Raw genomic sequence first — 288,358 nt, forward strand, 5'->3', positions numbered from 1 at the left:
TCTATTATTACATTGTAATATAAAATGAAGTAGTTCAACTCACCATAATGCAGAATCAGTGGGAGCCCTGAGCATGTCACTTGCCACCGTCGCCTGCCACCAGATGCAACTTGTCACTTGCCACATCACTTGTCAGCAGATGCAGCTTGTCACTTGCCACATCACCTGCCACCAGATGCAGCCTGTCACTTGCCACGTCACTTGTCAGCAGATGCAACTTGTCACTTGCCATGTCGCCTGCCACCAGATGCAGCCTGTCACTTGCCACATCACTTGTCAGCAGATGCAGCTTGTCACTTGCCACGTCGCCTGCCACCAGATGCCGCATGTCACTTGCCACATCATTTGTCAGCAGATGCAGCTTGTCACTTGCCACTGCCGCCTGCCACCAGATTCAGCCTGTCACTTGCCACATCACTTGTCAGCAGATGCAGCTTGTCACTTGCCACGTCACCTGCCACCAGATGTGGATTGACACTTGCCACATCACCTGCCACCAAATGCCGCATGTCACTTACCATGTCACCTGCCACCAGATGTGGATTGTCACTTTCCACGTCGCCTGCCACCAGATGCAGCATGTCACTTGCCACATCGCCTGCCACCAGATGCAGCGTGCCACTTGCCACATCGCCTGCCACCAGATGCAGATTGTCACATGCCACGTCGCCTGCCACCAGATGCAGCTTGTCACCTGCCAAGTCACCAGATGCAGAGCTACTACAGGACTTAATGGGCACCTCCAACCCAGCTCTGTATCCCGACCAACACACAGAACATCCAGCAGATCACCCCATGGCAACTCGCCTGCAACTGTGGTGCCTGCTGCATCTCCCTATGCACCTCAGCTGCTGGGGGGGGGGGGGGGGGGGCGGACGGCAGCTCTGTGGTTTCAAAGCCACAAGCTGCGGCCGGTGACACTGCCAAAATAGTTCCGATGCCCGGGACAAAAGCAAAAAATCGTGATTTTGATCGGGTCCAATTTTCTGGATTGTCCCAGGAAAATCTGGACTGTTGGCATGTATGCAATCTAGCACCAGACCTTATGTGTATATCTAAAGTGATAACCTGTAAAGGTTTTTAACCACTTGCTTACTGGGCATTTAAACCCCCTTCCTGCTCAGGCCAATTTTCATCTTTCAGCACTCTCACACTTTGAATGACAATTGCGCGGTCTTGCAAAACTGTACCCAAATGAAATTTTTCAAATTTTTCTCATACAAATAGAGCTTTCTCTTGGTGATATTTAATCACTGCTGGGTTTTTAATTTTTTGCTAAACAAAATGAAAAAAGACCAGAAATTAAAAAAAAAAAAACTGTTTCAAAGTTTGCTATAAAATTTAGCAAAACAGGTAATTTTTCTCCTTCATTGATGTGCGCTGATGAGGCAGCACTGATAGCTGCACTTATAGGCACTGATAGGTGGCACTGGTGGGCACTGATGAGGCTGCACTGGTGGACACTGATAGGTGGCACTGATTGGCTCTGAGAGGTGGCACTGATAGGCAGCACTGAAGGGCACTGATAGGTCGCCCTGATGGGCACTGGTAGGTGACACTGATAGGCAGCACTGATAGGTGGCACTGATGATGAGGCACTGATGGGCACTGATAGGCAGAACTTATATGCACTGCATAGCAGCAGTGGCTTTCCGTGATTGGGACTGATGTCCCTCTGATAGAAGCCGCTAATAGGCTTTTTTTTTCTCTTTACGCTGTCTGCGTGAAGAAAAAAAAAAAGCCAATTACGATCTTCTGTGTACATCACGTGATCAGCTGTCATCCGATCTGTGATCAGCCGAGTCTCATTGACCCGGTGATCACAGAGTGCACCACGTGCACCCCGCAGGGGGCATGCAGGAGGCGCATTCTCAGGAGGAAGTACATGAACGCCCTCCCGGCAATTAAGGGCCACGCTGTAGCTGTCTTTCGGCTATAGAGCGGGCGGAAGTTGATTAAAGCGTCACATATGAATAGTAAAATTTGTCTTTTGATGCCATTGCACAGGCATGTGCAATTTTAGAGTGTGACATGTTTGGTATCTATTTACTTCATCTAACGTAACATCATCTTTTATATTTTACCAAAAAATTGGTATTTTATTGTATTGTATTTTTTTTTGCATTACAATTCAGAAAAGTGTATTACTTCTAAAATAATTGCGTTTGAAAAAACATTGCGCAAATATCGTGTGACTTAAGAAATTAAGAATTAAGAAAACGCACTAATTAATTCTCTAGGGCCTCTGCTTTAAAATAAATAAATAAATAAATACATATAAATATAAATATATATATATATATATATATATATACACCGGTATATATAAGAAATTTTCTAGCAAAAACTACTGATTGTTAAATAAGGGCATTAGCCAATGCATCCCATTGGGTAATACGTTTAAAAGAGCGAACAAAAGTCCTGGATGGCTTAATGCCAATGTAAAAATGCATATAAAAGCAAAAAAGAAGGCCTTCAAAAAATACGTGGTTGGGGAATCATCTCCAGCATTCAAACTTTATAAAGAATGCAACAAGAAATGTAAGATAGAAAAACGAAAGACACAGCGGAGGAGAGCAAAAAAAATCCCCAAAAATTCTTTAAGTATGTAAACAGTAAAAAAGGAGAACAGACCATATTGGCCCCACAAAGAATGAGGAAGGACATCTGGTTACAAAGGATGGGGAGACGGTGAAGGTATTGAATTTATTCTTCTCCTCAGTCTTTACAAGGGAATCGGGGGCTTCAGTAACCAAAACTGCAGTGTTTATCCTCATGATAAATCACAGGAAGCACCCTCATGGCTAACAGAGGACAGAATTTGTATCAGACTTGGGAAACTTGACATTAATAAATCACCGGGACCAGATGTCTTGCACCCGAGGGTACTTAGGGAACTCAGTCAAGTAATTGGCAGACCATTGTTCCTAATTTTTACTGACAGTCTACTAACTGGAATGGTACCAGCTGATTGGAGAAAAGCCAATGTAGCACCAATATTTAACCACTTGCCGACCGCCTCACGTCTATATACGTGAGCAGAGCGGCACGGGCAGGCAAAATCACGTACCTGGTACGTGATTGCCTTCCCGCGGGCGGGGGGTCCGATCGGACCACCCCCCCCCCGGTGCCATCGGCGGTCGGCATTTGGTTGGGAGCGATGAGGGACGAGGGGGAGACCATCCGATCGTGGCCCCCCCCCGCGATCGCTCCCAGCCAATGAGAAACATCCCCTGCCTCTGTATAGTACACAGAGGCAGAGGATGTGATGTCATCTCTCCTCGGCTGGGCAGTTTCCGTTCCAGCGCCGAGGAGAGACGACATGTAAGTGCACAACACTACACACAACACAGTAGAACATGCCAGGCACACTAAACACCCCCGATCCCCCCCCGATCGCCCCCCGATCCCCCCCCAATCACCCCCCCCCCAGTCACAAACTGACACCAGCAGTTTTTTTTTTTTTTTTTTTCTGATTACTGCATAGTGTCAGTTTGTGACAGTTACTGTGGTAGGACAGTGAGTGTTAGCCCCCTGTAGGTCTAGGATACCCCCCTAACCCCCCCTAATAAAGTTTTAACCCCTTGATCACCCCCTGTCGCCAGTGTCGCTAAGCGATCATTTTTCTGATCGCTGTATTAGTGTCACTGGTGACGCTAGTTAGGAACGTAAATATTTAGGTTCGCTGTCAGCGTTTTATAGCGACAGGGACCCCCATATACTATCTAATAAATGTTTTAACCCCTTGATTGCCCCCTAGTTAACCCTTTCACCACTGATCACCGTATAACTGTTACGGGTGACGCTGGTTAGTTCGTTTATTTTTTATAGTGTCAGGGCACCCGCCGTTTATTACCGAATAAAGGTTTAGCCCCCTGATCGCCCGGCGGTGATATGCGTCGCCCCAGGCAGCGTCAGATTAGCGCCAGTACCGCGAACACCCACGCATGCACCGTACACGCACCGTACACCTCCCTTAGTGGTATAGTATCTGAACGCATCAATATCTGATCCGATCAGATCTATACTAGCGTCCCCAGCAGTTTAGGGTTCCCAAAAACGCAGTGTTAGCGGGATCAGCCCAGATACCTGCTAGCACCTGCGTTTTTCCCCTCCGCCCGGCCCAGCCCAGCCCACCCAAGTGCAGTATCGATCGATCACTGTCACTTACAAAACACTAAACGCATAACTGCAGCGTTCGCAAAGTCAGGCCTGATCCCTGCGATCGCTAACAGTTTTCTTGGTAGCATTTTGGTGAACTGGCAAGCACCAGCCCCAGGCAGCGTCAGATTAGCGCCAGTACCGCTAACACCCACGCACGCAGCATACGCCTCCCTTAGTGGTATAGTATCTGATCGGATCAATATCTGATCCGATCAGATCTATACTAGCGTCCCCAGCAGTTTAGGGTTCCCAAAAACGCAGTGTTAGCGGGATCAGCCCAGATACCTGCTAGCACCTGCGTTTTGCCCCTCCGCCCGGCCCAGCCCAGCCCACCCAAGTGCAGTATCGATCGATCACCGTCACTTTTTTTTGTAGCGTTTTGGTGAACTGGCAAGCACCAGCGGCCTAGTACACCCCGGTCATAGTCAAACCTGCACTGCAGTAACACTTGGTGACGTGGCGAGTCCCATAAGTGCAGTTCAAGCTGGTGAGGTGGCAAGCACAAGTAGTGTCCCGCTGCCACCAAAAAGACAAACATAGGCCTGTCGTGCCCATAATGCCCTTCCTGCTGCATTCGCCAATCCTAATTGGGAACCCACCGCTTCTGCAGCGCCCGTACTTCCCCCATTCACATCCCCAACCAAATGCAGTCGGCTGCATGAGAGGCATTTATATGTCCTCCCGAGTACCCCTACCCAACGAACCCCCCCAAAAAAGATGTTGTGTCTGCAGCAAGCGCGGATATAGGCGTGACACCCGCTATTATTGTCCCTCCTGTCCTGACAATCCTGGTCTTTGCATTGGTGAATGTTTTGAACGCTACCATTCACTAGTTGAGTATTAGCGTAGGGTACAGCATTGCACAGACTAGGCACACTATCACAGGGTCTACCAAGATGCCATCGCATTTTGAGAGACCCGAACCTGGAACCGGTTACAGTTATAAAAGTTACAGTTACAAAAAAAAGTGTAAAAAAAAAAAAAAAAACACAAACAAAAATAAAAAAAAATAGTTGTCGTTTCATTGTTCTCTCTCTCTCTATTCTCTCTCTATTGTTCTGCTCTTTTTTACTTTATTCTATTCTGCAATGTTTTATTGTTATTATGTTTTATCATGTTTGCTTTTCAGGTATGCAATTTTTTATACTTTACCGTTTACTGTGCTTTATTGTTAACCATTTTTTTGTCTTCAGGTACGCCATTCACGACTTTGAATGGTTATACCAGAATGATGCCTGCAGGTTTAGGTATCATCTTGGTATCATTCTTTTTAGCCAGCGGTCGGCTTTCATGTAAAAGCAATCCTACCGGCTAATTAGCCTCTAGACTGCTTTTACAAGCAGTGGAAGGGAATGCCCCTCCCCCCCCCCCCCACCGTCTTCCGTGTTTTTCTCTGGCTCTCCTGTCTCAACAGGGAACCTGAGAATGCAGCCGGTGATTCAGCCAGCTGACCATAGAGCTGATCAGAGACCAGAGTGGCTCCAAACATCTCTATGGCCTAAGAAACCGGAAGCTACGAACATTTTATGACTTAGATTTCGCCGGATGTAAACAGCGCCATTGGGAAATTGGGGAAGCATTTTATCACACCGATCTTGGTGTGGTCAGATGCTTTGAGGGCAGAGGAGAGATCTAGGGTCTAATAGACCCCAATTTTTTCAAAAAAGAGTACCTGTCACTACCTATTGCTATCATAGGGGATATTTACATTCCCTGAGATAACAATAAAAATGATTTAAAAAAAAATGAAAGGAAAAGTTTAAAAATAAGATAAAAAAGCAAAAAAATAATAAAGAAGAAAAAAAAAAAAAAAAAAAAAAGCACCCCTGTCCCCCCTGCTCTCGCGCTAAGGCGAACGCAAGCGTCGGTCTGGCGTCAAATGTAAACAGCAATTGCACCATGCATGTGAGGTATCACCGTGAAGGTCAGATCGAGGGCAGTAATTTTAGCAGTAGACCTCCTCTGTAAATCTAAAGTGGTAACCTGTAAAGGCTTTTAAAGGCTTTTAAAAATGCATTCATTTTGTTGCCACTGCACGTTTGTGCGCAATTTTAAAGCATGTCATGTTTGGTATCCATGTACTCGGCCTAAGATCATCTTTTTTATTTCATCAAACATTTGGGCAATATAGTGTGTTTTAGTGCATTAAAATTTTAAAAAGTGTGTTTTTTCCACAAAAAATGCGTTTGAAAAATCGCTGCGCAATTACTGTGTGAAAAAAAAAAATGAAACACCCACCATTTTAATCTGTAGGGCATTTGCTTTAAAATAATATATAATGTTTGGGGGTTCAAAGTAATTTTCTTGCAAAAAAAAATAATTTTTTCATGTAATCAAAAAGTGTCAGAAAGGGCTTTGTCTTCAAGTGGTTAGAAGAGTGGGTAATGTGTGACATAAGCTTCTAAATGTTGTGCATAAAATGCCAGGACAGTTCAAACCCCCCCAAATGACCCCATTTTGGAAAGTAGACACCCCAAGCTATTTGCTGAGAGTCATGTCGAGTCCATGGAATGTTTTATATTGTGACACAAGTTGCGGGAAAGAGACAATTTTTTTTTTTTTTTTGCACAAAGTTGTCACTAAATGATATATTGCTCAAACATGCCATGGGGATTTGTGAAATTACACCCCAAAATACATTCTGCTGCTTCTCCTGAGTACGTGGATACCACATGTGTGAGACTTTTTGGGAGCCTAGCCGCGCACGGGACCACGAAAACCAAGCACCGCCTTCAGGCTTTCTAAGGCCGTAAATTTTTGATTTCACTCTTCACTGCCTATCACAGTTTCGGAGGCCATGGAATGCCCAGGTGGCACAAAACCCCCCCAAATGACCCAATTTTGGAAAGTAGACACCCCAAGCTATTTGCTGAGAGGTATAGTGAGTATTTTGCAGACCTCACTTTTTGTCACAAAGTTTTGAAAATTGAAAAAAGAAAAAAAAAAAAATGTTTTTCTGGTCTTTCTTCATTTTCAAAAACAAATGAGAGCTGCAAAATACTCACCATGCCTCTCAGCAAATAGCTTGGGGTGTCTACTTTCCAAAATGGGGTCATTTGGGGGGGGTTTGTGCCATCTTGGCATTTTATGGCCTTCAAAACTGTGATAGGTAGTGAGGAGTGAAATCAAAAATGTACGCCCTTAGAAATCCTGAAGGCGGTGATTGGTTTTCGGGGCCCCGTACGCGGCTAGGCTCCCAAAAAGTCCCACACATGTGGTATCCCCATACTCAGGAGAAGCAGCTAAATGTATTTTGGGGTGCAATTCCACATATGCCCATGGCCTGTGTGAGCAATATATCATTTAGTGACAACTTTTTGTAAATTTTTTTTTTTTTTTTTGTCATTATTCAATCACAAAAAAAAAAAATATTCAATGGGCTCAACATGCCTCTCAGCAATTTCCTTGGGGTGTCTACTTTCCAAAATGGGGTCATTTGGGGGGGGTTTGTACTGCCCTGCCATTTTAGCACCTCAAGAAATGACATAGGCAGTCATAAACTAAAAGCTGTGTAAATTCCAGAAAATGTACCCTAGTTTGTAGACGCTATAACTTTTGCGCAAACCAATAAATATACGCTTATTGACATTTTTTTTACCAAAGACATGTGGCCGAATACATTTTGGCCTAAATGTATGACTAAAATTTAGTTTATTGGATTTTTTTTATAACAAAAAGTAGAAAATATCATTTTTTTTCAAAATTTTCAGTTTTTTTCCGTTTATAGCGCAAAAAATAAAAACGGCAGAGGTGATCAAATACCATCAAAAGAAAGCTCTATTTGTGGGAAGAAAAGGATGCAAATTTCGTTTGGGTACAGCATTGCATGACCGCGCAATTAGCAGTTAAAGCGACGCAGTGCCGAATTGTAAAAAGTGCTCTGGTCAGGAAGGGGGTAAATCCTTCCGGGGCTGAAGTGGTTAAAAAGGGCCAAAAATACATGGCAAATGAGGCTTAACCACTTCAATACAGGGCACTTAGACACCTTCCTGCCCAGACCACGAGGCTCAGTTCTTGCAGAGCTTTCACTATCTTCTCCTGGTCTGCGCCCTCCGAGACAAGTTTTTCGGTGTTTGTGGACCAGCTGGAAATGGCTCTACCCACTGCTGCAAGCGCTACAGCCGGTCTGCAAGCGCCTCCTGCCGATAGGTAGGCCCTTTTAAGGTCTGTGCCGATTTTTCTATCGAGCACGTCCCTGAATGTTACTGCGCCCTCTATAGGAAGTGTAACATGTCTAGCTAGGTGCATCAAAGATGCGTCCACCACAGGGGGGGAAACCAGGGGGGTTACTTTAGGCTCTTTGAGCGGGTACAGCTTGGCAAGTCTGTTATTTAGACTGGATTTTTTCTCGGGTCTCTGACATTCCTGCTTGATTAGATCGTCCAGCTCCTCAATGAATGGGAAAGTCTCTGGGTCCCTCTTGATATTCTGGAAATATTTCCTCTGTTTTTGCTGGACCTCCTGGGGTTCCTCCCAGTTTATCACCTCCTTGACTGACTTAACGAAAGGCTCTATTAGAGAAAAGTCAAAGCCAGCCGATGCTTCCAATCCCTCGTTATCAGACGGAGAATCCTGCTCTCTTGATGTACTAGCGGGAGCAGGAGAGGCACTATGGGTTGAAAATTCTGTCTCCGGAATCAAGGCCCGTGGGGCTGAAACTCCAACGGATTCCCTGGTATCCAGGTCTTTTTCTTTGGTGGCTTCCTCGAGGCACCTGCGACAGGCCAGTTTGTCTGGGAGGGCAACAGCGCCGCATACCCAGCAGGTGTTTCCGGAGGGACGGGAGTGATGCGCTGGAGACCGATGTCTGCGCGCAGGGGATCTTCTATGGTAGGAGCGGCTGTGTCTTGAATAAGATCTGGATCGACTCCTTCTGCGACTCCCCCTGTGGCCCGAGCGACTTCTCCTGCGATTTGAGCGGCTCCATCTGTGGCCGGAGCGGCTTCTTCTGTGCGAGGTCTCTCTGTGTCTTGAATTAGACGTTCTTGAGGACCCAATAGGACTGACCAATTTAGGCAGCATTAGCGGTATCCTGCTCACTTTTTCAGTCTTCACTACTTACCATGTCCTCCCCCCCCTTACCTATTAGGCTGGCGGTGATCTGCTGGGGCAGCGGTCTACATAGAGAAGGAATGGTGGAACCTATAGATAGAAAAAAGATGAGACATGCAAGAATAGCAGGAAGGTAGGAGAAAACTAGTTAGAGGACAGCCACTTACCTCTGTAGGGAGTTTTTCAGTATACATTCAATCTAGACATAGATACAGCAGAGGCAGTGAAAAACTGTCCCTGGGGCTTTTTAAAATTGCTGCCATGATAGCTGGCTGTTCGCGCATGCGCAGTAGTGCCGCGCGACACCCGGCGCCATCTTGGAAATTGGCAACAGGCAGAGAATGCCCTGAGAATGCACACTGTGCATGCGCGGGAGTGCCGAGACGCTCGGCGTGCATTGGGAAGCCTCCCGAGGGACAACGGAGCCCAGGAACACCAGGAAAGAAAGTGGAGGTGAGGGGAGACTGCTGCACACAACTAAGCCTGTTTAAGGCTTATATTTTAAGGCCATTTCACCACTAAGCCTGTTTAAGGCTTATATTTAGGGCTGCTGCAATAAAACTAAGCCTGTTTAAGGCTTACATTAAGGCCGATAAAAAAGAACGCCCCTGCGATCACCAGAGTGGGGCTCCTTCCATCTAGCTCGTTTAGAGGCTGTACAGGAAAGGATTTCCACCCAGGAGAGGCTAAAACCTGGCTGGGGCGAAGCGGCAAGGGGGTGCTGATCCGTGCGGTCCTGACAGGTGAGGAAAAATAAGATAATACTGGGTCGGGTGCCTTCTAGCTATGTGGTCCTATCAGGTTGTGGGGGCAGAGTCACAACCCAAAGTGTATGCTGCCATGATGTGACAGGAAATTTTTTTTTAAATCATGATATATTTTATTTGATTTTATATTTAATGTCTAGAGAAAATGCCATTATTTAAAAAATGTTTTATTTAAAGGTGTTTTAAAGGCAGAAGGTTTTTTATCTTAATGCATTCTAAACATTAAGATAAAAAAGCCTCCTGTGTGTAGCAGCACCCCCCAATTACCTACCTGAGCTCCTTCTCTCTCCAGCAATGTCCACGATCCCCTCAGCCATCCAGTACACTCCTCCTGATTGGCTGAGACAGAGCAGTGGTGCCATTGGCTACCACGGCTGTCAATTAAAGTCAGTTAGCCAATCAGGGGAGAGAGGGGGCTGGGCCAGGTCGGGGGCTCTGTGTCTGAATGGATACACGGAGCTCTGACTTGGCTTGGGTGCCCCCTGTAGCAAGCTGCTGGCTGAGGGACACTCAAAGGAGGGAGGGGCCAGGAGCAGCAAAGAGGGAAGAGAGAAAAAGAGGATAAGGGCTGCTCTGTGCAAAACCAACTGCACAGAGGAGGTAAGTATAACATGCTTGTTATTTAAAAAAAAAAAAACGAGCCTTTACAATTAATTAAAGGGGTTGTAAACCCTTGTGTTTTTTCACCTTAATGCATCCAATGCATTAAGGTGAAAAAACTTCTGACACTGACCAGCCCCTCCACTCCCCCTGTTTTACTCACCTGAGCCCGTTCGTTCCCTCGGCGGAGACGCGTCTACCTCTCCGCCTGTTGTCTCGGCTCTTGATTGGTTAGATTGATAGCAGCGCAGCCATTGGCTCCCGCTGCTGTCAATCAAATCCAATGAGGCGGGGGACGGGGCCGAGTCCTGCATTCTATGTGAATGTACACAGAAGCAGGGCTCGGGAGGGCGCCTGCACGGGTGTCCACCTTAGGAGAGCCTTCTCCAATGTGGGGAGGACCTACCAGTGCAGCCAGGGGACCCCAGAACAGGAGGATCGGGGCCACTCTGTGCAAAACGAACTGCACAGTGGAGGTAAGTATTACATGTTTGTTATTTAAAGAAAAAAAAACGAGGGTTTACAACCCCTTTAATACTGCTCCCACTGTTAAGGCTTACTGGGTGTACATATATATATGTTTTGTTGACACATGGGATTCTACCAAACAAGTCTAGATGTCAAATTCCAGTTTTCTGTTTGCAAACAGCACACCGCATGAGATAAAAGGATCAGATACTAGAACTGTGTCAAGTTCAAGATCGCATATACTGCATGGCCTTGTGTCTCTGCATGTTATATTATCTATATATTTTACTATTATCTATATATTTTACTAGATGTTACCTCCAGCTTTCTTCTTTATAGCCGTGTAGTCTATATTCTTATCATTACAGGGTATATGTACTATATTACTCCTACTACATAATTTATCACTTCCGTCTTCACCGATATTGGGAATGCCGCCAACGTGTGTTGTGTGCTAAATAGCAGAAATTTAAATATTTTAGTTTAGGTATTACTGATTTTCAGATATTAACTATGTAATTGGCTGCCGGTATCAGACCGATAGCTAAATACACAGCTGTGGCACATACACTATATTACCAAAAGTATAGGGACGCCTGCTATTACACGCACATGAACTTTAATGACATCCCAGTCTTAGACCGTAGGGTTCAGTATTGAGTTGGCCCACCCTTTGCAGCTATAACAGCTTCAACTCTTCTGGGAAGGCTGTCCACAAGGTTTAGGAGTGTGTCTATGGGAATGTTTGACCATTCTTCCAGTAGCGCATTTGTGAGGTCAGGCACTGATGTTGGACGAGAAGGCCTGGATCGCAGTCTCCGCTCTAATTCATCCTAAAGGTGTTCTATCGGGTTGAGGTCAGGACTGTGCAGGCCAGTCAAGTTTCTTCATCCCAAACTTGCTTATCCATGTCTTTATGGACCTTGCTTTGTGCACTGGTCCAAATGCGCTGCATACTAGCTCATTATGCCTTTGCCTTACAGGTTTTGTTTATTTATTTGTTTATTTTTTTGCAGGTATACGACCTCTTTAATAAAATCATGCTTAAAGCGGAACTTCACCATAAGCCCTGGTTCACACCAGTGCCGCTTTGAAATTGTGCTACTTTAGTGTGATTTCAAAGCCACAGATCAGTGCGATGCAGACCTTTCATTGTGGCTTGCAACTTCATTTAACAGAACTTGCAACGATTTGAATTGCTCCATTGCCGGTAATGGGGTGCGAGTTGTCATGCAAGTTTGAACTGTCAAGTCCAAAGGCAATATTCCCCATGTACACGTTCAAGAAACTGTCTGTTGAGTAGTGCTGGGTGCTGTAATGACCATAGGCTGGAAACCATGGATGATCAAAGTGAAGAAATTTCATCAGCACACCAAGGATTCCTCGAAAGGGTCCAAAGATTTATTTTTGTGGTCACATGATAAGCATACGGCAACGTTTCGGAGCCACGCAGGGCCCCTCCGTCAAGCACTGGTGTGAACCAGGGTTAAAAGGGAAGTTCTGCTGTATGCCCTCTTCCCTCCTCTACTATTTTTGGAAGTTTTTATTAGGAGGGGGTACGGGTACATGGTTTTGGCAAATACCCATTCCCACTTGAATTGCCACGGCGCATCTCCCGAAAGTTCTCCCCTTCCCATTTACATGCAACCTTAAGCTCTAACGAGCAGGGCCCTCTGATTCCTCCTGTATTGAATTGTATTGTACTTGTACTGTCTGCCCTAATGTTGTAAAGCGCTGCGTAAACTGTCGGCGCTATATAAATCCTGTATAATAATAATAATAATAATAACCTTATGTCCCAGGAGGGTGCAGGACTATTCACAGAGCGCCATGCAGCTCGCACATGGCTGCCCAGTGTAAACATGCTGGCGCCGGGGACTGGTGAAGAACCGGTTCGGGTGAGAACGGCGCTGGATCCCTGCCCAGGTGAGTGTCTCCTTTTTTTTAAAAGTCAGCAGCTACATTGCTTGTAGCTGTTGACTTTTAATGTTTTTTTTTTTTTTAACAAGGCGAAGAACCGCTTTAAGGCTACTCAGTGCTTGTTGGGAACATGCGCAAAATCATGCACTTTCCCGACACGAACAGAAACACGCTGTCCTTTAGCAGATGTGCGGTGGTGCCATTGATTCCTAATGGAACCACAACACATTTGTTAATGCGTATGCCAATATGTATGCTGCTGCAGCAAAGCGATTTTGCAGAAGGGTCAGGGACTTCTTCTATGCATTTCTTGTGTGTAAGGCAATAAATGGGCTGCTCTACATGCAACATGCGGGGAATGTGCGCACACACTGCACACCTGCGTGGTGTGAACAGAGCCTAAGGGCCAATGTACACATGCAGCTGGGTTGTGAAACGTTTCCGCTGAATTTGCCATGCAGTGTTTGAATTCGATTTTATGCAAATGATTCATATGAATTTGGCAGATAACATTAAACAATGCTTCTCTCTTCTCTCTGGAACCCCAGTCCTCCACTCATTAGCGCTCCTAACAGCGGCCACGTCCCTTTCTGATGATGTGGCAATCAGCTACTACTATGCAGACAGGATGACATCTGGTGAGAGGGATGACAAGACCAGCTGGTAAGAAAAGCTTTGGCTCACTGGTTGTCAGACGTAAAGATGAACCAGCATAGACTGTCTATTTAGACAGGTACTCAGTGCTTGGAAATTCGCATGGTGTTCTGGCCACACTCCATACCTTGCCCCAATATCCAGGAGCTGTGTGTAATAACCTTGTTGATGCCCACGTAATGCATATGTGTGCCGGCAAAAAAGAGTGGGCTTTGGCACTCACATGCCACACATATACATCCATGAATGACGTACACCCAGCACAGTGACCGAGCTGTCTCTAGTCATGCTTCTGATTATTATGTGAACACTGTGACAGCTAATCACAGTGATCACATGATCAGGAAGTCCACTCCCCCCAACAGCTGTTATATAGGTAAGGGCGGGGCCACCCGGTGATGTACATGAGTGGCCCCGCCCCTTATGACGTTATGTGCTGTCAGAGAGAGGCGGGGTCATCCGGTTATGTCAGCGGGTGGCCCCGCCTTTGCCTATATAACAGCTGTCACAGCCAAAAGCAGTTGCCGGTAGGCCTCCCATGGAGGCAGAGTTTATGCGTTTTTTTTTTCTTTCTATTTTTCAGGTCCGTCTGAATTGTCAAAAACTGTCTTTTGTGGTTTTTACTTTTTGATACTTTTTTCCGGTGAATGGGTAGGGGTACAATTGCTATGCTGCAGGAGATGGTCAATGACTATGGGTATGCTATAAGAGATGGTCAGAGAGTGTAGATATGTGGCAGAAAATAGTCAAAGACTACGGGCATGCGAATAGAGGTGGTCAGAGAGTGTAGACATGCATCGGAAGATGGTCAAAGACTACAAACATGCTACAAGAGATGGTCAGAGAGTGCAGACATGCCACAGGAGATGGTGAAAGACTATAGCCATAGTACAAGAGATGGTCAGAGAGTCCAGACATGCCACAGGAGATGTTGAAAGACTATAACCATAGTACAAGAGATGGTCAGAGAGTCCAGACATGCCACAGGAGATGGTGAAAGACTATAGCCATAGTACAAGAGATGGTCAGAGAGTCCAGACATGCCACAGGAGATGGTCAGAGACTGTGAACATGATATAAGCATACATCCCAACTTTTTGAGGCGGGAACGAGGGACACCTATTAGCAATGGTATGTAGGCATAGGACACCCCCCTGCCACGCCCTCTTAAAGGAGAATTATGCAAAAAAAAAAAAAAAGATTAGTTAAACCCACAAGTCCTTTATTTTTTTTTTTTTTTAATACCATTACTATTCCTTTATACTGGCTTTTAAAATTTACAAATGCAGCAGTTTAGAAATCGGATGAAAGGTTTTGAACTGGGAAACACTTGACAGATAAAAAGTGCATTTTATATACAACTATAAAGAGGGACATCAGGACTTTGTTCTAAATCAGGGACAGTCCCTCAAAATCAGGGACAGTTGGGAGGTATGGATAAGTGTTGCTAAATACTGCAGCCATGCTTCAGGAGACAATCACAGGCACATTACATAAGGCTGCTAGAGATACTTGGAATAGTCTGCAGGGCCAGCACAAAAAGCACCAAAGGGCCACATGCAACCTGTAGGCCACAGATTGGACACCAGAGATTTAAGTCAATTCATGCATAGCAGTATGATGTGTTACCATTAAACACTAGTCAGAGATTTACCTTCCTCTTCCTAACCACATTTGGAAAAAATCCTGTATTATGATAATAATATGAGAACAATAATAATGGATTATGATAATATGATAATAATAATAACCCCGCACTTATTACGTGGCATGGCATTTGCGGTTTGGTATTGCAGCCAATCTCTGCGCGGCTCTCGTGCTGAACTTCTGCATGTATAGAGGTTCCAGATGTCAAAGTCCTATCTTGTGTTTGAAAACAGTCCAGTAGTCAGATAAAAGGGGTCATCGCTCAGATACAGACACTCGGAGTTATGAAATCGTGCTGTGGAGACGTCAGCGCAGAGAACTTTCTATATTCCTGTGAGTGGCGGGAGGAGGTGGTGTGAACGGAAGGCTGAGGCCTGAAGCAATACATTAGTCACATGTCCTTGTTGTGTGTCAGTAATAATAATAAAGATGGAGATTTGATAACTGAGGTTACTGAATACTTTGAGAGAATAATTACAGCCCCGTGACACTGCTGATAAAGTGCACCTCCTGGAAAAAAGTGACATAATCATCACAAGAAAAGTGTGAGGTATTATATGAGATAGTGTTATTTATAGAGACTGCTTTTGATGAGCTCTGCTTCTGAAAATGCTAGTTTCCTGGCTGTCTATGGCTCCACTGGCTCAGAACAAGTATCTAGATTGGGAATGCTGACTTCACATAATGCATGCTTGTTCCAGTCAGGGCATAGAATGTATGCAACTACTGTATATACTATATACCAGGAAATAGTCAAAGACTACGGGCATGCTACAAGAGAGTGCAGACCTCCGCAGGAGATGGTTAAAGACTACGGGCATGCTACAAGAGAGTGCAAACCTGCGCAGGAGATGGTTAAAGACTACGGGCATGCTACAAGAGAGTGCAAACCTGTGCAGGAGATGGTTAAAGACTACAGGCATGCTACAAGAGAGTGCAAACCTGCGCAGGAGATGGTCAAAGACTATGGGCATGCTACAAGAGAGTGCAGACGTGCGGCAGGAGATGGTTAAAGACTACGGGCATGCTACAAGAGAGTGCAGACCTGCGCAGGAGATGGTCAAAGACTACGGGCATGCTACAAGAGAGTGCAAACCTGCGCAGGAGATGGTAAAAGGCTACGGGCATGCTACAAGAGAGTGCAAACCTGCGCAGGAGATGGTTAAAGACTACGGGCATGCTACAAGAGAGTGCAAACCTGTGCAGGAGATGGTTAAAGACTACAGGCATGCTACAAGAGAGTGCAAACCTGCGCAGGAGATGGTTAAAGACTACGGGCATGCTACAAGAGAGTGCAAACCTGCGCAGGAGATGGTCAAAGACTACGGGCATGCTACAAGAGAGTGCAGACGTGCGGCAGGAGATGGTTAAAGACTACGGGCATGCTACAAGAGAGTGCAAACCTGTGCAGGAGATGGTTAAAGACTACAGGCATGCTACAAGAGAGTGCAAACCTGCGCAGGAGATGGTCAAAGACTACGGGCATGCTACAAGAGAGTGCAGACATGCGGCAGGAGATGGTTAAAGACTACGGGCATGCTACAGGAGAGTGCAGACCTGCGCAGGAGATGGTTAAAGACTACAGGCATGCTACAAGAGAGTGCAGACCTGCGCAGGAGATGGTTAAAGACTACGGGCATGCTACAAGAGAGTGCAGACCTGCGCAGGAGATGGTCAAAGACTACTGGCATGCTACAAGAGAGTGCAGACCTGCGCAGGAGATGGTTAAAGACTACGGGCATGCTACAAGAGAGTGCAGACCTGCGCAGGAGATGGTCAAAGACTACTGGCATGCTACAAGGAATGGTTATAGAGTGCCCCCCAGATCAGGGATAGGAGGTGGGAGCTGGAACATGTTACATGTTCCAAAAGTGAACTTATCCTTTAACCACTTGACCTCCGGAAGATTTACCCCACTTCATAACCAGGCCATTTTTTGCTATACAGCACTGCGTTACTTTAACTGACAATTGCGCGGTTTTGTACCCAAATAAAACTGCTGTCCTTTTTTTCCCACAAATAGAGCTTTCTTGTGGTGGTATTTGATCACCTCTGCGGTTTTTATTTTTTGCGCTATAAACAAAAAAAGACCGACAGTTTAGAAAAGAAACCAATATTTTTTACTTTCTGCTATAAATCATACCTAATAAAAACATTTAAAACATTTAAAAATCCAATTTCTTCATCAATTTAGGCCAATGTGTAAGGAAATGATTCTGGACGGCTGCACTTCCAAAAATCCTTTTATTGAAGCTTCATATGACAAGTGGTTGACAGATGGAGCAGAGGACAAAGAGGTAGACGGGTTTCAAGCAAATGTTAGCGCTTAGTCATTACCTATTGGAACTAGTCACCACAATCACCCATATACTGCTCTAATGTGTCATCATTAGGTTACAGGTGAACTAACCAATTCACATTAGTACTACTAGAATACACGGTACTTACATTCAAATCTGATGTAAAGAGTTTGGTCCAAATCCACTGCCAGAAAAAATCCGATACACCAATTGAACTCGGAGCAAACTCAGTCAAAATCATTGTATAGTTACAACAACATACACAAAATAATAGAAAACATGTATATATGTATACACACACAATGAAGTTGATGTTGAGAACAAATGACGCAGAGTGTTAGAACATCATGAGCCCAATACTGGCATATTCCCAAAGTATGTGCATAGTCTTGAATGAATGTCAATGGCAAGAAACAAAATGTCTATATATATATATATGAGAAATAGGTGCTAACAGACTGCAGGAAACTAGCTAAGAAAAAAATGAATAAATGTATAGGAAAGAAATAGGTGCTGATAGACTGCAGGAAACTTGCTAAGAGAGGCCAATATTTATTTGGCTACATATTTTTGGTAAAAAAAACTCTCAATAAGCATATATTGATTGGTTTGTACAAAAAGTTATAGCGTCTACAAACTATGGGATATTTCTATGTATTTTTTTTTTTTTTTTTTTACTAGTAATGACGGCGATCAGCGAATTCTGCGATATTGCGGCAAACAATCAGACACCTAATTGACACTAAGCCCCCATTCACATCCGGCCCATTTGACATGCGATCACATGCCAAGTCGGAGCCTATTGCCAGCAACGGCACCGTCCAGATCGGTGCGACACCGACTTTGCAGCGCCGCACTGATTCCCGAAGGTAGTTCCTGCACTACTTTTGGCAACTTCAGGGGCAATTTCAATAGACTTCTGTTCATGAACCCGCACAGATGTCTTTCAAATCGCCCCCCCCCAAAGTCGCACTGAAATGCGGGTTTCAAGTGGTGCGTGTTCAGCTGAACTCGCATCATTTCAAACCCACCCTCAGTGTGAACAAGGGCGAATTGATACTTTTTGGGGACCAGTGACACTAATACAGTGATCCGTGCTAAAAATATGCACTGTCAATGTACTAATGACACTGGCTGGGAAGGGGTTAAACAGGGGGCAATCAAAGGGTTAACCATGTGCCTAGTCAGTGTTTTTGTGTACTATGGGTGGTGCTTTTACTAGAGGAAGGCATGGATCTATGTCCCTGGTTTGCAGGAACACAAGATACATGCCTTCTGTACTGCCAGAATGGCGATCTGCCTTGTTTACATAGGCAGACTGGCATTCTGCCTGTGTAAAGAACGATCGTCGGGTGCCGGCGGACATCGAGTCCGCAGTACCCTCAGATCAGCTCCCGCTGTGTATAATCACAGCGGGAGTGGGCCGGTGGCATACAAGCACGCCCCAGACCCGTAAATGTCAGATCATGTACTAGGTATGTGATTCGGCACAGCAGTGCCACCTTGCCACCGTATAAGTAAATTATACAAGTGGCAAGTGGTTACATTTCTAAAAAAAAAATCATTAAAAGAACATTAAGGGCTTGTTCACATGCGCTTTGCTCCCTGAAGAGGAGTCAGTGATTGGATCGCTCTTCAGAGATCTTTTGAAAAGCAGCGAGTGGCCATGAATGCACACAATCTGCGTTCAGGGCCGTACACCTGCATCCACACGCCTGTCAAATTAGGACATGCGGCTGTGTGTGTACAGCTGCTGCATCCCCCATAGGGTAACATAGGCTGCCTGCACACAGCCCCAGCCACATAAACAGACCGCTGATTCACACTGTACAGGCCATAGCACCCATGTGAATGAGCCCCAAGACCTCATTCACACACAGAGCTTTTTTTATTACCTCAATACAGTTTTATCTTTTAGATTTAGCCCCCTTTCACACTTATACGACTTGTCCCACGATTTTGGACTGCAAAATCGCATGACAAGTCAACTAAAAAGGAAAAGTGCACAAAGAGCAGCCAGGTCCGTAATTATTGAAACGAAAAAAAAAGGGTAGTACTGAGTATTACCAAAAGGGCGGACTTTAATGCATTTTATTCGGAATTTGTGTTTTTTTGTACATTAACTTTAATAAATTTATTGTTTATAAATTATTTCTTCTCCATTGTTTCTTAGCTGGTAAAGTCCGCCCTTTTGGTAATACTCAGTACTACCCTATTTTTTTCGCATGACAAGTCATTCTCCATGATTTTCAATGACTACCATTCATATTGGCACGACTTTAAGTCGTGCCGACTTCAAAGTAGATCCTGCACTACTTTTTTTCTGAAGTCGGATCAAAGTCGGATTCCGTATTAACTGATCCGACTTTGGCATGCGACTTGTGCATAAAGGGGAACTCCACGCCAATTTTTTTTTAAAGAAAAAACCGGCATGGGTTCCCCCTTCATGAGCATACCGGGCCCTTCGGTCTGGTATGGATTTTAAGGGGAAACCCACACCGAAAATGCAGTGTGGGGTCCCCCCCCAAAATCCATACCAGACCCTTATCCCAGCACCAGCCTGGCCGGTCAGGAAAGGGGGTGGGGACGAGCGAGCCCTCAACATGGGGGGGTGGGTGCTTTGGGGCATGGGGCCCTTCCCAACAACCATGGCCATTGGTTGTCGGGGTCTGCGGGCGGGGAGCTTATTGGAATCTGGGAGCCCCCTTTAATAAGAAGAAGTCGGGAGCACTTTTCAAAGGGCACTGAACGAGAACGGAGAAAAATGAGGGGGGGGGGGGGGGACCCTGGAGAAAAAAGGGGAGATGGGAAAAGGGGAGAAAGGGCAAAGTAGGAAGGAGAAATAGGGGGAGAAGAAGAGGAGAATAAAGAAGTGATGGTGGGAAAGAGGGGAAGAAAGGGTGAGGGAAGGTGGGGGTATGGAGGGGGGGGGAGAAGATGGGGGGGGGTTGAAAAAAAATGGCGGTGGGAGGAAAAAAGGGAGAGGGTGAAAGGAAAGGAGGGGGGTAAGAAGGGAGGTTGGGGTTAAAGAAGGGCTGAGGTGAGAAGGGTTGAAGGTGTTAAAGAAAGGTGGGAAGATGGGCAAAGGGGAGAAGAAAGGAGGAAGAGCGGGGGGGGGGGCAGATGGAAAAAGGGAGGGGAAAGTGGAAGAAGGTGTGGATGGGAAGGAGAGGAGTAGGAAAGAAGGTGCGGAACAGGATGGAAAAATAGAAGGGGGGAGGGGAAAGACCCCCTCTTCATCCCCCTCCCCCCCTTATATATATATAATTGCTATATTCCTATACTTATTATTATGGGGACCATTTTTTTTTTTTGTGTTCTCCATGAATCTCAGTTTTCAGGCAGTTCATAGCGACAATGACTTTTCCACTTTTTCTCCAAATGACGTCTTTCAGTTCAGGTGTCCAAATAGACGCAGAATTACTCGCCGGTGCGATTTCCCCTGCGTCTGCTTTCGCTCTGCAATACATGACATTGGAAATCACATTATTCCCTATGTTGCTCGTTCACATCAATGCCATATGGGGGCGCGCAATTTTTGAAAAGGCAAATGTGTTTTTTATAGAGAAAGATACTGCCTTTGTGGCCTTCAATAGTTTGTAGCAAAGTGTCATTTGTTGTCACATGAAAAGATATAATAAAATATTAACAAAAATGTGAGGGGTGTACTCACTTTTGTGAGATATTGTGTATATATATATATATATATATAATACTATACAGAGTATATTTGTATATATATATAATATATAACATATAGATCTGGCCATCATGTGCATTTATATATAGTAATAATATACAGTGTGTATATATATATATATTCAATAAGGCATGCTGCGTCCAAGCACACTTGCAGTACGATTAGAGAGAGAGAGAGAGAGAGAGAGAGAGAGAGAGAGAGAGAGAGTAATAATATACAGTATAAATAAATATATATATACTGTATATACAGCGTAAAGTATTTGGCATCTTATGGGTTGCTATGGGCAACCTCTGTGTTTATGGTTACCCTGGCAGCAATGTATCCATGTAGGGTTTAGCGATGGGAAAATAACATTGGCTCGCTTTGCTCATATAAAATAATTCTTTTCTATATATAGTGCAGAATGGTCGATCCCCCGTATAATCGCCCAGATCTATCCCCATTATTCCAATCTCCTCCCAGGGTATGCAGGCATTTGAGGTATGCATTAAGGAGGTCCTGTGCTGCCTATAGGAAATGACTCAGCCCCAGGGTGTGTGCCTTCCTCCATTGCCCAGCATAGGAGTGCTCTGCCTATGTCACATCATGTGTTGTTGGCCCCTCCTCCTGGGTAGGAACAATACCATCTTTAAAAAATCACACCACTTTTTTGTCCCTCCTCCTCCTTTACTACTAGTGTGCAAAAAAAAAAATTAATTGCAATTGACTTGTGACTACCCCAAACACAGTGCAATCAGAAGAGGAGCTGTGCTGTTCTCCTCCATCATAGAGGGGGAAGCCCACATTACACTGACACACACAGGGGGGATCTACCTTTAATCCTCTACCCATAGGGATCAGGAATAAGGATCTAAGGAATGGAGACTTACAGGTCATCTCTGGCACTCATGCTGCTTTTATTCCATCTGACATCTGCTAACTCAGGTAAGTGTGCACTCTGCACCTCTGGGTGTGTCCAATGGTTGGCTCTTTAAATCTATGATACCTGTGTGTTGTGTCTGTAGTGCTGTGCTGTGAATTTGCAGTTCTGGATGTTTCTGCAAAGTAGGGATTAGTGGAATGACAGGGGACCGTTATGTATGACCTGGGGGCGGGGGACAGGTGCAGTGCTATGAAGGAGCCCTATATGGGGGAGGGGAGACTCCTTCATTACTAGGTGTCATGCTGGGACTTGTAGTCCTACCTGAGGGCAGCAGCTCTGTGCAGTGCTATAGCTCAGCCTTTTATAGGACTGAGCCCTTCATTGCTAGGTGAATGAAGGACTTGTAGTCCTACTTGAAGGCAGGTGACAGGTGCAGCATACCTGTGCAATGCTATGACTGGGCCTTCTATGGTATCCTTCATTCCTAGGTGTCATTCTGGGACTTGTAGTCCTACCTGAAGACAGCAGACAGGACAGAGGTTGCTCCTTCATTCCTAGGTGTCATTATGGGACTTGTAGTCCTACCTGAAGACAGCAGACAGGACAGAGGTGTCATTCTGGGACTTGTAGTCCTACCTGAAGACAGCAGACAGGACAGAGGTGTCATTCTGGGACTTGTAGTCCTACCTGAAGATAGCAGACAGGACAGAGGTGGCTCCTTCATTCCTAGGTGTCACTCTGGGCATTCTGGGACTTGCAGTCCTTCCTCAGGACAGCAGAGAGGTGCAGCATACCTGTGCATTGCTTTGGGTGCCGGGGTGGCCCCCTCATTCCTAGGTGTCACTCTGGGACTTGTAGTCCTACATTTGCAACTTGTCTTTTTCCACATGTGGTCCAGTTGAACCTGTTTTATTATTATGAATCTAGAAGGCTAAAGGGCCTGCTGGGCCTTGTGGTTCTACACATGACACGTTTGGGGAAGGCTTCCTAGATTCTCCTTGTATTCATACAATGTAGATATCACTGGCCAGGGGGAAGGAAGACAAAACTACAAAACTGTGCTGGAACTTGGGGTTCTTTATTTATTATTACTATGGACCAAGGGTGGATCCCTTGGAAGGACATTCTGGGATTTGTAGTGCTACAAAAATGGCCTCCTGCTATTTTGGGTGTAGCTGGGGACAGAAGCAAAGGTGTCAGGCAATGCTGAATCTTCATTTATTATTAATATGGGCCAAGGGTGGTCTTCTGGGATTTGTAGTGCTACAAAATATGGACTCTTGCCCATTCTGGTCAATGGGTGTAGCAGCTGGGAACAGAACTAACAGTGTCAGGCATGGGTGGGTCTTCTTCTGGTGTTGCCTTTATTATTATTGTTTTATATAGGATATTATTATATTTATTTCATTTGTATCATTATTATAAAGCAAGGGTGCTTCCTTGTACACACTCTGGGACTTGTAGTACCACACTATGCATACAGTGGCTGTTTAGGTTCTGCCATGCTGTCAGCCATTAATGGGGGGGTCCCCTGCTGCTGGTGGGGGAGCAGCTTTACCTCAGATAACCGCAGAACTGAGGTGTGTGAGGTAAAGAGGAGGGCGTGACCGTGACGTAATATAGGGAGCACACGTTTATGGACTTAGATATGTACTATTATTGCCATCATTATCATTAGGTTTAGGTGATTCTATAGCGAGGGACACTTTACATTGGGACATGTCATTGACAGTTACAACAACCGGCATTCCCTCTGCAGCCACGCCCCAACTCCACACACAGGATGAATGGGCTGGCCGCTCCCGCCTTCTGATTGGGCGACGTCATATCTGCCGATGCGAGCTCCCGCCCCTAGACCCGGCGAGGACACGGAGGGGCGTGGTTTCGGTTAGTGCCTCAGTCCCCTGTGAGAGGAATTTCCCGCCCTTGGTCTTAAAGGGACCCTGACTTCACTTTTTAATGGGAGGTCTTGCAGCAGTAGAACATTATACTGACGTAATATAAAAGAGAAATGAAGATAGTATAATAAAGGAGACAGTATAAGAAAGGATAAATTATGATACAATAATAAAGAAGATGGAGGTTGCTATTCTTTTTTGCTTGAGCAATGGACCTATGAAATGTGGTATCCCTGATAATCCCTTTAACCGTGGGAGCCCCTGTCCTGCGATGTAGAATGAAGCAATGGGGGCTGCTGCTGCTTCATTGCTTGATTCTATGTCGCACGACAGCAAGGAGGTGCAAGGGAAGCCGGACACAGACGCCTCTGATAGTCGCAGAAGTGTTGAGTTTCTAATAAAGTTGCATTGATCTTAACAGGAAATAAAATTGAAAACAGTTTGGCATGTTTGTATGTATTTAGCATCCTCTGGTGACAGGGTCTCTTTAAGAAATGGCTCCCTCACCTCACTGCAAGGGTTTTATTAAAAAAAAAAGGTGTGGTGACAACCGTGACAGGTCCTCTTTAATAAATAGCTCAGTTTCCCCATTGCAAGGGTTTCAATATCAAACAGAGCCTCTTCAAGGAGTGTGTCACTCTCCTCACTGCAAGGGTTTTAATTAAAATGGAAGCGTGGTGACAGGTCCTCTTTAGGAAATGGCTACTTTTCCTCATTGCAAGGCTTTTATTTTTTTTTAAACGGAAGTGTGGTGACAGGTCCCCTTTAAGAAATCTCTACTTTTCCCCATTGCAAGGCTTTTATTTTAAAAAAAATGGAAGTGTGGTGGCAGGTTCCCCTTAAAAAATGGCTACTTTTCCCATTCCAAGTGTTTTTTCGATAAAAACAGGGCCTCTTTAAGGAGGAGTGCGTCACTCTCCTCACAAGTGTGTCATGACTTCTGCAGCGAGTGAATCCAGGGCGTGGCGTGACGATAAGAGCGTCCGCTTACCAGCGTAGTCGTACAGGCATGATTGCTTCATGGCTTTGTAGTTTTTCCGAGAACATCTGTAACTTAGTAATAGAACATTAGTAGAGGTCGATGGTGGATAAGTGGAGGACCTGGCTGGATTTCACCTCTACAAGTGTTTGAATCAGCCAAACGACATTGTTATCCTCAGCCTGCCAAGAAAGTGTAAAGGGAAGAGTTAAACGCGGTCCCCGGATATGCAGATCTGTAAAAACTGGCGCAAAAGTGAAGTTGTTGCCAATAGCAACCTACAAGTGTGCCAAAGACGTTGCTATGGGCAACAGATTTTGCACCAGTGTAGTGCGTGGATGCAGGGCACTCCTGCATCGGAACGTGGTGCATTCCACCACGTAGAGTTGCCACCTCATCCCTCATCTGAGGCTAGTTTAATGCAGATAAGGCACCAAGTGAGTTTAATTACCACCTTAATCAGCCACAGAACCTGTGTAATTAATATGTGTTCGGGTTTAAAGGGATGAGGTGGCAACCCTACCACCACGTTGGTGGACATCTATGCATTATATCACTATTCTTGTTTTGCAGGGATGTCCACATGGGAAAACCCCCTGGCTGTTTTTTTCCTAGTTCTCCCAAGCAACTCTGAGGTTACCAACGCTTAGCAACGCTGCTCGGACGTCATAGCCTGCTTTGCCATGCCCATTGGTTTCTTTGCGTACGTGCGGTCACACCTGCTGATCTTCTGGAGATGGAGGGGGGGTCATCATCAATGGACAGTGCTTCAAGTAGAAGGAAAGGCAGTACAATAACCCACCATTTTAAGGCCTCAGTCACACAGCGCAGTTAGGGACAGACGCACGCATTTGGGCGCAAGCTGTTTGCATCCAGAGGTGGTCATCTGTCTTTGCTTTGTACAGGGTAAGTGGCCGCAACTATCCACATCCACCTGTGAATCCAGGTGCAGGATACACTGGATTTTTGTGAAAAAAATTCCATGTGAATGAGGCCTAAATGTCGCCTCCCCACTGTTCTTTCTTTAATTCCTTGCATATAGTTACTAATAAACTCTGTGTAAATACCTTTTTTTTTTTTTTTTTTTTTTTCTGTTAAGGATCACATGACCGCAAGGCTGTAGCACATGCGTATGTCTGTGTGGATGGTGGGTGTGAATTCCCCTTAGGCCAACATAGCCTTAGACACCAGTGGGATGACGCCACTGCTCTAAAGATTTGGCAGTGGTGTCGGTCCGCCGCTGAAGCTTTGCTGTCATGTGACCGAATAGAAACCGTTTTTTTTTTTTAGATAATTACAATTTTTTTTTTTTAGAAATTGTATGAGGAAATTTAGGAGCAGTGGGGAGATGACATTTAATCTCTTTCTGTAGCACATATGTATGGCGGCAAAGAGGGTATGCTTTAACGTCCACATTCAGACCATATGGGGTTTCTGTGCTGGGAGCGTGCAGTGAGCTGTTGCCACCCACATAATGCATATGTGCGACGGCAAAGAGGCTGGGCTCTAATGCCCATGTGCTGCACATATGTATCCATGGGCGGGCAAGGTTTCTGTGCTGAGATTGTGCTTTATGCCCACTCCCAGCACAGTTACTGAGCTGTCAAAGACAACTTCCGGGTTCTGGTAATAATCAGGAGCTGGTGAGACCAGCTGCTTATTATGTGACCACAGTGACAGCCAATCGCAGTGGCCATGTGATCAGGCAGACCTTTCCATCCCTGGGTATAAAAGCCCAGTTAAAAGGGATGCCAGGTCGGGAAGGGGATAAAAGGTGGATGCCTGTATTGCCCTGCCTTCTACTTTAAAGTGTATCTATGGGTGCTCTCCCATACTAAGAACAGCAGGCACCTTTAGATGCCTTCTCGTTGCATCTAATCCCCTGAATGGCACCCTTGAAAGAACTGACCAGAATTCTCTGCTCTGCCCCACCATCAGTGGCCATATTATCAGTTAGAGAGGCCATCCGTTGCATTGATGGGCAGTATTAGCGTCCAGCCTGCTGGAATTATGCTAATAATTGCCACAATGACTGCCAGAGAGCTTGGGCCGTCAGATTCCTTGAGAGCCACTCCTTGCTTTTCTAGTCAGATTATACCAAAAAAAAGGTCTCCTGAGGAATGCACAGAAGTACGTATCTGAGCACATGGCAAAAACACTCAAAAACTGCATGTGCTTTCAGAACCGGAATAAATCTGGCCTATAACTTTGCAGGCCAGGCGAAGAAGTCTGCTGAGCGAAACAAAAGTTCAAGGCATTGATAGCGCCTTAACAGGCCAATATTCCATTCCTTTCCCAGAGGCCCTGGTTTATTCTCAGAGATAGCACTAACGTCTTTGTCTTTAAATAACTTGACGGCTCTTGGTTTATTTTGGCCTACGTGACGTGAATATGTCATGTTACCGGCCAGAAATAATCAAGTTTACTGGCAGGTCATTGGAACATTGTATTGTGGCATTTAAAAGACCTATAGAAAAATACTGATCCCGTGATTGGTAGTAGAAGGTGCAAGGATGTAATCTACACTTATCTCTGCAGCCCGGGCCTACAGATCCAAAATGCTGGTTCCAAGAAATTCACGTAAAGCAAATATTTCACCAGAACCTTACAAACCTTTAAGGCAGTGGTTGTCAAGGTATTTGGGCCCAGCTGTGGCCCTTGACATCACCAATGGGCTGCAATGTTCAGTTTATGGATTACCACAGAAGACTGTCAGTTGATGGTCATAGACAGTGGACATCTACAGGTGTGGTTGGAGACTGGAGACATGGTTTAGGACACAGATGAAGTCTGGCATCATGTTAGAAGAGACTATGCTCCCACTACTAACTGCTGGGGGTCTGAGGGCCAAACAACAACTACCAAAAGGCCACAATGCCCTTAAGCACAGATTGGGCATCAGGGGTCTAAACTGTGCTTGGAATGCGCTGTCATTGCCTTGAATTGAGGAGTCTGGTAAGCTTTGCAAGTTGCCAACTCCTGGCAAACATTGCAGGCAAGATCAAAAACAAAACAATGCGATGCAAACGAACTAGGATTTGTATGTGTGTACTAGACCATTCCAAAGCATTTGAAAATCCAAAGCAATTGAAAAATGCAAAGCAAATGCCTGAACGAGGCCTCAGGGTGGGTCGCTAAACTCGCAATTTCAAGCAAGCAAGCAGAGTGCATATATTGTACTGGGGAGGCCCCCTTTAACTTTTTATGTGTAAAAATACATTTCTAAAATTTTCTATAACAAGTTTTGTTACAAACCATATTACAGAAAAATCCCTTGGCGCCCAATTTATATACAAGGCAGACATAAGATACTTGCAGAAAAAAAAATGTCTCTCTTTTGACTATGCTCCACCATTTTGTGTCTTTATTTGCAGTGCTGTGTTTTTATTTACACTAGCAGTCTTTTCCTTGTTGGATCAAATATCATTTTTTTTTTTTTTAATTTTCCAATACCTATGTGCAACTCGGAGCACTGGGAGCAATTGTAAAAATTCTGAGAGCATTGTTCCCCTTGCTGTTCTGCGTTCACATTTCTGTGTGTCGACCATATTTAGTAATACAGAACAATTGTGTTCTGGCATCCAACACTGCGACAACCGTCTCCAGGAGCGCAGGCCTGGCTGACACCCATGAGGGCCACGCCCTGCGTTGCTTGAGCTCCCGTGTTTACTTACTGAGAAGCCTATAACTTGGGGTCTATTTATAAATGTGTTCACGCAACTTTCACCTATGATTCACACATTTTTAATTGGATTCAATTATAAAAAGGTGTGAATTCTGTGTGAAAACACTTATAAATCGGCCGCTGAGGCCTGGTTCACACCTATGCAGGTTGCAGTTTGCATATTCCAGGTGCATTTAGCATTCTTCAATATACCGTAGTTTGACCTTTTTATTATCACATTGTATTTTCCTTTCAGAATAAAAATGTCCCAAAAGTCCTGATCATGATTAGCCTCTTCTGTGACAGTCGCTGCAAGTCATTAGATCAGCCATTCTCCTCCAGAGGTTGCTAGGAGTTCCTTGAGCTTAAACATGATGGTTCCTGCATAGTTTTGAGACCAAAACCACTTAGGCAGGTCATAGACGGTGCAAACCTCTTTTTTTGCAGCCACAGGTTGCAGGAAAAAAGTTTGCACGATTCCCTCATCAGCACAGTGCTGCCAGGGGAATCCCTCTTTTTGAGCAATTGTCTGCTCCCGGCAGGGTGGGGGAAGCCGTCCCTGCTGGGAGAAGACAGTGATGATTGATACAGCAGCCACTGGCAATAATAGCAAGTGAATCCGGCAGACTGGTTGTACCCAAGTTGATCAATCGATCAACTTGGTACATTCAGCCTGCCCACACATGGTTCGAATCTCAGCCGCTGAACCAGCCGAGATTCGAACCGTGTGTGGACCAGCCTTAGCAAAGCCAGCAGCAAGATACCAATGATCTGTTTATTTGTATTTAAGGGTGGCATTCTGACCACCACTTTACGTATTCCATTCTTTCTACTTACCACAAATATAATGAACGTATTTCCCATTGAACCCCAATTAATTGGTTTTAGTAAGGGTTCCCCAAGACCTAAAATTTATTTTAGGGGTTCCTCTGGGTTAAAAAGGTTTAAAAGGCTGCATTAGATAGATATATATTCACCCATAAATTTTGTAGTCTTTTGTAAGGCTTCATGGACTTTTCTCCTCAACTTGAGAGATAATTTACTGAATAATCCCCAATCCACTATAAATATACACTGACCGTCCATGTGTCCTTCTGATGTCCAGTGGCCATCCATCTAAAATCAGATAGGCCACTGATTTTCAAATCCTCCTTGTTACCCATATTTTACCTTTTCGTTCTTTCAAAAGTACCCCAAAATATCAAATTACTGCAACCATAACTATTTATTTTACCTCTCTGGTTGATCCATTTGCCAGCTTTTAACGTTATATGAAGTCTTTCTTGGTAGTGGATATAAAACCAGGGTAAAGTTCAGGCGTGGGTGTTTAATGTACCACGCTGTTAATGTGTAAGCCAAATATGACTCTCTTAGCACATGCTACCAAGAAGACGATGAAACTTTATACCGTAAAAGCATCCTTTCCTGGCTTAGTCATGTTATATTATTTGACTGATCAGCTTAAAGAGAAGACATCTACTTTAGTTAGCTTATTGAGAAAAGAGCTACAGATTTTGTCAGTGTCAGCGTGGCTTTCCTCGGTTTTGGGTGCTGTGACAAATGCCATTTTGTTTTTGAAAATTGAAAAGCCTTAAACGCTGAGACCACACCCTGGTAAATGTGAAGCAAATGCTTCTTCAGAGATAGCAAGGCATCAGCATCGGCATTGCTGACATGGCTGTTCTGTCACTTATCCACTGAAGTCATTGCCAAGTTTCCTTTTTCCTGCTAACCCTAGATTGTTGTCAGTTGTGTCTCTTTTTTTTCCTCCTCATATTTACCTCGTTTCCTCATGTTTTGTCTGGATACACTTATTAATGGTTTAAATACGAACAGGGAAATGTGCAGTATTGTCTTATATAGGATATAATATGCAGTTATAATATGACTGTGATGTGGTGATTTTATGTTGAAATAACAGAAGATTGAGGGCCTTTTTGCATGTGTGTTGCGATAAAACGTGTATTTTACTGCAAGTTGCTGTAATGGTTCACATTAACTTGCCACAATAAAGTGAATAGGCCCTTTAAAGATCTGTTTATCCAGATGTAAGACTACCGAATTGGCATCTCTTTCGCTTTGATGGTGAGACCACAAGGTAGAAGGGGACAAAATTATCCAAACAAAGATATATTTAACCAGATTTTCTTCTTAAGCTCGTTTAAATCACGTTTTATTGAACATTTATGAATATAAAACATAAAAAAAACAAAAAATGTACACTGTCCCATCCCTGTAATAGAAGAACACATCCTCTAATAACCATACAGAAATATTCAAATTCAGGAGCATTACATAAAAACGCATGACCTAACCAGTAGAAGACATATTATGAAAGTGCGATGTAAAAGGGAAAACACCGAGGTGGAAAATTGCATTTAGTCAAAGTTGAAAACGTAGGGACATTTTATGACTAAGCCTGTTGGTAGGTGAAAAATATTATGTGTGAATTTACACATGCTGCCACAAATTGTGCCAACTTGTCCCACATGGTGCCGATGCACCCTGTCAGCCAAGAAAACAAGAAGAGGTAGTTGGGAATGCAGATAAAGAGCTGGTTCTTCTCTCAGTCAAGGAAAAGCTGGCAGATAATGAGCATTTCCTACGCTAAGTACACTTTTTGGCCTGACCATCACACCTATATGAGCTTTTGGACATCCCATTCCAAAACCATGGCCATTAATATGAAGTTGTTTCCATCCACTCTTTGTGGCTAAAACAGCCTCCACTCTTCTGGAAAGGTTTACCACAGCAGCTTGGAGTGTGTTTGTAGGAATTTGTGCCCATTCAGCCAAGGAAGCATTTATCAGGCTAGGTATTGATGATAGATCAGTAGACCTGGCTCGTAATTGGCATTCCAACTCATCCAAAAGGTTGTTCAGTGGCATTGAGGTCAGGGCTCGTGGCAGACCACTGAGGCTCCTCCATGCCAAACTCATATAAGCATGTCTATATAGACTTGGCTTGGTGCACAGTGGCATTAAGATGGAGCTGTTCCCAATTCTTTGTGGCTGTATTGGCCTCCACTCTTTTCTTTGTCAAGGCTTTCTACAAGTTGTTGGATTGTGTCTGAGAGAACTGTGCCTAATCAGCCAAAAGAGCATTTGTGAGATCAGGTGCTGAAGTTGGCTGAGAAGACCTGGCTCCTAATCGTAAAGGTGTTTAGTTTTTTGATAGACCAGAAAACCTCGCTTAATCAGTGTTCCAACTCATCCAAAAAGTTGTTCAGTAGTGTTGAGGTCAGGCCTCTTGGCAGAACACTGAGGCTCGCCCATGGCAAACTCATGAAAGCATGTCTATATAGACTTGGCTTTATGGACAGGGGCATTAAGATAGAGCTGTTCCCAATTGTTTGTGGCTGTATTGGCCTTCAATCCATTTTGTCAAGGCTTTCTACAAGTTTTTGGAGTGTGTCTGAGCGCACTGTGTCTATTTAGCTAAAAGAACATTTGTGAGATCAGGTACTGATGTTGGCTGACCTGTATCAAGGTGTTCAGTTTTGCTGATAAAGAAATCTGAAGCAGTTAATAAGCAATCAATATGATTCATCCTGTTCCTTTTGGGTGTACTCTCCACCTCCATGGTCTGATAAATATAGTGAGTCTTACATACCGGAAATATGCCCACAAAAAAAACAATTGTATATGTTACGGAAGACTACATTTGTCCTTCCTGTGGAAAAACTGTACAGAAATGACACGTAACTACACCCCGCAGGCAGTTTCATATTCAGGAAATATAATCTACACTTGACGTCCTGTCATGAAACATATCTCATTCACCTGTTGAAAGACAAACGTGTCTGTTCAGTGAGCGTATGTTATATGTTTAGGTATCAGTGTCTTATAGTCATGGGTAAGAGCAGTGGTTTCCAAACTGCAGCCCGGGGGCTATATGCAGCCTTTTGCTTGCCTTTATCTGGCCCTAAGGCACGATTCCTGCCACTGACACCAACAATGGGGCATCATTTCTGCCACTCACACCAATAATTAGGCACTATTCCTCCCACTGACACCAGCGATGGGGCAATATTTCTACCACTGACCCCAACGATGGGGCATAATTCCACCCACTGATACCAATGATGGGGCAATATTTCTACCACTGACACCAACGATGGGGCATAATTCCACCCACTCATACCAATGACAGGGCACTCTTTCTTCCTCTAATACCAAAGATGGGGTATTACTCCCACTAGCCACAGTTCGGCCCCCCAAAAGTCTGAAGGACAGTAAACTGGCCTTTTGTTTAGAAGGTTTGGAGACCCCTGGATAAGAGGTTGGCTAGAAACCTTCAGATGCAGTTTACTTTTTATTTTCCTCCTTGACATGATCCCTTACTATATACACAGCAAACACAATAAACATTATAGGAGATCTTTCACCAGACGGTAACTGCCAGTTGACTTGCTCTCATGCTGATCCTCTTGAGTCAATACAGTAAAGTCCAATTGAACAAATCCATAGCTTCCCCCGTTTGAGCTAATTAATGCAGATGAAGGAATCTACTGCTTCTGGCTATTGTATCCTGACAGCCGGCACCCATGGCTATCAGTATATCCAAACAGTGACTGTAGCTGATTGCTGCAGTCACTATTTGGCTGACTTTTTTTTATGCCCGCTTCCTTTGATTTCTTAATCAAAGTTTGTTTAGTTAGGTGGTGTTGGCAGGGCTACTCAACGCTCAAATTTCAGACTTGTGTTAACAGCTTTAGACTCAGTGATCTAAATAACTCACGCAGACCTAGTTAGATAAACCCCCTCCCCTTCTCTGCAATGCTTGTTTGTTTGTGGACACTTGCTGATGGGTGTGGCTGTTACTCAGCTCTGCTAGCACAGGCCACCGCAGGGTGAGAACAGAAAACAGCATTTTCCCTGGGTGAAACATGTATTTTAAAGCATTTCCAACCAAAAATTAGTCACAAGTCATAACAGGACTATAAAGCCATTTTCACATGGGCGTTCTGTCAGGCCATTCTTGATCTGTGATTACACAAAGCATCCTCATGGCTGGTCAGATGTGAGGGGACTGGCATCCACCTATATCTGTCCACATCTGTATGCGTCCGTATTTGACCGAATGCAAAATTGTTTATGGCCAGATCTGCTTTTAGGAACCTGAATGGATGTGGGTGTGTATAGGCGTACAATGGTCTGCCTATATCAAACTCAACTGTTTCCCATTAGAGAAACAGATGAGTCTGTTTTAGCTCCATCACAAGTAAAAAGAAAAATTGGAACGGACATGGATGTCACATATATCTCCATTCAGATCCAACTTGGCAGGGGATCAATCTGGGATCCCCTGCTGAGACAGAATTGATGGCACCTTGGTGAAAAGGGCCTACAGAAGGTGTGAGACATCAATTGGGCTTTAAGTTCTGGAACAGGTATGTGGATAAAAACCTCTGACTTGACAGGCATGCATATTTGTTCCTGGTCAATAATTAATGAGGCATTGAAGGCGGAGGGTCAGCATAAAAGTCAAGAAAATAGCATTTTCAGAAAAACGGCAGCATCGGAAGTCCAGGCATTTCTCTCAGTATGGGCTCACTTGAATAGATGATCAAACATTTAGCAGTACTATTGGTTACTATTGTTACATTTCCTGGAGTGAACGTTTGCTAAGATGGGTCTTCAAAGCTTTGAACTTCCCCTTGTAATCAGGGACAGTTTGTATCTAAGATATATAACATCACTGACTTCCTGGTAGTTGCGTTTCTTCTGCATTGCGTTATGTGCTGTTATTTTACAACTTGTTTGACCAAGCTGATTATCTTTGCAACTTCCTTGTAGAAAAACCGTAGAAAAATTGCTGTCGATCCAAAATGACAAGCCATTTCCAAAAAAATTCAAAAAAGAATCCTTCCTGAATTGAGTGCAAGGTTTGGTTTTGGGTAGATAGTAGCGATTTTAACCAGCTGTCGTCGTCGTTTTTTTTTGTTGCATTGCAGAGAAAGCTTTTGTGATATACTATGAACAGTTTGGGACTTTATATGAGACGCATGCACTCCATCCCTATATACGAACACAAAAAAGGGGTTTTGAGGAGAGATGTATACCAAAACGCAGTCATGATGACAACATCTTGTAGATTTGGTTGATAGCCATTTTTGCCTTCTTAACGTTCATTTGTAGCTCTTCAATGCTTATTTTTTATTTGTTTTTTGTTTTTTTTTATTCTAGAGGTTTCAAAATGTGAAAGAAATGAGTTCCAGTGTGAAGATGGCAAATGCATTCCATATAAGTGGGTCTGTGATGGCAATGAGGAGTGCAGGGACGGATCTGATGAGTCCTCAAAGACATGTGGTAAGTTTTGGGACACTACAATGGAGGGTGGGATAAAGGCAGTAGAGAAAGATGGCATGAATTTTCTTGAAATAATTCTGAATTGACGTCTTATACCCTGTGGGTCTCTTCTCAGATACTGTAACCTGCAGCACTGACCAGTTCAGCTGTGGTGGGAGGGTGAATCGATGTATCCCCCTGTCATGGAAGTGCGATCATCAGGAAGACTGTGAGAATGGCTCAGATGAGAAGGACTGCGGTATGTAATTCTTGTGATGAATAAGCATAGCTAACCTCTGCTACTGCATGGAGTTTGCATCTTCTCCCAGTGTTCACATGGGTTTCCTGGTACTCCAGTTTTCTCCCACACTCCAACACATGTTGGCTCCTATCTAAATTGTCCCTAGTATGTGTGTACAAATTGACTATGCACATGTGTTATCACATTGTGGATGCCATTCCCAAGCTTGAGCAATTGGGGAGCGTTGGGGATAGACCCGATGACCCACCTCATAAAAAAAAAAAGAAACGCTTTAAAGCATATCACACATGGTACCCAGAAAGCTGGCCCTTAGAATTATGAAAACCAGTGAAACTTCTGCACTACCTATTTGTAAAATGAATAAATGATAAATATATAATGTGATTTCCTATAAATGTCTCAATATAGACATGGATCATATATTTTAGGGAGCACCGCATAATTGTTGATAATTGTGGCCCATAGAATTGCAGAGAGTTAAATACAACTAAACAGATGTATAAAATCACAGTTGCTCTGCTGCCCAAATAACTGATAAAATACTATGCTGTTAAAAGCGTGTGTATCATGTTAAAGAGTAGCACTAAACATGTTAGGTCCTTTAACATTAGTAATCAAGGTCTTTTGATGGTTTATGTGCGGTGTGTCTTATTGGCCTCTCTCATTTATTGTAGCTCTCAAGCCCTGTGCCTCAGATGAGCAATTTCAGTGCAAGAGCGGAATGTGTATCTCTCTGGAATATGTATGTGATGAGGACCGAGACTGCGATGATGGTAGTGATGAAGAAGATTGCCCAGCCAAAACCTGCAACGAAAACTTCTTCAGTTGCAAGAACTCCACCGTCTGTATCCCCAAGCTGTGGACCTGTGATGGAGATCCAGACTGTGAAGATGGCTCCGATGAGGAGAACTGTGAAGGGAAAGAGCCGATTAAGACTGACAAACCCTGCTCCAACCTGGAGTTCCATTGCGGCAGTGGAGAATGCATACACATGAGCTGGAAGTGCGATGGAGGGTTTGACTGCAGGGACAAGTCCGATGAAAAGGACTGTGGTATGTACTGGAGGTTGATACGACCACTTTGGCCATCATGCTGCTGAGGGGCAAAAAAGTGATATGTGGTTGACTAATTTTATGCATCTTATGTACCTACAGAAAAACCAACCTGCAGCCCAGATCAGTTCCGATGCAATGACGGCAAGTGTATTCATGGCAGTCTGCAGTGCAACCGAGAATATGACTGTGACGATCATAGCGACGAATTAGGATGTATAAATGGTAAGCATCCAAAAATAGGTGGGAAGAGGACATAGGCCCAATAGAAGATTCGGATTGGGAGGAGGCACTGGAGAATGTTAAGAAATCATCCCCGACACTTTCCGAACGTTTGACTCAGTTGTATATTATCCACAAAGCCTACCTTACCCCCTCACGGTTGGCCAAATTCTCACGTGACCAGGACCCAAACTGTCCAGGGTGCTTAGCTAACCCATGTTCTTTTGTTCATTTAATATGGGAATGTCCAAACATTCAGCACTATTGGACACAGGGTCCGCCTGAAAAACTGAAAGGAGGACCCGATTAGCCCGTCAGTGTGAAAGGGGCCATACAGACACATATTGGTGCCAAAAGAAGGTGTGATCCAGTTGTCTGGTTCAGGATTTTTAGAGAAGACCATAGCTCCTAGATTACAGGCCTATTTATAAAGCAGTGAAGATGACTTTTACCAAACATTCACTGTTCATGAATTAATCACTTTAATTTAAATCACATACACCAGGAAGGTTCATCTGCAGTGAATGTTGACTTCACCCTAGCCCTAGGACCTCATAGCATCCATCATGCTTATCTGTTTTTAATCTACCTATTCTATATGGCTATAAACTGTTTTCTTTATCCTTAAAGTGACAAAATGTGAGGGTCCAAACAAGTTCAAGTGTCACAGCGGAGAGTGTATCAGCATGGACCAAGTGTGTAATGGTGTGCGAGACTGCAAAGACTGGACTGATGAGCCCCTGAAGGCATGTGGTGAGTCTCTGATTTGTACAGTAGATCAGTGTTATTACACCTTTTTTCTCTGTAGTTTCTTAAGGAACTTTCGTTCGGACCCACTAACACAAATATCATCTCCATTTTCTCTTGAAGGTGAAAACGAGTGTATGAAAAACAATGGCGGATGTTCTGATATCTGCAAAGACCTTAAGATCGGTTATGAGTGTTTATGTCCAGAGGGCTATCGGCTCGTGGATGGAAAGAAATGTGAAGGTAATTGAAGCTTTCTATGTTCATTAGTTGTCATACTTCCATTACACCTGTACTCAAAATAGCAGTTTTTTAAACTGAACCTAAAGAGGCGTGACTTGTTAAAGTGGAGCTCTGTCCATTGCATTATAGAGATAACATATTCCACATTCCAATGGGGAACCAGGAAATCCAGCTCCTTTATTATTGAGTTATTACAACTGTCCTCCTATACCTGCACTCTGACTTTCTAGTCTTCCTGGTTATATTTGTAGCTCTTACATATTGTTCTATAGTCAACTTGGCTTTGGAAATATCTTGCTTTTTATAGAGATATTTGCTAACTTCTGGGGGGGTTTCCCTTCCGCTGTTCTGGTGTAAGAATATGACAAGGTGCCATCAGGATAGGAAGTGATGGAGACTCGGACAGCAATAACAGGCTGTTTATTGTGCATAGTCCTTACATTTTGTATATTTCTAAAATATATAATTTTGCTTTGTTTCATACAGATATCAATGAATGTGAACAACCTGACATTTGTAGTCAGATTTGCACTAACTTTGAAGGAAGTTACAAATGTGAATGCAATGAAGGCTACCAACTAGATCCAGTAACTGGCTCCTGCAAGGGCATCGGTAAGTACCCCAAAAAGACACCATTCATTGTTTTTAGTTGCTGAGCGGTTAAATCCCTGACTGCACAGAAATGAGATTGTGAAGATGTCTTTCTGAGGATGCCGTATTGTTTTTTTTTTTCTAGGTACAGAGGCATACCTGTTCTTCACCAACCGTCATGAAGTGAGGAAGATGACACTAGACAAAAGCGAGTACACCAGTTTCATCCCTCGTCTGAAGAATGTGGTGGCATTAGATATGGAGATAGCCAACAAAAGAATCTACTGGTCTGACGCAACACAGAGGAAAATTTACAGGTAGGGCAGGAGGGACCAATATTACGGGGAAATACATTTAATTAAAAAAAGAGTTGTACAACAAAGATTAGAATTAATTTATTTCCTCTTTCTCTTCCTCTGCAGTGCCTTTATGGACAAAGCTCACAACTTTTCTCACCATGAGACTGTGATTGGAAACGAGATCCATTCCCCAGATGGTATTGCTGTGGATTGGATCCATGCCAACATCTACTGGACAGACTCTAACTATGGCACCGTTTCTGTGGCCAACACACTTGGAACTAAGCGTAAAACTCTCCACAGGGAAGGTCTGGCTAAGCCACGTGACATTGTGGTGGATCCCACCAAAGGGTGAGGCATTTTTTTTTACCTTTTCTTCTGCGGAATAGTTTAGCTTCTAGTTTGCATAATACATTGCTTTCATTTTCTGACATACACTGGAAAACTGGTTGATACAGACAGAACCAGTAGAATAGTCACAGTACTGCACATATATGAAGTTGAGCGTTGAAAATCACTATTCAATGCTGGAACCAACTATTGCAGCCATAGGGCCTGCTGGCATGTGTATAGCCAAGAAGGCATGTTTTATTTCCAAAAAGCAATAGTAACCTGTCATTTATCCAGTCCTGATATGAAGGTTTGATTCCAGATCAGCCTTTCTCAACCTTTTCAACACTGCGGAACCCTTACAATTACTTTCAAGTCCTAGGAAACCCCTGCTAAAAATTACTATATCTACAAATCATGATACGTTAGTGTGATGTGATGATCACTTGCAAGTTGTTGCTCCTTACAGTTGTGGTTATTGGGAAGAATTACCCCCTTACCGATAGATAAAAAGATTAATGGTGTCAGTGGCAACCTATCTGAAAGGCAGAAATTGCTCAAAGAACCCTCTAGCAAACTCTGGAGGACCTTCCATTGAACCCTGGTTGAGAAACCCTGTTCTAGATGAAGAAGGTCACTTAAGTTAAGGACACTTGAAGGTTTAATGCAGTCAACTGCCCTGACACAAGTGCCGCCACATCTAACTGTAATACTTTTGATGTGCACACTGGCTGTAGCACTAATCATTCTTGTATTTATGTATTTCAGCTTCATGTACTGGACTGACTGGGGTTTTCCAGCAAAGATTGAGAAGGGAGGCCTGAACGGTGCTGCCAGGCAGACTCTTGTTAGCGACAATGTTGAGTGGCCCAATGGCATTACTCTGGGTGAGTAAGCTATATGTTTGTATTTATAGCTGCCTGTTACATAGTACATTGATGTTTAATGAGTGCTTTATAGTGCTCTGATACTTAAACACATTTCAATATTTCTGTTTTCGTTTTCAGATATGATCAATCAGAGGTTGTACTGGGTGGATTCCAAGCTGCATACTCTATCTAGCATCGATGTTGCTGGTGGAAACAGGAGGATAGTCATATTCGATGAAAAACACTTAGCTCATCCATTCGGTCTCACCATCTTTGAGGTGCGTTTAAATCCCTATTGATAATTTGCTTCTTGTCTCATCAGATCCAGGAAGTTTTTTTTTTCTCTAACAAATTGGTTGGATGGGAGCAGACATAAGTCAAAAAACTTTTGGGATGGTTGAAATATTCTGTTATATTCAAGGGTTGAAACCCTTTGTATTGTCTCCCCCACTTGCCTGGACCACAAATCAGATTTAGTCATCCAGGTATGGACAGAGGCTGGGAGTCCGGACCACATGTTTTATATGACAACGTTGTCATTTTTTTAAATGGTGTTTGTGGAGGTTATTATTTTTTCAGTCATTTTTGTATCATTAAATTTGTAATAGAGTGAGTTTTTTGGCTATACCGCATTTGTCCTCTTTTGAGAATACTTGTCTGGTGGGCTTTCTATTCCTTAACCTTTGTTGAGGTGTGGACAGTCATACCTGGGCAGTTAGATGTCGTAAAGGTAAAGTCTCAGGCAGATGGGTCTACAGGCGTATCAGCAGCCTACCACTAGGTATAAAAAAGGATCCCACATTGAAGACTTATCACATGGGTGACCAGTTGTAGCCAATCTAAATAACTTTTCAGCATTTTTCTGTCTCTGTCAATATTTGCATGTTTATCTTTGTCTGGTATCACCCTGGGGTCACAGGTTGCACTGTTCTCAAACAGATATGACTTGTTTTTGATCATTTTCTGTGGTTTGACTACTTAATAACTTGCATCATATTTATTTATTATAGGATCTTGTGTTCTGGACTGATACTGACAATGAAGCTATATTCAGTGCCAACAGACTGACTGGAAACCAGATAAGAAAGGTGGCTGAAGACCTTTTATCCCCAGAAGACATTGTTCTGTATCACAACCATGGACAACCTGATGGTAAGAAAAAATTCAGCTTCTGAATTGTGACAGTAAAGCTGGTCATATATTATGCAAATTTCTTTCCTGCAACTTAGGGTTGCAGGAAAGAAAATCGTTTGATTCCCCCCCCCCCCATCAACAATGACTGTGTTGATGGGGGAATCAAGCGATTTTCTTTCCTGCAATCACTCCCGCTGAGCTATTGTTTTCTCACAACAGGGGCACAGGGAGCCGTCCCTGCCAGAAGAACACAGCTATAAACGCTGGCAATAATCGCATGCTAAAAAATCCGACATGCTGGTTGCACCCAAGTCGATCAATGGATCGACTTGGGTACAATCAGCCTGCCCATAGATGGATTGAATCTCAGCCGGTCCCTGCTGAACCGGCCAAGATTTGATCCATCTATGGCTGGCTTAAGATGGAAAGGCATAAAAAGCATAGGGGTTGATTTACTAAAACTGGAGAGTGCAAAATCTGGTGCAGCTATGCAAAGAAACCAATCGGCTTCCAGGTATTTTTGTCAAAGCTTAATTGAACAAGCTGAAGTTAGAAGCTGATTGGCTACCATGCACAGCTGCACCCGATTTTGCACTGTCAGGTTTTAGTAAATCAACCCCATAATGTTGCAGAACTTACATTGCACCATAAGAAAAAATGGGTGGCATATCCTTTTGGGGTGTATTGGGTGCCCTGACTAGGTTGTCAAACAGATAAAGTCCTGTGAGGACATATGGAGGGGGGATCCTTAGCGGAGACACAGACAGCCATCAAAACTCAACAATGGGTCTAATCTCTAACCCCCCCCATCTAAAACTATAAATAACATAGTTATTGCTTTAGAAACACACTAAGGGGAAAGTGGTTTAATGCTTTGGACAGAATAATAATGTTAAATTGTTTTTTTTTTTTCTTTCTTCTGTGACCTTCAGGTGATAACTGGTGTGCTTCTCACCACCTTGACAATGGAGGTTGTGAATACTTGTGTCTGCCCGCTCCACAAATTGGCACACACCCACCTAAGTACACATGTGTTTGCCCTGACGGAGAACACCTTGGGCCAGATATGAGGAGCTGCGTGAAAGGTAAGTCATTAATATGACGTGTGCACATAAGTTCGTGAAAACCTTCTCTGTGAATGCTTTTGTAGACGTGTGCAGGATTGTAACAAGTGTATTGGTTGTGTTTTCAGAACCCGTTACTCCACATGCCACTAAGGTCACCTCTCCTCCGGTTACGACAACGCCTTCCCCTGTCAGCACACCCAGAAGTACTCTCCTTGCCAAGATTACCTCTACACCAAGGAGGCCCACTACTGTCAAGCCTGAACAGCCAACAACAAGGCCTAAGACCACTGCTTCAACTACCACAAGCCGACCAGTCATTAAAACAGAAAGGCCTCAGACTGCTAAAGCAAATCCTGAACTCTCTACCCCAGAACTTTCTACAGTGTCACATCCAGGTACCAGACTCATCCAGACTCCTCCTGTATCTCTTGTAGTAGAAATCATAAGCTTCTCATTTAGTAGCAGATGTACACCGGGTTGTAGGCCAGGCCCTCATCTATGAAAAAGTTGGGTCTTTTGACTTGGACGTTAAATGCGTAGGACTGATCTGACACAGATAAGAACAGGTTGGCTTAAAACTTAATTTCAGTTATCCTATGCTTGTTGTAGATCCATGATACTGACTGCACATAGTGTATGGAGCAATATATTATAGATTTGCTGGACTAGTAGTGCGGCAGTCTATTCCAACTAATAGCGGCCCCTTTTTCCAGTGCAATTCTGGGAAAAGTGTATTAGTCAAGTCTCTTACTCACAGAAGGCTGCAATGACATTTCATACCTGTGGCCAATTATAAATAAGGCTACTACAGTTCTAAATCCTTATCAAAAGAACCCTTAAAAGGTCACCTTTTTTAGAACCTGGGCTGGACAACACCTGAGTGATGTGCTGGGAATGATAGTGGATTTTGAAGACAGGTTATGCGAACATCATATGAAAGCCAACAATGTGTGGGACATAAAACATTATAGATCATGGTTTCTCAACCAGGGTTCCCCCAAAGGTTTCTAGGGGTTACTTGTGCAATAAACAATTTCTGCCTCTCATATAAGTTCCCACTGACACCATTGATCTTTTTATCTATCTGTAAGGGGGTAATTCTTCACAATGATCACAAGTGTAAGGAGCATTCTTCCCACTGACCATCACACTAATGGATCATGAGTTGTAGATACAGTAATTTTTAGCAGGGGTTCCCTGAGACTGGAAAGAGGGTTCCTCTGTGTTGAAAAGAATGAGAAAGGCTGTTATAGACACTAAGCTGCACATCACTGAAGGCAAATGTACGACATATCACTGACCTCTACCATTTCTTTACTTGCAGCTGAAAATAACATTGGTGTTAAGATGAACATTGAAAATTCCCATACCCATTCCAATGCTATTTACGCTGTCATTCCTGTTGGTAAGTTTCCCCTCTCCTTTTTTGGTTCAATACACTCTTATAGCAACAAGATTTGGTTTGTATTAGTGAAGCTGTTTATTGAACTGACCCAACAGATGGGCAGCACACACCATGAATGAAAAGCTGATCCGCCCTGCCTGCTGGGTGCTCATAATTAATCTGTGTACATTCTCAGTCAAAGGCAAATAGATTGTGCATTTTGCAAACTGCAGTTGTACTCTGCAAGAGCAGTTGCTCCAGAGCTAAGTAAATGAACACATGCTCTGCTGACTTCCATCATCCAATCATGTGCAAGCAAAAATTCTGTTTTGTTTTTTTTTCCTTGCATGAGATTGGGTATTCTTTGTAAAAATGTACCTCATTTACTGAGCTCTGGAGCTACTGCACTTGCAGAGTGCAACTGCACTTTGCAAAGTGCACAGTCTATTTGCTTTCAGTAAACCAACCCCAACGTTAATGGTTCTATTACCTGCATTGTAACTTAGTTTGCAGCGACAGTGGTGAAAATAATATATTTATCAGCCAAGACATTGGATTGCTTAAAGTGTAATTTTGTGGATTGATTATCAGCGAGGTTAGGCTGTTTTAAGAATATAATCTAGCAGCATATTGTCCAATGACAAATATTTCTTCATTATCGGATACAGAACAATCTGGACTGGATAATATCGTGACCACAGGTGCCATGTATGCGGTCAACGTGTGACTGCATTCATTGTTCCCTGCACAGCCTGAATGTATGTCTTGACCAGCAAACATCCACGTATGGCAGATTTTTGCCTATCTGTGCTGGAGCCCAAGTTAGACCAGGCTTTATTTAGTGTCCATTTAGTGTTAGGGGTTAATTTACTAAAACTGGAGAATGCAAAATCTGGTGCAGCTCTGCATAGAAATCAATCAGCTTCCAGGTTTATTTTTGCCAAAGCTTAATTGAACAAGCTGAAGTTAGAAGTTGATTAGCTACAATGCACAGCTGCACTATATTTTGCACTGTCCGGCTTTAGTAAATCACTCTTGCAGTGTCACATATCAGCATGTCTTCTGCAATTGTCCTTACGTTTTGTAACAGACTTTTCTCATATTTGTTAATGTGGTTAACCTGCTTATTAGTAGTAATTGCCTCCTTGGAGTAAATAGGGCTATCTGGTTTGTTGATATTTTAGAATTACAGTTCTTACGGTCTGTAACACGCTAACGTCTCCTCCTTTATTTCCAGTCATAATCTGCCTGGTCGCTTTTGGAGGCTTCCTGTTATGGAGAAACTGGAGGTTAAAGAACACCAATACTATCCACTTTGACAATCCTGTGTACCAGAAAACCACAGAAGACGATGAGATCCACATATGCAGAAGTCAGGATGGTGGATACACATACCCATCGGTAAGATATTGGATTTCGGTCTCTCCTTACTGTATGAAGTTTGTTCTTACTTCAGTTCAGTTAGCCTAAGGCCCCTTTCACGCTAAAAAAAGCACCTGAAAAGCTCACGAAAACCTATTTCCATTAAAATCAATGAATGCTTTCACACTGGGGCAGTGGGCTGGCAGGGTGGTGAAAAAACGCCCCCTCCTCCATTGAAATTAATGGAAAGCTCTTCAAAAGCGCTCAAATGTTTTACTGGCAGTTTAGAAGTGCCTCAGTGTGAAAGGGGCCTAAAATATTTCTGCAGATAGCACCTATTATCCCAGAACCTAATGTTCTAGAGCAGCCTTTCTCAATCTTTCTACCCCAGAAAAAAACCCCCAAAAAATGTTTAGACCTTGGGGAACCCTTATCAAAACCAATTCATCTGGGATCAATGGAAAATCTCCATCACATTGGTTAAAAGTAGGAAAAATGCAACCCTTACAGACACCTAAAAAAAAAAAAATCATTTGTGTCCTGCTGCTTGCTTTGCCAAGTGGTCTAGGTCCCAGAAAAATGCAAGCATCATCGAATAGAAGGTCATTCAGCCAGCCACAGCTCAAGGAGCCCCTAGCAACCTCTGGAGGAACACTGGTGGGAATGGCTGTCCTAGAGCATCCATTCTTAACTAGGGTTCCTCCAAAGGTCGGTAGGGGTTTCCTGACCTGTGGCTGATTGACCTCCTATCTGATGGTGCCTGCATAAACCTGGCTCCTCTGCCATTTGGTAGGGCCAGCAGCATGACATCAAATCTTTTTTTATCTGTTCTTGTATTCTGACCACCACTGTAGAGGGGTTACTCTTCCCCCTGAATGACAAATCCATTTTAGCTGGGGTTCCCTGAGAATATTAGAAGGGGTTCTTCTAGTTAGACAGACAGGTGTTAATCCGGCAATAGATGACTCAAGTCTCGCCTGGTTCAGCAGGGACCGAATGAGATTAGAACCGTCTATGGGCAGGCTGATTGTACCCATCGATCGTCTCGGGTACAACCAGCATGCTGGATTTTTGCATGCGATTATTGCCAGGGGCTATAGCTGCTAGCAATAATCACTGTGTTCTCCTGGTAGGGACGGCTCCTCGCAGCATCCCCCCCCCCCCATACACAATAGCCCATCAACACTCAGGCTGGGTTAACACTATCTTAGCATTTGGCTCACAGCAGGGGCCCGGTGCGTCCTCATTCAGCGTTTCAGTTCCGATTTCAGCCTCAATTTTTGGCTGAATTCGGACCTGAAATGGACCAAAAGGCGCACAGGGCTCCTGTGCAAATTCGCACCGGAGCCACAGCGGAGATATGTGAACCGGCTCCATAGAGAGTCGGTCAAAATCTCCTGCTGTTGCGAATTGGATGCGGCGAATCCGCATCCAATTTGCAATAGTGTGAACCCATCCTGACTGTGGTTGCAGAGAAGAAACTCACATAATCTATGGCCCGCCCTAAAAAATATGGGAAGTTGTGCTTTTGATCGCCCTTCCAAAACATACTAAAACCCTTATCACTGAAAAAAGGCCTCTGGCTTAGCTTTCCTACCCCTTTCTTTGTAGAATTTTGTTTTGCACAACTGACAAGTCCACTTCTAGGGCCACTGTTTATGCCCATTGAGGTTGCTTGAGCTCAGCTCCCTAAGCAAAGTAGAGTATCAATGATTTTTTTCCTATAATGTGTTACTTATTCTATGCTGAGTATTTTGCCAACTGCTAATTCAGCGATTCCCGTTACCTTTTTAGAAACAGATGGTGAGTTTGGAAGACGACGCTGCTTGAACAACCCTTAACCACCGTGCCTAACACCAAAACATGGCTGCTCAAATATGTATCAGGGGCAATGACTGCTAAGCAACCAAAAGATACCCGTCCAAACCACTGCGCCACCTGGCACAGCCCAGAGATTTTCCAGAATTATTATTTTTTATTTTTTTTTTAACGAACAAAACGGTCCACTATGTACATAAACTTTTTAGTTACATATTTTTGGGTTATTTATGAAGTCGTGCCAACTATGTCCCACCCTGGTGCCTCTTTCTACGATGTGAAGAGTTCTTCGAGCCACGCAGGAGAAAACTTGACGAGGTGTCTGAAGGGACGGGAAGAGACTGGAAGTTACATTAAAAAAATAATAATAAAAGCACTGGGGGACTATGAAGGACTGAATGTGACCTACCTGCTGGGGTTTACTTTTGTTTGTTTTGTTTTAAAAGCACAAAACCGTTCTTAAAAAAAAACACTAAAACGTGGAAAAAAAACCATTCAAACTGGAGGGAAAAGGAGGAACAATGCACAAAGCTTTGTAGAGAAAAGTGTCTATGAAGATCTCCTCAGGGCGTCGACGTGTTTACTGCCTTGAGGTTTAACTCTGGGGGTCGGAGTAAAGCCATTTTGATCCGGGTTCAGCATTCCCGCTACAATGTAGCAAACCGCAACAGGCCGCCAATCACCCAAAAGTGCCTCGTCTACCACCACCCTTTACTTCTGATCCCGTTTCTCTAAAAAAAAAAAAAAAATTTCCACGTACCTCCGCTTGCACTTTCTTTGTTCTTCGTCTCAAGTGTTCTGTATAATATTTTGAAGCATTTTTATTTTATATTGTAGCTTTTATTTGCACAGCTTTATATTGTACAACGTCACGCTTGGCAAACTGCCTGTATCCAACAGGGTATGACGGCAGACGAAGACAACGAAAAAGTTTTGACGTATGGAGCCTGGAAAAGTTTGGCTGTTTCTTAAGCTTTAATAATCATTTTTTGTACCGGTTACATGAAAACAGGAACTGTTGAAAGTGGTGCTACCTACAAGAGAACTGTGAAACAAGACGTTCAGCCTGCTCTTTGGCGACCAATCTGCCTTAATTTGCAAGTGGCACAAAAAATGTTTTTCTTCTATACTTGAAATCGCTTACATGGCTGCACGCGATATTGCCACCACACCAAGGCCTTATCTTATATTCTCTTACCTCTCTCTATCTCTCTGTCTGTAGAAATTAGCCAATCTTTTATTTACAGTATTGAAATCAAAACTATCTGCCTGAACCTGTAAAGAGATTTTTTTTTTTCTTTTTGTGAAGGGTGTAAATAATAATTTATGTACATATTGTCATATTGCTTTCAGTTTTGATGTACTGTATATACCTGTATTGATTATGTCACAACTGGGAAAAAGAAGTTTAATATATAATTTATTTATTTGTTCAAATACTTTGAGTCTTGTGTTTTTATTTTATGGATAGGCGTGGAAGCCTTGATATGCAACAAAGAACAAATACACTATGTGGCCAAAAGTTTGTGGACCCCCCAACCATCACACCTATATGAGCTTGGTGGACAAATCTTGTTCTTGTTTAATAGCCTTTATGCAGTATAAGGCTGGGTTCAACTGATGCGGTCTGCCGCATCGCATGTCATTTGTACAGGAATCGCACTGGATTCCTGTATAAATGACATGCAAATTCAGTGCAGTGCGAATTGAGCCTTACATTTATGTATGACTCAATTCGCACTGGATCCGCACCAAAAAACGCGCAGGACCCTTTTTTTGGTCCGCACTGGAATTGGACTGCATGGGTGTTCAGACATATGTGATCTGATTCCATCCGATTACGCAGTTTGCACTGCGTTCTGCAAAAGGATTTGGGGGTGTCATTAACTTTACATTGACACCCGCAGTGATTTGCAGAGCACAATGTGAACTGCCTGCAATTCTGATGTGGTGTGGGAACCGAACAAGAATTGCTGCGGTTCCCGCGCTGCATCAGTGGGAACTGGGCCTTAGGCCCCTTTCAAACGGTCTTGACTCCATCCCGATTGGAGCAGAGTGGATAAATGACACATCCGCTAAGTATATGCAGAGGGTGCTGAGGCCTGTACACCATGAATGGGCCTAAGGCTCCATTCACACTTGTGCAACTTGTCATGCAACTGGATAATAAAGTTGCATGACAAGTCGCACCCCGTGTTTTTCAATGACAGCCGTTGAAATACAGTATCTATGACTTAAGACTGGTACACACGAGAGGAACGATGGGACGTGAGGACATAACGTCCGTCACGGAGGGAGGGGCCTGAGTGTGTCAGCCGGACGCCGAAGCGAGGACCGAAGATGAAGCTGCTGGTGGTTTCCGGGAAAAGTGACGGGACGAGAGATACAGTAGCCCCGCAGAGGGAATGACAGCGGCCCCGGGAATCAAACATAGCCAGAGGGAAACCCGCCAAGAGGATTGTCCAAGAACAGCGGGAGAGCGGCTGAAGCAGAGCAACGGCGCGTGAGTAAGAGCGGCAGTGACTTCCTGGCCGAACAGAGTCCTCATTGTCAGAGGTGTGTATTCAATCAATCTTTTTGTTGTGGAGATCACATAGATCACCAGAGACACAGGAACGCCGCCAAGGTGGAGAGGGTGAAGAGTGGGCGAAATAAATCTGAGTGGATCAATGGGAACGGAAGACAAGAGGTATTGAAGGGCAGAAATAGAAGGTACCCCGTAAAGGACGGTTCAAATAGCACTGGTGTTTATGTCATTGCTGCAGTGTTGGATATTGCCGGGACTCTCCTGTATGGGCTGGTAATAATGCGTGGTTATACAGCATAGTACAATGATCATTTGTATAAATTTAGAGGAGTGGTTAAGCAAATGTGAAAACAAGTAAACTAATATACAAAGTAAAGGAGAACAAGGTACTGATTTTCTAAGGCTTGGTGGAGTTTGGTGGAAGAGAGAAACGGAGAATTAATATAAGAGCTTTGAAGATTATATGTATGGTGTAATAATATTGGGCAAAACATACTCCAGAGCTGAAAACGGGGAGGTACGGAGGAGAGGGGTAGGACTACAAATACGCAACTTAAATATACTAGGGGTAAAACATCTGAAACCATAACCAGATTGAATAATTAACTGGTAAACTGTACACTTCAGTGGGACTGATAAGTGACAAGATGAGACAGCTGAACTACCCCCTTACAAGGGAGGGACTTATACATTAGCCCCTGTTTTCCCCCCACCCTATTCCTCCCCCTGAAACAGAGGGAGGACAAGGAACTAAGGCTGGGGAAGCGGATAAGAGGGATAAAAAAGAAAGACAAGATGAGCAAAAATACAACTAAAGTAACAAGAGGGGGTGCTCCTAAATCCCTGAAAGACAAGCCAGCAGTCAGTACGTTAAAACAATATATGACACAAGGAGCCAGCCCAAGGAATTATGGACTCGGAGAGACAGGGACAAACTAAAGCAGAAAAAAAAAAAGGGGGCGGATAAAAAAATAGAAGAGACCCCAGACCACTCCAGAGAGGACTTTTCAATAGAGGGGGAACTTGAATTTAGTGGAGCAGAAGGAAGAACAGTAGAGGCCCTCCCACCAACAAAAGGAGAGATGAGCGAAATGCTTTTAAGGCTGGAAAACTCAATAAAGACAGATATAAACAATCTGAGAGGAGACCTGGGGAATCTACTGGAAAGAGTAGAAAGTACTGAAAAAACAGCAGAAGAACAAAGACAAGAGCTAGAAACCCTCAGACAGCAAATCAAAACAACACAACAAAATCAGAAAAAAATCCTATATAGATTGGAAGATCAGGAGAACAGGAGTAGAAGACAGAATATTAGGATTCGTTCAGCCCCAGAAAAAGAGGGAGAAGACCTGAGGAAAATGATCTCGTCAGTACTAGGCCCCCTTATAGATAGAGGAGGGGAGGAACCCCTAAAAATAGAGAGAGTACACTGAGTAGGATATCGTCGGAACTCAGAAGCAGAGAGACCACGGGACATAGTAGTTAGATTCAGATTTTATGAAGATAAACTGGAAATTTGGAAGAAACTGAGAGGAAGACCGCTTTTGCGGTATGAGGGAGTCGAACTTCAGGTGTACGCGGACCTGGCCCAAGAAACTCTGGCAAGGAGGCGATTACTTAAACCCTTATTAGAAATGATGAGATCGCAAAACATCAGATATAGCTGGGGGTTTCCGGCCTGTCTGATTGGACACAAGGGAGGGAGGTCTGCTAGAATGCGCTTTCCGGAAGATCTAAAGGATTTCTGCAAAAGACTTGATTTACAGGCCCCTGATATGCCAGGCTGGACAACATAAGATTAGGGGGGAGACTCGGAGAGGGCTTTAAAATTCAAGGCCCTTAACGACCTAGGGGCCCATATGGGGCCAAGCCGGGGGGGGGGGATGAGGGAGGGTGGGGGCAGAGGGGATACAATGTGCAAATGTGATAAAAGATCAGAAATAACTCGACATAGGCTAGAGGAGCATAATAGACAGGAACTGGAAGAAAATGACAACACTTAAATTTTTGACATACAACGTAAAGGGTTTAAACTCACCTTCCAAAAGATACAAAATTCTAAAAGAGCTGAAGGGATATGGCGCAGAAGTGGTGTCCTTACAGGAGACCCATTTGACACATGATTCGAATATCAGATTGTGGTCGAGGGAATTCCCGATCTGGTACTATGGGGGACACGATATCTAAGAGATCAAGGGGAGTGGCGATAGGGTTGGCGAGAGATGTACAGTTTAAATTAGTAGATAGGATACAAGACCCAGAAGGGAGATTTCTCTTTCTAAAGGGAACACTTGGGGAAACAGAATGTACCTTAGCGAACATATATGCCCCTAATAAAAGTTCAACAAAATTCCTGATAGGCACATTGGAGAAATTAATGGACTTTAGGAGTGGGGGATTGGTCGTAATGGGAGATCTCAATGTTTGTTTAGAACCAGAGGTGGACAGTACATCTGGGGCACAGGGGACGAATAACGGTCAGCTAAGAAGGGTAAGACAGAAGATCTATAAGAGCCAATTGGTAGATATTTGGAGGATTATGAATGGTAAAACACGAGACTACACGTTCTACTCCCCTGTGCACCAGACGTATTCTAGGATTGATTATATATTGGTAGATCATAGGTTTTTGGATAGGATAGTGGACTCAAAAATAGGAATTACCACACTGTCAGATCACTCCCCCATAGAGATGGAAATGTGAATATCTAAAAATCAGAGACAACCCTCCCTGTGGAGACTAAATGAGGATCTTCTGCAAAATGAAGATACTTCTAAGAGGGTAGAGGAAGAACTAAAGCACTACTTCTCAACAAACGAAACAGGAGATACCTCGGGGTCTGTGGTATGGGAGGCCCATAAGGCTTACATAAGGGGAATATTAATAAAAGAGGGAGCTAGGAAAAAAAAGAAAGGAAAAATAGATTGGGAAACCTTATGAAAGAAATATCTAACATAGAACAAGAACATAAAAAACATAGAGGCCTCCACCAAGCGACATATCAAATGTTGGTAAATAAACGAGAAGAGTTAAAAAGGCTTATGGAACAAGAAACAAAGGAAAAATTTTTTCAAATAGCTAAAGAAAGATACCAGTGGGGGAATAAGGTTGGCAAAATCTGGCTAGAATGCTTAGAAGGAAAAAAACCCTTAATTTTATAGGAAAGATACAATCCAAACAGGGAACGATGGTCTATGAGACAAAAGAAATAGGTGAAACTTTCAAAAATTATTATAATGATCTGTATGCGGGGGAGCAGAAAGGGGGTCAGACAAACGAAAAAAGTAGGAAGATAAGCGAATTTTTAAAGAATGCAGGGACACCTAAGATCTCAGAGAGCGCTAGAGAGTCCCTAGAGAAACCAATTACGAAAGAAGAGGTAAAGGAAGCAATAGTAGATACAGTACAAGGGAAAAGTCCAGGGCCAGACGGGTTCACTTCATATTACTATAATAAATTTAAGGATATATTAATACCCAAGATGTGTCAGTACATGAATGGGCTTGGAGAGGATTTTGAATTGAGTAGTGAGGCACTGCTTGCTACAATTACTGTAATCCCAAAGGAAGGAAAGGATGAGACCTTATGCTCCAGCTATAGACCAATATCGCTATTAAATGCGGATACAAAAATCTTTGCAAAAATACTAGCGATGAGGATGAAAGGATTAATGAATACACTAGTCCATCCGGACCAAGTGGGCTTTATAGCAAGAAGGGAAGGGAGAGATAACGGAGTGAGAACCCTACTTCTGCTCCAGAAGATAAAGGAGGATGGACCCCCGGGTCTACTTCTGTCGAGTGACGCCGAGAAGGCATTCGACAGAGTAGACTGGGGGTTCATGTTTCAAACACTAGATATAATGGGAATAGGCCCAAAGATGATAAGACTAATGAAAACGCTGTATAGACAACCAAGGGCAGCTATTAAGATCAATGGATCCCTTTCAGCACCTTTTGAGATGAGAAGGGGGACGAGACAGGGGTGTCCCCTATCCCCTCTGCTCTTCGTCTTAACCCTAGAGCAACTCCTCGCAACAATTCGAAATAACCCAGACATTAAAGGGCTTAAGGTAGGAGACGAAGAGCACAAATTGTCAGCATTTGCAGACGATGTGCTTTTCTATATAAGTAGCCCCGGGAGTACAATGCCAAATCTGATTAGAACGCTTAAACAATACGGCGAGATAGCAAATTTCAAAATTAGTATGGGAAAATCTGAAATTCTGTATATAAATGTGGGTAAACTAGACACCGAGAGTGTCTTTAAAGACGTTAAAACAAGATAAAGAAAGAGGGGGTCTGGCGGTCCCTGATATTCAAAAATATTACAAAGCAATAATCCTATCAAGAGCGATAGAATGGGCAAGGGACAACCAAGAAAAAAGATGGGTAAATATAGAAAAATGTTATAGTAAGGCATATTTAGGGGCCATTATTTGGAACCCTCCTCACCACAGAATGATAGACAAAAAAACACATTTGTTGACACGGGTGGTATTAAAGATGTGGGATGTAACATATAAGCAAATAATAAGACATATAACTCACCTTTACTAAGTTTAAAAGATAATGAGTATTTCGCACCAGGGAAAACAAGTATAGGAGGGAAATGGATAAAAAAAGACAAGGTTGAACTTAGAGAGATTATAAATAAAAGAAAAATTATGGCACTACAAGAGTTAAAACAAAACACAGATGTATGGGTGATTGATGCATGGAGGTACACGCAACTAGAACTTTTTGTGAAGAAATTACCACAGCCAATAAGATCAGGAGATGATTTGACGGCGCTAGAAAAGCTGTGCATTTCAGACAACACAAAATACACTATATCAAAACTATATAAAATGCTACTGACAGGAAGGAACAGAGGTACCTACATTTATCAAAAAATGGGAAAGGGAATTGGGGACACAGAAAGATTTAAGCACTATTAGAAAAATTTTGAACCTAGCCCAGAGCTCAGCAGTGGATATAAAAACAGCTGAGATGAACTATAAATGCTTAGTGAGGTGGTACGCAACACCAGACAGGACTAGCAAATATCAAAAAGGGAAGTTGGCAGACTGTTGGCGGGGGTGTAAGGAGGTGGGCACAATGGCACATCTATGGTGGAAATGTCCGATTATCCAAAAGTATTGGGAAAAGATTTTAGCAATCATTAAAGAAATAACTAAAACGGAGGTAAAAGAAGATCCATAGATGGTGCTCTTCCACAGCATTGAAGGGAATGAGAAACAATATAAGGTTTCCCTGGTACCACATTTATTAAATGCGGCAAAAAAGTTAATTCCTAAAAATTGGCTGGTAAAAGAAAGCCCACAGATTTGGGAGTGGATAAATGCCGTGGAGGAAACTTATATCATGGACCGGATGTATTGTAACAAGGAAGAAAAGAGGGAGGTGGAAAAGGATAAATGGAAGTGTTGGAGTGAGTTTAAAAAATCTTGGAGTTATGCAGAGAAAATCAGGATCTAGCCGAGTTATCAAAGGAAGGGGTACTGCACAAGGGATGGGGAGGGGGAGGAGAGGGAAGGGGATATAGACTTATATATTATGGGTTGTGAATGAGAGAGACAATATAATAAAGGAAGAATTTTATAGTTCTGTAAGGGGGGGGGGGGGAGGTTGAGTATTGATTAGTTTATTATGGGGTTTTCATGTAACCTTTTTTTTTTCTGTACCGACTAGAAAAGTAGCCACAGTGATGTGAAAATGAGAAAGAGACATATATGAACGGCTAAGCTGATTTAAGTCTCTACATAACCAGCTGAGTGGCAAAGAAAAAAAAAAAGACTGGTACACACTAAAAACTGGCAGCTCAGGTAGGAGCCGATGTACTAACAGTCTGATGTTAGTACAGCAATCTCCCCTGCTGTTCTATTGTGTTCTGATAGGGGGACAGCACCCCCCGCCAGAACACTCTGGTCAGCTGAGAGCGCTGAACGGGAGCCGATCGGCAGACCTTTTTCGGTCATGCCTCTTCGATGCCTTCTGCCGAATGGTGGGCTTCTGTCAGACCAGCTGCAGTACACACGGGTTTAATGTCGGCTGGTTTCTATTGAACCAGCCGATGCCGCCCGACATTCAGCCTGTGTGTGCTAGGCTTTAGTCGCAGCGACTATGAGCCTAGGTTCACAGTGTAGCAATGTCAGACACCTCAGTTGATTCGAACCCGCGCTACAGTGCAGATCACATGCGATGTCTGTTCAATTGTATGGCTAAATCCCACATTGGATTCGCATAACAAAAGGAGCAGGGACCTTTTTTTTTCCCACACTGGAATCGGATCGCATGGGTGTTCTTACCAAAGCGAAACGATTCCTATCCGAACCCACAGTTCGCACTGCGATCTGTGAACCGATCTGGGGGTGTCGTTAACATCGTACTGACACCCGCAGCGGTTCACATAGGGCAGTGTGAACTGCCTGCAGGAGTGATGAGATGCGGGAACCGGCGCTGGAAACACGCTGGTTCCCGCATCGCATATATGTGAACCCAGGCTCAAAAGGTTCCTGCACTACTTTGGTCCAACTTTCATGTGACTTGAGTGCCACAGACTGCAATGTAAACCCTCAAAAGTCACATGAAAGTCGCAACTGAATGATATAAATGCGACATTTGTGCAACTGTTGTCCAGTATCATTGGTCAAAGCCAAAGTTGCAACCATCCAAAGTTGCACTTCAAGGTTGCGCGACTTTGGAGTCCTACAAGCGTGAATGGAGCCTTAAATTTCTGCAGCTGGAGCTGCTAGGTGCTATGCGCAGGCAGCCCATGTAATGGCCCGTACACACGATCGGAAAAATTGGACGGAAAATACCGCTTTCAAAGCAAAAAACGCCTTCAGTGTAAAAGGGGTCTTAAGCAGGCACCTGCTGGCTCCAGTCACATAAACAAACAGCCAATTCACTATGCATGGGCCTCAGCGCCTATGTAAATGAGGCCCAAAGCTGGTGATACTTTGTGTTTATTTTGGCTAGTTCCAGAGGAACCTCAGTCTGCAGTCCTTCTTTTGTTCGACTAAAGGCAATCGTTCAATAGACTTTTTCCAAAGGAGCCTGCTGTAAATTTTTCAGCCAAATTGCGTCTGTATCCAATCAGATGGAGCCACTGTTGTGGTATTTTGACTATCAGCGCGGTCGCAGCAGGATATTTGTCCACCCAGCTGTATAGCGTGAATGAAAGGATCTGTTCATTTCAGTGTATGGCCAACTTAAGCCCCATACACACTATTAGATTTTCTGAAGAAAAATCTGCAGAAAATCTAATCGTGTGTATGGGGCTAAAAAGTGGATCTTCACTGCATCTGAGCACCACAAACCATAAACACTATTTCATTTTTTTGTCTTGCTGACCCCTGTACCCTGCCCTACTAACCCCCTGTCTTCCATCCTGCTGACCCCTGTACCCTGCCCTACTAACCCCCTGTCTTCTGTCCTGCTGAACCCCTGTACACTACCCTACTAACCCCCTGTATTCCACCCTGCTGTTTATTAGCCAGTTTTTTATCCCTCAGACTTTAAAGGGGCTGGATTGTGACCAGTGGGAGTAGAAAATGTCCTGGTGGTGGCAACAATGCCCCATCATGGCTGTTCGTGGGAGGAATAGTGCCCCATTGTTTGTGTCCATGGAAGGAATAGTGTGCCATCGTTGGTGTCCATGGGAAGAATAGTGCCCCATCATTGGTGTCAGTTGGCAGAATAGTGCCTCATCGTTGGTCTCAGTGGGTGCAATAGTGCCCTATCATTGTCAGTGGGGGGAATAGTGCCTCATCGTTGGTTTCAGTGGGCAGAATAGTGCCTCATCGTCGATGTCCATGGGAGGAATAGTGCCCTATTGTTGGTGTCAGTGGGTGGAATAGTGCCCCATTGTTGGTGTCAGTGGGCGAAATAGTGCCTCATCGTTGGTCTCAGTGGGCAAAATAGTGCCTCATCGTTGGTGTCAGTGGGAGGAATAGTGTCCCATCATTGGTGTCAGTGGGAGGAATAGTGTCCCATCGTTGGTGTCAGTGGGAGGAATAGTGTCCCATCGTTGGTGTCAGTGGGAGGAATAGTGCCGCATCGTTGGTGTCAGTGGGAGGAATAGTGCCCCATCGTTGGAGTAATTTATTTTTGTAAAGCCTTTATCCCAAAAAGAAAAAAAAAATGTTGCTGTAACTGCTTAAAAAATGTTAGCTGGAGTTCAGCTTCAATTTGTTAGTGACTAAATCTGCTAGTCTAACACTACCCTCCCCCCAGATTGATAATGATAGTGCCCTATCGTTGGTCTCGGTGGGTAGAATAGTGTCCCACTGTTGGTATCAGTGGGTGGAATAGTGCCTCATTGTTAATGTCATTGGGAGGAATTATGCCCCATTGTTAATGTCATTGAGAGGAATAATGCCCCAAGGGCCAGATAAAGGCAAGTGTAGTGGGTGCCCCGCAATTCCTGTGGCCTTGCCAAGCTGGCCGCCACAAGTACACAGGCTCCCCACTGAGGGAGAGTGCACCTGTCAGCTTCTGTGAGGGATATTCCCCCTTACCTTTTCTCTCCATTGACTGTATGTTAATGTGAGCGGCACTCGCACTGCAATAGCCTCCTGCTCTGCTTTCCCTCTCCTGTTTTCCTATTGGCGGGGAGAGGGAACCAATGAGAGGTGCCAAATGGAAGAGCCAATGAATAGTGAGCAGAATGGATGTAAGGGATTCTGGGACATGTAGTGCCTATACAAGATGGCTCCATAGCCTTGTATGGAGGCAGGAACTACAAGAGCCAGCCTGCTACAGGAAGCAGAGAACCAATGACTCCATCTTGTTGCCTGAAGAAATTTCAGTCACCATGAGGCAGGGGAAGAGACTGGACCTAGAGAGATGTGTTGCCTCCCGGGTCAGTCCACGGCTCCTTTACAAGCATTGGCCGGTCGGGACATCCAGCCTGAGAGAGGGGATCCCAGGTGCATATCCAGGCGCACCTGCATCGACTGCGTGAGGCATTCCAGTGTGAGGTGACCAGTCGGGTTTTTGCAAGAAAACAAGGACTCTGCATACAGACAGACAGGGGTGGACTGACCATTCGGTCCATTTGGTCATGGTCTGAGGGCCCAGCTGCAGAAGGGGGCCCGCCAGTGCCACCTGCTGGAACTTTCAGGGCTCTCGCGAGCCCCCGGCGATCGTCTTTTCGGGCCCCAGCACTGCCAAGATCGCTCGAAGCCTAGCGCAGCCTCTGACTGGCCAAACGGGGTCAGGCGGCCAACATGGGCGTCTGTGATTGGCCCGGCGGAGCTGGTCACATGTGGAGGCGGGGCTGGCCTGTGGATGATCGTGGCCGCTTGCTCCTGGAGTCCCGCCTCGCTGCCTGGTGTGCTGTGTGTCTTCTGGGGTCTCTCATCTGCCCCCTCACCCCCTCTCTGTCAGCGCCCACCCCTCTCTGTAAGCCCACCCATCTATGTCTGCCCCCCCTCTGTCTGCTCTCTCTCTCTGTCAGCCCACCCTCTCTGTCAGCTCTCTCTCTGTCAACCCCCTCTCTCTGTCAGCCCCCCTCTGTCAGCTCTCTTATAAAACTGTATTGTATTTGCTTTTATTAATTTGTGCAAAATATAGGGGCCAGGCCAGGGGTGGGGCCTGACAGGGGGCCCTTGCTTTATTTGGTCCAGGGGCCCTGAGTGTTGTCAGTCCACCCCTGCCTGAGTATATCAGACAGAGACCCATTTGTGATGCCTCAAACCCTCAAGCTTAGAGCAGGTTAGGGATCAGGGATTTCCCTGAGTGCAGCAGATGGATTCCTGAACAAGAGGAGCCCTAGGGAGACTACAGGTAAAGAGAACCAGCCATTAGGAAACATAAGGAATGGACTCTTTGCACAACTATCTGTCTATAGAAACTGAGCTATTGTGTTGTAGCTGTATGATAAATACACCGATAAGTACACATTTATTTTTGAAAAAATAAAAATCTGCTTATATTATATATATTTTTTGAAGATAGTGCACCTTAAACTAGTTTCATGCAGCCTTTGTCTTAACCAGCGATGAAATAGTCAACCAATGTTATTGCAAGAAGAACACCAGGTAACCGGTTACTCAATTACATAAGATCTGCAGTGTCATTGAGCACCAAGGTACAAGTCAACATTCACATATCTCCCCAGTGACCAGAATATATAACAGGAATACAGTGTGAAGGACCATGACATTTCTGATATGCAGTTCATAAACCACCCTCTCTTCCCTTTTTTTCTTGTTTGTCACAGCTGCAAGGCCTCATCTTCAGCAATAACCAATAAAAAAACAGCTTTCATCATTTTAACTTAAAATAAATTACTAAATTGCTAAATTGCTGAAAGTTATCATATGACTGGCTGCTATTGGTCTCATCATATCAGTGCTGCGTGTGCATATACAGTTGTGCTCATAAGTTTACATACCCTGACAGAATTTATGATTTCTTGGCCATTTTTCAGAGAATATGAATGATAACACAAAAACTTTTCTTTCAATCATGGTTAGTGTTTGGCTGAAGCCATTTATTATCAATCAACTGGATTTACTCTTTTTAAATCATAAGGGCAACAGAAACTACCCAAATGACCCTGATCAAAAGTTTACATACCCCAGTTCTTAATACAGTGTATTGCCCCCTTTAACATCAATGACAGCTTGAAGTCTTTTGTGGTATTTGTGGATGAGGCTCTTTATCTTCTCAGATGGTAAAGCTGCCCATTACTTTTGGCAAAAAGCCTCCAGTTCCTGTAAAATCTTGGGCTGTCTTGCATGAACTGCACGTTTGAGATCTCCCCAGAGTGGCTCAATGATATTGAGGTCAGAAGATTGAGATGGCCACTTCAGAACCTTCACTTTATTCTGCTGTAGCCAATGACAGGTCGACTTGGCCTTGTGTTTTGGATCATTGTCATGTTGGAATGTCCAAGTACGTCCCATGCGCAGCTTCCTGGCTGATGAATGCAAATGTTCCTCCAGTATTTTTTGATAACATAATGCATTCATCTTCCCAACAATTTTGACCAAATTTCCTGTGCCTTTGTAGCTCACACATCCCAAAACATCAGCGATCCACCTCCATGTTTCACAGTAGGAATGGTGTACCTTTCATCATAGGCCTTGTTGATTCCTCTCCAAATGTAGCTTTTATGGTTGTGGCTAAAAAGCTCAATTTTGGTCTTATCACTCCAAATGATTTTGTGCCAGGAGGTTTGAGGCTTGTCTCTGTGCTGTTTGGCATATTGTAAGCGGGATACTTTGTGGCATTTGCGTAGTAATGTCTTTCTTCTGGCGACTCGACCATGCAGCCCATCTTTCTTCAAGTGCCTCCTTATTGTGCATCTTGAAACAGCCACACCACATGTTTTCAGAGCGTCCTGTAATTCACCTGAAGTTATTTGTGTGTTTTTCTTTGCTTCCCAAACAATTTTCTTGGCAGTTGTGGCTGAAATTTTAGTTGGTCTACCTGACCGTGGTTTGGTTTCAACAGAGCCCCTCATTTTCCACTTCTTGATTACAGTTTGAACACTGCTGATTGGCATTCTCAATTCCTTGGATATCTTTTTATATCCCTTTCCTGTTTTATACAGTTCAACTACCTTTTCCCACAGATCCTTTGACAATTCTTTTGCTTTCCCCATGACTCAGAATCTAGAAACCTCAGTGCAGCACTGGATGAAAGATGCAAGGGTCTGTCAGGAGTCCAGAAACGCATTGACCTTTTATACACACACACTAATTACAAGCATGCAGATCACAGGTGAAGATGGTTACGTTTAATAGCCATTCAAACCCCTTTGTGTCAACTCGTGTGCATGTTATCAGGCCAAAATCACCAGGGTATGTAAACTTTTGATCAGGGTCATTTGGGTCGTTTCTGTTGCCATTATGATTTAAAAAGAGTAAACACAGTTGATTGATAATAAATGGCTTCAGCCAAACACTAACCACAGGTGAAAGAAAAGGTTTTGTGTTATCATTCTTATTCTCTGAAAAATGGCCGAGAAATCATAAATTCTGCCAGGGTATGTAAACTTATGAGCACAACTGTATTTGCCAACATTAGACAATAATTAAGAGGTAGACCATGTAAAGTATGCAAACAAAATAATGTGACATTGCCAAAAAGTTGGTGTGGCCAAAAAGTGGGTGTCTTTTTACAGCATATAGCGTCTAGTGTTGCATCTGCAGATAAGGGGTGTCTGTAGCTAAAAAAAAAAAAAGAACGTGCAGTTTTGACCAAACTTAAAGAGGGAGTAAACTCCCATGCATGAATTTTTTCTATAGGTAAGCCTATAATAAAGCTTACCTACAGGTACTGTAAATATCTCCTAAACATGCACCATTTAGGAGATATTTACTATACATGCAGCCAGTGACATCAACAGCACATGCTCTCTGAAGGAACAGTCACCCAGGGAGTTCCTTCAGAGTCCTGTGCCGCAAACGACGGCTCCTGCATGCATGCACAGGAGTGACATCATCGCGCCTCCAGCCATTTACAAAGCCGGAGACTGTAACCCAGACAGAAACCGGGTTAAGATGGGAGCGCCTTCAGCGGTGAAAACGTGCCGCTGGAAGACTTTTTCCGGTAAGTTTCACATAATGTGCTAATATGCGATGCATACTAGCACATTATGACATTGCCTTTCAGGTTTTTTTTTTAAAAAAGTTACGGTTTTGAACGGCCAGCCTGGTTATTTGGACATATATATTTTTTGTGGCCCCCAATGATCTCCCAGTGCCGGGGCCACAAAAGATATATATACTGGCTGCCTTGGAGGGGACAGGGAGGAGGCAGGATGAGTGCCGTACACACAGGAGAATTTCCTGTTTACATGGCAGCCTCTGTAATAGGAAGTCCATCTCCTGCGCTGCCATTGGACGACTGTTCTGTCCATCAAAGGAGGCATGACGTTGTAATAAAGAGGCCATCGAGAAAACAGGAGTTTTTCCTTATGTAATCTTTTGTGCTCATTCGCCCCCTTCCCTGCCCCCTCCAAGGCTGCAGATTGATGGGCATCAATCAGGCTGCACTGATGGCAATGGTGATTCTACATTCCTGGCAATGGTGGGTGCTGCATTTCTGGCAATGGGGGTGCTGCATTTCTGGCAATGGGGGTGCTGCATTTCTGGCAATGGGGGTGCTGCATTCATGGCAATGGGGGTGCTGCGTTAATGGCAATAGTGGGTGCTGCATTCCTGGCAATGGTGAGTCTACATTCCTGGCAATGGGGGTTCTGCATTTCTGGCAATGGGGGTGCTGCATTTCTGGCAATGGGGGTGCTGCATTTCTGGCAATGGGGGTGCTGCATTCATGGCAAGGGGGGTGCTGCATTCATGGAAATGGTGGGTGCTGCATTCCTGGCAATGGTGAGTCTACATTCCTGGCAATGGTGGGTGCTGCATTTCTGGCAATGGGGGTGCTGCATTTCTGGCAATGGGGGTGCTGCATTCATGGCAAGGGGGGTGCTGCATTCATGGCAATGGTGGGTGCTGCATTCCTGGCAATGGTGAGTCTACATTCCTGGCAATGGGGGTGCTGCATTTCTGGCAATGGGGTTGCTGCATTCATTGCACTTGTGAGGCTGCAGGTGGGCACTGACCCTTATTTTGCTTCACAGTTCTTTATTTAAAATAATAGCAAGGGCATCCTCCAACTTTAGTCAAAGCTGCACAGTTTTTTTTGTCTACAGGTGCCCCTTACCTGCAAAGGCAGCTTTTTAGTAAAGGTGAACAAACACTTTAAAGAAGTGGTTTTGCCGTTGCTTTTTCCTTTGGAGTGAGACTCCAAGGTGAGAAAGGTAAGAGCCCTTTCACACCCTGCATTCGCGGTAAAGCCCTGCTTGTTTTAGCGGTGCTTTACCGCTGTTTAAGTGTCACTTTTGGGCCACTGGCGGGGCGCTTTTAACCCCAAGAAAGGGATTAAAAACTCCTGTGTTGCGGCACAATGGGCAGGGGCGCTTTACAGCGCTCCCAAACCGCCGCAAAGATGCTGCTTGCAGGACTTTTTCTAACGTCCAGCAAGCGCACCGTCCGGGTGTGAAAGCACCTATTGCAATGAATGGGAGGCAGTTTTCAGGTGTTATTTTTAGACCTAAAATGCCTGAAAACTGCCTGAGCGTGAAAGTGGTCTAATGTCGCCATAGATGTGCTCAGCCTATTGCATTAGGGTGTGCACCCCAAAGCTCAAACACACATTACCAATAACTCACAATGTTCATTCAGAAAGGGAAGAGGCCGGTAAATTACATATTTACCGGCCCTTCCCCCACTCATCCTAAAACATCTCCACAGTAACAGGAAAGGAGAGGAGGGAAGCCGGAAGCGCTGTGGGAGGAAAGGTGGGGGGGGGGAACTGTGCTGCACAGGGTGATTAGGGTGGGCACACCTGGCACACCCTGTGTGCACGCCTATGAATGCCGCGTACACACGAGCGGACTTTCCGAGCGCACAATTCGATCGTGTGTGGGCTCCAGCGGACTTTTTTTTCCCAAAAGTCCGACGGACCTAGAAATAAAATATGTTTCAAATCTTTCCGATGGACTCAAGTCCGGTCGAAAAATCCGCTCGTCTGTATGCTAGTCCGACGGACTAAAACCGACGCTAGGGCAGCTATTGGCTATTGGCTATCAACTTCCTTATTTTAGTCCGGTCGTACGTCATCACAGATGAATCAGTCGGACTTTGGTGTGATCGTGTGTAGGCAAGTCCGTTCATTCGGAAAGTCTGTTGAAAGTCTGTTGAAAGTCCGTCGGATAGTCCGTCGCACCAGTCCGGTCGAAAAGTCCGCTCGTGTGTACGCGGCATATGAGTCTGTGCCTATTGAGAAGGATTTGTCATAAGCTAGGAGTTGGCTCAGTCCACCTATAATTAAAATATGATGTCCTGGGTGGACTGAATCTTTACTACAATGATGAAGGGTTTTCGGTTACCCATCTACAAATCTCTGATGAATAGGATTGTGTGTATTATTACTGAACTCTGTATAATTCTAGTGTTGTTCCTGGATGCAGTGCTCATTATGGGATCAGGTTAGACAAGGTGTGTGTACTTGCTCTTTAGCTGTCTCTCCCCTATGCAGAGTATAACTAGTTCAGTCTTGGTCGATGTGATACTGTACACGCAGGTTGTGTTCTACTATGCACCGGTGCCAGCTGGCAACGACTCACAACATCCACGCCTGCCAAATGCTGGGAGTCACCCGGGAGAGGTGCAGGCCAGAAGGAGGGCTCCATATCACACCACTGAGGAGAGGAGGAGACACCACACCATAGACACCTATGTGTATATTACCTGGCAGAGGTGTGCCAGCCACAGGGCATCATGACTTCACACACGGCTCAGCCGTCATAGGAATGCAATACCAATCACACACACCAGAGAAAATACAGAGATGGCCTCAAGCAATCAATTTGAGATTAAACATGAGTGGAAGCCATAAGTTGATGATCCACATTTGCTCCAGATTTCTTTTGCTCTCAAAATTGTAGATGACCCCCACAGAGTTTGCATTCGACTATACACTCCACATTTATCATTACACGGTGTGGTGTGATCATTATCAGTGTATATATACTCGGTCGTGTGTGTACAGTATCTCGCAAAAGTGAGTACACCCCTTACATTTTTAAAAATATTTTATTATACCTTTTCGTGTGACAACACTGAAGAAATGACACTTTGCTACAATGTAAAGTAGTGAGTGTACAGCTTGTATAACAGTGTAAATTTGCTGTCCCCTCAAAATAACTCAACACACAGCCATTAATGTCTAAACCGCTGGCAACAAAAGTGAGTACACCCCTAAGTGAAAATGTCCAAATTGGACCCAAAGTGTCAATATTTTGTGTGGCCACCATTATTTTCCAGCACTGCCTTAACTCTCTTGGGCATGGAGTTCACCAGAGCTTCACAGGTTTCCACTGGAGTCCTCTTCCACTCCTCCATGACGACATCACGGAGCTGGTGGATGTTAGAGACCTTGCGCTCCGCCACCTTTTGTTTGAGGATGCCCCACAAATGCTCAATAAGCTTTAGGTCCGGAGACATGCTTTGCCAGTCCATTGCCTTTTCCCTCAGCTTCTTTAGCAAGGCAGTGGTCGTCTTGGAGGTGCGTTTGGGGTTGTTATCATGTTGGAATACTTCCCTGCTGCCCAGTCCACCGAAGGGAGGGGATCATGCTCTGCTTCAGTATGTCACAGTACATGTTGGCATTCATGGTTCCCTCAATGAACTGTAGCTCCCCAATGCACTAATGCAGCCCCAGACAATGACACTCCCACTACCATGCTTGACTGTAAGCAAGACACACTTGTCTTTGTACTCCTCACCTGGTTGCCACCACACACGCTTAACACCATCTGAACCAAATAAGTTTATCTTGGTCTCATCAAACCACAGAACATGGTTCCAGTAATCCATTTCCTTAGTCTGCTTGTCTTCAGCAAACTGTTTGCAGGCTTTATTGTGCATCATCTTTAGAAGAGGCTTCCTTCTTGGATGACAGCCATGCAGACCAATTTGATACAGAGTGCGGTGTATGGTCTGAGCACTGACAGGCTGACCACCCACCCCTTCAATCTCTGCAGCAATGCTGGCAGCACTCATACATCTATTTCCCAAACAACCTCTGGAAATGACGCTGAGCACGTACACTCAACTTCTTTGGTCGACCATGGCAAGGCCTGTTCTGAGTAGAACCTGTCTTGTTAAAGCGTTGTATGGTTTTGGCCACCGTGCTGAAGCTTAGTTTCAGGGTCTTGGTGTCAGGGCTGGGCTCAGCCCTTCCTTCTCTGAGCTGGCCGCTCAGCTGTTGGCTAATTGCCAGCTCCTTTCTCTCCACAGTGACTCAGCTGTTGATGATCTGCTCATCAGTCCTGGCTACTTAAAGCCGTCCAGCTCACTTCATCTCTGCCTTCGCCTTTGGTCACATCTCAGAGACTTTCTCCTGCGTTCCTGTTGAAGACGTGCTCGGCTGACGTCCCTTCTGGCTCCTGATCCTGCTTGCTGTACTACTACATTGATCTCTGGCTCTCTGACATTGGCATTGACTGACTACCCGATATGGTTATTGAACTCTGGCTATGTATTGACTACGCTTACTCTGTTTACCTTTTTATTATTATTAAACAAGTGTGATTAACAGTACTTCTTTCTCGGTTTGATTCATAGTTTCTGACACTTGGCAATCTTCTTATATCCTAGGCCATCTTTATGTAGAGCAACAATTCTTTTTTTCAGATCCTCAGAGAGTTCTTTGCCATGAGGTGCCATGTTGAACTTCCAGTGACCAATATGAGAGAGTGAGAGCGAAAACACCAAATTTAATACACCTGCTCCCCATTCAGACCTGAGACCTTGTAACACTAATGCGTCACTTGACACCGGGGAGGGAAAATGGCTAATTGGGCCCAATTAGGACATTTTAACTTAGGGGTGTACTCGCTTTTGTTGCCAGTGGTTTAGACATTAATGGCTGTGTCAAAGGGCTAGATAATGGGACTTTAAGGGCACAACCATAATGAACTACAAAAAATATAAAAAACTTAATTTTTATTAATCACATACAAAAAACACAGAGAATAGACATAAGAGTTTAAAAACACATCTGATATAGGCATACAACTCAGTCAAATACACCATAGTGAATCCTATCCTGCAGTCTCCTAGATAATTCTCTATAGCTATGTACAGACAGATTAAACAATGGTTCCTAGTAAAAGAAAGGGTACACTTCCCCTATAAAGTTGGATTTAGGAGAGCACTGCAGGTCGGGTATTCCAAGGTGGTGTAGTCTCTAATTGCTCTACATGTTTCACGTTGACAAGGAACGCTTCTTCAGGAGCTAGAGGTTCTATTAAAAATACAAACAAAGAAAGCAAACATCATAATCACAATAATTAAAAGCTATTCTCAGAATGTAAACCATGAAAAATATATGGGTAATAGCTTTATTAGAAATTCTGCCCTACCCAGGGTGAGGCACGGCAGAGGCCCTATAAAAGATTAAGGTCTCGAATGGAAGGACAGCACAGACTGGTGGTCTAGGAGGGCCCCCATGAAAGAGGCTTGTAAGAGCGTATGGTGATAAAATTTAAGATAGACAAATGAGTAAGTTCTAAGTGAGACTAAAAAATAAGATGTAAATGTTCAAAGGTGTTTAAAGTTCGCACCCAGAACAAAAGGGGGAAGAAACAAAAAGAAACGAGGGAAAGGGAACACATAAACAAACAATAGGGGACAAGAACAGAAGAGGGGGGGGGGGGAACTGAGAGAGGGGGAAGGGGGGGGGAGGAAGGGGGGAGGAAAGAGGGGGAGAGGAGATGGGAAGGGGGGAAGAAGGGGAGGGGGGAGAAAAAGGGGGAAAAAGGGAAAAGAGCAGGGCATGGGGTCTGTAATCAAAAAAGTAGCATCAAAAAAACGCTTACCAAATGAGTATGAAGAAAAAGAATAATGCTCACAATAGTGAATTTAATCAATACATCGCTAACAGCGATCAAAGGTAAAGATATATCTGAAAAGAAGTCGGATGGGCAGCAAACCGGAGCAGGAACCTCCCAAGTGTATCAGGTAGTTGTAGGTAAGCAGAGTGGCTTGTATGGGCTGCAGTTCTGATATACAAAGGAAACAAACATACAGATAGCGATCAGCATACAATGCAAGATCAGTAACAGTTTGCATAAAAAGGGGGGGTCATGTCAGAAAAAGGCACCCACAGCTGAACTTACCCCACAGTAACAAAGAGAGGATCTGGGAGCGCTCCGTCCTCATATAATGCTGACAAATTGTATGTCTCACAGTGGAGCAAGAGCCCAGCCCCCTATATAGGGACATCCTGACCGGAAGCCGTCGGTCCGATCAACCCGGCGTCTCCCGGCCCCATTGCGGGCAACTGCGCATGCGCCGGGCAGCGTCAACAGCCGAGCCGAACGACGCAGGCGCGACGAGGAACCTTCGCGCATGCGCCGAACCAGGGCTATGTGGCTGTGTGTTGAGTTATTTTGAGGGGACAGCAAATTTACACTGTTATACAAGCTGTACACTCACTACTTTACATTGTAGCAAAGTGCAATTTCTTCAGTGTTGTCACATGAAAAGGTATAGTAAAATATGTACAAAAATGGTGTACTCCCTTTTGTGAGATACTGTATATACTCTGTATCATTATACAGTGCGGTGTGATCATTATCGGTGTATATATACTCATATCATTATACAGTGCGGTGTGTGATCAATATCGGTGTATATATAAGAAGGCCAGTATGGCCTGAATTTATGGGAGGAGTCTGGCGGGGGGGTATTTAAGCAGCACGTTCACCTGTATTCCTTGTCAGTTCCGGTGCACGATACATCACGTCAACAGGCGTGGCTCTTCCCAGCTCACTTGATGGTTTGTGAGTCCCTGCTTTCGATTCCAGTGTGTTTCTTCGTTCGTGGTCTTCGTCGGCCGTTCTTGCTCGCTGTTGCAGGTAGGATTTGAACCTTTCGTATCATACGCAATGCTGCGATTCGTTATGTTTCCTATCCTGCATCCCTTTTGTAGTTGGCTGCCTCCGAGTCGTTGTTGGTCGTGTCCTGACATTATTCGGCACAGGCATAGAACAAAGTAGATGTTTGTCGTCCCTTTTACAAACATATGATTTGTTCGTAGATGCAAGCCTCCGTTGTCTGACATCACTCGGCACAGGCTTCGCTGGTTGTAGGATTCTATGGGATCTATGTAGTTGCAGCCTCATCCCTTGGAGCTGAGCATGTATTGATTACACGGGTTCTGTGGCTGATTGAGGTGGCAATAAGACTCACTTGGTGACTTGTCTACATTTTGATTAAGCCTCTGGGCTGGGTGGTTGGTATGTGTTCAGTTTTTGGGGGGGTGGCACCCTAACAATCTACGACATCGAATCCCAGTCGCATCGGCGTATCACGTACTGAATCGTTCGTAGTTTGGTAAGAACCTCTGAGTCGTTGCCAGTGGTTATCTGACATCACTTGGCTCAGACATCACTAACTCGTAGTCTGTCGCCTCCATACAATATTTGTTACTCCCACAAGCCACGCACAGGTCCCCCGCAAAACCACCACATTGCAACACCGCATTAGGCCAGTCACAGGCCTCACAATTGTCGTTAGGCAGATTTATGCACCCCATAGCCCAATTTGAATCCAGCGGCACAACGATTCGTATACTCGGCACCAAACATCATGATTCCATCTATCACGCAGCTTACTACAGTTCGGTCTCTATCGTGAGGCATCTGCCATAAGCTACTAGTCGTTACTCAGACCAATCCATTCATACTCTCGTACATGCTCAGAACTCAGCTGATACTCGGCTTCGTATACTCTGACAGGTCATTCCCACACTCTTCAGCCCGATTCAAATCTAGTCGCGTCGGGGGCACAACGATTCGAATCGGGTCCATTTATACACTACAGCCCGATTTGAATCTAATCGTGTCGGTGGAACAATGATCGGAATCGGGTCCATTCATACACCCTACAGCCCGATTCGAATTCCGGTCGCGCCGGTGATACGATTCAAATTCTTGGCACAATACAAGTCGATTCCATCTATCACACACGCCACAAGCTTCCTGCAGCTCGGTCTCTCTCGTGAGGCACCTGCTACAAGCAACCTATCCTGCACCAGGTTGGATGTCCTTTTCTCAGGTAGTGAAAGAATAAAAAAAACCTTTTGTTTAAAAAAAAAAAAAACACAACAAGCATAGTGTCTGCATCTTCACCCAGGGGGGTCAGTCACATGTTAGGAGGTGGGTCAGGATTCATTCCATGTCAGGTTAAAACCTGGACTTTTATGTCACCTTTTCTACAGGTTCCTGGTCGACTAAGTTTCTTGGCCTCAACCAGGACTTCGCAACTAGGGCGGGCAAAACTGGTTCCACCCTCACATCATCCTACAGCACCCTTTCACTACGTTCACTTCACATACACGATGTTGGCTGCTCATCGGGCGTTAGTTACTGTCACATGTTTCTTTGCATTACACTCTGTTTTCGAAGGGCGACCCTTCACCTACGCAGACAAGGTCGCTAAACATTGGGCTTGCTGGCAGTGCAAGCGTAGTTAGCCGAGCACACGTTACAAACTACTTAGGCCACACCAGACTTCAACTTCTCCTCTGGGGCTCTGGTGGCTTTGGTCCACAGGTTTGTGCTCAGCACAGATGGGCACCCGAGCTATCGGCTACCTGGCCAGTCACCTCCTGGCTCACCTCGGTTGCCACGCACTCTTTAGAGTTTTTTAAATTTCCACTCAACAGCGTTCAACGCTTCAGAACGCAAATCGGCTTCTTCACTGCGCCTGTCCTTCCTTGTTCTGTCTTTCGCATTCCTTTCTTACTTTTTATTGTGTTTTGCAACTCTTCTCTTCCATTCTCTTCCATTCGTACCATCTCATTCGTACATTCTCACTCACTCGCAACTCATACAATGCTTTGGTTCTCAGTTCTAACACAAGTCGGCACGTTCCGTTCTCATCTTACAAACATACGATCACGACAACGACTAGCATGGTCTATGGTTCCTCCCCACGCAGAGTTCGATTTCTCTGCTTTCTTGTTTTCTGCCTCCCTTATGAAGTTCCTTTTTTGCAAACACGTTATTGACACTTGTCTTTCAGTGGCACACGTTCACGGCCACTTATTCGCATGTCTGTCTTCCTCTCTCAGGTCGGTTGGGTGCCAGCAAACTGATATTCCAACACAGCTTCCAGACGTTACCTGGCCTACCCCTCCACCTCTAGTGCTGTCCAGGGCATGCCGGCCCCCATCGGGGGGGGGGGGGGGCTGGGGGGGGGTGCATATCTGCAAAGGGCAAGCTCTCAAGCGTTCAAACCGCTACCCATCGAGCCGTCTCTCTGGCAGTGGCGTTATCAAATGGAAAGGCTCATTTGACTTCACCAAAAACTCACTTTTGCAGTCCATCACCTTCCTAGGCATCACTCTTGACACTGGCTCCAGGCAGGCTAGCCTACCTCCCAACAAGTTGGCCCGGATTAGGCTGGTCATTCACACCCTATCGCAAGGATGTACACAGACACAGCTACAGTCCCTGTTAGGGATGCTCAATTTTGCCATGAGGATTGTCTCTCAGAGGAGATTCTTCATTTTATGGCTCCTGGTTTCCTCTCTTAGGCATAGGACCCTGATGAAGTCCTCAGACTGAACCAAACAGCAATAGCTGATCTGGCAATGTGGGACGAGTATCTGGCAAACTGGAAGGCATATTCATGTTTATTCCATTAGGCATCAGCTTCATCACCTCACATAGTCACAGATGCCGCAGCCGCCACCGGCTTCGCTGCAATTTTTGGCCCTCATTGGTTCACGTGGCCACAAGAGATCCTCCTGATCCCTGGGTTTAGCCAGTCGTCCTCCCTTTTCGAACTCTATCCCATCGTGGCAAGAGCTCGGGTCTGGGGCCACACCTAGCCAGGACAGACGGTGGTCTTTGCCACAGACAACCTAGCCACGGCCGACATTTTGTCAACAAAGGCAGTACCAAGTCTCTAGCCATCTTGTCCTTCCTGCGCAAGCTGGTGGAGTTGTCCCTTCAGCATAAATTCAATGTGCACTGTGCCTACATCTCGGGCAAGTGCAATGTCGTAGCAGACGCACTGTCACATCTTAACCACACATTGTTCTTTCTGCAGAAACCCGGAGCCGACCTGACCACTTCTCCTTTCCCACCTGGCTTGTAGCTGATGATGGGCTAAATGAACACCTTCACAATGCAACCCATCTCATTAACCAGTCGTTATCACGCAACACACTGAAGGCCTATCAAACCACCTGGAACGCATACTGCAGGTTTCTAGCCTCATACCCCGGGTCTCCGACATGGGACATCAAGCACGTTCTGGCCCTTGTGTCGTTTTGTCACACACAGATGGCTTTGTCCCACAACACCATCAGGCTGTACTTGGCCGGCATCCATCATTTTCTGTCCTTGCAGGACCCAGGAAAGCCTTTCTTGTTCGCAGCACACGCAGTCAAAGCCATACTACGTGGCATCCAGAAGCATTAGCCAGTACCCAATAACAAGCGCTTACCCATTTCAAGTGCCACGTTCAGGGACATGTCAGCCATCCTCTCACGTTCCCCATTTGGGTTGCTACCCAGCCTGGTCATCCAAGCGACTATCTACGTAGCCTTCCACAGTTTCCTACGGCCCAGCGAGTTCACCTATAGTGTCCCCGGTTGCCAGGTCCTACGCAGACCCCATCTGGCTCATCTTCAAGACCACTTTGTCCTACACCTGGCAGTGTCCAAAGCCAACAGTCTGGCCCTGGGGTCGATGTCATGCTATTTCAGACCTATAAAGTCTGGTGCCCAGTAGCGGTCCTCGACCGGTTATTGAGACATCTGCCCAGCCAGTCTGACTCCAGCTCGTTGTTATCTTTCCCTGCCAGCCCTCTGTGTACTAGCCAGTTCATCAGACACATTCGTACCCTCTTGGTTAACCTAGATCTTGACCCCGGCCGTTATTTCGGACACTCTTTTCGGATTGGAGCGGCTTCAGCCGCATCTCACCACGGGGTGTCAGACCACGGAATCATGAGGTTGGGCAGGGGGAAATCCTCTGGCCTTGCCCGGTACATCCCAAACCTTCAGGTAGAAATGTCGCAAGCCTTCACCAAGCTTGCTCAATAAATGTCATTGGACCAATAAAGAATTACTTCCGTATCCTAGTATTTTTTCCCCCTTTCTTGGCATACCAACCAGCCGACCAGGGCACACCTCAGGCCTATGATGTGTTGTAAGTCTTGTGGCATCTTTATGTGGTTCCATATCTGTCTTGGTTGAAGGTCTTTGACCATAAATAAGAAGGCCAGTATGGTGGCCTGAATTTATGGGAGGAGTCCAGGGGGACTCCCTGTATCCCTTGTCGGTTCCGGTGCACGATACCCTCCCAACTATTCCCCCTTTTTAGGGCACCTCCTTGCGCATTCCTCTTCTACAATTATCCATTACTTATCTTGGGTATGCCCCCTTTCTTGGCCTACCTTCCAGCCGACCAGGGAACACCTCCGGTCTATGTTCGACCATAAATACTCAGTATAATTATACAGTGCGGTATGATCATTATCGGTGTATATATACTCTGAATCATTATACAGTGCAGTGTGATCATTATCGGTGTATATATACTCAGTATCATTATACAGTGCAGTGTGATCATTATTGGTGTATTATATATACTCAGTATCATTATTGGTGCATATATACTAGGTAGCATTATACAGTGCAGTGTGATCATTATCGGTGTATATACACTCGGTATCATTATACAGTGCGGTGTGATCATTATCAGTGTATATATTCTCAGCAGTGGCGGCTGGTGTTTTTTTTTGGGGGGGGGGGGCAACAAACAACACCCCCCCCCCCCAGGGGCCTGCAGGACCCTTAAACATCCCAGCTCTCTTACCCCATCTAGGTGGCGGACAGCGGCAGCGGGATCGGGCAGCGGGCATTGGGCATCTCTTCCCCTCCTCCTCCTATGCATCCAATAGGATCGCCTGTCCTTTCAGCCAACATGTACGGGTGACAGGTCTCAAAATCCACTTCCTGATTGGCCGGGAGGAGTATCAGTGTTACAATATTCATTTGCTGTTGTAACACACCTGGGTGGGCTCCGTTCGCATTCTATACGCCCCGAGCCCACTCTATTTTGAAGCCTATTAGAGCCTCTAGGTCTAATCAGATGCTTCAAAAAAACACCCACCCCGCATTGAAATCCATGCATCCGGCGATCCGGCGCCCTGAAAGAGGCCGGACGCATGGATAGGGGGGGGCAGCGCCCGTGCGCTCTTAATGGACAAGCCACCCCGATTATCATTTTATTATACTGGTAGTTGATAATTCAGTATAATAACATAGATTTCAGGACACAATCCGGTGAAGGATAAACACTGTATAATATATTTCAGTTAAATCCATTCTGAAATACTCTTTTATTTTTTCTTCCCAATGTAGACACTGCCCCCTTCTGGGTATTAGGAGGAACTGCAGCATCTACACTTTAGCTATTTTTAGTGTACAAATAAATGTACAGTAGTGTGTAGAGTAGGGGCGGTTCAAGGTGACAGAGTTGTTATCACGTCCTCCTTGTTGAGTGCCAAGCAAGGGCCACATGAGAACCCTACCCCGGGGTGGGCTCTTCTGGCCATGCTAGGCACCTTGTACAGGGTCACTTTACTACACATGGGGTACCTTTGCTTTGTGCCATTTTCATCAATGCCCAAGGGCAAGGCTGAGGCTGCCGTGGGGGAACACTCAACCTTAAAGTGGTTGTCTTCTCTCAGAGATGAACGTACACTATGTACATTTGCACCGTAACTGTTCTCTAGTTAACTCTCGGGTCCCTGTGACAATGTACAACTTCTCAATAACTTGCCTTTAGGAAGGACATGCTGAGCCTTGTCCACAACCACCTGTCCAGCTTTTCCACTACCATTCCATACCATTCCCTAGTAGTGGAGTGGGTCCCGCCGTGCACCTTGCGCAAGCTCCACATGTACAAATAACACTTGAACCTCCGTAGCTCTGTACAGGATGGGAACCTCTGCGGTGGAATCCACTGCCGTTGCTCTGGGATACAGACCACTGACAGAAGGACTGCCGACAACATCTCCCTCGCTGCTAGAGGCCATTCCACCTATAACAGGTACACGCTATCGACAGGCAGCTGTAAAACTAACGTTACCCTAGGTATAACTTGTGTCTTCACACCACTGCACTCCACACCACACCAATGTCTTCATACTCTAATGTGTTTAAGACCCACTCGTTGAACTATGTGTGCCATTACTTGCAATGCACCCCTTTCAGTAGCATCAGACCAGGCAAGGACAACGGTTCAAAAGCTTTAATTAGAAAAGTGCAAAAGTGCAATTACAGAGTCCGACATTTAAAGGAATAATTCTCCCCTAATTCCCTAACTTTAACTACAGGCTGTGTGCTACCACAGCATACCTGCAAAGGTAGTGATTGTGTAATACAAAGTCCATCAGAGGCATTCTTCCAGTGCTGGTGTCTTCGGGGGAACCCCAGGTTCTGATGACTTTACATCCAGATAGTAGTGAACGACATCCTTCTGCTTCTCACGGGTGTTATTCTACGCCTCACTCCCTTACAGGCATTGGTCTCAGCTCTCCACTAGGCCTTTTTCGGGAACATGCTGATAGAGGGAACCCAAGCCGAAGCGACCCAAACCCCCTATCCTGTTCCAGACCACTGTCCCTTTTTTATATCATGGGATTAGTGGGCCAGGTCCAGGAAGAACCTGCCAAAAAGACCAAAGAACCGGGAAATGCATTAACTCCCACCCTCCTGGATGGGACAGCACCTAACTGGCTATTTGAACCTGCTTGCAGGTGTGTGACCCAGTAAAAATCTAGAAATATTGTGCACCTGCATGACTGCCAAACTAGGTCCAGCGGCTGTGTCCATGCCACTGCAACCCAACAGACCTGAATGGGTCTGCTTGAACGTGGATACATGGAACACCTTTGCATCCCAGGCAGGCAAGTACAACCTTTCACATACATGTATGCTTATATACACTGGTGTGAATGAGGCCTTATACCTTTGCTGTGTGTTGATGCACGTATGTTAACACGCTTTACATCCTGCATTGGGCTTAGGGCAGCCCATTAATGTTTAGTGGGCTGCCGACAAACCCAAACACACCTAAAACCAAACTTGACCCTTTTTTAGCAATGCAGGCAGCACATCACAATACACAGTAGTTGGTTACCTTTGCATTACAATGTTTTAGAGCAGGGATATGCAATCTATCAAGCAAGCTATCATATAATGCTCTTGTATCCCTTCTTGAGGTTTAGAATACAATGTAAGATGGGCTTTTGGAAAAGGAATATGTTTTTTTTCAAAAGAGGAACCCCTTTGTTGCATTCGCTAGTTTTTATTTTATCATCAAAAAACACTTAAATGTTCTGGATAGTCAGTTGCGAAATGATAAAGTATAATATTTTGGCCAGAAGCAGAGACTCTCAACCTTTAGCTCATGTAGTTTAATGAGCACTTCTGACAATTTCAGGAGGTACTTTTACTTCTTAACATACACTTAGAAAATGAGTTTCAAGTTTCTGTAAATAATAAACTATATTGATTTAGGCATGTTTCCTTGTTGCAAAACCTAAAAGATATGTTTGCAAAAAACACACATGTAGGGGCTATCAGAGACGTCTTCTTCACTGGGCACAGAGGACAATTGCCACCACAAGCATCTGCTCCATCATTTTTGGAGCAGATGTCACTGTGGTATCACTATCTATCTATCTATCTATCTATCTATCTATCTATCTATCTATCTATCTATCTATCTATCTATCTATCCGTAGCACCCTTGTCTTAAACAAGGGCTACTAGTAAATTTAGCTGTGCTAGGTGGTAACTAACCTGGCTAATGTGTAGTCTTTGTGAATATTCGGGTTTTCGCATAAGCCTGGTTTAACTGTGGTTCCTCCCTTCTGTCAATAGGTGGCACTGTTGCCATTGGCATTAGTATGATGAGACTGAGTTATGAATATGCATATCTCTTTCAGCCAATCAGTAGGAGTTTCTGGTCACTGAGCATGCTGGGAGAGTGTATATATTTGGAGTAACCTTGGTCTGGAGTGGATATGGGAGGAACAGCCGTGTTGGGTGAGGCCTGGAGTCTAAGGTCAGCCATACACGGGTCAAATTCCGAAATAATTTTCTTTCGAAAATCTTTTCTAAGAATTTTCATTCAAATTTTTCACCATTAGCGAGCCGCAGCAACGGCTGATATATGCGCAGCCATCAAATTTGAGTGATTGGGTATGTTGGAAATTTTTTGAAAAACAAACGATTTTCTAATCAATGATGGAAGAATCGTGTGAGAAATATAATAGAAAAAGAAATGCGCGTGAGCACAATAAAAGAAAATTCCTGGAAAGAAAAGAAAATTCCCAAAAAGAAAAGAAGATTCCCAGACACGAAAATTATTTTCTGTAGTAACATGAGGTGAAATTGAAGGCTTGGTTGGTTGAATTTCAAAATCAATGGTGGCATCATCGGATCACAAATCGCACGAAATTTCTGATTTTAGAAAGAACGTTTTTTCAGAATTGATTCATGTATGGCCTGCATAAGGCCTGACCATCTGTTCGAGGCTCTGGCAGGAGAGAGCCTCTTTGCTGCCTGGAGGCATGAGGAGAAGGATGGAGTTCTGAGATGAAGTACCAGAGTTTACTCTTCCATGAGTGGTGGACTGTGGAGAGGCTGGGAAAGCGCCAAGACGGACTCATCAAGGGAAACCCTGCACAGAGTTGTGAGTTGTTGGTTGCTATTGGAGACAGCGGTTGCTACTTGGAATACAGAACATTGGGTGCAAGATTAAGGCCCTTTGTTTTGTATTGCTGTCTACACTGGCCAATTTTGTCTGCTGCTCTGTCTGCCTACAGCTCCAGGGTGTCCATTCTAAGGTTGTCTAAAAGTGACTGGCACCCTTTTTTTTGCAACTGTCCACACCCACCATGCCTAAGAATCAGCAGGGTGAAATCTCAGCCCTCCCCGGTGCCGGAGGTCAGGGGGGGGGCTACATATCTATTTGTGGATCCACACAGAATACTATCATGGCAATAAAAGAGTGACTTTCCTGTGATCTAGAAGAGATTAGTCAGAAGATTTGGTCCTTCCTATTGTCTTATTTAGTACTAATATTAATAAAAATGAATACAAACTTGACAAAACAGATATGAAAACAGAAAGAAAAGAGAGAAAGGATGGGTATACAGGTGGTGAGGGGTTGCATAACTGGAGAGGAGTGTGCAGGTGGTGAGGGGTTACATTGTTTAAGAGGGGTGTGTAGCACCCCCTAGCTGTTTTGCTAGAGTGTTAGGATTTTTGTTTGTTAGTGTAGGTAAATTGGCAGCCAAGCCTGTGTGTTTTCTGGGTCAGGGTTTGAGTGACTCAGGTAGGCTGGATGACTCATCAGCAGCTTCTCTGGTGAATTCCTCCATGCTAGCTGGAAACTTGGAGAAGGTTCCAGAAGCAGATAGGAGAAGCCCAGGAGGAGCTAGCTGGAGTATTTTGAAGGCCCTGACCAATCCCCAACAGAAGGATTGGTAGGGGGCAGGCCCCCTCAAATACACAGTGTCAGCCTAGCAGGGGCAGTGTGGAGAGTTCGGGTGGAAGCTGGAGATGGAGTTTTGAGGGAGCTCCCCAGTCTGGGGGAGGGGGGTGTGACCTTGTGCCTGGGCTCAAGTGCGGACAGGAACCTCTTCAAGACACACAGAGGTGTCCCGGCCAGGAGGCATGGGACCAAGGAGAGGACAGCGCGAGAACACTGCCAGGCAAGTCTCCAGGAGGAAACGGAACAGCCAAGAGGGCTGGTGAGTGACATAGCCTCAGGAGGACTGGGAGGCATGCCTGAGAGGAGTGGGATGGGTTCAGAGCCAGTCAGGAGTAATGTGGTGGCATGGGCAGGAGAAAGGGGCAGCTGAAGCCAGGGAAGGCTGGCAGTGCCAGAAGAGGTGGTGCTCTGAGCAGTAGCCACAGATAGGACAGCTAACACCAAAGATTTCTATTTTTTTGGCTACACCATATGGGCCCGTGGTCCTGCCTGCAAAGGGCATTTGTCCAGATTCAGATGAGACTGTGCTGAACCTGAAACTTGTGCTAGTTGGTCCTGGGAGTTGTTCTGCAAGCAAGTCTGTGCTGGAGGTAGAAGAGGAAAGCTTGTATATAGTTCAAGTACCTAAAGAGTTCTACTGATCAAATGGGCATCCCATATCTACCCTCCCCAATCCAAGTTCAATTCCCCTAATTGAAAAAACAAACAAAGCTGCAAAGACTGCTTTTTGTCTTTGAAGTGAATGGAAAATTTGTGTGCCTGGCTGTGTAGGGTGGGAGACAACCACATACACCAGGGGCCTCTAGGGCGGTTGCACTACAGGTGCACAGGTGGTGAGGGTATGCATAGTTAATGAGGGGTGTAAAGACATTGAGGGGTTTATTGATTGTAGATTGGTCCATGGATGATGAGAAGTGCATGGTAGGAGAGGGGTCCAAAGACAGAGAGGGTTGCATGGTTGGAGAGGTGTGCAAAATTAGAGAGGGATACACAGTAGTAAGATGTTGCCTAGGTGGAGAGGGGTGCACGGTAGTAAGGGGTTGCATAGTTTAGAGGGGTGCATAATGGTGAGGAGTTGCATAGTTGGAGAGTGGTGCACACTGGTGAGGGGTGCAAAGTTAAAGAGGGGTGCACAGGTGGTAAGGGGTTGCATAGTTGGAGAAGGGTCCACAGGCAGTAAGGGGATGGAGAGGGTGGACAGTGTTGAAGGGTTGCATAGTGGGAGATGGGTCCATAGGCAGTTTTGCATGGTTGGAGAGAGGTGCAGAGTTGAAGTAGGGATGTGGAGAGGAGAAAAAAGGTGTGTAGAAGGAATGGAGGGGAGCAGTAATGAAAATGAAGGACAAGGATGCAGAGAGAGAGATTACAGCCACAAACAGGCGGCCCAACAATAGTAATAGAGGTCTGGTTAGATGGTCTGCCATTAGGTAGCAGACCACTGAGATAGACTGCCCCAATAGTAAATCTGGCAGTATGACATCTCAAACGAAGTGGATCTGTGTCAAGTGACACATGACACAACCGCCATGACATTCTACAACTATGACATACAATGCTTAGTTAGAGGAAACCTGTGAGGACAGACACATGGATGCAAAGTTTGAGGTTTTCATCCAGACTTGGAACAAGGATGCAGGATCAGGCTCAGTTAGGCTCCTAGTAACAAAGTGAAACCAATGCCAGAGAGGTATGAGGCGAGTTTTCTACCTAATAAAGGTAGCTCTATGCACCTATGTTAAAGCATTTAAAATGTCTGACAGGTTCACATGCAGCTGGGTAGATATAAAAAGCACAAATGAATTCAACGCTGTAGTCATTAATACAGCATTTAATATATTTTTTTATTTAAAAAGGAGAACTTTGTAAGTACTGGAATTCAACACTTACTTGGCCATGTTTCACTTGCTTCCCCACCCACCTTCCATCATTTCATTCCTTCTCCCTCCTCTCACAATTAGACATTTTCTTTCATACCTTTTTTTTTTTTTTATAAATCATCCCGCACTTCCGAGATTCTCTCCTAGGTGAAAATTACATCTTCAGTTGCCCGCAGCCACCAAGGATACTCAGATCACGCATCCCGGGAGGCCTAAGGGACACAGTACACTGCATGCACCATGGCTTCCTACAGTACATGTGCATCACCAGGGAGCTGGCTGCAAGAACCCGGAAGAGACAACCGGCTTTTAATGAAATTAGAGAAGAAGATTAAGGCGAAGGATTGGGTGTGCAACAGCACAGTGGCGGATCACTACAGAACACCACTGGATTTGCTGAGTTCGTGTTGTGTGTGATTATGTTTTTTATGGTTAACAAAGCGAAAAAGGTAAGAGAGCATAAGTAATATAGGGTAGTGTTTAATGCATACACCCACCTCCTAAAACCTCCTGAGGAAGTGGACTCTTAGTCCATGAAACGTGTTGAGTCATTATCTCCCCATCGATGTCTTTGATTGTCATGTTTTGTATAAATTATTTAAAATATTTTACATTAGCTATAGGATGAATAAACACGAAGGATCATCTAATATATAAATATTCCAAACAAATCTAAATAACATCAACCTTTTATATGGTTTTAAACAATTCTTTAATAAAATGATGTAATGTTTTAACAACAAAATTTGTGTTAACATTATTTGTACCATTTAGAATTTTTTGTACGCTCCAGGGATGCTGGTATACCCCTTGATGGGGAAATAGTGGAAGTTTTTACTGGAGTTTTTCCCAAAGTCACAAGACACACTTAAATCTGTTGATTATATACATATATTTATATAGTGATACATAAAATACAGGTAGTCGACGTAACCATTTCACATATAAGTATGGATAACAAAAATATATATATATTGCAGTGCTTCTATTACAACCAATACACAGAAATATTATTGCAGAATTGTATGGAATGAGCTTAACTGGCTGGTGTACGGAAGCAAATGAGAGAGGAGCGTTGTGGGAGAGGGCCCATCTTGTATCTGAATTCATTATTTCCATCATTCTTATTGCTTAATCAACATGCCAGTCCACCAATAACTGATATTCCAGTAATGTGTAGATGCAGCTGGGTTATATCTCCCATTGGCTTATACTTCTTGGAATCTTCAGCAGAAAAATTAAAATGCTATTATAATGGTCGAGGCAAGCGGCCTGGTAACAAGCATGGGATCTCAGTATAATGTCCTTGGGTGATTTAAGAAGCCAGTAAGTGACTCGATATCTTCAAATGTCATGTTTGAGCGGACCTACTTTCTAACATACCGTACACCTTACTTAAACTGAAACTGTACATTCCCTTTGTCCAGTTTTGTCCATACCACGTTCCAGTCACCCTGCTAAATACCATGCTGTAGCCATCTCAAGGTCTAATCTCTGCATTAAAGAAAATGTGTCACTTTGTCTATTCAGGGCAAAGTGACAGGTTCTCTTAAAATACCACCCTCCACCCAACTGATACCTATCTTCCCCACACTTCCCTGCTGCCCTGTATGCCTCCAGTGCTGAAACCAATCCTTACATAAGCCTGATTGGCTCCATTCTGGGAGGAAGGCGAGAAGGTGGGGTGCTCCTCCAGATTTAAATGCACTGCATATTTTCAAGGCTTCCAATAGGTGAAAGGAGTAATGGGTGAGCACAGGGAAAGGGGGTAGGTGATAGGGGCAGGGCCTATCAAGAGAACCTTTTACCTTGCCCTAAATAGAAAAAATTGACAGATTTTCTTTACTCTGCCTGCATCTTCCTGTTTCCATCTTATCACCTGCTTCTTCCTCATAGTCTGTAGCTGATCACTTTAAATAAGTCCCTTTCTTCACAAAATAAGCCATTCGGGAGTCAAGTTTATGGCATTTTCTCATATAAATTATTTGCCAGAAAAGATCTCGGAGCAACCTCCTCCTACAAGAAAGAGAATCAGCCCTACATTGTCCATGTTGGCACATCTCTCCAACATACCTCAGTTCTACAACATTTTTATAGCTTCCTTCATTCCTCTTAGCAAAGCCATCTTCACCCTGTTACAGACTTAAATGTGAACATGTTACACAACCATACTGAACTAACCTAATCCAAGAAAACTGGGCTCCAGATAGATTGTACTTAAAAAACTGTACAAACCTCATAAGCCAAATGCTCAATGTAACCCTTAACTTTGCTGCTACATGGAGCTCAAGAGGACACCAGGCACCACCGGTGTTTCTCTGTTGGTCACCAAGATGCCCACATTGCAAAGACAGTGCTCCAAGGTAGGATTACAAGAAGCTTGAGCTGAAGTTTTGGGACTCTCTGGGCACCACAAAGCCATTTTGCATCATCTGGTGATAGTTTGGTGGATATCTCATTCCAAAACCATGGGCATTAATATGGAGTCATATCCTCCCTATTCGGCCTAAAGAACATTTGTAAGGTGAGGTGCTGATGTTGGCTGGCAGACCTGGCTCATATTTTAACCCAAAGGAGAATTGAGGTCAGGACTCTGTGCAGGCCACTCCAGTTTCTCAACACCAAACTTCTTAAACCATGTCTTCATGGACCTGGTTTTATGCAAATTAATTCAATGAATTTGAGGGGTGTTCACTAATTTTGGCCATATAACATATAGCAATATTAACCTGCAAGCAGTGCCTGCCTTGAGTAGTTCAGTATAGTAGATTACTGTTCAGTAATCAGTTGCCCTGTCTAATATCACTTAATTGATTATTAATTTATATATTTTTAATTCTTGGTAAGTTCTTGCTTCAAACTAACTGACTAAATAAGAAGTCCTCCTCAAGTGCCTTTATTAATCAAAGTATCTTAAAACTGTCTTGGTTGCACACAACAACCAGTGTGACTATCTGGTTGCTAAGGCCAAAAAAGAACACATGTGCCTCCATTCCTCCATGTGTTTGGAATGAGATCTGTTCTGTCCCAGGGCAATCTGGACCTATTCACACCAGCAGGATCCACTGCTTTGCATTAGGCTAATGGGCATTACCATGCATTGTGTTGGGACAGCCTATTCATTTTAACAGGATGCCGAATGCACCACAATGGACCAAAAAAATTGCATGCAACATTTTCGGCAGTGCACTGTACTGCATGAAAGATCAAGTCAAGTGTTCTGCTGCACTGTAATGTACATCTGTTGGCATGGTGTGCTGGTGAGCAATAATGTGAATGGGCTCTTCAGTTTCAGAAATGCACCTGAAAAAGACACCTGGAAACTGCAAGTCTGGATTTGGCTGTTGTGAGGAAATCCAGACAGGTCTTATTTCAGATATTTTAAGAGGTCAGTCCTTAAAGGAAACCTGTCTTTATTGAAACTCAAAGGCTGCTATTGGTGAATATCTGACAATGCTACTTGCTTGACTGTCTCTGGCTCCAGTACTTACTGGATCACTGACCTGTTCTGCTAACTTGTTGCTGGTTGGTGACTCAGATAGTAATGGAGCCGTTAGATTTACATTGTACCACTCAACAAGGATTTCGAAATGAAGAGTTCAGCTATGGCAGTCTAAGTATTTTATCAGTACAGCTTTTGAGCACGGAAAACAGGAAATCTTGCCTCTAGCAGTCAGTCAGAAGTGTGTTGTCGTTTCCTGGCCTGAAGCAAAAAATGTAAGCTGGAATCTTATTGGTTGATGTTCCTTCTGCTTCCTCTGTCTCTATGTTTTTGTCTTCAGTTCCTCTCCTTCAGGTGTCCCAATGATACACATACTTCCTCCACTCTCCCTAAACCTCTGACTCCTGTCCTGTACTTTACTGCTCACCTTCGGTAGATAACCCAACCCACCTGTCCCACCCCCTGGTTTCCCTCTCTCCATGGTGCTGAAGCTGGGTGCATAGTGGTTCTTGCAGTGCAGTGTCTATGGACGGCAGACATTGGTACCCATCCTCCTCAGCCCCCTAATTGGGTAGACACAGGACGTAGATGATGATGGGTGGAACCTCCAAACCCCAAATCCTCCTCTTATTGGGATTCATCTGTTGGGTTCACGTGCTGCGTGTTTGCTTGTTCACCACCACTCTGAAAAAATAATACATAATGTGTCATCAGTACTTGGCCAAAAAGTTTTCTCAAGTATCCTGATATAGTATATCCAATTACATCAAACAACAGTATTACATGGGCTACTATAAGTAGTGTTATACAGTAGTAAGAGCTGTGGTAATACCTATGTGATAGGAAAAAAAAAAAAAAAAAAAACAATATCACCCAGTATGCTCCTGTCTGTGTCATCCTGTGGTGGGAGAGACAGACTTCATGTCACAAAGCTCCTCCTGTCTGTGTCACCCTGTGGTGGGAGGGACTCCTCCTGGGTGGTGTCACCCTGTGGAGGGGGGGACAGACTTCATGTCACAAAGCTCCTCCTGTCTGTCACCCTGTGGTGGGAGGGACTCCTCCTGGGTGGTGTCACCCTGTGGTGGGAGGCACAGACTCTATGTCACATAGCTCCTCCTGTCTGTGTCACCCTGTGGTGGGAGGGACAGACTCCATGTTACATAGCTCCCCCCTGTCTGTATCACCCTGTGGTGGGAGGGACAGACTTCATGTCATATAGCTCCTCCTGGGTGGTGTCACCCTGTGGTGGGAGGGACAGACTTAATGTCACATAGCTCCTCTTGTCCGTGTCATTCTGTGGTGGGAGGGACAGACTTCATGTCATATAGCTCCTCCTGGGTGGTGTCACCCTGTGGTGGGAGGGACAGACTTAATGTCACATAGCTCCTCTTGTCTGTGTCATTCTGTGGAGGAAGGGACGGACTTCATGTCATATAGCTCCACTTGTCTGTGTCATTCTGTGGTGGGAGGGACAGACACCATGTCATAAATCTCCTCCTGGGTGGTGTCACCCTGTGGTGGGAGGGTCGGACTTTGTGTTATATAGCTTCTTCTGGGTGGTGTCACCCAGTAGTGGGAGGGACAGATTCCATGTCACCTATTTTCCCCTATGTGTCACCCTGTGTTAGAAAGGACAGACTTCATGTCATATAACTCCTTTAGTCAGTGTCCAGCACCTGTGGTAATTGAGTCAGACCCCATGTCACATAGTTCCCCCTGTCAATGTCACCCTATGGTGGGAGGGACAGAGAAAATATACTTACTGAACTAGATGTTTTGGCATTATAAGCATATAGAAGCATTGCTATATCATTCTGCCCAGCTTCCAGCGCAATAGACAGAGCAGTACTCCCATCCTATTAGAAAGAGAAATATAATTAAATATAGCAGAGTTTATTCTCTTATACACACAGCCGACTGAGGTAGGTAAAATCCTACTAATATCTGTGTATTATACAGCTCATTTTTTACCCAATGTACAGTGAAGACTCTTCTGGAGAGAGATCCCAGTCACATCTGTGTATTATACTGCTCCATTATTACAATATACACAGGGCAGACCCCTCTAGAGAGAGATCCTAGTCCTATACACCGATCAGGCATAACAGAATGATGACCGAACCACTTAATATTGGGTAGGTACATCTTTTGCCATCCAAACAGCCCTGACCCATTGCGGCATGGACTCCACTAGACCTCTGAAGGTATGCTGTGGTATCTGGTACCAAGCCATCAGTAGCAGATGATTTAAGTCCTGTAAGTTGTGAGGTGGGGCCTCCATGGATTAGACTTGTTTTTCCAGCACATCCCACAGATGTTCAATTGTATTGAGCTCTGGAGAATGTGAAGGCCAAGTCAAAACCTCAAACTCTTTGTTGTGTTCCTCAAACCATTCTTGAACCATTTTTGCAGTGTGGCAGGGCGCGGTATCCTGCTGAAAGAGGCCACTGCTATCAGGGCATACCATTTCCATAAAGGGGTGTACTATGGTCAGCAACAATGTTTAGGTAGGTGGTGCATGTCAAGGAACATCCACATGAATGGAAGGAGCCAAGGATTCCCAGAAGAACATTGCCCAAAGCATCACACTGCCTCCGTTGGCTTGCCTTCTTCCCATACCGCATACAAGTGCCATCTCTTCCACAGGTAAGTGACGCACATGCACCCAGCCATGCACATGATAAAAGAAAATTTCGATTCATCAGAACAGGCCACCTTCTTGCTCTGTGGTCCAGTTCTGATGCTCATGTAGCACCCTCTAGGTTAGGTAGGTAGGTGCTAGTGTAGTGTTTGTGTTTTTTCTGCCAGTGCAGGTAAATTTAGGCAGGCCTAGCTGTGAGCTAGGCCTGTTTGTTTTGATCTGGGGGCAGGGGAGTGGTTTTAGTGTAGCAGCAAGTGACTGCAATGTGCCTCAGCTCTTGGGCACCTCCTCTGTTTCCAGGGAGGGAGAAGGTTCTGGAAAAGGGGCTGGGCAGAGAGCTGGAGTGACATGGGGTGCATGTGGGAGCCCTGATCAATCCCCAACTAGGATTGGCAGGGGGCAGGCCTCCTATATATACCCATGGTCAGCCTGCTGTGGGGGGAGCTGTCGGTGGAACAACTGAGGTGCTGGCATGTTGGACTGTCGTGATAAAGAATAGAAAACCACTGTGGGAGTAGAAAATTTCCAGGTCGTCCGTGGGAGTGAACAATGCCCTATTTTTAATATTCGAGAAATAGTATCCCATTATTGGTGTCAGTGGGAGGAATAGTGCCCCATCATTGGTATCATCGGGGGAATAGTGCCCCATCATTGTTATCAGTGGGAGGAATAGTGCCCCATTGTTGGTGTCAGCGGGAAAAATAGTGCCCCATCATTGGTGTCAGTGGGAGGAATAGTGCCCTATCATTGGTGTCAGTGGGAGGAGTAATGCCCCAATATTGGTTTCAGTGGGAGGACTAGTGCCCCCTCATTGGTGTCAGTGGGAGGAAAAGTGCCCCATCATTGGTGTTAGTGGGAGGAATAGTGCTCCATCGTTGGTGTCAGTGGGGGGAATAGTGCCCCCTCATTGGGGTCAGAGGGAGGAAGAGTGCCCCATCATTGGTGTTAGTGAGAGGAATAATGCCCCATCGTTGGTGTCAGTGGGAAGAATAGTGCCCCATCGTTGGTGTCAGTGGGAGGAATAGTGCCCCATCATTGGTATCAGTGATAGGAATAGTGACCCAGTGACCCATCATTGGTGTCAGTGGGAGGAATAGTGACCCATCATTGGTGTTAGTGAGAGGAATAGTGCCCCATCATTGGTGTCAGTGGGAGGAATAGTGCCCCATCATTGGTGTCAGTGGGAGGAATAGTGCCCTATCATTGGTGTTAGTGAGAGGAATAGTGCCCCATCTGTGGTGTCAGTGGGAGGAATAGTGACCCATCGTTGGTGTTAGTGAGAGGAATTGTGCCCCATCGTTGGTGTCAGTGGGAGGAATAGTGCCCCATCGTTGGTGACAGTGGGAGGTATAGTGCCCCATGATTGGTATTAGTGGTAGGAATAGTGACCCATCGTTGGTGTCAATGGGAGGAATAGTGCCTCATCATTGGTGTCAGTGGGAGGAATTATGCCCCATTGTTAATATCAGTGAGGAACAGTGCCCCAAGGGTCAGGTGAAGGCAAGCAAAGGGCCACTTCCAGCCCCCGGGCCACAGTTTGGAGAGCACTGCTCTATTGCAATATACAGACAGCAAATGTTCCCTGCAATATCTTAGTATTATACAGACTCCTCTTGAGTTTTGAACAGTTAGTGTCACACTATGACTTACATTGTCTGTTAGAGACACATCACATGTAGGTTCTGCCAGGAGCAGGCTGACTATGTCGGCGTGGCCATGTTCACACGCACACATGAGTGCAGTAGACCCGTCATGATCCTGCACATTGACATCTGCCCCACACTGCAGCAAAGCCCGGACCACGTCCAGACGTCCATGACTTACTGCCAACATAAGAGCGGTCTGCCCAGCCTGGGGTGAAAGGGAAAAAGAGAGGAATTAGTTCTGAAGCATTCTATGTTGGTGAAGGTTCTCATTGATCCATGCCATGATATATCTCATAGTAATCACATCCAACTGCACTTGTTCTGGAATGTTGAAGATGTTTAATAGCTTATCCAAGAAACTTCTTCAGTTTCAATGCGTGTCAGGAATATACCCGGAGCGTTTACAGCTGGACACTCAATGGAGCGGAAGAAGTGGCTTCTCTTGGGTTCATATGTAACATGTTGCAATGTGGAGCCTATTTATAAAAAATGTCACAAGTATTTCCCCAGCCGTAAAAAATTGTTCACTGTATTTCGTCTAACAGCTGCACTTCCTCTGATCGCTGGCTCCATCTAGTGGTCATAAGGTGGTATTTTCCTTATTAAGATATTTCTGGAAAATATGGCATTATGGCCACTAGATGGAGCTGACGATCAGAAGGAAAATAAACCTAATAGATAAAATATGGGCGAAAAATAACAGCTGGGCAAATGCTTCTGTCATTTGTCCAGTGGCTTTTTTATAAATAAACCCCCAAGTGTAAAGCTGCCCTTGGTCAGCAGATCTGCCACGTATAACAGTATAAGTGTGCTACCTCTATATAAAACAATGCAAAACTGCAGGAAAACATTTACAAAAATTTAGGCCTCATGTACACTAGAGGTTGGGAAAAAAGGGTGTTACCGCTTCAGGCAGATCAGTTTGTAATGAACCTCTCCTCTTGTTTGGAAGCCACTGGTGCTGGTAATGCATATATCAAAGAAATTTGAAAAAAATTCTGGACAGCCACTCTCCAAGAAATAGCCTTTATTTGTTAAACGCTGATGCGTTTCACACTATCAAACAGTGCTTAATCATGATTAAGCACTGTTTGATAGTGTGAAACGCGTCAGCTCTTCTGTTCGTTCTGCTGTTGCATGTACTTTTTGATTCCTTTTGACAAATAAAGGCTATTTCTTGGAGTGCGGCTGTCCAGAATTTTTTTCAAATTCCATTACACTAGAGGTTGGGGGCGGTAAAAACTGAGCCTTAAGCTGTAAAGCCAGTGGACAAGGGTTTTTACTAGGCATGTGCACTGCCGAAAAATTTGTTTGTTTTCGTTTAATCAGTCTTTTGGGGGGTTTTTTCTGAAAATTTTAAATTGGGAATTCTGAAAATTCTGAAATTTTGGATTTACGGATTTTTGAATTTCCAAATTTTCGAATGCTGAATTTTAGAATTTCTGAATTTCCGGAAATTCAGAATTCGAAAATCCAAAAATCTAAAAATTCGGAAATCCGAAAATTCGAGGATCCGAAATAAGAAAGAAAATCCTTAAAAATTCAAAAGAATGAACATCCAAAAATTTGAAATAATAACGAACTAAATAATATTAACTAACTATTACATTATAGGTATTGGAATTTCCTTTCAAATTTGGCTGTTAAGTGAACGTAACGAATACAAATTTATCTGAAGTTACCAATTATGCGAAATAACGAATGCTGCATCAACAAATGGAACGTAACAAATTAATAATAAATATTAATAATACATTTTTATTATTATAATTGTTATTTATTATTATTAATGTGTTATGTTTGATTCGTTTAGATACGGTATTCCTTATTTCGGATAATTTGTAACTTCGGATAATTCGTAACTTCGGATAAATTCGTATTCGTTACGTTCACTAACAGCTAAATTTGAAAAGAAAATTCCAATACCTATAATTTAATAGTTAGTAATAGTTAAGTTATTATCAGATAGTTATTATTTCAGATTTTCGAATTTTAGGATTTTCGTTCTTTTGAATTTTCAGATTTTTCGTTTTTATTTTCGGGTTTTCGAATTTCCGAATTTTCCATTTTCTGAAATTTTGACTTTTCAAAAATTCAGAAATTCGAAATTTCGAAAATTCAGAGTTAACTAAGTTGCCGAAATTCGTTAAAAAATGAATTGGGAACTAAACGAATTGCACATTTCTAGTTTTTACCCTCGTCAATCCCTGCTGTCGGGAGATGTACTGCCATCCGAAAGTGACCCATTAACCTGAACGGGGCCGCATTGCAACTGCCCTGCAACTGTGTGCAATGCAAGTGATTGCAGCGCGGCGGTTTGGTATTTAGCGATTAAAGCTGGCAGTGGAAGGCGACATAATGCTTCCTCACTGCCTGTCAATCGTCCTCTGAAGTGTGATCCACCATCCAAAGCCACCTGAGCTATCTCGCAAGGAAGCTGTCACAGCCAATTATATGCAGCGGAGGCATTCCTTGCCCCGCAGACGCACGGACACACCCCCCCCAACTCTATTGGTGGGTTCCTGGGTCAGTGTCCAATATGAAGAACCTTTACTTTCCCTGCTGGATCGTTTATTAATGGGCTTGTTCACACACGCTTTGGTCAAATGCGGATCGCTCTTCAGAGAGCATTTGACAGGCAGTATGGAGGCGTTGTATCCTCACTGCCTGCTTTAACCCCTTGAACCCCACAATAACGCACTGCAATCACAAACATTACACGCAGTTTCAGGGCGCGTGCAAAGCAGCAACATTAATTTGAATGGGTCACACTCCGGTGCCACTACGCCTGTCAAAGGTGACGGGGGGTATTGTTCCTGCAGCCACTAAAGGGGGGAGCCGTTAAGGGGGCAGTAAAAATGCGGCTTAACCATGGGGTTTTACCACCTCTCAAACACTATTGTAAATGAGCCCTTATATTATGGAGAATTTAACAGGTATAGCTGGAACACTCAGAGGTGACTGGGAAGACCCACAAGTCCCCGTTTGGCAGGAACAGAGTCGGGAATTATTGCAGGGAGGTCTCGCTGTTGGAACGTCCAAGACATAGACTATATTACCAAAATTATTGGGACGCCTGCCTTTACACGCACATGAACTTTAATGACATCCCAGTCTTAGTCTGTAGGGTTCAATATTGAGTTGGCCCACCATTTGCAGCTATAACAGCTTCAACTCTTCTGGGAAGACTGTCCACAAGGTTTAGGAGTGTGTCTATGGCAATGTTTGACCATTCTTCCAGAAGCGCATTTGTGAGATCAGGCACTGATGTGGATTAGAAGGCCTGGCCCACAGTCTCTGCTCTAATTCATCCCAAAGGTGTTCTATCGGGTTGAGGTCAGGACTCTGTGCAGGCCGGTCAAGTTCCTCCACCCCAAACTCACTCATCCTTGTCTTTAAGGACCTTGCTTTGTGCACTGGTGTGCAGTCATGTTGGAACAGAAAGGGGCCATCCCCAAACTGTTCCTACAATGTTGGGAGCATGAAATTGTCCAAAATGTCTTGGTATGCTGACGCCTTAAGAGTTCCCTTCACTGGAACTAAGGGGCCAAACCCAACCCCTGAAAAACAACCCCACACCATAATCTCCCTCCACCAAATGATTTGTACCAGTGCACAAAGCAAGGTCCATAAAGACATGGATGAGCGAGTTTGGGGTGGAGGAACTTGACTGGCCTGCACAGAGCCCTGACCTCAACCTGATAGAACAACTTTGTCGGAGATTACAAGCCAGACCTTCTCATCTAACATCAGTGCCTGATGTCACAAATGCTCTTCTGGAAGAATGGTCGAACATTCCCATAGACACACTCCTAAACCTTGTGGACAGCCTTCCCAGAAGAGTTGAAGCTGTTATAGCTGCAAATGGTGGGCCAAGTCAGTATTGAACCCTATGGACCATAAAGGAATTAAAGGGTCAGTCCATCCAAACCTGATCTTTTAGTTATAGGTGGAGCCTGGTGGTCAGATCCTGGCTTCATATACACTATATTACCAAAAGTATTGGGACGCCTGCCTTTACACGCACATGAACTTTAATGGCATCCCAGTCTACACACTATTAGATTTTCTTCAGATTTACCAAAAACATGTATTGCAAGGGTCTGCCTGATTGCATACAAATTAAAACTCTTAAGGTTTGACCTCATATTATATGGTTTTGGTAAATCTGAAGACAAAAATCTGCAGAAAATCTAATAGTGTGCAATCAGGCAGGCCCTTGCACTACATGTTTTTGGTAAATCTGAAGAAAATCTAATAGTGTGTAGACTGGGATGCCATTAAAGTTCATGTGCGTGTAAAGGCAGGTGTCCCAATACTTTTGGTAATATAGTGTATATGAAGCCAGGATCTGACCACAAGCTCCACCTATAATTAAAAGATCGGGTTTGGATGGAATGACCCTTTAATTCCGTTATGTCATCTACTGAAAAATTATTAAACCTATTTTAAAATATTGCTAGCAGAACGGCCTGAATTCTGCCTTTAAATGATCTCCCACAATCCTGTGCACTGCACACTGAGAGCGCTCCTATCTTCAGGGCAAAGTAAAAACATCAATATGCAAGAATGCATCAAATTATCCAATTATCATGTGCCTGGAGCTCAGACGTAAATGCGGGAATTTTGTTTGTTTTTTTTTTTTTACTGCCATTAAAGGAGACCTGTCATGAGAATACACAGAGACAGTCACCACTGACTTCACACTTTGAAAATGCTATATGCCTGGCTGTCACATAAATCTAGTGGCTTTGATACTTTTTAAATGACATTCCTGGAAGAAGAACGCAAACCAGGAGTTCTGACTTCACTTTCACTCTACTTTCTGCAAGCATGGGAAGGATCCCAAACATTATTTATTATTATTATTTTTTTAATCATTATTTATTATCATTATATTTTACCATGATTATCATCATCGTTATTTTTAATCAATATGTATTAATATTATTATTTTAATTATTATTATTCTTCCGTAAACTGAAACCAGAGACAACCAAAGCAACTGGCACTTTTAGAAGGTTGCTTTGTTTTTCTTTGTCTTTTGCAGCCTCAGTCAGCCAGCCAGGGAGAACCCTGGAGGGCATTCATTTTAAATATACATAAACCCAAATCTCTAAAATCTTATATAAGTTTTAAAGCTGAACACCAGGGATTTCACAAGAAACAACCCTGCGTGTGCCATTCCATACTTCCCAACTGTCCCTGATTTGGAGCAATGTCCCTCTGTCCCTCTTTCCCCCTCATTTTGGTCTGATCTATATAATTGTGTATAAAATGCACTTTTTTTTATCTATCAAAAAGTGTTTCCCAGTGCTAAACCTTTCATCCAAATTCTAAATTGCTGCATTTGTACATTTTAAAAGCCAATATAAAGGAATAGGAGTGGTAAAAAAAAGTCCTTGTGGATTTAATCAACCTTTTTTTTTTGTTGGTTAATTCTCCTTTAAGGGGGTGTGGCAGGGGGCGTGTCCTATGCCTGCATACATTTGTTAGTGGGTGTCCCTTATTCCCATCTCAAAATGTTGGGAGGTATGCCTATTCCCACCTCTCACTGCAAGGGTTAAATGTTCATTAAGTCTAGAAGCGGAGGAATAAGGTGTAAGATGTAATTTACTAATTGCTCTACCCGGCCCCCTCCACGCTGTGCGACCGGCCCCCTACAACCTCTTCTTTTTGGAGCTTTGGCCAGTAGTCGCACAAACAAGGAAGTCCCTTGCTTTGACACTTCTTGTTATAGGGTGACAACTCTCTGTCCCTATCTCCCGATTGTGAACCCGCGTTGTCATCCTATCACATGCTGTCCCAATATAGACCACAAATAGCAACAATGACGCATTGATTTACTAAAACTGGAGAGTGCAAAATCTGGTGCAGCTCTGCATAGAAACCGATCAGCTTCCAGGTTTATTTTTTTGTCAAAGCTTAATCACTTGTCATTTCTGACACTTCTACATGTAAAAATCTACTTTTTCTTGCTAGAAAAATTACTTAGAACCCCCCAAACATTATATATATATTTTTTAATCAGAGACCCTATAGAATAAAATGGTGGGTGTTGCAATTTTTTGTATGACACAGTATCTACGCAGCGGTTTTTCAGGCGCAATTTCTTGGGAAAAAAAAACATTTTCATGAATTAAAAAAAAAAAAACAACACTAAAGTTAGCCCAATTTCTTGTATAACCTGAAAGATGATGTTACGCCGAGTAAATAGATATCTAACATGACACGCTTTAAAATTGCGTCTGCCCATGGAATGGAATGGCGGAAAACTACGGTGCTTAAAATTCTGCATAGGAGATGCTTTAAAGGGGTTGCAAACCCTTGTGTTTTTTCACCTTAATGCATCCTATGCATTAAGGTGAAAAAACACTTGTCAGTGACTGGCCCTCCAGCCCCCCATTTTACTTACCTGAACCCTCGAACTTGACCCGGTGGGGACACGCTGTCTTTCTGCTAGGGGGTTCTTGGCTCTTGATTGGATAGATTGATAGCAGCGCAGCCATTGGCTCCCGCTGCTGTCAATCAAATCCAATGACGCGAGCGTTGGGGGGGCGGGGCCGAGTCCTGCATTCGGCCTTTATGGACGCCAAATGCTGGACTCGGGAGCGTGCTCGCAAGGTAACCCACTGGAAGCGCTTCTCCTAGGGGGTTATCTGATGTGGGGAGGAGCCGCCAGGGGACCCCTGAAGAGGAGGATCGGGGCCACTCTGTGCAAAACGAGCTGCACAGTGGAGGTAAGTATGATATGTTTGTTATTTTATTTTTTTTTAATTTACCTTTACAATCACTTTAAGGCCTAGTTCACACCTATGCATTTTTAGTGCTTTTTGCATTTTGCAGATTTGCACTACAGTCTATTCAACATGGGTTTCCTTTGGAACACGTTCTGTAGTACAAATTTGCAAAATGCAAAAAGCACTAAAAATGCATAGGTGTGAATCAGCCCTAAACACCTTTACAGGTTACCAGTTTAGAGTTGCACAGGAGGTCTGGTGCTAGAATTATTGCCCTTGCTCTGGCATTCGTGACAATACCTCATATGTGTGGTGTGATCACCGTTCACGTATGTGTGCGGGAGTAACATATGTGTTCACATTTGCACGTAAGCGCAGCGAGATAGGGGCGCTCTTTTTTTTTTTTTACACTTTTTTTTTACACTTTTTTTTTTTGTACTAACTTTATTGCTGACACAAGGGATGAACATCCCAGTCTGCTAAGTGATGAACAAGGTAAGCATTACACTTTATTCCCCAAGATGTAACAAGCATTCAATCATACCGCCCAACTTTTTGAGATGGGAATGAGGGACACCTATTAGCAAAAGTATGTAGGCATAGGACACACCCCTTGACACGCCCCCTTAAAGGAGAATTGTACAAAAAAAACAAACAAGATTGGTTAAACCCACAAGTGCTTTTTTTTACCACTACTATTCCTTTATATTGGCTTTTGGGATTTACAAATGCAGCAATTTAGAAATCAGATGAAAGGTTTAGCACTGGAAAACACTTTAGACAAAAAGTGCATTTTATATACATCTATATAGATCAGACCAAAATGAGGGACAAATGAGGAGGAATGAGGGACAGAGGGACATTGTTCCAAATCAAGGACAGTCCCTCGAAATCAGGGACAGTTGGGAGCTATGATTTCAGTCCTTGAAGTGCTGGGGAGCCCATTGCAAGGATGTCTTGTGTGTAATTCCCAGAGCTCAGCTTTAAAGTGGAGCTTGCAGTACAATGATAAAGATAATAATAAAATAAAAAAAATTTTGCTATAATAATAATAATAGTTGAATAAAAATAATGATCATAATCATCATCAAAAAATAATGATAATAAATACTGATTTAAAAAATAATATTATAATATTTTTTTTTTAAATAAACACTAATTTAAAAATAAATAAATCTCGTTTAGGATCCTTCCCCTTGTAAAAACCATTGGCTTCCATGTTGCTGGGCATTACATCCCCATTTTCTGGTGAGATTCCCGGGAATGCAGAGCAGGCCAAATCTCGTGAGAAGATGAGAGATGTGGACTGCTCGGAATAAATCATGACATCACTCTTCTATAGGCATCATGGGAGGTAATGTAAATATAAAATCTGCCTCTGTTTTTTTACAGGTACATTTTTGGACATACATAACCTTTGATTTTTTTCAGGGGGAGGACAAAATAAACAGACCTTGCATTTACCCAGAAAGGCAACTCTTTTAATTCATTTTAATTTTTTTTAGCTCTACAGCTTTCATTTAAAAAGAATTCCCTAGTGATCCTGCAATGAATACCCTTACTTAGGCACTCCCTGTTATAGGGCGATAACGCCTCTTCCCAATTATAAAACTGCTTTGCCACCCTATCACATGTTCTCCTAATGAAGATTAGATACGGCCATAGTGACACACTGTTGTCACAGTTAGGAGAAATACCATGCAGCCATTATTTGGGTGCATATAGACAGAAGTGGCTGTGAAGAGCTTGCAGGCGATCAGCATTACTGAGATGCAACAAAGAATGAAAAAGTAAGAACAATATTTTTTTTTTTTTAAATGCAATGGGCTTTTAATGCACGTGGATTATTATGTTAGGTATTATTAACCCTTGCATGTAAAGTGACAGAAGGGAGCTGAGCACCTGGCTGGCCCGGCAGTTGACGTCTCCCAAGCGCAGCATCTGTGTGACAGTTTCGATGTCTTCGTGGGAGCGGAAAGCTGCGAGTGCCGTGAGCATGAGCGGAGTAAATCCGGCCTTATTCTGTCTGTTCACATCACACAGGCCTGGGGGGAAAAAGAAGAGGAGCTGGTCAGTGAGGAGGGTGTGCAGAGGAGAGGAGGGGGCCGACGGGGCCCGTCTTCAGGAATAAGGGAAACTGAACACAGATGGAGCCTGAAAGGAGAACCTAAAATACCAGCATGTTATATAGAGAGGATGCAACGCAAGTCAGGAACAGTAAATCAAAAAGAGATAGGAAGAGAAAGAAAGAAAGAAAGAAAGAAAGAAAGAAAGAAAGAAAGAAAGAAAGAAAGAAAGAAAGAAAGAAAGAAAGAAAGGAAGGAGAGAGAAAGGAAAGAAAGAAAGGGGGAGGACAAAATAAACAGACCTTGCATTTACCCAGAAAGGCAACTCTTTTAATTTTATTCCTTATTTCATTTTTTTTTTTTTTTTTTTTAGCTCTACAGCTTTCATTTAAAAATAATTCCTTGGCGATCCTGCAGTGAATACCCTTACTTAGAAAGAAAGAAAGAAAGAAAGAAAGAGAAAAAGAAAAAAAGAAAGAAAAGAAAGAAAAAGAAAGAAAGAAAGAAAGAAAAGTGGAACACAGAACAATATACAGTATATAGTATTTACTACTATATATACAGTATCTCACAAAAGTGAGTACACCCCTCACATTTTTGTAAATATTTTCTTCTATCTTTTCATGTGACAACACTGAAGAAATGACACTTTGCTACAATGTAAAGTAGTGAGTGTACAGCTTGTATAACAGTGTAAATTTGCTGTCCCCTCAAAATAACTCAACAAACACTCAACATGCCTTTGTGGGTGGATTCCAGTCTGGTGGAGTGGGTGTTCCTAGGCAGACTAGGTATCGCCAGGTCCACATGACTTAAGGAACTAAAGTTCAAAGAAATGAAAGGAAGGGGAGGGGGGCAGGGGCAGCCAGGCTATGGAGGAAAGTGCTAGATGACGCTGGATATCCTCCAGCCAGGAAAATGAGGCTCTATCTGACTTTCTGAAGCTTGTAATGCACATTGAGTAAGTAATTTCAGTACAGAAGAGGAGCCTGTACAAATGTGCAAGGTGAGGCTGGAGGGCACATTTAGGCTCCATTCACACTAGCGCGTTTTTTGATGCATTTTGCAGAAATGCATGGGAATTTTTTAACATGGGTTCCTATGGAACATGTTCACATCAATGCTTTTTTGTATCTCTGCGTTTTTGGAAAGGGTCGGGGACTTTTTTTCATGCAAAAAGCAGCGTTTTGCATGTAATGGATTTCAATGGACAAGCATCAAAAACGCAAGTGCACCGTTTTTGCAGCGTTTTTGCAGCGTTTTTGGTGCGTTTTTGGTGCGTTTTTGCCGTTTTTTTTTTTTTTTTTTTTGTAATTTTTTTTTAAGACTGTAAAAAAAAATGAAAAAAAAAAAAACGCAAATCGCAAATCGCGGCAAAAACGCCGCAAAAACGCTACAAAAATGCTGCTCAAAAACGTGCCAAGCATGAAAAAAAAACCTCCAAAAACGCTCAAAAGCAACATGCATAGGTGTAAATCGAGCCTTAGGGTGTCTTTTGGTAAGTTGCAAAGAACTTTAAATGGCTCCCGAGGGTTACAAAAGCTGCATTAGGCTGGATTAACACTCAACACGCATCAACAAACAGCAATAACATACGCAAAAGATAAAGAAATACATTCTTGTGTACTGCCACTTTATTTTTTATGTTACTCTTGTTTATTGGCTTTTTTCCTAAATAATAAAATACACAAAATTTAGCAACCCACAAAAGTAGAGGCCGGTTTTGGTGATATTTCACCCAAATCACTCCATTCATTCCCAGTAATTAGAACCAGCCGGCAGCCAGAAGCTAGGACAGAGTCTCTCACTGCCTCTAGAGGGCGCCATGTGACACTAACTTCTCACTGTGCTTCATGATAGGAATGGTTCTATCTTAAAGCAGAACTTTAGGGTTTAGGCTTGATTCACACTAATGCGTTTTTTGATGCATTTTGCAGAAATGCATGGAAATTTTTTAACATGGGTTCCTATGGAACATGTTCACATTAATGCATTTTTGTGCCTCTGCGTTTTTGGAAAGGGTTGGGGACTTTTTTTCATGCAAAATGCAGTGTTTTGCATGTAACAGAATTCAATGGACCAGCATCCAAAACACAAGTACCGCATTTTTTCAGCGTTTTTGCTTAGATTTGCGGCTTTTTTTATTTCTTTTTTTTACACTGTATATAGCTGGTTGCTAAGCAACCACAGTGTTAAAAAAAAAAAAAAACGCAAAATGCGGCAAAAACATGGTAAAAATGCATGTTCAAAAACGTGGCAAGTACCGCAAAAGCAGTGCAGAAACGCGCAAAAGCAACATGCATAGATGTGAATGGAGCCTTAGGGTTCTAACTCATGAGTGTCAGATCATTAGAACTAAGGTATTTGTGCCTTTTGTTCCGCTTTAAGTCTTAAAAGATCTTATTTATTAAAGCTGAACTCCAGCCTCACCTTCAGTCTTGCACAGTTGCACAGACTCCTTTCCTGTTGTAAAATTGCTTACTGATTTCAATGCACACTGAGAGCTTCTCACAGAGTGCCTTAGAAGCTGCAGCAAGTCACCATCTCATTTTTTGGAGGATATCCAACATCATCTAGATCTTTTCTCCCCAGCCTGACCCTTCCTAGCCTACTCCTTTTAATTCCTTGGATGTCCACGAATCCCACAGTCTGTGTGAGTGACAGCGCACCTGTTGTCCACAGCATCAGGAATGCTGGGAAATGTAGTTGAAGTAGTGGCTTGTCACATGTAAATGATGATGCAAGCAATTCCACCCACCCTTCCAGGATTCTCTGCGCCAGGGCCAGCTAAGGGAAAGCAGATTTGACTTAGGAGCCTGCATTGGCGGGCTTTTGCTCACTTTAAATGGGTTTTGCATTCCCTCAAAAAGTCTATGGGTATGCAAAACCAACTTGAATCAGCTCAAATGCAGGTCAGAAGGAGGTCGACTGCAGCTGGGCCAATAAATGAATTGATTTCAGAACGGATGACATTGCCCAGAGGCCCTTTAAGTGGATCCTAATGTCGGGAGGCAGCGTTCCTGATCATGTGATCACAGAGATTGGCTGTCAAAGCAGTCACATGATCAAGAACCTTTCGGGAGCTGCTGGTGACATAGCTTGGTCAGTGTGCTGGGAGGGTGCAGGGAGCGCACAGTCTCAGCACAGAAAAGTGGAGCCCAATAAATGTGGCAGCCTGGAATTCTAAGGCCCATCTATCGTGCTCACCACGAAAAAAGTCAAATAGGTAAAATAACAGATTTTTATGACATTAAAAAAAAAAAACGGTTTACAGATGAACTTTAATGACGATAAATGGAGACGATGGAGGGAACTCAAACCATTTCATTCTGCCGCAGGCCCTGATTGGCCTTAATCCAGCTCAGTTTAAAATGTTATGTACCAGCATATGTAAAAGACAACACCAGAGGGCCCTGTGTAGTGACTAATGTCATCACATTTTCCAGGCAGCGTAATAAAATAACATCTGTATTTTCCACTGTTTTTGAAAAAATGTTTTTTGCATTTAGGTCTGGCCCTGCTAATAAACCAAAGGGAGATTCCTGTGCGCTGAATCATTTTAATGACAAATTCTGCTAAGCAATATTTACAGCTAAACATGGAGCAGTGTCCCAGTTTCTATTCAGAAACAAACTTCAACTTTCTGTTAAAAAAAAAAATATATATATATATATATGAAAAAAACAAACACTGTTTAATGGCTCTAACAATCAGGCATTAAGGGAAAAAATGCAAAAAAAATTAAGAGCTGTATGTGGCCACTCCCCCGAGGAGCTGTTTACAGAAGGGGACAGACATAGGGGCAGCATGAACCCAGTTGACTCCTCCTGGTTTCAAAGTGGGGTAGAGGCAACATTTTTTTAGGTGAGTAGTATAGATAATTTGCCTGTTAGCCATCCTTCTGAGTTGCAGAGGGAAAATTATAAAAAGGTTATGTTTAGGAATTACCGTATTTATCGGCGTATAACACGCACCTTCAATTTAACAGGGTGGTTTCAGGAAAAAAATGTTTTTTTTTAATAAACTACTTTGAAGCAAAATAATGGTCAGTGCCCATCAATGCAGCCTCGCCATTGCCCATCATTGCAGCCTGATCAGTGCCCATCATTGCAGCATGATCAGTGCTCATCTGCAGCCTTGCCCATCATTGCAGCCTTGCCCATCATTGCAGCCTTGCCCATCATTGCAGCATGATCAGTGCCCATCTGCAGTCTTGCCCCTCTTTGCAGCATCATCAGTGCGCATCTGCAGCCTTGTTATTGCCGAAATAAACAGAGCCGGATCTCCTGTGTACTCAGCTCGGCTCGCAGTCCCGCCCCCTGGCCCGGCTCTTTTGATGGACATAACACGGGTCCAATGGCGGGACATCAATGCTAGGAGGCGGGACTGGGCGTGACTGCGAGCACAGCCCAGTACACAGGAGATTCGGCTCTGTCTATCTCTGCGGTGCTCGTTCCTTCCTTCCCCTCCGAGGCAGCCGTTCGGCGTATAAATACGGTACTTAAAACTCCTCTCTGTCATTGGAAACAGGTAGAGCTATGTCCTTCCTTAAAGCGGGGGTTCACCCACACCGCCAAAAAAAAAAAATATTAAAAGCCAGCAGCTACAAATACTGCAGCTGCTGACTTTTAATACATGGCCACTTACCTGTCCCAGGGTCCAGCGATGTCGGCAGGGGACGCCGAGAACCCGCTCGGTTCTCGGCAGCTGCCGCCGCCATCCTAGGTGAGGGAATCAGGAAGTGAAGCATTGCGGCTTCACTTCTCGGTTCCCTACTGCGCATGCGCGAGTCGCGCTGCGCGTCCCAAGTGGTCCCCGCTCTCTGCTGGGAGCTGTGTGTTCCCAGCAGACAGTGCGGTGGGGACGGGAAGTGGCGTAGACTCCCATGGGAGTCTATGCCGGAAGTGGGTGCAAATACCTGTCTTAGACAGGTATCTGCACCCCCCTCCCCCCTGAAAGGTGCCAAATGTGACACCGGAGGGGGGGAGGGTTCAGAAAAGCGGAAGTTCCATTTTTGTGTGGAACTCCGCTTTAAAGCTTAAATTCACCTTTTTACAAAACAATAAACATGAACTAACATCCTACACCCTCCCCATCCCCTGGGTCCCCGTTGTATTAATATTTATGTGTATATGTATATAATATATATATATATAGTATTTCACAAAAGTGAGTACACCCCTCACATTTTTGTAAATATTTTATTTTATCTTTTCATGTGACAACACTGAAGAAATGACACTTTGCTACAATGTAAAGTAGTGAGTGTACAGCTTGTATAACAGTGTAAATTTGCTGTCCCCTCAAAATAACTCAACACACAGCCATTAATGTCTAAACTGCTGGCAACAAAAGTGAGTACACTCCTAAGTGAAAATGTCCAAATTGGGCCTATGTCCTGTGGTCTGATGAGAACAAGATAAACTTATTTGGTTCAGATGGTGTGAAGTGTGTGTGGCAGCAAAATAATTGTTGTTTTATATAAAGATGGTCTAGGCTATAAGAAGTTTGCCAAGACCCTGAAACTGAGCTGCAGAACGGTGGCCGAGACCATACAGCGGTTTAAAAGGACAGGTTCACTCAGAACAGGCCTCGCCATGGTTGACCAAAAAAGTTGAGTGCACGTGCTCAGCGTCATATCCAGAGGTTGAAGGGGTGGGGGGTCAGCCTGTCAGTGCTCAGACCATACGTCGCACACTGCATTAAATTGGTCTGCATTGCTGTCATCCCAGAAGGAAGCCTCTTCTAAAGATGATGCACAAGAAAGCCTGCAAACAGTTTGCTGAAGACAAGCAGACTAAGGACATGAATTACTGGAACCATGTTCTGTGATCTGATGAGACCAAGATAAACTTATTTGGTTCAGATGGTGTCAAGCGTGTGTGGTGGCAACCAGGTGAGGAGTACAAAGACAAGTGTGTCTTGCCTACAGTCAAACATGGTGGTGGGAGTGTCATGGTCTGGGGCTGCATGAGTGCTGCCGGCACTGGGGAGCTACAGTTCACTGAGGGAGCCATGAATGCCAACATGTACTGTGACATACTGAACCCCAAACACACCTCTGAGATGACCACTGCCTTGATAAAGAAGCTGAGGGTAAAGGTGATGGACTGGCCAAGCATGTCTCCAGACCTAAACCCTATTGATCATCTGTGGTGCATCCTCAAACGGAAGGTGGAGGAGCGCAAGGTCTCTAACATCCACCAGCTCTGTGATGTTGTCATGGAGGAGTAGAAGAGGACTCCAGTGACAACCTGTGAAGCTCTGGTGAACTCCATGCCCAAGAGGGTTAAGGCAGTGCTGGAAATTAATGGGGGCCACACAAAATATTGACACTTTGGGCCCAATTTGGACATTTTCACTTAGGGGTGTACTCACTTTTGTTGCCAGCGGTTTAGACATTAATGGCTGTGTGTTGAGTTATTTTGAGGGGACAGCAAATTTACACTGTTATACACAGGGCTGGTGCAAGGATTTTTGACACCCTAGGTGAAACCTTATTTTGTCACCCTCATTGGCTCCACCCCTGACTCCACCCCATTTGCCCTGCCCATGTGACAGGAGGTGGCGCTATACAGGAAGCATCGGCTCCGCGTCCTCTAGTGCTGGCTCCAGTGCTGGAAAAAACAAAAAAGTAGGGAAAGGGATAATGCCTATAAGTAAGATTTCCAGATTGGGTAATGTGTGTAGAAGCATATAATATGTCAAATCACATACCCATAGCTGAAAATATTAGCCAATTTTTTATTATGTGGGTGGAAACTTCTTTTTGATACATTTTGCAATACATTGTTTCTATTTATAATTATAGCCAGTGTGTTTCTCATTGATTGACCCTGTCCTGTGACCCCCTGGTCCTCCCCCGTTTTTTTCATGGCTCCAGTGCTGCACTGTGCCTCTAATTGCACTACCAGTCGGATGGAGCAGCTGCCTGAGACTGAGTTAGTTACATGCTGCAGCCTGCAGAGCATGCAGACACGGAGGCAAACCAATGGCCGGGCGCCCCTAGGCAGCAGTGTGCCCTAGGCGGTTGCCTAGTTTGCCTAGTGGTAGCACCGGCCCTGGTTATACAAGCTGTACACTCACTACTTTACATTGTAGCAAAGTGTCATTTCTTCAGTGTTGTCACATGAAAAGATAGAATAAAATATTTACAAAAATGTGAGGGGTGTACTCACTTTTGTCAGATACCGTATATGTATGAGTTTCACTTTTTGAACTGAATTACTGAAAAAAATAAATTTTTTGATGGTATTCAAATTTTATGAGATGCACCTGTATACAGTTCTTTATTTATTTTTTATATATTATTCAATTGTAAGCTCTTCTGAGCAGGGCCCTCTTAATCCTCTTGTATTTTATTGTATTATAACTGTATTATCTCCCTTTTATATTGTAAAGCGCTGTGTAAACTGTTGGCGCTATATAAATCCTGTATAATAATAATATTGTTTATAAATTCATACATCTATATATTTTCATCTTACCAGTCTCCAGGAGCTGCCTGACCACAGTAAAATTGGACTGGGACACTGCGTAGTGAACAGCTGTGTTTCCCTTGGGGTCGGCCATGTTGACGATGACTTCAAGTAGCCGCAGTGACATCGCACGGAAAACGTTTAGATGATGGCGAATGATGGCTGGATCCACTTCCTTCTGCCGCAGGATCTTCATCCATTCCTGCATAACCGCTGTGTGTGCTGCTGCCTAAACACAAAATGCCCGTCACCAGAAGTGAATGTCTCTGTGTCGTCTCAATTATGTTAAGGCCCCTTTCACACGGTCATTCTGATCAGATCTGCCAGGCGGGTCTAAATGGAAGCTTAATGTTATGCTATGGGCAGGCGGATGTAAACAGATGTGTCTGTTTACATCTGATTACCTCCAAAAAAAAAAAAAAAACGGAAAACGTTTTCTTCCTTTCCTCTTTTTTCGTTAACACTAGTGGTTGGGGGGGCCTAAAACTCCACGGTTGAGCTGTGTTTTTACCACCTCAATCGCTCCCCCTTTAGCTGCTGAGCATGGTACCCACGGTAGGAATTATACGTCCTGTCGCTTCGCCGAACAAGTGAATGGTGCCACTATGCAAGCGCCCTGCAACCGCATGCAGTGCACGTGGTTGTGGCGCACTAGTGGGGGGTTCAGGGGACTAGAGTAAGTGGTAGGGAAGGTGATGCAATGCCTCCTCACTGCTTATCAAATGCTTTCCTGAAGAGCGATCTGAACACTCTTCAGAGACCAAAGCACATATTAACGAGCCCTTACAGAAATCATGTACTAGGAATCTGTTGCCCTCAAACAAACAGGCAGCCATTTTTGCACACTGAACCAAAATTGTGATGAGTGGTGACCATTGATTAGCTGTGGGCATGTCCTGATTAAATGGAATGCTGGGGCTTGTGGTTCTTCAGCAGCTTCAGAGTAGACATGTGCACTGACAAAAATTTTGTTTGTTTTCGTTTCATTCGGGGTTTTTTTTCTTCGTTTTTCAGGTCATTCGTTATGATTGCAATTCGTAAATTCGTACATTCGTAAATTCCTAAATTCATACATTCGTACATTCGTACATTTGTAAATTCCGTAAATTCGTACATTTGCACATTTGTAAATTCGTAAATCTGTAAATTCGTACATTCGTAAATTAGAAAATTTGGAAATTTGAAATTCCAAAAACTCCAAAATTCGAAAATCTGAAATAATAACTAACTATTAAATTATAGGTATTGTAGTTTCCTTTCAAATTTGGCTGTTAGTGAACGTTAACGAATACGAATTTTTCCGAAGTTACGAATTATCCGAAATAACGAATGCCGCATCTAAACAAATGAAACGGATAAATTTGTTTTCATTCCGTTCACTAACAGCCAAATTTGAAAGGAAATTTCAATACCTATAATTTAATAGTTAACTAATAATAACTTAACTATTACCAATTATTATTTCAGATTTCCGAATTTTTGAATTCCCAAATTTATGAATTTACGAATGTATGAATTCATGAATGTACGAATGTACGAATTTACAAATTTTCGAATATTCAAATTTATGAATATTCGGGAAAATTAGTTAAATGGGTTTTTTGTTAATTCGGATATTTCCAAATTAACGAATTTGTCGAAGTTCGTTAAAAAAACGAATTCGGAACTAAACGAATTGCACATGTCTACTTCAGAGTCGCGGGTTAATTGGCCTTTTGGCTGAAAAGCTCCCCCTTACCTTCTCGACCTCATTGAGAGCTGTGGGGTCATCGAGGGACTTCTGCAGAGCCACACAGCCAGAGATCAGAATGTTACTGAGCTCCACTCTGTAAGGATAGAACATGAACAGTACCGATCAGAGCACAGAATCGTTATTATCAGATATATATATATATATATATATATATATATATATACAGTATAAAAAAAATATATATCACACTACAAATATGTTAGACCTCATTAGAAAGCACAGGTCCTCTTCCTGCTTGTGGCTATCATACAGAAGACACAGAGACCCTCACTAAGAGTGTCACTTTGGTATTGGAATGACAGCAGAAAATGATGTAGAAGAATCACACCGGCAAAAGGGATAAGAATAATACTGACAAAGGGGTTTACTGTTCAACAGTATGATGATTGTGTTCCTCAGGGGTTGAAGTGGGAGGCCTTGACCTTGTCTGACCACATAAAGCAATCACCACGTGTGGATCAAATGATCCTAGTCAGAAACACAACATCAGTCTCTAACCACATCAGTTCTCGTACCTGTATACGGCTTTTGAACCAGAGCAATTTTTATATTTCCACTGTGGGCGTGTTTTTTTTTTTTTTTGGCCCCTAACTTTGTCAGTGGAACTTAAAGTGGTTGTATACCCCCCAATGCGGAAGTTGTACCCATAGGTAAGAATATTATAAGGCTTACCTATAGGTACTGTAAATATCTGCTAAACGTGCGCCGTTGAAGAGATATTTACCTTGTAGTGTGCCGATGATGTCATCGGCGGATGCGCTTTGAAGAAACGGCCCTCCGCGCCGTTTCTTCACTACCAAGTACCGTGACTGATGGCTCCCGTACGCATCCGGCCAGTCACAGAGCCGGAGTCTGCGGCCCCGGACAGAAGAGGATTGAAGATGGATGCAGCCTCCACGAGGACAGCGCGGGCTTCATTTGCAGGTAAGTGGCATATAATGGGCTAGTATGCGCTGCATTATGCTTTTACTTTGCAGAGGAAAAAAGAGGAAGTAAAACCCATTAGGGTTTACTTCCTTTTTAACTGCTTGCCGACCAGCCGCCGTCATTATACTGCAGCAGGTCGGCACGATCCCACGAGCTTTTGTAGCTATACCTTCGGCTCGTGGGATCGGGATAGCAGGCATGCTCGCGCCGCCACAGTGCGGGGGTGCCGATGCTCATAGCCGGCGGTCGCGATGACCGCCGGCCACGAGCGATCGCGGGCATGAGAGGCAGAACAGGGACGTCTGTGTGTAAACACACAAATCCCTGTTCTGTTCTGTGAGGAGAGACAGATCGTGAGTTCCTAATAGCTAGGGACCACGATCTGTCATTTCCTCCAAGTCAATCTCCTCCCTCAACAGTTAGAAACACACAGTCAGGGAACACAATTAACCCCTTGATCGCCCCCTAGTGTTAACACCTTCCCTGCCAGTGACATTTTTGCAGTAATCAGTGCATTTTTATAGCACTGATAGCTGTATAAATGCCAATGGTCCCAAAAATGTGTCAAAAGTGTCCAATGTGCCCGCCATAATGTTGCAGTCCTGATAAAAATTGCAGATCATCGCCATTACTAGTAAAAAAAAATAATAATAAAAATGCTATAAATCTATCCCCTATTTTGTAGACACTATAACTTTTGCGCAAACCAATCGATATACGCTTATTATTTTTTTTTTTTTACCAAAAATATGTAAAAGAATACATATCGGCCTAAACTGAGAAAAAATTAGCTATTTTTAAAAAAAAAAATGGGGATATTTATTATAGCAAAAATATTGTGTTTTTTTCAAAATTGACGCTCTTTTTTTGTTTATAGTGCAAAAATAAAAACCGCAGAGGTGATCAAATACCACCAAAAGAAAGCTCTATTTGTGGAAAAAAAAGGACGTCAATTTGGTTTGGGTGCAACGTCGCACGACCGCGCAATTGTCAGTTAAAGCGACGCAGTGCTGAATCGCAAAAAATGGCCTGGTCATTGAGCAGCCATATCTTCCGGGGCTGAAGTGCTTAAAAGAGCGCAGGAATAAAAAAAAAAACAAAAAAAACATACATACTCACCTAGATGGCTGCAGCATTGTGATCAGCTTAATGTAAGAAATGTCATCGTTGTGTGTTAATGTTTTAAGAACCTCATTGACCATGCTATCTAAATAAAAAACACCCTGCAACAACAGATAAGGGGCAAAGCTTCCACCCTTCCCATCTTTGTGTGTCCCTTTATCTCATCTCAGAAATTAGGGGGGTACGGTAGGAAAGGATAATAGGCCATTTTAGTGTATGGTGGGGTTGTGGAGGGGTTATGGTGGGGGGGGGTTGTGGAGAGAACTTTTTTTTTTTTTTTTCGTCTTGACGACCCAGTTATTCCCAGTTTATATAGGACATTTTCAGTTTTGGGTCTTAGGTAGGCATTGGGTGGTTACCTGGGGGTCGGGCTGGTAGGGGGCGAGCTGGCAGTAGCGGCCTCTGGAGTTTTTTGTCTCTCTGCCTCTCTCGGTTGGCTGCTACTGCCAGGCTTGAGATCCGATGGGCTCATTGCCAGGCCCTCGCTGGCCTCGTGGTATTCACTCTCAGTGCTCTCGCTATCTGAAGGGTTCTCCATGGTGCCAGAATCCTCTGAAGAGCCAGCGTCCATTCTACACAGTAAAGAGAAGGTAGCCATGTTATTGTAGACAATCATATCAGGAATAAGGTAACTGGTGTATAAATGGAAACACAAAAAAAGGGCATTCATTGAAGAGAAACTCACTCTCCATTTACTCCAGAAAACAGCGATGATTTTGCTTCTTGTTCATCCTGTGTCAGCCTATTACTGGGTTGCCCGACCAAGTCTGTAAAAGCATCGAAAACCAGGAAATTAGTATGGATACCAAAATCACAAAGTAGTCATGTGTTGATTACATATGGTCAAATGTTCCAAAAGCAAAAAAAGAATACAAAAGCAACAAAAAGGATAAACACTGCAGTACCACTTAGGACCACTAGGGGAAGCACAGCTATCGTTCATAACAGGTATTCCTCCCGGACTGCACAGCGTTCACATAATGACATGTATTGACCACTTCAGCACCGGAAGGATTTGCCCCCTTAATGACCGGGCCTTTTTTTGCAATACGGCACTGCATCGCTTTAACTGACAATTGCGCGGTCGCGCAACGTTGTACCCAAACAAAAATTATGTCCTTTTTTTTTTCCCCCCACAAATAGAGATTTCTTTTGGCGGTATTTGATCACCTCTGCGGTTTTTATTTTTTGTGCTTTAAACAAAGAAAGAGCGTCAAGTTTGAAAAAGAAAACAACATTTTTTACTTTCTGCTATAATACATATCGAAAAAAAAAAAAAAAATTATTCATCAGTTTAGGTCAATATATATTCTTCTACATATTTTTGGTAAAAAAAAACACAATACGTGTATATTAATTTGGTTTGCGCAAAAGTTTTAGCGTCTAAAAACTATGAGAAACATTTATGGACTTTATTTTTTTTAATTGTTTTTATTGGTAATGGCGGCGATCTGCGATTTTTAGCGGGACTGCGACATTGCGGCAGACAAATCTGACCCTAAGTGTCACTTATTGGGGACCAGTGACATTTTTACATTGATCAGTGCTAAAATAATGCACTGATCAATGTATAAATGACACTGGCAGGGAAGGGGTTAACACTAGGGGGCGATCAAAGGGTTAACTGTGTTCCCTAGTGTGTGTTCTAACTGTGTGGGGGATGGGCTCACTGGGACAACACAGAGATCACCGTTTCCAATCACTGGGAACAGCAGATTTCCATGTCGTCTCCTGTCAGAACGGGGATCTGCCTTATTTACTTAGGCAGATCCCCGTTCGGCAGTTTGTGTATCGCGATCGCGGGTCGCCGGAGGACATTGAGTCCGCGGGACCCGCTCCCGTGGCATGCAGCGGGCGCCCACACTGTCACATGCACGGACCGCCGTACGGGTACGGCGGTTTGTGCTGTCGAGCCGACCTGCCGCCGTATATATACAGTGGCTGGTCGGCAAGCGGATCTTCACTGTATCTGAGCACTACCTACCAAAAACACTATTTATTCATTTTTAATATTCAAAGCAAACTCCCCCATCCACCCATTTCTCTATGCTTTATTTTGTTGAGAACTCACTTTGAAAACAACCCCCTAGCACTTCTGGCCGTGGCCATCTTGAGTAAGGGCAGATGATTCATGTAGCATATACTTCCCGGAATCCATCTGCCCTTAGCTCAGGCATGCATCCTGGAAGGTGTGCTTAGCTGAGAAAACCCCTCCTCCTCTCCTTTCCTCCTGAACACTCCCGGCATGTATGACATCATTTGCCTAGGCAAGAAACCAGGAAGTAGCTGAAGAAATGTTAAAAAAAAAGTTTCAAATAAGTAAATGTGATATACTTTCCTATCTATTTACTAATGCTAACAGAATGAGGATTAAAAATAATCAATGCTGATTGGGAGAACGAAGTTCCACTGTTTTTATCCATGTGTGCCCGATCCTGCTCATCAGAAGTCGATCCCAGGGAGTGTGTAAATGAAAGGCTGGGCTCACAAGAAGTGGGCAGAAAGACGTGAGTGCCGATGTGCCTAAAGAGGACCGGCAGTGCTGGATAAGGGGGAAAAAACAGTGTAATCACTGGAGCAAGGTAAAGGCTATTAGAACTTGTCTTTTTTTTTTTTTTTTCAATATAGGAGGTGGGATCACAACTATAAGAAATTGAGCTCTGCCTTAAAAGGTATTTTCTGTATTTGCGGTTTTTAGCCTAAAAATGAAAACTATGGCAGCCGCCACACCACTGCATGGATAGTTATTGACTCATTCCTGGAGTTGGACTTTAAAAACATTTAAAGATAAAAAACATTCCCCTCTGGGTGATCTCTGTACATTGCAAGGATTTTAACAAACTTTGTTGCAGATTCCTACCTTTATTATGCAGAAATAGCTGTTTGTTTGTCGGTGTCCATGTGCCAAGTGAATCTGTATGGGAGTGGTTTTATAATTATCAATCAGCTGCAGCATCTGCAGGGCACTAATGAGGAAAGTGGCAGGGTCTGCATCTCTTTAGACGTGATTTCCCTTTGAGCGTATCTCACCAAAAATGTTTGTTGCAGGTGATGCTCAAAATCTGACTTGTATCTTAGTGCAGACTTCTGGGGAAATCAGTCAGCCAATCACACAAGCAGGAAATGATGTTTCTGGTGGACATTCTGTGTACAGAACACCTCCAGGTTGCCATATTGCATTTCACCGAAAATTACAGAGCGCCGTCCCCGACTCCTCGCAGGGAAGGGAGAGCCGGCAGGTGCGGCAGAAGTGCCGGGGGATGGCGCCTCACCTTGGCCGGTGCCTAGCACTGCAGATTAAAAAGGAAAGGCCATTTTAACCACTTGCCCACTGTCAAATGATGGAGGAGTGGTTCGCAGTGGCATCGCTAGAAGGTGGCTTTTGGGACTATAGCCCCGAATCTAGGGCCCATAGCCCCGAGTCTCTGCAGGGGTCCCCAAGGGGAGGGGAGGCTCTCTGGGGACCCTGATGTAAGTGGGGGGCTCTCTGGGGACCCTGATGTAGGTGGGGGGCTCTCTGGGGACCCTGATGCAAGGGGGAGGCTCTCTGGGGATATATATACACACACACACATATATTACTGTATATACATGTGTATGCCCACCCAAACGTATGACTTTCTTTACTACGCTGCTATGGGCTCTAGCCCCAGATCTTTTGTAGACCTAGCAACACCCCTGGTGGTGCGGCTCATTTTCTGTGAGGACATCATATGACGGTGCCCAAGAAAACAGCTGCTCTGGCGTGCCCGCGGGGGGGCGCGCAGTGTGGTGATCATGGCCGTGCTGTGTTCCTAGGACACGGCACGACCCCGATCCCTGTAAAGAGCCAATGACGCGGCTCTTTAACCATGTGAACGGCTGTGTCCAATCACAGCCAGTCACATGTAAATGCGGAAATGCCGGTAACCGGCTCTCCTCGCCTCACACTGACAGAGTGTGTGGCGAGGAGAGACGATCAGAGGCATCTCCTCGCAGGGGAGACCAGGGCAGGTAATCAGGGCACTGTTTATCAGTTTCCTGATTACAGTAAAGCCCCAGCAGCGTCCATCAGTGACACAAATCAGTGCCCATCAGTGACACAAATCAATGCCTATTAGTGATGCCAGTCAGTGCTGCCTTTCAGTGCCTATCAGTGCAGCCTATCCGTGCCATCTATCAGTGCCCATTAGTGCCTGCTCATCAGTGCCCATAAGTGCCACCTCATCAGTGCAGCCTATCATTGCCCATCAGTCCCATTTCATCAGTGCACATCAGTGAAGGAGAAAAATTATTTATTTACACAATTTACTGACAGAAACTAATAAAAAAGTTTTTTTCAGTCATATTTTTTTTTTTTTTTTTTTTTATTAAAAAATAAAAAAACCCAGCAGTAATTAAATAACACCAAAAGAAAGCTCTATATTTGTGTGAAGACAATTATTAAAAACTAGTACAGTGTTGCATGACCGCGCAATTGTCATTCAAAGTGTGACAGCTCTGAAAGCTGAAAAATGGCCTGGGCAGGAAGGAGGTAAAGTGCCCAGTATTGTAAGTAGCTAAATAACATTAAATTGCAATATGACTTGTTTCACAATTGTATACACTGTATTCATTTTTTTTTTTAATTTGCTATTTTTTTTGGAGTTACCGAGGGGTGAAAATGGGGCAGTCTGACGTTATGTAGTTTCCAATGCACACTGTGAGAAGCTTGCAGTGTGCAGTGAATTCGGAATAAGCAATTTCATTTTCATTCAACTTCAGTGCAAGACTGAAGGCAAGGATGGGAGTACAGCTTTGATCCATTGGGTACAAGAATCGGATGCATGGGATAAAAAGTTATCTGCACAGATAAACACCCGAGATAAAACCAAGACGGGTTTTAAATGACAAAAAACAAATGCGCTATCCTAAAAATAGCAACACTTTATTTAATCTCTCTGGCATTCAAGTAGATGGGACTAAAAATGTCATGAAAAAGTGAAATTTATGTACTTTCCTATTTTTACTTATCTATTGTTTCCTGTATTTACATAGCAACAGCATAACATGTAACACTTTGCAGAGCACAGAGAACCATTTCTATCAGACTCTGTCTATCTAATGTCCCTGATACAGTCACACACAGATAAACTCTACGGCCAGCTTGAGTGGAAGGCAATTACCCTACTATTTAGATTTTGGATTATGGGTGGAAACCACTGCAACTGTGGGAAACCCTGACCAACAGAACAGCAAACGCCAAGTAAGTATTGCATCCCTTGTGGTGGACCACATAGAGTATTCCCATCGCACATGTTCCTGCAGCAACTATCAGCTGGGGACCGCTAACATCATAAGCCAAGGAATATATATCGGCAGAACACCATGGATCTTCAAGTTAATGTCCACACGTTTGTGATGACATCACATGCCTAAAGAAGGGGTCATGTATGGCTGTGAAATGGTGTGCTGGCATCAAATGCTTTGGCCTATGATGTTACCAGTCTCAAGGCGGTAGTTGCTGCAGCACCTACTTACTTCTTTCCAGGAACGTGTGCGATGGGAATATTATTTATGGTCAACACTCAGGTCCCACCACCAAGGACACAATAATAAATGTTTGGACATTGTCTTGAAGATCCATGGTGCTAGCAATATATGATTTGGCTTGAATGCTGACCACAGCAGTGCTTCCTTACCATGCAATTCTTACCTGTGTCGTCTTCTCTCCTGGCACTGCCATGTTCCATGTTGGTTTCTCCCTTTGGAATGTTTTGTGGCTGCTCATCAGTTTTACTGTTGGTATCAGGCCCTGGGGATAAAAAAAAGAAACCATTACTTATAGTCTATTTTAGCAGCTTAAAAGTGTCCATTCTTCTTGTAGCAAAAATGGCATATAAATAATTTAACAGTAGAAGCACACAGTACTACAACAACAGGAGCAGTAGTAGCAAACAGTAGTACAACACAAAGAAGAGTAGTAGCACATAGAAGTACAACACAGAGAGCAATGGTAATGCATAGTAGTATAACACAGAGACTAGTAATAGCACATAGTAGTACATCACAGAGCAGAAGTAGCCCATAGTAGAGCAACACAGAGGGTGGTAGTGGTAAACAGTAGTACAACACAGAGAACAGCAGTAGTACACAACAGAGAAAACAGTAGTGGCATATAATTGTACAAGACAGAGAGCAGTGGCAGCACACGATAGTACAACACATAGGGAAGTATTAGCACACAGTAGTACAACACAGATCAGTAGTAGCACATAGTAAAATAAAATAGAAAGCAATAGATTGCTCAGTTAGAAGAAAAAGTGGGTTGAATCATTGGTCGACTTCTCATATCTTTCCAAGTCTCCAGTGGTGTAATAAAGGTGTAACTTTTGAAACTGGATTTTCCAATTAGTAATATTATTTTAGATTTTGGGGAAGCCATCAAAGGAACATGGCAACATGTATTGGCTTAGTAATAGTCATGGAGGTTAGGCTCACATTGGACTTCTGGTGGGGATCTCTTGCCAGTGGAGTCCCCATGAGATATAAGAAGACAGCTTGTATTTCAGCCTGGTCAGTTTTTGGCAGAGATGGCCATTAATAATTTTTTTCACATAACTGGAATTGTGTTATCTCACGTATTACCTTTGCTTTCAGTGTCCTTGGTGCTTTGTCCAGTAATGCTGATTTTCTTGACCAAATGTACATGGACAGCAGGCCCAGATGTTGTAAGGAGTGGTTTCTCCATCACTTCTCTGCTTTTGAAGACTCTATCTGCATCTCCCTCTCTCACTTTAATTATTCCTCCACCTCTAGCTGCCAAGTTCCGCGCCCTCTGTGGCTGAAGTGTAGGCCCTATTTCAGTGCTGGAGACCACTTCACTTCCTCTCTCCACCCTAGCAACCTTCACTGCATCTGCCCTTATTTCCTCCTTCTTTTCATTCTTCATTGTATCGTCTGCTCTTGTCATTTTCTCAGCTTCCTCTAGTTTTTGGTTGGCATTTTGAACCTCGGTTAAGGCTCGTGCAAGCTGCCTCTCCAGTACCGCTATTTTGGCAGAGAGTGCCTGAACCAGAAACTTCTGTTTATCTGCCTCTAGCTGTTTGCCTGGAACCGGAAGGAAGTCCACTTCCCTCACCCAAACGCCAACACTGCATAACTTTTTAGCCGGTTTTTCAATAGACAGCAAACTTCCTTTCTTGACATCTTCTCTGGCGTCTGCTATTTCTTTCCTTTCTTCTACTTCCATTCCAACATATGCTTGTTTTCCTCCTACTCTACCATCTTTGATCTCTTCTTCTGGAATCTCTATGTAAAGCTCTCCTCTAGTCTTGCTTTTTGTGTTGAGCCCAGGGTGTCCTAGATATTTTTGGCTCTTAAGTTGGACACTAAGTTGACGTTTTTCCTCTTGGAGCACCGAAATCTTTACCTGAAGAACAGGGATCATTTTCACTTGCTCTTCCAGTTGGCGTAACCTCTTTAGTGCCACAGCCATTTGCTCCCTTACATGCTGAAGATGGACTGGTGTTGGAGATACTGGAGTGGACATCCCAGAACTTAGAGGAGTGAAAGAAGAGAGTTGTTGGCATGAGGATGAGGATGGAAGGCGAGAGAGGGATGGTGTAGAGATAGAGGTGGTGGACCTGCATCCCAGGCTAAGTGGGCGAGACTGGCCAGCCTCCAGCTTCTTGCTGGCATCCAGCAGTGTTCTCTCCACCCTGGGATTGAAGCTGTTCGAGGCTTGAGAACCACTCCTGACTTCGTACGTTGGGTAAAAGCCTCTTCCACAATAGGAATAAGATGAATGGCGACTGAAATAAAAGAATGTAAATTAGACTTTCTGGATATATCATTTATGGATAAAGGAGTAGGACAGAAGGGACCAAACAAGAAGAACCCAAAATGATCATCTCTTTATCTTTCTATAAATATTTCTCCCAATTTTTTCCACAAAATTATTGTAATATGGTTTGAATATTGGTCTAGATGCTTACTAGCTTTACTCTAATGGCTCTATATAGCTATGCTATAATGGCTTTTACCATACTACAGTATATTAAATAGAAGAAATTTTGTGTATTACTGAGATATGATCTTCCATTATATCACAACTTTGAAGGATCTGTAGTAGTTGCAGATCAAAGGTTTGGGTTCAGTGATATTTACCATTAAAGTTTTATGTACTCATAATTACCTATCATTGCTTGCATTGGAGCAGAGGGACTCTGTAGATGTCCACCAAGATCCAGTGTATCCAGGGCCTCGGGGTAATGAACCAAATCGAGGCCTGCGGCTGACAGGCACTCGTTTGATGGTATGTCCTTTCTCTATATCATCAACATATTTCAGGAAATCCAAATCCAGACGATAACCATAAGGTGTCTCCACAGAATAGGATGCATCAGGGTCTTTTATAGCCGATAAAGAAGGCGGGATGGATTTACCTGGACAGACAAACAGCAAAGGAAAATATGATTGCTGTCTCATTGAAAGGAAAAGAAAGATAATCATTAGTAGGCTGGGTATTATTGAAAAAAAAAAATCTTTTTATACTGTAAAAGTAAGGTGGTTGGTAAACATGAAAACACATCTTCTCGATATAGAATAACTGTAAAAACATGCAAAATAATTTTTTATTTTGTTTGTTGTTATCGCCTGAACAGTGACTGTATCTTATTAGTGACTGTTCAGTTGGTGCAACGGCTGCTTGAATACAATAGCCGGCTGTGGAGATGCCTCCATCCACCCTATTAGCATGGAGGGAGACTCATTTCATGAAAGATGACCTTTCTTTGTCTAGCTAAGGTCAAATTCAGCTATGACCTGAAGTAGCCACACACAGGAACAAAACTTCAACTAAAACGGGTCATGTATTACAGCAATTTCATACAATGACAATTCTAAGCACAGAGCTTCTTTACCATGTATGGGGATAGTAAATATATCATTGCCAGCACCACCTACAGCTTCTCCATAATGCATATTATCGCACTCTTACTGTACCTGGAAAATGTGATTCCATATGAAGGACCTGCGCCATCATCTCTCTAACTGTCTTGGCCAAATACAAACAAGGAATAGTCTACTGTATCACTGGGTCTGAAAAGAAATTAAAGACATATATTAGAATGCAGGCACTTTTTTTTTATAATGATTATGTAAATATTGAAATAATACATTTATAGATACAACCAATAAAGTAAAAGGTAGCTGCAAAATTATTTGTGTTGTCTACATGTCATCTACATCAACATATCTGCAATATCCCTGTAAATAAATAATACAAAAGCATGATTTCAATAACCATCCTAATTTTATATTTAAAGTCCAGCTCCGCTCCGTCCAGGACACCCTACATGTTACGTCATGTCACGTGACTTCTTCAGGGGAACCCAAGTATAACCCCTAAAGAAGTCATGTGACATAACGCGTAGGGCGTTCTGGACTTGGCGCGGACCGGAAGTCATGCGAGAGGTCATTTTTACTGTGTTTAATATATTTGATGTAAGCGCAATTTGAAAAATTAATAAAGAAGGTATTTTAATATACTACACCATGAGAGGCACTTTATATCTTTCATTTTAACATGTGGGCGAACTCATAAGATACTCGGCACCTTAAAGGGACCAGTATTCTATTTGTGTAATAACATCTGTGATGACATCTAGCAGAGTTGGAAGGAATTAGGAGACCTGGATATCTGCTTTGACTGCCAATAAAGCGCATACAGACGTACCAAGGTGAGAGTTCTGTGAGCACAGTGGTGTCACGTGGAGGTTGGATTCACAGAACTATTTGATATACCGTGAGATGTGGGATTTTGAAGATCATTTGGAAGCACTTCAGATCAGTTATTGTGAACTATTTGATTTATATGTTGCACATTTACAGGACACATGGACACTGCTTAGTTATTTTATGGGTTAGTTTATAAGATATGTGTCACAAATTTGGTTTATTTTTAAGCGTTAGATTTGTTTTTCACTAGTAGATGCACAAAAACATTTTCTATATATAAACATATATTATTATAGTTAGGCTTCCTGTTACTTAGGTATTTTGGTTATATGGTTGTTGTTCACTTGTATCTTCATGTTTTCTTGTTTCTCGATGCTGGTGTGTGGTTGTATTTTCTTTTATTATTAATACATTTACTTTACTATTTGTAGACTGATCCCAGTTTCTAAGTGTAGCCACGCAGATCTGGTCATCCTTGCTATTGATTCCTGACACCCTCTTTTTCTCTTCTGCCTGCACCCTTCTCTCTCTATACTCATGTCTTTTCCTCTCTTTTTGCTTTGCTGTCCTCCTGTCTCCTCAGTCCTTCTCCTATCCCCAGCTCTCTCTTTTCCCATCACTTTCCTGTCCTGGCTCCCCTTGTTCACTAGTATTGGCTGGTTCATTTCTCTTTAGCTTTCTCTTGCACCTCTCCTGTTTTAATTGATTTCATACTTTTTTCAGCTTGTCTCTTTTCCACCATCCTTCATTATCTACTCTTCATATTTCTTGTTCCATGTTCCTCTATTCTTAGTTACATGGTTGGTATGGTTGAATAAAGACAATAGTCCATCCAGTTCAAAGTGTGTAGGCAGGGTCGGCCCTACCATGGATTCCGTTGGGTTCATTTTGCCTAATTGAAGAGCCCCCTCTGGGCTTCGGAGATTGACCACCCCACTCACCCACCCGGCCAGGCGAGGGACCGCATTGCTCAGCTGGGATTGCCACCCGCACGGGCTACAGTCAGGCTTTAGGGAGGGCAAGTGAGGGAAGGAGGCAGAGCCACAGCCACCACAGCATCATGACCGGAACTTAGTGGACAGTGGCGTGGACAGACAACAGGGACGCCCGCGCCTGCACCACATTATTAGAGCCAGCCAGGCAAGCCAGAGTGCGATCGCCCCGGCCAGACCGTCTGCATGTCACAGGTGAGTCCCGGTCCATGCACGCTGTCCTCTCTTCCTTCCCAGGGGGGAGACTGCATGTGGCCATGGAGATCGATGGGCAGCATGGGGGATGTATTGTAACGTTGACTGTAAATGTCATGCAAATGTCATGTGTGGGGATCTGGGGGGGCTCCCTATTATACCAGGTTGATTGAGGGCCAGTTCACAGCAGCGCACAGTCGGTGCGGCTAAGGTGCCCTGTGTGTGTGCGTTTCCCTCGCAGCAGGTGAACACATTGCCCTTGCGATCTGCTGCATGTGGGTGCCAATGTATTGTTAATGGCACCCCAAATGCAGATCCCAAATGCAGTGTGTTTACAGGCACAAAATCGCATGGTACCATAGTACTTTGAGGTTTGGTGCAGTGTGTTTTTAAAAGTAGTGCAAACACTACTTTTTCTGCAGTCTGTTACTTTTTTCAGCCCATTCAAATAAACGGACTGTCAAAATGCTCCCATGGGAAAGCGTGTGTTTTTCCATGTGATCCTGGTATGAACTGGCCCTTAACCTAGATTCATACTTTTGTGTTTAGTGCAAAATCTGACTTCCTGATCAATATAATCTTAGTTTTAATTATCATGATATAAAATAATGGATGTGGGGGGATTTTGGTGGGTGTGATTTTTTTTTTTTTTTTTTTGGGGGGGAGCGTCTCTTCTCCAGGGAGAACAAATCTAGTGCCCGTAATCGTTCCTCGTAATTGAAGTCCTCCAGTCCCCTTATTAATTTTGTTGCCCTTTTCTGGACTCTCTCCAGCTCCAGCACATCCTTCCTGAGGACTTGTGACCAGAACTGGATGGAATACTCCAGATGTGGCCTAACCAGAGTTTTATAAAGTGGCAGGATTAAAGTTTTGTCTGTGGAGTAAATTTCCTGTTTTATGCATGCTAATAGTTTGCTGGCTTTGCAAGCTGCAGCTTGGCATTGCATGCTATTGCTAAGTCTGTCTTTGTACAAGGACCCCCAGATCTTTCTCCATCCTTGATTCCTCCAAATGTTCTACCCCTAGTGAGTAGTTTGCGTTTATGTTTTTTTGTTTTTATGTTTTATATTCTCTTTCCTTCTATCTCGTTCCTCTCTGCAGCTCCCATCTCTTATTCTCTACTGTCTTTTGCTCTTCATCCTTCTTTCTCTTCATTTTTATTTCATCCTCCGTTTTTATTTCTTTCCTGTCCTCCTCTCTCCCCCTCATCCACCCCCAGGCGTTCTTCATGCTGTTCTGCTCCCTGAGACACACACTTATTGTGTCTTGCCTATCCCTGTCACAGAGGTTTTCCAGATCGCAATGACAGCAGGCTCTCTGTTTACTAGCTCCGAGCCACAACAATCCCCCTTCATGTACAGCTGGAACCAAAGGCCCCCCTACCACCCTTTAAAGAGACCAGGGTAGGTTCTCTGGGGGCTGATGTATGACGGCCTTTATGATCCCTATTTAATAAAGCAACAGATCAGTATGCAGATCTGGGAAACTTAATTCAAGCAGTCAGCAAACAATATTCAGTATTATTCTAAACTACGGTACTCTAAACGACTAAGGATGGAACTTTCCTGCTCCGTGTAACTGTATAATATTAGGCCTCATGCACACTGGACGTTTTTGGACATATTTACAGCTGCTGTTTTTGGCTTCAGACGTTTTTTTCTACAGTCAATAAACTCTCCAGCGTGTTATCCTATGGGGTTGATTTACTAAAGGGAAAAAGACTGTGAACTTTGCAAAGTGCAGTTGCCCTCTTCAAGAGCAGTTGCTCCAGAGCTTGGTAAATGAGCAGAAGCTCTGCTGACTAATATCATCCAATCATGTGCAAGCAAAAATGCTGATTTTTTCATTTTACTTGCACGGGATTGGGTACTCTTTGCAAATTGAAGCCTTACCTCATTTACTAAGCTCTGGAGCAATTGCACTTGCAGAGGGCAACTGCACTCTGCAAAGTGCACTGTTTTGTTGCCTTTAGTAAATCAACCCCTATGTGTCCATGCACACATAGGCTGTTATAACTAAAATAGTAACTTACATCATACCATTGCCATATTCAGAAAAACTGCAATATTATCAGTTCTCCCAAAACCAGAAAATCAAAAAAGTACACAAAAATGTATTAAGAGTATAACATTGCCGTAGAAGTTATTCAGATTATCATTTAGAAATTAATTATGCACATAATATGGATGAAAGTGTGCTGGGGCTTATTTTCTAATACATCCTTAGACTTCGCTCGGCTCCTAAATATAACAGTGGTGTGACTATATTATAGAAGTGGGAACACTACATGTTCTGACTTGTAAATTATATGAATAGCATTTTCTAATAATATGATGTTGTTTGCTCACCCATTCTACACATCATCTACTGCTCAAGCAATTGTAGTTAAATCATGAACACACAAACACTATTGTATGGCTGTCCTCCATCTTTTGCATTGTACAACCCTCTACTCTTCCCAAAATACCTCCATATACACTATTATATATCTCTCTTTCATCCTCTATGTCCCTCTTCCATTCTAGAAATACTTAATTTACACTTCTATATGACTGTATCCTCTACATTCTTCTCCCCTCCATTATTCCCATAATACCTCTGTAGATATTACTATAAATCGGTCCTCCATCCTCTACTTTTCCAGTAATACCCCCCTGTACAATACTATATGATTGTCCTTCATCCTCCAGAGCTTACACTCTGCACCCCTCTACTATTCTCATAATATGTCTATATACACTACTATATATCTGTCCTCCATCCTCTACACTCTGCTACCTTCTACTATTCCCTCAATACCTCCATAGATAATACTAAATATCTGTCCTCCATCCTCTACACTCTGCTACCTTCTACTATTCCCATAATACCTCCATAGATAATACTATATATCTGTTCTCCATCCTCTACACACTCTGCTACCTTCTACCATTCCCATAATACCTCCATAGATAATACTATATATCTATCCTCCATCCTCTACACACTCTGCTACCTTCTACTATTCCCATAATACATCGATAGATAATACTATATATCTGTCCTCCATCCTCTACACACTCTGCTACCTTCTACTAATCCCATAATACATCGATAGATAATACTATATATCTGTCCTCCATCCTCTACACACTCTGCTACCTTCTACTAATCCCATAATACATCGATAGATAATACTATATATCTGTCCTCCATCCTCTACACACTCTGCTACCTTCTACTATTCCCATAATACAACCATAGATAATACTATATATCTGTCCTCTAGCCTCTACACTCCTCACCCCTGCACTATTCTCATAATACTTCAATAGATACTACTATATATCTTACCTCCATCCTCTGCTATTCTAGTAATATCTCCATATACAATGCTATGTGATCGTCCTCCATTCTCTAGAACCCACACTCTTCAACCCTCTACTATTCCCATAATGTGTCCATAAACACTATTAAATGACTGTTCTACATTCTCTACACACGCTGCTTCCTTCTATTTTTCCCATAATACCACCATAGATACTACTGTTTATCTGCCCTCCATACTGTGCTTTTCTAGTAATATCTCCATGGTTCCACTTGTCAGGACTGTTTTGGCGGGAAAAGGGGGGACCTACTCAATATTACATGGGTGGTCATAAATTTATGGCTGATCAGTGTATATCTTTCATCTATCCGAGTGTACACACTGCACTCCTCTACTATCAAGCCCCTTATACATTATTGTATGACTGTTCTCAATCGTCTACACTTTGCACCCTTTTACTATTTACTACTAAATACTACTATATGACTGGCCTCCACCCTCTACACTCTGCATCCCTCTACTATTCCAGTAACATCTCCATATTCACTACTATATGGCTGTCCTCCAAACTCTACACCCTCTACTGTTCCAGTAATATCTCCATTTTCACTACCATATGACTGCCATCCATCCTCTACGCTCTGCACACTGTCAGGGCTGGGCTCAACCCTTCCTTCTCAAAGCTGGCCGCTCAGTTGTCGGCTAATTGCCAGCTCCTATCTCTCCACAGTGACTGATATCCTGCTCGTCAGTCCTTCCTACTTAAGCCATCCAGTCCAGATGATCTCTGCCATCGCCTTGGTCACATCTCTAGAGACGCTCTCCTGTGTTCCTGTTAAAGACTTGCTTGGCTGACATTCCTTCTGGCTCCAGATCCTGCTTGCTGTTCTTCTACGCTCATCTCTGGCTCCCTGACGTTTTGGCTTGTCTGACTATCCGTTCTGGTTCCTGAACTCTGGCTATGTTTTGACTACGTTTACTCTGTTTACCTTTTTTTTTAATTATTATTAAACAAGTGTGATTTAACTGTAATTCTGTCTCAGTCTGATTCATGGTTTCTGACACACACCTCTACTATTCCAGTAATATCTCCATATTTAACCACTTGCCGCCCGCCATATAGCAGAATGACGGCGGCAAAGTGATTCCAATATCCTGACTGGGCATCACGGCGATCGTTGTTGCGGGGTGTCAGTCTGACACCCCGCAACACCGATCTAGGTAAAGAGTCTCTGACGGAGACGCTTTACCACGTGATCAGCTCTGTCCAATCACGGCTGATCACGATGTAAATAGGAAGAGCCGGTGATCGGCTTTTCCTCACTTGCGTCTGACAGACGAGAGTAGAGGAGAGCTGATCAGCTGCTCTCCTGACAGGGGGGGTCTGTGCTGATTATTTATCAGCACAGCCCCCCCTCGGATCCTACCCAGGACCACCAGGGAAGCCGCCCAGGACCACCAGGGAAACTATCCACACTGGACCACCAGGTGTGCCCCCTAGACCCCCAGGGAAATACCAATCAGTGCCCAGGCAGCTGCCAATCAATGCCCAGGCAGCTGCCAATCAGTGCCCACTCCAATGCCTACCACTGCCATTGCCACCAGGGATGCCTATCAGTGCCGTGTATCAGTGCCCATCAGTTCCACGTATCAGTGCCCATCAGTGCCGCCTATCAGTGCCCATCAGTGCCCAGAAGTGCTGCCTATCAGTGCCCATCAGGGCCACCCATAAGAACCCATCTTTGCAGCCTTTCAGTGCCCATCAGTGTCGCCTATCAGTGCCCACCAGTGTCACCCAGTGCCACCCATGAGTGTCCATTAGTGCCGTCTATCAATGCCCATCAGTGCTGCATATCAGTGCCACCCATCAGTGCCGCCTACCAGTGCCCATCAGTGCCGCATATCAGTGCCCATTGTCAGTGCCCGCTCATTGGTGCCACCTCATCGGGACTGCCTTATCAGCGCCTGTCAGTGCCGCCTTATCAGTGCCCATCAGTGAAAGAGAAAACTTACTTATTTACGAAATTTTTTAACAGAAACAAAAGCAAAACTTTTATTTTTTTCAAAATTTTCGGTCTTTTTTTATTTGTTTCGCAAACAATAAAAACCGCAGAGGTGATCAAATACCACCAAAAGAAAGCTCTATTTATGGGAACAAAACGATAAAAATTTAGTTTGAGTACAGTGTTGTATGACCACGCAATTGTCATTCAAACTGCGACAGCACTGAAAGCTGAAAATTGGTCTGGGCAGGAAGGTGTCCAAGTGCCCTGTATTGAAGTGGTTAATACCAGATGGATTGTACCCCATCCTCTACACTCTAATATTGTCATAATATCTCCATATTCATTACTTTATGGTTGTCCTTGATCATCTACATTCTTCACCCTCCACTAATATCTCTGTATTCACTACTATATGACTGTCCTCTATCCTCTACACTCTCCCCCTTCTACTATTCCTGCAATATCTCCAGAGACATTACTATGTATCTGTCCTCCATCCTCTACACTCTGCACACCACTACCATTCCATTAATATCTCCATATTCAATACTACAGGACTGTCCCCCATCCTCTACACTCTGTACCTCTCTACTATTCCCATAATATCTCCATATCTACTACTGTATGGCTGTCCTCCATCCTCGACACCCCTCTACTGTTACAGTAATATCTCTGTATTAACTACGTTATGACTATGTTCCATCCTCTACATTCCACACCCCTCTACCATTCCAATAATATCTCTATATTCAATACTATATGATTGTCCTCCATCCTCTACACTCTGCACCCCTCTACTGTTCCAGTAATATCTCCATTTTCACTACCATATGACTGTCCTCCATCCTCTACACTCTATACCTCTCTACTATTCCAGTAATATCTCCATATTTAATACTATATGATTGTACCCCATCCTCTACACTCCTCTAATATTGTCATAATATCTCCATATTCATTACTTTACGGTTGTCCATCATCTACATTCTGCACCCCTCTACTATTCCACTAATATCTCTGTATTCACTAATATATGACTGTCCTCTATCCTCTACACTCTCCCCCTGCTACTATTTCTGCAATATCTCCAGAGACATTATTATGTATCTGTCCTCCATCCTCTACACTCTGCACACCACTACCATTCCAGTAATATCTCCATATTCAATACTATAGGACTGTCCCCCATCCTCTACACTCTACACCTCTCTATTATTCCCACAATATCTCCATTATCACTACTATATGGCTTTCCACCATCCTCTACACTCTGCACCCTCCACTATTCCAGTAATATCTCTATATTCACTACTTTATCGCTGTCCTCCATCCTCTACACTCTGTACCCCGCTACTATTCCAGTAATATCTCCATATTCACTACTTTATTGCTGTCCTCCATGCTCTACACTCTGCACCCTCTACTATTCCAGTAATATCTCTATATTCACTACTTTATCGCTGTCCTCCATGCTCTACACTCTGTACCCCGCTACTATTCCAGTAATATCACCATATTCACTACTTTATCGCTGTCCTCCATCCTCTACACTCTGTACCCCGCTACTATTCCAGTAATATCTCCATATCCACTTCCCGACCGCCGCACGACTATATACGTCCTAAGTTTGAACGGGGATATCGTTGTTATGGCAGCAGCTAGCTGCCATAACCCCGGTATCCCCGTTTTCGTGCGGCGGCCGGCTTTCAGATAAAAGTGGTCCCTGCGGCGGATTCGCCGCAAGATCACTTTTATCGGTGGCGGGAGAGGGGCCCCCCCCCTCCCGCCGCGATCCGGTGCCCTCCGCCGCTTACCGGAGCCGTCGGTAGCGGCGGAGGCGATCGCGTCCTCTGCCGTGGTGTGTATAGAGATGAGTGAGGCCAAGATCGCGCTCACTCGTCTCCATGACACTGCTGGGCGGAAGCGACGTCAAAACGTCACTTCCGTCCACGCCTCTTAAAGGCATATTTTTTCAAATGTCATTTTTCTAAATGACTTTTTTTTTTTTTTTTTTTTTTTTTATTGCATTTTAGTGTAAATATGAGATCTGAGGTCTTTTTGACCCCAGATCTCATATTTAAGAGGTCCTGCCATGCTTTTTTCTATTACAAGGGATGTTTACATTCCTTGTAATAGAAATAAAAGTGACACAATTTTTTTTTTTTTTTTTAAAGTGTAAAAATAAATAAAATATTGTAAAATAAATAATAAAAATAAAAAAAAAAATTTAAAAACCCCCCTGTCCCGACGAGCTTGCGCGCAGAAGCGAACGCATACGCGAGTAGCGCCCGCATATGAAAACGGTGGTCAAACCACACATGTGAGGTATCGCCGCGACCAGTAGAGCTAGAGCAATAATTCTAGCCCTAGACCTCCTCTGTAGCGCAAAATATGCAACCTGTAGAATTTTTTAAACGTCGCCTATGGAGATTTTTGAGGGTAAAAGTTTGACGCCATTCCACGAGCGGGCGCAATTTTCAAGCATGACATGTTGGGTATCAATTTACTCGGCGTAACATTATATTTCACAATATAAAAAAAAATTGGGATAACTTTACTGTTGTTTTATTTTTTTTTATTCAAAAAAGTGAATTTTTTCCAAAAAAAGTGCGCTTATAAGACCGCTGCGCAAATACGGTGCAAAAAAAAGTATTGCAATGACCGCCATTGTATTCTCTAGGGTGTTAGAAGAAAAACCATATATAATGTTTGGGGGTTCTAAGTAATTTTCTAGCAGAAAAACCTGTTTTAAACATGTAAACACCTAAGATCCAAAACGAGGCTGGTCTTAAAGTGGATATTCACTACTTTATTGCTGTCCTCCATACTGTACATTCTGCACCCCTCTACTATTCCAATAATATCTCCATATTGACTACTATATGACTGTTCTCCATCCTCTACACTCTGCACCCCTCTACTATTCCAGTAATATCTCCGTATTCAATACTGGATGATTGTCCCTATCCTCTACACTCCTCTTATATTGTCCTAATATCTCCATATTCATTACTTTACAGCTTTCCTCTATCCTCTACACTTTCCCCCCTCTACCATTCCTGCAATACCTCCAGAGACATTACTATGTATCTGTCCTCCATCCTTTACACTCTGCACCCCACTACCATTCCAGTAATATCTCTATATTAACTACTATATGACTGTTCTCCATCTTTTACCCTCTGCACCCCTCTACTGTTTCAGTAATATCTCCATATTCACTACTATAGGACTGTCCCCCATCCTCTACACTCTACACCTCTCTATTATTCCCACAATATCTCCATTATCACTACTATATGGCTGTCCTCCATCCTCTACACTCTGCACCCTCTACTATTCCAGTAATATCTCTATATTCACTACTTTATCGCTGTCCTCCATGCTCTACACTCTGTACCCCGCTACTATTCCAGTAATATCTCCATATTCACTACTTTATTGCTGTCCTCCATGCTCTACACTCTGTACCCCTCTACTATTCCAGTAATATCTCCATATTCACCACTTTATCGCTGTCCTCCATCCTCTACACTCTGTACCCCGCTACTATTCCAGTAATATCTCTATATTCACTACTTTATCGCTGTCCTCCATCCTCTACACTCTTTACCCCGCTACTATTCCAGTAATATCTCCATATTCACTACTTTATTGCTGTCCTCCATCCTCTACACTCTGTACCCCTCTACTATTCCAGTAATATCTCCATATTCACTACTTTATCGCTGTCCTCCATCCTCTACACTCTGTACCCCGCTACTATTCCAGTAATATCTCCATATTCACTACTTTATTGCTGTCCTCCATACTGTACATTCTGCACCCCTCTACTATTCCAATAATATCTCCATATTGACTACTATACGACAGTTCTCCATCCTCTACATTCTACACCCCTCTACTATTCCAGTAATATCTCCGTATTCAATACTGGATGATTGTCCCTATCCTCTACACTCCTCTTATATTGTCCTAATATCTCCATATTCATTACTTTACAGCTTTCCTTTATCCTCTACACTTTCCCCCCTCTACCATTCCTGCAATACCTCCAGAGACATTACTATGTATCTGTCCTCCATCCTTTACACTCTGCACCCCACTACCATTCCAGTAATATCTATATATTAACTACTATATGACTGTTCTCCATCTTTTACACTCTGCACCCCTCTACTGTTTCAGTAATATCTCCATATTCACTACTATAGGACTGTCCCCCATCCTCTACACTCTACACCTCTCTATTATTCCCACAATATCTCCATTATCACTACTATATGGCTGTCCTCCATCCTCTACACTCTGCACCCTCCACTATTCCAGTAATATCTCTATATTCACTACTTTATCGCTGTCCTCCATCCTCTACACTCTGCACCCTCTACTATTCCAGTAATATCTCTATATTCACTACTTTATCGCTGTCCTCCATGCTCTACACTCTGCACCCTCTACTATTCCAGTAATATCTCTATATTCACTACTTTATCGCTGTCCTCCATGCTCTACACTCTGTACCCCGCTACTATTCCAGTAATATCTCCATATTCACTACTTTATCGCTGTCCTCCATCTTCTACACTCTGTACCCTGCTACTATTCCAGTAATATCTCCATATTCACTACTTTATTGCTGTCCTCCATCCTCTACACTCTGTACCCCTTTACTATTCCAGTAATATCTCCATATTCACTACTTTATCGCTGTCCTCCATCCTCTACACTCTGTACCCCGCTACTATTCCAGTAATATCTCCATATTCACTACTTTATTGCTGTCCTCCATACTGTACATTCTGCACCCTCTACTATTCCAGTAATATCTCCGTATTCAATACTGGATGATTGTCCCTATCCTCTACACTCCTCTTATATTGTCATAATATCTCCATATTCATTACTTTACAGCTTTCCTCTATCCTCTACACTCTGCCCCCTCTACCATTCCTGCAATACCTCCAGAGACATTACTATGTATCTGTCCTCCATCCTTTACACTCTGCCCCCCACTACCATTCCAGTAATATCTCTATATTAACTACTATATGACTGTTATTCATCTTTTACACTCTGCACCCCTCTACTGTTTCAGTAATATCTCCATATTCACTACTATATGACTGTCCTCCATCCTCTACACCAGGGATATGCAATTAGCGGACCTCCAGCTGTTGCAGAACTACAAATCCCATGAGGCATAGCAAGACTCTGACAGCCACAAGCATGACACCCAGAGGCAGAGGCATGATGGGACTTGTAGTTTTGCAACAGCTGGAGGTCCACTAATTGCATATCCCTGCTCTACACTCTGCACCCCTCTACTATTCCAGTAATATCTCCATATTCACTCCTATATGATGTTCCTCCATCCTGTACACTCCTCTACAATTCTAGTAATATCTCTGTATTCACAACTATATAGCTGCACCCATCTACTATTCCTATATCTCCATTTTCACTACTATATGGCTGTCCTCCATCCTCTACACTCCTCTAATGTTCCCATAACATCTCCATATTCACTACTATATGACTGTTCTCCATCCTCTACCCTCTGTGCCCCTCTACTATCAACATAATATCTTCATATTCACTACTACAGTATATGACTGTCCTCCATCCTCTACACCGCCTTGCTATTCCATGATGGAGTATCTTGCAGCACAGCTCATCTGAGATAGAATGAGAAGTGTATTTATAGAAAGTGCCCTTTTCTCACACACTCTGCCTGACTGCTCTTTCTCATCTCCGGTTATTTCACAAACAAAATGGATGGAATTTTTCTGCCTGAACTGCTGCAAACTGGAACATCTCTGACCCAGACGCCTTCTTTTCCCCTCCTCTCCCAGTCTTCGTTATCTCCTCTGCAGATTTCTAGGGCATGGCACACTTACCATAATTTCCACATTTCATTTCTGCATAAATAGGAAATATTATAAAAAGTGTGCTTATAAAAAAGGTCTTTCTCCGTATTATACAATCAGTCAATTGTGAACAAGAATTAGCAGTCCCCCCCTACCATCTACGGAACGCTTTGTGTCCCCTCACTGTTACTCCATGAATTACGTGTGCTGGTTATCACGGAGTACTTCACCATTATTGTGCCTGTCAGCATAGATGCTACAGAAATCAAAAAATTAAAACTGATTTATCAAGATAGATAAAGACAAACATAAAGGAACACCATCCAGTGCTGGTATGTATATTTTAAAAACATAATTATATGCAAATTTAAATGCAACTACTATAGGCTAGTATTTGTCCTTATTAGCGCTAGTATTTATCCTGGTACAGCTGCAGTCAGACTGGGAGAAGGAGGATCAGAACTATGAGCCAATCAAACATAATAGATACATATTTGCAGACAAGAAACATGCCCACAGAAGGAGAGAGCAGAGGGAAGGCTCATCAGTATTCTGCTGCTCTTTCACTTTCCAGTCATCGGGTGGCGGTAGGGAGGTGACCAGACTATAATGCTTAACTTCAGCAGAGAAAAGTCAGGTCACCAGCCTAGCTGTGTTGTCAGACAGGTAATTGCAAATTTCAGGACTGGGTGGGCAGAATTAAAAATCACGTGAAAGCTATTCCAACTCCAGTATGTTGAAACGTATTGGATGGATGGGCAAGTGAACTACATTTCTCTCGCAAGCTCCCAGTTTCCACTAGCACGGCACCATCATAACCATTACAGAGCTAGATTATGGTAATGTGACTTTGCAGATTTGTACTACAGTACACTGTATCTAAAGCATATATACAGTACTGTACCTGGGTTCCCTCTCCTCATTGGCTGAAACAGCAGCAGGAGACATTGGCTCCCACTGCTGTCAATCACAGCCAGTGAGCCAATGAATAGAGAAAAAGGGGCGGGGCAGAGCTGCAGCTCTATGTGTCTTACGGACGCATAGAGCAAAGCTCGGGAGCGAGCATGCACCAGTAACCCAATAGCAAGCAGCTTGCTATTGGGTGCAGTGGTCAAGGGGGAGGAGCCGGGAGCGCCAGTGGGGGACCCGAGAAGAGAAGGATTGGGGCTGCTCTGTGCAAAACCATTACACAGAGCTGCGTAAGTATGACATGTTTGGTTTTTTTTTTTTCTTTTTTTAAAAAAGCTTAATCTTTAATACCACTGAAAGGGAGCCCTGGCTTGTAGGTAGGTTTAGCACACTTTGCTGCTATAGCCATATGGGACAGCATAGTGTGCCTTTCTGTAAAGCTAAACATACACTTTAAATAAAAGACACACAAATGAAAGCCCATCTCCAGCTAAAACTTTTTGAGCAGCCATGTTTTTTTCTTTTTTTAAGTTCGTAAAAAAATTTAAGCCATTTGAATAAAAGCTGACCATTGTTTGCAGTGTTATATGGTTTGCCACTTTTGCTGGGCAGCTTGGTCTGTTACTAGAAGTGGAAAAATAGCTAAACTACTGGCAGAATCAACAAGTTGTAAACACCAGACTCAGCTCTATTGACATTTTCCATTTTTTTAGTCTTTAATGTATTGTACTACTATAAGGTAAGGAACGGATTTTTGCTTGGAAATCCCTGAAAATAGCTTTTTCTCATATTATAAATGTGATTCATGCCTTCACACTCCAGTGCTTTATGCTGGTATAGCTGAGTAACAGTCATACCCCTTAGTACACGTGTCCAGGCCCGTGGGCCGAATCCAGCCCACCAGGCCAATTTATGTGACCCTTGCACCTCCCCTTCAGCTGCGGCACCCCCTCCTCTCCACCCCCACCTTGTTTCAGCAGTCGGCAGCAGAGAGGAGGTCAGAACTCCTCCTCCAGATCCTGCAGCTGATTCCAGTCTTCCTGTGGTCCACCTCCAGACCGTGCACTTTCCACTTCCCAGATCCGTCCCTACCTTCTTCTCGGCAGCAGGACAAGGTAAGGGGGTACACTGTGATGTACACTGTGAGCGGATGTTTTTCCGCTGACCCTTGCTTGGGGTCAGCCCCTGGAGCCAACCGTCTGACAAGTATGGGATCACTAGTTCTGGCTTCATGCTCCTGTCCAATCATAACCTATACTCCAATATGCTCTTTATTTGTTGTTACAGACATCAGATATACACATAAGCCCCTGATGAAGCGAGGAGAGCTTGCGAAACGCGTCGGGTTAGGGATGTATCATGTATATCTGTATTCTTGATACTTTGATACTATGTCATTATGGCTATGTTTTTTAGGATTATTATGTTATGCTGCTGTTCTTATGAATTTGTCACTTATGTTCATGATCCTCCTTGTACTGGATGATATTGATTATAATAAACTTTGTTACTTTTTTTATACCCTCATATCTTATTTACCTGTGATCATCATGGACACTTCATTCAAAGTCCCCTGGGTGAATTTTTGTTTCTCCGTGCAGTATGGGGATGGAGGTGTTTCATGTCAGGGAGCATGTCAGACTTTCTTTCTCTATGTAAGGGAGGGTGGGGGGCTCTTGACATCTGATGTAGGAGGGGGTGGTCTAGTCTTACAGATACAACCATCCATTTGAGGGCAACCATAATGCTGATGTGGCACTCAATGAAATCATGTTTGATACCCCTGCCTTAGTACAAGCCTCCTGACTTGTAGTGTTGAGGAAAAGAAGGGGCGTGTGTCTGACCAGGTCTGTTAGATTAGAGAGTGTACTGGGCAGGGTGGTCATACACTGCTACCTATTCCGGTCATATTTAGATTCATTTCCATAACACAGGGGTCACCAAATCTTCTAAACAAAGGTCCAGTTTACTGTCCTTCAGACTTTAGGAGGGCCGGATTGTGGCCATTAGGAGTAGAAAATGTCCCGATGTCAGCGGGAAAAAATAATGCCCCATTGTTTGTTTCAGCGAGGGTAATTGCGCTTGGTGTAAGTGGGAGGAATTGTGCCCCATCGTTGATGTCATTGGGCTCCATTGTTGGTGTCATTGAGAGGGAATTGTGCCCCATCGTTGATGTCATTGGGTTCCATTGTTGGTGTCATTGAGAGGAATTGTGCCCCATCGTTGATGTCATTGGGTTCCATTGTTGGGGTCATTGAGAGGAATTGTGCCCCATCGTTGATGTCATTGGGCTCCATTGTTGGTGTCATTGAGAGGGAATTGTGCCCCATCGTTGATGTCATTGGGCTCCATTGTTGGTGTCATTGAGAGGAATTGTGCCCCATCGTTGATGTCATTGGGCTCCATTGTTGGTGTCATTGAGAGGAATTGTGCCCCATCGTTGATGTCATTGGGTTCCATCGTTGGTGTCATTGAGAGGAATTGTGCCCCATCATTGATGTCCTTGGGCCCCATTGTTTGTATCATTAGGAGGAATTGAGCCCCATTGTTGGTGTCATTGAGAGGAATTGTGCCCCATCATTGGTGTCAGTGGGAGGAATTTTACCCCATCGTTGGTGTCATTGGGAGGAAACGTGGCCCCTTCATTGGTGTCAGTGGTGGGATTTATGCCCCATTGTTGGTAAAGGTGGATTAAATAGTACCCAAAGGGCCGGATAAACGCAAGCAAAGGGCCGCATCTGGTCCCCAGGCCGCAGTTTGGAGACCACTGCTAGAACAAGAACATGGAGATTTTTGAAGTGGAACTCCAGGAATTTTCTTTTTTGCAAACCTACATTTGCTGATCTTGGCTCAGTGTTAGTATCCATCTCTGATATAAGGCTGCTGGGGATTCTGAAAATCACTGCCGTAGTCTGCACTCCATGCAATGAGAGCCGTGATCTTCTGGGTGCTTCCTCTTTGTACACTAAACACAAGGGGTCATTCATTTGGCACCGCCACCATTCACAGAATGCCTTGTATTTTTATTTTTTTTCAATGAATACAAGCTGTTTCCTGATTGGATGGGGTGGAAAGGATGCATGGATGATGTCACCTTGCCCAATCAGAGAACACCTTGTTCCACTTCCGGATTTCATACGTTATGACGTCACCTAGCTCCACCCTATGACTCACGTACGGAAACCACCAGAGGACCACCGATAGTGTATTGCAGTATCCTGATTCTGCGCGAGTTGGATTTTAATTTTATGTAAGTGCAATTTTTAATAAATACACAGCGGTTTGAAACATACTTCTTTTGCATATCCATGAGCTTATCATAGTGTGCAAGCAGGACCCTGACCCCTTAAAGGGGAACACACCCCTTTTGCAGCCGTGAAGTGTCCAAAAAGGCGAAAGTGACATCTGACCTATTGGGTATCCCCCTGGAAGTGTTCCAAGGCCCATTATAACCTGTGAGATGTAGGTCATCTATTCAAGGTAAGGAAACGACTTCCACTGAGGTGGAGCATGTGTGATTGGAGTGCAGCGCTGGAGTTACGGTTACACAGTTGACCAAGAAGAGAATAATCCAATAATCACGATAGTTGGACCTTATTTCAGCACTTACATGATTATATAACTGAGTAGAGCACCATAGGAGAGCGTTCATCCCTTTTATGTTTAATGATTGCTGTAGCACTGTAATTGAGGGGCTACTTTCACATACGGTGCCTTGAAAAAGTATTCATACCCCTTGACATTTTCCACATTTTTTTCATGTTACAACCCAAAACGTAAATGTATTTTATTGGGATTTTATGTGATAGATGATTTGATCTTTGTGACATGGTGCATTATCCTGCTGGAAGGAGTCATCAGAAGATGAGTACACTGTAGTCATAAAGGGATGGACATGGTCAACAATACTCAGGTAGGCCGTGGTGTTTAAATGATGCTCAATCGGTACTAAGGGGCCCAAAGTGTGCCAAGAAGTTATCCTCCACACCATTACACCACCACCAGCCTGAACCATTGATAGAAGGCAGAATGGATCCATACTTTCATGTTGTTTACACCAAATTCTGACCCGACCATCTGAATGTCGCAGCTGAAATCGAGACCCATCAGACCAGCCAACGTCTTTCCAGCCTTCTATTGTCCAATTTTGGTGAGCCTGTGCGAATTGTAGCCTCAGTTTCCTGTTCTTAGCTAACAGGAATGGCACCTGGTGTGGTCTTCTGTTGCTGTAGCCCATCTGCTTCAAGGTTTGATGGGTTGTGCATGCAGAGATGGTATTCTGCATACCTTGGTTGTGACGAGTGGTTATTTGAGTTACTGTTGCCTTTCTATCATTTGGAACCAGTCTCCCCATTTTCCTCTGACATCAACAAGGCGTTTTCTTCCACACAACTTCCGCTCACTGGATATTTTCTCTGTTTTGTACCATTTTCTGTAAACCCGAGAGATGGTTGTGTGTGAAAATCCCAGTAGATCAGCAGTTTTTGAAATACTCGTCTGGCAGCAACAACCATGCCCCGTTCAAAGTCACTTCCATAAATCTCCTTTGTTCCCCATTTTGATGCTTGGTTTGAACTTCAGCAAGTCGTCTTCGCCACGTCTAGATGCCTAAATGCACTGAGTTGCTGCCATGTGATTGGCTGATTAGCAATTTGTGTTACCAAGCAATTGAACAGATGTTCCTAATAAAGCAGCCGGTGAGATATAGTTGTTACATGTATTGGCAGCGCGGCACCATTGTAGTTTATTTATTCTCTTGAGTTGAGTACGGCAGCTGAGAACAGAGCCTTTATGGGTACCTTTCTCCCCATTGAATATACATGAACATAAGAAGGTCGAATTCTGTGGCATGCATAGATTTTGAACGTCATAATTTATCATTTTTTTTCTGAATTATACTCTTTATCTTCTGTTATTACCGTGGGGACAGAAAGTATTCAGACCCCCCTTAAATTTTTCACTCTTTGTTATATTGCAGCCATTTTCTAACATCATTTAAGTTCATTTTTTTCCTCATTAACCCTTTCATGACTAAGCCTATTTTTGAAATTTGGTGTTTACAAGTTAAAATCCTAATTTTTTGCTAGAAAATTACTTAGAACCCCCAAACATTATATATATTTTTTTAGCAGAGAATCTAGAGAATAAAATGGCAATTGTTACAATATTTTTTATCACACGGTATTTGTGCAGCGGTGTTTTAAACGCAAATTTTTGGAAAAGTGACACTTTCATGAATTTTAAAAAATCCAAACAGTAAAGTTACCCCAATTTTTTTGTATAATGTGAAAGATGATGTTACGCAGAGTAAATAGATACCAAACATGTCACCCTTTATAATTGCACGCACTCGTGGAATGACGACGAACTACGGTACCTATGAATTTCCATAGGCAACGCTTTAAAAATTTTTTACGGTTACCAGGTTTGAGCTACAGAGGAGGTCTAGGGCTAGAATTATTGCTCTCGCTCTGACGATCGCGGCGATACCTCACATGTGTGGTTTGAACACCGTTTACATATGCGGGCGCGACTTCCGTATGCGTTTTCTTCGCTGCGCGAGCTCGCGGGGACAGGGGCACTTTAAAAAAATTTTTTTTTTTTTTTTTTTTATTTTATTTATTTTTGTACTTTATAAATTGTGTTTAAAATTTTTTTTTTTTTTTTTACTTTTATTGCTGTCACAAGCAATGTAAACATCCCTTGTGACAGTAATAGGTGGTGACAGGTACTCTTTATGCAGGGATGGGGGGTCTAAAAGACCCCCCATCCCTCCTTTACACTTCAAAGTATTCAGATCGCCGAAAACGGCGATTCTGAATACTGTGTACTTTTTTAAATTCGGCGCCATTGGCAGCCGAGTAAACGGGAAGTGACGTCATGACGTCGCTTCCGCGTTTACAACAAGAAGACTGGAACGAAGCCGCTCGCAGCTTCGTTCCAGCCCGCCCCCAGCCGCCGAAGGCAGCCGAACGGACACTGGGCCTCCCGATCGCACGGGAGGCCCGGTAACAGCGGCGGGAGGGGGGGGGATGTCCCCTCCCGCTCCTCCGGTATAACAGCCGAGCGGCTTTTAGCCGCATCGGTTGTTATACATGGGTAGCCGATCGCCCGCTGTAAACAACGGTACCGGGATGATGCCTGCAGCTGCGGGCATCATCCCGGTATAACCCCGGAAAGCCGAGTACGCATATCTGCGTACGGTCGGCGGGAAGGGGTTTGTACACACAGCACCCCATATTGACAGAAAAACACAGAATTGTTGACATTTTTGCAGATTTATTAAAAAAGAAAAACTGAAATATCACATGGTCCTAAGTATTCAGACCCTTTGCTCAGTATTTAGTAGAAGCACCCTTTTGATCTAATACAGCCATGAGTCTTTTTGGGAAAGATGCAACAAGTTTTTCACACCTGGATTTGGGGATCCTCTGCCATTCCTCCTTGCAGATCCTCTCCAGTTCTGTCAGGTTGGATGGTAAACGTTGGTGGACAGCCATTTTTAGGTCTCTCCAGAGATGCTCAATTGGGTTTAAGTCAGGACTCTGGCTGGGCCATTCAAGAACAGTCACGGAGTTGTTGTGAAGCCACTCCTTCATTATTTTAGCTGTGTGCTTAGGGTCATTGTCTTGTTGGAAGGTAAACCTTCTGCCCAGTCTGAGGTCCTGAGCACTCTGGAGAAGGTTTTCGTCCAAGATATCCCTGTACTTGGCCGCATTCATCTTTCTCTTGATTGAAACCAGTCGTCCTGTCCCTGCAGCTGAAAAACACCCCCACAGCATGATGCTGCCACCACCATGCTTCACTGTTGGGACTGTATTGGACAGGTGATGAGCAGTGCCTGGTTTTCTCCACATTTACCGCTTAGAATTAAGGCCAAAAAGTTCTATGTTGTTCTCATCAGATCAGAGAATCTTATTTCTCACCATCTTGGAGTCCTTCAGGTGTTTTTTTTAGCAAACTCCATGCGGGCTTTCATGTGTCTTGCACTGAGGAGAGGCTTCCGTCGGGCCACTCTGCCATAAAGCTCCGACTGGTGGAGGGCTGCAGTGATGGTTGACTTTCTACAACTTTCTCCCATCTCCCGACTGCATCTCTGGAGCTCAGCCACAGTGATCTTTGGGTTCTTCTTTACCTCTCTCACCAAGGCTCTTCTCCTCCGATAGCTCAGTTTGGCCGGACGGCCAGCTCTAGGAAGGGTTCTGGTCATCCCAAACGTCTTCCATTTAAGGATTATGAAGGCCACTGTGCTCTTAGGAACCTTAAGTGCAGCAGAAATTTTTTGTAAACTTGGCCAGATCTGTGCCTTGCCACAATTCTGTCTCTGAGCTCTTCAGGCAGTTCCTTTGACCTCATGATTCTCATTTGCTCTGACATGCACTGTGAGCTGTAAGGTCTTGTATAGACAGGTGTGCGGCTTTCCTAATCAAGTCCAATCAGTATAATCAAACACAGCTGGACTCAAATGAAGGCGTAGAATCATCTCAAGGATGATCAGAGTTAAATATATGAGCGTCACAGCAAAGGGTCTGAGGAAATGAGGAAAAAAAAATTAACTTAAATGATTTTAGCAAATGGCTGCAATATAACAAGAGTGAAAAATTTAAGGGGGTCTGAATACTTTCCATCCCCACTGTGTATGACTCCAAACAGACAGCAAACAGTCTCTTGTCTGCACAGTGTTTAGTGCAATGCTATTATTAGGCACCATATACTCTCCTTATCTCTGTAACCACCGTGTCATATATACAAAAATAGGACCAGACTGTAGATCCCCCTTTATTTACACATTCCAATATGTCAGCGAGAAGGAATACAATCATGTCACTCATTTCATATACTGGAATCATAATGGACACAATGATGTGTAAATGCGGTTGTGTTTAAGATGTCGGCTGGTGCATAGTGGATGATATTTAAAAGAAAACCCCAAGCCTGTTTACAATCATTTATAATCATTTCCAAGCTGCAGAGCTGGTGTAAAAAATCATCCTCCCATATGAAATCTTTCATGATAACGAGAAGATGATTTGTATCCTTCAAGAAGCCAGGAAGCTGTTCTACCAGGGGCTGGAGCTGCTTGTCCAACCATCGGCCCAGCCGTTCGTTTAAAGAATTGATGCCTGCAATAATGGGCCTGCCTTGCAGGGGATCCAACCCCTTATGCGTTTTGGGCAGATGATAAAAGGTGGGAAGTACAGGGCAGTCCGGAATAAGGGAGCTGGCTTCTTTTTGACTGAAGATACCCATTCTTGCATCCTTTTGAACCAACTCAGAGATAATGATTCTATACTTCTTGGTGGGGTCCGCACCTAATTTCCTATAGAAGAAGCAGTCAGACAACTGTCTATATTGTGGTTTATTCAATACTACAACAAGACCCCCCCCCCTTATCCAAGTTACGAACGATAATCGTATCGTCTCTAATTAAGTCATTCAAAGCTAAACGTTCACTACTTGTGGGGTTATCATGCCAGGCAGTATCACCGTTCAGGTTTTGTTGCACCAATGCAGTCAAATCACATTCAACGGCCTTCTGGAATTTTGTCATTTCTGTAATACGAGAATTGACAGGATAAATATCTGTTGTTGATTTGAACTGCACTGACTCAATAGAGCTGGCACATACAGTGCATTGCAAAAGTATTCACCCCCTTGGCATTTTTTCGTGTTTTGTTGCCTCACAACCTGGAATTAACATGGATTGTTTGAGGATTTGCATCATATAATTTACAGAACATGCCCACAACTTTGAAGATGTTTTTTTTATTTTTTTATTGTGAAGCAAACCACAAATAGGACAAAATAACAGAAAAAGTCAATGTGCATAACTATTCACCCCTCCTAAGGTCAATACTTTGTAGAGCCACCTTTTGCGGCTATCACAGCTCCAAGTCACTTTGGATAAGTCTCTATGAGATTGCCACATCTTACCACTGGGATTTTTGCCCATTCCTCCTTGCAAAACTGCTCCAGCTCCTTCACATTGGATGGTTTGCGCTTGTGAACAGCAATCTTTAAGTCTGACCACAGATTTTCTGGTGGATTGAGGTCTGTGCTTTGACTAGGCCATTCCAACACATTTACATGTTTCCCCTTAATCCACTCAAGTGTTGCCATAGCAGTGTCTTTGGGGTCACTGTCCTGCTAGAAGGTGAACCTCCATCCTAGCTTCAAATCACACACAAAGTGGTACAGGTTTTGCTCAAGAATATCCCTGTATTTAGCACCATCCATCTTTCCCTCAACTCTGACCAGTTTCCCAGTCCCGGCTGCTGAAAAACATCCCCACAGTATGATGCTGCCACCACCATGTTTCACTGTGGGGATGGTGTTCTTTGGGTGATGTGATGTGTTGGGTTTGCGCCAGACATGGCGTTTTCTTTGATGGACAAAAAGTTCAATTTTAGTCTCATCAGACCAGAGCACCTTCCTCCATACATTTTGGGAGTCTCCCACATGCCGTTTCGCAAACTCAAAACGTGCCATTTTGTCTTTTGCTGAAAGTAATGGCTTTCTTCTGGTCACTCTGCCATAAAGCCCAACTCTATGGAGCGTACGGCTTATTGTCGTCCTATGTACAGATACTCCAGTCTCTGCTGTGGAATTCTGCAGCTCCTCCAGGGTTACCTTAGCTCTCTGTGCTGCCTCTCTGATTAATGCCCTCCTTGCCCGGTCTCTGCTGTCTCTTGGCAGGTTTGCTGTTGTGCCATGTTCTTTCCATTTGGTTATGATAGATTTGATGGTGCTCCTAGGGACCATCAAAGATTTGGATATTTTTTTATAACCTAACCCTGACTTGTACTTCTCAACAACATTGTCCCTTACTTGTTTGGAGAGTTCCTTGGTCTTCATGGCAGTGTTTGGCTAGTGGTGCCTCTTTGCTTAGGTGTTGCAGCCTCTGGGGCCTTTCAAAAAGGTGTGTATATGTAATGACAGATCATGTGACACTTAGATTGCACACAGGTGGACATCATTTCACTAATTATGTGACTTCTGAAGGTAATTGGTTGCACCAGAGCTTTTTATGGGCTTCACAACAAAGGGGGTGAATACATACGCACATGCCAATTATCAGTTTTTAATTTCTGAAAAATAGTTTTATGTATATATTTTTCTAATTTTACTTCACCAACTTAGACTATTGTGTTCTGATCCATCACATATAATTCAGATTAAAACAACATTGAACTAAAGGCTGTAATGTAACAAAATAGGTAAAAAGCCAAGGGGGTGAATACTTTTGCAAGGCACTGTATATCAATGTTGGATGTGACAAATGGATAAACTGGATATATGATAGACTATGCCCTTGTGGGTTTGTTTATGCATTACTCATTAACTTTAATAATAATTAATAATTTTTATTCCATTCAATAATGCATTCATGTATTTATCCATATGTATATGTATTAATGTTGCACTTTTCTTTATATACAGTTGTGCTCATAAGTTTAAATACCCTGTCAGAATTTATGATTTCTTGGCCATTTTTCAGAGAATATGAATGATAACACAAAAACTTTTCTTTCACTCATGGTTAGTGTTTGGCTGAAGCCATTTATTATCAATAAACTGTGTTTACTCTTTTTAAATCATTATGGCAACAGAAACTACCCAAATGACCCTGATCAAAATCGGGGTCATTTGGGTATTTTCTGTTGTCATTATAATTTAAAAATAGTAAACACAGTTGATTGATAATAAATGGCTTCAGCCAAACACTAACCATGAGTGAAAAAAAAGTTTTTGTGTTATTCATATTCTCAGAAAAATGGCCAAGAAATCATAAATTCTGCCAGGGTATGTAAACTTATGAGCACAATGTATGTGTAGTTCACTGTTTGGAGGATAGAGCGTTTTTTTGTTGATATATGCAATTGCTGATCATGTTGTGTAGCTGATGCTTATTCTAACCACCCAATGAACACTTATTGTTGGGGCGGTCTTATATAAGCTTCAGCTTTTAGTGTAGTCATTGTAATGATTAAGCACAGGTTGCATGTGTGAAACGCGTCTACGTGACTAAAGCTCTGGTGTCCCTGGTGTATACTGGTGATTTTTAATAAAGGTACGCTATTTTGGAACCTTTGGGTGTGCAGCCATTTCTTCTTTTTCCAAGGACGATGCAAGGACAGATTAGGAGTATATGGGTTGTCTCAGCTAAGGGGCAGGGGTTTTCTTGGCCCCTTGGCCTGCTGGGAGAACCTATATATTTGGGTGGAGTTAGGTGATTGGGGTTCTGTGCCACCTGGACAGCTGTCTGGTGTTGTATTGCCCGGGCTGCTAGGCCGGAGTTTGGGCCTATTCCGGGAACATCTGGCTGCTAGGCTGTCTGAGGGCCTATCCAGAAGCAAGAGAGCAGCGTAGGGTTGAGATTGCGGCTTGCAGTCCAACCAGAAGTGACGGTTCTGCCAGCCGGAGAACCTGTCGTGGTCAAAGGTAGAAAGGAAGCTGTCGCCACTAAGGGACCAACTACCTTGTTACCAGGGACCACAGTGAGTAGCTGAAGCAAGTACCAGAGCAGTATTCTCACCAACCGGGGACAGAGAAGAATCGGGAAACTTCAGCAGGTGCCAAGCCAGGAACCCAGTCAGTGGGGTGACGCTTGAGGAGTATCTGGAGTGCCAAGCCAGGGACCCAGCAGGGTAGCGGGGGTGGCGCTTGAGGAAGATACTAAAGTAAGAAGATTAGAAGAGCTCACGGGATTCAGTGGCAGTGAACCAGCAAGTCTAGTCAGAGAGACTGGGAGCTCAGTGGGCTGAGAATCTACAAGTGATTCTATAAAAGTAAAGGAGTTTGTTACAATCTGTGTTAGGAACTGTTCTAAGACTGTTGCCATAGGCGACAGCTCTCCTACACAAGCAGATGTGGTGTCTTGCTGGATGACTTTCCCTGCATGGCTGTCTACCTGTAGAAGTCTCGGAGTCTGACAATTGACATTGCAACTTCCTAAGGGTGTCCTGACCATAAACCCTCTCTCCCACTGATCTGTTCAAGAGAAAATAAATCTCTTTGCATTCAAGAAGTGTCTGGCGCCCATGAATCTACTTTACATCATACCCACTATGCCTTGCAACCCACTCTATACAGAAGGATGTCAGCTGTCCCTGGCTCTGGAGGTTCTCAATAGACTAAAGGAGGCCTGGGACCTTGCTACATATATATTGTCACTTCCAACACAAATCCAAAAAACAAAGGACTCTTAATTTAAGGAAAATGTTCGGTTCCACACAAATATTTTCATTATGTCTCAGTAGAGGGGTGTGAATGACTGGTCTATATACAGAGGTGTATACAAGCTGGATACATTGTGCTGTTAAAGTGGTTCTAAAGGCTGAAGGTTTTTTACCTTCATGCATTCTATACATGAAGATAAAAGACCTGCTGTGTGCAGCACTCCCTAGCATTACACCACCAGTACAAGATTTTCTGTAAGTAACATGTGGTAGGGGGGTTCCCCCTCTCCCATAATGGTATATGACAGAATATTTAGACCCATTTTTTATTCTATTTTTTATTGTAGATCTACCACGTGCCTGCTCCTGATGAGTGGTTCACACACCATGAAACGCGTAGAGCCAATATATGCTGTGTATTGTACCAATCGGTCAATTTTATTTTTATAAAAAAATTTTATCCATATCAACTTTACTGGGAATAGTAAGGCTATGGGCCATGCAGGCATTATCTTGAAATTATGTTGTATACATATCAAATTTGGTGGATTCTAGTGATTTATTATGTCATGCAACTGATGTCCATATTATTATCATGGTTACTATGAGGGATTCATTTCCCTACTTTTCTCTATAAATATTATGTGTGTATATCACTGTTTTGTACCAATCAATACTTTTTTACATGTCCAGCCAATACTCAGTTGCTGCTACGTATTTCATTCAAAGTCCCATCCTCTTGCCCTCCTTTTTTGTACCACTGAGCAGCTCTAGCTGAACAATCTCCTCCTGATCCTCTTCTAGAGACCTCATGTCCAAGGCCCACGTCATGTGACCTGTCAACAGAACAATACAGGGTCAACCCAGAGTCATCATCTACTTCCTGAATTGAGTTGTTGGCTCAGAGATGACCAACCATGGAAGTCCTGGTGGTTGTGTTGTCCTTGGCTGTGTTCAAACGCGTGACACAGATCAGCCCCTGGTGCTGTCTCTCACTTGTTACTTGCTTCACAATTGCAATGTTGCAATTTGACCAGTGGGGGACAGCAGACTGAGGAAATGTTTCCTCCTGCCTGCAGCAGACTGACAAAGCTACTGACTAGAGCTCAACTAATGTATTTTTAAAGCCTACGTATACTTTTTGTAAAAATCAGCACTTACAAGGGACAAAACTCACAATGAATGAGAAGTGTTCCTTGTGCCGTTGGCTGCTTTCTTAGCTGAAATGCAAAGTCCTCCACTGCCCCACATCCCCCCGCAGCAGTAAGCTTCCGATGCTGCAGGCAATAATACAGCCGCTGGACCTTTCATAACCACTCACCAAGAGTGCTGACTTGGCCTTTTCCATTCCTCCCCCCATTAATAGAAGCTGTACTATAGCTTTCGTCAATCAAAAATAATCTATGAATGGAAGAGACAAAGCTTTCATTAATCTGTCCTTCCTCCATTTATAGAGCATCTTTTATTGATGGAAGTTATATTTCAGTCTCTGTGAATGGAGGATGGCCAGATGAATGAAATGTCAGCCTCCTCCATTTATAGATCACTTTTCATTGATGGAAGCTATAGTACAGTTTCTATGTGTAGCCCAGTGGTCTGCCAGCTTGGCACTGCTCTGTCCCTAATTGACCCCCTGAGAGCCACAACGCTAGGGATCGGATGCAACTGTGCTATCACAGGGGAGAGGCACAGCTGTGGGTTGTTTGTGTGTTCCTGCCCACTTGCCCCCACCCACAGGTCAGCAGCAGGCTCTGTGTAATTCCCGCTCGCTGCCTACTATCTCCCCCCATATAGTAAACAGCAGCCACACCAATTAACAGGGGAGAGGAGCATGATGGGACATGTAGTTATGGTTAGTGGACTGTCCATGGAGGTCAATGGGGCCTGAACTACAGCCCTGCAAATAAAGAGGAGGAGAAAGAAGAGGTTTGCAATCAAATTCTTTAGGAGAGTTCAGTGTGCAGCCCGAGCAGAGAGTGTCAGAGGACCATACTGTGAGACCAAGATAGAAAGATCGAACCACTGGGAGCCATCACAGTGTAGGGAAGTAGAAATGAAAAAGCTGTGACCTGAATATGGAGGGATAGAGCCTCTGCTGGATACTCACTTTGTTGTGCTGCCTACCGGAGTCGTAATATGTAACGCAGAGCAAGTGGATCTCTAGTGAGATGCATCACAGCTGCCGTGTCACTGGGTCTGGTGAGAAGGCCTTGCTTCATACCTCCCCCCTAGAGACAAAGCGGAGTTCCACCCAAAAATGGAACTTCTGCTTTAAGTGAAGGTGACCCCCTAACATGTCACATTTGGCATGTTATTCTTTTGGGGGGGGAGCGGATACCCTCTTTTTAGGGGCATCCAGCTCCCACTTCCTCTTCTGGCTCCGCGGAGCCAGAAGGAAGTTCACCTCTCCTCCCTTCCTCCATGCAACCTTCTGGGACACGTCACAGGTCCCAGAAGATTGCCGCCTGGCCAATCACAGCGTGCAGCGCGGCTCGTGCATTCGCAGTGCACGCCTGGCTGTGAAGCCACAGCCGGGCTCCCACAGTCACAATGCCTGCCCCGGGGAGAGGAGGGGGAGGGGAGCGGGGCTTTGTTTGCCCGCATCACTGGACCATGGGACAGGTGAGTGTCCGATTATTAGCTTTTTGTAGTTGCTGATTATCATATGGGTGGAACTCCGCTTTGAGGAACTACACAGCCAGCATCCCTATAACCATATTACTCCCTGCAGGCCTTGTTGACTACACTTAAGTGCACCAGCAGTTACTGGGCCCCAACGTTTAGCCGGCTGAAGAGTCAAGACTAAAGACTGCCTCTTAATGGTTGATACCCAGAGACCTCCCGCCCCTTTGCTTAGTTAAGAGGTACCTCTTAGGAGAAGTTGCACCATACCCCAGCCAATCCCTCAAAGTACACACTGAACCAAATTAGTAGTAGCATTACTCATACTGCATTCAATGTTTGTTTAAATTGTTTACTGTTGATTTGCTAAATTCTGCATTGATTGTGGTTAGTAGTATAGTGGCAGAGAGGGCGAGCATAGCCGGCCTGTGACAGGTCCAGGGGTTGTAATAATCCCCGCAGCTTCTGGGGAGGAGGAAGAAGAGCAGAGGACTTCAGATTTCAGAAGACCATTGAGCACCACAAGGGACACTTCACATTAAATGTAGTTATGTACTGTCCTTTGTGCTCATTTAAAAAACTAAACTTAGGTTAGTAATGTTAAAGGAAGGTTTTCCAAAAAAATTATTCTGTTGCTGCATATTTTGACATGTACGGATTTTTTAAGTTAAAGGGCCACTTGAAGTCCCACAGTCAGAACATGTGTTTTGCTAAGAAATACATGTTGGCCATTGCAACATGATTATAGTCCATTCCAACTCTACACACTTATTCCAAAATCCACATTTCCTCCTGTACAAGTGACACGTGACTCACTCTTTCCAAAAGCTCGCTGTCATCTTCTCCCTCTACACCCTTCTCCTGTACATCCCGTCCCCATATATGGAATTCATTTTCTCTATAAATAAACATTTGTAAGCCACTCTGGTTAGCGCTGCGCTTCCTTCCAAAAGATCGGCTCCCCCTTCCAGCCCCGAGGGATGGACCGAGGTCAGGAGGGACCATGAACATCTCCTAGGTGGCTCGCATTCTCCTCAACAACAACATATTCAAGGCTTTACTTGTAATCACAAGAGAAAAATTTGGGCTGTAACGAATACGATTTTTGAAGTGAATGGTGTCTTTGTTGTTGTCTTATTAAGACTGACAAAGTTAAGGATTTTTAAGAAGATGTTGCTGGGCAATAAATCTCATGAAACTTGATGAGAAACTAGATGAGATTTTCAACAAGTGACATTTTCAATCAACGTCGATTTGAAAGTCATATATCAGATGTTATGCCATCATTTCATGACAGTATTGAAAGTGAAGTTAATGTTTCTAGAAAACCTAAGCTATTTTTATAACCTCTCTGCTTCCTGATCACTAATTAAGTATTGCTAAAGGCAAAACTTTTTTTTTTTCATTTTGGATAGATTAAAGGAGAGTTGTAACCCCCGTCAGTCATATTTTTGCCATCTGTGCCCTATTGGGGGAGATTTCCCTTTACTTCCTGTCCCATAGACAAAACAGGAAGTGAGAGGAAATCCCTCCAAAGTAAGGTAATCTCTGGTTGTCACCAGAACTAGTGTCCCAATTGGAAGATATTGGGTACGACCCAAAATTTGGGATTTTCTTTCACTTTCATTATCAGTGATATCTGTTCTCCTATAACAGAGGCACAGACATTAGTACAAACCTGACAGGTGTTCTAATTCCTATCCACTATATACAAAACTGAAATAAAAGTTTTGCTTTAGTAAAACTTTAATGTATAAAGCTCAAATAGTTCCTAACAGCAGTTCTAGGCTTTCTTTTAAACTCCAGCACTGGAGCATCAAGCCCGCCATGACAGTTTGAATCTCGGCCAGTTCAGCAGGAACTGGCTGAGATTCAAACCATGTATGTGCAGGCTGAGTTGATCGATCAACTTGGGTACAACTAGCCTTCCAGATTTTACATGCGATTATTGCTAGCAACTGTTATAGCCAGTGTTCTCCAGGCGGGGACGGCTTCCCCTGCCCCCCTGTCAGGGGGACACAATGGAACAGCGGGATGGATTCCCCTGTCAACACTTGTGGTTGCAGAAAAGAAATTTCCTCCGACTATGACCGGCCTAAGGAAGAAATAAAAAGTGCACTGGCATCATGTAATATCTTCAATCAAACTTTAATAAATATTTAATATATTATATAAATAATAAAAGTCATATTTGAGCTTCACAAATCAGCAGATCACATCATTCCAACCAAGGTGAGCTATGCTCAACCAACTGGATGCAGGAGATCATCAAGTGTTGATTCCATTAAGCAGCATATAGTCACTGCTTGAAGTGTGTGCCCTAGCTGACATGTTTTAAGGGTTAACTGTCTTCCTCAGAGGTAGAGGGCCCTGAAGAAGACAGTTTGCTCTTAAAACGCGTCAGCTAGGTAATACATTCCAAGCAGTGATTATATGCTGCTTAATTAGTATCTAATTGATTAAGCAGAACTCAGCTTGGATGGATTTATGCAATATGTTGATTTGTGAAGTTCCTTTGAGTATAATACAAGGGCTGTACTAAACATACATAAGTCCTTCAAATTTCACATGTTGGTGGAGTAACTCTTCCTCTATAGTAACTTTTCTTCTTTTTCATCGCAGCTAAGTAATAGATTCTGAGCAGAAGCAACATGCCATCATTGAGTTCTTAACCCAGGAGGGGCACATCCACAGAGGGCTAAAGAATGTTTATGGAGATAACACCATTGAGAAGAGCAATGGTATTGGTGCCATCAATACTGTATTCTGTAGCCTTCTGTGGATGTCAGACAACCTGCACACTCCTGACGTCAACTCAATGACGTCACATTGCTTCTGCCTGGGATCTATTACTTATCTGCAGAAGAAGAAGAGTTACTATACCAACATGTGAAATTTGAACAACCTACAGTGGCTTGCAAAAGTATTCACCCCCTTGGCTTTTTACCTATTTTGTTACATTACAGCCTTTAGTTCAATGTTGTTTTAATCTGAATTATATGTGATGGATCAGAACACAATAGTCTAAGTTGGTGAAGTAAAATTAGAAAAATATATACATAAAACTATTTTTCAGAAATTAAAAACTGATAATTGGCATGTGCATATGTATTCACCCCCTTTGTTATGAAGCCCATAAAAAGCTCTGGTGCAACCAATTACCTTCAGAAGTCACATAATTAGTGAAATGATGTCCACCTGTGTGCAATCTAAGTGTCACATGATCTGTCATTACATATACACACCTTTTTGAAAGGCCCCAGAGGCTGCAACACCTAAGCAAAGAGGCACCACTAGCCAAACACTGCCATGAAGACCAAGGAACTCTCCAAACAAGTAAGGGACAATGTTGTTGAAAAGTACAAGTCAGGGATAGGTTATAAAAAAATATCCAAATCTTTGATGGTCCCTAGGAGCACCATCAAATCTATCATAACCAAATGGAAAGAACATGGAACAACAGAAAACCTACCAAGAGACGGCAGAGACCAGGCAAGGAGGGCATTAATCAGAGAGGCAGCACAGAGACCTAAGATAACCCTGGAGGAGCTGCAGAATTCCAAAGCAGAGACTGGAGTATCTGTACATAGGACAACAATAAGCCGTATGCTCCATAGAGTTGGGCTTTATGGCAGAGTGACCAGAAGAAAGCCATTACTTTCAGCAAAAAACAAAATGGTACGTTTTGAGTTTGCGAAACGGCATGTGGGAGACTCCCAAAATGTATGGAGGAAGGTGCTCTGGTCTGATGAGACCAAAATTGAACTTTTTGTCCATCAAAGAAAACGCTATGTCTGGCGCAAACCCAACACATCACATCACCCAAAGAACACCATCCCCACTGTGAAACATGGTGGTGGCAGCATCATGCTGTGGGGATGTTTTTCAGCAGTCAGGACTAGGAAACTGGTCAGAGTTGAGGGAAAGATGGATGATGCTAAATACAGGGATATTCTTGAGCAAAACCTGTACCACTTTGTGTGTGATTTGAGGCTAGGACGGAGGTTCACCTTCTAGCAGGACAGTGACCCCAAAGACACTGCTATGGCAACACTTGAGTGGATTAAGGGGAAACATGTAAATGTGTTGGAATGGCCTAGTCAAAGCCCAGACCTCAATCCACCAGAAAATCTGTGGTCAGACTTAAAGATTGCTGTTCACAAGCGCAAACCATCCAACGTGAAGGAGCTGGAGCAGTTTTGCAAGGAGGAATGGGCAAAAATCCTAGTGGTAAGATGTGGCAATCTCATAGAGACTTATCCAAAGTGACTTGGAGCTGTGATAGCCACAAAAGGTGGCTCTACAAAGTAATGACCTTGGGGGGGTGAATAGTTATGCACATTGACTTTTTCTGTTATTTTGTCCTATTTGTGGTTTGCTTCACAATAAAAAAAAAAAAACATCTTCAAAGTTGTGGGCATGTTCTGTAAATTATATGATGCAAATCCTCAAACAATCCATGTTAATTCCAGGTTGTGAGGCAACAAAACACGAAAAAATGCCAAGGGGGTGAATACTTTTGCAATGCACTGTATGTAAGGTATTAAAAAAGTTATGCCCGTTTTTGCATTACTTTCAGTATATTGCTATTTAATAGAGTTGCATTGACGATACAACATGATGGTGGTGCATGTTCTATTTTTTTCCTTAGGGTAGTGAAAAGATTGCCAGTCCGAAGGGAGCTGCAATGCCATGTATATCAGGGCTTACTACAGTACAAAGGGAAATTTGAATGGATTTAAATGGGTGTCCTCCACAGCAGGATTGTATCCTTATATCACTCAAGCGCTGACAGTTTGTACTTATTTTTGGATACTTTCCAGCACTAGAGCACACCGGTGGCTGCAGGCGGGGCTCAGGCAGCCAATTACAACCTTTGCCTAAACATTATGCGCTCGTTCACAGAAGGCAGATATCCGGCATCTTGGGCAGTGCTCCAGTATCTGAGACTAAAGACAACCCAGAGACTTATTACATGGTAGGACAGCAAGGGATAGTAACATAACATAGGTGAATAGAAGACTTTGCATTGTGACATAAATATAAACCAATGGGATCTTATAGCATTGCCTGGTCAGTAGCAGCATAGGCAGTTTACTGCCATTTGAGATGTATATTGGAAAAGTGTTGTAATCTGGCTTCTTCCCCAATTCAATCTAGCTCTCTTCTTTAGCTTCAGCTTTCAATAATCTCAGCCTCCCTGCCTCCCTCTGGTCCATTTTTTCTGGGTGTTTGATTTACTGTAATGCCAGCTATGAATAGAGACCAAAGAGCTTGGGAGCAATGTGGCTTTAGTTGGAGGTTGAAGAGATTGGTGGCGATATGGCTGCTCTAATTTGAGATTTAAGTGATCGAGGACACTTTGGCCGGTTATGATTGGAGACCAGAGAATTTAGAAACACTGTGACTGCCATATGATTGGAGAGTAAAATTTGGGTACTGTGGCTTGCTTTGTTTAAAGACTGAAGACATTGGGGGGCACTGTAGCTGGCTGTGATAAATGAACTAAGAGATCAAGGGCATTATGAATAGAAATTATTTAAGAGATTGGGGGCACTGTTGCTGGCTATAGATTGGAGACTGAAGAGATTGGGGGGGGGGGGGGGGGGCACTGTGGCTGACTGTGATTAAAGAAAAAAGAGATACTGTGGCAAGCTATGACTAGAGACCGAAGAGATTAGGAACACTGTGAAAGGCTTTGATTGAAGACCAAGAAGATAATGTATATGTAAAGCGCTGCATAAATTGACGGCGCTATATAAGTACCTGAAATAAATAATAAAATAAAAAATAAAATTAGGGGCACGGTTTCTGACTGTAATTGGAGATCCAAGGAGATCCAGAGTATTGTGGGAGGCTGTTTTTGGAGACTAAGGAGATCTTGCACATTGTGGCTGGTTGTGACTGGAGACCGAGGAAATCAGGGACACTGCGGCAGGTTTTGATTAAAGACTGAGAAGATTAGGGGCACTGTTTCTGACTGTAACTGGAAACCCAAGGCGATCCGGGATATTGTGGCAGACTGTTAATGGAGACTGAGGAGATCTTGGACACTGTGGTCAGCTATGTTTAGAGGCTGAGGTGATCCAGGAACTGTGACAGGCTTTGATTGGAGACCGAGAAGATTAGGGGTGCTGTGAATGAATGTAATTCGGAGGCCCGAGGAAATCCAGGATATTGTGGCGGCTGTTATTGGAGACTGTCAGGAACGTCTAGAGCTCCTGCTCCATTACAGATGCTGATCTCATGCCAGCATCCTGATTTTGGTTGTGTTACATTCTCCCTGTCTGTCTGTCTACCTGCAAGGTGATTGATGTGGCCAGTCTCTGGGTGGAGACCAAACTTGATTTAAGCCAGCCAAGCCTGCAGTCTCATGTTTGTGATATTGTGTTTGTTACAGATGCTCCAAGCTCCCTGTTTGTCTTTCCCTGCTCTGCAAGATTGGATTCCCTTGTCAGCTACTCTCTGAACTCTGCCTGCCTTTTGACTACGGATTTGACCCTGACTACTCTGAACTTTGCCTGCCTTGTACCTGGACTGTCACTGTACCACTCTGCCCTGTCTGCCAACTGCAAGTATCTGTTTGCTGTGCTCAGTTCGCACCTGCCCCAGCATGGTGGACAGGCACTATAGCATTGTGTATAAGTCCTGGGGGCAACCGAGTACTGTAGGCTCGCTTGTCTTATGGGAAAAGGGGCTGCTTTAGGGGAAGTACACATAAGCCAGCTATAGTGCCTGACCACCATGCCGGGGTTGGTGCAAACTGAGCACAGCAAACAGGTAATTGCGTTTGGCAGACAGACCGAGTGCTTCAATGATATAAAACTATTGAATCGCGCTATTGGGAAACAGAAGTGCATACAAGTGACAATCAGATCACCTTTAGGATAAAATCCAAATGAATATGTGAACATGAAAATCATATATCATATGAATTGACACTAAGTAAATAAATGGCAAATCAATATATCAATCATAAAAAGTGCAAACTTCATGTGCAACAGTGAAAAATAATTAGTGTAAGTCCATATGTGAAAAATAGAACACCCGGGTGTTAAATTAAATTGGAATGAAGGTCGTGCTGGATGAGGACAAGGTGCTTGAGTCCACCACCACATACAGAGTGACTGGCCGCTTACCAGAAACTAATTATTTTTCACTGTTGCACATGAAGTTTGCACTTTTTATGATTGATATATTGATTTGCCATTTATTTACTTAGTGTCAATTCATATGATATATGATTTTCATGTTCACATAGTCATTTGGATTTTATCCTAAAGGTGATCTGATTGTCACTTGTATGCACTTCTGTTTCCCAATAGCGAGATTCAATAGTTTTATATTATTTATTTCTGTGTTTGTGTCACATATAGGAATTCGCAGCTTTTTAATTAATTTTCATTGATTTTTATTGACTACACTATTGCACTTATGCGCAGTTAATCCCCCCCCCCCCCCCTTTTTTTTAGAGTGCTTCAATGACAGTCCAGGTACAAGGCAGGCAAGGTTCAGAGTGGTCAGGGTCAAATCCATAGTCAAAAGACAGGCAGAGTTCAGAGAGTAGTCTATATCCGATCCGAGGTTGTCAATGGTGGAATCCAACCTAACAGGGCAGGGAAGACATATAGGGAACTGGAAGCACGTGTAACAAATGCAATATCACAAGCATGAGACTGCAGGCTTGGCTGGCTTATATCAGGTTTGGTCTCCACCCAGAGACTGGCCACATCAATCAGGTGGATTGACATCTGTGATAAAGAAGGAGCGCTAGACGCTCCTGGCAGAGACTGAAGGGATCTTGTACACTGTGGTCAGCTACTATTGTAATCTGAGGCAATAGCTCAGGGGCACTGTGGCTGACTGTGATTGTTGACCAAAGAGATTTGAAGTAATGTGGCTGACTGTGACTGGGGGCGTGGACTGAATGGCCATTGGAAGTAAACCACAGGAAGTCTACTCAGGAAGAAAACCTTTGTACCACTGAGAAACACCCACCAAACCAGAAGAAAACCAGAACACCCATGCAAAAAGGAAGAAAAATGTATGCAAAGAAAAAGTGAAACACATGTTTTTAAATATGGATATGAGCTCTTCGAACTCCAAACATATCTGAACAACCGTTGACAGGAGTTACCATGTTGTCTATGGCCAAACTACATAAGCAATAACTAATAGACTTGACAAATGTAGCACCAAAATCTCCACTGATTGATGACTGCCAATCTTTGGACAAATCTGACTAAACTTATATATATGAGATACACTGCAGACAATGATGACTACACATCTAACAATCCATAAAAGTAAATGCACACAATTAATCACTGCAAATTATGTTTTATCATGGAATCTCAGGACGCCTTTGTAGATTCGTCCTAAAATGTGTAATCTTAGAGTACACAATGACCAAAAAGTGGCTTTATAAGTTAAAGTCTTATCCAGGAGATCCATGGACTTTGGAATGAATATATAGGAAGAAATGTATACATAAGGATGTGATGAGGGTTAATGGGTTAAGAATGTACCCCCCCTCTCCCCTTCCCCAGTGACAGAATGCAGACTCCCAACATCCTCCTCCCCCTGGCTGGAGATTAAAGAGGAAGCTAGGAGTTGGGGAGGAATGACACAAAATGGGTTATTTCAACAGCGAAGAGCAGCCAGACCTCTCTCCCAGTGCCCCTTACCCTCCGACACATTCCTAGCCTGGCCAGATTCCTTGTAATCCCTATACACAGAGCGCAGCAGAGGAGGACTTCTTCCACACCATAAAGTCACAGGAGAGACAGGGCATGATTCCAGGTCACCAGACAAAGGCCAAAGCCAGGGAGACATGGAAAAAGACATGTCACGGGCCAATTCATACAAGTCAAGCAGTGTGAGGACTGAAAGTGCCTGAAGAAGAACTGCCAGTGCTACTCATATTAACCAATCATCTTCTCATGGTTACTAGCATAGACAGAAAATCAAAAATGCTTTCTTCTTAACAAGGGCAAAACCAATGCTTGTTTAAGAAGGTTGTCATGCCCTGTACACACGATAGGATTTTCCGACAACAAATGTTCGATGGGAGCGGAAATTTCGACCGTGTGTAGGCCGTGTTTCCATCAATTTTTGGGTATGCATATATATATATATATATATATATATATATATATATATATATATATATATATATATATATATATATATAATTCCCAGCACATAGCACTTTTATTGCATAACACTGGGTGGTGGAGCCCTTTTGCACTAAATCAAAGCTCTTTATGAGCACATTGGATGTATTCACATACAACCTTGTTATATATATGTTTTATATATGTTTTTTAGGAATCACATTTTATGCACATATAGTAGAACAGCGCCAATTCCCCTTTCCTAAGACATCTGTTGATTTGTATTTCACCTAGGTGAAATTACTATATAGGGGGGCTGCAGTTCTCCTTTTTTCTTTTCAGTCCTAAGCGCGGAACTATTGTTATTTATTCATGTTTCCATCAGATTTTCCGACAAACGAAATTTGAGATCTGGATCTCAAATTTTCCGACAACAAAATCCGTTGTCAGAAATTCCAATCATGTGTACACAATTCCGACGCACAAAATTCCACACATGCTCGGAATCAAGCAAAAGAGCCGCACTGGCTATTGAACTTAATTTTTCTCGGCTCGTCGTTTGTGTTGTAAGTCACCGCGTTCTTGACGTTCGGAATTTCCGACAACATTTATGTGACCGTGTGTATGCAAGACAAGTTTGAGCCAACATCCGTCAGAAATAAATCCAGGATTTTGTTGTTGGAAAATCCTATTGTGTGTACAGGGCATTAGAGTTGTGTACATCTATTGTTATACAGTGTACAGGCCCTGCAGCCCAAACAGTAGGGGAGCTATTCCCCCAACCACTTCCTTTAGAGTTCAATGGCCAACAATCCTCCCAAAAATTGGAAGGACACTTTCCCATGACAAAGAAAACTGGGGGTGTGTTTCATATGCTGCCTATAGCAGCAAATTTATGTGCTGCTACCTGGCCATTATTATTTATTTATTACAGATACTTATATTGCAGCATCAATTTACGCAGCACTTTACATATATATTGTACATTCACAGCAGTCCCTGCCCCCAAGGAGCTTACAATCTCTATAAGTCTCTAAACTAAATTCATACATACCCATACTAGGGCTAATTTTGACCAACTGACCTACCACCATGTCTTTGGAGTGTGGGAGGAAACCAGAGTACCCGGAGGGAAGCCACGCAGGCACGGGGAGAACATGCAAACTCCAGGCAGGTAGTGCCATGGTTTGAATTTGATCCAATATCCCTAGTGCTTATCTCCATGCTTCCTGATTCCTCATCACTTCACTGTGATGAGTTAAAAGTAAAGTGTGTATGGTGGAAGGGAATGACAAACTTTAACATTAACAGGAAGTGTAGAAGCTTCGGAGATCGGAATGGCCCAGTGAGAAAACCATTCACATGATTGGGCCAATAGTAAATGTGTAAGTCGGAAGGGAACAGCAAGCACCAACACTATCGGAAAGTGTAGCTGGTAGTAGTTAGTGGCATTCAACTGGACTTGTTCTGTAATGTTGAAGATGTTTCTCCAAGTCTACATTAGAACTCAAGATGTGGCTTGGATAAGCTACGAAACGTCTTCTCCATTACAGTACAAGTTCACTTGAATGTAACGTAATACTACTAGCTACACTATGGCCTGGATAAATGAGAACCTTCACAGTTTGGGGCATGAGCTCAGTAAGCCATTGTGGCGTAACGGTGGGGACTTGCACCCTGCTAATGATATGTCCCTGATAGGTTCCCTGACTTTATACCTTTTTATATTTTTTTTCAACGACAGAGTCACTTCAAGTGCAAATAGGGTGATATCATAATGCTCCTCGGCAAATGAAAAACACATGGCATTTTTTTTACAAGCTTGCCTTCTCTTATAAAAGTAGAATTATCCTTTTATATACACATATTTCCTTGTAAGTGATGCCTCTGTCTACTTATGCCGCGTACACATGATCGGGATTTTGGTCGGAAAAAGATATGATGGCTTTTCTGACGGGATTCCGCTCAAGCTTGCCTTACATACACGCGGTCACACAAAAGTTCGCTGAAGTTTCGACCGTCAAGAACGCGGTGACGTACAACACTACGACGAGCCGAGGAAATGAAGTTCAATGCTTCCGAGCATGCGCCGAAATGTTTCCGAGCATGCGTAGGAATTTTGTGCGTCGGAATTGCTACAGACGATCGCATTTTCGGATAGGAACTTTCTGAGAAGATTGAGAACATGCTCTCAATCTTTTGCTAACTGGAATTTGGCCAGCAAAAGTCCGATGGAGCATACACACGGTCGCATTTTCCGACCAAAAGCTCTCATCTGTCTTTTGCTGGCCGAATTTTCGATCGTGTGTACGCGGCATAAGGTGTCCAGCAAAGTCTTTTTCTGGGGCACCTCACTGCCAACATTTTGAATTAATTTCAAAGTACACTTTACTGCTGAGCTGGTTTTACTAAGTTTGGCAAAGCAAAACTCTCTTATAGGAGCATAGAGCAACCTCAATAGTCTAAATACTCTACTGTAACATTTATAATTAATCAGTAAATACAGGTATATTTATTTAAGTATATTTGTTTTAGGGCTCAGTCACATCACATAGTGTGTGTTAATGTGCGCATAATGTGTGCGTAGTGAATGCAAGCTGCCATGTGCTGCACTATGTTATTAAAGAGGAGGGCCAGTCAAAAAAAAAAAATATTAAAATTTAGCAGCTACAAATACTGCAGCTGCTGACTTTTAGTTGGACACTTACCTGTCCCAGGGTCCAGGGATGCGGGGGATCGAAGCCCCGCTCGTCTCCCCCTCCGTTCAGTGGCGCCGGCATTGCAACTGTGGGTGCCGGGCTGTGGCTTCACAGCCTGGCACCCACTGCGCATGCGTGAGCGGTGCCGCGCGCCGTGATTGGCCGCTCAGTCACCTGGGACCTGTAATGAGTCCCAGATGATTGACAGGAGGGAGGGAGCAGAGCTAAGCCCTTCCTGTGTCGAGGGGGAAGTGATGTCACCAGCCCAGGCACTGGAAGAGGCAGACTACCAGGGACCCCCTAGCAACAGGCATTTAGAGGTAAGTAAAAAAAAAAAATATCCAAATGTTTTTTTGTATTTTTTTTTTTTTTTGATTTTTCATGTAGTTTTTTTTTTTTTTTTGGGTGGAACCCCACTTTAAAATGCATTGGAGTACTTTTTTTTTTTTTTCTGACTTGTCTGCTATTCTTATGGGCTGCAGCATGTTGCAATGCATTACAGCACTTCGGAAACTAGCACACTATGCAAAAATGCAACATGTCCTCCTTTTATTCAGCGTGCACCAAGACAGTGCATTAGTGTGCATTGAAGCCAAAGGATATAAGACAAATTACCTTCTTTTTGCTTTGGGAATGTGTTGGGCAACGCTGAAAAAAGCTGCTGGTGTGAACAAGTCCTTAAACCTCATACACATGGGTGTATTATGCTGTATAGCATATGTAGCTCTACCCCCCGCAGGGACTTCTGGTAACTGGCTCCCCTATTCCTGCACAGCCAGGCAACACGCATTCTCCCCTTGCATCCAAACACAAGAAGTAAGTCCCTTGGCTTTGTTTTCTTGTTTTATTAGGGGTAACAACTTGGGTGGGGTGAAGAGATTTATGGGATGCCCAACTTGGCTGAAACAATAACCAGGGACAGCTTCCTCCCTATGTACAAGATCTTGAACTGTCTTCCTTCCCGGGCACTGACAAGATGAAATGCAAAAACTCCTTAAAAGAAGAATTGCAGTCTGCTCACATAATTTGTAAGAAAAACATGTTTGCCATTCTGAAGCTTCCCTCAAACCACTTTGCATATTATTTTATATATTCTGTGATTCTGTATTTGACAAATATGCTGCAGAAATCTCCCTCCACTGAGTCTGGCTGCATCCATGTTAACTGTGGGCAGCTGAAGCTGCTGTTTGTTCACTTCCTGAACTTACACAGACACACAGAGGCACACCTCCAGCTATGCAGCTCTCATTGGCCCTCTTATGACTCATCCCCCCCTCCCTTCCTGGCAAACTCTCAGGAGTGCTAGAGAGAAGGCTGTGCCTGATGTCATAAGCCTAGGCTTTTTACCAGACAAGTAAATATAAGTGGGCTGTATAAGGTATTTACTGGCAGAAAAAAAATGTTTTACTATCCAAAGTTAAAACAACAAGGGCAGAGGATTTAATAGATGGAAAGTTGAAAAAATGACTGAAGATCCGCTTTAAGGACTGGGAACTCTCAATCCTTTGTGTTGTAAGCCAATGTTTCTCAACTCCAGTCCTCAAATACCCCCAACAGGTCATGTTTTCAGGCTTTCCATTATTTTGCACAGGAGATTTGATCAGTTTCACTGCCTTAGTAATTACCACAGCCGTTTCATCTGAAGGAAATCCTAAAAACGTGACCTGTTGGGGGTATTTGAGGACTGGAGTTGAGAAACATTGTTGTAAGCTGCATACCAGAGTATCTCCCACTCCACTGTAGACACTGATCCCAGCTCTACTGCCTGCAGGAACTACCAGCCCACCTGGCTGCTTTTCCACCAGCCTACCTGCTGTGAAGATCTCCCAGGGTAGGGGATAAGAAGGGTTACGCACAACGCTGTCCCCCTGAAAGGCTTGCTACAGGGGGCAGTCTCTCCCCTTATGAATTCCTGGGTATGCTGATGTACTTACACTGTCCTCCTTGCTCCCTGCTGCTTAGGCAATATTCCTGTCAGGATCCTCCCAAGCCAGCCTAATCTCCTTAGCACTCCATCTTCCACCCGACTCCTCTGCTAACATGGCTCTCACATATTTAAGGGCTGACTCCATCCTGCCAGGACTGGCTAAGTTCCCCTAAGTATGCAAATCACCCCTTCTGGCCTACCCCCACTTACTTCTAGAAGTTTCTCCAAACTTTCAGACCCAGAGGGAGGTACCAGAGGCCTGCATCTGTGAGTCATCCAGCCTGACCTGCAGTAACCCTGACCCAATTCCTGATTCATAAACTTAGTATGAACCAAAAATAAATTTGCCTGCACTATTCTAGTAGCACACTAGAAGGTGCTACACATAATTTGCAGGAAATTTTGGAACAGGTTTCAGGCCAGGCAGAGCAACCAAGTCCTGGCTTATGAGGCAGCCAAAACAACATCGATGATAGGCAGGTGTCCAGAATCATAAAAAGGTGGTGCAATACTTATTTATATATAGGCAAGGCCTTGACGTACAGGCGTCAATGTAAAAATGACTCTTTTTATGCAGAATTCATACCACTAAGCAAGACTGACCTGACAGACGTATATATTCAACTTCCTTTGTATCTCTGTGGTGATCACGTTGTCATCTTTCAGGCTCCTGAGGGAAAAACAAAACATGATCAGTTTGAAATACTTTTAAATACTTGAAATAAACTCAAATTTATATTTTTTTGTCAATTTTGTATTACTTTTAAGTTTATACGTTTTTAAACTGATGTCTTACATCTTAAAATGTACTGTATGTCTAAGCAAAATAAAAAAATAAACATATTAATGACATCTCTGCAATACATTTCCTCGTGTTTTATCCTCCAAAAATAGGTAAATTATCTCCTAGATTGTAAGCTCTAATGAGCAGGGCCCTCTGATTCCTCCTGTATTGAATTGTACTGTCTTCCATCATGTTGCAAAGCACTGCACAAACTGTTGGTGCTATATAAATCCTGTATAATAATAATCTGTTGATCTGCCAAGTATCCAGTGTGCTCCGAACTTCCTGTCTGGGCTGACAACACCAGGAATTTGCTGAACTGAAATCCCAAGCAGTGTTGTCAGCCCTGCCTGCTTTACTTCAGATCCCCATCTATTCCAGTAAAATGATGCTGCTGCCTTCCAATAGCCTGGCCAGAAATTGAAAGGGCTCTTGGGTGATGTAGTTCTGGGGGTGTAACTACATCAATAGGAACTGATGCCCCTCCAGCTGACCCTTTAAGAATTTTACAACCCTGGTGATGATGTCATAACATAATAAAAGTTGTTTCACGCTACAGGCACAAGTTAAAAGAAAAATTAGAGGAAAACCTGTACATGCTCCAGAGATAGAGGGGGAGGTATGGGAGTATACTTAGGTAATGCCTGAAAAACCCTTTAACCAATTAAGGACCGGAAGATTTGACCCCTTAATGACCAGGCCTTTCTTTGCGATACGGCACTGCGCCCCTTTAATTGACAATTGCGCAGTCGTGCCAATTTGTACCCAAACAAAATTGACGTCCTTTTTTCCTCACAAATAGAGCTTTCTTTTGGTCGTATTTGATCACCTCTGTGGTTTTTATTTTGTGCGCTATAAACAAAAAAAGAGCGACAATTTTGAAAAAAAACAAATTTTTTACTTTTTGCTTTAATAAATATCCAAAAAAAATAACACATTTCTTCAGTTTAGGCCAATATGTATTCTTCTACATATTTTTGGTTAAAAAAATCGCAATAAGTGTATATTTATTGGTTTGTGTCTCCAAAATAGGGGATATATTTATGGCATTTTTATTATTAATTTTTTTTTTTTTTTTACTAGTAATGGCGGTGATCAGCGATTTTTAGCAGGACTGTGAGATTGTGGCGGACAGATTGGACACTTTTGACACTTTTTTGGGACCATTGACATTTATACAGCGATCAGAGCTAAAAATAGCCACTGATTACTGTCACTGGCAGGGAAGAAGTTAACGCTAGGGGGCGATCAAGGGGTTAGGTGTTCCCTAGGGAGGTGTTTCTAACTGCGGGGGGATGGGACTGACGGGGAGTAGAGAAATCGCTGTTCCTGATCATGAGGAACAGCAGATCTCTCTCTACTTCCTTGACAGAACAGTGATCTGTCTGTTTACATTGACAGCACTCAAAGGGTCACTTTACAGGCAATACCTCGTAATCTTCTTGTATAAACGAGGTTCGGGTACCATCCATTTTAGTGTATCATTGTCCGGATAAATCCGATTATATAGCCCTTTAAATCCTTCAAGATCTGTTCCAGGACCATTCTTTTAGCTAGATCACGGAGATCTTCTCCAACCATGACTATCACCTTACAAGACACTGGCAAAAAAACTGAGGTACTTTGTGTGTAGGAGGGGTTATATAGCGGAGGACTTCCTGTCTTTTTGGTTTGCCAGTGTCCATTCAATGATAGGTGGCGTATAACCCAGTTAGTTATTATGGCTGCTCTGTGTCCCGTGATGTACTATAAAGAAATAAGAGTTTACTTCCTCTTTAAGTACAAAATCAAATACAAATGCGGTTACCTCTAATACTCATTCAATCTATTTATGGCTATTCTTATTTTAACCCTTGTACAAGTCTCTCTCTCTCATCACTTGTTACGGTGCAAGGGCCAGAATGTCCAACCACGGTTGCCACATTTTATTACGTTTATTAGGCACATTTTCTATGCTACCACAACATGCAAAGTTTTGTGTTGATTTTAACACTGATAAAAACAGATTTTTAATTTCAGACTTCCTGTTATGGGTGACAATGCTTCACCTTCTGTTCTGAAAGGAGGACAGCATTGTCACTGTCGGCTGTGACCTTGCAGACTATAGCGCACTTACCGATGCAATTTTTAATGCGAAAAACTTCTACTGCATTGAGTTACTGAAGTGTCATGTTGCAGTTCACAAATCAGATCCCCATTTTTGATGCATCAGTTCGAGGAATGCACCAGAAACAGCAAGTTCGTGAAATCTCAGCTGCTGTATATAAAACAACAGATGTTGTTATCTCCTGGCCGACTATGGCTAAAGGAAATTCTGAAGGCTTGGCCCCATACATGATATATAGAAGGTAGTAAATGCCTTTCATAATGGCTCTGATAGAACACACGTACCCCATCCCATTCTCTCTGTGTGGTCCTCTCTATTTTTAATACTGAACAGACAAACAAGATACTTTGCTTCATGCTGTGTCCATTAGTGTACACTGGCAATCCCCAGGAAGAGATAACTGAGGTTTGGGTGATCATTGTATTCCAATTTTCAGCAATTGCTTATGTAGCACCCTCCTAGATAGGTACTAGGTTGGGTAAAATTCAGTATTCAGTGGTGCTGCATTTCATTGCTAGGCAGATTTAGTTCTCACACACTGTAACCAGTGTAGCTGTGTTTGATTGTTCTGGTCTGCTCTATGTTTCACTGGCTGCAGGATGTACTGCTTCCCCATGTTTGTCCAGAAATGTTCTGGAAGATAGTGGGCAGGGAGAGTCTATTTGGCAGCTAAATATTTTTTGAGTTTGGAAGAAAAGGCTTTTTTTCCCTGAGTAGGAGATGACAGACTTGGGAGGCTGTTTGTCCCTAAGCAATTCTGTCATGTGCCTGCAGTTCATCAAGGCCTCAGTTGGGCTAGTTGGAGGCCTACTTTCCTGAGGGTTTGCTGTCATCTGAGGATCTAGTCTGGTATCATGGTTTGTCTAGTCTGGTGTCTAGCCTAGATCTAGTTAGGTGTCTGGAAGATATTGGAAGGTGGCAACCAATTATCCAAGGACATTAGTACTGAGTACAGACTGGTATAAGAGATCCTAGAGACTTTGTGCTGCTGCCTTTCCTCTTATGCAAGAGTCAGTGTGTTTAAAGGGGACAGTGTGTCTGGTGTCCTCAAGAGCTTAGTATATTTAATTCCTAGTGAAAGGACTTTGCTTGAATGTCCAAGAGGAAGATAAATCTCAGGTTGCTACTACAAAGCTTAGTCTATAATTTACTTGTGCAAGGACGTGGCTCACAGTGCTAAAGGAAAAGTTTAGTGTCCTCCAATTGCTACTAAAGGTTACTGGAGTATCCTACAATTACACACTACCTATCCAAGTTCAAGTTTTCATTAAAGCATCAAAAAGCATATCCCTAGACTGGTTAATGAGTCTGAAGAGTGAATTTTGTGCCCGGCTACTGGGCAAAATTGGAAAAGAACCCTGGGCATCTACTCAGCGGCTTCTATGGGGGGTAGAGCTACACCTATTAGGCGAATATTGTCACCTCTGCTTCTGGATAATCAGTTCCCAATTCCACAGATGACCAATCATGTGGCAGAACTGTCATTTGGGATGTACTGCTATGGAACCCAGCCACCTATCTGAATACACGGCAGTACAGGCCTGTAAGGGGGGTGGTGTGCTGGCAGCCACCCGATGAGCGGAATCACCACTGGAGTAGGTGGAGAGGCAGTGGTCCAAAGATTGCCCACTGAATTCCTGGCTAGCTGCCAGAAGTAAACACAGTGATCACATGATCACTGCATACATTTGGTGCTAGGGGAACCCTAGAGAGGACTAATTTGTCCTCTGCACTGGGCTTATGGTGGCCATCTTGGGAGAGCCCGTGTCTAATTGGACACATATCTCTCCTGAGATGTGTGCAGCCAAATCGGACCCAGAGAGACTATATATATCCCTACTGGGTCATTCTGGTACACCCTGCAGTTTGAGATAGGGAAAGAGACCTGCTGGATAGAAACAACCAGTCTCAGCATATTGAAAGGTTCCTGTGGAATATCGTCAGCTTAGGGTTGGTCCTGTAACCCCTAGAAAATTATTGGTTTGGTGAAGGACCCTTTCACCAGCCTGTATCTGGATTGCCACATCCTTGTGTCGTATGCTGCCACATAGCACCTTATCCAGGAGGCCCACTAATAGACTAAGGGACATCATTAACAGAGTAATGTTCAAGCACACTGCTCCTGTAAATTCATAGTGCATATTGAATGGTCTTGTTATGAAACTGTGCCATACTGTCTATATGGATACTTTGGGGCTCCCGCCATGTAAGCAAGGGTAAGTACCCCTTTTAGTGAAGTGCCGCCCCTGGGTGGGTATGGTGGGTGGATTTACTCTAGTCCTGTATAATTTTGAGTTAGAAGAGCTTGGGGCAGAGGCTGATGGGAAGAGTACCACTAGCATACTGTCATGTAAGCTTGTAGCCTTAGGAAGTGAACCCTTCGGGGTCGGCCCAAAATAAGCTCCATTGGAGAACCCACCAATAGGGGACCTACAGTGATGACAATGGAAGAGTTTGGTGGCCGTCATGTGTTTAAATTTCTTACATATCTTGCATTGTGCAGAATTATTGATGTTGGCACCATCAGGGCAGAGGTAAAGAGTGTGTTGTCAAAAAACTGCTCAATATGTTTCTGCTACAGTAAAATTGTTGAAAGGCTACTCATGTGGACAGCCCTTATATCTGGAGTAGGGCCTCAGGCCTGGAGAATATAAGTGGCCAAAGATGACAGAATTCTGCGTGTTAAAGGTATGTGTACCCTATCTCATCCCTGAGCAGGAGGACAGTGGGACGGGCCCTTGGCCAGCATGGGCGACCCTGGCAACGAATCAGGGCCCTGCTTACTCTTGCCTTGTTGTTCTGTTTATCATTCATTACAGAAACCAGAAAGTTCTTAGAAGACGTCTCGCTTGATCCCTTTACATTTTTGCCCCCAGTTAGCCCCAGCCCACCTATCAGTCTAGTTCTGAATACACAGAATTCTATCAGTACGCATTATGTCCGATCTAGGCGTGGACACAAAAGTAGACAATTTTGTTAAGTCTCAATATACAGATGTGGATCAGTTCCAGTTCATGGTGAGACAGATGTAGATGGTCTCAGCCTACTTCCAGCCCCCACCCTGGCGCTATTATTAGAGACATGTGTGGAGCCGTTTCCAGGCTGGATGTGTCCCAGAATACAAAGACACATTTATATCATAAGGACCCCATGCAGCTGGATGTGGTAGAGAACAGAGGAGGGGTGATGATGGGGGGGGACCTGATGAATAAAGGAAGACGGAGCGCAATAAAGCCATGGAACAGGGAAGAAGATCGGGGCAGACAGACTGTACTTGTAGGAGAGCGGCAATAAAGTGAACTGGGGCAGAATAAAGGGGAACTTTTACACTGTGAGCCAATTATGCTGCATTTCACTGAACCCCTCCACTGGTCTACTAGGGGTTTAGGCAAACTATACTATTAAAGGAGAAGTGCGGGAATATAAAAAAATAAACATACATACTTACCTACCCGTCCCCCCCAGGTTCTAAGCCCAAGAACTGAGCAATCACATGACCGCTGATTGTAAATTCTTGGTCCGCTGTCCATAGCTCCTAAATGTCCCTGATTACGAGGGACTGTCCCTCATTCGGAACAAAGTCCCTCTGTCCCTCTTTCCTCCTCATTTGTCCCTCATTTTGGTCTGATCTATATAGTGGTATATAAAATGCACTTATCTATCAAAAAGTGTCTCCCAGTGCTAAAACTTTCATCCCATTTCTAAATTGCGGCATTTGTAAATTTCAAAAGCCAATATAAAGGATTAGGAGTGGTAAAAAAAGCACTTTTTTGTTTAACTAATAATTTTTTTGTATACTTATCCTTTAAAGGGGTGTGGCAGGGGGTGTGTCCTATGCCTACATATTTTTGCTAATAAGTGTCCCTCATTCCCATCTCAAAAAGTTGGGAGGTATGCACCTGAGTTTAGTTGGATGCAGAGGTAAGTATTGCGAACTGTAGTTCTGCTTTCGTCTAGGTTAACACTGAATGAGGCTTTGAAATCATGCAGCTTTACTTGAAATCACACAATTTCAAAGCCGCAGGCCAGTGCGACTTCAGGTGCGACTTAGCCGACATCTGCGTGACCTCATGCACAGATGTCTATTCAAGTCGCAGCTGAAATTGCCAAAAGTAGTGCAGGAACTACTTTTTTCAAATCGGCATCGCACCGATTTGAACGGTTCCATTTCCGACAATAGGGTGCGACTTGTCATGCAATTTGACCTGTCAAATCGCATGACAAGTCGCACTGGTGTAAATGGGGGCTTAATGTGCATAATCGTGTGTTGCAGTAAGGCAGCCTATTTATTGTAATGGACTGCTTAAAGGACTACAAGAGACCTAAAATCCTGCCTGCTGCATTTGTTTGTATTGCAGCGCCTGGTGGTGTGGAAGCCCTGGTTCAGACTAGTGCGGCGCGTTTGCACGCACACATCGCGGGTACATTTGAATGGGTTGCTGTACCCACGAGAAATACGGGGAAAGAAATCCTCAACTCTTTTTATTTTTAAATCGCACCACACTTAACTGCATGGTGCTGTGGCAGCCTGCGGTGTGGGGCATGGAAAATCACGCCGCGGATGCCGATGCATGAGAGTGTCATTAGGAAATGATAGCCCCCTATGCATCTGCTAAAGTGCAGCTCGTCGCTGTGCACGTGTTCCAAACCCACACTAGTGTAAACCTAGCCTTATGGTGCGCTGCATTCAGGTGCGTTTTGGATGCTATCTAACATACCACAATGGACCCAAAATCCAGATTTTTTTTTGTATTGCATTACAGTGTGCTGCAACTCAGGTGCATACATCATCTTTTTTGAGATGAGAACGAGTGACACCTATTAGCAAAAGTATGTAGGCATATAACACACCCCCTGCCATGCCCCTTTACCACTTAAAGACTGGAAGGCCATTTTTTGCGATACAGCACTGCGTCGCTTTAACTGACAATTGCGTGGTGGTGCGACGCTGTACACAAACAAAATTGATGTCCTTTTTTTTCCCCACAAATAGAGCTTTCTTTTGGTGGTATTTTATCACCTCTGCGGTTTTTATTTTTCTGCGCTATAAACAAAAAAGAGCAACAATTTTGAAAAAAAAAAATTTTTATTACTTTTTGCTATAATTAATATCCAAAAAAAAGTCTTCATCAATTTAGACCAATATGTATTCGTCTACATATTTTTGATTAACAAAAATCGCAATAAGCGTATATTGATTGGTTTTTGCAAAAGTTATAGCGTCTACAAAATAGGGGATAGATTTATGGCATTTTTATTATTTTTTTTTTACTAGTAATGTTGGTGATCTGCAATTTTTAGTGGGACTGCAACATTGCGGCGGACAGATCGGACACTTTTGACACATTTTTGGGCCCATTGACCATTTATACAGAGATCAGTGTTATAAAAATGCACTGATTACTGGTTAAATGTCACTGGCAGGGAAGGGGTTAACACTAGGGGGCGATCAAGGGGTTAAATATGTTCCCTGGGAGTGTTTCTAACTGTGGGGGGATGGGACTGACTGCAGGAGGAGAGAGATCGCTGTTCCTGATCACTAGGAACAGCAGATCTCTCTCTACTCCCCTGTCAGAACGGGGATCTGTCTGTTTACATTGACAGATCCCCTTTCTGGCTCTTTGATGAGTGATCGCGGGTGGCCGGCGTGGCCCTATTTGTCACACATATTTATTTTTTTGACCCGATTTGACCTTGCACCATTGGGGTATTCCCATGCACTGATGTCACTGCCTCACCAAGTGGCATTTTATACTTTATAACACATATACTTAGTTTCACATGTGGATTCTCATTCAATTCAGCTGTGCGGGTCGCTCTCACCATTCCCACTTGCACCATGTGGTTGTTTTTGACCATTTAATCGTTAATTTAATATATTTTCACCATTTTTTAAAATCTTTTTCATCATTTTTTATTCTTAATGTATTGTGCACATCATCACTCATATACACTCTTTTCTATAGCCACCATCCTGGTAGGCTATGCTTCCATCTGTCCCGTTTTGTTCTGCTTGGCCATTTTGGACCCTTTACCCACAGCTCCTGGGTCAGACACCTCCGTTGGCCGCCGGTGTGACTTTGGCATGCAGCATCTTGCATTTTTGTGAGTATGGATCTTTTAGTTTGATTCCCACATTTCAATCTACCTGATACTTTTCCATTTTCATTACTATCAGTGGTGGCCCGTCCATTAGGGGCGCCGCCCCCTCTCTCCACTCCAACCCCCTATATGCAATGGATAGATTCATGCATAGCATAAATCTATCCATGGCCGCCCCCTATTCATGCGTCCAGCCCCTTTTAGAGCACCGGGTGCATGAATTACAACGGCTGGGTTTTTTTTAAGCACCTGATTAGAGCCAAAGGCTCTAATAGGCTTCAAAATTGCATGGGCTCGGGTCGCAGAGGATGTATCCGGAGCCCACCCAGGTGTGTTACATCAGCAAATGAATATTTGCTGTTGAAACACTGATCCTCAATCCGGCCAATCAGAAGACTGTGTGAGACCCGTTTTCCGATTGGCAGAAAAGAGAAGACTCCCGATTGGCTGCTGAGGAGGAGGGAGGAAACGGAAGCTGCCGCCGCGAAGACCCGTGGAGAGCAGGAGAACGGGAGGCCGCCTAGCATGGGAAGCCGCCGCCGAGAAGGGGAAGACACCAGTGATGGAGCAAGTGCTGGGGGGGGGGTGTTACACAGTTTGTCGCCCCCCCAAAAAAAAATTCCACCGGACGCCACTGATTATTATGTTATTTTTTAACCATTTTACTTTATAGATTATGACTATGCATCACCCCCTGAAGAGTGAGACTGAACTCACGAAACGCGTTGGGTCACCATAGATGCTATGACACATTTGCCATGGACTATTTGGTTAGTGTATGTAACCTTGTAAAGGATTTTTATATTTGGGCCATCTGTTTGACATTATGACACCTTTTCCCAGTTCTCACATACTCCTTAAACCTGTACTATGGTTTTTATTACTGGCTGTGTGGCTCTTTATCAAAAGTCCCAATGGGCAAAACTCTGCATTTGTAACTATATAGATCAGACCAAAATGAGGAGGAGAGAGGGACTTTGTTCCAAATTAGGGACAGTCCCTGGAAATCAGGGACAGTTGGGAGATATGCTGGTGTGCCATTTAAAAAAATAAAGGTATCGCAGTGCACAAATTCTTGCATTACTTTGCGATGATACGTATGGTAACGTATGCGTTTTGTCAGTGCCATGGCGTGAATGTGCCCTTACAGCTGTTACACAGAGGAAGGCTGTGCTGGTAGGGAAGGTACATAAACCTGTTGGAGCAGTCTCAGGTATTATAGGGGAGAGATGGGATGATAACGCTCAGCACAGGTACACCATCAGCACGCACATCGTCTATACTGTGCTGAACATATTATACACAATGCTGGAGCAACGTGACAGCCCCCCCCCATCAATGCCCTATAAATACACCGCGCTCAGCGGCCGCATTAACAGCGCTCGCATGAATACACTGCTGTGTGTGGCGTATAGAGTAATATTTATGGGTACAATATCTCTATTCATCCATCCACAGAACTCAGCAGATCTGTACAAAAGAAAAGAAAGAAAGACGCACGTCATGATAGAGGAGATACAGCAAACATCCCCAGCCATGACAGATAACATCATTATACATCATTATACAGATGGGAGATGTAAGGGGCGGCGGGGTGTGTACACACTTCACACTGCATTGTATGTGTTGTGTAATGAGCCCATATAGAACAATTGTCAGGATAGCCAGTGACTGCGGCGGAACGGTCAAACCTTAAAGCTGAACTCCAACTTCAAAAACTTTATTTAAAGCGGTAGTAAACCCCACAGCTGCTGGGGGAAAAAAAAAAAAAAAAATCCCTGCAAGGCAATGTCATAATGTGCTAGTATGCATCGCGTACTAGCACATTATGATAGACTTACCTTAAAATGAAGCCCTCCAGCACCGCAATGTCACCACTGAGAAGGCTGACATCTTCTCCTGGTCTTCCTTCCGGGTTCTCGGCCTCTGACTATGAGTGGCCGGGGGCGTGATGACGTCACTCCAGCGCATGCGTGCGGGAGCCGATTTTTCTGGCACGGGCTTTGAAGGTCCAGCACTGTAAGCCGGAATTTCAGAGCGCATGCGCCAATGATGTCACCGACTGCATGCACTCTAAACTGCGAAGGTTTAGGAGATATTTACAGTACCTATAGGTAAGCTTTATTATAGGCTTACCTGTAGGTACAAGTGGTGTAAGGCTCGGTTCACACTTGTGCGATGCGGGAACCCTGCGAATTTACTGCGGGTTCCCGCATCGCACCCGACACACACGGCAGTTCACACTGCCATATGCGAACTGCTGGGAGTGTCAATACAATGTTAATGACACCCCCATTTCCGCTCACATATCGCACTGCGAACTGACAGTTCAGACATGAATCGCATCGTACCCATGCGATCCGATTCTGGTGTGGACCAAAAAAAGGGTCCTGTGCGAGTTTGATCCAAATATGATGTGATATCAGCCATACTATGGCTGAAATCACATTGCACGGACATCACATGTAATTTTCACTGCAGTGTGGTGCAAAGCACATGCGATCTTGCATCACGCACAAGTGTAAACTGGGGCTAACAGAGTTTACTACCACTGTGTACTACCATACAAAAGATGTAACTCACCAACTCATGTAAAAGTAGCAGAGACATCATCGCTGTGCTGTGCACGGCCTGTGCAGAGAGCAGAGCTGGGGGAGGGGCCCAGCAGATTCCACCCACTACAGGCTTCCTGCAGAAAACTACAGGAGGGGGGCGGAGACAGGACCAGTCACCCTGCACAAGGACAGAGAGCAGAGTTGTGGGAGGGGTCCTGCAAGCTCCACCCACTACAGGCTGCATGCAGAAAACTACAGAGAAGGCAGAGACAAGACCAGTCACCCTGCACAAGGAGAGTAAGCAGAGCTGTGGGAGGGGCCCTGCAAGCTCCACCCACTACAGGCTGCCTGCAGAAAACTACAGGAGTAGGTGGAGACAAGACCAGTCACCCTGCACAAGAATGGAAGGGCAGAGCTGTGGGAGGGGCCCAGCAGCTCCACCCACTACGGGCTGCCTGCAGAAAACTACAGGAGGGGGCGGAGACAAAACCAGTCACCCTGCACAAGGACAGAGAGCAGAGCTGTGGGAGGGGCCCAGCAAGCTCCACCCACTACAGGCTGCCTGCAGAAAACTACAGGAGGGGGCGGAGACAAAACCAGTCACCCTGCACAAGGAGAGTAAGCAGAGCTGTGGGAGGGGCCCTGCAAGCTCCACCCACTACAGGCTGTCTGCCTAAAACAGGAGGGGGTGGAGACAAGACCAGTCCCCCTGCACAAGAAGGGAGGGCAGAGCTGTGGGAGGGGCCCAGCAGCTCCACCCACTACAGGCTGCCTGCAGAAAACTAGGGGGGCGGAGACAAGACCAGTCCCCCTGTACAAGGAGAGAGATCAGCACAGACTGGTCTTTATTACAGGAAGCTCCTGCACAGAGGGGAAAATCTCACACTGGATTACTGCACAGACCTGGAAGAAATACACAAAGTACACCGAGATTCAAGGAAGAACAAACATGACAAATGGACTTAGATATTGTATACTTATCAAGGAGTCCCATTTTAACTAAAGGCAAACTTCTAGTGGTGAGGGGTTAGAACCACTGTCAGGCTTTTACTGCTGTCTGTGTCCTTATTGAGAATCATCCTCTCTAATTGTCCTGATCACAAGTGTCACTGGGAATGAAAATTCCAAAATTTTGAGTTGCTGCCAGAACAGGAATAGAGGGGAAATCTTCCAATTGGGGACACTTGTTCTGGTGACAACTCAGAGCGGATATCCCTCACATTGGAACACACACCCACCGGCCACTTTATTAGGTACACCTTGCTAGTAGCGGGTTGAATCCCCTTTTGACTTCAGAACTGCCTTCATTCTTCGTGGAATAGATTGAACAAAGTGTTGGAAACATTCCTCAGATTTTGGTCCATATTGACATGATAGCATCACTCAGTTGCTGCAAATTTGTCAGCTGCACATCCATGATGCAAATCTCCCGTTGCACCACATCCCAAAGGTGATCTATTGGATTGAGATGTGGTGACTGTGGAGGCCATTGGAGTGCAGAGACCTCATTGTCCAGTGGTGAGATGATTTGATCTTTGTGACATGGTGCATTATCCTGCTGGAAGGAGCCTTCAGAAGATGAGTACACTGTAGTCATAAAGGGATGGACATGGTCAGCAACAATACTCAGGTAGGGTGTGGTGTTTAAACAATGGTCAATTGGTACTAAAGGGCACAAAATGTACCAAGAAAATATCCTCCACACCATTACACCACCACCAGCCTGAAGAACCGGTAATACAAGGCAGGATGGATCCATGCTTTCATGTTTTACACCAAATTCTGACCATCTGAATGTCACAGCTGAAATCCAGACTCATCAGACCAGGCAACGTTTTTCTAATCTTCTATTGTCCAATTTTGGTGAGACTGTGTGATTTGTAGCTTCAGTTTCCTGTTCTTAGCTGATAGGAATGACAACCGGTGTGGTCTATTACTGCTGTAGCCCATCTGCTTCAAGGTTTGATGTGATGTGTGTTCAGAGATGGTATTCTGCATTCCTTGGTTGTAACGAGTGGTTATTTGAGTTACTGTTGCCTTTCTATCATCTCGAACCAGTCTGCCCATTCTCCTCTGACATCTACAAGGCATTTTCCTCCACACAACTGCCGCTCACTGGATATTTTCTCTTTTTCGGACCATTCTCTGTAAACCTTAGAGATGGTTGTGTGTGAAAATCCCAGTAGATCAGCCGTTTTTTAAAATCCTCAGACCAGGTTGTCTGACACCAACAACCATGCCACGTTCAAAGTCCCTAAAATCCCCTTTCTTCCTCATTCCGATGCTCGGTTTGAACTTCAGCAAGTCGTCTTCACCGCGTCTAGATGCCTAAATGCATTGAGTTACTGCGGCTGATTAGCAATTTGTGTTACCCAGCAATTGAACAGGTGTACCTAATAAAGTGGCCGGTGAGGTATCTCATCACTTCCTGTTGAATCTACAGGACCTGGAAGCGATATTTTACCTAACTCCTCCCAAAAGCCAGGCGGCAGCTTGCATCAGGGCTGTGGGGAGTATGGAGGCCGGGTATTGTCATGTTTTTTTTTTTCAGGAAGCGATGTACAGCACCCCACTGGCCCCTCCCACCAGCCAGGATCTGCCAGCATTGCATAGAGAAGCATAGAGACCCGGTGTTGATGTCACTAGGTTTAAAATAAGGTAGATTATGAACCATTTTGTTGTTGAGCAGGAAGAGAATGGAGGAACCAGAGAAAGAAAAATCTAAGCAGATTAAACTTCAGCTTTAAGCAATGTGAAGTCTTATCACTAATGACTATGAACACTAAAATTTATACCTCGAAAAATGGGCCCACTAAAAATGTACTACAATTTCTTTGTTGCCAATGATATAAGACACAAAAAGGAGGACTTCTCTGGTAGATCTTGCCCAGGGGGGTGGATGGCGCCATGCATACCTCCCAACATTTTGAGATGGGAATGAGGGACACCTACTAACAAATGTATGTAGGCATAGGACACGCCCCCTGCCACACCCCCTTAAAGGAGAATTAACCAAAAAAAAAAAAAAAGGTTAATTAAAGCCACAAGGACTTTTTTTTTACCACTCCTATTCCTTTATATTGGCCTTTGAAATGTACAAATGCAGCAATTTAGAATTTGGATGAAAGGTTTAGCACTGGGAAACACTTTTTGAAAGATAAAAAGTGCATTTTATATATAACTATATAGATCAGACCAAAATGAGGGACAAATGAGGAGGAAAGAGGGACAGAGGGACATTGCTCCAAATCAGGGACAGTTGGGAGCTATGGCGCCATGTATGACCAATCCTCAGTGGAGGACAGATTTGTATCCTATCCCTATGCCCAGGACTTGCAGTTGAGGCCTGCTTGGTGCGCACACACAGGGTTAATGCAGTGACGGCACAGATAAGAAGCAGCAGGGTCTCGCAGAGAATGTCAGGGGCCTGACTCTCCTTATTTGGGATCTGAGAGCTGGTATCAACAAGTGCCTGGAATCTGCAGCCCTGGAGACTGCCAGAGTAACACTAACACTCTGTACGGAGGAAAATGTCAGATTTCCACCAATGACACGGCTCATCCTGGGAAACGCATACGGTCACACCACCGGGTTCATCATCGGATGGGGCATTGCCATTCAAATCTGCTCATTTTTTTTTAAGGTGAACGCTCCTCAACCTTTTTTCAGTTGAGCCACCCTTTATAAGTATGAAAAATCTTGAGGCAACCCCAGTCTAAATGTGAAAAATGTCAATGTTAATTATCAATGGAAACCTGTCTGGGACAATGTACACATCCCCCTGGATGAAATGAACTTCACATTATTGGTCCCTCATCACATCGGAGGTCCCCCCAATCAGCATACCTCCCAACTTTTTGAGATGGGAATGAGGGACACCTACTAGCAAAAGTATGTAGGCATAGGACACGCCCCCTGCCACACCCCTTTAAAGGAGAATTAACCTAAAAAAAAAGATTAGTAAAAACCCACAAGGGCTTTTTTTTACAACTACTATTCCTTTATATTGGCTTTCGAAATTTACAAATGCTGCATTTTAGATTTTGGATATAAGGTTTAGAGCTAGGAAACACTTTTTGAAAGATAAAAAAGTGCATTTTATATACAACTATATAGATCAGACCAAAATGACGGACAAATGAGGACAGAGGGACATTGCTCCAAATCAGGGACAGTCCCTCGAAATCAGGGACAGTTGGGAGCTATGCATCAGAGGTCCCCCCAATCACATCAGAGGTCCCCCCAATCACATCAGAGGTCCCCCCAATCACATCAGAGTTCCCTCATCACATTGGAGGTCCCCCATCACATCAGATGTCTCTCTATCACATCAGAGCCCCCTTGCCATCAGACATGCTCCATCTTATAATAAGCCCCCCTTCACATCAGAGGCCCCCTTTACATACGAGGTCCCTCCCATCACATCAGAGGTCCCTCATCACATCAGAAGCCCCCCCCCCTTCACATCGGAGGTCCCTCCATCTCATCAGAGGTTCCCCTATCACATCAGAGATCCCTCTATCAGATCAGAGGTCCCCCTATCACATCAGAGATCCCTCTATCAGATCAGAGGTCCCCCTATCACATCAGAGATCCCTCTATCAGATCAGAGGTCCCCCTATCACATCAGAGATCCCTCTATCAGATCAGAGGTCCCCCTATGACATCAGAGATCCCGCTATCAGATCAGAGGTTCCCCTATCACATCAGAGATCCCTCTATCAGATCAGAGGTCCCCCTATGACATCAGAGATCCCGCTATCAGATCAGAGGTTCCCCTATCACATCAGAGATCCCGCTATCAGATCAGAGGTCCCCCTATCACATCAGAGATCCCGCTATCAGATCAGAGGTCCCCCTATCACATCAGAGTTTTCCCCTTACATCAGAGTTTTCCCCTTACATCAGAGGTCTTGCCCATCACATCAGAGGTTCCTCATCACATCAGAGGTCTTGCCCATCACATCAGAGGTTCCTCATCACATCAGAGGTCTTGCCCATCACATCAGAAGTCCCCCATCATATCAGAAGTCCCCCTTCACATCAGAGGTCCCTCCATCATATCAGAAGCCCCCCTTTACATCAGAAGTCCCCCATCATATCAGAAGCCCCCCCTTCACATCAGAGGTCCCTCCATCACATTGGAGATTAATCTATCACATCATATTCCCCCTTCACATTACAGGTCCCCCTATCACATCAGAGATCCCTCTATCAGATCAGAGATCCAAATGTTTCAAATTTGTGTAGCAATGCTCTTTGTATTAGATGTCAAAGCACATCATAGCACGCATATACGTTATAGTGCGTTATGAAGCACTGACATGCATCTTAATGCACATGATGACATGTGTTTTGACGCATTTCCATTGATTCAGAAGACCGACCCCCCCCTTCACATCAAAGTCTCCCCTATACATCAGGGGCCCCCCATCACATTAGAATCACCCTTACACATCTGAGACCCCCCCTATACACGAGTCTCCCCCATAAGATTAGAATTACCCTTACACATCTGAGAACCCCCCCCTCCATCACATGAGAGACCCTCAATGATTTCCATGGAATTCGCATCAAGAAAAAAAAAGCAAAGTTGTGAGTCCAACCAAAAGGAAACCTGAGCTGAAAGATCTGAAAATGCTCCTTGCCTGGCTTTTACACTGATCCAATGGCTTCAATAGTCTTGGGCTACTTCCCGAGAACAGCGTGCACTTTTAGTCCTTCCTAGAAGAGTTGGGTAGCTGAGCACATGTGTAGTAAAGGAAGAGCAGAGCTTGCTGAGGCTGGGATGAGGAAGGAGTGGAGGCCGCTCAGTAACCTGAGATCTTCAGACAAACAGCTGGAGGGAGTCTGGTACCCGGAGATCAGGGGGTGGAGGAGCCTACCACAGCCAGACAGAAACAGGAAAAGATTTCTGGGGGCTGAGAGGTTACAGGAGAGAAGGGCCAGAGGGAACATAGCAAAAAAAGACAAGGACATTCCACAGTTGCCAGTAATTAAATTGATTTTTTTAGAGAAATTGATACAAAGTCGGGGAAACAAGGCCCATCACACACGATTTATCCTGAAAGACCATGTGACATTGTAAACATTTTTTGGCACGGCTGGGTCAGCATTGGTATCCAGTGGCCACAGTGCTTCCCTATAGGTAACATAATGATGCGGCTCTATGGGCTGACATGTTTTACTGTTCCAGAAAAGGCTAATAACCTGGCATGCATGTAGATCTGGATTTCTGATCTCAATGGCTGCATGCTTCTTCTAGGCCAGGGTCCTCCAAACTTCCTTAACAAGGGGCCAGTTTACTGTTCTTCAGAATTTAGGATGGCTGCACTGTGGCTATTGGGAGTAGAAAAGGTCCCAATATCAGTGGAAAAAAACAATGCTTGGTTTCAGTGTGAGGAATTGTGCCCAGTTGTTGGTGCCAGTGGGAGAAATGGTGCCCCATCATTGGTGTCATTGGGAAGAATTGTGTCCCATCACTGGTGTCTTTGGGAGAAAAAGTTCCCCATCGTTGGTGTCATTTGGAGGAATTGTGTCCCATTGTTGTGTCATTGGGAGGAATTTGGATCCATCATTGGTGTCATTGAGAGGAATTGTGACCCATCATCGGTGTCATTGGGAGGATTTGTGTCCTCCCGCTGGTGTCTTTGGGAGAAAATGTGCCCCATCATTGATGTCATTGTTGTCTTAGAGAGGAATTGTGACCCATCATTGGTGTCATTGGGATGATTTCTGTCCCATCACTGGTGTCTTTGGGAGAAAATGTGCCCCATCCTTGGGAGAAAATGTGCCCCATCATTGGTGTTAATGGTGTCTTAGAGAAGAATTGTGTCCCATCACTGGTGTCTTTGGGAGAAAATGTACCCTATAATTGGTGCCAGTGGGAGAAATGGTGCCCCATCATTGGTGTCATTGGGAGGAATTGTGTCCCATCACTGGTGTCTTTGGGAGAAAATGTGCCCCATCGTTGGTGTCATTTGGAGGAATTGTGTCCCATTGTTGTGTCATTGGGAGGAATTTGGATCCATCATCGGTGTCATTGAGAGGAATTGTGACCCATCATCGGTGTCATTGGGAGGATTTGTGTCCTCTCGCTGGTGTCTTTGGGAGAAAATGTGCCCCATCATTGTGTCATTGGTGTCTTAGAGAGGAATTGTGATCCATCATTGGTATCTTAGAGAGGAATTGTGACCCATCATTGGTGTCATTGTGTCCCATCACTGGTGTCTTTAGGAGAAAATGTACCCTATAATTGGTGTTATTGGCAGGAATTGTGTCCCATCGTTGGTGTCGTTGGGAGAAATCGTGCCCCTTCATTGGTGTCGGGGGGGGGGGGGATTTATACCTTTCATTGGTATCAGTGGATGAAATGGTGCTCCAAGGGCCAGATAAAATCAATCAAAGGGCTACAGTTTGGAGACCACTGTTCTAGGCCATTGGCACCGAAAGCCATAGAGAGACAAGCAAATAGCATTTCAGACGGTGATTACCAATGGAAGCTTACATATTTCCCTCAACACAGTTTTTTTTCTACAAAAGCCAGGAGTTGCCATCAATAACCACATCAGTTGTGGAATATTAGCAGAAGTAGGTGTAGTAGGAGAATCATTTAAGGTCCAACTTCCTGGCTTAAAATAAATAAACCATTTAGTGATCCACAGGAGATACAATAAAGCAGGAACTGTGGGTGCGATACTCATCTCCTCTCCGGCACTGTCCCTAATAGTCACCAATCCAGTCTTTCAGTGTTGCTCCTCTTGCTGGTTGATTGACGCCCAGCGTCATTCAACACATCTCCCATGAGTCCAGGGTGTCACTGACCTGCCCCGAGGGGGCGTGGCATCAAGGCAACCTGGGCTTACAGGAAAATACTGCATGGAGCCTTCAGGACACGCCCAGGAGGAAGAGGACATGTGACATACCGTGACCAGACCAAGGAAGGAAGAGAAAAAAGAATGTATGCAAATATAGATAATAATAAATGCAGCGGGGGTGCTCATGGGGGTACATAGAGTTGGGCTTTAAATAGCCAGTCCATATTTTGCACCTTACCAATTTATAATGTAAGGCAAGGCATTAAAGTGAAAATGTGTGTAAATAATATTATTTGGGTTTTATCCGTTTCTCATCTACATACTTTTGAAGGATCCACTGAACCTAACAAGCAACATTCATTTTTTATACTATTTTATATACTGTTCCCAAACCATCCCACTACTATGACTGTGTTGCAATCTTCAGTGCACTTCAACCCTTGGAACCCTCTTACAATGGTGGCCAGTGGGAAGATCGCCCCCATTGCAGTGGTAGTGGGAATGCCACCTTAATAGAGAGCTATAAAGATCATTGGTGTCATTCAGCTGGCTTTGCCAAACGGTGTTGCCTCTGGAACTACGCAGGCATCTTCAGGGCACTTCAAACCTTGGACCCTTACTTTGACATACAGTATATGTATGTCAATAAGGAAAAGAAATAGATTCAAAAGCAATAATTCGATACGGCACTGCGTTACTTTAACTGACAATTGTACGGTCGTGCGACACTGTACCCCAAAAACAACAAAATTTTGACAAAAAAAACAAAACATTTTTTACTTTCTGCTATTAAACATATCCCCAAATTTTTTTTTTTAAATAAAATTTCTTCATCAATTTGGGCCAATATGTATTCTGCTACATGTTTTTGGTAAACAAAATCCCAATAAGCGTATATTGATTGATGTGCTCAAAAGTTATAGTGCCTACAAACTATGGGATATATTTATGTAATTTTTATTTATTTTTTACTACTAATGGCAGCGATCAGAGACTTATAGCGGGACTGCGATATTGTGGCAGACAAATCTGACACTAACTGACACTTTTTTGGGAACCAGTAACACTAATACAGTGATCAGTGCTAAAAATATGCATTGTCACTGTATTAATGACACTGGCTGGGAAGGGGTTAACATCAGGGGCAATCTAAGGGTTAACTGTGTTCCTAGCCAGTGTCTGTGCACTGTGTGGGAGGAGCTTTTACTAGGAGAAGGCATGAATCGGTCTAAACCACTGGCAACAAAAGTGAGTACACCCCTAAGTGAAAATGTCCATATTGGGCCGAAAGTGTCAATATTTTGCGTGGCCACCATTATTTTCCAGCACTGCATGAAGTTCACCAGAGCACTCCTCCATGATGACATCACAGAGCTGGTGGATGTTGGAGACCTTGCGCCCCTCCACCTTCCGTTTGAGGATGCCCCACAGATGTTCAAAAGGGTTTAGGTCTGGAGACATGCTTGACCAGTCCATCACCTTTACCCTCAGCTTCTTTAGCAAGGCAGTGGTCATCTTGGAGGTGTGTTTGAGGTTGTTATCATGTTTAAATATTGCCCTGCGGCCCAGTCTCTGAAGGGAGGGGATCATGCTCTGCTTCAGCTCTGCAAACAGTACATGTTGGCATTCATGATTCCCTCAATGAACTGTAGCTCCCCAGTGCCGGCAGCACTCATGCAGCCCCAGACCATGACACTCCCACCACCATGCTTGACTGTAGACCAGACACACTTGTCTTTGTACTCCTCACCTGGTTGCCGCCACACACACTTGACACCATCTGAACCAAATAAGTTTATCTTGGTCTCATCAGACCACAGGACATGGTTCCAGTAATCCATGTCCTTAGTCTGCTTGTCTTCAGCAAACTGTTTGCGGACTTTCTTGTGCATCATCTTTAAAAGAGGCTTCCTTCTGGGACGAGAGCCATGGAGACCAATTTGATGCAGTGTGCGGTGTATGGTCTGAGCACAGACAGGCTGACCCCCCATCCCCCACCCCTTTAACCTCTGCAGCAATTCCGGCAGCACTCAACTTCTTTGGTCAACCATGACGAGGCCTGTTCTGAGTAGAACCTGTCCTGTTAAACCGCTGTATGGTCTTGGCCACCATGCTGCAGCTCAGTTTCAGAGTCTTGGCAATCTTTTTATAGCCTAGGCCAGTGATGGCGAACCTTGGCACCCCAGATGGTTTGGAACTACATTTCCCATGATGCTCCACTACACTGCAGAGTGCATGAGCATCATAGGAAATGTAGTTCCAAAACATCTGGGGTGCCAAGGTTCGCCATCACTGGCCTAGGCCATCTTTATGTGGAACAACAACTCTTTTTTTTCAGATCCTCAGAGTTTTTTGCCATGAGGTGCCATGTTGAACTTCCAGTGACCAGTATGAGAGAGTGAGAGCGATAACACCAAATTTAACACACCTGCGACCTTGTAACACTAACGAGTCACATGACACCGGGGAGGGAAAATGGATAATTGGGCCTAATTTGGACATTTTAACTTAGGGGTGTACTCACTTTTGTTGCCAGTGGTTTAGACATTAATGGCTGTGTGTTGAGTTAATTTGAGGGGACAGCAAATTTACACTGTTATACAAGCTGTACACTCACTACTTTACATTGTAGCAAAGTGTCATTTCTTTAGTGTTGTCACATGTGTGTGTGTATATATATATATATATATATATATATATATATATATATATATATATATATATATATAATGATCCTGAGCACAGCGGCGCCCTGTAGCAGTAAAGCTACAATAAGGCAGTTGTAAAGTGGTTCTAAGCCCCCGTTCACATTGAGTGCGGCTTTGAAATCATGAGATTTGCGCGATTTCAAAGCCGCATCTCAGTGTGACTTTAAAGACATCCATGCGGCTTTATGCACAGATGTCTATTGAAGTTGCACCCGAAATCACCAAAAGTAGTACATGTACATCAAATCTATGCGGCACCGCAAGACTGGCGGCACATCAATTTGAACACTGCCATTGCCGGCAATAGGATGCAACTTGACAAAACGCTCCAATGTGAACGGGGGTGCATAAGGTCGTTTTTTCTTTTTTTTACCTTAATGCATTCTCTGCATTAAGGTAAAAACCTTCTGCGTCCAGCTTCTCCCCAAGCCCTATCTCGATTCATGGCAAAGGGGTCAGAGGACGCAGAAGCTCCAGTGGGGGACCCCAGAAGAGAAGGATCGGTGCTGCTCTGTGCAAAACCACTGCACAGAGCAGGTAAGCATAACATGTTTGTTAATTTAAAAATAATTCCTTTAGAATCTCTTTAAAATCACTCCACAGTTAGGCCATTTTAACAAGGGTCTTCTGATTAGATGTGCCTGTTAGTTTTTCAGGCAGATCTGATCGGATGCCCCAGGTTATTCTATGGGCAAACAAATGTCCTGTCTATTTACATCCAATTACCTCTGAGTCCATCTAGGTTAGAAAAAAAAAAAAAAAAACGGTTTACATTCTTTTCCATTATTTTAGGATTTGCTCAAAAAGATTGGTCTGCCCCCATTGAAATATGTATGACAAGTACACTTAAAAATGATGGAAAAGCACAAGAAATCACTTGCAAACTGCCAATTTTATTCTGGGTCTCATTCCTCAAGGCTGAGCCTGTTATGAGACAACCCCAGGCAACAGGCCCAGTGAGTTTGGGCAGGAAAAAACAAAAAAAAGGAGCTTTAAATCACGCCAAAAGTTTAATAAAACTCAGCAACTTTCTTGGTCTCATTATTTTCACTAGCAAAGTTTGTCTGTTCTCTGAATGGTTGATTTAGGTTGGGGAGATTAAAAATGTACCTAAAGCCAAACTTTTTATTTTTTATGTTTGGATAACGTAAGGAAGGGTAAGGATCCCTGTCTGCCTTTTATTGCTGCCTGCAATTTAAATACCTTTCAGTGGTTCTAACCCTTCCACATTCTGTTAAAAAATAGAATTGTTTTGCTGGAGCTCCACTTTACCATTCATGCTCCATCGATCAAGCATGTATTTTAATATGCTTGTGTTAACAAGTGTTTGGCCATCTATGTCTATGACAAGCTTTATGAGCTTTTGGTCTTTATTAGAGAAGCTCACGGGAAGGTTTCATTGTGTAATGCTCCCAGCAGGCCATGCAGGATCAAACACCTTCCACTGACAGAGGAGAACAATTACAAAGTGCTTTGTATATCGGTGAAATCTGGGCAAGGAGCGCACAGAATCCAGAATGGAAGTGACAGGAGAAACTCAACACCTGAATTCCACATTGGAATCACAGATTCGGAAACTTGAGCAAAATATGAATTTGTCCCCTGGTGGCCTTTTTCCCTCTGCTGCATTCTGAATTGATTTCACTAGATGGCCTTTCCTTTATCCCTCTGTCTCAACCTTTTTACCCCACAGGAACCCTTTAAATTGTTTTCAGGTCCCAGGGAACGCTTGCTAAAATTAATTCTTCAGGGCTCACTGAAGGGGAAGAATGCCCCTTGGTATTCAGTGGAAAAAATGTCCCCCTTAAATGGGTGGTCAGAATGCCTCCCTTAAAAACAGCTAAACAGGTTCAGCTGCTGCCTTTACTGAGTGGCATTGGACCCAAAACCATCCATTAGATGAGAGGTAATTTTCCAGAAGCTCAAGAAACCCCTAGCAACCTCTGGAGGAACCCTAGGGTTCCACAACTGGTTGACTGCTTTAGGAAGACCAAGTCATCAGAGCTAGAATAAGATAACTTAGAGTGGGTGCATCCTACATCCATGTAGAGCAATCTTATATAAAGGTATATAGAACCCAGTGTTAGGACAGGGTCATTTAGCATCGAAGGCAAAAAAAAGGCCCCCTTCATGAGATAGTAAAATAGTTCAACAGGATAGGTTGCAGGTCCTGCCCTTTTTGTGTCCTCCTTTTGCTGAAGCAACCAAAGCAGGAGCCTCATATACCTACCCTTGTTCTGGTCCTGATGGAACCCCATTGACCACTTGACCTCTGGAAGACCAGGGCATTTTTTGCTATTCAGCACTACGCTTTTTTAACTGGCTATTGCACTGTCATGCAACACTGTACAGAAATGACATTAATATAATTTTTTTGGCACACAAATAGAGACTTCTTTTGGTGGTATTTGATCACCGCTGTGTTTTTATTTTTTATTATATAAACAAAAAAACAAACAATATTTTCTACTTTCTGTCATAAAACATATCCAATCAAAAAATCGAATTTCTTCATAAATTTGGACCAAAACGTATTCTGCTTCATGTCTTTGGCAACAAAAAGAATAAGTGTATATGGATTGGTTTGTGTGAAAGCCATAGCGTCTACAAACTATAGTGTATATATACTGGAAATTACGCAGCTATAGACACTATACGGGTAATGGCGTGATCAGTGACTTAGTGTTACTGTGATAGGGTGGCGGGCAATCTGGTGCTAACAGACACTATCTGGGAGGGTCACTAACTGACACTGACCTCATTAGTGACACTAATACAGTGATCAGTGATAATACTGTACAAGGTTAACATCTAAGGGCAATCAAGGGGTTAACTGTATGCCTAACAATGTGTAATGTGTGTAATATGTACTGCTTCTACTTTCTGATCTGGCTATTTTTTCTCCCTGCTTTCCAGGAAGAAGAAACTGCCAGTTTGCTGTTCCTATGCACACAGAGTTCTGTGTTTTTGTAAACAAAGAACTCTATCTGTGTTTGGACACAGGCAATCAGCTGATTTCAGCCTAAATCATGGGCTGAAATCTGCTGTCAAACTTGTGCTGTGTCCAATCACAGCACGGGTCGGCAAAGGACTGCTCATGAACGCCTTGAACACGGAAGGCAGGCAGCATCGTACAGGTACATTTTCAGGCCTGCATGTGTTTCTCACCCGCAGTAAAACTCCTGTGGGTGGGCGGCAAGTAGTTAATACTCTCAGTTAATCTCTGGAATCTAAGCTGTAGATCAGACTTTCTCAACCTTATTTTGCAGGGATTTCCTCTCACTTCCTGTTTTGGCTATATGACAGGAAGTTAGGGTAAATCTCCCCAATGGCAAAAATAAACCTTACAGGGGTTATAACCTGTAGTCTACTTTAACAGTTGGACAGTACAGTCTGTAGCCAATATGTTCGTTTGGAGAAGGGAGGGGAGAGGGGGGAGGAACAGGGTTGAGCTTTGCCATCCTAGGTTATGTGTGTTTCTATTAATGCACACAGTGTAGGGAGACATGACTCCTGCATGCAAGGGTGACTCCATAGGATGCTGCAAGAGAAAGGAGCCACCCTGAAACGGGGAACCTAGGGCAGCGGTCAAGGCAACAACTAGATGGACTTGTGTCTTTTTTCAACCAGACTATGTATGTAACCTTTTTACCCCAGAGGAACCCTTGAAATAATTTCCAGGTCTTGGGGAACTCTTGCTAAAACCAATTGGATTAGGGTCAATGGGGAAAATGCCCCTTACATTGGTGGCCAGTGAGAAGAATGCCACCCTTACAGACAGCTAAAAAGAACATTGTTGTCAGGCAGGTGGTTCTGCCAAATGGTGTTGGCTCTAGAATTATGCAGGCACCAAATAAATGGGAGGTCAATCGGCCACAGCTCAAGGAACCCCCACCAATTTCTGGAGAAACCCTTGTTGAGAATGGCCGTTGTAGATGTTGCAACTAAGACAAACAATTCCCCTCCATGTGGAATGCCATAACCTAATTGCCTGTTCCAGCCTTCTACCATACCACCTTCCCCAAGGGCCAGACATTGCCTACAGTATTGCTCTACCTCATGCCTTTCTCTGTTTTTATGACGACTTTGCTAGGATGAGCCGTGAAACTTTTCTTATTATGCCTATTTGGCATAGAACACAGTTCCATCACTCCTTCCCTGACTCCATCCAAACTGTAATTATATACAAAAATTATGTCTGAAATGATGTTGTGCCCAAATATGAACAACAATTATAATGTACACTGAAGCAGTGATCCGGACGTCTCATGTAGAACAAACGTGTCACAGGATCGCCCATCCTGGACGTCCCTCAGCCGAAAACACTGTGCAAACAAGGGGAAATTCCCCACTGTGTGCCACCATCAACACAAGCTGTCCCCACTGGGTCACTCAAAACAAAAACAAAGTCTGACGTCAGATGTCCCTAAAATAACCCAAACTTCCGTCATGGAGCTGGAATGTTGTGTTTATGGAGCGTGTATGACAAATGGTGAATAATCATTAGTAATAATAAGCCATCACCGATTCTCTTAAATGCACAGTCCATTTTGAGACAAAGTTCTGCCTATACTGTGGCCATAAACACTTCGTTAAATTATCAATGGTTTTTTTTCTTATCAAGAAAAAAAGATCAAGATCTTTATCAAGATTTCTTATCAATCTTTACTGATAGGAATAACTGATCTACAGTATATAGTAGGCAACCAAACGCTGCATGTGCAGCTCAGGGTATGATGTGACTCCTGTTTTGGACTACAAACATTGCTCCTCTCTTCAATTCCATTACCTTGGGGGGAAGCAGGACTTGAAAATAACAGAAGATAGCATGGAAGAAAGATAAGACTGTTTGTGCCTTCAGTTTAGTTCACAGGAAGTGACAATGAAGCTGGCTGGCAGGATCAACTGGTATTTTCTATATGTGCTTAAAGCTGGACTCAAGACACAAAAATGTATTTCAAATTTGTGTGGAATGAGCAATACCTGTTAGTTGCTGTCAGTAGTGGCCCGCTCATTAGGGGTGCAGGGGTGCCCCACCCCCCAATCCATGCACCCGGCCCCTAATCTACATGTAGTGCACCGGATGCATTGGGTTTTTTTTTTTTAAGCACATGATTAGAGCCCGAGGCTTTAACTGGCTACAAAAAAGGGTGGGCTTGGGGCACAAAGCACTGCGCCCCAAGCCCACCCACTTGTGTAATGTGTGCGGCGGTGTTTGGAGCAAAGAGGAGGAGTAGAAGAGCGGGGGAGGAGGAGAAGGGGGGAGCTGGCGGCAGCCAATGAGAGTGCAGTCTCCGGTGGTGACGTGCCTGGAGTTGCCTGGAGTCACTGGAGGACTCCGGAGACACACCTGACTCCTCTTCGGTATATGGCGGTGACATGGAGAATATCTCTCCCATATCAGGAACATAGCCCCCCTCTAACGGTAAGTCAGATCACGGCAGCAGAAAAAGGATTTTGGAGATTTGGAGGAGGAAGGCAAGGCTGTCTTTTCGCATGGGCACTGCCCAGGGGCATGGGGGCCCCTGCAGTCCCCCCCCCCCTAGCAGGGGGAACCATAGGATTGGAGAAATAACTGGAACAGGTCTTTTGTGGCTTTCCCTGCAACAGCTGAAAGCAGACTTCTCCTTTTTCCTGCTGACTTTCAGCTGCTGCAGGATGAGCCACAAAAGACCAGTTCCGCTTATTTCCCCAACCAGCTGCACTGATCACTAATGTATTTCCCTCGCTGCCTGATCCCCCCCCTGCGTGCCCACCACAGCGCTGCTGGCTTCCCTCCTCTCCTGCAGGCAGCAGCTGCAAGCACACAGGGAGATCTTTAGGATGGAGAGCTGGAGAGGGACCCGTAAATATGTAATTTACCGGCCCCTTCCTTTTCTAAGTGAACACAGTGAGTGATAAATATCAGAGCAACTGTGTTTACTATGCTTCAGTTTATGAATGCTCATTCATCTGCAGTGCTAAGGCTGCAGAAAGGAACTGGTGAATGTGTTTCCTCAGTCCCTTTTCCCTGTCTAAAAAGTGAGACTTTAGAGGTCTGTTTAGGGAGTTGACATCTCACCAAAGACCCCTCCAACAGCGTTGTGAAAAAAATGTAAAAAAAAGGTATTAAATTAAAATTCATTAAAAATTTTTAAAAATACGAAAAAATTGTAAATCAAAATGTTATTTATTTTTTTTTTAAATCACGCTAAAATTTCGATTCAGACGAAAAAGCCAAAATGTAGCATAATTTAGCCACATTCACTGTTTGCACCCTGTAGGTCACCATCTTCCTGGTAGGGGCCCCAGTGCATTACTTTGCCCAGGATGCCAGAGGAAGAAAGCAATAGATGGTACTGTTCTGAGTTAAGATTATATACTTGAATTTTCTTTTTTAAACCAGCGTTAAGGCTAAGTTCACACAGGCGGCAGGGGGAAGCTTTTGATCCATGTTTTTACCAACCCTTGATCACCTACCTAAGTGTAGCATGGCAGCCGCTTCAGTATGCTTCACTTCGCAGTGCAGAAATCTCAGCATGTTAAGTCTGACAGGTGGCAGTCCCCGTCAGCCTCGCCCATGGCAGCCAATCTGACCATGCAGCAACTGTGTGGCAAACAAGGCAATGGTGGTTGTGGTTCGGTAAGCCAATCTATAATTCCCACTGGGACAGGAAAAAACCCACTGGGGATCAAAAAACAGGTGTGCAGAAGGTGGCAGTATCACCTTCTGAATTCCTGTAAACCAGCTGTAAACCACCCAGAAGAAAAGTTCCAACACGGACCTATTTTTAGAGCAGTGATAGAGCCTGCCGCCCAAGTGAAGTCCTTACAGTTTTATATTAGGCTGGCCATAGATGATACTTTTTTTTTTTTTTGAGCCAGAGGGCTGATTGAAAAAAAAGAAACAAAAAACAAAGATTCCACCCAAAGATTCAGTCTAACAATTGACCTCTGTCGAACAGGACTGTTGGAAAACTGTCAACCGGTCAGTGGCTGCAGCAATGATCAGTGTATTTTGACAGCACTGTTTCCGCTGTGCCATTGTATTCTGACAGTGGGGACAGTGCTGTCAAAATACGCTGATCCATTGCTGCAGCCACTGATCGGTTGAAAGTTTTCCAACAGTCCTGTTCGACAGAGGTCGATTGTTAGATTGACTTTTGTTGAGCAGGATAGGCCATAGATGGGTTGCAGTTTGGCCAGTTCCTGCTGAACCATTCAAATTTTCATCCATCTATGGCCAGCTTTATCCTTTCTAAAAAATTCTGGGGGCTGTGCCTTTCGTATTTTCCTCTTCTGTCTTCCATATGTGGTTGCTCATGCCATGCCATTACTGGTATAGGAAAATGGTCACACCTCTGAAAGGCTGAAGAATAAAAAAAATAAATACAAGTAGTTATTGTTAAATGGATTTTCCACTTCTATGAAGGCAGTGAAAGCCTCCATCGGTGGAGGACTTATGCTAAGTGGTGAGAATGGTTATTGTTAGAGCACTGCGATGCTAAACGACTGTTTTAGTGAAGGCTCAATACAGCTGCAAAGGCTGCTTTTCGTCATTGCGTCAACCCTGGAAATTCCATTTGAATTTAAAGGATAGATAAACCCAACCACTAAAATCACATATAAGCTTTAACACGTATGTATGTATGTAACGATGTATGTTCAAAAGTAATTTACAATACTTTTAAATTACAGTGTACAGCTTTCATTAAACAATCTCTGGTGATCCTGCCGTGAAAGTTTTTGTCAGACACTTCCTGTTCTAGGGTGACAACACTCTGTCTCTGCCTCCCAATTGTGCTTCTGCATTGTCCCCCCTTCACACAAGCTTCCAATGGAGACAACCAGCAACCACTTCAACACACTTTATGTAGGCGTGGTCCATTGTTGTCCCCGTCAGGAAACCAGCCCTGAAAAATGCCATGCAGCCATTGCTGGAGCACATGTAGACAGGAAGTGACTACAGGAGGTAGAGGCTACAGAGGCTACAGGAGGTCAGTAGCACTGAGGATGGAGAGAGTCGCTATGTCATTGAGTTCTTTGGTGGCCTTTCTACTAATCTGATTGGTGGAGGTCCAAGGGGCTCAGTCTTCACAACGTAGCCATGCAGTGAAGTCACAACTTAACATCCCAAAGTCTTCTTGGAAATTAATTAAAATCCAATAAGTTTTCTTTCTGAACACTAACCCAAATATTTATGTTGTACAAATGGCAAATGGGAAAACACAAGTTTATAAACCCCTTTAAATTGCCTGTGACTGAAGTCTGCGATTCCACAAACATTGAGGCAACCAGCCGGGTGGAAGGTGACGTTGATTGTTTAAAGACCTAACATTTGGAAGCTCTTTGATGAGGTTTTTCAGCTTACAATGTTGACTTTATATGGAGCCCAGCCTTGTATTCTTGTTTTATAACATCCTCAGAATGTTCAGTTATGATCACATTTCTTTATTGTCAGACTTGCCTCCTCTTCAGGGAATACAATCACAGATTAGCTTTCTACACATAATATTGTTATTTATATGTTACATGTACAAGTATTTATAGGAAACCATCACGTTAGGGGTGATTTATAGACCAATAGAAATCATTTTAAAATCCTTTTCTTTTCCTCAATGATAATACCCGACCCTACAGTGCTCTGTGCTGGCAGAGCTAAGTAACAGCCACACCCCTCTGCACAAGTGCCCTATATTGTAGCAAATTATGGGGGGGGGGCGTGCCTGACCAGGTCCATTACTGAGTGCACTGAGTCTAAAGCTGTCCATAGATGGAGCAATTCGCTCGATTCCCCCATCAACACAGTCAGTGCTGATTGTGGAATCCCTCCCGCGGAGCCATTGTGTTCTCCCAGAGGGGGGCGGAGAACACAGTGATTCCTGCTAGCGGCTATCAATAATCACATGGAGATAGGAAAATCCTGGACTGCCGCACTCCGTGAAAAAGCATCTTTATTGAAAAATATGTGAATAAAATCCCAAAATGCAGACAATAGACAAAAAGTGGACACAACGGGAATCAAATGGCTGACCCGTTTTACATCAAATGATGCTTACTAATGAGCTATGAGTAAGCATCATTTGATATGAAACGTGTTAGCCATTTGATTCCCGTTGTGTCCACTTTTTGTCTATTGTCTGCATTTTGGGATTTTATTCACATATTTTTCAATAAAGATGCTTTTTCACGGAGTGCGGCAGTCCAGGATTTTCCTATCTCCATAGACTTGTGCATAGCTAGCACCCAGAAGTGTGCAGTAGGGCGGGAGTATTCATCAAAGCATGGAGACTTAGAGAGCGCTATCTCCTTTTTACCAATAATCACATGTAAAATCTGACAGCCTGGTTGTACCCAAGTTGATCAATTGATCAACTTGGGTACATTCAGCCTGCCCATACATGGTTTGAATCTCGGCTGGTCCCTGCTGAACCGGTCGAGATTCGAACCATCTATGACCAGCTTAAAGTGTTACTAAACCCAGGACCCTGCATTCACTATATCTGGTCTCCCACAGTACACAGAACATGGAAATGCAATTATTTTAGTAAATATAAACTGATAAATACTTTTTCTCATCAGCAGTATAGAAGTCACGCGACTGCTATATCAGTGCCTGGTTAAAGCTTGTAGGAGGAGTTTTCATACTGCACTGAATGGTCTATCAGGATGCAGGACCCCTGACCCTCTGTATGGACAGTGCTGATCAAACGCACTCTCCCAAAAAAAAACTCTCTAGCAATATACACCAAACTGAGCATGTGCAGCCTGACTCCACTAACGTCTTATTCGCACCTGTTTTGGAGATTGGGTGGATCTGTGTATACAGGATCAAACAGCCTTTTTACACAATGCAGAGGATTAACCCCTTAGGTTCCACAGGGAGTATAACAAGCATGCTTTACTGCATATACAGAATGATTTTACTGTTGTGGGTTTAGTAACACTTTAACTCTGGTGCCCAGTGGATTGTACAATCATATTTAGGCCTCATGAACATGAGCGCCTGGGGCCGTATTAGATAAAATGTGTGCATATTTTGTCATCTGGGAGTCACAGGTGCTGTGTACAGCCGCCATAGAAATAATTTGATATATTTAAATAGGTACATTATATGCCATTACTTTTCACAAATACACACTTGTGTACAGATGTCTGGGGTAAGGGTCATACATCTGTGCACAGGGTCTTGCAGTGTCCAATGAGAGCAACACGTTGCAAAGCAAGCCATTGTGGATTGCATGCATTCATTTATCCCTTCCCGCCTAGTCCCAGAGTTCCATTAAACTGGGTTTTTAAGCCCAGGGGGTGGAAAGGACTGCCCGATCACATGACCATTTTCATTCGTTCACAGCGATCACATGTTCCTGCACCTGAACCCACTGGCTCTCAATCATTACTAGAGGCTGGGAGCTGTTGAGTGCACTTTCACCGCGGAAACCTTGTCTGTCCATGGATGCATATGTATGGCACATAGGCATTAAAGCCTCTTTGACACCACCGCACATATGCGTTATCTATGCGACGAGAGGTTAAATCATTCTGCTCAATACATTTTTTCAAGGGCTTCACTTGAGGATACCCTTTGGAAATGTGTCCCGAGCTTCCCCTTCTGCTTTTGAGGTCTAGACGATTGGCGTTTATGTTTTTTTTTCGTGTTAATTGTGATGGCAGAAAACTTGCTTCCATCTAAAGCAGACAGCTGTTCCAAGTGTCAAACTGGCTGCAACCAGCTTTATTACATTTCCAGCATCAGATAACCTAATCAATGACTCCAACAATAAATAATCAAGGTTTCCACACCCAGAAAACACAACACATAAAAAATAAATCCTGGCTTGTCAAGCTCTAGCAATGGTAATGGACCTTGTATCCAGATCCCCCAAAATAGTAGCTCTTACTTGCCAAAGCTGGCACCACTGGATGTCTCTCTGTAGAGCAACGTGCTCTGACTTCCTGAAGATATGTAAACCTTTAGGGGAGACCTCCAGTCATTACTCCATTTACATTTACTTAGGATCCAACAGTATAGTTTCCTTGCCAAACTGGCTTTCAAAGGGGATCTTTTACATCACTGGTTCTCAACCCTGTCCTCAAGTACCTCCAACAGGCCATGTTTTGGGAATTGCTCTTAGATAAAATAGCTGTCCAAAATACCAAGCCATTGACTCTGATTTAACCACTTGAGCCCCGGACCATTATGCTGCCTAAGGACCAGAGGTCTTTTTCCAATTTGGCACTGCGTCGCTTTAACTGCTAATTGCGCGGTCATGCAATGCTGTACCCAAACGAAATTTGCGTCCTTTTCTTCCCACAAATAGAGCTTTCTTTTGATGGTATTTGATCACCTCTGCGGTTTTTATTTTTTGCGCTATAAACGGAAAAAGACCGAAAATTTTGAAAAAAAATGATATTTTCTACTTTTTGTTATAAAAAAAATCCAATAAACTAAATTTTAGTCATACATTTAGGCCAAAATGTATTCGGCCACATGTCTTTGGTAAAAAAAATGTCAATAAGCGTATATTTATTGGTTTACGCAAAAGTTATAGCGTCTACAAACTAGGGTACATTTTCTGTAATTTACACAGCTTTTAGTTTATGACTGCCTATGTCATTTCTTGAGGTGCTAAAATGGCAGGGCAGTACAAAACCCCCCCAAGTGACCCCATTTTGGAAAGTAGACACCCCAAGGAAATTGCTGAGAGGCATGTTGAACCCATTGAATATTTATTTTTTTTGTCCCAAGTGATTGAATAATGACAAAAAAAAAAAAATATTTACAAAAAGTTGTCACTAAATGATATATTGCTCACACAGGCCATGGGCCTATGTAGAATTGCACCCCAAAATACATTCAGCTGCTTCTCCTGAGTATGGGGATACCACATGTGTGGGACTTTTTGGGAGCCTAGCCGCGTACGGGGCCCCGAAAACCAATCACCACCTTCAGGATTTCTAAGGGTGTAAATTTTTGATTTTACTCCTCACTACCTATCACAGTTTCGGAGGCCATGGAATGCCCAGGTGGCACAAAACCCCCCAAAATGACCCCATTTTGGAAAGTAGACACCCCAAGCTATTTGCTGAGAGGCATATTGAGTCCATGGAATATTTTATATTTTGACACAAGTTGTGGGAAAGTGACACTTTTTTTTTTTTTTTTTTTTTTTTTTTGCATAAAGTTGTCACTAAATGATATATTGCTCACACAGGCCATGGGCATATGTGGAATTGCACCCCAAAATACATTTAGCTGCTTCTCCTGAGTATGGGGATACCACATGTGTGGGACTTTTTGGGAGCCTAGCCGCGTACGGGACCCCGAAAACCAATCACCGCCTTCAGGATTTCTAAGGGTGAAATTTTTGATTTCACTCTTCACTGCCTATCACAGTTTCGGAGGCCATGGAATGCCCAGGTGGCACAAAACCCCCCCAAATGACCCCATTTTGGAAAGTAGACACCCCAAGCTATTTGCTGAGAGGCATGGTGAGTATTTTGCAGCTCTCATTTGTTTTTGAAAATGAAGAAAGACAAGAAAAAACATTTTTTTTTTTCTTTTTTCAATTTTCAAAACTTTGTGACAAAAAGTGAGGTCTGCAAAATACTCACTATACCTCTCAGCAAATAGCTTGGGGTGTCTACTTTCCAAAATGGGGTCATTTGGGGGGGGTTTGTGCCACCTGGGCTTTCCATGGCCTCCGAAACTGTGATAGGCAGTGAAGAGTGAAATCAAAAATTTACGCCCTTAGAAAGCCTGAAGGCGGTGCTTGGTTTTCGGGGTCCCGTACGTGGCTAGGCTCCCAAAAAGTCTCACACATGTGGTATCCCCGTACTCAGGAGAAGCAGCAGAATGTATTTTGGGGTGTAATTTCACATATTCCCATGGCATGTTTGAGCAATATAACATTTAGTGACAACTTTGTGCAAAAAAAAAAAAAATGTGTCTCTTTCCCGCAACTTGTGTCGCAATATAAAATATTCCATGGACTCGACATGACTCTCAGCAAATAGCTTGGGGTGTCTACTTTCCAAAATGGGGTCATTTGGGGGGGTTTTGAACTGTCCTGGCATTTTATGCACAACATTTAGAAGCTTATGTCACACATCACCCACTCTTCTAACCACTTGAAGACAAAGCCCTTTCTGACACTTATTGTTTACATGAAAAAGTTATTTTTTTTTTGCAAAAAAATTACTTTGAACCCCCAAACATTATATATTTTTTTAAAGCAAATGCCCTACAGATTAAAATGGTGGGTGTTTCATTTTTTTTTTTCACACAGTATTTGCGCAGCGATTTTTCAAACGCATTTTTTGGGGAAAAAACACACTTTTTTAAATTTTAATGCACTAAAACACACTATATTGCCCAAATGTTTGATGAAATAAAAAAGATGATCTTAGGCCGAGTACATGGATACCAAACATGACATGCTTTAAAATTGCGCACAAACGTGCAGTGGCAACAAAATAAATACATTTTTAAAAGCCTTTAAAAGCCTTTACAGGTTACCACTTTAGATCTACAGAGGAGGTCTACTGCAAAAATTACTGCCCTCGATCTGACCTTCGCGGTGATACCTCACATGCATGGTGCAATTGCTGTTTACGTTTGACGACAGACCGCCGATTGCGTTCGCCTTAGCGCGAGAGCAGGGGGCGACAGGGGTGCTTTTTTTTTTTTTTTTTTTTTCTTTATTATTTTTCTGCTTTTTTTATCTTATTTTTAAACTGTTCCTTTCATATTTTTTTTTTTTAATCATTTTTATTGTTATCTCGGGGAATGTAAATATCCCCTATGATAGCAATAGGTAGTGACAGGTACTCTTTTTTGAAAAAATTGGGGTCTATTAGACCCTAGATCTCTCCTCTGCCCTCAAAGCATCTGACCACACCAAGATCGGTGTGATAAAATGCTTCCCCAATTTCCCAATGGCGCTATTTACATCCGGCGAAATCTAAGTCATAAAATGCTCGTAGCTTCCGGTTTCTTAGGCCATAGAGATGTTTGGAGCCACTCTGGTCTCTGATCAGCTCTATGGTCAGCTGGCTGAATCACCGGCTGCATTCTCAGGTTCCCTGTTGAGACAGGAGAGCCAGAGAAAAACACGGAAGACGGTGGTGGGGGGGGGGCATTCCCTCCCACGGCTTGTAAAAGCAGTCTAGAGGCTAATTAGCCGCTAGGATTGCTTTTACATGAAAGCCGACCGCTGGCTGAAAAGAATGATACCAAGATGATACCTAAACCTGCAGGCATCATTCTGGTATAACCACTCAAAGTCGTGAATGGCGTACCTGAAGACAAAAAAATGGTTAACAATAAAGCACAGTAAACGGTAAAGTATAAAAAATTGCATACCTGAAAAAGCAAACATGATAAAACATAATAACAATAAAACATTGCAGAATAGAATACAGTAAAAAAGAGCAGAACAATAGAGAGAGAATAGTGTTGTAGGGCAGCACAGTGGCGCAGTGGGTAGCACTCTCGCCTAGCAGTAAGAAGGGTCGCTGGTTCGAATCCCGACCACGACACTACCTGCCTGGAGTTTGCATGTTCTCCCTGTGTCTGCGTGGGTTTCCTCCGGGTACTCCGGTTTCCTCCCACACTCCAAAGACATGCTGGTAGGTTAATTGGATCCTGTCTAAATCGGCCCTAGTATAGGTATGAATGTGAGTTAGGGACCTTAGATTGTAAGCTCCTTGAGGGTATAGGGACTGATGTGAATGTATAATATATATATGTAAAGCGCTGCGTAAATTGACGGCGCTATATAAGTACCTGAAATAAATAAATAAATAGAGAGAGAGAGAACAATAAAACGACAACTATTTTTTTTTATTTTATATATATATTTTTTTTTTGACACTTTTTTTGTAACTAACTTTTGTAACTGTAACCAGTTCCAGGTTCGGGTCTCTCAAAATGCGATGGCATCTTGGGAGACCCTGTGAAAGTGTGTCCTAGTCTGTGCAATGCTGTACCCTACGCTAATACTCAACTAGTGAATGGTAGCGTTCAAAACATTCACCAATGCAAAGACCAGGATTGTCAGGACAGGAGGGACAATAATAGCGGGTGTCACGCCTATATCCGCACTTGCTGCAGACACATCTTTTTTGGGGGGGTTCGCTGGGTAGGGGTACTCGGGAGGACATAAAGAAAATGCCTCTCATGCAGCCGACTGCATTTGATTGGGGATGTGAATGGGGGAAGTACGGGCGCTGCAGAAGTGGTGGGTCCCCAATTAGGATTGGCGAATGCAGCAGGAAGGGCACTATGGGCACGACGGGCCTGTGTTTGTCTTCTTGGTGGCAGCGGGACACTACTTGTGCTTGCCACCTCACCAGCTTGAACTGCACTTATGGGACTCGCCACGTCACCAAGTGTTGCTGCAGTGCTGGTTTGACTACGACCGGGGTGTACTAGGCCGCTGGTGCTTGCCAGTTCACCAAAACGCTACCAAAAAAACTGTTAGCGATCGCAGGGATCAAGGCCTGACTCTGCGAACGCTGCAGTTATGTGTTTAGTGTTTTGTAAGTGTCAGTGATCGATCGATACTGCACTTGGGTGGGCTGGGCTGGGCCGGGCGGAGGGGCAAAACGCAGGTGCTAGCAGGTATCTGGGCTGATCCCGCTAACACTGCGTTTTTGGGAACCCTAAACTGCTGGGGACGCTAGTATAGATCTGATCGGATCAGATATTGATCCATTCAGATACTATACCACTAAGGGAGGTGTACGGTGCGTGCGTGGGTGTTAGCGGTACTGGCGCTAACCTGACGCTGCCTGGGGCTGGTGCTTGCCAGTTCACCAAAACGCTACCAAAAAAACTGTTAGCGATCGCAGGGATCAGGCCTGACTCTGCGAACGCTGCAGTTATGCGTTTAGTGTTTTGTAAGGGACAGTGATCGATCGATACTGCACTTGGGTGGGCCGGGCGGAGGGGCAAAACGCAGGTGCTAGCAGGTATCTGGGCTGATCCCGCTAACACTGCGTTTTTGGGAACCCTAAACTGCTGGGGACGCTAGTATAGATCTGATCGGATCAGATATTGATCCGATCAGATACTATACCACTAAGGGAGGTGTACGGTGCGTGCGTGGGTGTTAGCGCTACTGGCGCTAACCTGACGCTGCCTGGTGCTTGCTTGCCAGTTCACCAAAATGCTACCAAAAAAACTGTTAGCGATCGCAGGGATCAGGCCTGACTCTGCGAACGCTGCAGTTATGCGTTTAGTGTTTTGTAAGTGACAGCGATCGATCGATACTGCACTTGGGTGGGCCGGGCGGAGGGGCAAAACGCAGGTGCTAGCGGGTATCTGGGCTGATCCCGCTAACACTGCGTTTTTGGGAACCCTAAACTGCTGGGGACGCTAGTATAGATCTGATCGGATCAGATATTGATCCGATCAGATACTATACCACTAAGGGAGGCGTATGCTGCGTGCGTGGGTGTTAGCGGTACTGGCGCTAATCTGACGCTGCCTGGGGCGACGCATATCACCGCCGGGCGATCAGGGGGCTAAACCTTTATTCGGTAATAAACGGCGGGTGCCCTGACACTATAAAAAATAAACGAACTAACCAGCGTCAACCGTAACGTTTATACGGTGATCAGTGGTGAAAGGGTTAACTAGGGGGCAATCAAGGGGTTAAAACATTTATTAGATAGTATATGGGGGTCCCTGACACTATAAAACGCTGACGGCGAACCTAAATATTTACGTCCCTAACTAGCGTCACCAGTGACACTAATACAGCGATCAGAAAAATGATCGCTTAGCAACACTGGTGACAGGGGGTGATCAAGGGGTTAAAACTTTATTAGGGGGGGTTAGGGGGGTACCCTAGACCTAAAGGGGGGTAATACTAACTGTCCCAACACTGTAACTGTCACAAACTGACACTATGCAGTAATCAGAAAAAAAAAAAAAAGAAAAAAAAAAACCTGCTGGTGTCAGTTTGTGACAGGGAGGGGGGGGGTGATTGGGGGGGGATCGGGGGGCGATCGGGGGGGGGATCGGGGTGTTTTGTATGCCTGGCATGTTCTACTGTGTGTGTGTGTGTTGTGCACTTACATTGATGTCTTCTCCCCTCGGCGCTGGAACGGAATACCGAGCTGAGGGGAGATGACATCATTTCCTTTGCTGCTGTTTAGCATACAGCAGCAAAGGAATGTTCCCATTGGCCGGCGGCGATCGCGAGGGGGGGGCCACGAACGGATGGCCTCCCCCTCATCTCGGATCGCCGGGGAACAGAACGGGACCGCCTCGGGCACCGGGGGGGGGTCCGATCGGACCCCCCACCCGCGGAAGGCAAATCACGTACATGTACGTGATTTTGCCTGCCCGTGCCGCTTTGCCGACGTAAATCGGCGTTAGGCGGTCCTTAAGTGGTTAAAGCACCTGTGCAAGACAAAGGAAAACCTGCAAACGTGGCCTGTTGGGGGTACTTGAGGACTAAGGTTGAGGAACCACTGTTTTACAAGATGTTGACCACTTTTAATGTTTGCCCGTGTACTGAAACAGGTCATGTGCACAGGTAGTGTATTGTCTTTGGGCCTTCTTATTATGGATAGATCTCATAAAAGTGATAAGAAGGCGATGTGTAGTCCAAAAACAAACTGTGTATAGCTTTGTTTTTGGGCTTTTATGGATCTAATGGATTTCAAAGCGTAAACTTAATACGATTTTAAATACACCTGAGAATGTTTACTGGAACCTTTGTCATGATATTATTATGTTAAGCAACATTTAAGTGTAATAGCATTGTTTGGAATCAGGCTCGGTAGATGTAAAGCAGCCTTCCGGAGAGCTATTATACTTAGATCGGCGCCCTGTTTCATTTCAGTTTACATTCCTGCTCTGCAGCAACTCACAGAGATGGGCGGAATGTATGCTGCATGGTTCTCACTACTCATTAGATCCCTTCTGTTTCCTATTTCTTCCCATCTCCCTCCCAATTCCTTCACCAAATCTCTCCAGCTCTCTTTTGTGCACTTTCCCCATCCAGAAAACTCCTCCTGAGATGACTCATGTTTTCCCCATATCATACCCCTCATGGGAAATTCAGAGAAAAAACATTTGACCACATGTAACCTTATCTAATTCAACTTACTTCCCGAAACCTGCGAGCGCCATTTACCGTATCCTCCTCCCCAAAATTAAGACCCCCTTGTCAAAGTGACAAGAACCTCACCAAGCCCATTATTATTTTTTATTAGTGTAGCTAGGGTGGAACAATTTAATTAAAGCAGCATTCCGGAAGGTAGCTAGATGTATGAATAACAGCCAAATGTACATATTGTGTGATATACACTGATCAGCCATAGCATTATGACCACCCATCATAACCCATGGAGGCATGGATTCAACAAGACCTCTGAAGGTATGCTGTGGTATTTGGCACCAAGCTGTCAGTAGTAGATCCTTTGAATCCTCTAAGTTGCACGGTGGGGCCTCCATGGATTTCACTTGTTTTTCCAGCCCATCCCACAGACACTCGATTGGATTGAGATTTGGAAAATTTGGAGGCCATGTCAACATCTTAAACTCGTTGTGTTCCTCAAACCATTCTTGAATTCTTCAGACCTGCCACCTTCTTCCATTTCTCTGTGGTCCAGTTCTGATGCTCACTGTAGGCACTTTTGGCTGTGGACACGGGTCAGCATGGGCACCCTGGCCGGTCTGCGGCTACACAACCCCATACATAACAAACCGTACTACCTTGTGTGTTCTGACACTTTCATATCAGAACCTGCATTAACTTATTCAGCAATTTAAGTTATAATAGCTTCTCTTCATGGATCAGCCTTCGCTCCCCACCTACAGTGGGGGCGGAAAGTATTCAGACCCCCTTAAATTTTTCACTCTGTTATATTGCAGCCATTTGCTAAAATCATTTTTCATTTTTTTTTCCTCATTAATGTACACACAGCACCCCATATTGACAGAAAAACACAGAATTGTTGACATTTTTGCAGATTTATTAAAAAAGAAAAACTGAAATATCACATGGTCCTAAGTATTCAGACCCTTTGCTGTGACACTCATATTTAACTGAGGTGCTGTCCATTTCTTCTGATCATCCTTGAGATGGTTCTACACCTTCATTTGAGTCCAGCTGTGTTTGATTATACTGATTGGACTTGATTAGGAAAGCCACAAACTTGTCTATATAAGACCTTACATCTCACAGTGCATGTCAGAGCAAATGAGAATCATGAGGTCAAAGGAACTGCCTGAAGAGCTCAGAGACAGACATTTGGCAAGGCACAGATTTGGCCATGGTTACAAAAAAATTTCTGCTGCACTTAAGGTTCCTAGTAGCACAGTGGCCTCCATAATCCTTAAATTGAAGACGTTTGGGATGACCAGAACCCTTCCTAGAGCTGGCCGTCTGGCCAAACTGAGCTATCGGGGGAGAAGAGCCTTGGTGAGAGAGGTAAAGAACAACCCAAAGATCACCGTGGCTGAGCTCCAGAGATGCTGTCGGGAGATAGGAGAAAGTTGTAGAAAGTCAACCATCACTGCAGCCCTCCACCAGTCGGGGCTTTATGGCAGAGTGGCCCGACGGAAGCCTCTCCTCAGTGCAAGACACATGAAAGCCTGCATGGAGTTAGCTAAAAAACAACTGAAGGACTCCAAGATGGTGAGAAATAAGATTCTCTGGTCTGATGAGACCAAGATAGAACTTTTTGGCCTTAATTCTAAGCGGTATGTGTGGAGAAAACCAGGCACTGCTCATCACCTGTCCAATACAGTCCCAACAGTGAAGCATGGTGGTGGCAGCATCATGCTGTGGGGGTGTTTTTCAGCTGCAGGGACAGGACGACTGGTTGCGATCGAGGGAAAGATGAATGCAGTCAAGTACAGGGATATCCTGGACGAAAACCTTCTCCAGAGTGCTCAGGACCTCAGACTGGGCCGAAGGTTTACCTTCCAACAAGACAATAATCCTAAGCACACAGCTGAAATAACAAAGGAGTGGCTTTACAACAACTCTGTGACTGTTCTTGAATGACCCAGCCAGAGCCCTGACTTAAACCCAATTGAGCATTTCTGGAGAGACCTAAAAATGGCTGTCCACCAACGTTTACCATCCAACCTGACAGAACTGGAGAGGATCTGCAAGGAGGAATGGCAGAGGATCCCCAAATCCGGGTGTGAAAAACTTGTTGCATCTTTCCCAAAAAGACTCATGGCTGTATTAGATCAAAAGGTGCTTCTACTAAATACTGAGCAAAGGGTCTGAATACTTAGGACCATGTGATATTTCAGTTTTTCTTTTTTAATAAATCTGCAAAAATGTCAACAATTCTGTGTTTTTCTGTCAATATGGGGTGCTGTGTGTACATTAACGAGGAAAAAAAAATGAACTTAAATGATTTTAGCAAATGGCTGCAATATAACAAAGAGTGAAAAATTTAAGGGGGTCTGAATACTTTCCGTCCCCACTGTACATCAATGAGCCTTGGCCACCCATTTCCCTATCGCAGGTTCACTGGTTTCCCTTCCTTGGTCCACTTTTGGTAGGTCCTGACCACTGCAGACCAGGAACATTACACAAGAGCTGCAGTTTTGGAGTTGCTCTGATCCAGTCTAGCCATTACAATTTTTCCCTTGTTAAAGTTGCTCAAATTCTTAAAAGAGAAGTATGTTTTTTTTTTTTGTTTTTTTTTTAAAACCCATTATACTTACCTAGGTGGATGCTGCAGCAGACCGATGCTTCATCTGTCCCCCAGCATCTCTGCACTGAGAACCGAGCAATTGAACACCGACGATGGCTCGGTTCTCTCAGCTCCCCAAGCGGAGAGCTGCTGCCTGTCAGTCAGCAGCTCTCCTCTCTACTCCTCCGCGCTCATTGGAGCACTGAGCTGTGGAGAGGCGGGGAGCGGCCGTCTCAGGCTCTCAGCGTCTCGCTGAGAGGCTGAGACAGGCATCAGTCCAGACACCTGGCGGATGCAGACTTTATTGTTGTGATTAGCGGTGCCTGGACTGATTCCAATGACGTCAGCAGAAAACAACCTTCAGACTGCTCTCTGCTGAAAATGGGTCACAGGAGTGCAAAACGAATTGCATTCCTGTGACCCATAGAGGAAACCCAGGCAAACGAGCTCAGGCTGGACGTCTGAAAAAAAAAAGAGGCCTGTTCTTCCATGCTAACCACTCAACAAAGACCTATATGTGATCAGTTACTATTAGATGGACTGTATGAGACTGTTATCAGATACACTGATACATAAACCTAGCCTTGGATGGGAAGAGGTCTTCCCAAGACCAAGGGGTTCAGATCTACCTGCCTGTTGGTGGTGCTGGGCAAACTGCCTGATGTATGGAAACAGTACATGACTAGTTAATAACAAGTACCTCAAACCACCTGTTATCGACTCCTAGAGTTGACATTAAACAGTTTAACTTTTTTCCCAAGTGCCTTGTCCCATCAGAATGTGACAGTATCAGGCTGTTTATGGCCAACCTAAAGCTACAAACATTAGATGGGTGGCAAGCATGCATGTACAACCCAAGACTTTCTGAGGAAAGCTTGTTCTACATAATCATTGGATGAACCTTGATATTTGTGTCTGTGGAGGAAGTAGGGGAGGAAATGTCTGTTTTGAGGAAAAAATTGTAATTGACCTGGGACATTCCATCCTAACTGATCAAATATCTTCCCTGAATAGCCTCGGACATGGAGTGTCGGGCAGGGTGGTGGAAGGTCCTATAAATATACAAACAAAAGCCATTCTGAGTGTAGATGACTGAATTGGGCAAAGATTTTCTAATGTCTATAGAGACCTTAAAGAGTACCTTTTCTGGTACCCTGGAGATAAATAAGCATGTGGTAACCTTGGCAGTGCAGGGGCAGTCCCATTGTAAAGCCTCCTACACACAATGAAAATATTGGGCAAATGATCGTCCTTTTTTTGTTTTTTTTCCATGCTAGTCTCATATTGAAAATGAAGAGATTATTAAAGTTACGAAAATTCTCATGGGACAGAATACATCTTCGGAAGTGATGTAATGTCTTGTATTCTTTTGTTTCCAAGCATGTGTGGTCTTAGTCTTCCGATTTTCTTCAGACAAATACTGTACTGATTAAATGAAAATCAATAGTTCTGGTATCGTACGAGAAAATTGTTCGTGTTCGTGTCCCTTCGGATAATTTTGCATTGCATTGATCAGTTCTCGAAAGCTGTGTACTAACAATCAGATTATCTGACAATCACTTTCAAAAGCAGTATTTTTTTGTCCGCTTTTCTGATCTGTGTACTAGATATCAGGAAGGATTTTTGTGTTTCCTGGAGTTCAGCTTTCAGATAAGAAGACTGACAAGTCCCAAAGACTTAGCAGATTGCTAAGAAGGAAGCAGAACCGTGCAAGTATTCAGAAACTAGTATTTTCATAATTAACACAGATCCATAAGATTACCTTCATTACTCTGATCTTTTTACACATAAAAAAAAGCCTTAATCCAGGCTAGGGTGCTCCCACTGGACGTTATTGAACCTAGAAGACTGAGGACATTTTGCGGCAGGGAATAGCCCTTGCAAGGGACAGCACCAAAGAGGTGGTGAGTATTGCAACCAGAGCAGCTTTTTTAAAATTTTTTATTATTACTGCTGGGGAACATGATTACAGAATTAGTCCTAAATTTGGGTTTTAAGGAGATTATAGTTCCTCTTAAGGACTTATGCACACTGTAACACACTTGGGCTATGGTGTAGACTTGAGATGGACCTCAGCTGGCAATGCTGCATTTAAATTTGTCTCCCAACATATACTGCAGCACAACACAGTAGTGGGAATGAGCTGTGCAGAAAACAATGGATCTTTGCTTGAAAGTTAATTTTGCTATTTTTGCAAAAAGTTTCAAAACATGTGCAAATGGTCCCAGTGGGAACAAGTCCTTAAAGGGATCCAGCATCCAAATGAAGCCAGCTACAGATCCCTTAACCTCCCACAGTGCCCCCTAACCTCCCCAAGTGGCTTTCAGTGCCTCCAGAAAGCCCTCAACCTCCCACAGTACCCCCAAGGTTTTAAAGTGCCGCCCAGCCTCTCACAATGTCCTCCAGCTCTCCCCCATGCCCCACAATCTTCAACCGCGTGCCACAGGACCCGGCACGCCAACCTGCTACAGTGCTCTCCCGCTTACTCCAGAAAACCCATCCCCTACAGAGCAACAAAGTCTTCCGCAGAGTCCCCTAACCCACTTCACAACCCCCATACAACTCACAGTGACACCCAACCCCATCCAGAGCCTTCCAGCATTTCATTATTATTATTTAAGGTACTTATATAGTGCCGTCAATTTACGCAACGCTTTACATATACATTGTACATTCACATCGGTCCCTACCCTCAAGAAGCTTACAATCTATGGTCCCTAACTCACATTCATATACTAGGGCCAATTTTGGACAGAAGCCAATTAACCTACCAGCATGTCTTTGGAGTGTGGGAGGAAACCGGAATACCCGGAGGAAACCCACGCAGGTACAGGGAGAACATGCAAACTCCAGGCAGGTAGTGTCGTGGTTGAGATTTGAACCAGTGACCCTTTTCATCAATTGTTTTGAACTCTGATACTTTTATTGTACGAGTATAACATTTTTCTTTACTGTTGGGGAATGGAAAGATTTGGAAGAATTTACCCACTTGCCGACCAGCAGGTATACTTCGGCAGGTTGGCTTGTCCTGCATGAATCGCCGTAGGTGTATGTCGGGCTCGTACATGGCATTCTGTGGGTGTGCGCACGTTCCGATTGGCCAGCAAGGGAGCCAATCAGCGGATACGGTGGATTCGATGTCTGCCAGCCGGCCGCGATCATTCCCCGCATAGACAGAATGGGGATCTGCCGAAGTAAACAAGGCAGATCTCCGTTCTGTCAGGGTATGACAAAGAGATCCTGTCTTTCTGCTATGCAGGAAGACATATCTGTGTGTTGTCCCAGGCAGCCCATCCCCCATACAGTTAGTAAACACACCCAGGGAACACATTTAACCCCTTGATCGCCCCTGATGTTAACCCCTTCCCTGCCAGTGCCATTGGTACAATGTCAGTGCATATTTTTAGCACTGATCACTGTAATAATGTCACTGGTTCCCAAAAAAGTGTAAAAAATGTCAGTTAGGTGTCTGATCTGTCTGCCGCAGTCCGGCTAAAAATCACAGATGGCCACCATTACTAGTAGTAAATAAATAAATAAAAATGGCATAAATCTATCCCCTATTTTGTAGACGCTATAACTTTTGTGCAAACCAATCAATATATGCTTATTGTTTTTTTTTTTACCAAAAATATGTAGCAGAATAAAAAATTGGCCCAAATTGATGAAGAAATTCGATTTTCTATTTTATTTTATTGGGTATGTTTTATAGCAGAGAATAAAAAATATTGTCACTCTTTTTTTTTGTTTGTAACGCAAAAAATAAAAACCGCAGAGGTGATCAAATACCACCAAAATAAAGCTATATTTGTGGGAAAAAAAAGGACATCAATTTTGTATAGTAAGGTTAGTAATCCTTAGCCCCCCCTATACTTAATGAGCATCATATCCTGTAAATATGGCAAAGGGGCATCCATATTTCATGTTTAGAAACTGGCCGTTTATACCAAAGTAGAGGTATGTAGAAAAAAAAAAAAATTTGTCCAAGGCCCATCAGCCTAGGAGACCATGAGACTTGAAAGTGATGGTGCTTGGACTGAGGGAGCCTATATTGTATCTATTCATCTAACAGCTTTTTTTTTCATTTATGAGCTCAGTGTGTTCTTTAATATCTTTGATCAGATTAAATGATGCAGTACACACTGTACAATGTTTAACCCTGATCTGTCCAGTCTCACCCCAGAACTCATAGGAAATGACCACCAACAGTCCTCAAAAGCTGAGACATTTCCACCAAAACATCTTGAATGTTTGATAACCTTATATTTTTTCTAAAACAAATATGTCTGTACAAGGGAGTACTAAAGTGATCTTTGCTCTGGAAGATGGCTTTATGCATTGCTGTAGCAAAGGCTTTGTGGTGAATTTTACCACTGGTGTGGTTAAAGGGTCAGTCCGCCCAGCAGACAAATTGAGTTAAAAAGACCCTATCACCTTTCCCATTCATGGCAAAGTGACAGGGTCACCTCCCTGGCCCACTTATACTCACCCAGGCAGTGTTCCCCCTTCCAGCTATATGGCAGGTGTTATAAAGAATAATAACGTCACCCCCTTTGTCATGTGACAGTGTTCAGGCCTAGTATTTTTCCAATAGGCCTGTTCACTGCATCACAGCAGGAGCTCTCATACCCAACCATACCCAGCAGCTCCAAGTATTTTCCAAAAGCCGAAGCAAAGTAAGGAGTTTCGGGAAGCTCAGTAAAGGTTGCTATAACTGGATCTGGGTCTGGGCTTTGAAAAGAACTTGTCCCTTTGTCCTGTAAAGGTAAGGTGTGAGGGGGCTCTTTAAAGCTGAACTCCATGCTCAAAAAGTTTAATTTAAATATATTCCTTAACCTCTTCACGCCGGCCAAATGCATATATTTAGCCTTTCAGTGTGTGAGCCTTCACGCTGAGCGGTTGCATACATGCGGCCTGGTGTAAACCACTTACCGAGCTGAGAGCGTGTTCCCTGCATGGTAGCCGGTGGTTACTGGAAAGCTCCCAATGCATACTAATGATCGAGAGCTTTCCGATCATGTGACCGGTGTGCCAGCCACTCACATCGTTCACGTGGCCCGAATTCCCGCCTCCCGGCTTTTAGAACCCTTGAAAGGCTGGGATGTGGTCGGACAGCAAGGGGTTAATAGCTATAAAGGATATAAATTCACTTTGTGTGCACCAAATGCCTTTAAGCCTAGGTTCACACTGACAGCGGGGAATTAAATTGTGCAAGTTCTGCTGAAGTCGCACGATTTCATTCCTGCATGTCAGTCCCGACTTCAGAGGTGATTTCAGAGACATCTGAAATGCACAGATATCTATTGAAATCTATTGAAATCACACTCCGAAGTCACAAAAAGTAATACAGAAACGACTTTTGGGAATCGGCGTGGTGCTGCAAAGTCAGCGTCGCACCTATTTGGACGGTGCCATTGCTTTCAATTTGGCATGCGATTTGACAAATTGCTGCAACGTGAGCCAGGGTTTAAAGCTCAACTACTACCTTGTAAAAGTAGCAGTGACATCATTAGTGTGCTATACATAGTCTGAGCAGACAGCAAAGCTGTGTGAGGGACCCATCAGGCTCCACCCACTACAGGCTGCCTGTAGAACACTACAGGAGGGGGCGGAGACAAGACCAGTCCTCCTGCACAAAGAGAGTGAGTAGCAGTGACCGGTCTTTATTACAGGAAAAGTTTCACACTGAGTTACTGCACAGATCTGGAAGATATACACAAAGCACACCAAGACTCATGTATGAATACTCATGACTCTTGTATTTTTACAATATTTTCGTATCCCAGAGTTCAATATACATTTCTTTCACCTATTCAAGTGCACATCTATAGCATCAACACAAGAATCCCCTTGCTGAAGCTTTACTTTGTTTTATATCATGACGAATGCAGCAGAGGGCGCAGGTACACCCCATAGTGGGTGAGAACTGAGGAATTATGGAAGGCTTAGTACATTACTGGAGTAACCAAGTGATAAAAACAGCGTCTAATTCAGCCTGCTCGACTGGACTGGACCAATAACTGGCCTTGTGATGGATGCAAGCATGCTGTTACACTGCGTTTTCTGCACATTGCTAAGCAAATGAAAGCATTCATTTTATTGGTTAGAGCTGGCTATATGTGTCAGAAAACATCCCAGACAAAGTCAACTCAATACATAAAGCATTCAAACAAGGTCATGAGGTTCCACTGTTGCTCACCCAAGCGCTAGAATAGGGTGGATCTGTGATATAAGAGACTTTGATGGTGGAATGATTGTTGGTGCCAGGTGTGGTGGCAGCATCTCAGTATCTGCTGTCCTCTTGGGATGCTCATGCACCAAAATAGCCAAAGCATAACACATTCCTGTTCATTAATTGCTAATTTTAATGTTCCGTTTTTGTTGCTCAATTCACTACAGGCATTACTGTGAGCATCTAATTAATGGGCTGCATACACATTGCTATAGCTGTGAGGTGTCTCTTTAGAACTGCAGGATAAGGATCTGGATGAGGAGGTGATAAAATAACACTTTTGTGAGATAATAGAGTTTTTAACAAATAAAAGTTCATTCATGTGTGGAAAAAAAATTATTCCCGACTAATGTAATGTGTATTTTGTGAATTTTCAAGGGGAAAATAATCATGAGATAGCTCAACCAGCACTGATAAAAAATACTAATGTCTTTATAAATGGAGGCAACTCTCCGGAGTTTAGAAAGAACGGTGAGAGGCAGGTCTGGTCTTTGGGAAAAACCTTGTAATGAAAGAGGGGAATGCGTCATGTCAAAGAAGGAAAGCCAGACCTTATTAAAGTGAACCTGTCATGGGAGGCTGCCATTGATTACCTCCTTCTAAAAATGCTAGCTACCTGTCTTCTATGCTTAACATTCTATCTCCATAACCTTCTATAATGGAACAAGTATCTGGAGAGAGTCTTCATCTGCATACTTGTTTTGAGTTAGTAACCGGAATTAAGAGGTTAGAATATAGCAATTTTGAAGAGGAGAGATCACAAATGGCAGCTTCCATTCAGTAATGACAGGTTTCCTTTAAACTTCCAGAAAACTTTGTACAATCAACTTTGGATTTACCAAAACTATTTAATATGAGTAACTACTTCATATCCAATTACTTTGCATGCAATCGGTCAGGCCTTGTACTACATCAGTGGTTCTCAACTCCTCTTCTCAGGACCCACCAACAGGCCAGATTTTAAGTATTACCTTGGGGAGAATACTGCAATCACTGAGCAGCAAATGATATCACCTGTGATGTATTTCAGTTATCTTGCAAACCTGGCCTGTTAGTGGGTCCTGAGGACAGGAGTTGAGAACCACTGTACTACATAATTGTTGGTAGATCCAAAGGGGGATAGACAAATTGATTGTAACCTGTGTGATGAGCTCTACAGAGGACATAAGACCAATAAAACTGGATGGGTAAGTATAGGATGACACAATGAATCTCAGTTATGATATACATAAGATAGGAATGTTTCAGTCTAATGGAGCACCCTTGGGATGAGCTGGAATGGAAGACTTTAGTAGGCAAGTGAGGAACCTGTATATATAATAGGAAAAATGTGGCTGCTCTTATGTACATGTACAAATTCTACAGAGAAGCAAGGTTTTCCAAACAATACTAATACACACTGATAGCATTACTTACATTAAAATCCACCTCTAACCGTTTATTGTAGCTCCTATTGTACATTTATAAGTGTATTGGTTGAATTGCTTGAATGCCTTTGTGTTCTACCTTTGATGCTTGGGTTCCCGTTTTTTCTTTAAAGCTAAACTAAACCCTCCTATTGTCTACAGCCAAGGAAGCTGCCATCTTAGCCTCTGCCTTGGTGCTGCACATGTGATCAGTTATGGGAACAGCCATTTGATGGTTTGACAGTTTGGTTGAAAGCACAAGGTAACTGTGACAGTTATCATTCATAATATTCCTTGAATGTAACCGTTTTGAGAAACAATTTAATCATTGGGTTTAGTTCTACTTTAAGGTGGCGATGCACAGCCTACGGGTCGAATGATCAGATTCCTTCATCCAGGCAGGATGCAGCCACTGATCGGCCAACAATTTCCCGCCTGCTCCTTCAATTTTTAAATCAAGGGATGCTGGAGGTGGCCGACAGGGCCACCATTTGACCGAACCGGTTGAAATTCAAAGTGTTGGATTTGTGGGGTTTGGCTGGAAACATAGTATCCTTCATGCAGGATCCTTTCTAGGCCTGGGTTATAGACCCCCTGAACCATCTTAGCATGTAGCCACATTGCCACATGATACCATGCATTAGTCTAGGGGGGTCTAAGGTGCTTTTCTAGTTTATGCCCCATGCTCTCCCATTCTGGTTGAAGTCCATGCATAACCTGTTTGAGGATATACTGTATATGTTTTTATTGATCTAGATGTTTTTTGTACATGTAAGGTCATTTGCAGTTACAACTGTTCATATGTATGTTTCGCAGCCTCTCAGTCAGGGTTTTGTGGAACCCTGGGGTTCTTTCGGAGGTTGTTTGGGGTTCCTTGAGCAGTCAGAAGTCACTATCTTTGCATAAGGGGTATTTTTAAACTGATCATCAATATGAGTTGGTACTTTTTCACTGATTGCAAAGTAAGGGTGGCACTGCTACACTGACCAACAATGTAAGGTGGTACTTTTCAATGGACCCTCAAAATAAGGGTGGTACTATTACACTGACAAAAAAACTAAGATGGTACTCTTCCACCGACCCCAAGTTATGGGTGGTACTTCTGCAATGATCAACAATATAAGGTGATATGTTTTCACTGACTCCAAAGTAAGGGTGGCATTTCTATACTGACCAACAATGTAAGATGGTACTTTTGTTCTGATCCCAAAGTAAAGGTGACACTTCTACACTGATCAACAATGTACAATGCCACCTATTATGTCAAGATAATTGATGAGAATGCTATTTATTTGGCTTATATAGTGGATGGTTGTTAAAAATCCTGTCAAATACAAATGTGTACACCACATTTCTTATCCCTTTTAATATCATAACAACAATCTATTCATCGTTTGTAGCATAATATATAGATAACATCATTTTTAGCAGGGGTTGCCTAAAAATGTAAAGTCATGTCTAGGGTTCCTCCTTGGTAAAAAAAAAAAAAAAAAAAAAAAAAAAAGTAGAGAAAGGCCAGTATATTTAGATGTTTGTATAGAGTTCAGCTTAAAAAAAGCAGAAATGATACAGTAGATCCCCTTTACAATTCCAGGCATGTGCTTTCTCTAGTCTGAGAGGTATTTGGAGCTGTTACAAGTAATTAGAATGTGACAAGGAGGTCTCATCACCTTAACACATGGGCGGAAGTGTCACATTTCTGCCTTCCACTAATTATCTTGCAGAGTGTGATAATGAGAGTAAACAGTGGTGTGTTATACACCTGCCTCTGCAGACTCTCAACCAGGACTGTGATTGCTGGCCTGCATTGCCTCATCCTGCAACATTGTCCATGGCCTGCATTATGTCATGCTGAGCCATACATGAATTCTTCAGAGCCATGTTCTCCATTCCAGCACTGAATAAGATGCTCAGGGAGGCTGTGGCCTCACAGAACTCCAATAGTCTTTTTTTTTTTCTACTAAAATGTCTTTTCATAATCTTACACGTTTTAATGTTAACATATAACAAAATATATATAGCAAGCAGAGAACGTTAGGTCGAGGTGAGACTAAATCTTACAGAACCTTGCAATTTCAGTCATACATGGAAATGATAAAGGGGGACATTATAGGTGCCCGCTAATATCTCAGATCGTACTTACTAACCTTAAGGATACTATTTCCTGCCTATTATGCTGCGGTCTTTTTAAAGCGGAACTATACTTACCTTCACTCCAACTATGTTACATCTGTGAGCGCCCTCACTGACACCAACATCACCAGCTTTTTCTGGGTTTGGATCTTCAGACATCTTGACTGGCCAGAATGGTGTAATTCCTGCACATGGGAGTTAAAACAAACTAAACCTTTTAATACATATAACATTCCCTCAAGCATCATCATCTTCTCCCCAGCTTCTCCTGGGTTCAGGTCTTTGGTCATCTTGATTGGCTGGGCTGGTATGACATAATTCAGAAGGCACTTAGCGGGGCCAAAAAGCCACTATTGGCATTTGTAGAGGTAGGCAACATTCGATTGTGGCAAATTGCATTTCTCAGAAATGAATCTGTTACAGCGTGTTTAACCATTAGAGCTTGGCTGCCTTCCGCCATCATTATCCTGGCACCATTTTTTGAACAATTATTATTTTGTCATGGATCCTGAGACTGTTGTGTGATATGTCACACTTCAGAATCGTTTAACATTTGGCGCACTAGTTGTATCTTCCTGATCAAAGCCTTCAAACATGAACAAATATTCGGTTCGTTCCATAAATCCGTATATACAGGTATTTTGAGCACCATCAATAGTTTATGAAGCCAAGTATGTCTCCTCTGCAATAAAAATCCTTCCCGCATACAAGTTTTCTAGTTTGTGGCTAAATTCCACTTTAATTCGTGCCGGTACCTGACAATTTGTTGCCCATTCCTTCAATTTTTCTGTCAAGGAATGTCAGGCAGGAGATGACTGGGAAGGCCACCATCTGGCTGAATTTCTGATGAACTAGCCACAATTCAAAGTGGGATGTGGCCGGAAAGGTAGACCTCCTGATCAATCATAGCATGTAGCATTACACCTGATCCCATGCTCTAGGGGGGCTATGAAAAATCTACAGAATCTGACACTTCTAAGAGTATCAGATGCCTAGTAACCCTCTGCTTGCTGTGGTTTCACCCACAGGCTACCTACAGGACACAATAAGGATGTAGGGGCTGGCAGAAGAAACCACAGAGGACAGAGGGGGCCCAGGCATCTGACACTCCTGGAAGTGTCAGATGCTGAAGATTCTGCAGCAAGCTTCTCTCTTCAAGAGAGTGAAGATCATCTGTATGGGTAAGTATTGATTCTCTTCTTTGGAGACACTGATTCTCTTTTTGGCATTCCTTTTGGCCCACCGCCATGATAAGCTGCTTTGATTCTCCAGTTGGATGGTAGGTTAGGCGGATTAGAGTAAGCAAACTCCATTGCCTTTTCAGAACAGTCTGGCAATAATATCTACTGCAGGCCCACTACTAGTAGTCCCAAGGGCTTTGTGCAGTCTCTACTCAAAGTCCCAGTAATGCTACAGTGCAGGAAAACAAAGGAAGCTGATCTCATTACAGATTCTAATACAATTGTTTGTTGAATGTAAATAAAAAAAAAAAAAAAAAAAATGTTTTTTAAACAATAAAAAACTAGATTAAATTGCGTTTATTTAAATATTCGCACAATGTTCTAATCCTCATCACTTATGGTTTTCCTTCTCCATGTTGTCTGCTTTAATCCCCCTCCGTTCTTTCACCCATTCTCTTCAGAACCATTCCCTTCTTCTCTTTCTGAATTCCTTTCTCACTTTCTTTCTATCATATTTCCTTTTCCTCTCTCTGTTTTCTTTTCTGATTGCAGCCAGTTTCTTCTAATCTTCTTTTCCTTGGTTCCCAGACTTCCCTCTCCCTCCTCAGATCTAACACCAGGACAGGGTGGAGAGTAACTGAAGAGTTCTGGCTGCATTAGAGAATCCACATCTGTTTTCCAGATGTACCAACACCCAGCTGTTCCCCCCTACCTGCCAGACTGTGCTCCATCATCCCACTTCCCCCGAATGGCAGTGTATCTGCCTCCATCATCCAATTACAGCTGGAGTACTGCTCAGAGACAGATCACCCATCTACCACCTATGCCCAATTCCATAACCCAGAACATCCTATCTACTCCCATAATATCTTATTACAGTAACCCAGTTCCCAAATGTCTTATTACCCCTGTAATATCTTATTACGGTAACCCAGCTCCTGAGTGTCTTATTACCCCTGTAAGGTCTTATTACAGTACCCCAGCTCCTGAGTGTCTTATTACTAGGGCTGGGAGATTTTCCACAAAAAAAAAAAAAAAAATCTGCGATTTTCTTAAAAAAAACCTCCATTCACGATTCGAATAGCGTTTTTTTTTTTTTTTGGACAACGCGCCGGTCCTGGAGAGCTGCAGACAGGAGTTTTTAGGCGAGGCCGAAGCCGCGGCCTCGCCTAAAAACTCCTGCTTGCAGCTCTTCAAGACCGGTGCGGTGAAAAAAAAAAAACCTAAAAAAATCGATTTGCTTAAATTTTGAATTGATTTGACCTCTCAACTCAATTCAAGATTTAAATCGATTTTTTCCCCAGCCCTACTTATTACCCCTGTAATGTCTTATTACAGTAACCCAGCTCCTGAGTGTCTTATCACCCCTGTAATATCTTATTACAGTAACCCAGCTCCTGAGTGTCTTATTGCCCTCGTAATATCTTATTACAGTAACCCAGTTCCCAAATGTCATCCCTGTAATATCTTATTACATTTAGTTACATAGTTAGTCAGGTTGAATAAAGACACAAGTCCATCAAGTTCAACCAAAAAAAATAATACAATTCCATATACCCAATACTATACCCACAGTTGATCCAGAGGAAGGCAAAAACCCCAGCAAAGCATGATCCAATTTGCTACAGCAGGGGAAAAAAATCCTGCCTGATCCCCCAAGAGGCAATTGGATATTCCCTGGATCAACTTTACCTATAAATGTTAGTATCCAGTTATATTATGTACATTTAGGAAATAACCCAGGCCTTTTTTAAATCTACTGAGCTTGCCAGAACCACCTCTGGAGGGAGTCTATTCCATATTTTCACAGCTCTTACTGTGAAGAAACACTTCCGTATTTGGAGATGAAATCTCTTTTCCTCTAGGTGTAAAGAGTGCCCCCTTGTCCTCTGTGATGAATAACTCAACACCAAGATCACTATATGGACCCCTTATGTATTTATACATGTTGATCATACCCCCCCTTAATCTCTTAATCTCCTCTTCTCAAGAGAGAATAAATTCAGTTCCTCTAATCTTTCCTCATAGCTGAGCTCCTCCGTGCCTCTTATCAGTTTGGTTGCCCTTCTCTGCACTTTCTACGGTTCCCCGATATCCTTCTTGAGAACTGGTGCCCAAAACTGAACTGCACTACAGTAATGCATCTCCCAATTCAAAACTAGGTATATGAAATACTGTTCACATGCAAACTAATGTACCATTATGTGTCATGTACCATTATGCGCCTTTTGTTAGGCTTAAACTACGGTACTTTTTAATTGTACACCCCATTTAGAAAACAACTGTAGATATTTTAATTCTCTCTGGGCTACCACGGAATAAGACAAAAGTATAAAGGGAGACTACATTTTAAAAGGTATTCTGTATTAAACACTGCCAAAAACAACAAGCTTCACACTTGAAAATGACTCACAGCTGTCCAAAGACTGAGATGAACAAATGAAGATTCCATATTTGCACTGTGCAGACAATATATAAATTATCAGTTTGCTCCACCCAAAACAGACATTTTAGTCTGAGTAAACATTAGTGTGGTAAGTGTGACGAATCACTCGAAAATTAAACAGTTTGGGTGGGCTTGACTTTTAATCCAATAACAAAATGTAGTAGATTGCAGCTTTCTATTCCTTGGATGTGGTGGTTGCATTTTTTTTTTTTTCAGGATAAGAACATTTTCTGCAAGTACAGAAGATTACTTGTCAATCTTGCCAGAAATGCAGTGTATTTCATAACTTCCTGTGCACTGAACTGATATCTCAACCCAATATTATCAGCTTTCTCCTGTGAACTACAGAACAACCCTTCCCAAATTAATGGAAACGTAAAGAGGAGCAGATGTCTGTATTCCAGATCGGGAGAGCAGCCTAGGAATGCAAAATTGGTCTTCCAGAGATACAGTGAGATCATTGTCACTCTAGGAAAAGAAGTGAGAAAAATGTCCCAAACCCCCCAGTGGCACCACATATAAAACACCTCCAGGTGCCTGCACACCAGTCAATTGTTCTGTTTAACATCCCAGGCAAGCCAAATCCAAAGGTGCTCTGGTGTGTAAATCTCAGACCAGATTTCCTGGAAGAGTGAATGGCCATGCTCCAGCTCCCTACCTTATTAGTCTTACTATTGGCCCATTGCTGTGATAGGTGGAATTAATGGTCAACAATGAGACTTCCGGAGGTGTGGGGGAAGTTCTCAAGCCAGAGCGGCCCAAGATTCGGTCCTCCAGTGTCCTTCTCTATCACCTACCTGCTGAATGGCCCTAATGTTTATCCTGGCATTTGAGTTTTCAGACAGGAAGGTTGCAAAAAATTAAGGGACAAAAGCCTGCAAGGTTGTAAAGATACATGATCCGAAGCCATCATCTTTATTCTTCTTCAGTAACACATATACAGCCAGATGGAATTCCTGACCTGTAACATCTGCTCCAGGGCAGAAGTTCATTAAAGCTACCCATTGACATGGCTGCTGCCCAATTTGCTTCCCCTGCCCCCATCCCTATTCCTCTTCTCTTTTCGTATAAATGCAAAAATCTGGCTGAAATGAACATTTGTTGCTATGACTGGCTCACTCGAACCTAGTGCCTGAGGGCTGTCAGAAAGAAACCCACCATTCTACCACCCTCAATAAGCCCAATTCCACCCAAACCTCTTTTTTTTAGATTTTTATTGCTATCTGTAAGCAGGTTTCATTTTCAGAGCAGGAAGGAAATTTCCCCAAAACACAAAAACTGAAACACAATATTGGTAGAGTAAAGCTGGCCATACAGTAGTAGGATTTCAATAAAAATTTTTTGTTTCAATACCGTTTCTTCGATTTCCTAATGGTTAGTGAAATCATTGACATGAAATCATCACCATAGTGACGAGAACATTAGAAGAAGCAGGATGGAAAATTTTTCTTAGACGGTCAAATTTCTAACAGTCTACGTGGTTTTCATTTGGGAAATTACATTTTTTCCTAAAGCGAACATTAAAAATAAGCAAAATTTTGAAGTACTTTTGAAAAATTGTCCAGCCATTGATTGTACTGAAAAGTTCCATATGAATCTACTAGTATATGGCCAGCTAAAGTAAGCCTGGGGACTTCTAACAATGTTTCATTGCCGTCTATGCACTCCCATTTTGGTGATGCCCTTTGAAATTTTCCACATTTTGTCCTGTTACAACCAAAAACATAAATGGATTTTATGTTACAGACCAAGTGGAAGGAAAATGATAAATGGTTTTCAAAATTGTTTACAAATAAATATGTGAAAAGTGGCGTGCATTTGTATTCAGCCCTCCTGAGTCAATACTTTGTAGAACCACCTTTCACTACAATTACAGCTGCAAGTCTTTTTGGGGATGTCTCTACCAGCTTTGCACATCTAGAGAGTGACATTTTTGTCCATTCTTCTTTGCAAAATAGCTCAAGCTCTGTCAGATTGGATGGAGAGCGTCTGTGAACAGCAATTTTCAAGTCTTGCTGCAGATTCTCAATTGGATTTAGGTCTGGACTTTGACTGAGCCATTCTAACACATCAATATGCTTTGATCTAAACCATTCCATTGTAGCTCTGGCTGTATGTTTAGGGTCGTTGCCCTGCTGGAAGGTGAACCTCCGCCCCAGTCTCAAGTTTTTTGCACACTCTAATGCCCCGTACACACGATCGCACGTTCTGACAACAAAATCCATGGGATGTTGGCTCAAACTTGTCTTGCATACACACGGTCACACAAAGTTGGTTGGAAATTTCGAACGTCAAGAACGCAGTGATGTACAACACGTACAATGAGCCGAGAAAAATGAAGTTCTATAGCCAGTGCTGCTCTTCTGCTTGATTCTGAGCATGCATGGCACTTTGTGCGTCGGAATTGTCTACACACGATCGGATTTTGTTGTTGGAAAATTTTAGAGCCAGCTCTCAAACTTTGTGTGTCGGAAATTCCGATGGAAAAAGTCAGATGGAACCCACACACGGTCGGAATTTCCGACAACAAGCTCCGAACGCACATTTTCAGTTGGAAAGTCCGACTATGTGTACAGGGCATGACAGGTTTTCTTCTGAGATTGACCTGTATTTGGCTCCATCCATCTTCCCACCAAATCTGATCAGCTTCCATGTCCCTGCTGAAGAAAAGCATCCCCACAACATGATGCTGCCACTTCCATGTTTCACAGTGGGGATGGTGTGTTCAGGGTGATGTGCAGTGTTAGTTTTCCACCACACATAGCGTTTTGCTTTTAGGCCAAAAAGCTCCATTTTGGTCTCATCTGACCAGAGCACCTTCTTCCACATTTGCTGTGTTCCCCACATGGTTTTTCGCAAACTGCAAACGGGACCTCTTATGGCTTTCTTTCAACAATGGCTTTCTTCGTGCCACTCTTCCATAAAGACCAGATTTGTGGAGTGCATGACTGATAATTGTCCTGTGGACAGACTCTCCCACCTGAGCTGAGGATCTCTGCAGCTCCTCCAGAGTTACCATGGGCCTCTTGGCTGCTTCTCTGATTAATGTTCTCCTTGCCCGGCCTGTCAGTTTAGGTGGACGGACATGTCTTGATAGGTTTGCAGTTGTGCCATACTCTTTCCATTTTCAGATGATGGATTGAACAGTGCTCCGATGTTCAAAGCTTGGGATTTTTTTTTAGAATCTAACGCTGCTTTAAACTTCTCCACAACTTTATCCCTGACTGCTGTTTGTTCACTAAGGTCCTCTAACAAACCTCTGAGGGCTTCACAGAACAGCTGTATTTATACTGAGATTAAATTACACACAGGTGGACTCTACATACTAATTAGGTGACTTATAAAGGCAATTGGTTCCACTAGATTTTAGTTAGGGTATTAAAGTAAAGGGGACTGAATACAAATGCACGCCACACTTTTCAGATATTTATTTGTATAAATAATTGAAAACCATTTATCATTTTCCTTCCACTTCACAATTATGTGCCACTTTGTGTTGGTCTATCACATAAAATCTCAATAAAACACATTTATGTTTTTAGTTCAAGGTGTATGAATACTTTTTCAAAGCACTGTAGGTGTCACAAGGACCAGAAATGGAGAAAAAATCCCTGAAATGGTGGTTAGAGACACATAAAACCAGACAGAATTGTTAATGTTCCCCAAGATATAAAAAAAAAATCTATAAAAACATAATCATAAAACATAATAGCCAAAATGTTTTTATATATTTATATTTTTTTTATATCTTGGGGAACAATAACAATTCTGTCTAGTTTTATATTTCTGTAACCACCATTCCAGGGATTTTTTTCTCCATTTCTTGTCCTTGTGACACCTACAGTGCCTTGAAAAAGTATTCACCTTGAAAATGTCAACATTTTGTCATGTTACATAAATGTATTTTATTGAGATTTTATGTCTTTAGATTGATATGTTACAGCCAGGGCAGCCCTGGAAAGGGCACATATAAAAACAAGTCAGTAATGGAAGCTGCAATGTTTTAATCCTGATAAACTCCCTTTAACAATGTGTGTAGGTCAGTATCACTTTTTATTTACAAAAACTCTTTATCAGAGATAGTCAACTTATGAAGACCTCAAATTATGAAGTATAGAGGGTCTCATCTTAAAAGGTAATGAAATATAGGGGGCCTCAATTTATGAGGTTAAGAGGTATAGGGGGCCTCAGTTTATGAGGTTATGAAGTATTGGGGGCCTTAATTTTTGAGGCTATAAAGTATAGGGGGCCTTAATTTTTGAGGTTATGAAGTATAGAGGGCCTAAATTTATGAGGTTATGAAGTATAATGGGGTTCAGCTTATGAGGTTATGAAGTATAGGGGGGCCTCAGTTTATGAGGTTGTAAAGTATAAGAGCCTAAAATTATGAGATTACAAGGTATAGTGGGCCGGGCCTCAACTTAAGAGGTTATGAGGTATAGGGGGCCTCAACCTATGAGGTTATGAGATATTAGGGGCCTCAGCTTATGAGGCTATGAGATATAAAGGACCTCATCGTATGAGGTAATAAAATGAAACATAATGTGGTTATGAGGTATAGTGGGCCGGGCCTCAATTTAGGAGGTTATGAGGTATAGGGGGCCTCAACCTATGAGGTTATGAGATATTAGGGGCCTCAACTTATGAGGCTATGAGATATAGAGGACCTCATCTTATGAGGTAATGAAATGTAGGGGGCCTCGATTTATGAGATTATGGAGTATAGGGGGCCTCAATTTATGAGGTTAAGAGGTATAGGAGGCCTCAATTTATGAGATTATGAAGTATAGAGAGTCTCAGCTGATGAGGTTATAAGATATAAAGGGCCTCAACCTATGAGGTTATGAGATATAAGGTGGCCTCAAGTTATGAAGCTATAAGGTACTTGGGGCCTCAACATTCAAGATTATGATTATTATTAACTGTGGCCTGTGATATAGGGGTGGTTGGAGACAGGAGGCATGTTGCCGGAGACAGTCAGAGACTGAGAACATGTAACATGAGCCTGGAAGAGACCATTGACATTACATGCCCTTTACCAACCCGTGATTCCACTCCCACTACTAACTCCTGGTGTCTGACAGCCGCTCAACAAGTACCATATGGCTGCATATAGCCCCAGGGCTGCAGGCTGGGCACCAGTACACTGTGTAGTCTTTAGCTTGCTGCATCATTTTGGCTTTATATTTAAAAAAAAACATTTTTAGACTGATATCCATATTAGACACATGTGACTTCAGGGTTAAACTCAGACATTCTGGGTCCTAACCAGTACAGGCTAAGCATCTGCCGCCCTAGGCTTAGGTCTACATAGCCTGCCCATATTTTCAGGCCTGCACAAAGGCCACAGGTATCTGCACTAGTAACATAGTATAATGGAAATATGTACAGTATTATCATAGCTCCCAACTGTCCCTGATTTTGAGGGACTGTCCCTGATTTGGAGCAATGTCCCTCTGTTCTCCTCATTTGTCCCTCATTTTGGTCTGATATCTATAGATGTATATAAAATGCACTTTTTATCTATCATAAAGTGTTTTCCAGAGCTAAACCTTTCATCTGATTTCTAAATTGATGCATTTGTAAATTCCAAGCGCCAATATAAAGGAATAGTAGTGGTAAAAAAAGCACTTGTGTGTTTTCCAATCTTGTTTTTTTGTATAATTCTCCTTTAAGGGATGTGGCAAAGGGTGTGTCCTATGCCTGCATACTTTTGCTGAGAGGTGTTCCTCATTCCCATCTCAAAAAGTTGGGAGATATGTGATTAGCACACGATGTTGGGTAGCTGGTTGCAGGGCGGAGTCAAGGGTGGTGATTGACAGGCTGTTGGCCATGCGTTCATATAGGGGGCATGGCCAGAGACGACGATTAGCACATGATGTTGGGTAGCTGGTTGCGGGGCAGAGTCCAGGGCGGTGATTGGCAGGCTGTTGGCCGTACGTTCTTATAGGGGGTGTGGCCAGATGCGATAAATACCCCACGGTGTTGGGTAGCTGGTTGTGGGGCGGAGTCAAAATCAGTGATTGACAGGCTGTTGGCCATACGTTCTTATAGGGGCGTGGCCAGATGCGATGATTAGCACACGGTGTTGGGTAGCTGGTTGCGGGGCGGAGTCAAGGGTGGTGATTGACAGGCTGTTGGCCATGCGTTCTTGTAGGGGGCGTGGCCAGATGCGATGCTTAGCACACGGTGTTGGGTAGCTGGTTGGGGGCGGAGTCAAGGGTGGTGATTGACAGGCTGCTGGCCATGCTTTCTTATAGGGAGCGTGGCCAGATGCGATGATTAGCACACGTGTTGGGTAGCTGGTTGGGGGGCGGAGTCAAGGGCGGTGATTGACAGGCTGTTGGCCATGCTTTCTTATAGGGAGCGTGGCCAGATGCGATGATTAGCACACAATGTTGGGTTAGCTGGTTGCAGGGTGGAGTCAAGGGCAGTGATTGACAGGCTGTTGGCCATGTGTTCTTGTAGGGGGCGTGGCCAGATGCGATGATTAGCACACGATGTTGGGTAGCTGGTTGCAGGGCGGAGTCAAGGGCGGTGATTGACAGGCCTTTGGCCATGCGTTCTTGTGGGGGTGTGGTCAGATGCAATGATTAGCACACGATGTTGGCATAGCTCCCAACTGTCCCTGATTTTGAGGGACTGTCCCTGATTTTGAGCTATGCCGCTCTTTCCTCCTCAATTGTCCCTTATTTTGGTCTGATCTATATAGCTGTATATAAAATGCACTTTTTATCTATCAAAAAGTGTTTTCCAGCGCTAAACCTTTCATCTGATTTCTAAATTACTGCATTTGTAAATTCTAAACGCCAATATAAAGGAATACTAGTGGTAAAAAATGCACTTGTGGGTTTACCAATCTTGTTTTTTTTTTTTTTTACAATTCAACTTTAAGGGGGGGCGTGGCAAGGGGTGTGTCCTATGCCTGCATACTTTTGCTGATAGGTGTCCCTTATTCCCATCTCAAAAAGTTGGGAGGTATGAGTACTATGGTATATACTGCTGAGACTCTGCAGTAATAACATATAGTGGAAATATGTACAGTACTACGGCATGTGCTGTGATATGACAAATCAAAAGGAATTTTACTGCTTGTGCCAGCTACAAATCCCATCTCTAAAAAGTCCTTATATAGCGCATACAAGTCGCATCATAAAAGACAACAATATATTATTTGTACATTAACTCAGACAGCAACATTATCCAGATATGGGCGATTCTGAACAACATAACTGCATGCCAGATCTTATCCATACCAGTATCTTTAGTGTCAGGATACAAAAACACGAGTAAGAAATCACTGGGAGCAGAAAATGAAACTCATGTGAATCACTAGCTTTACAAATCACAAAACGAAATGACTGCTGAAATCTTCCCGTCATGATTGTAACTGATGGTCATGCATGCTGCAGCTCACAGCGGCCTAGGGATAAATGTCGTAAAGTTTTGTTTTTATTTTTACAGTAAATGCCACTTATCTGATAACCAAACAAATGAAATGTGTAGGTACCTAAACACATGCAGGTCAAAGCAACAGGTCCACATAAATGCTGTCCTCTGCAACTGTATATACTCTACATTTACTTTACATGCAACGTAATCACTTCTACGGGAGGAGAGGGGACATACTGGACGGTGGAGGGGATTATAAGACTTGGGAAGAGGCATTCATAGAGGGGGCTTTATGAGGGGTAGTGATGTTTAGGTAAAGGAGGTCTCGAGGTGGGTATGTTAGCTGTATGGGGAGTTATAGAAGGGATATGAAATTTGCAGCAGTGGGTACAGAATTGAAGCTTGGATGTCCTATCGCAAGCCTGGAGCAGTGGGTATGGGATTGAAGCTCAGGGGTCCTGGCTTGTATCCAAAGTCTGGAGCAGTGGGTAATGGGGTTAAAGCTCAGAGGTCCTGGGTCATATCCCAAGGCTGGAGAAGTGGGTTTGGAATGGAAGCTCAGGGGTCCTAGGTAACATTCTGGGTCTCAATCAGGAGGTACAAAATGTAAGCTCACATGTCCTGGGCCATATTCCAAGGCTGGAGCAGTGGGTATCAGATTGGAACTCAAGAGTTCCCGAGTCTTATTCTGAGTTTGGAGCAGTCAGTACGGTATGGAAGCTCAGGGGTCCTGGGTCATATCTCCATTCTGGAACAGTGACTACAGGATTGAAGCTCATGGGTCCTGGGGTATATTCCAAGGCTGGAGCAGTGGATATCGAATTAAAGCTCAAGGGTCCTGGGTCATATCCCAAGCATAGGGCAGTGGGTACAGGATTGTTCAGTTCAGAGTTCTTGGGTCATTTCTCAATACTAGAGCAGAGTGTATGGAATTGAAGCTCAGACGTCCTGGGTCATGTCTCAAGGCTGAAGAAGTGAGTTTGGAATGGCAGCTCAGTGGTCCTGGGTCATATCCCAGGTCTGGAGCAATGGGTATGGAATTGAAGCTCAGGGGTCCCATGTCAGTGGGTTTGAGATTGAAGCTTAGAGATCCTGGATTATATTCCAAGTCTAAAGCAATGGGTACAGGATGGAAGCTCAAGGGTTTGGGGTATTTTACCAAGTCTAGAGCAGTGGGTATGGGATTGAGGTTTAGAGGTCCTGGGTCATATCCTGATTGTGTCTAAGGATTCACCAATGCTCATGCCTATAGGTAGCCTAAACCATGTACTTATATTATATGTCCCACTTCTTTTAATGCCAACATTTTAGGGTAAAGGTATGCCCTTTTCAAACCCTTGCCTATACATCGATCATTTTAGATATTACCATGTCAAAAGTATAAATCCATAAATGTCATATCTGGCATAATACTTCGCTGTAAAACTCTTCATTCTGTCTGATGCTCCAAATCCCAGGTGCATGCGCCATACAAATTCTGATCCTAATCTCCCAGAGACATATGAGAATGCTCCTTTTGGAAATATAGAAATCTGAATGTCCACCAAGACCTATGCCAGGATCCAAAGCTGGCGTGAATCTACTCATGCTCAATTACGATCAGAAGAGCAGACTTTCACCGCCGCTTTTGCTGAGAGATCCTCGGATTTTTAATTTGTAATAACAAGCGACGGTTAAAAATATCCCTGAGTGTGAAAAAAGGCCTTCTGCAAGCCTTGCGGAAAATGAGGAGAGATTTCACTTTTCTCCCTCCTGTGGCGGAAAGGAGCCGAGGACCCCGCAGCAGCCGTTGTGTGTTTATTGTCATAAGGAGGACTCGCCCTGCCCAGTCTAAATAACTTTCATGCAGAGCCAGATCTAACCTCTGAAGTTTTAGGGGCCACTGAGAGCCTCGTTTTAGGTGGCCGCAAACAGCTCGCGGAATGCTGGAAGGCAGTTCAAAAGGGACGTATTGAGAGTTCTAGACATTCGCGTTCCATTCAGTTTGTCAGCCTGCGACAGTGTGGTTGTTCCAAAACACAACACAAACATCGAACAACAATTTTCCGACTCTGTGGGCCGCAGAACCGGCTCAGCAATGGATAATGACAGCCTGCGCTCCTTGTATCTCAATGCAAAGATAAAAGGGCGAACTTTATTCTTGGAGCTAATGCTTGGAACGGCAATCTTTGGTGCGTGCAGCTGTGCTTCATTATTGGGCGAGTATACACACCCGATTTGGCAGAAGTCCCTTGGTTGTTGTCGGCATGATGTCATCTTATATTCGATCAGACAGGTCAACACAAGGGTTTATCTGATTGGCAATAATATGATTGAAGTGTTTAAACCAGAGTTCCACCCAAAAGTGGAACTTCCGCTTTAAGCACTCCTCGCCCCCTTACATGCCACATTTGGCATGTAATTTTTTTGGGGAGGGAGTGGGTGACTAGTTTTGAGTTGGACTTCCTGTCCCACTTCCTACTTCCAACTACGGGCCGCCTAGGCGACTCCTCCCTCGGGGCAATCCTCTGGGACACATCACAGGTCCCAGAAGATTGCCTGTCCACTCACAAGCTGTCACGGCCAGGTGCCCACAGTTTCAATGGAGGCACCGTGGAGAGGAGGGGGAGAGGAGCGAGGCTCCATGCGGCCAAATCGCTGGGCCGAAGAACAGGTGAGTGTAGCTGCTGACTTTTAATAAATTAAAAAAAGCCTGGGACTCCGCTTTAAAGTTGAATTCCTGGCACAAAAACTTTCATTCAAATATATTCCTCAATAGCCACAATGAAAAATAGTCCGCTTAAAAAACCCAGATGTTACCATGTAAAAGTAGCAGTGACATCATCACTGTGCTGTAAAAAGCCTGTGCAGAGAGCAGAACTGTGGGAGGGGCACAGTAGACCCCACCCACTACAGGCTGCCTGCAGAGAACAACAGGAGGGGGCGGAGACAAGACCAGTCCCCCTGCACAAGGAGAGAGAGCAGCAGTGAGCGGTCTTTATTACAGAAAGCTCCTACACAGAGGAGAAGTCTAGCACTGGATTACTGCACAGATCTGGAAGAAATTCACAAAGTACACAAAGATTCAAGGAAGAATACATGACAAATTTAATTGGACGATATTTGCCAATCCTGGAGTTCAGCTTTAATGTGAGGTCCCCCACTCAAAATATACATAAGCCTGTCTTGGGTCTGCTTTCATTTTTAAACAATTCAAGTCTACAGGTAAACCAATCTTTGCTCCTAGTGGCTGAGCGATGTGACAGAGTAGCAAAAAGAAGGTTAATGCTGCTAGCAGTGTCGGGACAAGATCACCCAGTGCCCAGGGCAAAAATGGCAAATTGTGCCCCCCCCTCTTAATTATGTGCGAGCTTATGAGGAGGAGGGGGCGAGAGAGGACAGCCCGCACCTCCTCCTGCCTCTTTCCAGCACTGGGCTGACACAAGTGGTGATGCCGCTGTCACTACTCCTGTCAGCCTTATAGTAGGAGGAACTTGCGGCGCCCCCCCATCCCTACAATACATGCTGCGCCCAGGGCAGCCAGCCCTTCCGCCAACCCCTTGCCCCGGCCATGGCTGCTAGGGATGGGAGAAGTTACAGCAGAAGTTCAGCTTTATAAAAAAAAAAAAAAAAAAAGGAAAACCAAAAAACAGCAGAATGAAGAAATTCAGTTTTTGCTGAAATACCCTCAAGCTGGCTCTATCACTGGCACTATATGTCAACCAGCATTATTCAGGACACTTCCTGTGAGCCCAGGTTGTCATGGACTTGTCCCCTAAAGGTGTGTCATCACGCCGGCCTGGGCTCAGAGTATTTCGGCACTCACACATCACTATGTACTGCAAGTAATATTTGATCTTGTGACATTGTTCACCGATATTCAGCCACACACAGGGCTGGTGCAAGGATTTTTGACACCCTGGTGAAACCTCATTTTGCCATCACCCCCTTGGCTCCACCCCTGACTCCACCCCCTTTTCCCTGCTCATGTATACCCCATCTTTTTAATGAAGCGCCCATCAAATGCAGCCCACCAGCGCCCATCAAATGCAGCCTCACCAGCGCCCATCAAATGCAGCCTCACCAGTGCCCATCAATGAATGTTTGCTTGCTTGCTTATATTTGTTCGGGAGTCGGGACACAGACACAATCCTTCCGCCGCCACTGCTCCTCTGACACTATGTGCGAATGGAGCGGCGGCTGCCTGCTAATGCTGAGACTTAGTTGCTTGCTGCAGAGAGAAGAGAGTAGAAACACCAGTGGCCGGGCGCCCTAGGCAGCAGTGCACCCTAGGCGGCTGCCTAGTTTGCCTAGTGGTAGCACCGGCCCTGGCCATATAAGACCAGCCTATGGAGCCGATTGAATGGGGAAAAGTTTTGTAAATGAATAAAAAAAATAAAAATAAAATATACTGTAATAACCATCATGTCAAGGAAGTAATCGACGTAGAGGTGCCCATACACACTACAATCCCTGTACAACCAAAATTATGTAATATGAGGACACGCCTACACAATCAAATCAATGGGCCCTCACATTGCACAGTAAATCTAAAGATTGTACAATCAGATTGTTTAGTGTATAATCAGTTTAAGGTTTCAATCTCAACATTGTGTTACCAAAAATCTGATTTCAGAACTTGTTGACAGAACTTTCAATCTCTGTTTCATTTTTTCATCCAGAATCTTACACCTTATGCTGAGACTTCTAGTTCCACAACAGCTGGAGGGTGTGACGTTGGCCAACCCCACTATATCTGATATCACTGTATAATTGCTGTACATCTGTACGCACACCCAAATGTGACCTGGACGGTTCCCAAGTTCCCTCCCAGCACTCTCCATCTCAAGCCATTGGCAGGGCGCTCCATAGCAGAATACACAAGATGTCCCTCTAAGTCGGCGTGTCCATGTAACCCCCGGCTGGGTGGGTCCGTCTGAGCCCAGCGCTGAAATCTGGAATTCATAATCCCTAGTGCAGCTTTTCCCTAAATGAGAATTCCAGCTACACTCCTTCTACAGCCCCCTCCTGCCTGGCCGCTAATCAATTGTCAGCTCCTAGGCTACACTGGCTCACATAGGTAGCATAGTCCCAGGACATGGCTGGAGAGAGACCATCTAAAGCCACATACCACCCAATATTTAGTTATTGATCGCTGATCACCAGAAACCATATCCCAACAGCAGGAAAAACACCTTTTTTCATTCGTAATTTCACATTTCATCGACATTGACAATCATCTGATGGAAACGAGATTTCAGCCAAGTGCCATTTAAATGTACAATTCCTCGCTTACCCAACAGCAGAAGCTGCCAGCCTTCTATATAGGCAATATAAAATTGCTAATTAGGTCATAAGATTCAGATTTTTTTATAACGTATATATATATATATATATAGTATATAAAAACATAAATAAAAAAAAAAGGAGTAATAAAAAATGTATATATATATATATATATATATATATATATATATATATATATATATATGTATATATAGAGAGAGAGAGAGAGAGAGAGAGAGAGAGATTATAGATATATACATACACACACACACACACTAAAATACATTTTTAGGTTACTTAATAACTCAATGCATTATTCAGAACTTTTATAATTTATATAATAAATAAAAAGGAAAAATATATATATATATATATAATTCAATGTATCAACTATTTATTTGATAATGATAATAATAAGAAATGATATATATATATATATATATATATATATATATATATATATATATATATATATATATATAGACCAATAAGATAGTTGATACATTGAATTTATAGATATATATCTATAAATTCAAATTCAATGTATCAACACACACACATTTATTATGTTTAGCATTATAAAAATTCAGAATATATATATATATATATATTTTTCTTTTTTTTTTCAAAATTTCTTTATAATATTTTTATTAATACTGTGTGTGTGTGTATATATATATTCTTATATACACACAAGATTCAAGGATTTACATTTTACTTAATGATTTAAAATTCAATGCATCATCTGTATTATATAACTATGTATACGCACACATATATATATATTTATGCACAGAGACACATACTATGTATACACACACATTATATATATATATATATATATATTTACACACACAGACAAGTACTATACAGCATTGTGGTAGGTGTGCGGTAGAAGTTAGGAGAACTTTTGAATGACTTGTAATCAATCATCATCCCCCTAGTCGTCCTTATGATACAGATGTGGGTTGTGATCCTCCTCACCATATGAATGAGGAGTATGGAGAGGAGGCAGGATGGGATGATGGCACAGTATGGGGAACACTTTATATACAGGGATCCTATGATATTTCTATACAGAGATCTGAGTGCTATGTAGTGGCAGGCTGCAGGAACACACAGGGATCTTATTGCACATCTGGATCTGGTTAGCGGTTGTACAGAATATCCATCCAGTCCTGGGGTGTGGGGAGCAAGAAAAGCCACGCTGGCAAATATCACCCCCCATCACCACCCCACCCATAGGTACCAATGCCATCCCTCACCCCATCATCCAGAGCTCACCCCCCAGCATTGGAAACTCACCCCAAAGTGTCAGCTCTGCATTCCAGCACAGTGTCTCAGTCTGTCTCCTCTCTCAGCCTCTTCTAAAAGTCTGCCTCTAACTGAGACCCCCCCTCTACCAAACCCACCCCCTCCCCCTCTTAAAGTCACAGAGCTGCCTGGACCGTATAGAAAAAAAAAAGAAGAAAATTATTCCTGGATAGAGGATCCCTATGGTGGGAAGGAGGGGGAGCTGTATACAATGTTATGTAATGATAGATTGTATGTGAGATGACAGATGTGCAGAGCTCTTATCAGAGGATATGGTGTGATGAGGAGGAGAGGCTCTATGAGCCACAAGTCATATGATGTATGGATGATAGAGAAACTAAACCACTGCAAACACCAACCACCACTCTACATCTCCCCACCAAACACCACTCTACATCTCCCCACCAAACACCACTCTACATCTCCACACCAAACACCACTCTACATCTCCCCACCAACCACCACTCTACATCTCCCCACCAAACACCACTCTACATCTCCCCACCAAACACCACTCTACATCTCCCCACCAAACATCACTCTACATCTCCCCACCAACCACCACTCTACATCTCCCCACCAAACACCACTCTACATCTCCACACCAAACACCACTCTACATCTCCCCACCAACCACCACTCTACATCTCCCCACCAAACACCACTCTACATCTCCCCACCAACCACCACTCTACATCTCCAGACCTCCACACCAACCACCACTCTACATCTCCCCACCAAACACCACTCTACATCTCCCCACCAAACACCACTCTACATCTCCCCACCAAACACCACTCTACATCTCCCCACCAACCACCACTCTACATCTCCCCACCAAACACCACTCTACATCTCCCCACCAAACACCACTCTACATCTCCCCACCAAACATCACTCTACATCTCCCCACCAAACACCACTCTACATCTCCCCACCAAACACCACTCTACATCTCCAGACCTCCACACCAACCACCACTCTACATCTCCCCACCAAACACCACTCTACATCTCCCCACCAAACACCACTCTACATCTCCCCACCAAACACCACTCTACATCTCCCCACCAACCACCACTCTACATCTCCCCACCAAACACCACTCTACATCTCCCCACCAACCACCACTCTACATCTCCCCACCAAACACCACTCTACATCTCCCCACCAACCACCACTCTACATCTCCCCACCAAACACCACTCTACATCTCCCCACCAAACACCACTCTACATCTCCCCACCAAACACCACTCTACATCTCCCCACCAAACACCACATATCTGCACCCAGGAACCCCCATCGTGGTGAGAACTCAGCATGATCTGTACAGCCATCTCTATAAGGCTCCATGTACACTGGGCTTACAAATTGCTGCAACTACAGGAGTTTTGTGTTCTGCCTGGAGAAGCAGCTCAATGTTATCCTATGTGTCCTGATGTTCTCCTATGTGACCCGATGTTCTCCTATGTGTCCCGATGTTCTCCTATGTGTCCCGATGTTCTCCTATGTGTCCCGATGTTCTCCTATGTGTCCCGATGTTCTCCTATGTGTCCCGATGTTCTAGTATGTGTCCCGATGTTCTAGTATGTGTCCCGATGTTTTCCTATGTGTCCCAATGTTCTCCTATGAGTCCCAATGTTCTTGTATGTGTCCCGATGTTCTCCTATGTGTCCTGATGTTCTAGTATGTGTCCTGATGTTCTCCTATGTGTCCTGATGTTCTCCTTTGTGTCCTGATGTTCTCCTATGTGTCCTGATGTTCTGCTATGTGTCTCAATGTTCTCCTATGTGTCCTGATATTATCCTATGTCATCACATCAGAGCCCCTCCACGTCTGAGCCCCCTATCATATCAGAATCACTCCATCACGTCAGAGTCATCCATTCAAGTCAGAGTTTCACCATCATGTCAAAGTCCCCCCATCACATGAGAGTCACCCCTTCACACCAGAGTCCCCCCATCACATGAGAGTCACCCCTTCACATCAGAGTCCCCCATCACACCAGAGTCCTGCCATCATATCAAAGTCCCCCCATCACATCAGAGTTCCTCCATCACATCAGAATCACCCCTGAAAGTCAGAGTCCCCATCATATCAGAGTCACATCATCACATCAGAGCCACCCCTCCATCACATCAGAGTCACCTCTTAACATCAGAGTCCCCCATCACATCAGAGTCACCCCTTAACTTCAGAGTTCCTCCATCACATCAGAGCCACCCCTTCACATCAGAGTTTTCCCTTCAAATCAGAGTCCCTCCATCAAGTCAGAGTCCCCCTATCACATCAGAGCCCCCAATCACATCAGAGATCCTCCATCACATCAGAATCACCCCTGCAAGTCAGAGTCACACCATCATGTCAAAGTTCACCCTTCACATCAGAGTCCCCCCATCAAGTCAGAGTCCCCCCTTCAGTCAAAGTCCCCCCCTTTACATCAGAGCCACCACTTAACACCAGAGTCCCTCCATCATGTCAAAGTCCTCCCATCACATCAGAGTCCCCCCCATCACCAAGCCCCCCAATCACACAGTCCCTCTTCACATCAGAGCTCTACCTTTTGACTCTATCAGCATGTGTGAAGGGGCACTGCACAGTGATGTGAATAGGCCCTCAGTGTGTGGTATTGCAATGCAGAATAAGGGCCATTCACACAACATACATTGGACGACACTGCTCAACACAGTGAGAAACTGAAATAGATTGTTTCAAAATGAGCCTGTTCACACCAATGGTGCATTTGCAGAAATGACCGTATATCATCTGTGGCCGGCCAATGGAGAAGTGGGGCTGAAGACAGAAGATTCCGGACCCTGAGGAAGCAGCGATTACAAGGGGGAGAGTGGATGGTCCATCCCTGGAAGAGAGCACTGTGGGAGGTAGACGTGCCAAAATGCGCCAAACTTCTGGGGGACCCCCAGCAGCACGGTTCCACATTACATTGAATCTGTGCTTTGCCCATACAGGACAAAACTAACAGGTTCACTTTTAAGCCCAACTTCAGAAGAAGTAAAAATCCTCCCTTGCAGTGGGGCTGGCCCTGCATTGCAGGGGTAAATGCACTTTTGGGTCTAGGGGGCAGGAAAAACTGTTTTATTTACCTGATCCTCCATTCCCCTGATAGACGGCACTCCCCCATGCTCTGGGGTGGACTGTTGCTCAGCACCATCATGTCCACTGCAGGGCAACTGACCCTGCATCGGTCTTGACAGGGCATTCAACTGCCAAGATACAGGAGGGAGGAGGCAGCAGGGATCAGTCTAGTAGCAGGGAGGAGCATGAGGGACAGAGGTTCAGGTAATTGCTTTGTCCAGGACAATTCTGACATTTCTCACATACATGTTAAATTTGTTTTTTTTTGTTTTTTGACGAAAATGACTTTAAACCCCCAAACATTATATATTTTTTGAAGGCAGAGGGCCTGAAGAATGATGGTTGTTGCAATTTTTTTTTTATGTCACACGATATTTGGGCAGCCATTTATCAAACACAAATTTTGATAAATACAAATTTAGAATTTTAGGGCACACAAACACAATATAATACACATTTTTTTGGTAAAATATAAGGTTGCATCGGGTCAATCAGTGTTTTAAGTTTTTAACCACTTAGTGACCGGGAGATTTTCCCCCTTAATAACCAGGCCATTTTTTGCGATACGGCACTGCATCGCTTTAATTGACAATTGCGCGGTCGTGTGACAGCCGATCAAACAGAGATCTGACCAGGGAAGCACAGCACTGAAACTGGAAGTGACAAAATCCTCATTAACTCCAGATTCATTCGCCACAGAGGAGATGGAGAAATGGTTGTTCCTCCATCTCCTCTGTGGGGAGTTGGCCGGACAATTAACAGCTGTCCCGGGCTCACTGGTGGAACAGGAGATCCTGGGAACAGTGGCGGGGGGCTTCCAATCCCTGTAAAAGTGATCGGGTGGCTTTAGAGATGCACAGATCATTTTTACATGGAAGCCGATCGCCAGCTCTGAAGAACACCACCAGGATCTTGGCTGCAGTTGCAGTCATGATGTTGGTATTATTAGATTATTATTATACAGGATTTATATAGCGCCAACGGTTTGCGCAGTGCTTTACAATGTAGAGGGGGGACAGTACAATTACAATACAGGTCAATACAGAAGGGATGGGAGGGGCCCTGCTCGTAGAGCTTACAATCCAGTCCAGTCAGTTTAAATACATCTTAGGGTTGCACCAGGGTTTGGGTCCCACCCAAAATTTTTGGGGGGGGCGCAAACAAACTGAAAAACACTGAAACCCCACCATCAATTGCAGCCTCACTGTGCCCATCAAATGCTGCCATTGTGCCCATCAAATGCAGCCACTGTGCCCATCAAGTGCAGCCATTGTGCCCGTTAAAATGCAGCCACTTGTGCCCATAAAATGCAGCCACTTGTGCCCGTCAAATGCAGCCACTTGGGCCCGTCAAATGCAGCCACTTGTGCCCTTCATATGCAGCCATTGTGCCCATCAAACACAGCCACTTGTGCCCATCATAAGCAGCCACTTGTGCCCATCATATGCAGCCACCTGTGTCCATCATATGCAGCCACTGTGCCCACCGACCCCCCCCCGCCACTGGGTTGCACCGATACTAGTATCGGTATCCACACCGAGTATTTGCCTGAGTACTTGTACTCGGGCTAATGCTCGGATGCTTAATCCGATACCTGGACAGTCAGGGATGATCGGTGCGGCGCTGGGGGGAATTACAATCACAGAAACTGACAGACGCTTTATAGTTATCTAAACAGGGAGATCGTGATTGTAACTCCCCCCCCAGCACTGCACCGATCACCCATGACTGTCCCCCATATCCTCCCTCCAGTCCCCCTTCATGCTCCTCCGATCCCCCTCCATGCTTCAATCCCCTCCTCCGTGTTAAGACCCCTGATATCTCACCAAAGCCATTCCCCAACAGGGCTAAAAAAAAAAAAAAAAAAAGAATTGTAATAAAGAAACATTGTATTATATCTCTTCAGAACACTACCAGTGGCATTAGTCAAACTAGACCTAAAATCATTTCAAACTAAACTCTTGTCATTCATTTGGGGAAATAAGAGGCCTAGGGTGAACATACGTACGTTATACGCTCCCAAGAGAAAAGGTGGACTAGGTTTCCCAGACCTACTAAAGTACTACTATGCTACTCAGCTGGCACATCTTACTAGATACCACAGCTCACGACCTCATCCAATTTGGATGCAAATAGAGGCAGAAGCCTGTAAGTCATACTCAATTTCCTCCATACTTTGGCTATCTCCTAAGCAAAGACCCCGATTTTATGTCCGGCACTCTCTATTTCTCTGAGCATTTGGGACAGACTACTCAAATCTCACAATCTTCAATCCCTACACACTCCATTAGCCCCACTTCTGGGAAACGCGAAATTCACCCCGGGCCTCACCCCCAGAACGTTTGAATGGTGGACGACCAAGGGGCTACTGAGAATAGCGGATATTTGTGATCATAGGGGTATCTTAACGCGAAAAGCATTAGAAGATAAACATTAGCTGCCGACCTCGGAAGTCTTTAGATACACACAGATAGCACATTTCCTATCTACTATATCAAGAAATTCAGACATAGTTTCGATGACCCCGATGGAACACTTGTGTGTACAGTACGATAAGATCAGAGGACATATCTTAGAAATATACCCAATCCTATCGAATTGTACTGAAAGGTTAGAATACATGAAGAGATGGGAGGCAGACCTCCAGGAGAGTATTGAGCTGGACGAGTGGCACAAAATAGCCCAGGGGGGCCACGAACTCTATCATAAATACCTCATTAATAGAAGCAAATTTCAAAGTCCTCATGAGATGGTATATGGTCCCGGCAAGATTGGCGACCTTCATACCAGAAACATCCCCTCGATGTTTTTGTGGATGTGGACAACTGGGGACGATATACCACATATGGTGGCAGTGTCCAAAGGTGAGGCGCTACTGGATCAGGGTGTACAACTTTGTGTACACCCTCACCCAGGTAAATTTGATTAAATCCCCGGGACAGGCATTACTGGGTGCCGAGGTCAAGTCAGCTTCAAAGTCCCAAAGGCGCCTTATAAGATTTATATTTATAGCAGCAAAAATCACAATAGCAAAATCTTGGAAATTGGCGGTGATTCCGTTCGGCCAGCTCAAACAGAAACTCTTCTGGATCATGCTCAACGAAAAAACGACAGCAACTCTAAATGATAAAATGCAACAGTTTGAAAAGATATGGAGCCCCTGGATTCAGTACTTAGCGGGAGGCTCTAGGGCTGTACTGATATAGGAGGGGGCGGGGGATGGGGCACGGGGGTCACTTTCTACATTTCTAACTTTCTCTCTCTTTATTTCTTCCTAACAACCTTTCCTTGGGTACAACTTTCTTCTTCGATACTTCTAATTGGGCTAACGAAATAAAGTGGGTCATCTTGCTGAAATCTAGAAACGTAATGTTAACTTCGATACAGACCCCAATAGAATAACACAAATGCAGCAATAACTATATTAATCACAGCTTGGAGGTTGATATGTCAGCGCCATATTATAGATAGTCTATAATCACATTCAGTGTTAAGTTACAAATTTTACTTTGAAACTGTGTACATATTTTGTACTTATGTATACTATGGAAAATGTGAAAAATTGAAATAAAAACATTGAAAACAAAGAAATATTGAAAAGGGTGAATTCTAAAAATAATAAAAAATAAAATAAAAAACACGCTGACATCGTCCACTCCCCTTTCAAAAAAGAAAGCATTAAAAAAAAGTTATTGTAAAAAGTAAAAATAAAAACTACTGACACACTCTAAGTTATCAGTGCTGCATATTAGTGCCACTGTCACGTGGCATTAAAAAAAAGTATCGGTAATCTGTATCGGCGAGTACTTGAAGAAAAAAACGTATTGGTACTTGTACTCGGTCTTAAAAAAGTGGTATCGCTGCAACCCTAATACGTATGCTAGACATGAAATCAATTAAGCAAATTTGCTTATTTTCTATGAATGGGCAAAGCATAAGTTTGCATTAAGCAGTGCAAAAATCACAAAATAACAGTTGCCGCCATTGCTATCTTTAAACCGGTCAGGTGACAATTATACATGTATGGTGTCAGCAAATGTCCCCTGTCTGATAGCTCTCAGGGAGAGCGTTGATTTGTTTGCTCAATCAGTCTGCCTGATCCACTCTTCACCTCCCCTCCCCATTGACATAAACTTTCTAGGGTGCCAGAGCTGACCTTGTACACTTATTGAGCTCCCGCTGTATTACAATTATTGCAGAATCCCCACTGTGACTGGTTCTCTTTTGTTGAGGGCTAGCAGTATAGGAGAAGCTAGGGTAAATAAATAAATTTTAGGTAAGGGGTATGATTTTTGCCATACTAACAATAGTATAATTTATATATGTCAAAGACACAAATTATTGGCTGACAGTTGAATTTCGGGAGGCCAAAAATCCAGACATCTGGATCTAAGGGGATCCAATGTAGATAAAGTGCCGAGTAGCCACATCATCAGTGACAGAGATTAAATATTATCTCAGCAAACCAAATAACCGCTTCTGCTGAGCTTGAATGACAGGGACACTTGAATGTGTCAGTGACGGAAGAGTGCTGACAGAATTCACACTGCAGAAGGTGTTACATATCTTCAACCATTATTAGACATGCTGTGCGAAGACCCCCATCAGAGATAATGCCAGACCTCCAACACATAGACACTTCAGGCAACTATCTGTGTTGGCCATAACAACCAATGAAGTTAGATCTTCCTCAATAGATACCAAGGAACACAAACGGACAGCACGTATGTGGTGAAAAAGAAACATTCCTGCTGCAGGGTAGCTTGTCCTTGAATCAATGTAAAGTTCTCTATGGCAGTGGTCATCAACCCTGTCCTCAGGGCCCACTAACAGGCCAGGTTTTATGTATTACCTTGGGGAGATGCAGACTAGAATACTGTAATCACTGAGCAGCAAATTATATCACCTGTGATGTATTTCAGTTATCTTGCAAACCTGGCCTGTTAGTGGGCCCTGAGGACAGGGTTGATGACCACTGCTCTATGGCTTTGCAGCTTGACTTGGGGTAGGGACCAAAACAACTCCTGCTGCACTAAAATAACAAACTGTGCTGGGACTTATTTTTTTTCTCAACATTTTAAGTTGATATCTGAATGAAGAAGGCCATAGCGTATAAGAACAGTTTACATCAGCCATCATTCTCAACCATGATTCTGTGGAAACCTATGGGTTCCACCAGTGTTGGCTAGCGGTTCTTCAAAGCGAACGTAAACCCATCAACTTAACAATTTCAAAAAACAGTTGCATTCCCAAGATGTGCCGAGAATGTAACTGTCACATTGGTTGTGCTCTCAACCAAACTGTCAAACCATCCAATGGCTGGTGTCATAACTGATCATATACAGTTGTGCTCATAAGTTTACATACCCTGGCAGAATTTATGATTTCTTGGCCATTTTTCAGAGAATACGAAAGATAACACAAAAACATTTCTTTCACTCATGGTTAGTGTTTGGCTGAAGCCATTTATTATCAATCAACTATGCTTACTCTTTTTAAAACATAATGACAACAGGAACTACCCAAATTACCCTGTTTACATACCCTGGAATGTTTGGCCTTGGTACAGACACAGAAGGTGGCACACACAGGTTAAAATGGCAATTAAAGGTTAATCTCCCACATTTGTTGCTTTTTAAATCACAATTAGTGTCTGTGTATAAATTGTCAATGAGTTTGTTAGCTCTCATATGGATGCACTAAGCATGCTAGATACTAAGCCATGAGGAGGTAGAAAAGAACAGTCAAAAGACCTGCATAACAAGGTAATGAAACTTTACAAAGATGGAAAAGGATATAAAAAGATATCCAAAGCCTTGAATATGCCAGTCAGTATTGTTTAATCACCTTTTAAGAAGTAGAAATCTAGGGGCTCTTTTGATACCAAGCCAAGGTCAGGTAGACCAAGAAAGATTGCAGCCACAACTGGCGGAAGAATTGCTCAGGATACAAAGAAAAACCCACAGGTAACTGCAGGAGAAATACAGGCTGCTATCCAAAAAGACGGTGTGGTTTTTAAGGAGCACAATTCAACGATGCTTGCAGGGGCATAACTAGAAATAGCAGGGCCCCATAGCAAAATGTTGTATGGGGCCCCCCTGCAAACAGCCCCTCCCCCACAGCTGCCCTAGTGTCAATGCAGCGTGACCTGTGCCACATACAGCATGACCTGTGCCCAATGCAGCGTGACCTGTGCCCAATACAGCGTGACCTGTGCCCCATACAGCGTGACCTGTGCCCCATACAGCGTGACCTGTGCCCCATACAGCGTGACCTGTGCCCAATACAGCCTGGTCTGCCTGTGCCTCATACAGCCCCACCTATGCAGAGGAAGAGGCAAGCCACCCAGATCAGCAGAGAGCGGGATTGCCCGCTGTAATAGCTTTCATTTGAATTTCCAGTCTTTCCGGGGCTCATCGTCACATAGCCCCACCTCTTGGCCCGATCAGGCACATCAAGGTGTTGTTGGGCATATTGTAACAAGGCTTTTTTGTGGAACTTGTACAGTAAAGGCTTCTTTCTGGCAACTTGACCATGCAGCTCTTTTTTGTTTAAGTATCATCGTATTGTGCTCCTTAAAAACAACCACACCATCGTTTTCCAGAGCAGACTTTGTATCCTGAACAGTTCCTGTGGCAGTTGTGGTTAAAATCTTTCTTGATCTACCTGACCTTGGCTTGGTATCAAGAGATCCCCAAATTTTCCACTTTTTATTAAGTGATTGAACAGTACTGACTGGCATATTCAAGGTTTTGGATATCTTTTTATATCCTTTTCCATCTTTGTAAAGTTTCATTACCTTCTTACGCAAGTCTTTTGACTGTTCTTTTCTACTTCCTCATGGCTCAGTGTCTAGCCTGCTTAGTGCATCCATGTGAGAGCTAACAAACCCATTGACTATTTATACACAGACACTAATGCCCCGTACACACGGTCGGATTTTCCGATGGAAAATGTCCGATCGGAGCATGTTGTCGGATATTCCGACCGTGTGTGGGCTCCATTGGACATTTTCCATCGGATTTTCCGACACACAAAGTTGGAGAGCAGGAGATAAAATTTTCCGACAACAAAATCCGTTGTCGGAAATTCCGATCGTGTGTACACAAATCCGACGGACAAAGTGCCAGGCATGCTCAGAATAAATAAAGAGATGAAAGCTATTGGCCACTGCCCCGTTTATAGTCCAGACGTACGTGTTTTACGTCACCGCGTTCAGAACGATCGGATTTTCCGACAACTTTGTGTGACCGTGTGTATGCAAGACAAGTTTGAGCCAACATCCATCGGAAAAAATCCTAGGATTTTGTTGTCGGAATGTCCGAACAAAGTCCGACCGTGTGTACGGGGCATAATTGTGATTTAAAAAGCCACAAATGCCCCTCCATAAATCACGTCTCCCCAGTGGAGCCCCTCCATAAATCAGATGTCCCCCATAGCAGATGTCCCCCAGCAGAGTGCTCCTTTACATTGTTGCATGAATCTAATGTACTCACGACAATATGCAACTTCCACCGTCTAGCATAAGACCAAATACAGCCAAAAGCAACCACCATCCACATCCAGAAACAACCACTGCCCACGTCCAGAAACAAGCTCTATCCTCGTCCAGAAATTTACGCTGCAAGATCATGCCACAATCCGCCCAATAACGAGTATTTTCGGACCCTATGGCGTTGCAAGCATGCGCGGAGAGTGAGGCAGAATCTAGATTCTCTCCGCACACTCTCCGTGGCTTGCCTCTCGTTGGAAAATGCATCCGACGAACTGCGCATGCCAAGTCTATACATCACGCCAGCTGATTGGGACATATTGGAGTGATGTTACGTACTGTGCATGCGCAGTGCGTAGGATGCATTTTTTGACGGGAGGCATTATTCGTCAGGACACTTGCATACTTTCAGGTCCAACACTAATTGACAGAGCCATAGGCATAATGACTGTAAGGGGGGCATTCTGACCACCGCTGCAAGGGAAGCATTCTTTCCACTGGTCACCACCAATATAAGTGGCATTTTCCCAATGACCACTAATGCACTAATCTTAGCAGGGGTTCGTTCCCTGAGATCTGAAAATTATTGCAAGTGTTTCACTGAGGTAAAAAGGTTGAGAAACGCTGGTTTACACGAACGTAAATTACAACATTATTGTGGAAACTATAAATGAAGAATAAATGCAGTAACCATAAATACAAATCACTTGCCAGGCCCTTGACAATGCCTTTATGTTGCTGAAGACGCAATATACTTTACCTGCCACTGGCCCCCTTAAATTCTCCTGGCCTAGTGGGTACACCAATTTGATAGCCAATGGCCATGAAGGGGACCTGGTCCCTCACAATTTTTTCCAACCACTCCTTACCATCTCCTCCTCCATCCTTTTCCAAGTTTCCATCCTGTTCTCAGCTTGGCATTGTCAGGAGCCCACCAAAGCCCATAAGGCTCAACCGAAGCACAGAAAATACATACAATGTATCGTAAGCCTCCAAGCACATAACACCTGAGTATAAAACGAAGTGTGTGTACCTCCTAACAATGCCACACTTGCGCCAGTTCACTGATGCCACACAGATGTAACTAAGGGGAGGATGGGTGGGACTGATTTGGTTCCCCTACCATGGAAAAGGGCAGATTTATTCTTCAGACTGGGAATCTTTGTGATACACTACGAGGCAAAAAAAAAGTGTGTTGGCATAGTGCAGTGATGGCGAACCTTGGCACCCCAGATGTTTTGGAACTACATTTCCCAGGATGCTCATGCACTCTGGAGTGTAGTGGAGCATTATGGAGAATGTAGTTCCAAAACATCTGGGGTGCCAAGGTTCACCATCACTGGCATAGTGACATACCAATTTTAAAATGTAATTATCATTAATATTAACAATAATATATTTAGAGCTCTGAAGAAGAGGGTCATCCCATGAAACAGATCAGATAGAACGCATGTAGGAGCTAGTGGCTACACCTAATTATACAGGGCAGTTAATAGAGATTTGAATTGGATCTTACCTCTGAATTATTTTTATGTTACAAGCATTGTTACGAAGATCACTTATGAGTACCTGCGACTATTTAAAGCAGGCTCTCCAAACTTTCAAAACAAATGGCCAGTTTACTGTCCCTTCAGACTTTAGGGGGGTCTGGACTGTGGCCATTGGAAGTAGAAGATGTCCCTGCATCAGTAGGAGTAAACAAATGCCTTTTATCTTTGGTGTCAGTGAGGGGAATTGTGCTCCATCCTTTGTCATTGGGTAGGAAGACCCATGCCCCATCATTGGGAGAATCTGTGTCGCATTGTTGGTGTCAGTGGGAGGAATTATGCTCAATTGTTGGTGTCAGTGGGAGGAATAATCCCCTTTTGTTGTTGTCAGGGGATCAAATACTGCCCCAAGGGCAGGATAAAAGCTAGCAAAGGGCCATATTCGGCCCCCCGGGCAGCACTTTGGAGACCACTGATTTAAAGGGTTAGTTCACCTTTACGGAAAATCTGTAAAGGTGACCTAACACCGGATGGACCCCCTCCCGGTTACGGCTGTGCTCCTGCAATCCTGAGCTGTCAGGGCTCCCGTAAGCTGCTCCACAAGTCCAGGGATTTGAAATCTCTACTGCATTCTCTTCTCTCCATCCAGTGCTGTATGGACAGACCAGACAGATTCTGATTGGTCAGTGCCATCCATGTGACAGTGCTGACCAATTTGAATCCATCTGGTCCATCCTGGCAGTGCTGGACAGAGAGGAAAAAAAGCAATGTGGATTTCAAATCCCTGAGCTAATGGAGCGGCTTGTGGGAGACCTGAAAGCTGAGGATCGCGGATCAGAGTGGTTGTTCAACTTCTGTACAACCTCAGAGGCAGTCCCTGACTTACAAATGACTCCTACTTACGAACAGCATCAATGCCGGCTGCTTGTGCTCCACGCTGGTCCTGGATATCTCCGAGCAGCTATCTTGCCACATTCCACACTGCAGTACTTCATGTACTGCATGGCCAGAAGAGCCCCAGAAGCGCCTGGAACATCCCACATCCCTCCACAGGCGGACGCCAGAACATCCCACATCCCTGCACAGGGGGAAGTTGCACTTACAAGCAGTGTTCCGACTTACGAACAAATTCCACTTACGAACAAACCTACAGTCCTTAATGTGTTCGTAACCCGGGGACTGCCTGTACATTGACTGGAATTCAGCTGGTCCCTGCTGATCCGGCTGAATTTTGATCCATGTATGGCTGGCCTTAGGGTGCCAATTAATTAAAATGAATGGAACCACAAATCATAAGTTAACATGTGTTGTAGTAATGTGTGTACAAAATGAGAGTTTTAACACGAGTTTTGATAATCTTGATATTTGGTCATTGATTATAAATTAACTTTTAATATTCTAGGTTTGCGTGGCACAGACCATTATGTACAGGAATGATTGGTGTGTTCACATAGAATTTGGTTGTCCTGGCCTGCATTCATATTACTAATTATCTAGGTTATCGGTTTCTTAGGAGCAGTACAATTTCTAGATTAGCTCATCAGTAACAGGTCCTCTTCGTGTGCTCTGCATAGATGGAGCAGGTTTCATGCGAATGGGACAAGTCAGCCTTTGTGATCTCCAATGAAGGCCAGTAACGGTTATAAGCGCTCTTATGAATAAACAAGGTCAGCTGAGAGTTGTGAGGATTCAATAACACACTTCCAAGAATCTCCCTCTGATCCATGTAGTGAAAGGCCTGTGATTCACATATTACTCACATTACTCTGCACAGACAGCAGAAACAGACTTCACCGTCACACATCGGCAAACCCGAGAATGTAATTATCATGTTAAACAAAGCAAATTGTCAGGGGGTGACAGGCACAGTAATTATCGCTATAAAAAAGCCACACGAACCGTTATCTGTATCAGCACTACAATGGATAGGGAGAGTAACATCTCCAAGAAGAACTTTCCCTTAATACAATGCAAAATGGTACTTCAAATTATAGGCCTGCACACCTGAACTCGCTTATCTAGAATACTAGAGAGAAATCATGAAGACTTCATTTAAAGCCATACTCCAGCAAATACAGAGACAGTTATAGGCTTAGGTGGTTTGAGGACACCTGACTTGTTGAGGTGGCAGCAGCTACAAAAACCTATTCCCTCTGCAATGGCTCACCAAATCCCAGATTTGAGACTTTCATACCTTAAACATGGGCAAAAAAAATAACTAAAAGCACCAATTGAATTATTTAACTCTTTACTCAAACACAACAATGTTGTTTTCTGCATTGACCCCTAGCGCAGGTGCTACACCCAAGACATTTTTACCTTGGAGGAAACATTTGGCAAAAAGAATGAGATCTTGCGGAAACCCTGAAATAATTTTCAGATCTACAGCCCACAAAACATTGGCAAGATCAGCGAGCTGATGATATAACAATTATTTTTAGAAATAGCATTAAATAATAGAGGATTAAAAATTACCTATTTAATGTGAAACTTGTGCTTAATATTTTCAGCACAGATGCTCAGTTATGGGTTGAGCTTGAGATAAGCAGTGTACAAGAGGTCAGCAGGGCAGAGCACAGGGGTTTAGCAGAGCACAGGAGGACAAGCAGGGCAGACCACAAGGGGTCAGGAGGGCACGGTCAGGTATGCATTGTTTTCCAGAGCCCCCACCATCTTTTCCCTTATGAGGAGGTTGCCCAGGTAGTCCACTATTGGGTCACATGAAAGCATAAAAAGGCCAACACAGGAGCCAGCACTTGGTGAACACCCAAGGTGAGGAGGACATGTCGAAATGGAGGGTCACAAACTAGCAGTGCAGGGGCCCCACCCCAAAGTGCAGAAATTCCTGATGCACTGGTAAGTTAGGTACTTGTAAGTAAGCAATCCTTGTGCCCACTGAGTCTAGAAAGTCCACGATTCAGTGGAAATTATGCATCGCATTGATTCCATCTTGAGATTTTGGACAAGAATGTAAGCACTTAAGACTTCCAAATCCAGGGGATTGTCACATTTGGGCTTTGAAATGGTGAACCGGTTGGAGTAAAACCCTCAAAATCATTCCACAGCAGGGACTGGGGTGATGACCCCTCATTTCAGAGTCCAGAGGAAGGGGAGGGGAATAAAACTATGGGACACCACCTTTTACTCCCAAGCGTCAGAAATGCAAGACTTCCAAGCATCCGCAATGGCCAGTAGACGTCCCCCACTCTGGAAAGTTGGAGCACACCCTCATACCGAGGAGGGCTTTTCAGTGAATTTAGCAGACTTGGAAAGCCATGTCTTGTGGGTGGAAGAAAAGCCAAGCTTGGGGGGGAGGATCTTGATGTGGAAGTTGAAGGCATAGTGAAGCAAAAAGGATGCTACTGGAGAATCGGTAGAGTACAGGCTTCGTTTGAATGGAAATTATAATGGTTTGGGCCACCTCTGGGCTTATTTTCATGCTCTGTCTCTTTGACTGGAACTCTGTACAACCCTGTATAAACAAATTAGCCTGGAAGAAGGAGGAACCACTCTGCAGACTCATTCAGCTGTGTGTGTGTATTTTAAGCTCAATCCATTATTCTGTAAAAAACATCAGCTAGGAACAGACTGGTGAATATTCATATGTGTAACTTTACCAGACAAACCTTTAAATTATTAACCTGACCAAAAAACAATTCCTAAGATGTACAATATTAGTTTTTATATTCCTTTATACAGATGTTCCTTTGGCTTACTTACTATTTTGACTCTTGGATGAATAAATTTTGATTTGTGATCTTTCATGGACATTTAACTTTTTTTTATTTGTATTCAGACGGGGTTGATGAAGTATATAATTTTGATGGATATATTGTCATATATTTGTGGATTCTATGATAGAGTGACAGAAGTGCTTCCTATAATAATATTTATTGAATTTTATTTCCATTGTCTGTTAAGGCTGCTGGAATGAGTTGGTTCTTTGGCTATATGTTATTCAATGATAAAAAAAAAAAATGAAATTAAATATAATATTTTAATTAGTAAGTGCAGTGACATGTTAAAAGGAATTTTATGATGAGCTGTGGCCGCAGTATATCTAGTTTATGTAACAGGTAGAGAGTATCCATGGATAAATTTGGAAATTATATTGCAATCAGTAGGCACAGCAGTAGGTAAAGTGTGTGTTATAATGAACTGCGGCTGTAATATATAAATGGGTGAAGGGGTTTGTCTAGGAGATAAATCAGTGATGGTCACCTGACATCCCACAGCAGTCACTCCTGTTAAGGCCTCTTACAGATGGGTGGTAAGCCAACTGGAAGGGAGCCGTTTTGTTTTGTGTAGAAAGTGCAATAACCCATACTGATTGCACAGATCAGTAAAGCGCTGATGAAGAGGGGATCCCCCCTGAAACGCGTCAGCCGTACAGATCTGGATGGCTTCTTCCTGAGATAAGGAGCATGTGCAGCAGGCCTGGCAATATTGACTTTCTATCATTTTGCTGAGCTTGTGATAGACAGCGGTTTGTGTTTATATATCCATATTATTTCTTCAATAAAAGGCTTATAAAAAGGTAATGATCTAGGTTGGAATGCCCTCCTTTTTGATTTTACAGATCAGTAAGTGAATGGTTTCTGTTTTTTTTTTTGGTTTGATTTTTACACAAAAAATAGTCCAAGTAAACTCCCAATATTACAATTATTTTATTATAAAAAAAATAGTGCATACACACCGGCAAAGACAATATATACAGCAAAACAGAGAACGTGTCACACAGTGTGACTGTAAAACCACAGTCCATCATGTGACAGCAGTACAGACTAACTGGTAGTGAAACTATACAACAGCAGGACAGACAAGCAGGAGTCATATGTATTAAGCAATGTAGTGACTTGTACGGAGGAGGAGTACACTCGCTAGGCTTAATCACCCGGCAAACAGCAGCTTGTAAAGTACCGGAAACCATAACAGCCAATCAGATTTCACCTTTACAGGTCTTGTTAAATTAATTTAAAACCCGACTGGTTGCCAGAGGTTACTGCACTTGGTGTATCCTCTCTTTGCTGCTTTATTAGGTGAGCCTGGAGCAACGGAAATAAAGAAGGGGATTTTCTAAAACTGACACAGAATCTGGTGCAGCTCTGCATAGAAACCAATCAGCTTCCAGTTTTTATGGTCAAACCTTAATTGAACAATCTGAAGTTAGAAGCTGATATGGGTACTATGCACAGCTGCACCAGATTCTGCGTGCTCCAATTTTAGTAAATCCCCCATAGTGTTTTTACCCCCCAGTAACTAATCAGATGCTTGTATTCCAAAGCTGTCCATACATTTTACAACTGGATTGTACAATCTCCTTTAGGCCTGCTTCACACAGGCTTCAGCTTATATAAGAGCAGTATGACCAGCAAGCCTTAACAAAGCATTTGCAGAGCTTTCAGCAAGCTTTGTAAAAGCTTTTAAAGTACCATTCAGCTTTAGTTTGTAAATGTTGAACACAGATCCTAATGGGAGTGCCGATTGCCACTTTAAGCAAGCTGCTAGCAGGCTTCAGCAGGCTTGCTATAAGCTTCAAGAGGTCCTGAAGCCTGCTATGAGCTTGTTTAAAGTGGCAATCAGCACTCCCATTAGGATCTGTGTTCAACTTTTACAAACTGGAGCTGAATGGTCTTCTACAAAGCTTGCTGAGAGCTCTGCAAATGCTTTGTCAAAGCTTGCTGGTCACACTGCTCTTAAATAAAATGAAGCCTGTTTGAAACGGGCCTTAGATCCACAAGCAACTAGGTAGTACAAAAGAGTAACTGGATATGAATTGAATGTATTTTTTTTTTTAGGTAGACCCTCACATTTTGGTACAGTAAATCCAATGGAAATAAAGACCATAGAACCAAATTGAAACCTGCAAAGACAGCTTTAGAGTACTTATACATGGGCTGTTGGAGACCATCCATCCTGACTATGAGCAGAACATTCTTCTGCCTTAAAGGTTTAATGAATCCTACAGACATTGCATCCAAGCTGCACGTATAATTCAGTGTTTTGCAGTGGAAAACATCTGAAAAGTGCTTGCTCTCCACTGAGCTCAGCAAGCACATGTACGCTTAAAAGTAGAACTATAGGCACAACTTTTTTTTTTCATTGTAGGTAGAGTAAGGGAGGGTTATAACCCCTGTTGGTTCATTTTCTGCCATCTGTGCCCCATTGGGGGGATTTCACTATGGGACAGGAAGTGAAGGTAAAACAGGAAGTGAGAAGAAATCCCTGCAAATTAAGGGAATTCCTTGGGGACCCCCTCAGGTCACCAGAACTAGTGTCCCCATTGGAAGATTTCCCCTCTATTACTTTTCCGGAGGCAACCCAAAATTTGAGATTTTCTTTTACTTTCACTCTCAATGATAATGGGAAGCAGGACAAATAAAGAGGATGAATCTCACTAATAGGGAACAGACAGCAAAAAAAAAAAAAACTGATAGGTGACACTAAAGAAAAAGTTTTGCCTTTAGTTATATGTTAAGAAAAGCTGCCTTCGGGGTTCAGTTGGCCCTAAGAGCAGCTGGCTCATGATTGGTGTTCCTTGAACGCAGCCAGTGGTGATTGGGCTTTGGCCAACTCCAACAGCCCTACTCTAACCTAGAAGAATGACTGAATGGATGCTACAATATTGCATCAAAGGTGCTCAGGACTCCCCCCCCCCAACAACATGGTTCAGGCATAACGGGCACAATGGGGCTGATTTACTAAAACTTGTGCACACAGAATCTATGGCAGCTCTGCATAGACACCAATCAGCTTCCAGATTTTATTGTCAAAGCCTAACTGAACAAGCTGAAGTTAGATGCTGATTGGTTACTATGCAGAGCTGCACCATATTCTGTGTGCTCCAGTTTTAGTAAATCTGCCCCTGTGTGTTCAATGTTAGTTCACCTGTTCAGAAGGAATAAAAAAGGTGAACACTGTGCACCCGTTCCAGCCCCCCCCTCCCCCCGCTGTACTCACCTCCATGGGTGAGGAGTGGTCACTGCGCATGCAGCTGCGCAAGCATTCTTTTCCCTCTTCTTGCTGTTGGGATTCCAGGATGGATCAGAGTGATTTCAATTGGTCAGCACCAGCACAGAGCATCATCCTGATCTGTCCTGGAAGCTCTGCAAAAAAGAGGGATAGAAGCAGGGATTTCAAATCCCTGGACTACCACACGGGCTGTATGGGCACTGACAGCTCGGCAGCCACAGAGGTAAGTACAGCAGGAACTGGGGAGGGTGTACAGTGTTAGTTTACCTTTTTTATGAAATAAACTAAAACTTTAAGGCAAAGGTATTGCCTAAAGCAACCAGATTCCAGCAGTCAGCTACTGCAGACTAAGGGTCAGTTCACACCATAGAAACGCAGTCCGGGTGCTTTCCAGGTGCTTTTCTGCATGCGCGTTTTTCATGCGTTGCATTTTTGATGCGTTTTTGATGCAGCCCAGTGCTTTTCTTTCCCCTCCTCTTTTTTCTTAACCTTAAATAAGGACAAGTGTGCAGTGCATTTTTGGTGCATTTAGGTGCGTTCCAGTGCATTTTTGATGCGTTTTACAGCGTTCCAGTACAGTCCAGTGCAGAAAAAAATGCAGCAAGTTCTACTTTTTTTTCTGGAACTGGAAAGCACTGGAACTGACCGCACTGGTGTGAACTATGCCATTGAAAACCATATAATCTACTTTCCATGGGGTTTTGATGCAGAAAAAAAAAACCGCACTGGACTGCATGTGGTGTGAACTGGCCCTAAAAAATAAAAGAAAGCCGTTCACTGATTGCTATAGACAACACAAACACTTTCCTTTCAGACACTTTGACTACAACCATCATTATGGGACAGTCGCCATTTTATGGTCTGCGACAAGACCCAGACGTTCTGCATGGTATCAACCAATCCTGCTGAAATCTTAGACAGACTGCACGGGGCTGGAAATTTTTTTTGGGGCTAGCATTGAAGAACCTTCATCAGATATGATGATACAGTCAAAAATGTAGTGCTGTCAGTGTCCCCTCTGGGGAAACTTACTCTCACTTCCTGTCCTGGTAAATGAATGTCCCGAGGACGGGAAGTGATAGAATATCTCTCTCTGATAGGGATAGAAGCTGCAACAAAAGCACATTTATATAGTAGAGTGGGGAGAGATCAGGTTTCTTTTCGGTGTCTTCCTGTCCCAGCGATAATCACACTCTCTCATGTTGAGTCCTGGTGTCACTGGGACAGGAAGTGAAGAGAAAAGCTCTCCATTGGGGACACAGAGATCAACAAAATCTGGACAAATTCGAAAAAGCCTATGCAGTGGCTGGGCTTCCTAATATTTTCACTTAACCAGCGTTTCAATATTTTTTGGTTCTGCTCAGTGCATTCAATGTTCTATATAAAATACAATCATGTCAAGGTTCAGCTACAAAGACTTGTAAAAAGGCAGGGAGAGAAGAGCAGCAGACATCAAAATGCCCATAAATAAATGTACAGCATTGCAGAACAGGGCCTTGCCATTATCAGTGCCTTTCCATAGGCCGCCAGCATTTCCCTGAGTCATATTAAGGCCATAATATAATTATCAACTCAATTCAGAGCAAGTTCATTTTTTTCACTAAACATTTCTGCTTATTCAATATATCCAGCCGAAAAACGAAGGCAGCCAAGCAAGCTAGGCCAAAGGTTTTATAAAAAAAAAAAATCTGCCAATCAGTTGTCAAGAAACAGTGGGGGCAAGTGTCCCAGTAACCTTACTAGTAGCCAGAGGGTTCATGAACTGAATAATGGCGGATCCCGCAGAATGGCGGCATCTCCTGTATATGGATGATGGGACACTAACACACTGATGTCTTCTAGACACACATAGTACAGCAGTTTTCAAGGCAGAAGCAATATTTATAAGGATGTGGCCTGTCAGTTTACTATGGCTGCCTCTAGTACAGGGGGTCTCAAACTGGTGGCCCTCCAGCTGTTGCGAAACTACAAGTCCCATGAGGCATTGCAAGGCTGACAGTTACAAGCATGGCTCTTACAGGCAGAGGCATGATGGGACTTGTAGTTTTGCAACAGCTGGAGGGCCATAAGTTTGAGACCCCTGCGTAGTATATGCAGATGATCTCTCCACTTTAAATATGGCAGCACAGAATGTGAAGTCACATGGCATCAAATGGCCAACTCTCAATGAGGGCTTCATTACTCCAGTGCCAGTCCCTTGCTCAGTATTCCTGTGCATGCCGAGTGGCACAAGAGACTCGGCTTTCAAATTCATTTAAACTGAATCTGTGAGCCTTTGGGGACTTAAAGGTGCCTGTTCTAGGACTGTTTCTTCATTCTTGCTTGCCTGGTGAGTTATCTCGGGAAATAGTATGGAACCAGAGAAGTTCTCCAAACTGCCTATTTGTTCTGGGGCCGTGATTCATGAATGAGGAACGGACCCTTGGAGCTTGCACCTAAACAAACCATTCAGAAAAGCAGTGTCCTCATTTTTTTTTCCTGACAGGTTCCCTTTAAAAAACATGGATCCCTTAAAAAAAAGAAAATCAGTGTCACAGAGAGTGTGAAGCTTGGTGCACGGAGCACCTTACCCGACTGGTCATTTTTTTTTTAGGGACGTCGTTTTTTTAAAAAAAAGATAGAACAATCCTTGTTGCATCCAATCACAAACTCCCATTTAAAGAGGTTGTAAACCTGTGAAGTTAAAAATGATTAAAGCATATCTTTCTATAGTGTGTACTTGCCTCTATCCAAAGCACCAAGTGTGATTTATGCGATTTCTGTCTCATTCCGCTGCTATCTGGCATGAGTCGCTTATGACAGTCTATGTCGACACCAGGCAATCCTAGGAGACAATCCTCCCCCCTGAGCACACAGAAGGTAAATGACAGCCTCAGCTGTGCAGGTTTCCCTAGAAGACTGTGTAGAGGGGTGTGTGTGTTCATGACTTCCACTCAGGTCTCAGATTACACTTAGCTCCCTGTTGTGCAGTGTGCGAAGACAGATCCCCGCACCTTGCTTTCTGACTATCAGAAAGGCTGTGTATATATTCTGGACTTTGAACAGATGTGGAGGATAGAGGGCTGCAGATAAAAAGGCACAACTTATGTAGGAGGATTTGTTTCATCTCTGTGTATCACCTAAGGCCAGTGTATACCTGAGGCCAGTTTCATCTCTGTGTATCACCTGAGGCCAGTCACTTTACTGGGTATATGGAAGGGTTTACAACCACTTTAAAATTCCAGTACAGTATGGGAGTAATCACACCTGCTTGTGATGGGCAACTGCATCTTTTCTATGGATTGTTTGTCAAGCGTTCCTGTGAGCTCAACTCATTAACATTCTTGGATGTGTCCGCTTCAATCTCTCCCTTCTTTTAAGATTGACCAATCACATTAGATTAAGAAAAAAAAAAGTTTTTGCAATGACAATCCACCAACTGTGCACTCAACACAGGGGGGACTTTCTGGAGAAGTGGTAGAGACTTCCTTCCTAAATAGATCCTAGTCCTAGTGTGGTCCATGTAAATCATCCCACGTTCTCCATTTATATTAGTCGTGTTTTTCCCATTTTTTCATCCCGGACCCTTTCCTCTCTACCTCCTGGCTCCACAGAAAGACGTATAAGGTGACAGCAGAAACATAAACATAGACATTTCAAATTTACAAAATTGTGGCCTGCAATCACTGGAACACTGAGCTGTACAAGGCAGTGACAATGTTGGTGCCCCCTAGTGGTGAGTCTGGAAGGTGGTGGATTCATGACATCTCGAGGCACTCAAGCTTCAATCTTCTGTAGGCTTGTTCGGGTCAGGGAGTCCCTAAAATAAGAGAGGAATATAAATGCTTCATACCATATATGATTTGTGTTTGTATATGTGCTGGATGTTTCTGAATGCGGATGGGTGTCCTCATTATCATTCTGTGAGTGTAAAGTACACTGAGCACACAGACTTGTGTATACCTTGCACTGGTGTGCGGGAGTAGATCTGTGTACAGCTGTGGGATCCGACGGGATGTTAAAGGGCTGAGAGCTTCTTTGAGGCGATGGTAATTTCTCTCCAGCTCGCGGTGATACTCCCTCTGGTCTGGACCAATTAGAGTTTTGTTTTTCCGCAAAGCATCCTCACACCTAGATAAAGAAGGGGAGATTTACTACACTATTTACTATTCTTGCTCTATTCACCTCTTGTTCTATTCTTGTGCTGCTCTGTTTTTACTATCTCCTGCTTGTTCGCCCCTCTGTTCCCCATCTCCTGCTTGTGCGCCCCTCTGCTCACGATCTCCTGCTTGAGAGCCCCTCTGCTCACGATCTCCTGCTTGAGAGCCCCTCTGTTCCCCATCTCCTGCTTGTGCGCCCCTCTGCTCACGATCTCCTGCTTGTGCGCCCCTCTGCTCACGATCTCCTGCTTGAGAGCCCCTCTGCTCACGATCTCCTGCTTGAGAGCCCCTCTGCTCACGATCTCCTGCTTGAGAGCCCCTCTGTTCCCCATCTCCTGCTTGTGCGCCCCTCTGCTCACGATCTCTTGCTTGTGCGCCCCTCTGTTTCCCATCTCCTGCTTGTGCGCTCCTCTGTTCACTGTCTCCTGCTTGTGCCCTTGCTGTTCACTATATTATCCTATTTTCCTCTCACTATCCCCTCTTTGTGCTGCTCTCTGTTCACTATTTTCTGCTTGCACTCCAAACTCCTTATGTTATTGTTCTCTATTCCTCTCAATGGGAAAATATTGGGAAAGGCACAGGATAGTGTAATAAGTAGAGCGCAGACAATGGTGAAAAAAGATGGGGATAGAGAGAGGGAGGACATTGTGAAGGAGCTCAAGTAGGCGATACCATGAAGAGTACAGGAACAGAATAGTGAAAATAAAGGGGATCAAAGAGAATCCTGAATGGAGACTGGTTCTATTGATAGGGTGCCCCCCCCAACCTACTCACATGCCAGTTTAGTTTGGATCCAATCTGGAGAGAGGCTGGAGCAAAGGTTCTCCATGTTGGTCTAGGTTTACAAAGGATTAATGACCTAGCCCCTCTCCCACATGACAGTGCTCAGGCCCATCACCTGGCAGGAAGGGGAGAAGGACACATACTCCCACATACTTGGAATTACGGGGTAGATCTCCGACAGATGAATAGAGCAGTGGCTCTGCACAAGGAAAGTGAACAGAAGTGGGTGTGGTGGTGCCCTATCAAGAGAATCTTTGCCCATTCAGGTTTCTCTTTAATCTCCTCTCTTTGAGCTCCCTGCTTCACAGTCCTCTCCCTCTATCCCCATCCTGTCCTTGTGCTACTCTCCTCTCTCCATTTCAGAATGATCTCGCTGTCCATGGTCTGTGCTCTGCTCTTCACCCTAACCCATCCCTGCACGCTTGTTTTCCCACCACGACCTTTCTGTGCCCCTCTCATCTCAGTACCCCTGAGCTGGTCCCCACACACACTATGCCCAAGTTGTACCCACCTTTTGGTGAAGTCTCTAAAGCAGAGTCTCAGTTTGTTGTGTAGTCTGTACAGACGGGGGTCTTCAGGAATCTCCGACAGAAACACTTGGGCCACCTCCAGAGGGCCCTAACATACAACACATGTTATTCACAAAATCATTTCACTCTGTTACTTAAAGAGGAACTGCAGTCACATAATTTGTAATAAAAACATCTTTGCCATTCTGAAGCTTCCCTCCAACCACTTTGCATATTATTTTATATATACTGTGATTCTGTACTTGCCAAATATGATGCAGAAATCTCCCTCCACTGAGTCTGGCTGCAGCCATTTTAACTGTGGTCAGCTGGAGCTGCTGTCTGTTCACTTCCTGGATTTACACAGACACACACCTCCAGCTCTGCAGCTTTCATTGGCCCTCTTATGACTCATCCCCCTTCCCTTCCTGCAAACTCTCACAAGAGTGAGAGAGAGAGCTGTGCATGATGTCATAAGCCTAGGCTAATGACCAGAACAGAAACAGGAAGTGGGCTGTATAAGGTATTTACTGGCAGAAAAAAAATGTTTTACTATCCAAAGTTAAAACAACAAGGGCAGAAGATTTAATATGAAAAAAATGACTAAAGGTCCGCTTTAACTTATATAGACAACCAAGGGCCAGTAACTATACCCTGATGTGCATAGTAGTCATAGTACCGGGAAACTTAAAAGATAAGTTCACCTTTTCGAGCAGAATTTCACTTTTCGCAATAGATAGAAACTTTTTGTAATGTCATTTCTGCCCCAGCCATCCCAATGTCCTTGTCTCTCACATACCCCATCTGTACCAGCTTTGAAATGTCATCACTTCCTGTAGGTCATGTGACATCCAGGAAGCTTTGGATTCCACCATGCACTGCCTTGTTTGCATCCCTGAAGAGGGCGTGATAGGGTGTGTTCACCACTCTGGACCACCCACTTTCTGTACAATCGGATTATACAATTACCCTTAGATCTGCCATCAGCAACGTAGTGCAAGAGCCTGTCAGATTTGATACAAATTGAAAAGCTCTGGTAAATCTAAAGGAAATTGTACAGAGATTGTACAATCGGATTGCATAGTGTATGGTCATTTTTATACAAGCACATAGGAGGGAGCGGATAGAGAAACTCAGTTGTCTGGCCCCATTCACATCTTTGCGTAGCAGGAACTCACGTTCTCGCACACAGTCTTTTTGGGTCGTTTTCACTCGTCATGCATAGGGCAGCCCATTCATTTGAACTTGAGAAAAAGGTATGTATACTCCTTTAGTTAAAGTGGGGTGGTGGTGGAGGGGATACATGCAAATACATGGTCTTCAGTATGGTAGGGTCATCCTTCAGCTGCTGCATTCTTATCCATCTATAGTTTGGTCAGCCCTGTCCTGTAACTTTCCACTCTAATTACCTGGTTAACTGTCGTCCCCACACAACCCTGGAGCACCATCTGCAGCATCTTGGCATCCGCTGGGTCCTGATGGGTGGCAAATGCCAGCTCCTGTGTTTTCTTCTGCATGTCTTCAATGGCAACTTCAACTGGTATTAATACCACCTGGCAGAGACAAAGACCATAAAAAGTCCAGCCTTTTCAAACATATCTCCAAAAACATGGCATTAAAACAATCTGTATAGAGATGCTTAGTCTTTTCTAGCTGGTTGCAGGATCTTCTTTTCTCTGCCCAGATGTGTCCCTCTATCCTATTCACCTCATCTCGATGCACCACATTCACCCGGGTCTTGATGTATGGAAAAGCATGTGATGTTGTGAGCACGGTCTTGCGCTTGTACTGTTCGTGGAGATCACCATGTGCCCGGCCATCCAAGGTGAATGGAGTACAGAAAAGGAATGTCCGTAGGTTGTAGTTTTTATCAAAGTAGGTGACACGATCCTTCAGCTCATAAGTGTCAAAATATGGCTCCACATAGGTGATCTGGATGAAGGCCTAGGAAAAATGAGGAATGGGTGAAAAGGAGAGTGAGTAACTAATGGGAACTCTAGTGAGTTTATTAAAAAGTGAAATTGTTGAAAAGATCTCTCTTTGCTGACTGTACCTGTTAGCACCTACATATGAAAAAGAATGGCTTTGATCTGTCAAAGCTGAGCCCCCCAGCCAGCATGGCGGGCTCTTACTACCTGATATGTTCCATCAGTACTTGTTCCAGGGTGGTGGGAACCTCTAATGTAAGATGCACAGTAATGCTCCTCCTCTGAAACTAGCAGAGTTCTAGGAAGCCAGGCAATGGTAGCCTGTAGCTCTTTGCTAGTAGTCCATATACAGTGGGAAAAATAATTATTTGATCCCCTGCAGATTTTGTAAGTTTTCCCACTTAAAAAGAAATGAAGGGTCTATAATTTTTATCATAGCTGTATTTTAAATGACAGAGACAGAATATCAACCACAAAAAAAAAAACATAAAACAAATTCTATAAATTAAGTTGCAGTTCAGTGAGTAAAATAAGTATTTGATCCCCAGGCAAAACATGATTTAGTACTTGGTGTAGAAACCTTGTTGGCAAGCACAGCGATTAGACTTTGGAGTTGATTTACCAGGTTTGCACACTTCTCAGGAGGGATTTTGGTATACTTTTCTTTACAGATCTTCTCTAAATCCTTAAGGTTTCTTGGCTGTCTCTTGGCAACTCGAAGTTTCAGTTCCCTCCATAAATTTTCTATACAGGCCCGTCGCGACAGGACAGGCAAAACAAGCAAATGCTTGGGGCCCCAGCCGCGGCTTCCTATAAGCTGCAGCCTGTAGCGTGGCCGAGCTCCTCTTCCTTCCTCCTGCAGGCTGCGCGGTACAGGACTCAGGAGATTCAGTTTCCGGTTCCCGGCCAGACTGACAGGAAGTGCACACACTGAGTGCTCACTTCCTTTCAGTCCGGCCGGCCACAGAAAACTGAATCTACTGCCGCGCAGTACGTGGTAGGGAGGGGGGGAGGAGTAGTAAGGGGGGCTTTGGTTGCGTGCGGGGGGGGGGGCCTCCATGGCCCTGTTTCTATAGGATTAAGGTCTGGAGACTGACTAGGCCACTCCATGACCTTAATGTGCTTCTTCTTGAGCCACTCCTTTGTTGCCTTGGTGGTATGTTTTGGGTCATTGTCATGCTGTAAGACCCATCCATGACCCATCTTCACTGTTCTGGCTGAGGAAAGAAGGTTCTCATCCAAGATTTTACAGTACATGGCCTCGTCCACTGGCCCCTCAATGTGGCAAAGTCAGCCTGTACCTTTAGCAGAGAAACAACCCCAAAGCACCATGTTTCCACCTCCGTGCTTGACTGTAGAGATGGTGTTCTTAGGGTCATAGTCAGCATTTTTCTTCCTTCAAACATGGCAAGTCGAGTTAATGCCAAAGAGCTCAATTTTTGGTCTCATTTGAACACAGCTCTTTCTCCCAATCCTTCTCTGAATCATTTAGATGTTCATTGGCATGACTGTACATGTGCCTTCTTGAGGGGGACTTGCCGTGTTTGGAGGAAGAAAAATGCTGACTATGACCCTAAGAACACCATCCCTATAGTCAAGCATGGAGGTGGAAACATGATGCTTTGGGGCTGTTTCTCTGCTAAAGGTACAGACTGACTTTGCCACATTGAGGGGCCAACGGATGGGGCCATGTATTGTAAAATCTTGGATGAGAACCTTCTTCCCTCAGCCAGAACACTGAAGATGGGTCATGGATGGGCCTTTCAGCATGACAATGACCCAAAACATACCGCCAAGGCAACAAAGGAGTGGCTCAAGAAAAAACTCATTAAGGTCATGGAGTGGCCTAGCCAGTCTCCAGATCTTAATCCTATAGGAAATTTATGGAGGGAGCTGAAAATTCGAGTTGCCAAGCGACAGCCAAGAAACCTTAAGGATTTAGAGAAGATAGGTAAAGAAGGGTGGACCAAAATCCCTCCAGAGATGTGTGCAAACCTGGTCACTAACTACAAGAAACGTCTTACCTCTGTGCTTGCCAACAAGGGTTTCTCCACCAAGTACCAAGTCATGTTTTGCTTGGGTATCAAATATTTATTTCACTCACTGGACTGCAGCTTAATTTATAACATTTGCATCAAGTGTTTTTTCTGGATTTTTGGTTAATATTCTGTCTCTATAATTTAAAATACATCTATGATAAAAATAATAGACCCTTCATTTCTTTGTAAGTGGGCAAACTTACAAAATTTGCAGGGGATCAAATTATTATGCTCCCCACTGTATGCCAAACAAGGACTGGAAGAACAGAGGGAGCACAGGCAAGTGTATATTTCCCTTTCTTTACATAGAGTGTAGAAGAATATTTACTGGAATAGGAACCAGGGGTTGCAGTAGTTACTACTGCTACAGGACCCATGGTTAGGCATTACCACCCTGTCGCACAAGCTTCTGATGGAGGCTATAGGCAGAAGTTTCAACAGATCCACTGTTATCTCCGTCAGGAAAGCCGACCCAAATAATGCCACAAAGACATGGGGTGCTTGAAGACAGAAGGGGCTGCAAAAAGACTGCATGCGATCAGCAGTACTGAGATTCACCAGGGTGAAAAAAGGTAAAAACAATTATTTTATTTTTTTATTACAGTTACTTATATAGCGCAGACAATTTACGCAGCGCTGCACATATACAGTGAGGGAAAAAAAGTATCTGATCCCCTGCTGATTTTGTACGTTTGCCTACTGACAGAGAAATGATCAGTCTATAATTTTAATGGTAGGTTTATTTGAACAGTCAGAGACAGAATAAAAGCAAAAAAATCCAGAAAAACACATTTCAAAAAAGTTATAAATTGATTTGAAGTGCTCCTAATCTCAGCTTGTTACCTGTATAAGAGACACCTTTCCACAGAAGCAATCAATCAGATTCCAATCTCTCCACCATGGCCATGCGAAAGAGCTGTCCAAGGATGTCAGGGACAAGATTGTAGACCTACACAAGGCTGGAATGGGCTACAAGACCATCGCCAAGCAGCTTGGTGAGAGGGTGACAACAGTAGGTGCGATTATTCGCAAATAGAAGAAACACAAAATAACTGTCAATCTCCCTCGGTCTGGGGCCCCATGCAAGATCTCACCTCATGGAGTTTCAATGATCATAAGAACAGTGAGGAATCAGCCAAGAACTACACAGGAGAATCTTGTCAATGATCTCAAGGCAGCTGGGACAATAGTCACCCAGAAAACAATCGGTAACACACTATGCCTGAAATCCTGCAGCACCCGCAGGGTCCCCCTGCTCAAGAAAGCACATGTACAGGCCCGTCTCACAAGTTTGCTAATGAACATCTGAATGATTCAGAGGAGAACTGGGTGAAAGTGTTGTGGTAAGATGAGACCGAAATCGAGCTCTTTGGCATCAGCTCAACTCGCCGTGTTTGGAGGAGGAGGAATGCTGCCTAAGACCCCAAGAACCTCCTTCCCTCAGCCAGGGCATTAAAAATGGGTCGTGGATGGGTATTCCAAAAAGACAATGACCTAAAACACACGATCAAGGCAACAAAGGAGTGGCTCAAGAGGAAGCACATTAAGGTCCTGGAGTGGCCTAGCCAGTCTCCATACCTTAATCCCATAGAATATATATTCAGCCTCAAAACCTTAATGACTTGGAGAGGTTCTGCAAAGAGGAGTGGGACAAGATCCCTCCTGAGATGTGTGCAAACTCGTGGCCAACTACAAGAAAAATCTGACCTCTGTGATTCCCAGCAAGGGTTTTGCCACCAAGTACTAAGTCATGTTTTGTGAAGGGGTCAAATACTTTTTTCACTCATTAAAATGCAAATCAATTTATAACTTTTTTGAAATACGTTTTTCTGGATTTTGTTTGTTGTTATTCTGTCTCTCACTGTTAAAATAAACCTACCATTAAAATTATAGACTGATAATATGTCCATTCCCATGACGACGTCTTTTACGACGAAACGTACGTCGGAAGGCCAACGCACTGACGTCATCGCATTCATCTTGGCTTGAACGGGCGCTCGCAGGCCAGCCGGCTGCTTTTATTGTACTTTCGCTTCTGTTTATACCTGCAATTTTAAATGTAAGTGGATATTTTATTTATAATAAATATTTTATACAGAGTTACGCTATGGGTTATTCCTCTTTTATCCCCTGGAATCTTCCCCATTGAAAACTTGGATATACGGAGGGTCCTGTCTGCCTCTCTTTTGTGGAGATCGATGTGAGGTCCCCCCCAGGAGGGTTTAATCTTACTAGCTGGTACAAAGCTTGCCTCTGTCTTCCCCATTGAATACTTGGATACACGGAGGGTTCCTGTCTGTTTCTCTCTTGTGGAGATCGATGTGAAGTCTCCCCCAGGAGTGTTTAATCTTACAAGCTGTAACAAAGCTTGCCTCTGGTAAGCGTTCAATTTTATAGGTGGAGGATATTCACTGGGTGATTTTTATTGACCACTTCATCACCGTGTGCAAAGTGTTTAGCTCTTTAAGGATTTTTGCTTTGTTTTTTCGGACTCAGTCACTTATTTATCTATCAAAGATATGGGTTCGGGACTTTCTTCCTAAACATTATCACTGAAGTATAATTTTAATTTTTTGTAATTTTTTGTGATTTTCATTATTTCACTTAGTGTAAACTATATAAATTATTCAAATTTGAGTGCGGTTATTTAGAATATATTTCCTGATAATATGTTTGTCAGTGGGAAAACCTACAAAATCAGCAGGGGATCAAAATAGGCTTTTTTCGTCATACTTACCTGTAAAATCCTTTTCTTTGAGTACATCATGGGACATAGAGTTAGGCTAATATTCATTACCTACTGGGTTATACGCCATCTCTAGGTGAATGGACACTGGTAGACAAAGTCTTAGACAGGAAGTGATCTCCTATATAACCCCTCCCATACAGGAAGTACTTCAGTTTTGTAGCAAGCACTGAAACCTCAAAAAAGAGGGGAGGGATTTGTGTCCCATGATGTACTCAAAGAAATGGATTTTACAGGTAAGTATGATGAAAAAATCCTACTTTCTTTTTCATACATCATGGGACACAGAGTTAGGCTAATATTCATTACCTACTGGGAAGTCCCAGAGCAATAGCCTTGAGGGGAGGGAGACACCCTGCCAAACAATAGCCATCGGACCTTATACGGCAGCCCGCAGTACATTGCAGCCGAAAGTGGAATCCTCGGCTGCTGGAACATCTATTTTAAAAAAATTCTGTAAAAGTATGCACTGAAGACCAGGTAGCAGCCTTACAAATCTGAGCCACAGATACCCGATGGCGAAAAGCCCAGGAGGTTCCTACACCCCTGGTAGAATGAGCTCTCACCCAGGAGGACCTATGTTTCAGACCACAGACCTGAATAACCAATTGACGGACCCAATTGGCAATGGAAGCTTGGGAAGCTGCCTGCCCCTTCTTGGGTCCTTTTGGTAAAACAAAAAAAGGAGTCTGTTCCTCGGATCTCCGCAGATCTAGACAAATAAAACTTGACTGCCCGGACAACGTCCAAGAAATTCAGTTGTCTCTCTTTCGCCGAACGAGGCTGAGAGAAAAGAGAAGGCAAATTAATGTCCTGATTTAAATGAAAGGCTGACACCACTTTTGGCAAAAAGGATGGAACAGGTCGTAACACGACCCTGTTGTGGTGAAGGATCAAGTATGGTTCCCTGCACAAAAGGGCCACCAACTCCGACACCCTTCTAGCCGAGGTGATGGCCATCAGGAAGGCTAGCTTGCGTGACAGCGAGTCTAATGGGATTTACTTGATAGGCTGAAATGGTTGTTTCTGTAACACAGACAGCACCAGGTTCAAGTCCCAAGGACACATAGGTGAACTAAAAGGGGGAAGCAAACGAGTTGCCCCCTGCATAAAGGTTCGGACCAGCGAATGGGAAGTTAAAGGCCTTTGGAAGAATACTGACAGGGCCAAAATCTGACCTCTGATTGTAGTCAAAGCCAATCTGATTTCCGCAGCTGACTGTAGAAAAGAGAGAATTCTCCCAATCACGTATTTCTGGGGATGCCATTTTCTGGCTTCACACCAAGCAATATAAGTATTCCAGACCTTATGATAGATCTTCCTAGTGACAGCTTTTTTTAGCATTCACTAGAGTAGACACAACTGGTCCCGAGATGTCACGGTCCTTCAACACCCTGGCTTCAATAGCCATGCCGTCAAATTTTGAGACTGTAAATTGGGGTGGAATATAGGACCTTGAGACAGTAGATCGGGGCGGCATGGAAGTCTCCATGGCCTGTCTATTGCCACAATCTCCGGGAACCAGGGCCTTATGGGCCAGGCTGGTGCCACCAGAATGACTGGAACCCCCCCCACCGAATCCTGCGCAACAAATGTGGAAGGAGAGAGATCGGGGGAAAGCATAGACTGGCTCCATGGAACTACCAGAGCATCTGCTCTGATTGCCAGAGGATCCCTTGTTCGGGACACAAACCGCTGAAGCTGGTTGTTGAACCTGGATGCCAATAGGTCGACCTCTGGCCATCTCCAACGCTGGCAAATTTCCTGGAACACCCCTGGGTGTAGGAACCATTCCCCCGGGCAGATCTGCTGGCGGCTGAGATAATCTGCCTTCCAGTTCTCTATTCCCGGAATATGGACCGCCGATAGAATTGGCACATGTCCCTCTGCCCAGGCTAGTATGTGGTTCACCTCCTTTAGAGCTGAGCGACTCATGGTACCACCTTGGTGGTTGTATAGGCCACTGCAGTGGCATTGTCGGACTGAACCCTGATAGGGCAGTCCTGAAGCTCCACCATCCAGGAGGGCCAGAAGTACTTCCCATAACTCCAGGATGTTGATGGGCAGGCTCTGTTCTGTCCTTGACCATCTCCCCTAAGCTGTGAGCCCCTCTAGGGTCGCTACCCAGCCTGAGAGACTGGCATCTGTGGTCAGTACTCTCCAAGTTACCGGGAGGAAGGATCTTCCCTTTCGCAGTTTTTGATCCTGCAACCACCAGCTTAGGCTTAAGCGTGCCTGAGGAGATAAGAACATTGGACAATCCAGGGCTTGTCCTCTCCTGTTCCAAGCCAACAAGATGTCTTGTTGTATAGGCCTGGAATGAAACTGGGTATAGGGCACTGCCTAGGAGGACACCATCCTTCCTAGAAGATTCATACAGAGCTGAATAGAGGGTTGTCTGGTGGCCCTTATCTGATGCACCTGATCCTTCAGGGCACAGATCCTTACGGGTGGCAAAAATACCCTTGCTTGGACTGCATCTGGGATCAGACCTAAATACTTCAGACTTTGAACTGGTCTCAAGGCTGACTTTTCGGTATTTATGACCCAGCCTAAGCTTTCCAAATACTGCACTGTGCAGGTTATGCTCTGTTCTAGAGCCTGTAGTGAGTGATCTCTGAGCAGGAGGTCATCCAGATACCAGAGCACCAAGATGCCTTGGGCCCTTAAAAGACCTAGGACCTTTGTGAACACCCGGGGAGCTGTGGCAAGCCCGAAGGGTAGAGCCACAGACTGAAAATGACATTCCTCTACTGCAAATCGCAGGAACCTCTGATGAGGCTGAAAGATAGGTACGCATAAATATGCATCCTTTATATCGATGGAGGCTAGAAAGTCTCCCATCTAGAGCGAGGCTACTACTGAGTGGACAGACTCCATCCGAAAGAACTGGAATAGTAGATACTGGTTAAGAGATCTAAGATCCAAAATGGGCCTTGTGTCCCAGTTTGGTTTTTGAACTGTAAACAGGTTCGAATAAAACCCAGCGCCCCTTTCGGATAAAGGAACCTGTACAATCACTCCTTGATGCACTAAATGATTTAGTGCCTGAAACAGCAAGTTTCTTTTTGGAGGATCTGAGGGAACGCTGGATCTTAGAAAACTCTGAGGGGGAACCCCCCGCAACTCCAGCTTGTAACCACCGGATATAGTTGAGGTGACACCTGAACCACTGTTCTCCAAATGTCCGCAAAGTGCAGCAACTATCCCCCCACCGGGTAGAGTGGGGGCATCCCCTCAAAAGGAGGGCTTGGTGCCGGGTTTAGAAGAGTTTTGGACCCAGGGCTTTTTCTGGCCCTGGCCTTGCTGCTTGCCTCTAGCTCTAGCACCCTGTTGGTGGTGAAACTGCCTTGGCGCTAAGACACCTGAGGAAGCAGTCCCTGAGGTTTTAAACGAGGGACGCCAGGCGCTTTTCTTCACAGGACGTAGAGAACTCTTCCCTCCGGAAATCTTTTGGATATATTTGTCCAAATCATGACCAAAGAAACGTTCCCCATGAAAGGGGAAACCTGCCAATAACTTCTTATAAGGAAACTCAGCTGACCAGTTCTTAAGCCACAAAAGTCTGCGAATATGTACAAACAAGAGAGCCAAATGAGAAACCTGCTGTATTGAATCCTTTAAGGTAATAACAGCAAAACACAGCGCTCGAGGAATATCTGTCTTATTTTCAGCAAGATCATCCTCCTGGTTATGCCTGTCAGGTCGTCAGACCCGAACCGTTAACCACTTCAGCCTCGGAAAATTTTACCTTCTTCCTGACCAGAGCTCTTTTTACAATTTGGCACTGTGTCGCTTTAACTGACAATTGCGCAGTCATTCAAAACTGTACCCAAACGAAATTTGCGTTCTTTTTTTCCCACAAATAGAGCTTTCTTTTGGTGGTATTTGATCACCTCTGCGGTTTTTATTTTTTGCGCTATAAACAAAAAAAAATTTGTTAAAAAACGAATTTCTTCATCATATCAGGCCAATATATATTATTCTACATATTTTTGGTAAAAAAAATCTCAATAAGCGTATACTGATTGGTTTGCGCAAAAGTTATAGTGTCTACAAACTATGGGAAAGATTTATGGCATTTTTATTATTTTATTGTTTTTTACTAGTATTGGCAGTGATCTGCGATTTTTAGCGGTAGTGCGACATTGCAAACGAACAGATCGAAGACTTTTGACACTTTTTTTGCGACCATTGGCATTTATACAGCAATCAGTGCTATAAAAATACACTGATTACTAGAGGTCGACCGATATGGGTTTTTCTCTGGCCGATGCCGATATTTAGAAATCACGGTGGCCGATGGCCGATATGTGATGCCGATTTTTTTTGGGCCGATATATTAGGCCGATTTTTTTTTTTTTTCTTTTTTTTTCCCCCTTCATCTCATAAAATCTAACAGTTAGACCCCTTTCACACTGGGGTGTTTTTTTAGGCGCTTTTGGGCTAAAAATAGCGCCTGTAAAGTGCCTGTAAAACGGCTTCCCTACAGTCTCAGTGTGATATCCCGAGTGCTTTCACACTGAGGCGATGCGCTGGCAGGATGTCTTTGGAGTGGTGTATACCGCTCCTCCACCACTTCTGCCCATTGAAATGAATGCGCACCGCTGCTGAAGCGGCTGCAAAGCGTTTCGGCAGCAGCACTTCAGGGGCGCATTTGACCCCTTCCTCGGCCGCTAGCTGGTTATAAGCGCCCCGCTAGCAGCCGAATAGCGCCGCTAAAATGACGGTAAAGCGCCGCTAAAACTAACAGCTTTTTACTGTCAACGCCTGCCCGCTCCAGTGTGAAAGCAACCTTAAGTAATAAGTGATACAGAAATTTTTTTACATTTAAACATTTATTGAACAAAACAAACCTCCAATCAGTTCACTTGTATGTATAATTTAGATAAAAAAAAAAAATAACTATATCTTAAATATTAAATACACAAAAACAGGTAACCAAAACTTTTGGACGAAAGAAAATGTGCTAACTTTACTGCTTATTTTTTTTTTTTTTTTTAATTAGTGTATTTTATTTTAAAAAATTGCGTTTGAAAGACCGCTGCGCAAATACCGTGTGACATAAAATATTGCAACAACCGCTATTTTATTCCCTAGGGTCTCTGCTAAAAAAAAATATATAATGTTTGGGGGTTCCAAGTGATTTTCTAGCAGAAAATACAGAATTTTTACTTGTAAGCAACAAATGTCAAAAAAGATTTAGTCTTTAAATGGTTAAACTGAGAACTTCTACACATGGAGTTCAGTCTATTGATAAAAGAACCCAAAGAGATACAAATGTATCTTCTTATCAGATTTGGCAGGCTGCCCAGAGGAGGAGAGAAGAAACCTTCAGACAACTTGCAATTGACTTCTATTACAGAAGTCATTTGCAAGTCCCGCTGAAGTTATAATCGGCTTTTTTTATCAGCACAATCAGCCGATGCCGATTAAGTAAAAAAAGCCAAATATCGGCCGGCCGTTATATTGGTCGACCTCTACTGATTACTGTGTAAATGTCACTGGCAGGGAAGGGGTTAACACTAGCGGTCGATCAAGGGGTTAATTGTGTGTTCCCTCAGTGTGTTCTAACTGTATGGGGATAGGATGGACTAGGAGAGGAGACATATCGTTTTTCCTACTTAGTAGGAACAAACGATATGGCACCTCTTCCCTGACAGCACAGGAGCTCATGCATGCAATCGCGCGTGGCCTGCGGCGATCGTGCCCGCTGGCCACGAGTATTGGGTCCCCCGCCGTGCAGCGCGCGCCCTCTGGTGGCGGAAAAAGAGAAGGATGTACCCGTACGGGGTTTTGCCCAGGGGAGCCATTCTGCCGCAGTACATCTGCGTGAGCCAGTCGGGAACTGGTTAAGGACTGGCAGATACCAATAGCTGCAACAGCTGGCTGAATAGCTGAACTGGCCAAGGAAAAGGAAGCCTTTAATAATGACTCCAGTTTCTTGTCAACAGGGTCTTTCAAGCCCTGTGCGTTATCTACCGTACAAGTTAAGTTCTTGTTTAGGGAAGAGACTGCTGCGTCTACGGCTGGCATGCTCCACTTCTTAAACTTTTCATCCATGGGATTTAAAAGGGAAAACCTCTTAGGAGGAACAAAAATACTGTCAGGAAGTTCCCAAGCAGCATACATCGCCTGTTCCAACAGTGGGTGTAGAGGGAATGCCTGTGCGGCCTGAAGAGACCTCAGGGACCCTAAAGAGGACCTGCAAGTGGAAACTTAAAGGCAGAATGAAACATCTTGGTAAGAGCCTGGATCAAAAGCCTCTGCGATTGAGAGGCAGACACCAACTGGATATCTTCTTGTCCAGCTTGCTCGGAAGCAGACTCATCCACCAGGCCCTCCACAGAATCCTGAGCTTTTAGCTCTTCCCCATCCTCAACCCATTCCTGCTCCAAAACTAGGAGGCTCAGGGGAGGGGGATCTGTCACGCTTCTTGCAATCATGCGGGATGGAGGCAATCATGCCAGCAATCCTGTGCTCTAACCTGGCTAGGGCTAAGGACAGTTTATCCTTGGTAATAAAGGGTGAAACAGCAGCGTTGACTGTAGGCACAATACCAGATAGGCGCATCGGCTCAGATTGCCCGGAAGCCTCTGGTTTTTCAGGGGATAAAACACTAGGGATACGACTAGGTTCATCAGAAGCTACTGACGACATAGGTGTGCCCTTCCCTGTAGTGTTAGTCCCTCCTCTTTTTTTTAAGACATTTACAAGCCACTAGCTAAGCTTGACTGATTGTTACAATAAGGGGGGATATCACTTATCCGTCCAGGTGCAGGGCAGCTTAGAAACTAAGAGCCTTAATCTTCACCCATCACAGCGGGTTCCTGTCACTTGAGGACCTTCAAGGACTAAGTACCCTTTTCATGTTTAGAGTCCACTCCCTTGGACCTGTACAGCACCCTGCAGGAATGCCTTAGCTCTGTGGTGTCCAGAATTCCACTTCACAGGGTCCAGTGCCCGGAGGTCGCATTACAGGCAAAACCTCGCAGGATCTTGTGTCTTCTTTGCGAGGCTCGGGTACCATTTATCTAAGCATATTGAGCCTGTGTCAAATGGATCAGATTGGTCAATCCCTTGATTCATTTAAGAACTGTTTGTGGGACTAGAGACCTGGAGCTCAAACAAACGTGCCCATCCACCTTGCAGACACTGGTAAAAAAAAAACTGAAGTACTTCCTGTATGGGAGGGGTTATATAGGGGATCACTTCCTTTCTAAGACTTTGTCTACCAGTGTCCATTCACCAAGGGATGGCGTATAACCCAGTAGGTAATGAATATTAGCCTAACCCTGTGTCCCATGATGTATGAAAAATAAATACTTTTTTCCGTCACTGTATATATTGTACATTCACATCAGTCCCTGCCCTCAAGGAGCTTACAGTCTAAGGTCCCTAACCCACGTATTATATTTAAAGTGAAACGTCACCCAAAAGGGGAAGTTCCTCTTTTCTGCCTCATCCCCCCTCCTAGTTTTGACAGGTACCCATCTCCCACTTCCGTTCCACCCCCCCTTCCACTTCCTTTCCCCGCAGATTTCTGGGACACGTCACAGTTTTTCTGCTTGCTAAATGAAGACAGCTGAATCATGTGGCTGCATCAGATCCTTCAACAAGCCGGGGCCAATCCTAATAAGGAGTTTCACATTCAGTAGATGAATCCTATAGAAATTCTCAAATTTAAAGGCAGACAATGTAGTGAGAAGGGGATTAATATTATGGGAACTTTCTGCATTTTGTACAAGGATCTTTTCCTGGGAGGACTATGTAGAGTAGGGCGGCTATTACAACATGATATCATGGTTTCTCAGCTAGGGTTCCTCCAGAGGTTGCTGGGGGTTCCTTGAGCCATGAGCAATTTCTCCCACTGACACAACTGCACAACTGATCCTTTTAGCTATCTGTAAGGGGGGGGATTCTTCCCAATGACCTCAAGTGTAAGGCGCATTCTTCCCACTGACCATCACACTAATGTATCACGAGTTGTAGATCTAGTAATTTTTAGCAGAGGTTCCCGGAGACCGGAAGGGTATTCCAAGGGTTCCTCAATGTTGAAAAGGTTGAGAAACGATGGTCTAGAACAGGGGTGTCCAAACTTTTTTCAAAGAGGGCCAGATTTGATAAAGTGACCATGTGTGAGGGCCGACCATTTTGCCTGTCATTCTTTGAACCATTAAAATTTGGTCTAATACTGCGTACACACGGTCGGATTTTCCAACGGGACATGTTGGATGTGAGCTTGTTGTCGGAAAGTCCGACCGTGTGTATGCTCCATCGAAACATTTGCTGTAGGACTTTCCGCCAAACAAATGTTTGCTAGCAGGTTCTCAAATTTTCCGCCAACAAAACTTTGTTGTCGGAAAGTCCGATCGTGTGTACACAAGTCCAACGCACAAAAGTTCACGCATGCTCGGAATCAAGCAGAAGGAGCCGCACTGGCTATCGAACTTACTTTTTCTCGGCTCATCGTAGGTCTTGTACGTCACCACGTTCGTAATTGTTGGCCAACATTTGTGTGACCGTGTGTATGCAAGACAAGTTTGAGCCAACATCCTTCTAACAAAAATCCATAGTTTTGTTGGCGGAAAGTCCGATCGTGTCTACGGGGCATTAGTGTGTTTGTTCGAGCGCTAATACACTGCCCAACAAGAATTCTCTTGCCTTTGTGGCTGTGTGTGGTGAAGAGATGAGCTCAGGCGTGTTCTTTGGATATACCGTATTTATTGGTGTATAACACGCACCTTCACTTTAATAGGGAAGTTTCAAGAAAAAAACTTACATTTTAAATAAAGAACTGTGAAGCAAAATAAGGGTCATTGCCCATCAATGCAGCCTAATCAGTGCCTACCTGTAGCCTCACAAGTGCCATGAATGCAGCACCCCCATTGCCATGAATGCAGCACCCCCATTGCCATGAATGCAGCACGCCATTGCCCATATCACCATTGCCAGGAATGCAGCACCCCCATTTCCAGGAATGCAGCACCCACCATTGCCAGGAATGCAGCACCCACCATTGCCAGGAATGCAGCACCCACCATTGCCAAGAATGCAGCATCCACCATTGCCAGGAATGCAGCATCCACCATTGCCTGGAATGCAGCATCCACCATTGCCAGGAATGCAGCATCCACCATTGCCATGAATGCAGCACCTACCATTGCCAGGAATGCAGAACCCACCATTGCCAGGAATGCCGCACCCACCCCATTTCCAGAAATGCAGCATCCACCATTGCCATGAATGCAGACTCACCATTGCCATCAGAGCAGCCTGATTGATGCCCATCCATCTGCAGCCTTGGAGGGGACAGGGAGGGGGAGGGGGGTGGGACAAGCGCCAAAAAGATTACATACAGGAAAAACTCCTGTTTTCTCGGCGGCCTCTTTAATATAAAGTCCCGCCTCCTATGATGGTCAGAACAGTCATCCAATGGCAGCGCAGGAGACGGGTCTTCCTATTACAGACACTGCCGTCTAAACAGGAAATTGTTCTGTGTGTTCGGCACTTGTCCCACCTCCACCCTGTCCCCTCCAAGGCAGCCAGCATACATATCATTTGTGGCCCCCCGGCGCTCGGGGATTCGTATACATGCCCTAATAACCAGGCAGGCCGTTCAAAACCGGAACGCGGCCGCGATTGGCCTGTGGGCTGGACTTTGGACATGCCTAGACCAGGAATGTCTCCTAGGGAGATAATCTGCATAATTCTTGTAATGAGAAACAAACCTGCAGAGCTTGGCTCTGGAGCTGATCTGCAGACTTGTCTCTCAGTCTGTCATTTGAGCCCCTGACAAAGTCCGTGTGACATAACGCGTAGTGCAAAGACTGATGATGCAACCCAGAAGTGATGCCCAGTTTGTGGCAGCGGTGTCTCCTGTGTCTCTTGTGAGTATAGTGCGTGGCTGGGACAGCAACGGTGAATCATCACAATGAGAACTATATTTCTACAACATTCAAGTACTTTACTTGTAAGTAAGTTTTTATTTGTGTTTACATAAATTTAAGGATTTGATGCTATGTGTTGTCATTTCATTTTCCTGAGCCTATGAGGAATGTACCATGAAAAGTCTCAGCAAGCAAAAGGTAACAACAACCCACCCTAAAAGCAAATAATCATGTATGACCTATCTAATGTACTGTATGTTAGCTTAGGTCATATATAAGAGGAGAGTGCTGTTCCAATGGAGCAGGACTATAAATGGTGTGTTTTTACACTTAGATGAAGTGTGTGAATGGACACTAATGTTTATGAAGATCTAGTGCACCATATTGGGGACACTGTGGGGTTGATTTACTAAAACTGGAGAATGCAAAATCTGGTGCAGCTGTGCATGGTAGCCAATCACTTTCTAACTTCAGCTTGTTCATTAAGTTCTGACAAAAAAAAAACTGGAAGCTGATTGGCTTATGCAAAGCTGCATCAGATTTTGCGGTCTCCAGTTTTAGTAAATCAACCCCAATGTGAACAGTTAAAGTAGAATTCCATCCTAAAGCTGGCCATTGATGGATCGAAATTTGGCTAGTTCAGCAGGGATTGGGCAAATTTCAATCCATCTATGGTTGTTCCGGTTTGGGAGAAGTTGATCTAATCGACTTCTCTTTGACAGGACTGTTGGAAATTTTTTCCTTGATCAGCGCCTGCAGCCAATCGGCTGCAGCGCTGATCAGTGGATTCTGACAGCGGAGGAGTCCCTGCTATCAGAATACAATAGCACAATGGGGAGGATTCTGATCATTAGTACACAGCTTTTGAGAAATCCGAAACTATCCAAAAGGACAAACACGAAAATTTTTCTCATACGATACCAGATCGTACATTTTTTTGTTTCATTAGTACAGTATTCATCCAAAAAAAATATCAGAAGAGCAAGACCACCCATGCTCAGAAACGAAAGAATGCATTACAATACAATACAACACATTACATCACTTCCAAAGTTGTATTCTGTTATACGAAAAGTTTCGTAAGTTTAGTAGTCTCTTCATTTTTGATATGAGACTAGCATGCAAAAAAACCCCCAAAAAACGGACGATCATTCGTTGAGGGGGGAAGGGACATTCCTAAACAGTATGGAATTCCACTTTTGTTCTGATATTTTTTCTTACTGACAATGATGGACTAAATTTGAGAAGGACTTTATTTTCATTTTGTTTTTTTGTGGATACTTTTATTGTATGCAATTTATTTTCACAATTTGATATGGTAAATAGTTTTGTATATATTTTGAGTTTAGCGCCAAACTAAACAAGAAAAAAAGTTGTTTTTACTTGTTTTGAGTGCTGTCTGCTCACAAAATTTAGAGATGGGGTGGAGCACGAAAGGTTATTGCATCTTTCCATATGATTCTTAAAGTGATACTAAAGCTAAAAATTTTTTACCTTAATGCATTCCTTGCACTAAGGTAAAAAACATTTTCTATTTCTCTGTCTCCCCTTCCCTGTGTGAAGGGGAAGAGAGGGGAGAATAGATTCAGCACTGTACACGGCTGCATCTATTCTCCCCTTTCTTCCTCTTTACACAGCACTCGAGCAGCAGCACAAGCCATTGGTTCCTGCTGCTGTCAATCAAATGCAGTGAGGAGGAAGTGGGGTGGGGCTAAGTCCTGCTGTGCAAGTCTATGGAGCATGACTCCATAGATACACAGCTCGGCAAAGCACAGACACAGTGGGGTTTATTTACTAAAGCTGGAGAATGCAAAATTAGGCTCATTTCTGCAGAGAAACCAATCAGCTTCCAGGTTATATTGCCAAAGCTTCTTTGAACAAACTGAGGTTAGAAGCTGATTGGCTACCATGCACAGCTGCACCAGATTGTGAGCGCTCCAGTTTTAGTAAACCTCCCCCTGTGTGCCTCCATAGCAAGCGGTTTGCTATGGGGACACTCAAGAGGAGGAGCCAGGACCACCACCAGGGGGCCTGAAAAGAGGAGGATTGGGGCCGCTTTGTGCAATACCACTGAACAGAGCAGGTGAGTATAGTATGTTCGTTATTTTATTTAAAAAAATTAAAATAATTGACTTCAGTAACACTTTAAGGATTAACACCCATCGATTACTAGACCCAGGTTTCACACATGATCTGAATTATGTCGCTTTGTTGCTAACAGACACAGGTCCTCTTTAATACACACTCCATGTCTTACACTACCAATGTAAAATCACAAACGGCAAGAGTGCCTGTTTAGAAAATGCACTCAAGATTCACCCACCTTATTTGGGTCCAGTTTGGTCTTGTCCACGTGGTTTGAATCCTTTACGACCTGAACCGTCCCTTCACCAAACTGATCAATGTAAAACTCCTGTTAATGAAGGCAGACCCAATGTCAAGCATAACGTTTGCAGACTTCCTATGGTTAATTAAGACTGATAAAATGACTGGAGTAAATGCTACCTTAGGCTGCCCCACAGTGTTGGCTATGTCCTTAAATCTAAAGTTGGCCATAGACGGATAGAATTTCGAACAAAAGTCTTAAGCTGGCCATACAACAATCATTTTTTTTTTGTTCATCCAGTGGGTTGAAAAAAAATGACCTGATTCTCCCATCCAAACATTTGTGGATGGAAGTACCACTCCCGCTGCGTTATTGTGTTCTGAACACACTGATCAGTGCTGCCGGCTATAGTCAGCGCCACTGATCATTTAGGAGAAATACGTCAGGTTGATTGTACAGAAGTCAATCAGTAGATCAACTTCTGTACAACCAGCCTGCCCATACAAGGATAGATGTATGTATTTACGAAAATTCTCAGTTTAGCCGTCGCTCATAAGATTTAATTTGTTTGTAACATTTGCTTTTTGAATTAATGGACTTTACAGAATAAAACCCACATACCACTGTTAGAAATTAGTTCCTTTGAGGAAAAAATGTCATCCTGCTCCATTGAATTTTCTCATCACTGCGGTCAAAAACGAACGTCGATTTGACCCACTAATGATTAGAAAAAGGAACAAACTTTTTATAATCTTCATTTCTGAATAATTTTAGTTCGAAATTCTACTCATCTATGCCCAGCTTTAGTATTTGGTCAAGTAATCTCTTCTGAAGTTGAAGATCAGAGTTTGAACCAGCTGATTCTCCATATCATCAGAGATGGTGTGACCAAGTGACCTTCAGACATGCGGTCAGCACTGGTGGTAGCCTGGACAAACATTTTCTCGAGGGAATGTACAAATTAGATTTTTATTTAACTTTATTTAAACTACGGGCATAGCTTTGAGTTAACAGGCCCACCTTAAAAATAGAAGTATGGGGTTTACAAAAAAAAAAAACTCATACTCACCTAGGTGGACGCAGCATTTATGCAACATTATATCTGTCCCCTGCTGCCTCTGCACTGAGAACTAAGCAATCAAAGACTGCTGATCTCTCAGTTCTGTTTGCTCTGAGCAGACAGCGGTGACTATCAGTCACCGGCTGTCTGCTCCGTCCCTTCAGCTCCCTGGAGCACCGGGCTGGGGAGCGGAAGGAGCAGCTGGCTCGATCTCCCAGCGGTGCAGCTGAGAGACTGACCCAGCTTTAAGCCAGCTTGTAAATCATCCCAATAGTGTATGATGTACACCATCTGATAAGTCCACTACCTTACACAGTACAAGCAGTTGTGGAGGTGCCATCCTACCTGTAGGCGGTGGGAGATCTCAGCCAGTTTGGTAATAGATGGCTCTTTGTAAACAAATTCTTGCTCATCCAAGTCTCCAAATTTAGAACCGTAAAATCCAACGCGGAAATACGTCCCGAACATTCTCTGCAGCCCTGTATGGAGAAAGCATTAGAAGAGATGAAAAGCGGATGGACATATACAGAATATAGACAGGAAATGTTAAGAAGGCTGGTCATAAGAAAAGGATAAGGAAGACTCTAACAGCAGGCATAATGTAAAAGGTTTCTATCAGCCAAAGTAATTAGAACTGAACTAAAATCCATCTCCCACACCTTCACCTTTCATGCCTTGAAGGGGTTTGCACAACCAATGGAGACACTGTATAAACCCAAATGAAAAGAAATGGCCAGCACTCTAAAATGACAGATCACACTAAAGAGCTGCCATTTCTTCTACTTCAGTAATCACAACTGACATTTCCTATGAACGGTAGTAATATTTTACCTACACTGAACTCCAGCTTATAGTGTATGTAAATTCTAAAACCGAACTTATGTTATTTGCTCCTTTTTGATCTGACACACAATAACTGTACCCAATCAGGGCAATAACAGACCACCCCAAGCGATCATCCATTGCCTTCTATGGAGCGCCGGAAGTCAATGGACATGTGTCCATTGATATCCACCGACATCCAATCTGCCAAAAACAGACGGATGGGGGATCCTTTTTTCCGATCTGTCTGGCAGGACGGATGGGATGACAGTCAGATGTAAACGGATAGATGGTCTGTTTACATCTGACCCCCACATAGAGGAAAGTGTCTGTGTGTCCGCTCTGCAACAGCTGGGCAGACACGAACTTGTCACCTGCCTGCTCATTGGGGATCAGCGGAGAGATCCCCCGCCGAGCAGGCAGATTCACTGGCGGACTCTGCCAGCGTGAAAAGGGCCTTAAGAATAAGCCCACCCTTGGGAACATCTAACATGTTTCCCCCTACAGCCTCTTCTCGATCCCCCTTCTAATTGTGACCTTCTCCCCACACCTGTTGTCCCAATTTGAAAAGACGTGGCCCACAGAGTTCTGTGAATAAACTACAGGTACTGACAGCCTTTGTGGCTGATGGCTTGTAGTTCTCAATGAGCCACCAGGGCGCTGATGAGCGCACTAGGTAGTTCATTGATGCATCCTGTCATTCAGTAGCTGCCTGCCCATATGAAGTACAGGCTGAAAGCTACACAGATAGTCTGCAGGAGCCTGAGATTGCACCTGCGATCTGCTGATTGTGGATGCAATGCTCTGTAGGCTCCTAAAAAAAAAAAAAAAAAAAAAAAAGCCCAAACATTATTAGCTGTAATAAAAATAATCGCCTTTAAGACTGGTGCAAGCATATAAGATAATGGTCCAAAATAAGCTGGAATTCCGGAAGGTAAAGCTTATGGAAAAAAACTTTTTAACTCACCATCACATCATATTCAGAGGATCCCGTCAAATCAGAGGAAAAAAGAATGGAAAAAAATAAATAAAAAGATACATTATACAGTGCTCATTTATTACTAGTCATTCATGTACACATACTGGAAACAGCCATTTTATCCCCATAAAAAATATGCAGCATATTGATCCACTGTGAGCTGCTGACAACAGACAGGGCCGAGGCCTCACCAATGTCAACGATTGGTCTAGAAGGCTGAATATACTGACCCTGATGGCCGTCTCCACAATGTGCAATAAAAAGACAGGCTTTAAAGCAAGTGAGAATGACTTTATGTGGGTGCGGTTAAGGTGTATGTGGTGCTGTGACAAGTTTACGTTTGTGAAAAATAAAAGTGCTCACATGCACAATAGGCAAACATGATAAACACTGTAATAACCATGCTGAAACAAACATATATGAATCTGTTCACATATATGTAAACACGGGGTCAGCACTTTGCATTCACATGTACACATTCTAATTATGCAATAGGATCATAGAGATAATTCATTCTCCTTCCACTGACTGTGAGCAGATGGAGAAAACGGTCTCCCTCTAGCATTTACATTTAGGAATTTCATTTATCCCTTTAACATTTAGAGCGGACTTCTTAATGTATGGGGTAAAGTTCTATTATTTGACAATCGGAAGAATGCTTTCAGTCATTTTTCCTATTGCATAAGTAGATAATGTCCCTGGCGTAGCATGTCAGGGTGAGAGTTAGATGCTGTTTAGCACATTATTGTGAATGAAAGAAGCAAGGTGAACACAAGACTGAAAACCAAAAAAAAATCAGTTAATGGACACACTGCCTACCTCCCAGCCTGTGATCTGCTCAGGAGCAAAAGGAGAAACCACAAGAGAAATAGAGACATGAGGGGAAGGGGGAAATGAGAAAGGAGACAAAAGAAGTAAAAGTAGACAGCAAGAAAAAAAAAAGAAAGGGAGAGAAAGAGTGATGAGCAAAAGTATAAGATACAACACACCACAAGAAAGGAATGAGATATCGGGGGAGATGTCAAGGAAAAGTGAATAGAAAGTTAAAGACGTACGGTAAAGGAAAAGTTGGTAGAGAAAACAATGACGGAAAACGCAGACATGACAAGTGGGGAGGGAAAGGAAGAAAGGGATTGAGCAACAGGATAAAGTAAGGAGGTGAGATGGTAACAGTATGGAGAGAATAGAGAGCAGATGAAAATTGCAAGTAAAAGGTAAGGAAAGTCAGAGGGATGGCATGGAATAAGGGACAGCAAAGACAAAGAGACCATGGAACAGAGGACAGGAAAGAGAGAGAGAGCATGGAATAGAGGAAAGACAAGAAAGAGGGAAGGCATGGCATACAAGACAGTGAGACGGCGTGCAATAGAGGACAGAGGAAGGCCATGGAAAAGAGGACAGGGAAGACAGAAGGAAAGCATGGAATACGAGATGGGAAGGTATGGAAGAGAGGACAATGAGATGACATGGAATAGAGGACAGAGAGAGGCCATGGAAGAGAGGAAAGAGGGAGGCCATGGAAGAGAGGACAGAGGGAGGCCATGGAAGAGAGGACAGAGGGAGGCCATGGAAGAGAGGACAGAGGGAGGCCATGGAAGAGAGGACAGAGGGAGGCCATGGAAGAGAGGACAGAGGGAGGCCATGGAAGAGAGGACAGAGGGAGGCCATGGAAGAGAGGACAGAGGGGGGCCATGGAAGAGAGGACAGAGGGAGGCCATGGAAGAGAGGACAGAGGGAGGCCATGGAAGAGAGGAAAGAGGGAGGCCATGGAAGAGAGGACAGAGGGAGGCCATGGAAGAGAGGAAAGAGGGAGGCCATGGAAGAGAGAACAGAGGGAGGCCATGGAAGAGAGGACAGAGGGAGGCCATGGAAGAGCAGAAAGAGGGAGGCCATGGAAGAGAGGACAGAGGGAGGCCATGGAAGAGAGGAAAGAGGGAGGCCATGGAAGAGAGAACAGAGGGAGGCCATGGAAGAGAGGACAGAGGGAGGCCATGGAAGAGCGGAAAGAGGGAGGCCATGGAAGTGAGGAAAGAGGGAGGCCATGGAAGAGAGAACAGAGGGAGGCCATGGAAGAGAGAAACAGAGGGAGGCCATGGAAGAGAGAAACAGAGGGAGGCCATGGAAGAGAGGACAGAGGGAGGCCATGGAAGAGAGGACAGAGGGAGGCCATGGAAGAGAGGACAGAGGGAGGTCATGGAAGAGAGGACAAAGGAAACAGAGGGAGGGCTTGGAATAAAGGGCAGGAAGACAGAGGGAAGGCATGGAATAGAAGACAAGGCCATGGTTTAGAGGACAGGGGGGACAGATGGAGGTCATGAAATGGAGGAAAAGGGAGTCAGAGGGAGGGCATGGAATAAAGGACAGGGGAGAGAGAAGAAGGCCATGGAAAAGAGGACAGGGGAGAGAGAAAAAGGCCATGGAATATAGCACAGGGGAGAGAAAAGAATGCCAAGGGATAGAGAACAAGGGAGAGAAAAGAAGGCCATTGAGTAAAGGACAGGGGAGAGAGAAGAAGGCCATGGAGTAAAGGACAGGGGAGAGAGAAGAAGGCCATGGAATGAAGGACAGGGGAGAGAGAGGGCAGCCATGGAATAGAGGACAGGTGAGAGAGAAGGCAGCCATGGAATAGAGGACAGGTGAGAGAGAAGGCAGCCAAGGAATAGAGGACAGGGGAGAGAGAAGGCAGCCATGGAACAGAGGACAGGGGAGAGAGAAGGCGGCCATAAAATAGAGGACAGAGGAGAAAGCCGGCAGCCATGGAATAGAGGACAGGGGAGAGAGAAGGCAGCCATGGACAGGGAAGATACACAAGGTGGGTAGGTAAGGGAAGTAATGGGAAGGGTAAAAAGAATATAATAGGGGCAGAAAAAGAGGAATGCAGAAAAGCAGGAGGTAATCGAATATTGATGGTATGACAGTGTATGATGGGGATTTTAAGGTGTATGCGCATGGAACATACATCAGAACAACATAATGAAAAAAATAAGAACATACAACATAGAAGGTAGAAGGGGAAGAGAAATAAAAGATGAGAAAAAGAACACACATTAATACACAGTAACAGTCTCCATTTAATCCCTACGCTAATCCTTGTCACAAAATCATGGATTGTTGGATTGCTGATGGGCGAGCAAGCTGGAAGAATGGTCACTAAATTCCTCTGTTTATTAGGATTGTTTAAGAAAGATATGCATTTAAAAATAATTTGTAAAAAAAAAAATTGTTAAAGGGTAGCTTCTAAGCAATACATTAAATGCTTCATGGCTGCTGTAATGTAAAGAGCTTGAAAACAACTGCATACTGCAGGGGCAAACCAGCACAATATCATTTAAATCCTAAAGAGTAACTCCAGAGAACAGTTAATTTTTTTCTTCATTTTGGATAGGGTGGAGATGGATCTCTCATGTATTTATTGCTGTCCATGTAACAGTAGTCACTAGAACAGCAAGTGAGGGTAAATCTCCTCAATATGGACAAAAATAGAGACAAAACCTTGACAGTTCTCTTTTTATTAAAAAAATTCTTGCATTTTGCTCTGCTACAGAGATTGCCTTTCACTTTCTGTCCCAGAGGAGTTATGTTGGACTGTTTGATGCTGCTCTATAGAAATATATAATCTTCTAGATTGCAAGACTGTCATCCTATGTGTATGGGTACATTACTACTTCACGTGGTTTCTCGTTAAGTATAGAGTATATGCTCACTAGGTGCAGTTAGAATAGGAGAGAGTAGACACACACCTGGTTGGTGATCTTGTTGAACGCTTCCTGTAACTTCCCATGGACCAGGGCCAGCTTCTTGTAATCACGATTTGCTTCATAAATAGGAATGAGAACTTTATAGACTTCATTCACTGCTTCAAACAGCCCACCCTGCAAGAAGATGTACACCTAATCAATGCACTTCAAATGTTCAGATCACCTTCTGCAACAAAAGACTTTAGGAACCATTCCAGTAATAAGTGAAAAGAAAAAGCATTCTGTGAGCTCCAGTAACCACATCTGTGCCAATTCTAAAGATATGGCGCCACGCAAAGCCTCCTTCATACCATTCCACCAGCTCTCTCTCTGCTCCGGGTGCTACAGTGGGTCCCTTAAGGAGCTTGTCCTGCTCCATCCATCCACATCAATACAAAGCCCTTGGCTGCACTCTATGGGGTTGATTTACTAAAACTGGACAGTGCAAAATCTGGTGCAGCTGTGCATGGTAGCCAATCAGCTTCTAACTTCAGCTTGTTCAATTAAGCTTTGACAATAAAACCTGTAAGCTGATTGGTTTCTATGCAGAGCTGCACCAGATTTTGCACTCTCCAGTTTTTGTAAATCAACCCCATCTCAAACTGAAAGAAAAAGCTTCAGCTACAGTCACTGCCCATTGGCTATGCTCCACTGATGTGTTTCATACCGACTGGGCTTATTTGTACACATCCTCTATAATTAAGCTTGATCAGGTTAAAACACATCAAGAGGGGTGTAGCTAATGGGCAGGGAATTTAGTTGAAGCTTTTACATTCACTTGCAGACAACAGCATGGCTTTGTAGCAGAAGAATCCGAGAGCTTAACTGAACTACATACAGTCCAGACCTTTCACCACCTCAAAGTATTTGGCGCATCTTGAAATGCAAAATACAACAAGGAAGACCCAGAACTGTTGAGCAATTTGAATCCTATATCAGACAAGAATGGGACAACATTCCTCTCCCAAAATTCCAGCGACTGATCTCCTCAGTTCCCGGATGTTTACATAGTGTTGTTAAAAGAAGAGGGGATGCTACACCGTGGTAAACATGGCCCTGTCCCAAATTTTTTGGAATTCAGGTTGCACTTTGCCAGCTTTTTGTTGCCCTGTCCCAACTTGAGACTCGTTGTTGCCATCAGTTTCAAAATAACCTTATTTATTCCTTAAAATGGTAAATTTTTTCACTTTAAACGTTTGATATGTTTTTGTTTTCTACTGTGAATAAAATATGGGGTTATGAGATTTGCTAATTATTTCATTCTGTTTTTATGTAGATTTTACACAGCGTCCCAACTTTTTTGGAATTGGGGTTGTATCCATATATCCATTATATAGGACCTTACCATAGATAAGCTTGCACATGCTTGCTCAAGCAGACCCACAAGCCCAGCCTCAGTAAAATACTTCCCAGAACATATTCCTTCTTCATCTGGGGAAACAACATCATCTGACACTGCAGACTCTTCCAGAATGTTGGAGGAGATGCTCTACAGGGAGAAGAAAGCATTTTGTAAATATTATACACTGGTATATCTTGGAGGAGATGATATTATGGTGGGGTATAACTCCATATCATTACCTGGAAGCTGACACATCCCACTGGCAGGTGCCTGGCATCCTCCAGCATGCTGAGATACTCCGACACCAGAGCCGCTCCATGAACCAGGCAATGCGCTGCCTCTGCATGGTTCCCCCGCTCACTATGTTTGGCGGCCATGTTTTGTAGCCATGTCAGACGCAGATCTGGTGAGTTCTGATAACCCTTGGCAATTCTGCAATAGAAGATTGGAGGGTCAAGAATGTGAGAGTTTAATACCGCTATGAAATGAGCAAGTCCACAGGATCTGCCATGTACAGTGCTTTGAAAAAATATTCATACCCCTTGAAATTTTCCACATTTTGTCATGTTACAACCAAAAACGTAAATGTATTTTATTGGGATTTTATGTGATAGACCAACACAAAGTTGCACATAATTGTGAAGTGGAAGGAAAATGATAAATGGTTTTCAACATTTTTTACAAATAAATATGTGAAAAGTGTGGCGTACATTTGTATTCAGCCCCCTCTGAGTCAATACTTTGTAGAACCACCTTTCACTGCAATTACAGCTGCAAGTCTTTTTGGGGATGTCTCTACCAGCTTTGCACATCTAGAGAGTGACATTTTTTCTCAATCTGTTTTGCAAAATAGCTCAAGCTCTGTCAGATTGGATGGAGAGCGTCTGTGAACAGCAATTTTCAAGTCTTGCCACAGATTCTCAAATGGATTTAGGTCTGGACTTTTACTGGGCCATTCTAACACATGAATATGCTTTGATCTAAACCATTCCATTGTAGCTCTGGCTTTATGTTTAGGGTCGTTGTCCTGCTGGAAGGTGAACCTCCGCCCCAGTCTCAAGTCTTTTGCAGACTCTAACAGGTTTTCTTCTAAGATTGCCCTGTATTTGGCTCCATCCATCTTCCCATCAACTTTGACCAGCTTCCTTGTCCCTGCTGAAGAAAAGCATCCCCATAACATGATGCTGCCAACATGTTTCACAGTGGGAATAGTGTGTTCAGGGTGATGTGCAGTGTTATGCCGGGTACACACGGGTGGACTTTTCGACCGGACTGGTCCGACAAACTTTCCAGAGGACTTTCGACTGACTTTTGACGGACTTCCAATGGACTTCTAACGAACGGACTTGCCTACACACGATCACACCAAAGTCCGACGGATTAGTACGTGATGACGTACACCTGACTAAAATAAGGAAGTTGATAGCCAGTAGCCAATAGCTGCCCTAGCGTCGGTTTTTGTCTGTCGGACTAGCATACAGACAAGCGGATTTCTGGGTCCGGCAGAGTTACGACGTAAAGATTTGAAGCCTGTTCCAAATCTAAAGTCCGTCAGATTTGCGACTGGAAAAGTCCGCTGAAGGTCCGGTGAAGCCCACACACGATCGGATTGTCCGCCGGATTTGGTCCGTCGGCGTCCGTCAGACCAGTCCGGTCGAAAAAGTCCGACCGTGTGTACGCCCCATTAGTTTTCCGCCACACATTGCGTTTTGCTTTTAGGCCAAAAAGTTCAATTTTGGTCTCATCTGACCAAAGCACCTTCTTCCACATGTTTGCTGTGTCCCCCACATGGCTTCCCACAAACTGCAAATAGGACTTCTTATGTCTTTCTTTCAACAATGACTTTCTTCTTGTCACTCTTCCATAAAGGCCAGATTTGTGGAGTGCACCACTAATAGTTGTCCTGTGGACAGATTCTCCCACCTGAGCTGTAGATCTCTGCACCTCCTCCATGGGACTCTTGGCTGCTTCTTTGACTAATGCTCTCCTTGCCTGGCCTGTCAGTTTAGGTGGAAGGCCATGTCTTGGTAGGTTTGCAGTTGTGCCATACCCTTTCCATTTTCGATGGATTGAACAGTGTTCTGTGAGATGCAAAAGAGAGATCCTAGTACAGAAGTACCTAATATACAGGGTGACTCTGTAGGTACTTAAAGGTCACTTGTGCCAACGTCCCCGATAATGTGTTAGAAGCATCAAGGGGCTAAAAATGGGACTTTTAAAGCACAACTGTAATACACTACAAAAAATATGTAAAAAAGTTGAATTTTAAAATTCAACTTTTTTACATATTTTTTGTAGTGTATTACAGTTGTGCCTTAAAAGTCCCATTTTTAGCCCCTTGATGCTTCTAACAGTGTTCTGTGAGATGTTCAAAGCTGGGGATATTTTTTTTCCTAACCCTGCTTTTAACTTCTCCACCACTTTATCCCTGATCTGTCTGGTGTGTTCCTTGGCCTTCATAATGCTGTTTGTTCACTAAGGTTCTCTAATAAACCTCTGAGGGCTGCAGAGACCCACAGCGCAGGGAGGAGAATCTGTCCACAGGGCAACTATTAGTCGAGCACTTCACAAATCTGGCCTTTAGGGCATGTGTACAGAAATAAAAACGGCAGGAGGAAGGCATTCCTAGAGATATTGAGCTCATCGCATGTGATTTCTGGTTAAACAAAAAAAAAAAAAAATGTAAGCAAGTTGTGGAAGTATGCACATCTAAAGGGATCCTGAGATTCTTTATTCCATGTGCTGTAACTGTTCACACACTGAGCTCAGAACATGTTGGAAAACAACACACTGGCTTACAGTATACAAAAGGAAATTTGAACTGGTAAGGCCCTTGATGATCATTTCCTACTTCAAATGAGAAAAAAAAACCTTGGGGCTTTGGCTAGACTTCAAAGTGGAACTTCACGTAAATGTAAAATCCGAGGAGAGGATTGTGGAAGTTTGCCCCCCCCCCCCCCCCCCCTGAAAACTTCTAGGACACATCACATGTCCCAGGAAGCTGCAGGACCAGTCTGAAAGCGTAGTGCATCTCATGCATGCGTAGTGGGGAGCAAACTGCAAAAAAACAGGAAGTCACAGTCGGCTTTCCACAGCCAAGATGGCAGCGCCAGTTATTTGAAGACCAGCAACGAAATCCGGATGAAGACAGCGCTGGACTCCTGGGCTGGTAAGGCCTCTTTCACACGGTACTGATGTTTGAGCATCTGCTTTTTTGGACATAATTTTAGGGGTTTGTGTTGTCCATATTCGCACGTACAGTAGGTGACCGCGATATTATGTCAATCTCGCCGCATTTCGACACCTGCGAGCCCCGTCGTGGGAGCCAGCGCCAAGATGGCTCACTCATCGGGAAAGGAAAACTTTTTTTTCCTTTCGCGATGAGTGACAGGCAGTGTTGACAGCTGTCTGGTATGAATCCTGAGGGGGGAATGCCGCGCCAAATTTTAAATAAAAAAACGGCGTGGGTTCCCCCCCAGGGGCATACCAGGCCCATAGGCCTGGTATGGATTGTAAGGGGAACCCCCTAAGCCAAAAAATCGGCATGGGGGTCCCCCCCAAAATCCATACCAGACCCTTATCCGAGCACGCAGCCCGGCCGGCCAGGAAAGGGGGTGGGGACGAGTGAGACCCCCCCCCTGAGCCGTACCAGGCCGCATGCCCTCAACATGGGGGGTTGAGTACCTTGGGGGAGGGGGCGCACTGCGGCCCCCCCACCCCAAAGCACCTTGTCGCCATGTTGATGAGGACAAGGGCCTCTTCCCGACAACCCTGGCCGTTGATTGTCGGGGTCTGCGGGCGGGGGGCTTATCGGAATCCGGGAGCCACCTTTAATAAGGGGGCCCCCAGATCCCGGCCCCCCACCCTATGTGAATGAGTATGGGGTGCATGGTACCCCTACCCATTCACCCAGGGAAAAAAAGAGGCATATACTAGGCACAGGCTGAATAGAGCGGTGCACTCCCAAATCCTTCTTCTACCTATTTCTGGAATTACAGCCCATACAAGCTATTCCTTCTACCCACAACTAGTTGATGTGATATACACCCGGGAGGCCCCTGCCTTTGTTTACTGCCTACCTGACCCATTTCAGATATTTTCACTTTTGATCGTTTTAGAGATCTACTGATTAATTGTACTATTGTGAGCATCCTTTTTCATCATATTTATTTGAACCTCTAGCTCCTGAAGAAGCGTTCCTTGTCAACGTGAAACATGTAGAGCAATTAGAGATTATACCACCTTGGAATACCAGACCTGCAGGGCTCCTTCAACCCCAACTCCACATTCCTCCCTCATTCTACATCAGGGGAAGTTTACCCTTGTTTCTACTTGGAATGAATGTCTGAATTGTCTATTTATAGTTACGGAGGATTATATAACAGACTGCAGGATAGGATCCACTATGGTGTATTTAACTGAGTTGTATGCCTAAATCAGACTTGTTTTTAAATTTTTTATGTTTCCTTTTTGTGTTTTTTGTACGACATTAATAAAAATTTCAAAAATCCCATTTTATATATATTTTTTTGTAATTTAATATAGTTGTGCCCTCAAAGTCCCATTACTTAGTTTCTTGATGCCTCTAGGGAAAAAAAGTGTCAATAAAAAAAAAAACAGTACACAGATTTTAAGAGTAATTTATTAGGCAGCTCCGGGGTCTTCTTCCGACTTCGGGGGGTCTACTTCCGACTTCTCCCGGTGTTCGGCCTCTACTCCCGGTGTTCGGCCTCTTCTCCCGGGCCCCTCCGCTATCTTCTTCCAGCTCTTTTCCCAGCGAGGGGCCCGGTCTGCTGCTGCTGTCTTGTCGCCGCTGTCTTGTCGCTTCTTCTCTTCTTCCGATGTTGACACGACGCTCTCTCCGGCTGGAATGCTGTGTGCGAGCTGCGGAGCCATTTATATAGGCAGTGACCCCGCCCCTTGTGACGTCACGGTCCCAGCATGTGCAGGGACTTTGGCGTCATAAGGGGGCGTGACCCCAGAGTCCCTGCGCATGCTGGGACCGTGACGTCACAAGGGGGCGGGGTCACCGCCTATATAAATGACTCCGCAGCTCGCACACAGCATTCCAGCCGGAGAGAGCGTTGTGTCAACATCGGAAGAAGAGAAGAAGCGACGAGACCTAAGGGCCTGGTATGCCCCTGGGGGGGAACCCACGCCGGTTTTTTATTTAAAATTTGGCACGGCGTTCCCCCCTCAGGATTCATACCAGACAGCTGTCAGCACTGCCTGTCACTCATCGTGAAAGGAAAAAAAGTTTTCCTTTCCTGATGAGCGAGCCAGCGCGACATGCACAGTACCCTGTCGCCGAGAACCAGTGGGATGGTATCGCGCTGGAAACACAATCTCGCGGTCAGGTACTGTATATGCGCAGTCGCGTGCGCACAATACATTTCTAGGAAAAATTCATTAATATTTATTGCTCATATGTGGGTATTTCCACATACTGGTGCAAAATACAGACTAGGAACGCAGATTTTTCAATTTTTTTTTTTACTTAAGAATATGCAGTGCTTATTTACATGCCTGTGTGTACAGGCACATTGTAAACAATGGGCTGCATTTTAGATCAGTAAAAAAAAAAACGCTGTACTGAGCTTTTTCAAGCTGCAGTGTGCAAGAGGCCCAAGTGTGTGTTTATTAAAAGTAAGCAGGTACAGTATTTGTAGCTGCTGACTTTTTTTGTTAAATCATAGTTCCTCCTTAAAGCGGAGGTCCGCCAAATTTTTTTTTTTTTTAAAGTCAGCAGGTATCTGCACCCCCCTCCCCCCTGAAAGGTGCCAAATGTGACACCGGAGGGGGGGAGGGTTCCGAAAAGCGGAAGTTCCATTTTTGTGTGGAACTCAGCTTTAACCACTTGCCTACAGGCCACTTTCACCCACTTTCCTATACCCATACTAAATTTCTATAAGTTTTTTTGAGACAGATAGAGCTTTTTTTGGTGGTATTGAATCACTTCAATACCAGGCACTTATACACCTTCCTGCCCAAGCCAATTTTCAGCTTTCAGCAATGTCGCAATTTGAATGACAATTGCGCGGTCATGCTACACTGTACCCACACAAATTTTTTATCATTTTGTTCCCACAAATAGAGCTTTCTTTTGGTGGTATCTGATCACCTCTGCGATTTTTATTTTTTGCGCAACAAATAAAAAAAATAAAAAAAAAAATTTTTTTTTTCTTTGTTTCTCTTAAATTTTTTTGTAAATAAGTATGTTTTCTTCTTCAGCGACGGGCACTGATATGGCTGCACTGACAGGCACTGATAAGGCACCAATGATGAGGTGGCACCAATTAGGTGGCACTGATGATGGGCTCTGATAGGCTGCACTGATGGGCACTGAAAGGTGGCACTGGTATGCGGCACTGATGGGCACTCATAGGCGGCATTGATGGGTACTTATGGGTGGCACTGATGGGTACTTATGGGTGGCACTGATGGGTGGCATGGATGGGCACTGAGGGACACTGATGTGTGGAACTGATTACACTGGTGGGTGGCATTGCTGGGTATCACTTATTTTTTTATTTCTGTAATGGTGCCAGTCAGTGCCCATTTGTGGGCACTGATTGGCATGTATTGGGCATTCTTTTTATATATGAATGGCTATGGGGTACATACCTGGCCATCCAAATGCTGGGGGCTTCCCTGGTGGTCTAGTGTGGGCATCTGAGGGGTGGCTGCTCTGATAAACAATCAGCGCAGACCCCCCCTGTCAGGAGAGCCGCCGATCGGCTCTCCTCTACTCGCGTCCGTCAGACGCGAGTGAGGAAAAGCCGATCAACGGCTTTTCCTGTTTACATCATGATCAGTCATGATTGGACATGGCTGATCACGTGGTAAAGAGCCTCCGCAGGTGACTGACACATCGCACCACCGATCGCCGCGATGCGCGCCCCCACGGGAGCGCGGCGGCTGTTATCTTGCAGGGCGTCATATGACTCCCAGTCAGGATAACTGAACCACCGCGCGGCCATCATTCTGCTATAGGCCAGGCGGGAAATGGTTAATCACCTTGCTAAACAAATGAAAAAAGACCAAAAACATTTTTTTTTCTTAGTTTCTGTTATACAATTTTCTAAATAAGAAATTTTTCCCCTTCATTGATGTGCGCTAATGAGGCTGCACTAATGGGCACTGATAGGTTGCACCGATAGTCATCGCTGGTGGGCACTGACAGGCAGCACTGGTGAGCACTGACAGGCATCACTGATGGGTACAGATTGGCAGCATTGGTGGGCACTGTTGGGGCTGCACTGATTATCGATGTAGATGTCCCCTGTTTGAATTTGCCAGTTATCGGCTCTCCTCATGAGCTGGCAGCGTGAGGAGAGGAGTGCCGATAACGGGCAAATCTGGTTTGCACTGTGATCAGCTGTAATTGGACACAGCTGGTCACATAGCAAAGAGTTGCTGTGATTGGCTCTTTACCCCGATCTGTGATCAGCTGTGTCCTAAGGACACAGCGATCACAGATCCCTGCCAATGTGCTCCACAGAGGGCGCACCGGCAGCTTGATCATGGGAGGATATCCATAGACGTCCTCCTGGCAATGTGAGCCCGCCCGTAGCTGTCTTTCTGCTATAGTGCGGGCAAGAACAGGTTATTTATTAGGATATTTCTCTGTGGACAGTGCCCAAAGTGTGAATACACATGAACAAGCTTTGTAGATAACACTGGTAGTTCGCTCTCACCTGTA

The 288,358-nt window shown here is 43.8% G+C and overlaps 3 protein-coding genes and 1 long non-coding RNA gene across 10 annotated transcripts in view; 1 reads left to right on the plus strand and 3 right to left on the minus strand.

The window, feature by feature from the left end:
• Positions 1 to 20,597: 20,597 nt before the first annotated feature.
• LOC141133324 (uncharacterized) lies at positions 20,598 to 29,973 on the minus strand. Its single transcript, XR_012243050.1, has 3 exons — positions 29,913 to 29,973; positions 25,027 to 25,196; positions 20,598 to 21,031 (listed from the first exon to the last, which is right to left on the minus strand). It is a non-coding gene; the product is annotated as an uncharacterized lncRNA (long non-coding RNA).
• Positions 21,948 to 47,785, plus strand: LOC141133320 (low-density lipoprotein receptor 1-like). Its single transcript, XM_073622625.1, has 18 exons — positions 21,948 to 22,199; positions 34,867 to 34,989; positions 35,105 to 35,227; positions 35,905 to 36,282; positions 36,385 to 36,507; positions 37,135 to 37,257; positions 37,375 to 37,494; positions 37,981 to 38,106; positions 38,231 to 38,402; positions 38,508 to 38,735; positions 39,483 to 39,601; positions 39,722 to 39,861; positions 40,594 to 40,735; positions 41,650 to 41,802; positions 41,910 to 42,179; positions 43,109 to 43,189; positions 44,406 to 44,569; positions 46,325 to 47,785. The coding sequence occupies exons 1-18, from the start codon at positions 22,133 to 22,135 to the stop codon at positions 46,358 to 46,360; spliced, it is 2,688 nt and encodes an 895-aa protein (XP_073478726.1). The 5' UTR covers positions 21,948 to 22,132; the 3' UTR covers positions 46,361 to 47,785.
• Positions 47,786 to 80,747: 32,962 nt separating this feature from the next.
• KANK2 (KN motif and ankyrin repeat domains 2) lies at positions 80,748 to 229,401 on the minus strand. The gene is made up of 14 exons (XM_073622616.1): positions 229,299 to 229,401; positions 159,814 to 159,880; positions 116,654 to 116,749; positions 115,845 to 116,094; positions 114,296 to 115,461; positions 113,364 to 113,462; positions 108,375 to 108,456; positions 108,049 to 108,261; positions 105,626 to 105,713; positions 103,897 to 104,116; positions 96,246 to 96,388; positions 87,608 to 87,808; positions 85,080 to 85,172; positions 80,748 to 84,000 (listed from the first exon to the last, which is right to left on the minus strand). Exons 3-14 carry the CDS (start codon positions 116,691 to 116,693, stop codon positions 83,944 to 83,946), a joined length of 2,652 nt encoding a protein of 883 aa, XP_073478717.1. The 5' UTR covers positions 116,694 to 116,749; positions 159,814 to 159,880; positions 229,299 to 229,401; the 3' UTR covers positions 80,748 to 83,943.
• A 16,626-nt stretch (positions 229,402 to 246,027) lies between these two features.
• DOCK6 (dedicator of cytokinesis 6) overlaps positions 246,028 to 288,358 on the minus strand; it is a 299,047-nt gene continuing 256,716 nt past the window's right edge. For 6 of the 7 annotated variants that reach the window (XM_073622622.1, XM_073622618.1, XM_073622617.1 and 3 more), the window contains 12 exons: positions 288,354 to 288,358; positions 280,896 to 281,088; positions 280,660 to 280,803; positions 279,318 to 279,449; positions 276,397 to 276,411; positions 274,122 to 274,247; positions 272,714 to 272,803; positions 255,495 to 255,731; positions 255,197 to 255,340; positions 253,790 to 253,896; positions 252,299 to 252,466; positions 246,028 to 252,155 (listed from right to left, as the gene is read on the minus strand). The exon at positions 288,354 to 288,358 is cut by the window's right edge and continues 96 nt beyond it. In XM_073622622.1, the coding sequence (XP_073478723.1) occupies positions 252,113 to 252,155; positions 252,299 to 252,466; positions 253,790 to 253,896; positions 255,197 to 255,340; positions 255,495 to 255,731; positions 272,714 to 272,803; positions 274,122 to 274,247; positions 276,397 to 276,411; positions 279,318 to 279,449; positions 280,660 to 280,803; positions 280,896 to 281,088; positions 288,354 to 288,358 (1,404 nt within the window). In that variant the 3' untranslated portion in view covers positions 246,028 to 252,112. The remainder of the gene's footprint in view (positions 252,156 to 252,298; positions 252,467 to 253,789; positions 253,897 to 255,196; positions 255,341 to 255,494; positions 255,732 to 272,713; positions 272,804 to 274,121; positions 274,248 to 276,396; positions 276,412 to 279,317; positions 279,450 to 280,659; positions 280,804 to 280,895; positions 281,089 to 288,353) is intronic. The other variant, XM_073622620.1, reaches the window with a different exon arrangement.

This window comes from Aquarana catesbeiana, linkage group LG03, assembly GCF_042186555.1.
Source record: "Aquarana catesbeiana isolate 2022-GZ linkage group LG03, ASM4218655v1, whole genome shotgun sequence".
NCBI classification, from domain to species: domain Eukaryota; kingdom Metazoa; phylum Chordata; class Amphibia; order Anura; family Ranidae; genus Aquarana; species Aquarana catesbeiana.

Bases quoted from the DNA above. Each gene is read 5' to 3' on its own strand.
- LOC141133320 (XM_073622625.1), top strand. From the start codon at position 22,133: ATGGAGACTTACAGGTCATCTCTGGCACTCATGCTGCTTTTATTCCAT. The intron at 36,508-37,134 runs GTAAGCATCCAA...TTATCCTTAAAG, and splicing joins CGAATTAGGATGTATAAATG to TGACAAAATGTGAGGGTCCA. The intron at 44,570-46,324 runs GTAAGATATTGG...TTACCTTTTTAG, and splicing joins GTGGATACACATACCCATCG to AAACAGATGGTGAGTTTGGA.
- KANK2 (XM_073622616.1), bottom strand. From the start codon at position 116,693: ATGATGGCGCAGGTCCTTCATATGGAATCACATTTTCCAG. The intron at 115,462-115,844 runs GTAATTATGAGT...CTTTTATTTCAG, and splicing joins TCCAATGCAAGCAATGATAG to TCGCCATTCATCTTATTCCT. The intron at 84,001-85,079 runs GTAAGTATATTT...TTATTTTTTCAG, and splicing joins ATGCCAAAACATCTAGTTCA to AGTGGTGGTGAACAAGCAAA.